Raw genomic sequence first — 275,461 nt, forward strand, 5'->3', positions numbered from 1 at the left:
ACCTCGGCACCACCGTAGGTAACCGTAGCGAATATAACCAGAAATAAAGCGAAGAATAACACTGGCAAACAGATGCTAATTTGGATTAAGTAAGCAGTTTAGAAACAACCTCTCGACAGATGAAGGTTACACTTTACAAGACACTGCTACTTCTTGCGTTGTTATATGGTTTTGGGGCATGGGTACTTATGAAAGCAGATGAGGCAGTGTTTGGAGTATTTGAGAGAAAGATTATTCATAAAATATTTGGACCAGTTTGCGTTAGTGAAGGATATATGCGTCATATGATCCACGTGCTGTATGACGACTTAAAGCATAGTTACACGTATCAAAATACAAAGGTTGCGTCGGCTAGGTCATGTTGTCAGAATGGATGAAGAAGATCCAGCAAAGAAATCTTTTGAAGTCTGATTAAGTAAGCAGATTGGAAACAAGGCCTCCTCTCAATAGACGAAGAGTACACTTTAAAAGACACTGTTACTTCCCGTGTTGATATAGTGTTCTGAGGCATAAGTACTTGTGAAAGCTGACGAGGCAATGCTTGGAGTACTTGAGAGATAGATTCTTCGTAATATACGTGGACTAGTTTGCGTTTATGGAGAATAAAGGCGTCATATGAACCACGAGCTGTATGACGACGATGCATAGTAATAAATATCAAAATACAATGGCTGCGTTGGCTGGGCCATGTTGTCAGAATGGATGAGGAAGCTCCAGCAAAGAAGTCTTTTGGAGGCAAACACGGTGGTACACTCAAACCAGGACAACCAAAAGCTCGATGGAAAGATCAAGTGGTGGAAGACACCTCGAAACTTCAGTGTCAGAGATTATAAAATGAGCGCAGAAGATCGATAGGCTTGAAACGCTATTCTTCGTTCAGCTAGTGGAGGAAATGTTCTGTCATAGCCAGTTAAAGTAAAGTAATATATTTTTCATCCGATATGGCCTTTTGATGCTGCAGAAGGCACAATTTGGTTCGATCCTTACATAATTTAGCGTGATGTGTGTCATTTGTCTTAACAACTATGCAGAATTTCATCAATATCGATTCAGATATAGATATATCTCCCATATATATCTCTCATCCGATGTTGGCTTTTAAGGCTATAGTAGCTCCGAAAAGTGCAAAATTTCATCAAAAGGGGTTCAGATTTAGGTAAAGCTTCCATCAGGGACGTAGCTGGGGGAGAGGGGGTTTCTATCGGGCCTGAGCCCTCACCTAAAATATTTTGTATAAAGAAAAAAATTAAAACTATTCCAAACACAAAATTCCATTTAAATGTTCTTTAATAACTAAATTTCATATTTTTAATATTCTATTATAAATATGAAACTGAGGCCCGAACCGCCTTATTTTTATTATTATTTTTCTTGAGGACAAAATTGTAATGAAATTCTACTTAAAACTAATTTTTAGTAAAATTTTTCCTAAAAAAATATTAATGAAATGTTATCGAAGGCAAAATTTCAATGTAACTTTCTGACATCTCGAAAATATTTTTTCTAATTATAAAATTTCATTACAATTGTTTCTAATGACATAATTATAATAAAATTGTTTCTGAAGACCAAATTCTTATACATTTGTTTTTCTAACGATAAAATTTCAATAGAAAATTCTTCAAAAAACTAAATTTTAATGGATTTTTTTCTGAAGACATAATATCAGTGAAAAATTCTCAAAGGATAAACTTTTACCCAATTTTGGGCCTACATCGAAATTATTTAACACCAAAAAAAGTAAGCGCAAACAGACAAACCAAATGAAAAACAGCACTGGCAGCATCAAATGTTGGATGATCGCGGTGCGAAAAGCAAAAGAGTTTTGCCAAAGATTTTTGTGTTTGTTGCTATTGGCTTTGTTGGATAAGTTGGATTTGGATAAGGGAAGTAAGATTTTTCTTGTTTTTTATTGCGCTTGTGAATCAAGTCGTCTTTAAGAGCCCTGCTCAAAATCAGGTGTGTGCTTTAGTCCCTACTCAAGTTAGAATAGTATGTAAAGCACCATGCTCCATTTGACATCGTCCGCTGATGATATTTCTTGGTCGGAATTGAAATGTTTCTAGCAACACCAAACTTTTGCTGACTTTTAAATGTTTTTTCTATGCTATTCATTGGATAAAAAGCACTAAACAATGATCTAAAGCCGGACAATATTCTGCAATAAAATCTCAAAATTATTATTTAAAGCCAAAATGGCAATACAATTTTTTGTGCCTGCTCAATGCATTTTGCGACACTACATTTTGCCTGAACTTTTTTAAATTTTCTTTATTTTGCTATTGTATTCTAAATAAAATCAAAATAAAAATTGGATAGTTTAAACTGGACACAACTTCCATGACAAAACTGAAATTTGTTCTATGTAAATGATAAACTTAAAAGACGTTTTTTCCTAAATACAACATTTCAATATAAAGTGTCAATCAATTTCTGTAGACAAAATTCTCATACATTTTGTTTTTAAATGACACTAAATTTTTTCTAAAGACAAAGCCACGCCCCTAAGATGGTTTATGTCATGGTAATATTGCCTAACGACGAAATTTTTTCTAAAAACGACTTCAATAAATTTCAATAACTTCGTTTCAATCAACATTTTCTTAAAACTTTTATAAACACAAATTTCAATAAATATGTTTAAAGACAAAATGTTAATGATAATTTCTTTAAATACCGAATTGCAATGTATTTTTTCAAGAGATAATATTTTTGAGATTGTTTTAAACAAAATATTATGTGTATATATTTGATAACGAGTATTTTGTTGTTAAGTGTATTTGGCAACACTGGCACTAATTACCATGAGTAAGCTTTCTTGCTAACTTTTTATTGCTTCACTTTTTGGATAACTTTTCAGAGTACTTAGAATATGGGTTATTAATGCAACTCAATTCTCTGATTAGTTCGAATTAAACCATTGGCTCACCATGTAATTACTTTACTAAATATAAAATCATTTTAATCACTGTCAAGTAAACATGTCATGTTAACAAATGTCGAAAGAATGAAATGTCATATTTTTTGAAAATTAATATTTCTAGCATAGAGCAAACACAATATTCTTGGTTAACAACAATAATGGAGGCTTTTGGCAATCAATTCTACATCAGAGACGCTAATCCAGAAGATAACAATGACATTTATGAGTTTTTTGCTACCGGTGGAAATGTTTGTTACTTTGGCGAGACACGACGCAAGCTCAAAAAGCCAAAAATATATTTCTCAAAGTACATAACTCATCGTATTATTGTATATCTCAGAGAGGAGCCCTGCACTATAATTGGTTATGCAGAGATCAGTAATGCACCATATAGGCCAGCTCTTCCTGAGGATTGTTGGGAGAACTGGCTATCAAAGCACTATTGCACCCAATTGCCACTGAATTCTGGAAATACCATGTTTCTCAATACTTTTATCTACAATAAAATCCACAATCCGGCCTTGCTTCAGGAGGTATTGGGAGAGATATTTTTACGAGAAAATAAAATTCGTTATGTGATTGTGGTTCAATGTCCTGATTATGGATTTCGTAATGAAAAAAGTTTGTTTTCAGTGTTTGGATTTTTTCTGGATTTTATTAATGATACTCTATTTGTTTTTAGAACGTCCCGATTTCTATTGCGTGGAACAATTTTGCTCTACTTTCTATCCCCATAGTTTCAGTGCTAGCTCATGTCCAAATTCTGAACAAATTCATGTCGTATACCGAGACGATGTTATACCCAAAATGCGTTATCGTACTGCAAGGTTGGTATAGTGTTTTTTTTTTTTTGTTGTGTTTGATTTACATTATATGTTTTATTGTTCGAAGATTTGGTGATAACGATGCCATTGTTGAATTGGTGGATCTTAATCGACCGGATGTCAAGCAAGAATTGGGTGATTTTTATATAGCTGAAGAGCTAATGTCTGAATCTTCTAAAAGTGTATTGGTTATAACTGAGGTAATTTTAGAAAATGAAGATTGAAAATATTGAAGAGGATAGATTAAGACATAGTGGAAAACAGCACTTGGACCTAGACAATTAAATCCATATCACGAGAACAAGTAAATTATGCATGTCATCCAGTTCTATACATTAGAATAATGACACCAATTATGTCATTATTCTTATCATTATCATTGTTAGAATAGTGATATAATTGATGAATGTTCTTACTTTTAACCTTTCATACAGTATGCTCGAGAGTATGCGATGGGGAGGAGACTTATTCCTCTACAGTTGGCACATTCCGTCTTGTCGCCTTTTTTGTGTACGGGACATAGTATGCTGAGGTTCCAATCATCGGGTATGCGTTCTTCTAGCCAGATTGCGCAGATAAGCTGATGCATACGTCGGCTCCTACTGCCTTGTTGTTCTTTAGTCGGGTCACTGCTACTTGGACGTCATTCTGACTAGGAGGTAAACATTGTATACCATCATCATTGATTGGTTCTGCGGTATCCTCTTCGCCGCCAACGTCGGACACTAGCAGTTGGGTAAAATATTCTTTCCATATCCTTAGCATGTTATCTGTGTTACCAGTTACCAGATTTCCTTCTTTGTCTCTGCAGGAGGACATGCCTGCACCAAAGTCATCGGTTTAATATTAAATTCTTTGGTAGAATTTTCGGACTTCATTCTGACTCCTGTACATCTCAATTTACTCACACTCACGACTTTCTTTTTTCTTCCTATGGAATAAACGTTTCTCCTCTCTCCTTTTTCCCGATACCTCTCCTTCATCTGGCGCGTTGCTACTGATTGCAGGGTTGCTCTCTCTATATGGCGCATTCTTGGCTTCAGTTGCATCTCGACACTCTTGGTCGTACTATGGGTTTCTTGGAGGAGGCTTCCGGTATCCAAGTACGGATTTGGCGGATTAAAATTCTAGGGCTAGGCTGCGGTCATATTCTCTCTCTAGGCGCTCGTAGAAAATATCCTTGATCTGCTCGTCTTTGTCTTCCGTCGGGGCGCAAATAAGGCTGATGTTGAAGAATTAAGATTTTATGCGGATTGTGACTAGACTCTCATCCACCGGAGCAAATCTGGAGACAAGGTGTTTCAGTCTCCGACTAACCACAAATCCACAGTCAAATTCATGCCTCGTGTTATGGCAGCTATAGTATAGTTCGTTACCGTTTGGTGTTGTGGTTACACCATTCCCAGTCCATCGCACTTCCTGTAAGGCGATAATATCTACCTTGTACTTCTCTAATACATCCGCCAGCGCGTATACTGTACCTTCTCTATAGAGAGTGCGGACATTCCAGATGCAGATCCACAAATCATGGTCCTTTTTTCGTTTGCGTGAGAACAGTAGTTCTCATAGTTTTCCGGGGGCGGGTTACTGGCTCAGCGCCCCAACCGCATGGGTTTTGTGCACCTTGTTGTGGCGAGCCGCTTGCTCCAAGATCCGACGCTCGCCCCCAACCGCTGATGTTGGCCATTGGTTATTTGAAGGCGCCAATAACTCGCCTTGCCATCTTGAGTATCATTGATACTCAGTATTTAATTAAGAGCCAGTGCCACCTGACTCCTCACTGAGACTCTCCTCTCGAAAATCGCTGACTGCCCGTGGCCGCATTTGCAGCTATTCTGCAAAAAAACGGAACTTTCCACCATCCGCAACCTGTTGACGCGCCCGGTAGCTTTCAGCTAAGCTTTCCCTGATAACGGTGGACTCCACACAAGTCGGAGCTCAAAGTTTCAGCCTGTGTGGTGCTCATAGTTATCCCGTGTCGGCCGGGATGAATGTTCACATTCTTTAATTCCGACAAATCTCCAAAGACCAATTTTTCGTTGAACTTCTTTTAATTGCTTGTACTAAACACATTAAAGTAAAATGCTCATCTAGGTCTACATAAGGTCCTAGATTAACATTTTAAAGTGTTACCATCAAAATACCGACTTTAAAATACCACCATTATTTGTGCAAGGTTTTCAAACAAATCTTTTTATTCTTTTTGATTCACTTTTCATTCCTAGATTTCCCATATTACTGCTGGTTTTATATGGCTAAATGGGCATGTCGACATATTGACCTTACTCCAGAATTTTGAACTGAAACCATTTGGTAATCTTATTAAATTCAATCCCAACAAGAGATTCAAAGAAAAACAAATAGTTGTAACGTAATATCTGATCTTTACATATGATTATAGACTATTCTTTTGATAAGTTAAAAAAAAAAAAAAAACATTTTCAGAACTACAAAAAGGCGTCATGTCAACAAATTATTTGCTCATGGAGACATAGAACCTATAATAGAAACTTTAGAGAAGGAACTTTCCACTATAGATGAAGAAGAAAATAAGTAAGCTTGTGTTGAAAAAAACACTACGACATAACGACTTTGTCATCTGTTCTTTCTTTTAGAGATCTTCTTGCCTTCAACAATGATGAATTCAAAAAACGCTCATTGTATTTTAAGAAACTTCCAAAATTCATTGGAAGTGAGTAAACCAAACTGTTAAGATTTTTCTTTAACTTTCTATCTTTTATGTAGAACTACAATCGCAAGACTGTTACATACAATTGCGGAAAAGACGTTGTGGAATCTTTTACAATATTCCTGAGGGTAACAACATCATCTCAAACTTGGAATCAGCCTCAAATGTTTTTGCCATACACCTTTTCGGCCTTAAAGACTGCCATGACCTTCGAAGACTTTTTCGATTTCTACTCACTGCATTTGGTGCATTTCCTGATCGTGATTATTGTCTATTATCGATATCGGTGGCACAGACAATGACACCCATTCTATTTGAGATGCTGAAGTATTTTATAGTAAGTTTGTTATTTTTGTTTGTTTCTCTATCAAGAGTAGCTCATTGTTCGGAGATTTTCTTTGCAATTAGAAAAGGAAAGCGAAAAAACCTCTATGATACAATTACCTCATTAAACACGCTTGACAACCCTGTCTATTAGCTGTTCTTTTTCCCAATGCGTGTATTTTTATGTTATGACAGACTTTTTTCTGTGACAATTACACTACTTCCGTGGTACACATGATTCTGTGAATCTGTTGGAAGTAGTATTGATGGCTTTGAACGCCAGACAACGGCAATTGGTTAGTTATGATAAGATTTTGTTTAAAACAAGTTAAATGAAGTTAATCTTATATACCCTTCACCATGGATCGCATTTGAAGAGTTCCTTGAATTACATTTTCAAATTAGAAGATCGGTTTATATAGAAGCTATACAAAATCACAATAAAATACATCGTTTAAAATTTCAAAAGCTCAAAAATTAAAATTTGCAGATCGGTTTATATGGGAGCAATATCAGGTAAGGGACTGATTTGGTCCCTCTAGGAGCTCAAGAAGTATAATCGTGAGATTGGTTTATATGGTAGCTGCATGAAATCGAAACATGAACCGAATTGGCGTATTTATGCAAAATTTTACTCGTTCGAAAGTTAGCATGCATTCGATAGACAGGCGGATGAACATCGCCAATAAAAGCTCAAAAATTAAAATTTGCAGATCGGTTTATATGGGAGCAATATCAGGTAAGGGACTGATTTGGTCCCTCTAGGAGCTCAAGAAGTATAATCGTGAGATTGGTTTATATGGTAGCTGCATGAAATCGAAACATGAACCGAATTGGCGTATTTATGCAAAATTTTACTCGTTCGAAAGTTAGCATGCATTCGATAGACAGGCGGATGAACATCGCCAGATTGACTTAAAATGTCATTACGATCAAGAATATACATGTGTGTATTACAATGTTCCAAAAGTTATTTTTTGAAGCCCATACCCTCCAATTTTTTCCCCCTTTGGTCTCAATAAGCTTTACTTACTTACTTTAATTGGCTATGACAGAACATTTGTTCCACTAGCCGAACGTGGAATAGCGTTCCAAGCGACTCGATCTTCTGCGCTCATTCTAAAATCTATGACACCAAGTTTCGATGTATCTCTACTTGATCGTTCCATCGGGCTTTTGGTCTTCCCAGTTTGCGTGTACCACCATGATGGCCTTCAAAAGACTTCTTTGCTGGAGCTTTTTCATCCATTCTGACAACATGACCTAGCCAACGCAGCCGTTGTATTTTGATGTGCGTAACTATGCTATCGTCGTCATGCAGCTCATGCAAGTCGTAGTTCATACGTCTTCTATATTCTCCATTAATGCAAACTGGTCCACATATTTTACGAAGAATCTTTCTCTCAAATACTCCAAGCACTGCCGCATCTGCTTTCACAAGTACCCATGCCTAAGGATCATATAATAACACGGGTAGTATCAGTATCTTGTATAGTGTGATCTTCGTCTGTTGAGAGGTGGCCTTGTTTCTAAACTGCCTACTTAGTCCAATGTAGCATTTAATTGCCAGTATTATTCTTCGCATTATCTCAAAACTTGTGTCATTTGTTTCGGTTACGGCGAGATGGCAAAAATTATTGACTATCTCAAAGTTGTGGTTCTCAACTTTCTCCATTTTTTTATCTGCTCGGTTGTATAAAGCGTCTTGGGAGTTGAAACCATCCACTTCGTCTTATCTCCATTTAGTGCCAGACCCATTTTCACTGACTCTCTTTCGATTCTTTCAAAGACTGCAGTTACTTCTTCTGGTGACCGACCTATGATGTCGATGTCGTCGGCATAGGCGAGTAGCATGTGTTCTGTTGTGATTAATGTGTCATATCTATTCACATCTGCATTTCGTATAATCTCCTCCAGCAGGATATTAAAGAGATCACACGATAAGCTGTTCGGAATGGAATGGGTCGGAGAGATTCTTCCCTATTCTTACTGAGGAGCATGTATCAGCAAATGTCATCCTGCATAGTCTTATTAGTTTTGCAGGAATACCAAACTCAGACATGGCTTGAAATACCTTTGAACGTAAAGGAGTATCGAAAGCGGCTTCGTAGTCTACTAAGATATGGTAGGTGTTGATTTGTCAGGATTTGGCTCAGTGTGAATATCTGGTCTAGGGTGAATTTGCCAGCTTTAAAACCGCATTGATAAGCCCCAATTATCTCATTGACTTCAGGTTTTAATCTTTCACACACGCTCGAGAGTATCTTGTATGCGATGGGGAGGAGACTTATTCCCCTGTAGTTGGCACATTCCGTCTTGTCTCCTTTCTTGTGTACGGGACATAGTATGCTGAGGTTCCAATCATCGGGTATACGTTCTTCAAGTCAGATTGCGCAGACAAGCTGATGCATACGCCTTATCAGCGTGTTGCCATCAGTCTTAAATAGTTCAGCGGGTAATCCGTCGGGTCCTGCTGCCTTATTGTTGTTCAGTCGGATCACTGCTACTTGGACGTCATTCTGACTAGGAGGTAAACATTCTGTACCATTATCAGGGATTGGTTCTGCGGTATCCTCTTCGCCGCCAATGTCGGACACAGTTGGGTAAAATGTTCTTTCCATATCCTCAGCATGTTATCTGTGTCAGTTACCAGATTTCCTTCTTTGTCTCTGCAGGAGGATGTGCCTGCACCAAAGCCATCGGTTTGGTGTTTAATTCTTTCTTTTTCTTTCTGCGGAATAGACGTTTCTCCTCTCTCCTTTTCTCCCGATACCTCTCCTTCATCTGGCGCGTTGCTACTGATTGCAGGGTTGCTCTATATGCCGCATTGTTGGCTTCAGAAGCATCTCGACACTCTTGGTCGTACAATGAACCTCTTTGGGGAAAAGTTTTTACAGGGCGAAGTTCCTACCACATGTCGCCATCATTAAGAATGGATAACCACCGCTGAAAATTTTTTTTGATGTTATCGCCAGGATTCGAACCCAGACGTTCAGGATCAAAGGCGGACATGCAAACCTCTGCGCTATGGTGGCCCCGGTTATTGCATAAACTAAGTACCTATGATGCTCGATATGACAAGGCGAGTTATTGAGCCCTTTAAATAACCAATGCCCGTCATGTTCCCTCGGGGAACAGTTCTTTGGACCGGAATGAGCTAGCTCACTTATAAGAGCTTGACGAGGATCGCCACCTCCAAATGCAATTGTGTGGTGTTGTTGCCTTCATTTGTCATCGAGCTTGGCAAATTGTTGTGTTTGTTGCAGGAACAGATTAGTTTTAAGAGCCTTGTTTCTAACTTAGATGTATGCTATAGACTGTATTCACTTGCTGTGAGTATGTAAAACCACAAAATCCATTTGACAAATTACGTTTATGGAGTTGCGATCCATGTAGCCATTGAAATGCTTAAACAACATTACAAATTTGCCTTACTTTTTAAAAATTCTTTGAATAGCAGCGTTTAACTTAATGGTATATAGCAAGAGGAATATCCTGCATTGTACCCCTCAACCATTGATAATTATTTAAAAATATTGTAACAAATATTTCTCTATTTTTTTTTTATTTAACATTAATCATCTATTTAGCGTGTAGTGCCACAAGCAGGTTGTAAAATCGATGAACATCTCTACATAACCCAGCGCAGTGCTATCTATGGTGATTTACAACTCTTTCCTGTACGCAAAGAAGATACTGAAGCTATTCAACAATTGCTTAGTAAAGAAACTCCAGAAACCATGGCCATGCCACGCAAGATGTGGCGTCAATCTCGAATGTCTACTATTGCTTCGCGTATGACAGCAACTACCTCAAATATATACCTCAATATCGACAATGAAAATCAAATGCAATATGACATGGAAGTTGTAATGTCAATATTGGAAAATATTTTTCAAGAACCTTTTAGCAAATATCAATCTTTTACCATAAAATGTGGCGACTCTACCAAAGCTGAGCAAGAAAATGTCTTGGTGGGTTTTGTCTTATTGAGGTGGGTGCTTACAAGTTTTCTCTATGGATTGTTTTTTATGGTGTTTTTTTCCAACAGACCTTTTAATTCGAGCTGGTGTCTGGAAGAACATTTCATTTTGACTAAGTCCAAAGAGGAGCCTATGGATAATATAGCAGAGATAATGATTTTTAAATTACATCCCCTATTTCATTATCAAGCAGATGTGATATTTCGTGAATTAGCACGTATATCGAATAATTGGCATTTTTATCATTTTCGCTCGAATGTAAGTCGATAAAGAATTCACTTCTTCACAAAAATTTAACGGGAAAAAAATTTATTATTCTTAAAAGAGAGGAAAATGGAGAAAAAAACATTTATTGGGTTGCCCAAAAAGTAATTGCGGATTTTTCTTATAGTCGGCGTTGACAAATTTTTTCACAGCTTGTGACTCTGTAATTGCATTCTTTCTTCTGTCAGATATCAGCTGTTGCTTTTAGCTTGCTTAAGAAAAAAAGTGTAAAAAAATTATTTTTGATTAAAGTTCATTCTAAGTTTTATTAAAAATGCATTTACTTTCTTTTAAAAAATCCGCAATTACTTTTTGGGCAACCCATAGTATCCTACTATTGATCAGAAGAACGATAATATAGTAAACTAAACAATTTTACTGTGGTGGAATAAATACAGTGTTCCTCCAAATTTTTAATGTTATTTATTCTATTAGCATATCTTCTAGTACTCCTCTAACAAGATTCATGCAAAATTTTTAGAATAATACAATAATTTTTTTCACCTCTCTCTCTTTTTAGTTGCGTCAATGTCTTTCCAATGACTTCCTTTTAAACATGCAACCCTTGGAACCTCGACGTATGAAAAAGCTATGGTTTACAAAAGGAAATTCCCAACCATTGGATGGCACTGACAATGCTACTGAAAATGATTTACATACTCCCATAGATTTTTTCAATGATCATTTTGCGGCTTTTCAAAATAATTTGGGACACTCGACTTATTTTGGCCACACCATGAATATAGTCATTTTGGGCTTTACGGATATTTGTAAAGCTTTTCTGCGGTTACTGCTGTTCAGTTGGCATGAAATGGGGTGAGTACTATTTTATTATTTTATATGCTACTAGCTGACCCGAGCCCGCTCCGCTGCGCCTTCTTTTACTTTATGTGGAACAAAATTTTCCTTGGAATATTTTAGACAATTAAAGAGCTTTTATTAAAGTACCATGCTACGAAAATAGTATTTCACTTGACCAACAGTTTAACAATATAAGTGCCTTTATCTGAATCCCATATGATCTTTATTGGTCTATACTCCATTCTTAAAATACTTTATTTCAGCCCAATATTCTCATGTTATATGATTTAAAGGTGTTTTCGGGGCTGAGGTGGTCCCCCGGACACTTGGCCCTGAAAAATATCAGTATCGTGCTCTTCTTTCAAATACCATTTATTAAAACTCCATATTGCCATTGGTTTGAGGGGAGTTTACACGATGAGGCGTCCCCCAAACACATAGCACCAAAATAGGTTATCAAATTCGTTTTCTAATCTCAAATACCTTTCATTAGAGCCACATATTGGCATGGTCGAAAAATGTATACCCTTTGGGGGTGTTTTGGGGAAGGGGTGATGCCCTAAATACATGGTCCTACATTTGCATATCAAATTCGTATTCTACTTCCAAATACCTTTTTTTGAGCCCCATATTGCGATGGTCAGTAAAAAATTGCTGTTTGTGGGATAATTTGGGAAAGGGGTAGACCCCCAGAAAATTGGTCTCGAAAGTGGGTACCAATTCTTGCTCTACCCCCAATACCTTTCATTAAATCTCCACATTGACATGGTCGGTAAATATGGCCGATTCAGAGGTGTTTTGGGGTGGTCCCAAACACTAAACCCGGAAAATATATCAGCAACGTGCTCTATCATCATATATCTATATATGATTTATTTGAACCCCATATTGCCATTGGCCTCAAAATTGGATATCAAATTCGTTTTCTAATCTCATGTAAACTCCTTAGTGCTAAAGTCAGCAATTATGTCCGGTTTGGTGTATTGGCCCTAAAAACTATAAATATTTAGTTCCACTCTCTTTTAGACCCAAATTGTCTTGGTGAGCAAATATGTCCTATTTGGAGGTTGCTATGGTGGTGGGATGTTCCCTAGACAGTTGGTCCCTAATGTTGATATTATATATGTGGTCTACTCCCAAATACTTTTAATTTGAGCCCCATATTTCCATAGTCGGCAAACATGACCGGCTTGGGGGGTTTTTTGGGAATGGGCTGCCTCTCAGTGAGTAGGCCTTGAAAAAATATATCAGATTCGTGTTCTACTCTAAAACCCCTCAAATTTGAGCCTCATATTGCAATAGTCAGCAAATACTTACTAATTTGGTGGTGTTGCGGGGGTGGGGGGCCCCATAGACACTTTTCCTGAATATCGATATCAAATTCGTGCTTTACTCCCAAATACCTTTCATTTGAGCCCCATATTGCTATGGGATACCCCATCCGAAATTTGGATACCAAATTTTTATTTTTAGTGTACTATATGAGAGCACACAAAATTTCGGTCCGCCCCCCCCTTCAGATATCAAAAAATGTAGTACCCTATTTTCACCACGGGGTCATTATGCACCATCTGTAAAGAAAATCGGTTCAGCCGTTTCTGAGTTTATAAAGAACACACAAACATACAAACAACAAACCTACAAACAAACACAAATTGATTTTTATATAAAGGATACCCGGATATTTACCCAATTTACCGGGTGTAAATACCTTTTGAGAGAGATAGACCTATTAACAAGCATACCAATCGACTCAGAATCACTTTCTGATTCGAGTTAGCTATGCCCGTCTGACTGTCGGTTCGTCTGTTTGCCAGTCCGTCTGACTTTCTGTCCATTTTCATTTGGGAACAAATTTATTACAGGCAACTTTTTTGGCCCAGAGACGAAGGCTTTTGAAATTGAAAGAAGTCGATTCAGATTTGGATATCGCTCCCATATATATGTTTGTCCGATTTGTATTAATAATACAATAAGATCGTCATTTATCAACCGACCCTCGCGAAACTAGACACGAAGATTTCTCTTAGGAACCTTCTGATCATTAGTATTGAATTTCATAGAAATCGCTTCAGATTTCATTATAGCTCCCATGTATGTGTGTCGCCCGATTTTCACTTGTAAAGCCTTCGATCTGATTAGAATGGGTAGAATAAATCCTATTTGGGTCCCACCACCGAAACGAACAGAGCTATAGATAAAATGCTGATCTGTGGCAATATTAGGGCCAATAACTTTAATATACTGTTATGTAATTTCGCATATGAGCAGACAAGACCAGCTACTCCCTAATATTGCGATGACCGTTTGAGGTTCGAAATCAAGATAAAAATGAGATACAAACCCTATCAATATAATGATTGAAGTTTGATTTTTAGAAATGTCCAATCCATCAACAATTGTTTGCCACACATTATGATAAGCGTAATTTGCAATCCTGGCGTCATGGAAGCTGAATATGAAAGTTCTTTTAAATGTGAAAGCTGTAAAAACCATGCTGATTGTTGGGTAAATTATCGCAATTGTGATGCCTTTGTCAGAGATGTTACAGAGCGCATGGATGTTAGGACTTGGGTGAAATTTGTGAGCGGCAAAGTCAAAGCTATAGATACGTAGGTTATCCCAAGTCATTCTGATAAATAACAATAAAACTAATCTCTTGAAATTCCTAAAAAAGTGAAAAACATCTGATCAAACTGGAAACCAAGTGTGAAATCTTTTATGAAACTCTTCTACTAATGTGCTCCATTGAATATGGAATTTCCAAGGGCATGATAAACACTGAGAATATACCTGCCAATTATATCGTAATCAATAATCGCTACGATAAGCTGTTGTTCTATCATAGCTTAAGAATGTTCCAAAAAGATGTGTCCTCTAGCCCTATAACAGTTGTTTACGGCTCTCATGTGAGATCATTTGAATTTATAAATTTTTTACTGAAACATGGTGTGGAGGCCAGTTGCATCTCTTTGGTGATGCCTTATCAAGTGGCAGATTCCAAAAAGTGTCGATTGTTGAATGATTCCAGCATGGATATACGCATCGAGGTGATCTTAAGAGAGATGGTTGAAGATTTGGGTGTTAAAGTGTATGAGGCTATGAATTTGCAGGAGTTGAAACTGCAAGACGATTTTAGTAACGTAAAGAGTGCAAGCTTCAAAAGTTTCTTGGGTGATAGAGAACTTACGTTGATTTGTGATTTCTTTGTGAGCTATTGTGAGAAATATATGAGCGATGATTTAATGGAACGTAAGTTCGAAAATTTTAAATACATTAAAAAAAGACATATTAAACTTTATTGCCGAATTTTCAGTTATTGAAGCAGCTGGTCTGGAAACCAAAGACTCCTTTGTTATGGTTAATGAGCATTATCGAACCTCTGTTGATGGTGTCTATGCCGTTGGAAATTTCATAAAGCATAACAAGGAGCCAAATCATCAGTATCGCTTTGTCAGCCCCCAGGAAGCCGCTGAAAAGGTAAAGAGAATTATTTTTAATTTTATACCAAAATGTTTGGGTTTTAATGTTTTTAATGTGCAGTTAATACTTGCCTTGGAACTTAATGCCCTGCAAGTTCCCCATAAGGAGGATAAATACTCGAAACCCTATTATTTTCAAGCTCAATTACCCATGGAGAATTTCTTCATTAAGATAACCATGCCCAAACGTTATTTGGCCAATCATCTAGACAACGAATATGGATTTCCTTTGATCACCTATTATGAAGGTGATTTTAGTCGAGTACGTTTGAATGAACATGATATTGTGGAGGAAATTGTGATTGTAACAAAAAAGGTAAGCGAGTTATGCAAGGACCGGGTGATTAGATACTGGATACACCAAATGCGAAGGAATAGATGGAAAAAATTGGGGGTCCCATGACATAAATATAAGGGAGAAGGGGGCACAGGGCATGCCACAGGTGGGTCATTTTATCGCCACTCCTATGGGTGACCACAATAAATAACCTAATACGGATGGTGACTAAGGAAGGACTTGAAATTACGCAGACGATGTTATAATACTTCTAAGGTAAGGATCCGAAAGGGTCTTGCAGATGGCGTACGACGAGCCTAGGAGTTAACCCAGAGAAGACTGAAATCTGCCTATTTACGAGGAAGACGAAGGTGGGCTAATTCGGCGCACCACGTTTCCTCAACAGAGCAATTTCGATATCAAACGATTCGTACAGCAAACGGAATTGGAGGTACCACATTCAGCAGCGTAATGTGAAGGCTCCCAGATATTGGGCACTATGTAAACGAGCTATAGGCTCGAAATGGGGCCTGAATCCGAGAATAGTTTACAGGCTCTGCAGGAGCGTGACTAGACCAATATTAACTTACGTCTCAGTAGCTGGGTGGACTGCGATGGAGAAAAAGTGCAGCGTAAGGATATTACAGCCGTTGAGTGGAGAGGAAGTGTGTTTATATCGCTCCTCAAAGAAAACAAAAAAAATATATCCGTATCGCGGAAAAAGTTCTACCTATTACGGAAAAATTTTAAAGCCTTTTTGGAGCAGACTAGAAATGAACTCCAAAGACCCAACAGCTGCGGTGGTGCCGTCAGACTGTAGCGTGTTATCTTCCCCTCCTATAGGTGTGGGTGCCTTGCACTTATAGTCGAGAGTAATGATTCAAGCGTACAACTAGTCGTCAGACCTATTAATGAGGAAGAGACGGATAAATCAGATCCCCAGCCTTTAAGTAAAGGTGGTGTTTCCGACTCCAATTCAAACAGCGATGGTGTCAATGAAACAGTCATTGCAGCCGAAACGAGAGATAAGGACATCGAGATGACGGTAGAAGTAAGCGATGTCTTTGCTAAGCTCACAAGCAGACCGAGAAAGCGATCCGGGGCACGAAGAAGGAGACAGAGGAGCATGTACCGGCAGCGCAATCGGGCGATAGAGCAGGATGCTGGAATGGATAGAACTGACATTCCAAGCACTTCTAAGGAAGCTGGAAAAAGAATCAGATCTCCCGAAGAGCATAACACTGCTAAAATGCTGAAGAAGAAATGGAGCTCCCCGCTTTCAAGTACTCTGGGAAAACCAAGCCAGCCATCCCGCCATGGAGACTCCAGACAGTGTCCTACGATGGTAGACAAAGTCGGAACTGGAACAAAGGAAGCGCGCATGGCCCCTGAGTCTTCAAGGAGGACTGTGCCTTCCAAAAAGATGCCACAGCCATCACGGAAGAGTAAAATGGTCGCTGAGAATGGTAAGCATCCGCCCTCTTACGCCATAGTGGCAAGGAAGCACAATAGAGATGAGCTGACTTATGCAGTCATCAATACGGGCAGAGGAATCCGATAGGATTCCTCCAGATTATCGGTCCCAAGTGGAGGATCTGGTTAACAATCGGATGTTTGAACATGTGTGGAATTCTGTAGAGAGTCCACCCATACAAATGATGAGCTGCAAGTATAGAGGGGACATCTTTACGTTGCGTTCTGCGTCGTCGGAATGTATTGATACCGTCAAATAGCTCGTCAGAGTTATCCACGCTCCCTGGAAGGGCCCAAAGCTCGACCTGGTGAGAAAGATGGACATTCCCCAGCTCACAAAGGCGACGGTCAAGAGACGGGGCAGTAAATTTGCGACAGAACGCATGTTAGGATTCTTGAGCAAGCAAAACCAAGGTTTGGTCGCAAAAAAGTGGAAAGTCTTCCAGAGGGAGGAGAAGGAGGAAGGAACTCTCCTTGTGGTTGTCTCCGTGTCGAGTATGGCTAAGACTAAAGTCATGGAGCACTACGGGAACAAGGCTGTCTTTTTCAAATTGGGAAGACTAGGATAGGATGAGACGTCACGCCGTGCAGCGGCAGATAACTCAATACCGCCCAACGAACAGGGGGCTGACGACGAGACAATCACGGCCTCTCTCAATAATGGAAAGACCAGAATAATCAACGATTCTAATACTAAAATATCAGGCAGTGCAGTGGCGAGAGATCCAACATAGCCTACTAAACAGGGACCCGACGACGGACTCATCACCGACTTCAAGATTCGGAAGACTAGTAAAACTTATATTGAAACATTATGCAGCACAGCGACAGGAATCTCAATGCAGCCCAACGAACAGGGAGCCAATGATAGAACCATCACCTACTCCCAAGAAGCCCATTTACTTAAGATTTGGAAAACTAAGATAGGCAATGATCCTAATATTGAAACATCAGGCACTACAGGTAATGAAAACTCAATACCATTACCATAACCATTACCGACTTTAGAAAGAGTCGGACGACTAGGATAAGCAAAGAACCTAATACGATGACATCAGGCAGTGCAGTGACAGGAAAGTCAATGCAGCCTAATGAGCAGTGAGCGGACGATGAGATCATCACCTACTTCCAAGATGCCCATTTAATGGAGAACCAATGATTGAGGTCATCCAGATAAACCTCCACCGTAGTGAGAAAACTACACTTGCTCTGATGGAGAAAATCAGCAAGGGCAAGATTCTGACGCTACATTAGGTTTAGAATAGCACAACCAGCGCCGAACCCAATTAGTTTCCGTAATAAGTTAAAAACCAGCTGGCCAATATTCGGAAGACTACACAGAAGAAGATTTAGGCAAAGTAATTTAGATTGTCCATGCATAAAAGACATTGACGACAATGTCAACAGGATAGTTTTACTATTGGAGAAGATAGTTGTCCTATTGGAGAAAGGATGTCAGCCTTAGAAACTTTTGTCTCCTGGAAGCTTTTCTGCGAACCGGTCGATAACTTTAATGACGTCGCCAGATGAAAAAAATTTCTCTCGAAATCCCATGTCCAGACTGAAACATTAGTAGACGTCATGGGAGTGAGAGCAGAGATAACGGAGGACATGTTAAGGCTTTTGATGAAAACGCATTTTCCATGCATTTCCCGGCATGGAATAGCTGTGAGAACCACCCAAGCCACACAAGGTGTACGACAATGTCAACAGGATACTTTTCCTATTGGAGAAGATAGTTGTCTATTGGAAAGAGGATGTCAGCCTAAGAAACTTTTGCCCCCTGGAAGCTTTTCTGCGAATAGGTCGATTGCGTTAATGAAGCCGCCAAGATAAAAAAGTTTCTCTCAAAAATCCATGTCCAAATTGAAACTTCAGTAGACGACATGGGAGTGAGAGCAGAGACAACACAGGATACCACGGGACTCACCGGAATCTTGGAATAAGGAGATTGATCGAAGGTTTATAATTACGGAATTTATAGTGACGGAATTCTTGGAATATTTCCGGCGTTACTGCAAAAAGAGGCAGACTATCTGGCGCCTCATCTGGCAGAAGGCAAGAGTGGTTATACCCAAGCCAGGCAAGGCAAGTTATGCGACACCAAAGGCCTACAGACCCATAAGCCTTACGTCCTTTATTTCTCAAAACGATAGAAAGTATTGTAGACGCCAATGATAAAGAGTAGGACATTCAGCGAAATTCAAATAGCATGCCTATGTCCAGGGAAGGTGGGTGGAGACTGCCCTGCACGAGGTTGTGCATAAAATAGAAGAATCCTTCGATGCCAAGACGTCCATATTGGCGGTATGCATTGCCATCGAAGGGGCTTTTAACAATGTGCGCACCAACCAACTGATCCGATCCTCAGACCAAAACCTGGTGGATCGGATCCTTAGAGACAGGATAAACCATATGCTATGGAACAGGTGAATACATTGTTAGTCCCATGACGTAAATATAAGGGAGAAAGTGGCACAGGACACGCAACAGGTGGGCATTTTATCGCCACTCCCATGGGTGACCACCATGAACAACAGGTTCAGACAACCTATTACAAATGCTGACTAATGAGGGATTTGAACCCCTTCTAAGGGGTTAGGTTCCGAACCAGCTATTTGGAAGAACCGAAAGGGTCTTTCAGATGGCATACGACTGGGCTATTCCTGGGGTCTCAATGTAAACCCTGAGAAGACCGAAATATGCCTATTCACGAGGAAGGCGAAGGTGGGCCAATTTAACGAACCAAGTTTTCCCAATAGTACAATTTCGATAACCGACAAGGACAAATGCTTAGGAGTAATCTTGGACAGGAAACGGAATTGGAAGTGTCACATTCAGGAGCATACTGAGAAGAATCACAGATGTTGGACGCTATTTTGACGGGCCGTAGGCTCAAAATGGGGCCTGAATGTGAGGATAGTCCACTGGCTCTACAGTAGTATGATTACTCCAATACTTACGTATGTCTCAGTCGCTTGGTGGTCCACGATGAAGAACAAGCGCAGCAGAAGGATTTTACAACAGGTTCAGAAAACATGTTGTCTTGGCATAGGCGGAGCGATGCGGACCACGCCCGCTAGGTCACTAAAGACTATTCTAGATATCCAACTCATTAACCTACAAATTAAGTGTAAGGCAGCCACTGCGGCTATGGGACTAAAGTGGATGTGAGAATGGATTGAGGATGGGAGCAGCTCATACCATCGCGGTATAATTGAAGCGACGATAGGATTCCTGGAGGAAATTTCCGATCAGTTACCTGAGACAACACTTGAGGTCGAGTGCGAGGCACAGTTGCCAGTGGCACAGTCTTGGACTGACGGCTAGGGTTCTGTCTGGAAACCCTCAGTCCATCCATCCATCCGATCAAAGCAAGGGGCAAAGTGAGCCTGGGAGGTCTACCCAACCCAAAGACTGAGATCTGTTTTAGACTGCTCGACCATAACATGGCCCTACAGGCGGAGATCCGAGCAATGCGTGAGGTGGTGTACTAACGCGAGGACGTCGAGTGTTAAGATCTTTAAGGGCAATAAGATGGTCATTAGGGCAATAATAACCAGGAGGGTAGGGTTGCAGTGTTAGAAGGAGATTAACGTCTGCTCTGAGAATGGCAAAATCCGCATCGTTTGGGTGCCGGGCCAAAGCGGCGTAAAGGGGAATGAAAAAGCAAACGATTTGGCAGTGAAGGCCAGAGTACTGCCGTCAATAAACTTGGTTAACCCGAAGACTTTCGGGCCAAGTTAAAGGCGTGGGCTACGAATGCGAAACGTGGAACATCGAAAGGGTCGGTAGCACCCGCGAAAATCCTATGGGGAGATCTGGATCGTGAGAAGACGAGGCTATTACTGATAGGAAGTAAGAAGGAGTTCAGTATAGCTTTCGCTATCATAACAGGACACGTGGAACTGCTAGCTCACTTATGCAAAATCGATATGGCATGTGATAGCATCTGTACGGCATGTGGGGAAGATAATGAGACGTTGAAGCATTTCCTATGCCTTTGCCCGACTTTCGTGGCTTACAGACACTGGCACTTAGGTGGGTACCCAATTCCAGACATGAACCAACTAAGATTTTTTTTTCGAGGTGAGCATTTAGAGCGCACAACAAGTCTATTACTGTCTTTGATGTATGTCCATAGTGGCATGGGGCGGATTAATATCCACACCCCTCTCTTCAAGCTAACCTAATCTAACCTATTAGTTACAGCTAAATTGTTGGCTTAATAGTTCTAATTCAATGTGGAGATCGTTGCATTTGTATCGTCTTCATTGTCAGTTCATGCTCAAATGTTTATTTAGGTCAAGTCATATAGGATTTCATTACAGTCTGCATTTTACAGAACAAAAACTATGACTTCTTAAAATTCTTCTGTGGACGTCACGAACTACTGCTTAATAATCTGAGATCTCGTTGGTATCTCAAAGAAATTGATAGCTTTCTGGAATACTTTCAAGAACCCTGGGTAGAGTTGATAATGAATGACAATTTCGAAGCACTACAAAAGCTGAATAAACTTCTAATACTACCAGCAGCCCAGCAGATGATGAAACTGGTAAAAACCCCAAAAACTAGTATAACAAAACTTATCCCACCACTTCTAAAAATGTTGCCATAATTTTGTAGAAAGTGGATCGTAATGTGCGTCGTAAGATAATGCACAGCTATTGTCAGGACATGGGTGTCACAAGTCAATTGGAATTTGCATTTTTGGAATTTCTTCGAGAGCATCGCGATGAGTTCCAAACTGATATTGCCCTACCTGAGGATTTTCCAGGACCTCACAAATATTTGGAATATTAAAAATTCAAATTATGTAAAAATATATTTTATGTTATTTTATTTTTCATTAACAACTAAAGCAACAAATTTAAAAATAAAAAAAATTTGAGGAAAATTTCATTTTTTCTTAAAATACTAATCATAGAAAAATACTCTCTTTCTTGGGAATTAAGCCCCCAAGGAACACTGCATCACAAATTGTTTAGCCAGCTTACATTCGGGATTTTCAGTCCATCGGTGTGCTGGACAATTCTTAAAGTACTCCATGTAGGCACAGCCCAACAGCATGCCCGCAAAGGGACTACATCCTCTTTGTAGAGAAGCACGGCCCATGGGCATTTGTTTGAAGGCCTGTAATTTCTTCAAAGTATTGGGTTGACATTTACGAAAGGCCTCTACCATAGTCTCTGCATAAGCGCTATCATTAGAGAATTTTGCTTGTAAATCGGTGCGTATAGCATCCAAATCTAGATTTTCAACTTGTGGCATATATTTTGATTCTGTTAGAATGCATTGCGCCAGGCACTGGATAAAGAATTTTACTTTTTTTTTTTTAATTCACAAAAATTGATTTTAGCTATTACTCACTGTGGCTGTTTCTACACTGGGCTGAGGATCAGTGGGTTGACCAGTGATGCCCATACGCAAAGCGCACTTTTCGGTTACCTCATCACGGCCTCCGTCTTTGCAGCATGTAGCAGGGTCCTAGAGAAAAAGCATAAATAAATTTTTTTTGGGAAAAATTATTGAAAAAGCAAGTAAATAGGCACTAAGAACTTTAGATACCCACCCCCATGGATAAATAAATTATCCTATTTGGTTATAACTCCATTGTTATATCCAAAAATGGGCCGATTTGGATCATTTTTGGTTGAATGCAGACAAACCTTTTAAAGTTCCACTTTCAAATTTCATCGAAATCGGATAATAAATGCGCCTTTAGTGCTTAAGACCCTTAATTGGTAGATCGGCCTAAATGGCAGCTATATCTGAATAAGTTACGATCTGGACCATATATGATTCGGCTATTGCAAGGCTTATTTCAACTCACTGTTTCAAATTTCAGCGAACTAGGGTAATAAATGCGACTGTTAGGGTTTTAAGACCCTATTTGGTCACATCGGTCTGCATGACAGCTATACCTGAATATAATCCCATCAAAACCATATTTGGCATAAATGTCAAGTAGTCTTATAGATTCACGCTATCACTTGTCATTTCTATTCCGCATAAGTGCGCTCGTAGTCTCTTGTTTCCAGTTATGATACCGAAAGCTATACTGTTCTTCTTCTTATTTCCTTTCAGCAATAGCCTCGTCTTTTCACGATCTGGATCTCCTCAAAAAACTTCGTCCTCCTACCGACTGTTTCACTGCTACGTTCGTTGCCCACTCCCTTATCTCGGCCTGCGTCGCCCCAAAGTGCGTTGGATTAATCAAGTTTATTGACGGTAGTCCTCTAGCCCTCACTGCCAAATCCTTTGGTTTTTCATTTCCCTTTACTCCGATATGGCCCTTCACCCAAACAATGCGGATCATGCCCTCCTCAAAAAAGGCGTTAATCTCATTCCTACACTACAAGACTGTTTGTGACTTTACCATTTTGATTGTTTTTACACTGATGGCTAGTTTACTGTGAGTTAAGGTTAAGGTGTTAGCAACCTACCACCTCACGCATTCCGCGATTATCCCCGTATCTTCGCCTGCAGGATGGTATTATGATAAGGCAGCCGGCAACACATCTCTTTCTCTGGGTCATTAATATAGAGTAAGTCTGGGGACTTACTCTTTTCTCCAGTTTTGATTCATCTGTGTATGCATGAACTTCCATACGGCCATATCAGAGTTCCGTCATTCCAGGAAGTGCACTTGACCTTCAGTGTCGGCTCAGGTATCCCATCCAAACCTCTTTCAATTCGTCTAGGTTTCCTATTGTCGCCTCGATTATCCTGTGATAGTGTGACCCTTTCTTCAATCCACTCCCTCATCGTTTTAAGCCTCATAGTGGCCTAATAGGCGTTATGCCCTGAAGCTGTTGTAATGTCCATACGTTGTACTTTTTACCCATCGCAGTTCACAAAACTACTAAGCCTTAAGTAAGTATGGGTCTAATTACGCTCTTGTACAGCCAGTGGACTACCATATGACTTGGGCCACATTTCAAACCTACTACTCGTCTCCATATTGCCCAACCTCGGTGTGCCTTCTAAGTACGCTTCCGAATGTGACACTTTCAGATCAGTTTTCTGCCCATGTTCATTCCTAAGTGTTTGACCTTGTCAGGTTTCCTCAATAAGACGGTTTCGATATCTGACAAGGTCAAATACTTTGCTGTGATCTTGGACAGGAAACTGAGCTGGAAGTGTCATATTCAGGAGTGTACTGAGAAGGCTCACAGATGTTGGGCACTATGTAGATGGGCCTTAGGCTCGAAATGGGGCCTTAGGCTCAAAATGGGGCCTTAGGCTCGAAATGGGGCCTTAGGCTCGAAATGAGGCCTTAGGCTCGAAATGGGGCCTTAGGCTCGAAATGGGGCCTTAGGCTCGAAATGGGGCCTTAGGCTCGAAATGGGGCCTTAGGCTCGAAATGGGGCCTTAGGCTCGAAATGGGGCCTTAGGCTCGAAATGGGGCCTTAGGCTCGAAATGGGGCCTTAGGCTCGAAATGGGACCTGAGACTTAAGGCGATGGGAGAATGGATTGAGTATGGGAGCAGCTCATACCATTGCGGTATAATCGAGGCGACGACAGGAAACCGGGAAGAAAGAGAAGAGATTTCCGATCGGATACCTGAGACACTTGAGGTCGAGAGCGAGACACTGCTGCCAGAGACAAAGCCTTGGATTGACGGAACCCTTGTGTTGCCATCTGGAAGATCATGTTACACGTATGGATCAAGCTATAGGACAGAGTGGGCTTGGGGTCTACATTGAGAATCCAGGGACAGAGATCTGTTTTTAATTGCCTGACTATAATACGGTCCTGCAGCGGAGAACCGGGCGATCACGGAATGCGTGAGGTGTTGTGGTGCTAACGCGAGGACGTCGAGTGTAAACATTTTAAGGACAGTAAATGGCCATAAGGGCAATAACAACCAGGAAGGTAAGGTCACGAACAGTTTTACAGTGTAAGAAGGAGATTAACCTCTTTTCTGAGAATGACAAAGTCCGCATTGTTTGTATGCCGGGCCATAACGTGGTAAGGGGGGAATGAAAGGGCAGACGGTGTGGCGGTCAAGGCAAGAGGAATGCCGTCAATAAACTTGGTTAACCCGAAGCCTTTCCGGTCGACGCAGTCCGAGTTATGGAGGTGGGCGACGAATGCGCGTGGAACATCAAACGGTCAGTAGGACAGCGATAATCCTATGGGATGATCTAGATTGTGAGAAGACGAGGCTATTACTGAAAGGAAGTAAGACGGAGGTCAATATAGATATTGGAATCATGACGGGACACATTACAAGCTCACTTATGTAAAACCGGTGCGGTAAGTGATAGCATAGATAGCTCAGGGCATGCGGGGAAGATGATGAGACGTTGGAACTTTTCCTTTCTCATTGTCCGACTTTCGAGGCTAACAGAAACCGGCACTAAGGTGGGGACACTATACCAGATATGAACCAACTTAGGGGAGTGGCATCACAAACAATTAAGGATTTTGTAAGGTTTTGCAAGGTTACTTGTTTTTGTATTTAGAGCGCACAACAAGCCGATTACTGACTGAGGTGTATGTGCATAGTGGCATGGAGCGAATTAATATCTGCACCCATTTTTCGACCTAACCTAACCTAAGTATTTGACTTTGACAGATAAATAGTGCCTCAAATTGGCGCGCCTTCCTCGTGAAAAGGCAGATTATAGTATTCTCTGCCATTCTGCAAAGCCGATTTCGAGCATTACCCCTTAGAATTATTACACATAATCTATATAGCAGACGGGTTCTAATCCCTCTTCAGTCAGCAGTCGTAAAAGGTTTTTTATGGTAGTCATTCATAGGAGTGGCAATAAAAAGCCCTCCCTGTGGTGTGCTCTTTCTCCCTTAGTTTTATGTCATGGGACCAACAATGTATCCACCTATTCCGTAGCATATAGTGTATCCAGTCTCTAAGGATCCGATCCACCAGGCTCAGGTCTAAAGATCGGATCAGTGTGTCGGTCCGCACATTGTTAAAAGCCCCTTCGATGTCAATTCATGCCGCCTATGTATACGTCTTGGCATCGAAGTATTCTTCTATTTTATGCACAATCTTGTACAGGGCAATCTCCACCCATCGTCCCTTGACGTAGGCATGCTGTTTGTATTGGAGCAGTTCGTTTGATGTCCAACTCTATGTCATAGTACCCACAATATGTTCCATGGTTTTGAGTAGATAGGACGTAGTACTTAGATGCCTGCAGGCCTTTTGTGTCCCATAACTTGCCTTGGCGGGCTAGGGTATAGCCACCATCCTTGCCTCCTGCCAAGCTTTTTTTATAACGCTTTCCTCGACGACTACCTCAATATCTAAGAATATTAGTCGAAATCGGTTCACATTTAGATATAGCTATCATATATATGTTCCTCCAAATTTTGAGAAATATTGCAACCAATTCTCTCAAAATTTGACAGGAAGGATTTTTTTATTGCTCTCGATATTTCTGGTAGGTTCCGTGTACGTATATACCGCCCTATTTAAACGTATAGAGCCGTAGTTATTACAATTTTGAACATATTTGCTCGAAATTAGATATGTATTGTTTTATAACCCATCTGAAAGCCTCCACCGAAGTCCATTAAATTCGATTCAGAATAAAATTTAACTCCCAATTTCCACCTCAAATGTAGGTGTAGGGTATTATTGGGTTGCCCAAAAAGTAATTGCGGATTTTTCATATAGTCCGGCGTTGACAAATTTTTTCACAGCTTGTGACTCTGTAATTGAATTCTTTCTTCTGTCAGTTATCAGCTTGCTTTAGAAAAAAAGTTGAAAAAAGTATATTTGATTAAAGTTCATTCTAAGTTTTATTAAAAATGCATTTTTCTTTTAAAAAATTCGCAATTACTTTTTGGGCAACCCAATATATAGTCAGCACCCCCCGGCTTTTGCCTTTCCTTTTTTGTTAATGATAAATTCAGAAATTCAGGTCAGAAATGTATGTAGCAGTATTCGTAACGTTTTAGTTTGGATATGGGTTGAGAAACCTTTTTTAACTTTGCGGCATCATAAACGCTATGAAACTGTTAGCAGAAAAGTTTCTGGGAAGCACGTTTTCCAGCTCTGATCATGTTATTGTACTTCTATAGCCGTGTGTTATATACATCCTAATAATCTCCTGCTCTTTTATGACAATAAATTACCCATTACAATTGCATCGCTCCGGAGGCCACCGTAGCGCAGAGGTTTGCATGTGCGCCTATGACGCTAATTGCCTGGGTCCGAATCCTGGCAGGTACATCAGAAAATTTTTCAGCGGTGGTCATCCTCTCCTAATGCTGGTGATATTCGTGAGGTACTTTGCTATGTAAAAACTTCTCCACAAAGAGGTGTCGCTATGCGGCACATTGAGGTTAAAATTGAATCGGACAGCACTCATTGATTTGTGAGAAGTTTGCCCCAGTTTCTTAATGGAATGTTCATCGGCAAATTTGCATTTTCAGTCGAGTTGATTACAATATAAGTCCCCCAGCAGTCACTCTGACTGCTGACTATCGCTTATTCTAATACCTGTTATTCTAAATTAATGTAATGTAATGTGCTTATAGAAGGGCGTAGCATGGTAATTGCGTAAAAAAAGTAATTGCGGATTTTTCATATAGTCGGCGTTGACAAATTTTTTTACAGCTTGTGACTCTGTAATTGCATTGTTTCTTCTGTCAGTTATCAGCTGTTACTTTTAGCTTGCTTTAGAAAAAAAGTGTAAAGAAAGTATATTTGATTAAAGTTCATTTTAAGTTTTATTAAAAATGCATTTACTTTCTTTTAAAAAATCCGCAATTACTTTTTGGGCAACCCAATTTACACCCTTTTTGGTGAAAATGTTTTGAACTGTTTCCAGATTTATATTCAATACTCCTAGATATCTTAAATTTCAGCATTATGGGTAACCTATTTTTTTTTTTTCATTGTTTTCATTAATTCATTTTTTATTCCCAAATATTTGTTTTCAACTCAAAAGACTTAAGAAACAAACTCTTGTAAATTGCGCGATCGCCTTTTAGGGTTCGTGTCTTAAGTCTTTCTTTTCGTACTTGCCATCGTCTTTTGAGGTTCGTGTCTTAAGTCTTTCCGTTCAAATTCTTAACCTTTGTTGTTTACTCATTGCACAAAAAAGCTACATAGTTTTTTTTATGGAAACTCACCACTAGCTGAGGTGGTCGTTGACAATCGATAACATCAGCCGTTATAATCTGAAATTCAAACACATGCAAAGCATTACACTCAATATTGAGGCAATCCTAATCAAAACTCAACACAACTCACTTGATGGCACAAACTAAAAACAATGAAGGATAACACTGTGCTTTGTCGATTCAAAAACATATTAAACTTTTTTGGTTTTAATCCACTAAATATATTATCCAGTAATTATAAACGAATTTATTCGTATATATTATGAGCGACAGGTGAATAAATTTAGCTCGAACTTGTGTGACTGTTTTTATAGAATTCCAACCGCGTAATAATGTGACAGCCTTATAGTTTTTTGAATTTATACGCAGAGTCAAATGAAAATGTGTATATTTATATTAATGTGTGTGTGATTAGATAGATGTCATTTGTGTGAGTTGGGTTTATCAAACACACACACACGCACACAAACATTCAGCACACAGTTTGAAACAAAAAACATTAGACAAATTTTAATTTAGCTCCTAAGCTACAGCAGCTAACACCAACACTAATATAAACATTATAACCAACTCATTGTTGTTTTTCTCGTGTTATTATTATTTTTTTTTTTTTTTTGGTTTGTACATGAAAATATTCAACATTTACTATGGCAAATTTGTATAAATTGGGAAAAATTCATTTCGGTGAAAACTTCATCAATGGCCAAACGAGCGTCCAACCATTTAATTGCTTTAGCTTTGACCATTGCGGCAGAAATGACGCATCGTCGTCACATTACCCATCAGCATCATCACTATCGTCATAACGTTGATAAGTTATTAAATAAACAAAAGTTTTAGTTGCCTCGTAAACTCTATTCTTTAACAAAAGGCATGAGAAAATAATTGTTTTAGAAAATAAAGCAATTATCCATGCAAGCAGACTTTGAGGGAACTTCCTACACAAACTGAATTGTGCATTGACTAAATGTTGTCATTAAAAGTTGAAAATATTTACACATTATGACTGGGGAAATGGGAAATTTAATCAAAAGGTAATTTAAAACAAAAACAGATTATTTTTTAGAAAAGTTTTGATTTTTTATGTAATAAAGTTCTCCAAACAAATTTTCGCCAAATGATAATTTTCGAAGAAATTATTTTATTAAAATGTGAATTGTCACAGGAAATTTATCGATTTTTTACTTTATCACCAAATGTGAAATTTAATCAAAAGGTAAAAGGTAAAACACAGATTATTTTTTGATTTTTTATGTAATAAAGTTCTCCAAACAAATTTTCGCCAAATGATAATTTTCGAAGAAATTATTTTATTAAAATGTGAATTTTTTACTTTATCCCCAATGCTATGGAAGACCACCATATATCACTTACTACGCATCCTGAAAGTGCAGAAAATCACTTTTCACGTGACACTCACTCTGGTGATTTGTGAGTGTCACGTGATTTTCTCCTGAGTCGTCCGTGAGCAGGCGTGAGTAGAAATTTTGTTTTCTAAATGTGCGTGAACGTGATTCGACATAAAAAGTCGTGCGTGAGTAAAATTTTTTTCTCGTGAGCATGCGTGAGTGAAAAATCACTGACATGCGCATATTTAGTTTAAACTCGTCTGCCACGCACACAATGTTGTGAGCTAGACCAAGGGGTCTGAACGTTGACCCATAAAAAAGACTGCGTACTGCTTTTAACGAGGAAAACGAATGTGGATCAATTTGAAGCGCTAAGTTCTCTCAAAAGAACGATTTGAAGTGTCAAATAATTGGGGGTGATCCTAGATAGGAATTTTAACTGGATGTGCCACATCCAGGAGCGTTGTGAGAATGTCCAGATGTTGGGCCCTATGTAGACAGGCCGTATGCCTGAGTCCAAGGATAGTCTACTGGCCTTACAGAAGTGTGATAACACAATTACCTAATTACGCGTTGGTCGACTGCGATGGCGAAAAAGTACAACATAAGAACATTACAACAGGTTCAGAGAACACGATGGCTTTCCATAGGCAGGGCCATGAGGGCCCTGCCAATGTATATGTATGTCCAACCCATAGACATACATATATATTAAGTATTAGGCAGTCACTGCGGCTATGAGACTTAACACGGCGAGAGAGTGGATAGAAAAAAGAGGCACGTAATATCATCGCAGGACAATACTGGGGGTCGAGTGCAAGGCACTACCATGGGCACGATCTTGTATTGTCGGAACTCTGGTATTGCCATCTGGAAGTTCATGCTACACAAATGGATCAAAGCTAGAGGACAGGGTGGACCTGGGAGTCTGCATTGAGAACCAAGAGACTGTGAGGACATCGAAGAAGAAGAGACTATAGAACACCTTCTGTGTGTGTGTCCCGCACCAGCAGTCAGAAGGAGTTCCACTTTAGGTTCTTATTTCTTTGAAAACCTGTCTGATTTAGCGGATGTGAATATTCGCAAACGATCTGGATGGTTTAACGGTAGGAACTAGAAGGCATCTTCATTCTTCTGTTCCTGTGGTATCACAATGGGCGAAAACGTCTAAGTGAGTCTGATGGCTGACTGCCACTTAAACCTAACCTAACCTCGCACATAGTTTGAGTCTGGTATCCATTGTTCATTAAAGGAAATTGCGACCTGGCATGTGCTCCCTGATGGGTTTATGAGTCAACTCACTGTTGACCACAATCTATTGGCAAAAGAGCCTGTGTTGCATTTTTCGACTTGCTGCAACCATTTTTTGCGTTTGTGATCTTTGACCAACCTGTCAATCTCTTCCTTAAGTTCACTTATTCTTGTGTTGCGTTGCCAGGCGAAGCTTACCACATTCCTTGGCCAATCTCACTGCTTTGGCCTGAAAATTTGCTTTGATGGTTGGTATTCGACCGGCTGGGATGAAGCGGACAACTGCTGTCGTGATGACTGGGCGGAAAATCTTTGCTGCGCTGTGAACATCTGAAGGGAGCGGTTGTCGTCGGAATTCGTCTTCAGTATGCTCCCTGAAACCAGATCAGTATGCCTTTTTCTGGTTAACGAATCTTCGCCGTTCGGAGACTATGAAGTCATTTAGACAACGAAGCTCTATGATAATTGGAATGTGGTCTGAGGCGAGGGTGACTATCATTCGCCATGTCGTCAAGTCTATCAGTTTTGCGCTGTCTATCGTAATGTCGTGTGAGCTAGGGCATTTTTCCAAAATTCTGGTTTGGCGTCTTCGTTTATGGTGCATAACGGGATGTTATCTATACGTTCTGCCAGATCGGTACCTCTCTGCTCTTTCGTATGTTCTGAGTGCTGGGATGCATAGTGAGCGTTGAAATCTCCCATGATTATGTGATTCTCGCTCACGAGCAATGCTCCAACATCAGGACGTAGGCTCGTCCGCCGTAGAAAACTGGCGGAATATATACATGTAATAGTTCTATCCCGTTGTTACCTGATTTGACAGCCATTGCTTGCGGTTCGAGATGTTCCTCCTGTCACGTTGGATCATCCTGTATTGCACTGATTGGTGGATAATGAACGCAACGCCTCCACCATCATTTCTTATTTTATCTCTTTGTAGGGCATTGTAGTTGTCAAAGCTGTGAAGTTTGGAGTTGCTGTTTGTTGAATCGTAGCAATCGTGACGTCGTCTCTGCGCTTGTAGACCGCTGTCTCCGTTATCTTGTTCTGGAGGTCCATATGGTTGAATTGCATTTAATTTAATATCATCAAGAGTGGGCACGTTGACATATGGTGTTAAATTACGGCGTTGTGGTAGGACCTGTTGTGGCAAGACGTTGGGCAATGATTCTTGTGAATGCCGAGGTAGTGAGTGTGGCCATGAAGGCGATGGCAGGGTGGAGGAGGCAATGTTGGTGACCGCGTAGTTGCCGAGTCCTGTTCTGACATTATTGTAGGCCCCGCGGTGACGAAGCAATGGATTGTTGTGTTAGCCGAGGTGCGGTCGTAGAGGAGAAAGAGAAAATTCTTCACGCTAAAGAGGATTGGTTCGCGCAACAAGCGCCCATATAATACACTCTCTAGTCCCTAAGCCCACGCAGGCGTGAGCAATTTCTATTTTTCCGGTGGTAGATGTAGCCATCACATGTGGTGCACCTGACTGAGGGTGGGCAGGAGAGGGAAGGAAGGAAGATATCGTGGGCGGTCCGCACTTTCCGGCCATTAAAATCGGGCTGTCCTGACGAAATTATCTCGGCACTGCTGCAGGAGTCCTTTGGATTCACCCTGCCATGGCTTGAGCAGATCTTCAGGGCGAGCCTGACATGGTCCTACATACCGAAGGCATGGAGGGAAGTCAAGGTTGTCTTTATCCCCAAGGCGGGAAGAATTAACCACAGTACGACGAAGGATTATAGGCCTATTAGTCTGTCATCGTTTTTGCTAAAAACACTGGAAAGACTGATTGACCTGAAGGTGAGTAGGGGACTGATGCCGGAGGACTTCAGCGGGCCATAACACGCATACCTAAAATGCAGGTCGGTGGAGACGGCCCTTCACGAGGTGCAGGAGGTCGAGACGTCTCTCCGACAGTAGTAACACTTTGGCGGCCTTCTTGGATATTGAGGGTGCTTTCAATAATTTGGAGATTAGGGCGATAGTCGTCGCACTGGACTGCACGGGGATTCACCCCTTTATTTCCCAATGGACAAATAATATTCTTTATGGCAAGATAATGAATACAAATCTGGGAGATTGTGTGGTCAGAGGTCGGGTGACCAGAGGAACGCCCCAAGGAGGGGTGTTCTCACCGATACTGTGGAACCTCGTGATTAATAAAATCCAAATGGATCTTGGTGGGGACGGCACGAGGTTTATCGCTTATGCGGACGACGCCGTGCTGCTGGTCCGAGGCAAGTTTCTGTCGACAATCAGCGAGATCTTGGAAAGGTCACTGAGAAGGTTGTCGCGTTGGGCTACCAGAAATGGGTTGAGGACCAACCCAGGGAAGACGGAGCTGGTGCTTTTTACGCGTAGATATAAGATACCGGAGTTCAGACTCCCGTCCTTGGATGGGGTCACCCTGCGGCTGTCGAAGGAGGCGAAGTACCTAGCCATAGTCCTCGATTCGAAACTGTCCTGGAAGAGGAACACTGAGAAAATAAGCCATAATGCACTGTTCGCTTTTTACTCCTGCAGGAGGATGTTCGGTAGGAAGTGGGGGGGGGGGGGGGGGGGTGACTCCCAAGATGATTTATTGGATGTATACGGCCGTCGTGAGACCAGTGTTGGCACTTGTATGGTGGGACGCCGTAGGAGTTCGAGTAGGTGCAGAGACTGGCCTGCGTCGGCATCACAGGAGCGCTGAGATCCGCACCGCAGCCAGGCCTGGAGGCGATGCTGAATATGCAGCCCATTGGGGCCTATATTGGGAACTGCGCCGCTAGGGCTAAGATAGCTCGGCATGCTGAAGGAGGATGGTTGCAGCTACAGTTCGATTCTGGTTGTTATGGATACGGAGGTTAGACTGAAGAGGATCTCCGACTACCCGGCATCAGTGCCGACTGGAGTGGGGGTATTCGTGATTCGTTTTCCTGTACTTGAGGAGGATGAGACATCGATCTACACGTTTGGCTACAAGATGGAGTCAGGGACTGGATTGGAGGTCTACTCTTAGACTGCCGGACGAGTGTACGGTCTTTCAGGCAGAGGTCTGTGCCATTGCAGTAGCAAGGCAAGGGGCTTACCGCCCTCGAAACTCAGAATTTATGTGGACAGTATGGCGGCGCTCAAGGCCTTGGGGTCGACGATGTTGATTTCGAGATGCGTGGCGGAAAATTTGGAATCCCTGGACAGGCTCTGGGCCCACGATGTGACGCTAACATGGGTTCCTGGGCATGAGGGGATTCCAGGAAATGAGAGGGCGGACGAGTGCACCAGGAGGGGTTCGTCTGCGCCGGGCGGACCTCGGTCATAGGTCTTGCCTACGTGCCATTTCACGAGCTACTGAACACAGGCGTAGGTACATCCGTGCTTGTGTACGGAAGGGCGGTTATTCACCTCCCTCTCGGGTTTCTCCACTCCTCTTGTCTTTTTCTTTTATTCGTGTATGACCTCTAGTACGAGGTCTCACATTTTTATACCCTTCGCCGTAGGATAGGGGGTATATTCATTTAGTCATTCCATTTGCAATACATCGAAATATCAATTTCCGAGCCTACAAAGCATATATATTTCGGATCGTCGTAAAATTCTAACACGATTCAACGATGTCCGTCCGTCTGTTGTAATCACTTTAGAGCCTTAAAAAATTGAGATATTGAGCTGAAATTTGGCATATATACTTTTTTTGATGCACGCTGGTTAAGTTCTTGAACGGGCCAAATCGGACGATATTTGGATTTAGCTGCTATATAGACCGATTTTCCGATAAAGGGTCTAATGCCCATAAAAACCTTATTTTTCAACTGATTTTGCTGAAATTTGAAACAGTGAGTATTAGGCCTCCCACATCTGACCCAAATATGGTTCAGATCGGTCTATATTTCGATATAGCTACCATATAAACCGATCTCCCGATAAAGGATCCGAAGACCATAAAAGCTTTATTTATTACCCGATTTAGCTGAAATTTAAAACAGTGGCTTATATTTAGATAAAGCTGTCATATACACCGATCTCCCGATGGAGGGTCTGAAGGTCGTAAAAGCTTTATTTTTTATCCGATTTCGCTGAAATTTAAAACAGTGGGCTATTTTAAGCCTCCCGATATCTGACCCAAATATGATTCAGATCGGATTATATTTAGATATAGCTACCATATAGACCGATCTCCCGATAGAGGGTCTGAAGGTCATAAAAGGTTTATTTTTTATCCGATTTCGCTGAAATTTAAAATAGTGGGCTACCGACATCTGACCCAAATATGGTTCAGATCGGATTATATTAAGATATAGATACCATATAGACCGATCTCCCGATTGAGAGTCTGAAGGTCATAAAAGCTTTATTTTTTATCCGATATCGTTGAAATTTGGTATAGTGCGCAGTTTTAAGCCTCCCAACATCCTACCCAAATATGGTATTGATCGGGCTATTTTTAGATATAGCTGTCATATAGACCGATCTTGCGATAAAGGGTCTGAAGCCCATTATAGCTTTATTTTTTAACCGATTTCGCCGAAATTTGAAACTGTGAGTTATTTTTAGCCTCCTGATACCCGACCTAAATATGGTTCAGATGGGACTATCTTATATATAAAAATCAATTTGTGTTCGTTTGTTCGTTTGTTTGTGTGTTCCTTATAGACTCAAAAACGGCTGAACCGATTTTCTTGAAATTTTCACAGATGGTGCGTAATGATCCCCCTTACCCTTATTTTCAGAAACGCCAGATCTCGGAGATGGGTGGTGCGATTTAAGCGAAATGTTGTGTGCTCTCATATAGTACCCTAAAAATAAAAATTTGCTATCCAAATTTCGGATGGGGTACCTAGGGGGGCCGCCCCATCCAAAACCTACCAAACATATATTAAGACCAATCACGACAATATGGGACTCAAATGGAAGGTATTTAGGATAAGAAAATGTATCTTATATCCAATTGTCGAACCAAGTGTTAGGAGGACCAACTCAACCCCAACTCCATCGACCATGGCATTATGGGACTCAAATGAAAGGTATTTACGAATAGAATACGAATCTTATATCCAAATATGGGACCACGTTTCTGGGGGTCCACCCCTTCCCCAAAACACCCCCCCAAATAGGACTTATTTACTGACCATGGGAATATGGGGCTTAAATAAAAGGTATTTGAGTGTATAATTCGAATCTGATATCCAAATATGGGACCAAGTGTTTGGGGGGCCGTCTCTCACCAAAAACATCCCCCAAAGGGGAGAAATTTACGACCATAGCAATATGTGGCTCAAATAAAAGGTCTGTGGGAGCAAAGCACGAATCTGATATCAGTATTCGGGAAAAGTTTTTATGGGGCCACCCCATCACCACAAAACCACCCAAATAGGAAATATTTGCTGACTATTGCAATATGAGGCTCAAATAAGAGGGCTTTTAGAGTAGAACACGAATCCGATATATAGTTCAAGGTCAACTCACTGAGTGGCCGCCCATCCCCCAAAACACCCTCCAAGCCGGTCATGTTTGTCGACTATGGAAATATGGGGCTCAAATTAAAATGTATTTGGGAGTAGACCGCGTATCTGATATCAGTATTAGTGACCAAGGGACGTCCCACCACCATAACAACCCCCAAATAGGACGTATTTGCTCATCAAGACAATTTGGGTCTTAAAGAGAGGGGAACTTAATATTCATAGTTTTTAGGGCCAATACCCCAAACCGGACATATTTGCTGACTTTTGCAATAAGGAGTTTAAATGAGATTAGAAAACGAATTTGTAATCCAATTTTATGGCCAATGGCAATATGGGGTTCAAATAAATGATATATTACATGAGAATAGAGCACGTTGCTGATATTTATAGATCGAGAATAAATCGAGCATATTTACCGATCATGTCAATGTGGAGCTTAAATGAAAGGTCTTGGGGGGTAGAGCACAAATTAATACCCACTTTCGGGACCAATTTTCGGGGAGTCTACCCCTTTCCCAAAATACCCCACAAACAGCATTTTTTTACTGACCATCGCAATATGGGGCTCAACAAAAGGTATTTGGGAGTAGAATACGAATTTTATATGCAAATGCGGGACCATGTATTTGGGGCATCACCCCTTCACCACCCCCCATTGGCTAAAAATTTTTCGACCATGCCAATATGTGGCTCAAATGAAAGGTATTTGAGATTAGAAAACGAATTTGATAACCTATTGGGGACGTCTCATCGTGTAATCTCCCCTAAACCAATGGCAATATGGGGTTTAAATAAATGGTATTTGAAAGAGGAGTACGATGCTGATATTTTTTCAGGTCCCCCCCAAGGGTCGGGAGGACCACCTCATTCCCGAAAACACCCCTAAATCAGATATAATGATAATATTGGGCTGAAATAAAGTATTTTAAGAATGGAATAAACCTTACATCCAAACTTTAATTCGTAGACCAATAAAGATCATATGGGATTCAAATAAAGGCACTCAATGTCCGTGTCAAATTTGAATGCTTAAGTTATTCAATTTTCACCGAACTGTGAGGAAAAGGGATTTACATAGATACCCGAGGTAGTGGGTATCCAAAGTTCCGCCCGGCCAAACTTAATGCCTTTTTACTTGTTTTTCTTTCCATTCTCTCTCTAGGGTACCACAATGGGCCAAACTGGCCTTCGAGTGAACTCACCTTTGGTGGGCGACCCATTCAACCTAACCTAGCCATGGTGGTGGGTTCTCAAGATTCGGCACGGCCAAACTTGGCACGCTTTTACTTGTTTTATTTTAAAAATATTATAAAGCAAAATTTGCCGCTTTATCTGATTTTCCTTGCAGTTTTATTCAATGTCATGGCTGGCCAAAGTTTTTTCAACTATTGTTAGTTTTGCCATATTCTTTAACCCATGATAGGGGCTAGTGAGTGCCCCTTAATTAGGCTTTTGAACTTGATCGGAACAATTATTAATGGTCATGGTGGAGATCATAGAGTCGATCACGAGGAGGAGTAAGACGATTGTCCATATTCATTCATAATGATATGCTTCAATGGTTTAATTGACACGAAACGCACCGCAAGTGGCAAACGGAAAGGGAAGTCATGTTTGCGTGTATTTGTGTTTGCTTCAATGGAAATGGATGGAAATGTTTACCCATTGCATTAATGCTGTTCTATAGAAAAAAAAAAACATTGAAAACAGTAAGTCTAGCTGCTTGGAAGCTCGATCAAATACTTTTCAATGTTTTAGGTCAGCCCTAAACCTTCATTTTTCACTAAATCTCTAATGAAAAGATCCTCACAAGGATCAAGTTTACTAAACATTTTTATATTTGACTATTCATGCAATGGTTTTGTTCTAAAGTTAAACCTTAATTATTATTTGCACAATCTAAAAGATTCAGCACGTTCCTCTAAACACCCATTTCAATACAAACCTACCTAATTGAAGAAATTGCTGTTATATGTGCCCAACAATATATTATATGGGCTAATTAAAATGTTCCTGTAAAAACCAAGTGCTTCCATCACTTCCCCACCGGAAGTGATAATTCTGTGTGGAATTTTCCAAGAACTAAACAAACAATGAAACTAATTTTCATTCATTCAATACGCAAAAAATTAAGCTTAGCTCATAACATACTACCGGCCATTCGTTCAGTGACTCAGTGGAAAATACTATAAAATTACGCCAAAAATCCCTCTCCAATACATGGACAATTTAAATATACCACATACACACGTTGTTGGGGCATTACTCGCAACGTACGTAATAACCCTGACCTATTTTGAACCCACCGCATGTGTATAGCTGCTGCTTTGGTATAAAATTGCGACAATTAGGTTGCAACCAGGCAAAACGCTTTGTACGGGGGGGGGTTTAATAGCTCTTGACCAGCATAAATGCAATGGGCAAACATCTTCATTGGAGCAAACACAAATACCCGCACACATGGCCCCCCTCCCTTTGCCATTTGTGGAGCGTTTCGTGTCAACAAAACCATTGAAGCATATAATTTTGAATGAATATGGAAAATCCTACTACTCCTCCTCTCCGTACTCCACCCAATGACCACAAGCACCTCATCACACTCATCACCATTAGTAGTTGCTCCGATCAAGTTCCAAAGCGTAATGATAGTGCCATAGCAAACTAACCACTATAATGGGTTAGATGGACGATCATGAACTTTTGCACAAAAGAGATTATGGCCAAATAATACACAAACAATAGTTGAATAATCTCTGGCCAGCCATGACATTGAACGAAAGTGCAAGGAAAATCAGATAAATCGAAAATTTTTGCTACACAGTATGTTAGGTTAGGTTGGGTTGAAAAGAGGGTGTGGATATTAATCCGCCCATGACACTATGGACATAAACCTAAGCCAGTAATCGGCTAGTTGTGCGCTCTTAATACTAAAAAGTAACTCCGAAGAAGAAAATCTGCATGAGGAATTTCTTGCTACTTACAATTGTTCCTTAATTGTTTTCCATACCACGCCCCTAAGTTGGTTCATGTCTGGTAGTGAGTCCCCACCTAGGGTAGGGTAGATTAGGTTAGGTTTAAGTGGCAGTCCACTATCAGACTCACTTAGACGTTTTCGTCCATTGCGATGCCATAGGAACAGAGGCCACCGTAGCGCAGAGGTTAGCATGTTCGCCTATGACACTGAACGACTGGGTTCGAATCCTGGTGAGACAATCGGCAAAAGTTTTCAGCGATGGTTTTCCCCTCCAAATGCTGGCAACATTTGTGAGGTACTGTGCCATGTAAAACTTCTCTCCAAAGAGGTTTGCATGGGTTCGAATCCCGGTGAGACCATCAGAGAAAAATGTCAGCGTTGGTTTATGGTTTGAAAAATCTCTGGCCTGCCATGAACGAACGTGCAAGGAAAATCAAATAAATCGGAAAATTTTGCTATGCAGTATGTTAGATTAGGCTGAAAAGAGGGTGCGGATATTAATCCGCCCCATGCCTCTATACACATATACCTAAGCCAGTAATCGGCTTGTTGTGCGCTCTAAATACTAAAAACAATTACCGTGCTACTTACAATTGTTCCTTAATTGTTTTAGATACCACGCCCCTAAGTTGGTTCATGTCTGGTATTGTGTCCCCACCTAGGGTAGGGCAGGTTAGGTTAGGTTTAAATGGCAGTCCACTATCAGACTCACTTAGACGTTTTCGTCCATTGTGATGCCATAGGAACGGAGACCACCGTAGCGCGGAGGCCACCGTGACGCTGAACGCCTGGGTTCGAATCCTGGTGAGACAATCAGCAAAAATTTTCAGCGGTGGTTTTCCCCTCCTAATGCTGGCAACATTTGTGGGGTAATATGCCATGTAAAACTTCTCTTCAAAGAGGTGTCGCACTGCAGCACGCCGTTCAAACTCGGCTATAAAAAGGACGCCCCTAGTCATTGAGCTTAAACTTGAATCGGACTGCACTGATTGATATGTGAGAAGTTGGCCCCTGTTCTTTAGTGGAATATTCATGGGCAAAATTTTCATTTGACTCCACAGTAACAGAAGAAGGAAGATGCTTTATAGTTCTTATCGTTTAACCTTCCGGATCGCTTTAAAAAGCCCAACAACTTGCGAATGTTCACATCCGCTACATCAGACAGGTTCTCAAAGAAATGAGAACCTAAAGTTGAACTTCTTCTGACTGCCAGTGCGGGGCAGAGACAAAGAAGGTCTCTTCTTCTTCGATGTCCTCACAGCTTCTGCAAAAGTCATTACGGGAAACCTTCAGTCTGTCAGCATGTTTTCCCATAAGACAGTGACCTGATGACTGAGACGTCTGTTCTAGGCAGTGACAGCAAAGCGGTAGACCTCTTCAAATATAAATTAAGCCACATATTTTTAGAATACTCACAACCCTCTCTTTGTTAACATTTATTACGCGTTGTCCTTCGGGCCTTCTGCGGGACACATACACAGAAGGTGTTTTATAGCCTTTTCTTCTTCGATGTGCTCACAGCTTCTGCAAAAGTCGTTACTGGCAACCTTCAGTCTGTCAGCTTGTTCTCCGATTAGACAGTGACCTGATGACTGAGACGATTAGACAGTGACCTGATGACTGTTCTAGGCAGTGACAGCAAAGCGGTAGACCTCTTCAAGTATAAATTAAGCCACATATTTTTAGAATACTCACAACCCTCTCTTTGTTACCATTTATTACGCGTTGTCCTTCGGGCCTTCTGCGGGACACACACACAGAAGGTGTTTGATAGCCTTTTCTTCTTCGATGTGCTTACAGCTTCTGCAAAAGTCGTTACTGGCAACCTTCAGTCTGTCAGCATGTTTTCCGATTAGACAGTGACCTGATGACTGTTCTAGGCAGTGACAGCAAAGCGGTAGACCTCTTCAAGTCTAGATTAGTCCACATAGTTTTGGAATAGTCATGGCCCTCTCTTTGTTACCATTTATTACGCGTTGTCCTTCGGGCCTTCTGCGGGACACACACACAGAAGGTGTTTTATAGCCTTTTCTTCTTCGATGTGCTTACAGCTTCTGCAAAAGTCGTTACTGGCAACCTTCAGTCTGTCAGCATGTTTTCCGATTAGACAGTGACGTGATGACTGAGACGTCTGTTCTAGGCAGTGACAGCAAAGCGGTAGACCTCTTCAAGTATAAATTAAGCCACATATTTTTAGAATACTCACAACCCTCTCTTTGTTACCATTTATTACGCGTTGTCCTTCGGGCCTTCTGCGGGACACACACACAGAAGGTGTTTTATAGCCTTTTCTTCTTCGATGTGCTTACAGCTTCTGCAAAAGTCGTTACTGGCAACCTTCAGTCTGTCAGCATGTTTTCCGATTAGACAGTGACCTGATGACTGTTCTAGGCAGTGACTGCAAAGCGGTAGACCTCTTCAAGTCTAGATTAGTCCACATAGTTTTGGAATACTCATGGCCCTCTCTTTGTTACCATTTATTACGCGGTGTCCTTCAGCCTTCTGCGGGACAGACACACAGAAGGTGTTCTATGGTCTCTTCTTCTTCGATGTCCTCACAGCTTCTGCAAAAGTCATTACGGGAAACCTTCAGTCTGTCAGCATGTTTTCCGATTAGACAGTGACGTGATGACTGAGACGTCTGTTCTAGGCAGTGACAGCAAAGCGGTAGACCTCTTCATGTCTGGATTAGGCCATATATTTTTGGAATACTCACGGCCCTCTCTTTGTTACCATTTATTAAGCGTTGTCCTTCGGGCCTTCTGCGAGACAGACACACAGAAGGTGTTTTATAGTCTTTTCTTCTTCGATGTCCTCACAGCTTCTGCAAAAGTCGTTACTGGCAACCTTCAGTCTGTCAGCATGTTTTCCTATTAGACAGTGACCTGATGACTGAGACATCTGTTCTAGGCAGTGACTGCAAAGCGTTAGACCTCTTTAAGTCTAGATAAGGCCCCATAGTTTTGGAATGCTCACAGCCCTCTCTTTGTTACCATTTATTACGCGTTGTCCTTCGGGCCTGGTCCTGAAAACTTTGCTTACATGTCGCTAGAGGCATACCCACAAATTCCAGTGTGTGTAAGGTAGTTGAAGCTCATCAACTTTACAGTAACCTGGGATATCTTTGTGGCCCGACACCCAGAACAGGTGGATTTTGAACTGTTAAGCCATCTCGTAGAGAGATCTGCGACAGTCAAGGGTGGTTTTTGAATTCAGAAATAGGTTCTCCTGGTTGTCTGAGAAGATATTTATGCCAATCGTCACAATAACATTGTATCTTAGCCATTCCATCACTTCCTTTATTGCAAGGATCTCTACTTGATACACACTTCATTGGTTGGGTAACCTTCTCAATATGACCAGTCCTAGTTCTTCAGAGTACACCCCAAAGCCCATCAGATCGTCTGGTTTGGAACCATCCGTGTAGAAGTCTATGTAACTTCTTTTACCAAGAAAGACCTTTATCAGCAACATTTGTGATTTTAAATTGGTATGCAAATTATTGCGAATTAACTAAAACCATTTAAGTTTACCAATACATAATTCGAAAAGCAGAGACCTCTGGCGGCATACAACAAACTACGTTTAAGAAAGTATGGTGACTCAACTACTCACCTTAGTTATGCAGCGTTGACAAGAACCGTTAATGGGAAACAGTATTATCATAAAACGAAGACGCTATTACCATAAATGGCAATAGTTACTCAACACATTCGTTTGTGAGATTGAAACAAGTAAGAGCGTGCTAAGTTCGGCCGGGCCGAATCTTATATACCTTCCATCATGGATCGCATTTGTCGAGTTCTTTGGGCGGTATTCCATTTTTAGGCAAACAAAGGAAAGCAAAAGATAAAAGAGAAGTATTGCTATGCTATTGGAGCTATATCGAGTTATGGTCTGATTCGGACCATAATGGAATGAATGTTGGAGACCACAGTAGAAGTCATTATGTAAAATTTCAGCCAAATTGAATAAAGACTTCGCCCTTTAGGGGCACAAAAAGTAAAATAGGGAGATCGTTTAATAGGGCAGCTGTATTAGATTATAGACAGATTCAGACCATATTTGACACGTATGTTGAAGGTCATGGGGGAAGCTGTTGTACAAAATTTAACCTAAATCGGATAATACATGTGCCCTATAGAAGCTCAAGAATTCAAGATCCTAGATCGGTTAATAAGGCAGCTATATCATAAAAAAACATCCTCTTAAAATTTCAGACAAATCGCATTAAATTTACGCCTTATAGAGGCACAAGAAGTCAAGATCCCAGATCGGTTAATATGGTAGCTATATCAGGTTATGGACCGATTTGGACCACACTTTGCACAGTTGTTGAGAGTCATAACGAAACACGTCGCTCAAAATTTCATCGAAATCAGATAGCATTTGCGCTCTCTAAAGGCTTAAGAAGTCAAGAGCCCAGATCGGTTTATATGACAGCTATATCAGGTTATACATCGATTTCAGCCGTACTTGGCACAGTTGTTGGAAATCAAAACAAAACAACTCACGCAAAAATTTCAGCCAAATCGGATAAAAATTGCGTCCTACACTGGCTCAAGAAGTCAATATTCAAGATCGGTTTATATGGCAGCTATATCAGGCTAAAGACTGATTTGAACCATACTTGGCACAGTTGTTGGAAGTCATAACAAAACACTTCATGCAAAAATTGCATGAGAATTGCGCTCTCTAGTGGCTCAAGTAGTCAAGATCCCAGATCGGTTTATATGACAGCTATATCACGTTACGGATTGATGATCAGGCAATCCCATGGCAGCCGGTTGTATGTACCGGATTGACCCGATGAATTCCTTTATCGGCAAGGGCTGCCGCCTCAGTGTACCACACACTGCTACTACAACAACAACAACAACAGTTTGATTTTAACCACAGTACAGTAGTTGGAAGTTATAATAAAATACTTTTTGCAAAATTTCAGCCAAATCGGTTGGGAATCGCTCCCTCTAGTTGCTCAAGAAGTCAAGACCCCAGATCGGTTTATATTGCAGCTATATCAAAACATATTGCAGCTATATACCCATTTACAATCCCAACCGACATTCATTAATAAGATATATTAGTGCAAAATTTCAAATGTCTAGCTTTACTCCTTCGAAAGTTAGCGTGCCTTCGACAGATGGACGGACGGACATGGCTAGATCGACTTAAAATGACGCCAAGAATATATGTATATACTTTATGGAGTCTTAGACGCATGTTTTGAGGTTTTACAAACGGAATGACGAAATTAGTATACCCCCCATCCTATAGCATGTCCGCCTATGACGCTGAAGGCCTGGGTTCAAATCCTGACGTGACCAACAGAAAAAATTTTCAACGAAGGTTAAAAATTTGTGAGGTACTATGCCATATTAAACTTCTCTCCAAAGAGGTGTCGCACTGCATCACGCCGTTCGGACTCGGCTATAAAAAGGAGGTCCCTTATCATTGAGCTTAAACTTAAGTCGGACTGCATTCATTGATATGTGAGAAGTTTGCCCCTGTTCCTTAGTGGAATATTCATGGGCAAAATTTGCAATTAAGACAATTGGTATATGCGATCTACGGTGCAGGGTATATAAGTTTCTACCCACCTAAACTTAACACGCTTTTGCTTGTTTTCGAAATAATTTTAAAATTATTGTTTGTTTTTCAACCCCTTTAAAATTCCTTCATCTAGGGTAATAGCCCCTACCCTGTCTGTAGTGATAATAGCGTGCGTAGCACTATTATCACCATTAGCTCGTTATGCTCACGAAACACATCTCCCTCTGCACAGCTGTTGTGGTGAATTCGATTTATAAGCGGTCAGCTGTGGCAATTGGATTTCAGCTGTTAAAAATAGTTTTGTTGTGTTTTGTTCCAAATTCGCGAAAAAAATGCTAATAAATTCCATTTTTAATCGAATTAATTGTTAGATTTAGTGAATAATAAATAAATTTGATAAGTGTTTGACAAAGAAACTGCCTGTGAAGTGTTAAAGATTGTTAAAATTACTAAATGAAAGTGTTGAACGGAAAATAATATTCGCAACACTCCTGAAAGTCAAGTAAGGTAAGGCCAGCTAAATTGCACAAACCTTTGAAATTATTTATTCTCTTTGACTAACCAACGATTTAAATGGGTCTTACTGAAATCAATAACCTTGTGCTCATCTATTAATAGAAAAAAACAACAAGTAATTAATACTGTTGCCGGTTTCGGCATATCGCAAGTTCATCCATATGCGCTATAGGAAAGAAGTCTTATAGGTGGTTAATCACAACAGAGTTTTGTGTGCAAAGGTTGAGAATTTTCCTTATTCTTGAAATACATGGATGGATAGCATATAACGAATTGCTAATACTGATATGCGTACCTCTAAGTTCATGAAGTTAGCAGGACTAACAAAATTTTATTTTATAGCTTTCGAAAAGAAATATTTTTTTCGATGAGTGCTGTCAGATTCAAAGTTTAGCTCAATGATAAAGAACTTCCTTTTTATAGTCGAGTCCAAATGACCAACATGTCATGTCCCAGTATGTCGATGATTTTTGTTAAGGAATGTAGTGCGATGAGATTTTGGATAACGGTTTGATAATTTGGAAGGCCTTCCTAAATCGCACTAAATAGCTAGCCCTACGTTGTGTTGCGGTCTGTTTTAGGGCATCTGGGCGGTGGATATCTATCCACAAGATAATGATTTGGCTGGTCTGTGCGATAACAGCCCAAAAGATATTGCTTAGACAGCATTATGTCTTCGCAGAATCTTTGTCTCCTGATGGAGGTGGTCCACATGAGAACTGAGGAGACAGCCCTTTGCATGCGTGTCACAAATCTCACGAGACTGGCGCTGCATAACTTACCACAGACCGGCCAATTGCTTTGTACGTGGTCAACAAGGTTTCTTTGTCTGCACCCCAAGTTCTGACGGAAAGTGACTTGAGGACCTTGTTTCTACTTTTGACTTTATCGCAAATTGCTGTGGCATATGGGGAGAATATGTAAGAGCTGTCAAATGTGACGCCAAGTATTTTGGGACACTTGATGGTCGGAATCATTTCTCCATCGACCATCACAGTCAGCTCAGTATTCAACTCACGCGTATTTGTAGTGAACAATGTGGCCGAAGGATTGGGTGCAGATGTCTTCAGATTTCTTGCAGCGAAATATGAGGCAAGTTCGTTGAGGTAGACGTTCAACCTATCGCAGATGTCAACAATGGGTGGGGGCCTGATGCAATGATCATACACTCGTCCGCATATGATACGAGCTCTATGCCGTCTGGAGGGGGTGGAATGAAGGATAGTTAGAGGTTAAACAGTGCCGGAGTTATCACCCCGCCTTGGGGAACTCCCTGTTTCAATCTACGGTGCTTCGACTTCTTATCCCCAAATTCCACAAATGACTGGCGACCACATAGATAATTCAGGACCCAGCGTTTCAGGCCTAGCTGAAGGGATGTGTTTTCGATGTCCATAAATAGTTTGGTCCAGTGCCACGAAGACTGTCTTATCATATGGTCTAGGCTGATTGAAGCCACGGCAAATGTGTGCGGTGATGGCATGCAAAGCAGTTGTTGTGCTATGCAGTCTTCGAAATCCATGCTGATGCTCGGCGAATGGAAATTCTCCTACGAGGCTCAGAAGAAGTAATGCCTTAAGCGTTTTTGCTACTGATGAGAGAAAGGACGCCTCATCATATGAACCAATGGCAATATCGGGTTTAAATAAGTGGTATTTGAGAGTAGATCACGAAGCTGAGATTTTCAGGGTTAAGTGTCTGGGGAACCATCCCACGCACCAAAACAACCCTAAATCGGTGGAAATATGGGACTCAAATAAAGGGTATTTGGGAGAAGAGCACGAAATTGAGACCCACTTTCGGACCAAGTTTTTGGGGGTCAATACCACCACCTATCCCACAAATCTACCACCCTGGGGGCCTCTCAAAAAACCCATGAGAGTATCTGATGACAAATTTTCTATAAAAATAAAATTTTGATAAAATTTTCTATAAAAATAAAATTTTGACAAAATTTTCTATAAAAATAAAATTTTGACAAAATTTTCAATAAAAATAAAATTTTGACAAAATTTTCTATAAAAATAAAATTTTGACAAAATTTTCTATAAAAATAAAAATTTTACAACACTTTCTATAAAAATAAAATTTAGACAAAATTTTCAAAAAAAAAAAATTTTCAAAATTTTCCATAAAAATAAAATTTTGACAAAATTTTCTATAAAAATAAAATTTTGACAAAATTTTCTATAAAAATAAAATTTTGACAAAATTTTCTATAAAAATAAAATTTTGACAAAATTTTCTATAAAAATAAAAATTTTCTATAGAATTTTCTATAAAAATAAAATTTTCTATAAAAATAAAATTTTGACAAAATTTTCTATAAAAATAAAATTTTGACAAAATTTTCTATAAAAATAAAATTTTGACAAAATTTTCTATAAAAATAAAATTTTGACAAAATTTTCTATAAAAATAAAATTTTGACAAAATTTTCTATAAAAATAAAATTTTGACAAAATTTTCTATAAAAATAAAATTTTGACAAAATTTTCTATAAAAATAAAATTTTGACAAAATTTTCTATAAAAATAAAATTTTGACAAAATTTTCTATAAAAATAAAATTTTGACAAAATTTTCTATAAAAATAAAATTTTGACAAAATTTTCTATAAAAATAAAATTTTGACAAAATTTTCTATAAAAATAAAATTTTGATAAAATTTTCTATAAAAATAAAATTTTGACAAAATTTTCTATAAAAATAAAATTTTGATAAAATTTTCTATTAAAATAAAATTTTGACAAAATTTTCTATAAAAATAAAATTTTGACAAAATTTTCTATAAAAATAAAATTTTGAAAAAATTCTCTATAAAAATAAAATTTTGAAAAAATTCTCTATAAAAATAAAGGTTTTACAACATTTTCTATACGAATGGATTTTTTATAAATTTTTTTTTATACAAATAAATTTTTGACAAACTCTTTTCTTTAAAATTTTAAATATATTATAAATATGCCATAACACAAAGTGTTATTTGTTTTTTCATGTAATTGCAGTAAGTTGTTCCAGAATCTTTTTTCATCCCTGTAACTGTCGATGGTTATTAGCGTACTTGCAAACTTTCACTTTTACTTTCATCCAACCATGTGGTGATCAATTTTCCAGTAGCATGACTTTGTAGGGCAACCACAATGACTTTGTCTTCATCAAAAGAGGGGTTGAATGGTCATTGGCTGGACCATACATCACGCTTTTCCAAAAGTGTTGATTATGAGGGTATCACTCATGGTCGATCAGTTTGACATGGAACATTGTTGGTTGGTTAGTTGGTTGGTGTTAACAATGCCCATTCATTCAATTTATTAATTACACCCAGCAAGAATAAAATTTGAAAATCTCTTGTTAACAACAAAAGAGATCAAAATTAGGAGAAGTAGAGCCCAACTAAATTCAATAAAAAAAGGGAAAACCCATTAAAATTCTATTTATTTCACATTCCCACTGAGTTGTCATACTAATTAAGCAAGTGCGCGTTAATGGTGTTTGGTGGCAGTGGCTCAATAAATTTTTATTAAAATCATAATTTTCTTATTTAATATTTTAACGGGAACAAAGGAGGGGGAAAACCTTTCTTGCCTTTATTTTACTTTTAGAAGAAAAATGGATAATTGAATTTTCTGTGGTTAAATAATGTTTGGTTCCTTAAATTAAAATCATAAAATTATTTTTTATGGCAACTTTGGACATTTCTCTTGATGCACGATAGAATATCATAGTTCATCACATTTTTTTTACCTTTCCCTACTTGACTTTATACACCAATCATCAAACATTTTTTATACCAATTTGTTTTTTCTTTTATTAAATCAATGAAATTTATTTTTATTATGCCAACACGTTTTCCAATCTTAAGTAAATAAAGCCCTATAATCCACTAGGCTATTCAATCCTTTTCATAAAAATTATTATTATTTATCCAGCACACCAAAATACTGCAAAGCTTTCGAAATCCATCCCAAGCATCGCATCCATTGCAAAATAATGATCCTTTTAAAACAAACATTGTAATCTTTATAAATCTCTTTGGCAATTTTACGTTTTGCCTCAATTGGCGAATTATTTTGTTTTTTCTCCGAGTTTCGAATGAGGATCGTTAGCAGTTGTTTTCCCGCATTTGTGTGGGAGGGAGATGCAGCTTTTTAATGCGACTGAATTTGCGCAAAAGTATGCGGCCCAACATGCTCCAACTGACACCCAAAAACTGGTTGCGGACGGCCAAAAGCAATGTCCGACCGACCGACAGACTGATCACATCTAACACTCGATACATTTAATGAATTTTTCGCTGACCGACAAAAATGAAAAACTAAACGTCTACGTCGTCGTTATTGTTTGCCTTTTGGGATTTTCCTGCAAAGAAAAAACAACCGAGTGATGCGGCTCATTGTAATTGGTTTGGAGCGATTTCAACCGCCTACTAGCAGGCAGTGAAGTAAAAGAATTGAAAAATGTAATATTGGCAATAGACGAGGTCTGAGCCAGATTTGGATATAGATGCCATATAGACCGATCTCTCGATTTAAGGTTTTGGGCCCATAAAAGGCGCTTTTATTGTCCGATTACGCCGAAATTTGGGGCAGTGAGTTGGGTTAGACCCCTAGACATATTTCTGCAATATGGCTCAGATCGGTCCCGATTTGGATATAGCTGCCATATAGACCGATGTCTCGATTTAAGGTCCTGGGCTCATAAAAGGCGCATTTATTATCCGATTTCGCCGAAATTTGTGACAGTGAGTTGTGTTAGGCCCTTCCACATCCTTCTTCAATTTGGTTCAGATCGGTTCAGATTTGGATATATCTGCCATATAGACCGATCTCTCGATTTAAGGTTTTGGGCCCATAAAAGGCGCATTTATTGTCCGATTTCGCTGAAATTTGGGACAGTGAGTTGTTTTAGGGTCTTCGACATTTTTCTCAAAATTGGCCCAGATCGATTCAGATTTGGATATAGCTGCCATATTGACCAATCTCTCGATTTAAAGTCTTGGCCCCATAAAAAGCACATTAATAATTCGATTTCGCTGAAATGTGACACGGTGACTTATGTTTGGCTTTTCGACATCCGTGTCGTTTATGGTTCAGATCGGCCTATATTTGGATATGGCTACCAAAAAGACCAATATTTTGTTTTAAACAATGACTTATACTTATTAGACCACTCAATATCCGTGTCCAATTTGGTCCAAATCGAACCATATTTCGATATAGCTGCTATTGGGGCATTAATTATAAATTTTTCACCGGATTATGACTAAAGTTGGTTTACATATTATTTTTGTCATTTTATTTAATTTTATTTAATTTAAGTTTTTTATTTAAGTTTTGTTATTTTATTTTATTTCATTTAATTTTATTTATTTTAGCAGTAGACTGCTCTGAAATTGCAAAAATTTTGCTAGAACAGCAAAACTACTGCTGTAATAGCAGCAATATTAAGTACTAACAGTCAGCGGAAAGTGTTTGCTATTAATAGCAGACTTTTTTCTTTGAGTGTATAAAAGTTCAGATTTAGCGAAAAACGCACCTTACGTGGTACACATTTTGAGATCCTGAAACACGAATTTGATGTCCGTTTTTGGGCAGTGTTAGGACATAAAACACACCGTCGGGTTAACCAAAAAGATCACATTTTGCCAAAAAAAAATTTCGACAAATAATTTTTCGAATTTATTTTATCAAAGTCAAATCGGGTTTTTAAACATTTTTATGTTTTTTTTTTTTTTTAATGACAACAAAAATTGTTGATTTTTTTTTCTTTTAAAATTAAAGTTTTCGTTCTTTACCACATCTGACATATTTCGTGTAGTCACTGTTCATGTTTTCATCGTTTCCTCACATTTCATTGTGTTTGGCCTAAAAATATTTGTTTGAAAGACTCAGCTGCTCTCAGGGGGAAATTGTGGCGATAGTTTATGCCACAATGTGCGTGAGATATGCATTATTTATCTTTTTTGGGGATTTTTTCTCATTTTAGCCAATTTTGATTTTTTTTTACAAAATTTACTTCTATGAAAAGAAAAACTTCCTGGTTGCAATTTCGCGATATCGGCCAGATACATGAAAAACAATATCATAAGACTTTAGTTGGGCATCGATCGACAACCAACGATGAGCGTCGTCAGCATCATTGTCGTTGTCCTACTCATCGTTATGGTCTTCATCATCATTCCAGGGATGCGAACACATATTGCTGATGGCTATTTATCGGAGACGAAGAATAAGCCAGCCACTGCAACAGGCAGACAGACAGACAGACAGATAGTAAATGATTGTTGGTAACCCAATGAGCTGTCCTCAGTCTCTTTAGGAAAGTGAAGCTAAGGGGATTAACTTTGGATATTTGTAAAATTTATGAAATTTCCTTCTATTGTTTAATCGCGCAGCAATGGGGGCTATGGAAAAGCTCTTTCGTTCCATTACTTGAAATTGCGTCTTTTTGTGGTTTTGTGGTTAATTTATACTATCGTGAATTTTTCTTCATGATATTGAAGGTTTTAATGAAATATTTTCCCCTATGTGTTTAGCAGTCAGTAGAGGATTTTTATCTCCGCATTGCTTAGTGCGGAAGAATTTTAATGACATTCAATGATTTTATGCGATTTACGTTGTGGTAATGACCAATGTTTGGATGAGCCCAAGCAAACATATGGGAACGGGGAACATTTTGTATTAATTAATTTTTTTTTTTTTTTGATTTGTCTTCCCAGTTTTTTCCCATACACACACTCACACGCTAGGTAGAGTAACCCTGGTCATATCCTGTTTATGTTCGTAGTATTCTCTGTCTGTGGTCCGCTTGTGTTTCGTATTTCCTATTTAACAATTTTTTCTGCTGTCGATTAAACGATCATTCCTATGTTAATTTATGCTAAACTCTAAAGTGATATTAATTTTAAACAAAATCCCCTTTAGTATTTCCTTGTTTTTATAAGACGAGGGTGGTATAGAGATCTTAAGAAGCACATAAGTTAAACTTAATGATAAGGAGAGTTCATTTTATAAGAGAACTAGTTGACCCGGGCCCGCTCCTCTGCGCCTTCTTTTACTTTATATGGAACAAAAAAAGGGAAAAAATTTTTTCCCTGTGGGGGTGTTTTGGGAAAGGGGTGATGCCCTAAATACATGGTCCTACATTTGGATATCAAATTCGTATTCTACTCCCAAATACCTTTATTTGAGCCCCACATTGCGATGGTCAGTAAAAAATTGCTGTTTGTGGGGTATTTTAGGAAAGGAGTAGACCCCCAGAAAATTGGTCCCGAAAATAGGTATCATTTCTTGCTCTACCCCCCAATACCTTTCATTTGAGCAACACATTGACATGGTCGGTAAATATGCCCGATTAAGAGGTGTTTTGGTGGTTGGGGTGGTCCCCCAAACACTAAGCCCGGAAAATATATCAGCAACGTGCTCTATTCTCATATATCTATATATCATTTATTTGAACCCCATATTGCTATTGCCCTCAAAATTGGATATCAAATTCGTTTTCTAATTTCATTTAAACTCCTTATAACAAAAGTCAGCAAATATGTCCGGTTTGGGGTATTGGCCCTAAAAACTATGCATATTTAGTTCCACTTTCTTTGATACCCAAATTGTCTTGGTGAACAAATACGTTTTGGGGGATGGGCGGCCACTCAGTGAGTTTGCCTTGAAAATATATAAATCGGATTTGTGTTCTACTTTAAAAACCCTCCTATTTGAACCTCATATTGCAATAGTCAGCAAATACTTCCTATTTGGGTGGTGTTGTGGGGGTGGGTTGGCCCCATAGACACTTTTCCCTAATATTGATATAAGATTCGTGCTTTACTCCCAAAGACCTTTCATTTGAGCCGCATATTGCTATGGTCGTCAATTTTGTGCCCTTTGGGGGATGTTTTTGGGGAGAGGCGCCCCCCTAAACACTTGGTCCCATATTTGGATCCCAGATTCATATGCTACAGTCAAATACCTTTTATTTAAGCCCCATATTCCCATGGACAGTAAATAAGTCCAGTTTGGGGGGTGTTTTGGGGAAGGGGTGGACCCCAGAAACGTGGTTCCACATTTGGATATCAGATGCGTATTCTACTCGCAAATACCTTTTATTTGAGTCCCATATTGCCATGGTCGGTAAATATGTCCGATTTAGGGGTGTTTTGGGGCTTGGGGTGGTCCCCCTAGCACTTGGTTCCACAATTGGATATCAGATACGTTTTCTTATTCTAAATACCTTTCATTTGAGTCCCATATTGTCGTGATTGGTCTAAATGTATGTTTGGTAGGCTTAAGGGTGGGGCGGCCCCCCTAGGTACCCCACCCGAAATTTGGATACCAAATTTTAAAATTTTTCGCTTAAATCGCACCACCCATCTTCGAGATATGGCGTTTCTGAAAATTAGGGTAAGGGGGAGGGTCCGCCCCCCCTTCAGATATCAAAAAATTTAGTACCCCATTTTCACCACGGGGTCATTATGCACCATCTGTGAAAATTTCAAAAAAATCGGTTAAGCCGTTTCTGAGTCTATAAGGAACACACAAACAAACAAACCTACAAACAAACACAAATTGATTTTTATATGTGAGATATGAAGACAACTGCACAGTAAAAATAGAAATTTGGATTAAATTTTCTATGCAAATCATCTGTGATGAAATTGGTGTACGACGTTATGTTGGCCACCACCTCCGATAAATATGTATTAACCAACGTTGCACTTAAATCGTTGCACCCATCTTCGAGATCTGGCGTTTTTGGAAAATTGTGGTTTGGGGGAGGGTCCGCCCTTGAATTCTACCATCTGAGAAAATTTCATGAAAATCGAGTCAGCCATTTTTTAGTCTATTCGGAACAAACAAACAAAACGCAACACTTCCATTTTTATACCCACCATCAAAGGATGGAGGTAAACTATTCTAGTCATTCCGTTTATAACACCTCGAAATATTGATCTAGGAACTTATAAAGTATATATATTCTTGATCGTCCCGGCATCCTGAGACGATCTAGCCATGTCCGTCCGTCTGTCGAAATCACGATAGCGTTTGAACGCGTAAATCTAGCTGCTTGAAATTGTACAGATACTTAAATTTGATGTAGGTCGTTGGGGATTGCAAATGGGCCATATCGGTTCAGATTTGGATATAGCTCCCGTATAAACCGATCTCCCGATTTGACTTCTTGAACCCTTGGAAGCCGCAATGTTTGTTCGATTTGGCTGAAATTTTGCACATAGTATTCTGTTGTGACTTCCAACAACTGTGCCAAGTACGTTTCAAATCGGTTTATAACCTGATATAGCTCCCGTATAAACTGATCTACCGATTTGATCTATTGAGCCCCTGGAAGCCTCAATTTTCAACCGATTTGGCTGAAATTTTGCACATCATGTTCTGTTATGACTGCCACCAATTGTGCCAAGTACGGTGCGAATAGGTCAAGAAAGATATAGCTCCTATATAAGCCGATCTCCCGATTTGACTTCTTGAACCCCTCAATTGTCATCCGATTTGGCTGAAATTTTGCACATAGTATTCTGTTATGACTTCCAATAACTGTGCCAAGTACGATTCAAATCGGTGTATAACCTGATATAGCTCCCATAAAAACTGATCTATCGATTTGATCTATTGAGCCCCTGGAACCATCAATTTCCACTTCCACCAATTGTGCCAAGTACGGTCCGAATAGGTCAAGAACCTAATATATTTAGCTCCTGTATAAACCGACCTCCCGATTTGACTTCTTGAGCCCTTGGAAGCCTCAATTTTCATCCGATTTGGAAATTTTGCACATAGTGTTCTGTTATGACTCTCAATAACTGTGCCAAGTATGGTTTAAATCGGTCTATAACCTGATCTATATCCCATATAAACCTATCTCCCGATTTGACTTCTTGAGCCCCTGGAAGCCGCAATTTTAGTTCGATTAGGCACATAGTGTTCCGTTAAGACTTCCAACAACTTTGCCAAATACGGTTCAAATCGAGCAAGAACCTCTTGTAGCTCCCATATAAACCGATCTCCCGATTTGACCTGTTCAGTCCCTGGAAGCCTCAATTTTGTGTATAACCTGATATAGCTCCCATACAAACTGATCTACCGTTTTGATCTCTTGAGCCCCTGGAAGCTTCAATTTTCAACCGATTTGGCTGAAATTTTGCACATAGTGTTCTGTTATGACTCTCAACAACTGTGCCAAGTACGCTCTAAATCGGTCAAGAACATGATATAGCTCCCATATAAACCGATCTCCCGATTTGACTTCCTGAGCCCTTACAACTCCCGATTTTTGTCCGATTTTGGTGAAATTTTGCATACAGTGTTCTTTTATGAATCACAACAACTGTACGAAGTACGGTCCAAATCGGTCTGTAACCAGATAAAGCTCCTATAGCAGAATCCATGGTAGTGGGTTCCCAAGATTCAGACCGGCATGCTTTTACTTGTTATACAATATAATAGATAGTTACCATATAGTTATGAACTTCTATAATTCGTTTTTAGTTTCTGCCTATAAAAGAAAATCGTTCCAATAACCCTACAAATGCGATTCATGGTGAAGGGTATATAGGATTCGCCCCAGGCGAACATAACACGCTTTTACTTGTTTCTTTCCTACTTACCAAACTGCCCGTTACAGATAACAAATTTTAAACAGAAAATTTAATTGTTAATAGTCTTCCATCTTCATTAGTGTTTTCCATAATTTCTAGACATTCTTCCAACGATTTAGCTCTGGCTAGCCAACATTGCCAGGTGATAATCGTTGGTTTACACAACCGGAACTTCCTTTCATAAACACGCAAACAATTTTGAAATTCCATATCGAAGGGTATTCCTTCAATGACCCAACATGTATTTCATGCAATAATTTTAGTTGAATTTTATACTTGGTTGGTATGGGGCAAAGAAGCCAATGCCTCAATATGATCAATTCCAAAGGGTCATATTGTTGGCTTCCACTATAATGGGTCATTATCAGAGAGGCCACTCCCGCCATCACTTTTTGGCGCCCAACACGTTTCAAATGATGTTGATTTTAACACTCTGCCTACTATTGACACAACACAACTTCGCTGCCTATTTATTGACATTGCCCCAAAACCTTTAAAATTCAATCAGCACCAGTGAACCAAGAAGATTGTAAAAAGTCAATTTTGTTTCCACCATTCAATGAAATCCTACCCAGAGACCACAGAAACAAATCAATGTTAATGTGATGATTTGTGGCAAATTGCTTGGTAATCAGAAATGTTTGCGGTGGTGGTGGCTTATTGTGCAAATTACTGCAACGAATCTCATTTGTGGAGTGCAAGCATTTCCACACCACTTCTCTCGTCTCCTTAAACCTTTAGTCTAGATTCTTCGTCTAAAGAAAAATCAATATGCAAACACTACCTTTTAGGAGTCTGTCTTTAGTTGCCTACAGTCAGCTTTGATCACTGGAATTGACTTTGGCATCTCCATTAACTTTTTGAGCTTGAGATTTTAGACAGCATTGATGTGATCTTTTATAGCCTTCAATTTCATCACCCTGGGTCTCCAATGCTGCTGCTGCTCCTGCTGATCTTTGATTCGCACTTAAACTTGTGAGGCAATTGCTGTTGCTATTCTTGGTGTTTTCTTGGAGGCAAATTGATGTTAAATTGTTTGATAATCCTTTTGCTCGCTGCTACTTAGCCTCTTTTGTTTTGTTGGCTGCACTTATTTGTTTCTTTGGTTTAATTTTTGCAAAGAAAGAGTTCAATTTGAGTTGAACTTCATTTTAGCAGCTAGGTTTTGTTCATTTGAACTTAAATAAGTTAAAGAGTTGGGTGGTGCTTTGAACAAAAATTCCATTGAGAGATCAGAAGTTTTATAAAATGTACTACAGAATTTTTTTTTAAAAATTTATAATGAATATTAGTTTTAAAATGTTTTCAAAATTTAAATTGAGTAGTAATTTCATACAAATTTTTTAAATAACAAAAATTCTACAAAGTTTTCTATAACTAGCATAGTGACTTCTATTATAACTTCTAACAACTCTGTCAAATATGGTCCAAATCGGTTTATAATATTATTTAGCTTCTATATAAATCGAACTCCCGATTTGTCTTCTTAAGTCCTGGAGGGCGCAATATTATCAGATTTATCTGAAGTTTAAATAGAAGGTATTCTTTGGTTCTGACTTTTAATATTCATGGCATGTATGGACTATATCGGTCAATAACCTCTTAAAGCTCCCGTATAAACAGTCTAATCTGCCTATTTAAAAAATTTTTCAAAGAACTTGACGCATGCGATCCATGGAAGAGGCCAAACGGAAGCGTTCTTACTTATTATCCTTTATTTATTACTCTTGGAAACATAAGACTATTACCACATTCTTCTATCTTTCTATTCCTTGCCATGCTACTTTAATTTTTTCCCATGCGAAATTATTTTTGTAATATCTTTTTATATTGTGCAACACTAGTGTTCCTCGGCAGTCCATGATTGCTGCTATCATATGGTTTTCACTCCAGAATCCAGTGGGAATATCTACCGAAATATCATTACTTTAAGTTAATTTTTTTTCCTCAAAACAAAAGTAAAAAGAAAAAAATTAAAATTTTCAACCTGGTCACACGGAGCAACAGCGAGAGCCGTTGTCTAGCGTTCGAAGGCATCAATACAACTTCCAGAAGATGCACAGGATCATGTACACCATGGAAGTAGTGTAATTGTTGCACACACAAAAACCGTCATTACACTAAAACACATGAATTGGGAAAAGTACAGCTAAAAGACAAGGTTTTTGAGCGTGGTTAATGTGATATTTGTATCATAGAGGCGTTTTTGCAATGAATATGATTCAAATACAACATACCAACGTACGGCTCTTGCAGCCATTACACCTAATTTGGTTGAAAAGTCTTCTAACCAAAGACGAAATGCGTCCCATAGTGATTGGTGTGTGTTGCGTTCACAGGCTTTCCTTTTCCATTTGCAAATGAAATCTCCGATCATTGAGCTCGTCTCGAAAGAGAAACAAAAATTGTGAAAATCTTCTAATTTGAGATTGAACATTTTAATTTTAATTCTTCTTACTTTTGTTTTGTTTTGTTAGATATTCCCATTGAATTCTGGATTAGAAGCCATATGAACTAATTTTAGATTTTTAGGAATGTAAAATTTACTAGAAAGATAGATTGAACTTTCAGCAAACAACAGACTTTTCAGCAGTAAACATGCTGCTCTATTGCAATGGCAGTAAATAAACGACTAATATTCAGCAGACAGTGATTGCTATTTTCAGCAAACTTTTTTTCTGTGAGTGTAGGATTGACGAAACTCTGGATTGCCATCTGGGATCATGCTACACAGATGAATCAAAGCTAGAGAACAGAGTGGGCTTGCAGGACCGTGTTATGGTCGATGGCGGAGATCCCGGCTATCGCGGAATGCATTAGGTGGTGTGGACAGGTCTCGAACTTGGAGTGTCAGAAGGAAATCAACGCCTTCTCAAGGCATTAATAATGGGGACATAATACCCGACATGAACCTACTTAGTCGTGTGGCATAAAAAACAATTAAGGATTTTGTAAATACTACGGAATTCCTAAATTAGATTTTCTTTTTCGAGGTTACTTTTTTAATAATTAGAGTGCACAACAAGCCGTTTACTGGCTTAGGTGGCATGGGGTGGATTAACATCCGCAACTTTTTACAACCTAACCTAACTCCCTTTGGGTTTTATTTATGATTTGAACACATCTACTACACGTCGGATTTCTATACAGAAGTCCAAACTCGGAAATTAATTGCATTAATGGCTTTGACGCTCTTTCTGATTTAATTTCGAGCATTTTGGAGGATTTTCCGACCAGCGAAGTTGTTGTTGCTGGTGATTTCAATGTCCAAACTCCTTCAGGTTTTTCCATTCGAGCAATACGATTTCGGAGGGCCAATATGCAGAGTTTTTGCCGTACATAATGACCTTATGCCACTAGTGACTGAATCGACACACATTTCATGTGTTAAGAGCGGCTAAAAATACATAAAAGCGGCATTTAAGACTCGATTTCGATGAAATTTGAAACATTGACTTGTAAAGGGTAATTTTTTAACTATTATCTTTTTGGAAACACTGGTTTAAACAGCTACGCATGTTTCGTATTTTTTTCACATCTTCAGTTTGGTCTATAATTTAACCATGAATCGTCTTACAAACGAACAACGCTTGCAAATTATTGAATTTTGTTATCAAAATGCGTGCTCTGTTAAGAAAGTTCATGGCGCGCTGTTTCCATTTTACGACGCAGCTCATTTTTGGCTCAATGGGACTTAAATAAGTAAATTGTCGATTTTGGATCAGCCAGAAGCATTGCAAGAGCTACGAATGCTTCCAGAAAAAGTCACAGTTTGGTGCGGGTTATGGGCTAGTGGCATCATTGGACCGTACTTCTTCAAAGATGATGCGAATTGTTACAGAACTGTGAATGGTGAGCGCTACCGTGAGATGATATCCAACTTTATTTTTACCCAAAATACAAGAGCTTGACTTGCATGACATGCGGTTTCAACAAGACGGTGCCACATGCCACACAGTACGCGTTACAATGGACTTATTAAGATGCGAGTTCGGTGAACATTTTATTTCACGTTCAATTGACGCATTGGAAGGCAATATTGAAGCATGGATTCGTGAGATACCGGCCGAAATGATGGAAAGAGTATGACAAAATTGGACTGAGCGGATGGACCAGGCCCAGTCACGGTCAAAATTTGCATGAAATAATCTTCAAACATTAAATTGTAGGAAAGTTGGCGTTGTACAGTGGGAAAAAATCGAAAAATATGCTGCGTGAGAGCGGGTAGATATATATTGGGTTGCCCAAAAAGTAATTGCGGATATTTTAAAAGAAAGTAAATGCATTTTTAATAAAACTTAGAATGAACTTTAATCAAATATACTTTTTTACACTTTTTTTCTAAAGCAAGCTAAAAGTAACAGCTGATAACTGACAGAAGAAAGAATGCAATTACAGAGTCACAAGCTGTGAAAAAAATTGTCAACGCCGACTATATGAAAAATCCGCAATTACTTTTTGGGGAACCCAATATTTTTGAAATCTGAGGTGTTAGCGAGATCGTTTGCAAAATTTCAAGGTCCTAGATTGTCCGGGTCCTTTTTGGCAGGCTCCTAAAATTGGTCATTTCGGAATTTCAAAAAATTTTTCGGAATATCAAATCTTCATTTATGGTCGTTTTTCATTTTTTTTTACAAGATAGTGCTCGAAAATCCAACAAAAGTAGGTCGATCTCGTTAACACCTCAGCTCGAACCATTTAAAATGTCAAGAGATATCTGTACCATACCAACCCATAGTACCAGCCATCGCTTCATTCGCGCGGTCTTCGTAGAAGGCATCCGCCCTACAAAGCAGCTCGCAAAGTTGAGGGCATTGTGATTGCGTAGCACGATCTACTCCAATCAGCGATCCATTTTTGGGCAGCTAGTCCCGAGCCTGATAGCCTTTCCCATAGTCCGATGAAGCTTCTGTCATCATCTTACCAGTCTCGAACTCCCATGAACCGAGTCCAGAGCCTTAAGTGCCGCCTCACTGTCTACATATATCGGGACACTATAATCTATGGGAAAGCCTAAGATTGACAATAGCATTCAACGCCTCTCTGGGGCATTCCTCTTTACTATATACAACAGCACAACAGACGTCTGTCCAGTAACAGCAAAGCGGTAGGCCTCTTCAAGTTTAGATTAGGCCACATAGTTTTGGAATGCTTACAGCCTTCTCTTTGTGACCATCTGTCATTCATTGTCATTCAGTCCTGGTCCTGAAAACTTAGCTTACATGTCGATATGCCTCTATCCACAGAATCCAGTCTTCCTGGAATGTGCAAGTTAGTTCTTAGTCTCGCAAGCTCGTCCGCTTTACAGTTCCCTGGGATATCTCTGTAGCCCGGCATGAACAGGTGAATTTTTAAGTGTTTAGCCATCTCGTTGAGAGACCTATGACAGTCGAGGGCGGTTTTTGTGTTCAGAAATACGTTCTCCAGGGATTTAGTGGCTGCCTGGCTGTCTGAGATATTTATGCCATACGTCGTTAAGACATTATATCTTAGCCATTCCATCACTTCCTTTATTGCAAGGATCTCTGATTGATACACACTGACGTGGTCGGGTAACCTTTCCGATATTACCAGTTCTTGATCGTTAGAGTACACCCTGGCCGTTTAGTTTGGAACCATCCATATAGAAGTCTACGTAACTTCTATTACCAGGGATATCGTTGTTCCAATCGGTTCTATCGGAATAGTGGTACAGTACTTTTTATCAAGAAGCGGCTCAGGTAGGGTCCACACTGCCTGGAACATCGGATATTGTGTCAAGAATAACACAGTGTCCGTAGCCGACGACCAAAGGGAAAGCTCACTTAGCCTCACAGTAGTTGTCGCAGCAATGTGTCTAGCCACAATGTCCAGCGACATTAGATGTAGCATTAAATTAAGTGCATCGGATGGTGTCGTCCTCAGTGCGGCTGTGATGCACAAACAAGCCATTCTTTGAATCCGGTTGAGTATTGAACAGTAGGTGGACTTTTGAAGCGCCGTCCAACAGACCACAACACCATATAGCGTCATTGGTCTGAGAACTGCAGTATATATCCAATGCATGACACGCGGTCTTATCCCCAACTCTTGCAGGTGCATAGGGCAAGTGTTGTCTTTCTTGTCCTATCCAAAATGTTGGATTTGAAGTTCAATTTCCTGTCCAGCAAAACACCCATTCTCTCCTTCCAAGGAGACAGGTTCCACTGTAGGCAACTTGTATCTCCCGCTGAAAACAACTACTTCAGGGCCTGGCGACTTAAAGGAGTCGAAACTTCTTATCGCCCAAACGATTTTCGGCTCAGACACAATTTCCCTAATAACCTCAGACGAATGCATACCAGTGACAACCTCTTCTGGCGCCACGTTGTCCGTTGAGGAATGTTCCGGGAAATGTGTATCAAATAGTAGTTCTAGTGTTTCCTCACCTTAGCCTTGAAGCCTCAGATGTATCCTCCCTTTCTGTAGGTCTAAATAACATTCCCATATTTTTGTAGTGTTGATGTCTACTTATCCCATGTTCTACAACATCTTCAAAGGGAAGGAGCATTTAAATTGCAAATAATTATTGGTTTCATTATTCTATTATTTGTCATTTGGAAAAATCTACTCCCTTTTTCCACACTTGGGTCCGAAGCAAAAAACACTCGTAATTGTTATTCGCATGCAACAGTTGTCGATTTTTTCACATTTACCAACACTTCATCGCATTCCCTTTGTCATCTCTTCGTTGTCAATTTGTTTTAAGAACAATTATTTAAATTGTTAGTTTGACATACAATTCTACACTCGTTTACAAATTGTCAATAATCATAACTCAGAGATCATAATCTGTCTAGGGCCTAAGGCAAAGAAGTTAACAAACGAATGGTATGTCGAATCAAAGAATAATTCATATCCACAGTAGTTCAGAATAGTACAACCCGTGAACAAGACAAAAAAAACCGAAATGAACATTGCGTGTGAGATGAGCATAAATTGTGAACCTCTTTCAATTTGGACATGGGTCTTTTTCTTCTTCTACAGTAAGTAGGTTTAGATTCAATACTGCACCACCACCACCATCATGATCATCATCTTTAGAGCAACCCTTTCAATGAGTTGCAATAACGTTCGCCAAGTCGTTTGCATCTATTAAAAAAAAAAAAAAAACAAAAATACATTTAGTCAGCTAAGCTGAGGGTGAGCATGCAACAATAGCTCCCCAATGTCTGGCTAAAGTGCGATCAACAATTTGTTCTTGATGCTAATTATATACAAACACACCAAGTGATATGACAGTTTACAGTTAACACTGTTTCCTTCCGAAGAATATTGAAATGAATAAAAACAAATTAAAAGGCATAAAATCGGTCGGGCTGAACTTTGAACACCCATCACCTCGGATATATGTAGACGCAAAAAAAAAAAAATTATTCGTTTCACATAAAGGAGATTTTTGCCAAGAATACTACTTTTGTGATAAAGATCAGACTTTGTTTACGATAAAAGTACAGGTATTTTTGCGAGAAATTCTAGCAAGAACTTGTTTAAAAAGGTAAAGTTTTCTTACCCTGACAATACCTTTTATGCTTGATATATAGAACATCTTATTCGGGGTTTCAACTAGTTTTTCGTTATATATAAACTAATTGAACGTCTTGTTCATGTATTAGCAAATATATATGCAAAATAATTGCCCATGAACATTACACTAAGGAACAAGGGCAAACTTCTCACATAGCAATTAGTGCAGGTCGATTAAAATTTAAGCTCATTGAGGGGCCTCCTTTTTATAGCCAAATCTGAACGGCGTGCAGCAGTGCTACACCCCTTAGGAGAGAAGTGGCATAGTATCTCACAAATGTTGCCAACATTAGGAGGAGAAAACCACTGCTGAATTTATTTTTCTGATGGTCCGACCAGGATTCCAACCCAGGCGTTCAGCGTCATGGGCGGACATGCTAACCTCTGCGCTACGCAGGGCTCCATGCTCATGTATATGCATTTTAATACCCTCCACCATAGGATGGGGGTACACTAATTTCGTCATTCTGTTTGTAACACCTGGAAATATGCGTCCGAGACCCCACAACGATATATAGTCTTGATCGTCATGTCATTTCAAGTCGATCTAGCCATGTCCGTCCGCCTGTCCGTCCGTCCGTCTTTCTGTCGAAAGCAAGCTAACTTTGGAAGAAGTAAAGCTAGCCGCTTGAAATTTACACAAATACTTTTTATTAGTGTAAGTCGGTTGGGATTGTAAATGGGCCAAATCGGTTCATGATTTGATATAGCTGCCATATAAACCGAACTTGGGTCTTGACTTCTTGAGCCTCTAGAGGGCGCAATTCTCGTTCGATTTGACTGAAATTTTGCACGTGGTGTGTTGGTATCACTTCCAACAACTGCGCTAGGTATGGCTCAAATCGGTCCATGTTTTGATATAGCTGCCATATAAACCGATCTTGGGTCTTGATTTCTTGAGCTTCTAGAGGGCGCAATTCTCATCCGATTTGACTGAAATTTTGCACGCTGTGTTTTGGTATCACTTCCAACAACTGTGTTAAATACGATTCAAATCGGTTCATAATATGGTATAGCTGTCGTATAAACCGATCTTGAATCTTGACTTCTTGAGCCAATAGAGCGCGCAATTCTCATCGGATTAGGCTGAAATTGTGCATGAGGTGTTTTGTTATGGCTTCCAATAACTGTGCTAAGTATGGTGTAAATCGGTACATAACCTGATATAGCTGTCATATAAACCGATCTTGAATTTTGACTTCTTGAGCCTCTAGAGGGCGCAATTCTCATCCGATTTGGAAAAAATCGGAAGACTTAGTACAACGACTTCTCTCATGAACTTGAACATACGTGTATAATATGGTCTGAATCGATCAATAGCTTGATACAGCTCCCATATAAACCTATCTCCCGATTTTGCTCTTGAGCCCCTAGAAGGCGTAATTCTAATCCGAATGAACTAAAATATTACACAATGACTTTTACAATGTTCAGCATTCATTTATGATCCGAATCGGACTATAACCTTATATAGCTCCAATATCATAACAGTTCTTATTCAATATTCTATGTTTGCCTAAAAAGAGATACCGCGTATAGAACTCGACAAATGCGATCCATGGTGGAGGGTATATAAGATTCGGCCCGGCCGAACTATGCACGCTCTTACTTGTTGAAAAAGATATTCATGTACAAATTTGTGAAAAATTAGAACATCTTTAGTAGTTTTGGTTTTGTGATATCTTCAATTTCAATTTTATTTTTCCCAAGAGTGTATTTTTTGGTCTCATTATTGGTTTTACCCAAATAAAAGGACTAAAATTTAACCTTTTGTTTAAATTTCTTGCCTTTATTGTAGCACACGTTTTGACCTTTCCAGAAACGTATAAATTGTATACATAAATTTGTTACTATATGGGCCGAAATCAATGCACAATATGCACATTTCGGTCATTTTGGCATTCATTCATGACAGAAAAGTTGTCTCGAAATTATAACTGTGTACCAAGGGATGCAGTTTATTCATTACTTATATGTTTGCAATACAAAATACACCAAAAAGTACACTTTTGTGAAAAAAATTAAAAATCGAACTATAAATGCGCTTTTGAAAACCCACAAAAAATTTTGTATGGCAGAGGTGACCAACTTTGAAGGCCCTCCAATGGGCCCCTGGGACTTCTAGTTCCCTGATATTGCATATAAACTGGATAACACCTCAGCTATAATCATGTAAAACCTCATGAATATATCTCTATCCGTTTCATAATGGTAGACTTATACTCATCCCACTGTGCGACGCTCCGAAATATATATACTTTCTAGGGTCGGAAATGGATATTCCGATGTGTTGCAAACGGAATGTCTAAATAAAAAATTTCCCCTATCCTATGGTAAAAATGCAAATTTTGCCCATGAACATTCCAATAAGGAACAGAGGCAAACTTCTCACATATCAATGAGTGCAGTCCAATTCAGGTTTAAGATCAATGGGTCTCCTTTTTATAGCCGAGTCCGAACGGCGTGCCGCAGTGCGACACCTCTTTGGAGAGAAGTTTTACATGGCGTAGTACCTTACAAATGTTGCTAGCATTAGGAGGGGAAATCCTATGGTGGTGGGTATAAAAAAAATGCTGAGAGTGAGAATGTATCTATACCAGTGAGGAGCACACAATTGCAATTATTTGCAAGCTCATGGGTTTGCTTGAGATTATTTTCTTTTATACGTACACAGTAATGTGCATTAGTGCGAGTAGGTTAAACCATTACTGGTATATACGCTCTCTAGTAGGACAGATACAAGTGAATAATTATTGGTCCGGTAAACGAATAATCATTTGCGGCTACTGAAACACGTTCGCTATTAAAGAGTTTTTGCTTTTACAGCGAAAGAAAGATTCTTTTACCGTAGGCGAAGCTCCTAAAGGGTTTACAACAAACAAAGCTGATTACGTTCAATAACGCTACGTTTATGGCTAACGTTTGATATGTTGAAGCGAAACATTACAAGTTTACAATAACAGAAAAAACTTTGCAATAAAAGTATTTTGTTTGTCCTATTTATTAATCATATTTTGCCAAAGTCTGTTGAAAATACACTACTTTTGAACCCATAGCAGCTATATCGAAATTTAGTTTGATCTGGACCAAATTCGTCATAGATGTCGAGTAATAAATAGACCTAATTTGTGTTCAAGACTGTAAAACTGCAGATCATTCTATGGTTGCCCAACAAGTAATTGCGGATTTTTCATATAGTCGGTGTTGACAAATTTTTTCACAGCTTGTGACTCTGTAATTGCATTCTTTCTTCTCTCAGTTATCAGCTGTTACTTTTAGCTTGTTTTAGAAAAAAAGTGTAAAAAAAGTATATTTGATTAAAGTTCATTCTAAGTTTTATTAAAAATGCATTTACTTTTTTTTAAAAAATCCGCAATTACTTTTTGGGCAACCCAATATATGACACCGATTTTCACCATATTCCGGTTGGATGTGTAGGGTTCTAATAAAATACACTGTGCAAAATTTGATCGAAAAATAAATACGCCATTTGGGGGCGAACGATCTTCAGTCGGGAATGGATCATACTCGGCAAGAATTTTGAGAGGCTTTTATGGGCACAAGACCATAATCCGTGACATCGGTCTACATTGCTACTATATCGAAATGTACAAGGATCAGAATATATTTGTCATGGACATCGACATTTTACAACTTACTGTGTCAAATTGTAGGGAAATTGTTTAATAAATAAATCTTCTGTGGGCCTAAGTCCTTGAAACAGGAAATCGGTTTTTATGGGGTCTATATCAAGATAATTGACCCAGATTTTGGATAGCTAATTCGCACTCTACTCCTAAATACCTCGCTTTTTATTTCCATATTGTATGGATCGATCTACTTGACAGTTTAGAGTGTTTTTAGTGAGTTGGTTAACTGTCCTGCAGATATTAGCCCCCAACTTTCGATAACAGGTTCGTACTCTACTTTCATTTGACATTTATGTTGCTCCGATCGTGTAACATGTGATTTAGGTGTTTTTAGGGGAAGGAGCGTACTCCAGGTTATTTAACTACAGATTTTTTACCAATGTTTTTGAGTTACCAGAAGGGTGCAAACCAAATATCGCCTGGCGTTTTGGCCAGGAAGAGGATCCGCTAGAGTTTATCTTTCAAACTAATATGGCTATATGGATAAAAGCCTATTTGTTCCAGACTTCAGCTCTAGGAGTACCGTGGCGCATAGTTTGATATGCCAGTCTATGTCGCTGAGGACTCTTAAATCCTGGTGACAACATTAGATTTATTATTATTTTTTAAAATTTGAATTGTATGACACCCTTGGGCATGATTTACCCAGCAGAGAACCATAAAAAGAATTTTGTTGCAAATATTCCCTTTGCTGTGCTAGAATGTTCCCCATTTTTGAATGGAAATGGTTTGTTTTTATAGAACTTGCGGTACTCAACAACAGTGCCAATGTAAGCGAGTATCATTTTGTCGGCGCGTTGAGTTGAGGGCTGGCAAATGGGCCTCAACAAAAAATAAAAACTAATCAGCAAAACGTTTCTTACCACTTTTCGGTATCGCTACACATAAAACTACGTTTTTTGAGCAAAGACACAGAAAAAAAAACGCCAAAACAAGTTTTTTTTTATTTCAATTTGAATTTAAAATTTCATCAGTCCAAGTTTATGCTGATTGTATTTCGAAACGTTGTTGTCGCCGTTCGTCCGTTCGTCGTAGTCCTCGGTCTGCTTCATCGAATTACAATCGATTTTGCAACACATCTTGACTTTATCTTCGGCTAAAAATCTTTAGCGCAGCCACTTTGTAGTTGGAATGGATGCTACGACTTCACTTTTGCTTCTGCAATTGCCTGCTTTTGCTGATGTTTCGCTAATTGCATGTTGACGTTTTTCCCCGTTTGTTTGTTGGTGCGCCGCCGCCACTACCGTTGCCTACTATCTTGCTGGCCAGTCAGTCTGTCTGTCAACCAGCCAACCAGTCAAGAACAATCATCAGAGTCAATAATTAAATGCCAAGCAATACAACAAAATTGCATTTAATTAGAATTAAAAGTGATAATTTAAATAGGATTTGTGGCGGTTGTCTGTTTTAGGTCTTTTGTAATTTCTTGACTCACTGGCAAATTGGAAGTGAAACAAAGTTAAATTCTTGACATTGTGTTCTAAGTAATAGTTAAGCCAATATTGAATTTCATGAAAATTTAGTCTTAAGAGAACATTTCAGGAATATTTTTGAAATTTTGTCTTCAGAGAAAATTTCGTAAAATTTTTTCTTGAAGGAATATTTCATGAAAATTTTGTCCTTAGGAAAATTTCATGGAAATTTGTCTTTAGAGGAACTTTCGAAAAAATTTTGTCTTTGGAGAAAATGAGGATCACGCCCACTAGGGCACTGGAGACTATTCTAGATATCCGACCCATTGACATACAGATTAAGTGTGAGGCACGCATTGCGGTTATGAGACTTAAGGCGATGGGAGAATGAATTGAGGGTGGGAGCAGATAATATCATCGCGGTATAATCAAGGCGACGATAGGAAACCTGCAAGAAAGGAAAGAGGTTTCCGATCGGATTCCTGAGATGAATCTTGAAGTCGAGTGCGAGGCACAGCTGCCATCGGCACAATCTTGGATTGACGGAACCCCAGTATTGCCATCTGGAATATCATGCTACACTGATGGATCAAAGCTAGAGGACAGAGTGCGTCTGGGGGTCTACATTGAGAACCCAGGGACTGAGATCTGCTTTAGACAGCCTGGTTATAATACGGTTCTACAGGCGGAGATCCGGGCGATCACAGAATGCGCGAAGTGGTATGGTGCTAAAAGGAGGACGTCGAGTGTGAACATCTTTACCGACAGTAAAATTGCCATAAGGGCAATAACAACCAGGACGGTAAGGTCACGAACAGTCATGCAGTGTAAGAAGGAGATTAACGCCTTTTCTGAGGATGGGAAAATCCGTACCATATGGGTGCCGGGCCATAACGGAGTAAGGAGAAATGAATGGCCAGACGATTTGGTGGTGAAGGCCAGAGGACTGTCGTCAATAAACTTTGTTAACTCGAAGCCTTTCGGGTCGATGCAGTCCGAGTTAAGGGAGTGGGCGACGAATGCGCATGCAGCATTACTAAAGGCTATTACTAAAAGGAAGTAAGAAGGAGGTCAGTTTAGCTATTGGTGTCATAACGGGACACATAGGACTACGAGCTCACTTATGTAAAATTTGTGCGGCAAGTTATAGCATGTGTAGGGCAAGCGGGGAAGATGGTGAGACGTTGGAGCATTTCCTTTGTCATTGCCCGGTTTTCGCGTCTAAAAGGTAACGGACTTAGGTGGGGACACAATACCAGATATGAACCTAACTTAAAATTTTCTTTTTAGAGGTTACTTAATAGTTTTTAGAGCGTACAACAAGCCGATTACTAGCTTAGGTGTATGTCCATAGTAGCATGGGGCGGATTAATATCTGCAACCTCTTTTCAACTTAACCTGGAGAAAATTTCATGGCAATGTTATTTTTAGAAAATAATTTCATGGAAATTTTGTTTTCAGAACAAAAATTATGAACATTTTATTTTTAAGAGAAAATTTCATGAAAACTTTGTCTATAGAAAAAATTTCATGGAAAATTTGTCTTTAGAGAAAATTTTATGGATATTTTGGCTTTACATAGAAAATTTTGTCTTTAGAGAAAATTTCATGTACATTTTGAGATAGAGATAATTGCATGGAAATTTTTTCTTTGGAAAAAATTTCATGGAAATTTTTTCTTTAGAGAAAATTTCATGGAAATTTTTGCTTTAGAGAAAATTTCATGGAAATTTTTTCTTTAGAGAAAATTTCATGGAAATTTTTTCTTTAGAGAAAATTTCATGGAAATTTTTGCTTTAGAGAAAATTTCATGGAAATTTTTTCTTTTGAGAAAATTTCATGGAAATTTTCTTTGGAGAAAATTTCATGGAAATTTTGTCTTTAGAGAAAATTTCATAAAAATTTTGTCTTAAGAGAAAATTTCATGGAAATTTTTTTCTTTGAAAAAATTTCATGGAAATTTTTTCTTTAGAGAAAATTTCATGGAAATTTTTTCTTTAAAGAAAATTTCATGGAAATTTTTTCTTTAGAGAAAATTTCATGGAAATTTTTTCTTTAGAGAAAATTTCATGGAAATTTTGTCTTTAGAGAAAATTTCATAAAAATTTTGTCTTAAGAGAAAATTTCATGGAAATTTTTTTCTTTGGAAAAATTTCATGGAAATTTTTTCTTTAGAGAAAATTTCATGGAAATTTTTTCTTTAAAGAAAATTTCATGGAAATTTTTTCTTTAGAGAAAATTTCATGGAAATTTTTTCTTTAGAGAAAATTTCATGGAAATTTTGTCTTTAGAGAAAATTTCATGGACATTTTTTCTTTAGAGAAAATTTCATGGACATTTTTTCTTAAGAGAAAATTGGATGGAAATTTTTTCTTTAGAGAAAATTTCATGGAAATTTTTTCTTTAGAGAAAATTTCATAAAAATTTTGTCTTAAGAGAAAATTTCATGGAAATTTTTTTCTTTGGAAAAATTTCATGGAAATTTTTTCTTTAGAGAAAATTCCATGGAAATTTTTTCTTTAGAGATAATTTCATGGACATTTTTTCTTTAGAGAAAATTTCATGGAAATTTTTTCTTTAGAGAAAATTTCATGAAAATTTTGTCTTTAGAGAAAATTTCATGGAAATTTTGTCTTTAGAGAAAATTTCATGGAAATTTTTTCCTTAGAGAAAATTTCATGGAAATTTTTTCTTTAGAGAAAATTTCATGGAAATTTTTTTCTTTAGAGAAAATTTCATGGAAATTTTTTCTTTAGAGAAAATTTCATGGATATTTTTTCTTTAGAGAAAATTTCACGGATATTTTGTCTTTAGAGAAAGTTTCATGGAAATTTTGTCTTTATAGAAAATTTTATGGACATTTTGTCTTTGGAGAAAATTTCATGGAAATTTTGTCTTTGAGAAAAATTTCATAAAAATTTTGTCTTAAGAGAAAATTTAATGGAAATTTTTTTTTTTTTTGAGAAAATTTCATAGAAATTTTGCCTCTAGAGAAAATTTCATAGAAAGTTTGTCTTTCATAGAAAATTTGTCTTAAGAGGAAATTTAATAGAAATGGATATTTCGTCTTTAGAGAAAATTTTGTCTTTAGAGAAGATTTCATGGAAATTTTGTCTTTAGAGAAAATTTCATGGAAACTTTGTCTTTAGAGAAAATTTCATGGAAATTTTGTCTTTAGAAAAAATTCCATGGAAATTTTGACTTGAGAGAAAATTTCATGAAAATTGCACCACCACTGTGGCACAGGGTATTATAAGTTTGTGCATTTGTTTGCAACACTAAGAAGGGGAAGAGCCAGACCCATTGATAAGTATGCCGATGGACTCAGAATCACTTTTTGATTTGATTTAGCCATGTCCGTCTGTGAGTCCATGTATTCTTGTAATCAAGGTACAGGTCGTATTTGTTGTCCAATCGTCACGAAATTTTGAATTAGTCTCTTTTTTGGATCAAGGACGAGCGCTATTGATTTGGAAAAAATAGGTTCAGATTTGAATATAGCTCCCATATACATGTATCGCTCGATTTGCACTTGAATGGCCGTAGTAACTACAATTTTCAACCGAGCTGCACAAACTTCGGCACGGATTGTTTCGTTACTGATCTTAATATATCTGCAAGATTTCTTCAATATCGGTTTAGATTTGGATATAGCTCCCTTATCGCCCGATTTGCACTTGAATGGCCATAGTAACTATTTACAATATTCAACCCAGCTGCACAAACTTTGGCTAGGATTGTTTCGTAACTGATCTTAACATATCTGCGAGATTTCTTCAAAATCGGCTCAAATTTGGATGTAGCACTCATATATATTTATCAACGGATTTGCACTTATGTGGCCGTAATAACAACAATTTTCAAACGATCTGTTCGAAAAATGTCAGTTCAGATTTAGATATAACTCTCATAGACATATATCTATTGCCCAAATTTATAATTGTAGGGTAGTTGTAGGGTATTATATAGTCGGTCCCGCCCAACTTTTGCCTTTCCTTACTGGTTTTATTTTCAATTTATTTACAATTTTTGATTAAGCCAATTAACAACTTTTCAAATCACAAAAGCCTTGGCACAATCGGAAAATTATTCTCCGTTTCTAATAATTTTTTATGCAATTAATTATATGGGAAACTATAGCAGACTAAACCAGTATTCCTGTTACTCCATTCCAATACATTCCTTGGAACACACATACGTACATTCCTTTCTAGATCCCATAGAAAAATAGTTTAGCAAGAAAGCGTTTCTCGGATACCCGAGAGTATAATGATTACAATACATTGGTATAATTTGACAAATGCGTCCAATTTGTAATATCATTTTTCAAATGCTCTAAAGGCAATCTTCTTCTATGGCCCCATCCATGTTGTGGTTGTGGTAATACCACATTATATTACATAATAAGTTGTTAGTTGTGCCGTTGACCATTCAACAGTGCCAATGCAGGGGATGTATTAATACGCTCGGTTTTCTCACCTCACTTTTCCCCAGCAAAGGCAATCGTTTTGGTTTCCATTCCATTCACATTTACATGTCCGTCTGTCGCCATAAAAATAAAGCCTTTAAATTAGTATTAGTTCTTTTACAAATGTTATTGGCATCAAGGCACCAGTATAGTGCGAAGACGAAGCACAAACAATGGAGCTGATTCTCCGTTTTTTTTTTTGTGGCATCATGACAACAAATTAGATTCTGTGACCACCGGTCATTAAAGCAAATTTACTACGCACACAAAGTCCATGAACACATGTTGAGATGGGGACAAACCTGCAAACAGTTTACATGGAATAGGATATGGGTAACAAACTTGACTAGGCAGGATTTTTCTTTATAGGATGGGGTATGAGAAAGACGAAAGCAGAGATGAGACTTTTAAGTAATAACCAAAGTGAATGAAAATAGTACAGTACAGCAATACTATATGTACTGCAAAGAGAACAGTTCAAAATGTTGCGCTGTAGTGAGCATAGTTAGGGATCGGAAGGAAGGCACGGCCGGAAATTTCCGCTCGAGTGATTTTAAGGTTGAGGGCGGCCACCAGAATTGAATGTCAGATTCGTACTCTACCCTCAAATAACTTTTATTTGAGTCCCATATTGCCCTTTTTTGTCCATATACTCTACTTAAGGGTTTGGAAGTAGGTTCATACATTTAGCCATAAATTTTGGTATCAGTGTTTCGCGGCGCCCGCCAGTAACTTGGTCTTTGACATTAATATCAGATTCGTGGGTTTCTAGGCGGTGGAGTGGCCCCCAGGCAATCGGAGTCAGAATTTTATTTCAGATTCGTATTTTACTGTCAAATACCTTTTATTTGAAACCCATATTGTCCCAATACTCTACTCTCAAATAGCTTTTATTTCAGTTCTACATTGCCCTTTTTCCGTATGCTCTACCAAGGTATTTGGAGGTAGGTCCATACATTTAGCCCCACATTTTGATGTCAGTTTTGGGTGGTGCCCGCCAGCTACTTGATCTGTGACATTAATATCAGATTCGTACTCTTTTTCCGAAAACCTCTCATTTGAGTTTAACCTTGTCCCGATTGGTTCACAGGTTCATTAAGGTGGGTTTCTAGGGGTGGAGTGGCCCCCAGACAATCGGAGTCCGAATTTTATTCATATTCTACTGTCAAAAACATTTCATTTGATACCCATATTGTCCCCATACTCTACTTTTAAAGAACTTTTATTTCAGTCCTATATTGCCCGATTTTGTCCATATGCTCTACTTAAGGGTTTGGAAGTAGGTCCATACATTTAGCCCTAAATTTTGATATCAGTGTTGGGCGGCGCCCGCCAGTAACTTGGTCTTTGACATAAATATTATAATCGTACTCTTTTTCCGAAAGCCTCTCATTTGAGATTAACCTTGTCCCGGTTGGTCTGCAGGTTCATTAAGGTGGGTTTCTAGGGGTGCAGTGGTCCCCAGACAGTCGGAGTTAGAATTTTATTTCAGATTCGTATTCTACTGTCAAAAACCTTTCATTTGATAGCCATATTGTCGCAATACTCTATTCTAAAATAGCTTTTATTTCAGTCCTATATTGCCCTTTTTTGTCCATATGCTCTACCAAGGGTTACGGAAGTTGGTCCATATATATAGCCCCAAATTTTGATATCAGTGTTTGGTGGCGCCCGCCAGCTACTTGATCTCTGAAATTAATATCATATTCGTACCCTTTTTTCGAAAACCTCTCATTTGAGTTTTACCTTTTCCCGATTGGTTCACGGGTTCATTAAAGTGGGTTTCTGGGGCTGGAGTGGCCCCCAGACAATCGGAGTCAGAATTTTTTTCAGATTCGTATTCTAATGTCAAATAGCTTTCATTTAATACCCATATTGTCGTAATCGCTAAACATGCCCGTTTGGGTGGGGCGTCCGCCTAGGTTTTTTTTACCCTAAGGTTTCATATCAGTTTCATGCTGTTGGTTTACTATAAGAGTGCACAACAAATTTCGTTTGAATCGATGCAACTACCTCTTATACATACGATTTTTGAAAGTTTGGTCAAGGTGGAGGGTTAGGATCCTTTTCGATTTTAAAAATTAAAATTAATTAAATTACCTACATTCTTAAGACTTTATTTAAAATATAAACAAAGTGCAAAACTTAATTTTGATCTTAATTTATAAGACTTTGTTAAAATTGACTGTTATATTGGGTTGCCCAAAAAGTAATTGCGGATTTTTCATATAGTCGGCGTTGACAAATTTTTTCACAGCTTGTGACTCTGTAATTGCATTCTTTCTTCTGTCAGTTATCAGCTGTTACTTTTAGCTTGCTTTAGAAAAAAAGTATAAAAAAAGTATATTTGATTAAAGTTCATTCTAAGTTTTATTAAAAATGCATTTACTTTCTTATAAAAAATCCGCAATTACTTTTTGGGCAACCCAATAGAAATGTTCTTCAAAATCTACTCTATATATATAAAAGAGTTGCGAGACTGACTGATTGCTAACTGACTGGCGGACTGATAATCGCCCAGCCCACACGGCTAAAGCCGGAATCATAAAACTTTGCATGATTCTTGATCTTGGGTCATGCAAATGCAAATTTTGCCCATGAACATTCCACTATGGAGCAGGGGCAAACTTCTCACTTATCAATGACTGCAGTCCGACTCAAGTTTAAGCTCAATGATAATCGGCCTCCTTTTTATAGCCGAGTCCGAACGGCGTGATACAGTGCGACACCTCTTTGGAGAGAAGTTTTACATGGCATAGTACCTCACAAATATTGGCAGCATTATGAGTGGAAAACCACCGCTGACATTTTTTGCTGATGGTCTCGCCAAGATTCGAACCCAGGCGTTCAGCGTCATAGGCGGACATGCTAACCTCTGTGCTACGGTGGTCTCCTTGGGTCATAGGCACAGTTTAAGGCTGGATTTGGTGATATTCATACGTTTGGGTATAACAAAGTGCCAAGAAGTACGAAATGGTACGAATTTGCCCAGTGCGAACGGAAAGGTATAGAATTATGATCTTGGGCTCAAATTAAAGAACGTCTCGAAAAAAATAGGTTTGGTACGAAAAAAATTAGTACTTTCTTTGTAAATTGAACTCTGAGCCCTAAATTTGGAACTTAGGTACACTATGGCAACCTTAGTTTGGTAACTATAGAGTTTTTTGGAAATTTGAACATTAAGGTACTAAAAAAAGTACCGATAAAATAGGAAATGGGTAAACTCTGTACAGGACGCATGGATAGAGGGTTTGAAATTTTACTTAAAAGACATGTGGTGCAAAACGATCAGGATGAAAAAACTTAAAAAATTGTACTAGTAACGGGAGAAAACGTACGTTTAGTACCGCAATTGGTACCATTTGGGACTTTCTTTGCTGAGATTTAACATGTAGGCACAACTAGGAAATATATGATGGGTGACTAAATGATCTAAATGATCGTACATTTTGGTACTGAAATTGGTACCATTTGGTACTTTCTTTACAGATGGAGCTAGAGGTCTGAAATTTGGCATGCAGATTCAATAAGGTACGAAATGGGTGAACTTTGTACAAAGCGCATGGATAGAGGCAGAATTTTGAAATTTTACTTAAAATACATTTGGTGCAAAATGATCAGAATGAAAAAATTAAAAAATTGTACTAGTAACGGGAGAAAACGTACGTTTAGTACCGCAATTGGTACCATTTGGTACTTTCTTTGCAGATGGAGCTAGAGATCCGAGATTTTACATGTAGGTGCAACTAAGAATTATATGATAAGTGACTAAGTGATCTAAATGATCGTACATTTTGGTACCAAAATTGGTACCATTTAGTACTTTGTTTACAGATGTACCTATAGGTCTGAAATTTGGCATAGAGTTACAACTAGGAAATATATGATGGGTGACTATGATTTTTTTACAATTCGTAAATTTTAGTACAAATATTCGTACCATTTGGTACTTTCTGTGCAGATGGAGCTGAGGTCTTCAATGTAGCACGTAGGTAAAACTTAGAAATATATGACAGCCAACTAAATGATTTTTCACAATTCGAACATTTTAATACCAAAATTGGTACTTTCTTAAAAGGAGCTAGAGGTCTGAAATTTGACTAAATGATCAATGGAAAATTCGTACATTTTGGTACCATTTGGTACTTTCTTTAAAGTTGAAGTTAGAGGTTTGAAATTTGGCATGCAGGTACAACTAGGAAAAATATGATAGGTGACTAAATAATCTACTCAAAACCAGTATTTTTTTGTACCATTTAGTACTTTTTTTACAGGTGGAGCTAGAGGTGTGGAATTTGGCATGACGGTACGAGAAGGAAATACATAATGGGTGACTAAATGATTTATTCCAAATTCGTAAATTTTAGTATTAAAAAGTGTAAAATAGTACGAAATAGCTTATCTTCGCCTACACCGAACGGTGACTGCTAAAATTAAGCATTTTGACAAACATTATCGCATTCTTGACAAAAAATACGACATGTGAAAGAAAACACACTAATTGTGGTGTAATTGGTACCTCGAAATTATATATTGGGCCACCTTTTTATTCATTCGTTTAGGTACTCAAACATACAAAATGGTACTTTTTACAGCCAAAGCTTGATCATAAATTTTGGGCGAGCAGAAGATTTTTTTTTTTTCAAAACGGTACATTTAGGTTCTAAAACATACAAAATGGTACTTTCTTACGAAATGTAGCTCAAAATTAGGATTCATTTATATCTTGATAATATATATTGGGTGACATCATGATTTTTCCGATGTATTGTTATTCTTGTACTTTTGGGTTGCCCAAAAAGTAATTGCGGATTTTTCATATAGTCGGCGTTGACAAATTTTTTCACAGTGACTCTGTAATTGCATTCTTCTGTCAGTTATCAGCTGTTACTTTTAGCCTGCTTTAGAAAAAAAGTGTAAAAAAAGTATATTTGATTAAAGTTCATTCTAAGTTTTATAAAAAATGCATTTACTTTCTTTTAAAAAATCCGCAATTACTTTTTGGGCAACCCAATATTTAGTACTTTCTTTACAGGAAGGGACAGATTTCTGAAATTTTAAACGTAATTATAGAAAACTTCATAATTTTATATACTTACTGACACCTGAGTTTTCGGAAGTCCTACAGTAAAAGGGGGTAGCGAAGCGGACCACCGGGATGCTAATTATCTTATACAATTTCTTCGAGATTTGGCTTTTATACAAGATTTAATTAACATTTAATTTTTATTGAAAAATTTGCTAAAATTTGCCCTAAAAAAAGTACCTATATTATTATCTCTGCAACACTGTCCCAACTATGTACTCTTCTTGTTAGTGGTTTCCCAGCCAGCTTGCTAGGTTTTATTTCAAAAGAATTTTGTCCCCATCAAGCTTACAGTGTTGGCTGGTATTGTAGTGGTGGTGGCAAATTTATATTGATGGCAAATTGATCGAAACATAAGTTAAATTAATTTATCTTGTGCTTGGACACTATCCAAATGTGATGTTAACTTTTTGGCCATATTGTGGCCGTCTTGGAGGATGTTTAACAATAAGTTCTACATTTTTTGCTAAACGCAATGAACGTAAATTAACTGGTTTTCACACACAGCTTGGAGTTGATAATATGGTAAAAGAGGATGCACATTTTGTTATGTTAAGTTTAATGGGCTAAATTATAAAGCTGTTTACTAAGTCAATTTTATTTTTTGCGCATGAACTAAGTTTGTTTTTGATAAATTTTGTATTGCAATATCGATATTGTTAAAATGCCACAAACCAGCAGGCGTAGTATCGCAAATAAGCGTTTAGTTTGCAGTGAGTGTAAACTAGAAATTGAAGAAAACGAAGGAACAATAGATTGCGATAAATGCAACAAAAGCTTCCATGCAGTTTGTACGAAGTTAAACAAAAAAGAATTCAACCACCTATTAGTGCATGAAGAAGAAGAATATGTGTGTCATATCTGCGAAGGAAACAAAAGAAACAAAAATAATAACCAATCAGCCAGCAACCAAAAAAACAACAACAACGCATCCATAACAACTGAGCTAAATGCAATGCGAGAAGAGATGAGAAATCAGCTGAGTGCGATGAATGAGACCATGAATTTTATGTCGAAGCAATATGATGACATTTTGAAGAACGTAGCGGAAAACAAAAAGAAAATAGAAATTGTTCAAAAAGAAAATAAGGCGTTAAAAGCTGAAGTCGAGGTTTTAAAAACATCTGTTAAATTTCTTAATGACCAAAGGGTGCAGAATGATTGCGTTATCACTGGTGTGAAGTCAAATGCAAACCAGTCGGCTGTGGATACAGTTGTTAAGCTTTCCACCGATGTTGGTGTTGCAATGCAGCCTGCAGCAATTGCTGATGCTTATTTTTTGAATGGAAAAGGAGGCAGTCAAACAGTAGTCGTTAAGTTTAATTCAAAAAGTGAAAAGTCAAAACTTATGGCAATTAAACCGAAATTAAAGGAACAAGAGGAAACCAAAAACATTTTTGTGAATGACTACTTAAGCAGAGAAACAATGAGCCTATTTAAATATGCAAAAGCTTTGAAGAGTGTGGGATTTAGAGCAGTGTACACAAGTGGATCTAGAGTTTTTGCTAAAAGAGGAGAGTTATCTAAGCCGAGATTAATTAAAAATGAAGATGATGTCGATAAATTATTACGTGAAGCTGCAACATTTAAACCAAATCAACGACGTTCGGTTCATGTTCAAAATGTTGATGAGGGTTCAGATAATGACTATGAGTCGCCATCCTAAAATTGGTAGATATTTAATACCTTTTTCTTAAATTTTTTGTTTAAATTAATTTCTCTATTTTTATAATGTCAAATAATTATTTTTCAAGCATAAATTCTTTCAATTCAGCAAGCAATTTAAATATAAATCATTTTAATATTTTATCTGTGAATATCAGAAGCATATCGTCAATTGCGAAATTTAACAAATTTCGGTCTTTAATTAGTAGCTTACGTATATTACCTGCAGTTCTTGCTGTTCAAGAGACTTGGTTTAGTAGCGATGTTGCACAAATTTACAACATACCAGGCTATAAAGTCATACATTGTTGCCGATCCGACGGATATGGTGGTACTTCGGTATTTATAAGGGAGCATCTACAAGTTTTAGACGTACAATGTGAAAGTTTGGGTTTTATAGATTCTATTGTTTTAAAGCTAAGTGACTTTAAAATCCAAGGGAAACCTCTTGCCATCGTCTCGTATTATAAATCACCAAAATGCAACAGATTAAATTTTATGAATTTTTTGGAGAAAATACTAAATTTGTATGCTAGAAATCCAATAGTTTTTTTCGGTGATGCGAATATAGATGCACTCGATGTGTCTTTTGATGATGTTTCCAATATGCTGCTAAATTTTGATTTGAGAAATTGTCACACTTTGGTGACGCGGCCCCATAGTAACGCAAGTCTTGACCATGTTTACACCAATGTTAGAAATCCCTTAAGTATTTATTCCGTAGAATGTAATTTGAGTGATCATAACATTATATTTTGTGCTATTGATTCCATTTATCAGATTCAAAACGCCGTACAAAATGTTTTTTCTAAATGTGATTATGAAATGTTAAAGAGATCAGCCGAAGGAAGTTTTGGATCATTTTCCTGCATCGGTGACCCATCGGTAGATGCAGAAAATTTGATAGGGCACATTCAATCGGCGATTGATAACTCAACGATTTCAAGAGATCGCAGTACATCACTTAGATCTAAAATATCTCCTTGGCTTAATGGGAATTTACTCAAACTGATAGAATACAAGAATCGACTACTGAAACTAAGAAGAAGGGATCGGAATAATATTCGTATAAATAGTCAACTGAAAGGGATAAGCAAAGTTATTCGAAAGGCCCACAAGGAATCTATGAATAATTATTATGTTGTTAACTTAAAAAATTTCCAGAATGATTCGAAAAGAACTTGGAGATTCTTGAATGACACTTTAGGGAGAAATTGTGAAAAGGACATTAATTTTGCTGACAGTGCTGGTAATTCTTTGGACAATGATCTGGATAAAGCTGAGATAATGAACCAACATTTTTTGAAGTCAGTTCAGGACTTGAAACGTGCAATTCCAGTTGAACAGTCTGATCACTTTAATTCTTTGGGTACATTGGCACACTACCAATGTTTATTCACACTGCGTTATACTACTCTTGAAGAGATTGAAATAGAAATATCAAATTTATCATTGAATAAAAGTTGTGGACATGATAGGGTCTCCTCAAAGGCGATAAAGGTATGTACTAGGAATATCGCGCCGCACCTGGTTGACATATTTAATAGCATGGTTGATACGAAAATGTATCCTGACATTTTGAAAATCCATAGGGTTATTCCAATACCAAAGGGGAAAAATACTCTAGGTATTAATAACTTCCGACCGATATCAGTGTTACCAGTCGTTAATAACATTTTTGAAAGGATTATTGGTCGTCAAATTTCTATATACTTCGAGACCAATAATATTCTATGTGACAATCAGTTCGGGTTCAGGAAAGGTTGTGGAACCGAGGAAGCGGTAGTCAATGTCCAAAATTATATGTGTAATTTATTGGATAAAGGTAACACCGGCGTTGTTGGTATTTTCTTCGATTTATCGAAAGCCTTCGACATGATTGAACATGACATTCTTTTGGGAAAACTGGGATATTATGGTATTTGTGGCAATGAATTAGAATTGTTTGCTTCTTATTTGCGAAATAGGAAACAATTTGTTCAGGTACAGGACTGCAAGAGTGAACTGGCTTCAGTGGATTATGGAGTGCCTCAAGGTAGTGTATTAGGCCCCCTACTGTTTTTGACATACATAAATGACCTGAATAAATTACAATTGACCGGTAAATTATTTATGTACGCCGACGACTTGTGTTTGTTATATCCGTATAAACTAGAATCGACTGCAAGGTGCTATATAGAGCGTGATGTTGCACTTGTATTTGAATATATGCGAATCAATAGACTTTTTATTAATCGGTCGAAAACGAAATTAATACGCTTTCGTCCTCAAAGAAATTTTGAGCCAGGATTTAACATTAGAGTTGACGGTCAAGAATTGCAGGAAGTTAACTCGATAAAATATTTGGGTATCTACTTGCAATCAAATCTCACCTGGGACATGCACATTAGATACCTAAAATCGAAACTGTCTTCCGTTATTGGTATATTGTTTAAATTTAGGTACGCCTTTGATCACAACACGAAATTTCTTTTATATCAATCCTTAATTCAAAGCCAACTGAATTATATGGCAATTATTTATGGATATAGGCAAAGTTCAGAGCTGAGGTCTTTGCAGCGACTCCAAAATAAATCTTTGAAATGTGTGGCAGGCGTGCCACTCAGTTATCCGACGCGTTCTTTATTTTGCAACCTTTTTCCCAATGTATTACCTGTACATGGTATTTATAAATTCCAAACAATTCTTTACGTTTACAAATGTTTGAACAACATAGGTCATCATACAATTTGCTTTAGGAGAAATCAAAATTCATTTAATACGAGAAATAATCAACTTTTGCGAATACCGTTATGCCGCACGGAGACAACAAAGCAACGTATTGAATTTTCCGGCTCCAACGAATTTAATAATTTGCCAAATGCTGTTAAATCATGTACTAGAATTTCTATATTCAAGATGTTGTTAAAAGAACACATTTTATTGAACCTTGACAATCTTTTGTAAACAATTCGGTAATAAACTATGCTTCTGGTATATAAATAATCATATAAAAACTCATTTCGTATAACTTTGCTTCACTATATATATACGCAAGATTTTCTTTTGTCTTTAAAATATGTATAAACATAAAAAAAAATTTTCATTATTTTGTAAGAACCAGCCAACTAGCCTCTGTAATGCCTTTTGGCGCTGAGGCACTAATATAATTTTGTAATAAATATATTTAATGAATTAATAAACAAAAAAAAAAAAAAAAAAAAAAAAAAAAAAATATTGAGATGAAATGAAGGATCAAGTTTGAGAAGAAGCTTAGAGTTTACTTGTACTCCTGTGAAAATATTCTCTAAAAATACAAAATGTTAACGAATGTTGTTTTCTAAAATTTTTTAAAAAGACAAAAACTCGCTTTTTTATTTTTAGGAGAAAATACTAATGAGGGTTTGTAGAAAAAAATAAAGTTACATTTTTTCCAATTTTTTTTCTTTGGATAAAATTTTATGGATATTTTGTCTTTACAAAAAATTTCGTTTTCATTTTGGCTTTATTTTACTTTAATTGGCCATTATAGAAAACTAGCCGAACCGGACCCGCTCCGTTGCGCCTTCTTTTTCTTAATATGGAACAAAATTAACCTTTGATATTTATTTTCGACAATTAAAGAGCTTTTAGTGAAATCCAATGTTACGAAAATAGCATTTGCATATCGCTTGACTAACAGTATAACAATTTAAGTGCCTTTATCTGAATCCCATACGATCTATATTGGACTACGAATTCACTCGGAGGGTTTAATGTCATTTAAGTTTTCAAAAAAAATGTATTTCAGCCCGATATTCTCATGATGATAATTGAGGGGTGTTTTCGGGGCTGAGGTGGTCCCCCAGACACTGGGCCCTGAAAAAACTATCAGCATCGTGCTCTTCTCTCAATTACCATTTATTTAAACCCCATATTGCCATTGGTTTAAGGAGAGTTTATAGGATGAGGCGTCCCCCAAGCACTTGGCCCCAAAATTGGTTATCAAATTCGTTTTTTAATTTCAAATACCCAACATATTGGCATGGTCGGTAAATTTGTATCCTTTTGGAAAGAGTTTTGGGCAATACATGATCCCGCATTTGGACATTCGTATTCTACTTCCAAATACCTTTATTTGAGCCCCATATTGCGATGGTTAGTAAATAATTGCTGTTTGTGAGTTATTTTGGGAAAGGGTTGGACTCCCAGCAAATTGGTCCCGAAAATGGTTATTAATTTCGTACTCTGTCTACAATAGCTTTCGTTTGAGCCCCACATTGACATGGTTGGAAAATATGCCCGATTTAGGGGTGTTGCGGGGGGTGGGGTGGTCCCCCAAACACTTAGCCCTGAAAATATATCAGCGTCGGCTCTATTCTCATATATCTATATATCATTTATTTGAACCCAATTTTGCCATTGGCCTCGAAATTGGATATCAAATTATTTCTAATCTCAAACCCTTATTGAAAAAGTCGGCAAATATGTCCGGTTTGAGGTATGGGCCCTAAAAACTATCAATATCGAGCTCCACTGTCTTGAAGACCCAAATTGTCTTGGTGAGCAAATACGTTCCATTTGGGGGTTGTTATGGTTGTGGGACGTCTTCTGGACAGTTGGTCCCGAATGTTGATATCAGATTCGTGGTATACATCGAAATACATTTCATTTAAGCCCCATATTTCCATAGTCGGCAAACATGACCGGTTTGGGGGATGGGGCGGCCACTCAGTGACTCGTCCTTGAAAATATATACCAGTTTCGTGTCCTACTCTAAAATAAATCTTATTTGAGCCCCATATTGCAATGGTCAGCAAATACTTCCTATTTGGGTGGTGTAATGGTGTGGAGTGGCCCCATAAGACACTTTTTCCCAAATACTAATAGCAGATTCGTGCTTTATTCCCAAATACCTTTCATTTGAGCCCCATATTGCTATGGTCGTAAATTTGTCCTCTTTTTAGGGAGGGGGCGGCCCCCCAAACACTTGATCCAGCATTTGGATATCAGATTTCTATTCTACACTCAATTACCTCTTATTTAAGCCCCATATTGACATGGTCAGTAAAAAAGTCCTGTTTGGGAGTAGTTTTGGGGAAGGAGTGGACCCCCAGAAATTTGTCCCTCATTTGGATATTAGATTCGTATTCCACTCGCAAATACCTTTCATTTGAGTCCCATATTACCATGGTCGGTAAATATGTCCGATTTAGGGGTGTTTTGGGGGTTGGGGTGGTCCCCCTAACACTTGGTCCCAAATTTGGGTATCAAATTCTACTCTTAAATACCTTTCATTTGAGTCCCATATTGTCGTGATTGGTCTATATATATATTTGGTAGGTTTTAGGGTGGGGCGCCCCCCCTAGGTACCCCATCCGAAATTTAAATACCAAATTTTTATTTTTAGGGTACTATATGAGAGTATACAAAATTTCGCTTAAATCGCACCACCCATCTCCGAGATGGGGCGTTTCTGAAAATTTGGGTAAGGGGGAGGGTCCATCCCCCCTTCAGATATCAAACAATGTAGTACCCTATTTAAGATAAGATAAGATATTTAAGATAAGATTCACAAAAATTTTGTCTTTAGAAAAATTCACTGAAATATTGTCTTTAACGAAAATTTCTCTTAAATTTTGTCTTTAAGGAAAATTTCATTGAAATTTTGTCTTTAGAAAAATTTAACTTAAATTTTGTCTTTAAAGAAAAATTTCACTAAAATTTTGTCTTTAGAGAAAATTTCACAAAAATTTTGTCTTAAGAGAAAATTTCTTCCAAATTTTGCATTTAAAAAAAATTTACTAAAAATTTGACATTAGACAAAATTTCACTGAAATTTTGTGTTTAGAGAAAATTTCACTGAAATTTTGTCTTAAGAGAAAATTTCACTGAAATTTTGTCTTTAGAGAAAATTTCACTGAAATTTTGTCTTTAGAGAAAATTTCACTGAAATTTTGTCTTTAGAGAAAATTTCACTGAAATTTTGTCTTTAGAGAAAATTTCATGGAAATTTTGTCTTTAGAGAAAATTTCATGGAAATTTTGTCTTTAGAGAAAATTTCATGGAAATTTTGTCTTTAGAGAAAATTTCATGGAAATTTTGTCTTTAGAGAAAATTTCATGGAAATTTTGTCTTTAGAGAAAATTTCATGGAAATTTTGTCTTTAGAGAAAATTTCATGGAAATTTTGTCTTTAGAGAAAATTTCATAGAAATTTTGTCTTTAGAGAAAATTTCATAGAAATTTTGTCTTTAGAGAAAATTTCATGGAAATTTTGTCTTTAGAGAAAATTTCATGGAAATTTTGTCTTTAGAGAAAATTTCATAGAAATTTTGTCTTTAGAGAAAATTTCATAGAAATTTTGTCTTTAGAGAAAATTTCATAGAAATTTTGTCTTTAGAGAAAATTTCATAGAAATTTTGTCTTTAGAGAAAATTTCATAGAAATTTTGTCTTTAGAGAAAATTTCAAGGAAAATATGTCTTTAGAGAAAATTCCATGAAAAATATTATTAAAATTTTGTCTTTCTATGTTATTAGTAAAAATTTTATTGAGAAAATAAAGAGCTTGAAATCTTTATTTGAATCCACAGTACGCTCCATATTATTTAATATATGAAAATTATTTCATGTAAATGTTGACCGTGACTGCATGAAATCTTTATTTGAATCGATAGTACGCTCCATATTATTTAATGTATGAAAATTACTTCATGCAAATGTTGACCGTGACTGTGCCTCAAATGGTCCATCCGCTTGGTCGAATTTTGGCATACTCTTTCCAACATTTCGGACGGTAAAAAATGCAATTTTTGCAAATCTTGTCCATGAACATTCCACTAAGAAATAGGGGCATACTTCTCACCTATCAATTAGTGCAGTCTGATTTAAGTTTAAGCTCAATGATTAGGGACTTCCTTTTTATAGCCGAGTGCGCACGGCGTGCCGCAGTGCAACACTTCTTTGGAGAGAACTTTTACATGTCATAGTACACACAAATGTTGCTAGCATTTGGAGGGAAAACCACCGCTGAAAATATTTTCTGATGGTCTCGCCAGGTTTCGAACGCAGGCGTTCAGTGTCATAGGCGGACATGCTAACCTCTGGCTACGGTGGTATTTCGGCCGGTATTCTACGAATAAATGCTGTAATGTTGTCTTCCACTTCGTTAATTGAAGCGGGCTTGCCTGTATAGACATGAGCTGTAACATAGCCCCACAAAAAGGCTAAATCGCACGATCTAGGCGGCCAATTGACCGGTCCCGAGCATAAAATAAAATGTTCACCGAACTCTCCTCTCAATAAATCCATTGTTATGCATGCTGTGTGGCGTGTGGCACCGTCTTGTTGAAACCACATGTCATGCTAGTCAAGCTCATGCATTTTGGGCAAAAAAACAGTTGGATATCATCTCATGGTAGCGCTCACCATACGTTACGATTCGCATCATCTTTGAAGAAGTACGGTCCAATGATGCCACCAGCCCATAAACCGCATTAAACTGTCACTTTATCTGGTTGCATTGGTAGCTCTTGCAATGGTTCTGGCTGATCTTGACACCAAAATCAACCATTCTGCTTGTTTACGTACCTATTGAGCCAAAAATGAGCTTCGTCGCTGAACACAATTTGAACTTTTTGAATCTTTAACTTTCTTAACAGAGCACGAATTTCAATAATAAAATCCAATAATTGCAAGCCTTGTTCGTTTCTAAGACGATTCGTGGTTAAATTATGGACCAAACTAAAGATGGATGACATTGAAACAAAACCCTAAACGTGCGTGAGCTGTTTAAACCAGTGTTGCCATAAAAATAATAGCTAAAAAATCACCCTTTACAATTGAAATTTTATCTTTGAGAAAATATTAATCAAATTATACCTGTTGGGCTTGCAAAAGCAAATTTATTCATGAACATTCCATTAAGGAACAGAGGCAAACTTCTCACATACCACCGAGCGTTGTCCGATTCAAGTTTAAGCTCATTGATGAGGGGCCTCCTTTTAATAGCCGAGGCCGAACATCATGCCCCAAAGCGACACCTGTTTGGAGAGAAGTTTTTACATGGCAAAGTGTCGCCGGCAATTATCTCTGTTTTCTATTGACAGAAATTACTGACTAGAAATCAATATTGCCATCCTCATAGTCCTCTTCTTTTTTTCACTGCTTTAAATTAACTTCGAACGTGTTTTCCTTTTGAGTCTGTGAGAAGTGCGGAAGTACATGACAATCTCAATTTCCTTTCTTGTAAATTTAAAGCGAAGATTTCAATTAATCATTTGCACTTTAAAACAATTATTTATTATTAAGCAGGCAACCAACGAAATGAGCACCTCTTGATTCCCACCCATCTGCATCATTCTCAGCATCAATTAAACGCAACTCTTGTCCACTTTCCTTCATTGCATATGGGAAGGAGTACCTCCAGGAGAGGAAATAAATGTACTAAAACAAAAGATTTTATTCCCATTTGCAGCAGATGAGCGGACACAACTTAAATGAAGTCAATTAGTAGAGGGCAGTTGCCTTAGGGTGATTGGGGTTTTTTTTTGCATATATTGTCCATGCGTCTGCATAGATGACTGTGCTGGGTTGGCTTATGGAGACTTAGAGTATGATGTCTTTTTGCTAGGACTAACAATAGCCATCAGCAAGATGTTCATCATGGTGTTTGATTAGAGTAATAATACATTTATCACACTTAAAGAAAAAATTCACACTAGGACACATAGTTTAAGAGATATAGCCATTGTAAAGATTTCATACAGAAAATTTGATTTTTTATGGATTTCCAATGAGTTTTTATATTTTTTTGATGGTTTCTCCAAATAACGACAATTTCCCTATAGGAAACACAGTATCGGAGATAGGTAAGGGTTCGGTAAGGGCTATTTGAAGGGCTGAATTTGTTGAAATTTTCACGAATTAAGCCCCATTCCTTTCTAGGATTGATAGTTTAGGAGATACAGCCAATTTAAAGTTCTCATATTGAAATTTAGATTTTTGAAGAATTTTGGTTTTTTTCAATGGGCCTCTTCGATTGGAGGCCCATTTTCCATTACGACGCATAGTCTTGGAGATTTAGACAATTTAAAATGTTCAACGCGGTTTTAGACCAGATATTCACATTGCGCCAAATCCTGGAAACGACCCGAGAAGGACAAATCAATACCTATTATCTCTTTGTTGGCTACAAAGCCACTTTCGATATTCCTTTACGTTCAAAGGTTTTCACGCCATGCTTGAATTTGGTAGCCCTACAAAATTAATAAGACTCTGCAGGATGACACTTGCTAATATCCGTTCCTCAGTAAGAATAGGAAAAAAAAACCTTCGAACCATTTAATACCAAACGAGGTTTCAGACAAGGAGACAGCCTACCGTGTGATCTCTTTAATATCCTGCTGGAGAAGATTTACGAGATGCAGATGTGAATAGATTTGCCACTACTACTCACAGGACAACAAATGCTACTCTCCTATGCCCACGACATCGATATCATAGGTCGGTCACCGGAAGTAGTAACTGCAGCCTTTGTAAGAATCGAATGAGGGTTATCGAAAATGAGTCTGGGTTATCGAAAATGGAGATAATGAATGATTTCAACTCCCAAAACGCCTTGTACAACCAATCAGATAAAGAAAATGGAGAAAGTTGCGAACCACAAGTTTGAGATAGACAGCAACTTTATCTACCTCGGTATCGACGTAACCAAAACGATTGACACCAGTTTTGAAATAGAGAGTAGATTAATACAGATGCTACTTTGGATTAAGTAAGCAGTTCAGAAACAATGCCATCTCTCGACATACGAAGATTACACTATACAAGACATTCATACTACCCGTGTTGTTATATGGGTACTTGTAAAAGCAGACGAGGCAGTGCTTGGAGTGTTTGAGAGAAAGATTCTTCGTAAAATAAATAAAACAGTTTGCGTTAATAGAGAATATAAGCTTTGAATGAACCACGAGCTGTATGAGCTATATGAAGACGATAGCATAGCTACACGTATCAAAATACAACGGTTGCTTTGGCTAGTTCATGTTGTCAGAATGGATGAAGAAGCTCCAGCAAAGAAGTTTTTTGAAGGCCAACATAGTGGTACACGCAATGGGTACTTGTAAAAGCAGACGAGGCGTGCTTGGAGTGTTTGAGAGAAAGATTCTACGTAAAATATATGGATCTGTTTGCATTAATAGAGAATATAGGCGTCGTATGAACCACGAGCTGTATGAGCTGTATAAAGACAATAGCATAGTTACACGTATCAAAATAAATACAACGGTTGCGTTGGCTAGGTTATGTTTTCAGAATGGGTGAAGAAGCTCCAGCAAAGAAGTGTTTTGAAGACAAACACCGTGGAACACGCAAACCGGGAAGACCAAAAGCCCGATGGAAAGATCAAATGTTGGGAGACACCTTGAAACTTGGTGTCAGAAATTTAAGAATGAGCGCAGAAGATCGAGGCGCTTGGAATGCTATTCTACATTCGGCTAGTGGAACAAATATTCTGTTATAGCCAATTAAAGTAAAGTAAGTTGCAAGATTCTATTCGATATTTCAATAGGTGTTCAAAATGAAAGTCTGACTAAATTTCGACATAGGTTCTATATATTAAAAGTAGTACGTAGACTCGGTGCTGTGGAGATATAGTCGGTTCTGCCCGAATTTCGCCTTTACTTACTTATTTTTTTTTTTTTTTTTTTGATTTTCGGTTAATTTTGCCATATCGGTTCAGATTGGTTCTTATATAAGTATTTCTTTAAGTGTTTCCAACTATTTCTGGTGCGTGCCCAATAAAATTGTCAATTCCTTTTGGTTTTTCTTCACCATTCCATCTTTCAAATTCATTCATAAAAGTTGGCATTGGGCAATGGTCAATCAGACCATAATTTATCCGTTGACCATGTAATTGTTTTCCTCGCCAGGGTAATTAGGGCAGGGATTGTGGCCGGCACACAAGCAATGGCCGGAAGTTTTCATTTAATTGCACTTTTAGTTCAAATCATTGTTTTACTGGTCCCGGCAATTACCAGGAATTGTAGAAATCGAGAAAAATAAAGAAAACCAAGTAGCATACATTTAATGAAACTCGAAATCATACTAATCTCAAGTTTAGAAAGTGGCAAGTTGGGGGGACAAAACCAAAAAATAGTTTGAGGAGAAATTAATGAATAAAGAGAGAAAATAAAACAAAACCCTTGCCAGATCATAGCGATCATGTGTCAACAAAAATATTTTTTTTTTATATTTTTGTGCCACCCTTTGGCCTTATTTTCTTAATATACTCAAGCCCATCTAAACAAAAAGATGTTAAGATCTACTTTTATGGTCTTTTTATACCACTGCCTAAGAAAACAAGATGTCTGAAAAATACCTTTGGCTTCGTTTTTTTCGAACAAAAATCTTTTGCGGTTTTTGTTAATTTCATTAGTTGTGCCTTATGGGTGTTATTGGGGCTGGCGATGCTGTCTGCCACCAAAGGCGTCTAATTCGCTTTTAAATGTTTTAGTGAGCGGTGAATTAGTTTTTATGGCTAGAAGATGATGCTGACCGCTGAGGAACAACAGCATCACCACCAAACTTGAGCACGGGTACCACTTTTTATGGTAATGTCTAAAGTGGCAATTATCAACGCAATTAAATGTTTATTTCAAAAGGCAGTTGTAAAAATATAAACAAGTGTTTTTATTTTTGTTCAGTTTTTTTATTTTATTCTTTATTTTGGTTAGACCTTGTGACACTTGTGCAAGTTTAATGAACTGAAAACATGCAACAATTGAAAATGTAAAAAATCTAAAAGTTTTGGCAGCAGTTATACGAGGGTTGCCTTTTATATTTCGGAATTGGACAACCCTTGTGTTGCAATCTGCTAACTGACAGCTCTATCGTAGAGCTTGAAATGTTTCAGGTTATACGTACTCAGAACGTTTTGACATACGAACGCTATTTGTGTTTTTTACAGTAACTTAAAAGATTCTTCACGCTCAAAAACTGGAATTAAATCGTGAACATTTTTGTGCGATTATTTTTTACAACTTTCGACGTGGACTCATCAACAACATTGCGTCGATGAACTTAATTCTATTTTTGGCGATGAAGCTCCATCAAGGACCAGTGTTTATCGATGTCATGCTGAATTAAACCGAGGGCGTCGTTCACTCGAAGACGAATTTCGTGAAGGTCGTCTAAAATCAGTTATTGTTCCGAAAACCATTAATGCTGTGCACCAACTGATATTGCAAGATCGTCATGTGACCTATAGTGGCACCTTAGGCATTAGTGGCACCAGCATACTTTCAATATTTCATGAACCAATCGACACAAGCCTTTTTTTTGAGCAATTGACAAATTGTGTGGGATCCAACGGTTTTTTTTTTGACGGTCAAATCAAAAAAATTTGTGCGCAATTTGTCAATCGCTCAAAGACGGGCTCATGTCGTTTGGTCGAAAGAAATGCTTTAAAAATACGATCGCGGTGCTCTAAACACGACTATGACATCTTGACAAGTTATGAATCGTGGATTCACGCGTATGAGCCCGCAAGTAAACAGCAGGTGACTACATAGGTGTTTCAAGATGAGCCAAATCCAACACACGAGGCACTTCCAAGCAAATGATCGCCTGTTTTTCGCGGAAAAACTAGACATGTCGCAATCGTACCACTAGAACAACGCAAAACAGTTAATTATAATTGGTACGCAACCATTTATTTGCCAATAGTCTTCCAAGAAATCAGGAAAACCAACCGCCGAAGAAGGATCACTTCACCACGACAATGCGAAACAAACAACTGCATTTTTAAGCACTCAAAACATCTATTTGATGAGTCATCCGCCATATAGTCCTGACTTAGCACCAAATGACTTCTTTTTATTCCCGTACGTAAAAAATAGAATGAGATATCAACGTCGACACCTAAAGAAACGGTTCTTGCGTTCAGAATGCATGTTTTGGAGATACCTCAATCAGAGTGGCAAAAATGCTTCGACAATTGGTTCAAACGCTTCCAAACTGTGTAGATCTTAATGGGGAATATGTTGAAAAACAGCGATTGTCGATGACTAATATTTGCTCTTGTGTTTTCTAATCCCGAAATATAAAAGGCAACCCTCGTACTAATGAATAAATTGCGGTGCATGGACATTTCAAAAATCTTTATCTGAAAACCTGCAATACATTTGCGTGCACATTAGCTAGGGCTAAGAATTCAATTCCATGAAATTTTCCTAACCGCAAAATTTCAGTGACAAATTTTCAATAAATTTTTTTTTTTTTGTCAAAGGAGAATTTCAATGGCATTTATTCTAAAAACAAAATTTCAATAATATTTTCTCTTAAGACAAAGTTAAAAAAAAATCCATGAAATTTCCTCTAAAGACAAAATTTCCATGAAATTTTCTCTAAAGACAAAATTTCCATGAAATTTTCTCCAAAGACAAAATTTCCATGAAATTTTCTCTAAAGACAAAATTTCCATGAAATTTTCTCTAAAGACAAAATTTCCATGAAATTTTCTCTAAAGACAAAATTTCCATGAAATTTTCTCTAAAGACAAAATTTCCATGAAATTTTCTCTAAAGACAAAATTTCCATGAAATTTTTTCTAAAGACAAAATTTCCATGAAATTTTCTCTAAAGACAAAATTTCCATCAAATTTTCTCTAAAGACAAAATTTCCATGAAATTTTCTCTAAAGACAAAATTTCCATGAAATTTTCTTTAAAGACAAAATTTCCATGAAATTTTCTCTAAAGACAAAATTTCCATGAAATTTTCTCTAAAGACAAAATTTCCATGAAATTTTCTCTAAAGACTAAATTTCCATGAAATTTTCTCTAAAGACAAAATTACCATGAAATTTTCTCTAAAGACAAAATTTCCATGAAATTTTCTCTAAAGACAAATTTTCCATGAAATTTTCTCTAAAGACAAAATTTCCATGAAATTTTCTCTAAAAACAATATTTCCATGAAATTTTCTCTGAAGACAAAATTTCCATGAAATTTTTGTCTTTGTCCCCCCCATCACATACAAGATACTCACACATTCCGTCTTTTCTCCTTTCTAGTGTACGGGACATAGTTTGCTAAGGTTCCAATCATCGGGCATGCGTTCTTCTAGCCAAATTGCGCAGATAAGCTGATGCATACGCCTTCTCAACGTGTCGCCTCCGGTCTTAAATAGTTCAGCGGGTAACCCGTCAGTTCCTGCTGCCTTGTTGTTCTTAAGTTGGGTCACTGCTACTTGGACTTCATTCTGACTAAGAGGTAAACATTCTTTACCATCATCATTGATTGGTTCTGCGGTATCCTCTTCGCCACCAACGTCGGACACTGGCAGTTGGGCAAAATGTTCTTTCCATATCCTCAAGATTCTATTTTTGTCAGTTACCAGATTTCTTTCTTTGTCTCTGCACCTGCACCAATGGCATGGGTTTGATGTTTAATTCTTTGGTAGAATTTCCGGACTTCATTCTGACTCCTGTACATCTCAATTCGCTCACACTCACGTCTTTCCATTTCCTTTTTCTTTCTGCGGAATAGACGTTTCTCCTCTCTCCTTTTCTGCCGATACCTCTCCTTCATCTGGCACGTTGCTACTGATTGCAATGTTGCTATATATGCCGCTTCTTGACTTCAGTAGCATCTCGACACTTGGTGGTACCATGGGTTTCTTAGGGGAGGGTTCCGATAGCCAAGTATGGATTTCACAGCGTTTTCCATGGAGTGGGCAATGATTTGCCATTGCGCCATTATATCATCGGAACAAGGAGTGCTTTCCTCAAGCAGTTGGGTCAGCCGAGTGGAGTATGCCGCGGCCATCTGTTGTGTTTGCAGCTTTTCAATGTCCAGCTTCTGTGCAGTGTCAGATCGTACTTTCCACGCCATGTTCAAACGGGTGCAAGCCTTTGCTGCAACAAGGTAATGATCCGAATCTATATTCGCTCCACGGATCGAACGTACATCTAACACGCTGGATGAATGCCTTCCATCTATCACAACGTGATCAATTTGGTTCCTCGTGTTTTGACCAGGTGACCGCCATGTGGCTTTGTGAATTATTTTTATGTTGAAATCTGGTGCTGCTAACTACCATGTTTTTTGCTGCGGCGAAATCTGTCAGCCTCAACGCATTACTGGACGTCACCTTGTGAAGGCTAAACTTTCCGACTGCTGGACCAAAAATGTCTTCCTTCCCTATCTTCGCATTAAAATCTCCCAGAACGATTCTAATATCATGGGCGGGGCAGCGGTTATATTCTCCCTCTAGGCGGTCGTAGAAAATATCCTTGGCCTGCTCGTCTTTGTCTTCCGTCGGAGCTTGGGCACAAATAAGGCTGATGTTGAAGAATTTGGCTCTTATGCGGATTTTGGCTAGCCTCTCATCCACAGGAGTAAAGCTGGAGATAAGGTGTTTCAGTCTCCGGCTAACCACAAATCCACAGCCAAATTCATTCCTCGTGTTATGGCAGCTATAGTATAGTTCGTCACCATTTGGTGTTGTAGTGACGCCATTTCCAGTCCATCGCACTTCCTGTAAAGTGGTAATATCTGCTTGTACTTCTCTAAAACATCCACCAGCGCTTATACTGCACCTTCCCTATAGAGAGTGCGGACATTCTAGGTGCAGATCCGCAAATCATGGTCCTTTTTTCGTTTGCATGAGTCGTCAACGTTGGGGGTCTATTTTAACTATTTTCCTTTCTTTCTCATAGTTTTCCGGGGGCGAGTTACTGTCCCAGCGCCCCAACCGCATGGGTTTTGTGCACATATATCCCTCAATGTGATGAGCCGCTTGCACCTAACCTTGGAACAGACGCTGGTGTTGGCCATTGGTTATTTGAAGGCGCCAATAACTCGTCTTGTCATCTGGAGTGTCATTGGCACTCAGCATTTAATTAAGAGCCAGTGCCACCTGACTCCTCACTAAGACTCTTTTCTCCTCTTGGATGTACATTGCAATTGTAAACTTTGCATGTTATATGGTGCTATGGTTTGGTGGACGGCTGCCCAAAAATCCAACTACTGCCCAATATACAGCCGGGTCCAACGGATGGATTTTTTGTGCATCACAGCCGCACTGTGTCGTCATACGACGCAGATTTCCCCTTTTAATGCAGACTGGTTCATAAATTTTACAAAGAATCTTTCTCTCAAATACTCCAAGTACTACCTTGTCTGTATATTGTATGCATGTTCACTTTATTTAAATTAAACTTTTTAAGTAAAAAATTTTTGGTTATTGATAACCACTTTTAAATTTACAATCTTCTATGTGTGTTCATAGTTTATTTAATGTTTTTATTATTTATTATTGATGAGTTAGATTTTTAATAGAATTCTTGTTCAAATTGATGAGTTTCAAGTATGTTTTTTTTCTAATCTCTTAATAACATTCTCAATCAGACATACATTCATACTTATGTACTTGTCTGCACATCCTATGCCTCGAAGACAGATAATGTAAAATAAATTGACTCGAAAAACAACTCAATTTATTAATTATACACTGCCAACTGCCAACAAAATATCCATCTGACCAATTAGAAATAAACACTCATCAATATGTGGTCAAGCTCAGCTGGCTGGTCATGCTTTCATGCATGGATGGATGGTTGTGTATGAACGCATAACATTCTCAAATAATAGCCACAACATTCAATAGTCAACCGACCGACCAACCACCCAGCGGCGCCGGCATCAAGCACCCATTTCATGACCATTACCTCTCACTGAGGCATGACAGCTAATGTCACTTTAGATTTCTTCTCAATCTCAATGAAGTGTATGCATGTAATGCGAGGGGTATCTCAAATAAGAGAGATAACCACTCAAATTGTATGAACACCAATACCAATGAGTAGACTATGTTAGTTATAAGTAACTCTTTTCCTCAAATACAATATATGAATGCTCATAGTGACTTAGATACCAACGAGGGTAGTTTGTTTGAAAATAAATCTATTGAATTGGATTCACACTAAAGTCTTTAAAAAAAGAGATATGGAGCAGAAACGTTTAACAGATTCTTTTCTTGTCCAAAGGCAGGCTTCTTCGAAGATGGGCTATATCGGACTAAATATTGATATGGCCCCCATATAGACAGATCTGCCGATTTGATCGGTCTTAGGCTTTTTTAAGGCCACATTTATCACCCAATTTTGTTGAAATTTTGCACAGCGAGTCTGTAATCAGATTCAGATGTTGTCGTTCTTGGTGATAGCATAAGAACAGGAGAAGGAGGGTTCCTTCTAGTTCCTACCGTTGAACCATCCAGATCGCTTCAATACGGCCAACACTTTGCGAATATTCATATTCGCTAACTCAGACAAGTCCTCTAAGAAATAAAAACCTAATTTGGATCCTTCTGTCTGCCAGTGTGGGACACGCACAAAGCAGACGTTACCAGTCTTTTGTTTTTTTTTTTTTGCATCGCTGGAGTTGTGGAATCTTTGAAAGATATATTCAACTCGTACACCATTTCTGCACCATTTCTACGTATACTAAACCACACCCCCATCTGCTATTCCCGATACACGCGGAACTGCCAGATGGTATTACTTCGCGGGGTGGCCGGCGGTACCATGCGCAAAGCGATACAGATAGCTTCTGTAGCAACCATGACCAGTCAAAAATTAGGTCAGATTGAAGTTTATCTCCCCATGCTTTCGCGTTAAGCACTTATTTATGTTTGGCAATAATTTATAAGACCAACGGGCATTTGGGGAATAATCCCATCGCCTCCGCCAGTTTTCCATCGTTATTACTCTCTCAGACATACGAATGACCTTTCTTGGTGTGCTTTCGTCTTCGAGAACTCTTCTATTTGAAGGACGATGTTTTAGCTATTATCTTTTCGGTAACACTGGTTTAAACAGCTCACGCACGTTTCGTGTTTTATTTCACTGTCAATTATCTTCAGTTTGGTCTATAATTTAACCATGAATTGTCTTACAAACAAACAACGCTTGAAATTATTGAAATTTGTTATCCAAATGCGTGCTCTGTTAAGAAAGTTCATCACGCACTTCTTCCGTTTTACGATGAAGCTCATTTTTGGCTCGGTGGGTATTGTCGATTTTAGAGTGAAGATCAGCAAAAAGCCACCGTAGCGCAGAGGTTAGCATGTCCGCCTATGACGCTTTACGCCTGGGTTCAAATCCATGCACGACCATCAGAAAATTTTTCAGCGGTATCCCCTCCTAATGCCGTCGATATTTGTGAGATACTTTGCCATGTAAAAATTTCTCCCTAAAGAGGTGTCGCTCTGCGGCACGCCGTTCGGACTTGGCTATAAAAAGGAAGTCACATATCATTGAACTTAAAATTGAATCGGACAGTACTCATTGATATGTGAGAAGTTTGCCCCAGTTCCTTAATGGAATGTTTATGGGCAAATTTGCATTTGCACTGATCAGTAAGAAGCACTGCAAGTGCTACTAATGCATCCAGAAAAGGTCACAGTTTGGTGCGGTTTATAGGCTGGTGGCATCATTGGACCGTACTTCTTCAAAGATGATGCGAATAGTAACGTAACTGTGAACTGTGTGAGCGCTACCGTGAGATTATATCCAACTTTTTTTGCCCTAAATGCAGTAGCTTGATTTGCATGACATGTGGTTTCAACAAGACGGTGTCACATGCCACACAGCACGCGCAACAGCGTAAAGCATTCCATTACTTGAACGTAATTTGTTATGCCATATTTGTAATCTACTGCCGAATACTTTTCATTTGAGTCCCATATTGATATGAACGTCGAATATATCTGTTTAGAGGAGTTTTGGGGTTGGGGCGGCCCGCTGCGAGCTTGGACCCAAAATTTAATACGATATTCGTTTTCATTTGATATCCATATTGTGCCCATTTTTGGTTTTAGGTGGCGTTTTTGGGGTAACGGGGAGGGTCCGCCACAATCCGATATCTAAAAATTATATAACCTATGTTTCCTTCCACACAATCTGTGAAAATTTCAAGGTAATCGGTTCATCCGTTTTAATTCTACGGAACTAATAAACAAACCGAGTCCCATACAGTAATGATGGGTCATATGCCCATTTGGAGCGTTTTTTGGGGGGTGGTGTGACCCACTACACTTCGATCTGATTTTGTTTCCCAGATTCGTAATCTACTCCCGAATACCTTTCATTTGAGCCTTATATTGGGACTTTCAATTTATGTTTTTAGATATTGTGGGGTAAGGACGACTTCCTGGGTACTTGGACCTAATTTGTAATACCATACTCGTATTCTACTCTTCAATACCTTCAATTTGATATCCATATTGCCCTTATCGGCCACTTATGATTTTGGGTGGTGTTATTGGGGTAACGGGGGAGAATCCGCCCCCTTCCGATATTAAAAAATTATAAAGCCTATTCCTTCTTCCTGACTATATTCGGAATCTTCTGCCGAATACCTTTCATTTGAGTCCCATATTATCATGCTCGTCCAATGAACCTATTTAAGGGTGTTTTTGGGTTGGGGGGGGGGGGCACCTAGGTAAGTACCCAATTTTTAATATGAAATTCGTACTCTTCTCCTGAATACCTTTCATTAAGGTACCATATTGTCCTGATCGGTATACTTTTATGTTTGGGTAGTACTTATGGGGTGAGGGGGAGGGTCCGCCCCCCTTCCGATATCGAAAAATTATATAACTCATGTTTTCTTCCAGACCAACCCACACAATCTGTGAAAATTGCAATGTAATCGGTTCAGCTAGTTTTGAGTCTGTACGGAACAAACAAACACAAATTAATTTTTATATATAAGAAGACATTTCAGGTGAACCACACGGATTTTCCCTTGCTTAAAAGGCTGCTTTTAAAATACTTGTGCATCCCCGCAACATTCGTCGAGTCCGAACGAGCATTTAGCAAGGCGGGGCAAATTGTTTCAGAGAGGCGAACCAGCCTCAAGGAAGAAAATGTAAACATTATTTTATTCTTAAACCAAAATATTTGGATCAAAACCTTTAATACCGTAAATGAATTTTAATTGAAGCTTTAAATACAAACCAAATATTGTGTACGGGACTATCGTCCGACTACTTGATACAACTATCGTCAACTACCGATGGTTGTAAAATTACTATTGTCGACTATCAATGGCACCGACTATCGATAGTTCTTCACCCCTAGTTTGAAGTTCAATTCCTTTCCGGCAAACCATATAGGCGAAGAAAGTCTTTGAATGAAGCTAAAATATCAAAGAAATTTTCCACGAATTCCAATTTTGATGTAATTTTATTTGCAAATTTAAATTCACCAAAATTTTCTTTAAAAAGAAAATTTTATTTGAAAATATTTTTTTTTTGTTTTTTTTTTTTTTTAAACGCTAGTTAAATTTTTCACAATACGATTAATCTTAAAACAATAATCCAATAAACCATTTTTTAATGGTTATTTAGATACTGTTTAATGCATTTGCTTAGCCTCTTGTCACTGATATGAGCGATTTGGTAAAATAGTTGCTTAATCGTGTTTAATCTATAGAGATTTTTTACTTATTACAATAAGCCAATCTTTTTTGCCATTCTCAACAACCAAAGAGAGACAGACTCCAATAAACTTGCAAACAACTTTTCAATTCCACTCATTTTTACAATAAATAAATCTGAATATATTTTTCTCTGTGCTTAAGTATAAAAATAAGTGAATTATCTTTGCAACGGCAACTGTTGCTTCATTTGAGTCTCGTATCTATGTGAGGTAGTATCACTTTAGATGTGTGAGTGTGGGTATTGCTGTTAAATGGCTAACTCCAAATGCGCAAATATCGCATTTAAATCTCTTTTACTCTCAATGATGTTATACTCATATTGTGCTACTCCTAGTATCTTTACAAATGTCCAAAAGCCTTAAATGTTCCCTATTGAGAATTGGTGTGTTTGTGAACACGAGTTTGGTTTCTACTCTGTTATCAAATCTAAACCTACTTCAGCGAAGAAGAGCAACAGAGCTCCCCGAATGCAAGTTAACAACAACAAAGATACGTATCCCCCAACAAAACAGCAACAGTTTCATTGTCTGTTGTTGACTGCCTGAAGGAAAGTCACTAGGTGGTGTTGCCACCTATGAAGAATATTGGGATTGCATATTAAGAGTTCAATGTAGTGAAGGGTCTATGTATTTATTAAGTAATATTAAACAAATAAGCAAAAACTTTAGTAAATGTATTTGAATGATTACAAAAAGTTTATTTTCTTTTCTTTTTCATTTCAGGTATGTATTTAGTTCTCTTACACTAAATATTTTTATTTTGAATCTTAAATGTATGTAACACTGGTGAGTACTAGTATCAATTATGTACAAAATTGCCAACTAGCCTCTTGATGCCCATCGGCGCTAATGCACTACTAATTTATATTTACGTTTAAAATGAAGTAATTAAAATAAATCAGCTGAATTGATTGTTACAACATGTTTTGTTAAAAGTATCGATTTGCAAGTCTTACGAAAATATCAACCCATTTTTGTAGTGTAATAATCTTCCCATCATTGAGCTTAAACTTGAATCGGACAGCTCCCATTTATATGTGAGAAGTTTGCCCCTTTTTATACCCACCACCAAAGGAAGGGGGTATATTCATTTTGTCATTCCGTTTGCAACACATCGAAATATCCATTTCCGACCCTACAAAGTATATATATTCTTGATCAGCGCAAAAATCTAAGACGATTTAGCTATGTCCGTCCGTCTGTCTGTTGAAATCACGCTACAGTCTTTATAATTTAGAGAAAATGAGCTAAAACTTTGCACAGATTCTTTTTTTGTCCATTAGTAGGTTAAGTTCGAAGATGGGCTATATCGGACTATATCTTGATATAGCCTCCATGTAGACCGATCCGCCGATTTAGGGTCTTAGGCCTATAAAAGCCACATTTATTATCCGATTTTGCTGAAATTTGGGAAAGTGAGTTGTGTTAGGCCAGTCGACATAATTTTTTAATTTGGCCCAGATCGGTCCAGATTTGAATATAGCTGCCATATAGACCGATCTCTAGATTTAAGGTCTTGGGCCCATAAAAGGCGCATTTATAATCCGATTTCGCACAAATATGACACAGTGACTTATGTAAGGTTTTCCGACATCCGTGTCATATATGCTTCATATCAGTCTTTATTTGGATATGGCTACCAAAAAGACTAATATTTTGTTCTGCAAAATTAAACAATGACTTGTACTTATTGGACCTCTCAATATCCGTGTCAAATTTGCTCCAAATCGGACAATATTTCGATAAAGCTGCTATGGGGGCACAAATTATGCATTACTTGTTTTTTAATGGAATGTTCATGGGTAAATTTGCATTTGCTATTATCTACACTTATACGAAAATACTTTAAGTCAAGGCGGTATTGCACATTCCTTTAAATATAGTTCAACATTTACAATTTTCCGCAATGTTGTCGAGATGCATCATTAATTGTTTTAAATTTCAAAACACATTCTTATTGAAAGATCGGTCCGATAACCAAAAATTTTCTCATTTGAACCTAATTTGGCACGGATGTTAAATGTCAACCAATAATGAGCTCAGGAAATCAGTTTATATGGGTGTCAACTTTATCTATTTTCGACACACATCTGTGAAAATGTGTAGCCCTTTTTCTTTATCAGAAAATATTGTCAGCGCTGGTTATCTGCTCCTAATGCATGGACCATTTGTTAGGTTTTAAGCCATGTGTCCAAATACATTTAATCTTACGTGTATTTATTTTTTTTACTATAATTTCGAATTAAAATTCTACCTGGCCCTCTAATTCAGATTTTAAACGAATTCTAGCTTTCAGGTGTCTTCCGCCATAAATGGCAACACCATCTCCGCAAGTTCCCCTGTCAGATCTGAACATATTATATTCATTTAAGTTGACGAAACTCTCAGCTATGGAAGGACTAAGCAATGTTTCCGAGAGGCATATAATATCAATTCCTGATCCTTCAAAAATATATATTTAAATTCATCAATCTTCCTTACCAGAAAATTTATGTGACATATCTTTAAACCATTTCTTTGCCTAGCTAAGAAATCTACTGGGAATACAACAAAAAAATTACTACTTTAATCGGAATTCAACAAAAGCAACAAAGAATAAACTAACTTTCATGAAAAATAGAATCTTTTATTCGATCTCTTATTATAACAACCTTCAACCGGTGAGCAATTAACTCCCAAATAAATCTTTTGCATATAAACTCAACCCAAACTCACCCATTCTACGCTGCTCATTTGCTTCAAGTTAGTCACTGTATAAGTTCATAATTTTTGAAATCCATTAGCGAATGTCAGTTCCGTAATATCAAAAGCCATGCTGACATGTATCATACTTTTCCTTACTAAAGTCTAGTACTTTCACAGTTCCGATTTTCCCATAGGATTGGATTTTCGCGGTGTTGAGTCAAAGTGAAAAATTCTCATTCCTTGCTCACCCCTTGAATTTTGACTCGGGAGCAATGAAGAACTTTGAGGAACACTTTCTTCACTTTATTTTTTGAGGGAAATATCCTGACTTTTATAAGCAAGTGGTTTGCTTTAAGCTTGACATCCAAATGATGTGGATTGTGCTACATTCAGAGGAAGTTTTAATCTTGGAAAAAAGAGCTTCAAATGTTGTCCGTAAAGATGTTCAGACAAATAGAAGTTGAATCTCCTGTCTGGACACCCAATATTTTGCTTTCCCCTAGTTTGGGGACATTTTCTATCCTATCCTTGTCTCTGTTGGTCATATTACGCTCCTTACGTTCGCACATCGAGATCATTCTGTTGATGAAACGTGTGTCATCACGTTTAGCAATCTTTTTTTCGTATACGGGCAAATCCCTTGATCTAGTTCAGCCAAATGATATTTCGAAAATCTATTGGATGTAGACCGTTTATTACCCGAGCTCTATTTATTACCCGGTTTCGCTAAAATTTTAAACAGTGGGTAGTTTTAGGTCTCCCTAAATCCGCCCAAATATGGTTTGGATCGACTATATTTAGATATAGCTGCCATATAGACCGATCTCCCGATAAAGGGTCTGAAGCCAATAAAAGCTTTATATTTTAATCGATCCAAATATTGTAAAAATAGGACTGTATTTAGATATAGCTGTCATATAGACCGAAATGCGGGTTAAGGCTCTGAAGCTCATAAAAGCTTTATTTATTCCCCGATTTTGTTGAAATTTGAAATACAAAATTCAACAGTGACTTATATTTATAAGACCACTCAATGTCCGTGCCGAATTTGGGTGCATAAGTTATCCAATTTTCATCGGATTGTGATGAAAGGGGGTTTACATATATATCCGAGGTGGTGGGTATCCAAAGTTCGGCCCAGCCGAACTTAATGCCTTTTTACTTGTTTTTCATTTGATTTTCTATGATTTTTCCTAGTACCCCGTTTTTCTACCTAAAACATCTCATATGGCAACACCCAGATCTATCTATCCCTCCATTCGTTTATTTATTTCACACGTTGTTGTTGCTGCTTCATTCATTCCAATGAGTGTGTGTGTGTGCGAGTGTGTTTATGCGCCAATGTATTTCATCTCCTTGTGTAGAAAAGTATCTTTCGTTGGTGGTGTGGTGTCCGAGCGCAACCGACCCACAATCCATGCTCGCGCTTAGTTAGACTTAATGTGCGCCCGCTACTCAATTTCAGTCCGGTTTTGTATTTGTCGTCGATCGCAACCCAGGCTGTCCAACCAACAATTCCAACTCTTTTTTTTTTGCTTTTGTTTCTGTCGTGTGTGGTGGCACAAAGTAAAAAGTTTGCCTGCCAGACTGTCTTGTCTTGCTTCGCCTATCCGAATTGTCCCGGTGTCAGAGCGAATTCTGCGGTCTATCAGTCAGTCAGTCGAGTCAAGTAAGCCGCCTGCTTGCTTGCCTGCCAGTAGCCGTCGTCGTCAAGTCAGTGTTAATAAAACGTTTTTCCTTCGTCGTAGTGATAAGCAAGCACCACAGAAAATAATTCCGATTGCGGTAAGCGCGAGTGCTGCTAGCTAGCGATTTTGAAAACACCGACGGGATTAAGATAGCCGGTGGTTGGTTCTATTGTGTTGTTGTTTTCTTTACTTAACCGTGTGCTTGTTCTTTGTGATATTGAAATAAAAAGTGCAAATTTTAATTTGTTGGCTTGCGCTTACGCTTTGGCTGCTTATTGACAGCCTTGACAAACGAATATCGACGAATAGTGAGTGAGGTTGTATGAACTTTGTGGAATTGTGCGCTGCTGCTTCTTCCCCCTCTCTCAACACTACTACTAGCACGCCTTGACACGGTGAAAATGAAGCATTTCTGCATAAATAATTAATACAAAGAATAGAATATTGCGAAAAAAAGGGAATAAATTATATGGCCACTCATACTGTGCATACTGTTACGCGTGTTGCATACTCCTCCTTTGCTTGTGTGTTGTTATTGAATTATTAAAAACGTATTGTGGTTAGTTCCGATAAGAAATCGAACGTAATCTATATAAACAAAAACAAAAGTCCCGCTATCGTTTGCAAGGAGGGAAGAGGAAGAAGACGAAGAATAGCAGAAACAACCATTTGTCAAGTAAGATTCTATGTTTTTTACACAATTTTTTTTCTAATCGGTGACAAATTCTCTATGAGCTGACTAATTATTCTAAGAAAAAGGTATCACGTAGGTACTCATAAAACGATTATAAATAATACCACCCTAAGGTAAATTAACTAGTGCTACGTTATTGTAAGGCGTAAATTGTTAATCAACAAGGTTTGGACTGGCTTGTCAGCCTTTCAAACTACACACTCAGACCAGAGTTCGACACAAAACGTCACAAGTTTTTGAAAAGAAGTCTTGTACAGATCTCCAGTTTGTAGGTACAGGATGGTTGATACAAAGTGTCTGTCCGTCTATCCGTCTGTCCGTCCGTCTGTTGTAATTACTCTAGAGCCTTCAAAAATTGAGATATTGAGCTGAAATTCGACACAGATATGTCTTTTTGATGCACGCTGGTTAAGTTCTTGAACGGGCCAAATCGGACCATATTTGGGTATAGCTGCATTAGGTTAGGTTAGGTTTAGTGGCAGTCTGTCATCAGACTCACTTAGACGTTTACTATTACTGAGACGTCTGTTCTGATAAGTGACAGCATAGCGGTAGACCTCTTCAAGTTTAAATAAGGCCACGTAGTTTTGGAATGCCTAATGCCCCCTCTTTGTGACCATCTATCATTCGTTGCCCTTCGGACTTGATCCTGAAAACTTAGCATACATGTCGCTAGAGCCATACCCACAGATTCCAGTATCCGTGGAAAGTGTAGGGTAGTTCCTAGCTCGTCCGCTTTACAATTCGCCATGATATCTCTGTGGCCTGGCACTCAGAATAGGTGAATTTTGAACTGTTCAGCCATCTTGAGGGCGGTTTTTTTTTTTTGTTCAGAAATACCTTCTCCAGGGATTTAATAGCTGTCGGAGAAGATATTAATGTCAATCGTTGTTATGACATTATATCTAAGCCATTCCAACACTTTCTTCATTGCAAGGATCTCCGCTACACACTGCAGTGAACGGGTAACCTTTTCGATGTGACCAGTTCTATTTCCAGGTAAATCGTAGTTCCAAGCGGTTCCATCAGGTATAGTGGTACAGTACTTTTTATCAAAAAGCTGCTTAGGTAGAGTGTAATCTACACTGCCTGTAACTTCAGACATTGTGTCATAGCACAGTGTCCGTAGCCGCCACATGACCAAAGCGGAAGCTCCCTTAGCCTCACGGCAGTGGTCGCAGCAATTTGTCTAGCCACAATGTCCAGGGCCATTAGATCAGATGGTGTCATCCTCAGTGCGGCTATGATATACAAACAAGGCATCCTTTGGATCCGATTGACTATTGAACTGTAGGTGGACTTTTGAAGCGCCGTCCACCAGACCACTACACCATATAGCATTAAAGAACTGACAACTGCAGTATATAACCAATGCATGACGTGCGGTCTAAACCCCAAACTTTTGCCAATGGCTCTCTTTCAGGTATATAGGGCAAAAGTTGCCTTTCTTGTCGTTTCCAAAATGTGTGATTTGAAGTTCAATTTCCTGTCCAGCAAAACTCCCAGGTATTTTGCGCTTTCAGTAAATGGAACATTCTCTCCTCCTAAGGAGACAGGTGCCACTGTAGGTAATTTGTATCTCCTGCTGAAAAGAACTACTTCCGTCTTGCACGAGTTTATGCTTAGCCCACCTTCGGTAACACACTTCGATGTTGCTCGTAGAGCTTCCTGAAGTATATCTCTTAGAGTGCTGGGAAACTTTTCCCTAACCGCAATAGCCGCGTCATCATCATACACTATCACTTTTACACCATTTTCTTTCAAAGAAGTAAAGGAGGCAGTACATCTCTTTGACCCATCTTTTTAGATCCACAGATCCTAAGCCTGCCGTAATTAATAAACTTTCTTACGGTAGAGTTGACGACTAGAAAGTCCAACTCCTTCATGATTGACGTCGGTCTTACATTAATGAAAGCACCTTCATTGTCAAAAAATGCTTCCATTGTATATTCCTTGACAGCGAGAGAACCCTCCATGTAGCCGACGAGGCACTGAAGGGCTGTTTCATTAGATTTGACTTTTCTATATGCATGCTGCTACCGCGACAGGCGATCTCTAGGGATCTTTGCCCTAAGATATGTGTCTATCAACCTCTCTATAGTCTCAGTATAAAGGATGACAGACTAATAGGACGAAAATCTCTCCCCTTCGTGTGGTAAGGTTTTCTGAATTTCGGAATGAAAATGACCTTTGTGTCCCTCCATCGCACTGGTATATGTATATACGTATGCTGGTACAAGCAGAGTATATCTCCCTAATCCAAGGAAACACTCTATCAGACACAGCTTATAATTCAACCGGTGACATATCATCAGAGCCAGGCCATGTAAAGGAGTCGAAACTTTTTATCGCCCAAAGGATTTGCGGCTCAGCCACAATTTCCCTAATAACCTCAGACGAATCCATACCAGTGACAACTTCTTCTGGCGCCACGTTGTACGTTGGAGAATTTTCAGGGAAATTTGTATCGACGAGTAGTTCTAGTGTTTCTTCACTCGACATTGTCCATACATTCTCTGACTTCTGAATATACCTCACCATAATAGGTCTCGAGTACAGAATCTTCCTTACCATAGAAGCCTCAGATATAACCTCCACGGAGCTGCAGAATTCCACCCAAGATTTGTTCTGTCCCTTTTCCAGTTCGCCCTTATATTTTCTTGACTCAGCCTTATGGATGTCCCAATCGTTTAGTGCTCTTGTGGTTTTCGCCTTTTCTGCAGTCCTTCCTTAGACCAACCAGTTCTGGGGTCCACCATGTCGGTCGCTGTTTGCCACTTGGCTTGGTTCTAGGACATGCTGACACAAGCGAGTCATTCAGGGCCTTCGTGATCCGCTTGATGTCTATATCCTCCGCAGTTTCCACTTTCTTTTATGGTCTAGAAGGGATAGACGTGCAAAATTTGTGCTGAAATTTTTCCCAATCCGCATTTCTTCTGTTTAGCCGAGGGAACACTTCTGCAGAATTTTCTTCAAGGCTGAAACTAATATAACGAAGATAAGACGATCTGTTCTCGTCTAATACTTCCAAGTGACATATTCTTGCGCTTATATCTTTCGATACAAAGGTAGCAACTTGTTCCTCGTGCCTGTCCCTGGTAATAAAGGTCGGTTTATTCCCTTTATTGCAAATCGCCAGATTACAATTTAAAAAATATGTGATAAACAGCTCACCACTTTCGTTGACATCCGAACCTCCCCATATCTGGTGATATGCATTAGCATCACTTCCTACAAAGAGGCACTTCTTCCCTGCAGAGCGGCTTCAACCAGCAACTCTGAAACGTGTGCCATATATAGGTGTATATGGTGTATTTTGGGAAGGTGTGTATAAGGAAGCTAGCTAGTAATGAGACTTATTTACTTCCAGGCTGACTTCTACTGAATCCCCAGTGCTTAGCGAAAGAAGAAGAAAAACATTTAGGCTACTATTTGCAAGAATACAGACTTTTGTTTCCCATTATCTGTACCCTTGATTGGTTTAAATCCCGAAATTCTTCGTCTACGTCGAATCCCGTTTCGATGCCTTCCCGTCCTGTCTCGATCATTCGCCTAAATTCCGCCAGACTTTAGCGATATGGTCGATAGTTCCTCAGGCGAGTGTTCAGCAGCAACTGCTGAGTCGTCTCCTGATTCCCCCAACCGCACCGCTTCTGTAGACCTTTAGTTTCAACTTGTTGAATCCGTAGGATACAACCCCTTGAGACTTGTTGAGGTTCGCGAGACAGCAGGAGTTAAGTACGAATACTGCATGTCTCCGGTCACCATCAGCCTTGTCCAATCTACCAATCTTCCAGTCGGTGGTTGCGGATTGGGATTACACTCCCTTAGCCTTCCAAGTATAGATCAAGACCTGAGGGAATTCTTGGTATCCAAGTGTGCGCCATTGGCCGAAAAGGAATATCTTCCCACTCATCTCACTATTGTAGCACTTTTAGGCACGGGATACCCTTCAGGTGACCGCAGCCTCTTGGCTGACTGTTGTGCAGTTTCCGAGTCTAGACATTTAGTCTTTGGGGTAGCCTGTGCAGCGAATCCCCGCGCCCATTTTAGTGAATCTCTCTCCCTACCAGTTAGAGTCTTAGGATTTATTCGCACCAAGCCTCTAAATAAATCTGAGATGCGATACTTCTTCTATTATTCCAACCTCTTAAAGAGTGTGTTGGTTTACCGGGGAACGCCGATGACCTAGGCAAAGAATAGATTCGCCCTCGTCCTTAAGACTCGTATCAGGTGTCTTCGTCAAAAGCCCCTCCTGATCAGTCATCTGTTGGCTAGTGTAGCCTGTAGCGCCGCTCCACCATTCGAGGTCTCAGTAGCAGACAATATGCTACAGCCCGATACCACCACCGCAGCTGTTGGGTCTCTGGAGTCCATTTCAAGCCTACTCCCGGGCTCTAGATCTGCCGCTCCACTGGAAACATACGCAGATCATCAACCACCTAATGGATTACACTATCGTAGCTATCCATAAGCGACTTTAAATTTTTCTCAGAAAAAAAAAATACCTATTACACGTAACAAAAAAAATCTTGTTGAGCGAAATAACCAAAGGTCTGCTCCTCTCAACGGTTCAATCCAAGGACAATTTGTTGCTAATCCTGGAAACCTCTGGTGGGTTTGCAAGTTCCAAGGGGAAACTAATATGGGCTTTAATACCCAAAGACGTTAGACATCAATTTTTTGCACAAGTCTCCCGATAAAATTTATGTTTGGAATGAAAAACATGTTTCTTTGATTGACGCCTTCTATTTTGTTCTCTCACTCTCTTTTCTGCGCAGCCGATAGTATGCTAAGGTTTCAATAAATAGTTCAGCTGACAACTCATCGACTCCTGCGGCCTCGTTATTCTTTAGTTAATGAGCAATACCATAATACCCAATGACGTAAGATTTCAATCTGTTGCACAAGTCTCCCGATAATATTTATGTTTGGAAGGAAAAATATTTTTCTTCAATAGACGCCTTCTGTTTTATCTCTCTCGCTCTCTCTTCCTGCGCAGCCCATAGTATGTTTAGGATTCAATGATGCGTGCGCCTCATCAGAGTTTTGCTTTCTATTTCTTCAGCTGACAACTCGTCGACTCCTGCTGCCTTGTTATTTTTTAGTTACTGAGCAATACCACTATCTGGATAGTTCAAAGATATCTAACCTAGCATTTTTAGACTTATTATCAATGCCTCAGTAGCAAGGAGGTAAGAGTTTTCCGAGTGAGGTTTCCGGCACCCAAGTATGTTTTGCTCTTGTGTAGTGCAAACAGTGTTTGCTTCATACATTTGTCTGCAGCGTACCGACGAGTAGCTTTTCTATTGTTTGAGTATGATTTTCGCTACACAAGGTAATGATTCTAAAAGATTTGTCTATTTCTCTTTCGAGACGAGCTTAATGATTTGAGGTTTTTGTTCTAGAATATTTTGACACTTCGTATTGATGGTAAGTCCAACATGCTATGCCGTCAATCATTCAGTTATAGATTCACAGACAGATGAAGATGGAGAAATGGACAAGAATGTCATTTACATGTTCTTATATTCATACTTTGGAAGGTTGCAAACTAATGCTAATGGCTTTCCTTCTTGTTGCATTGTGTAATTGACCACATCTTTCAGATCGATACATTGCATTTTATTAAAGAGCATCTTTATGGCTCAATTATAATTTGAAGTGTTTTTCTTTGGGGGTAATTTATGTATAACGACGACTTGACAATTCTCTTCCAAACTGATAAGAAGTTATGTTAGAATGCAATCGCATTTCTCAAGAGACAGCATGAAATGTAAATAGACGCAGCATGAATTCGGTTTCGTTGAAATGCTAAACACTTCACACATTTCAATGGTCATGTTCATAGGCAAGTATTAATCTTCGACCATTGCTTAACTCTGTAATGAATGGTTAATCTTATCAAGAAGATTTGATCAATCCAGTAGTATGTGGAGACACCCATGCCAAGGGATACGCACATAATGGACTTTCAATGGGAACAAAATGTGGATTATTGACGCCATTCATTGGTTATGCAATAGATGTTGATCGATTGAACCGTATTTCCGTTTTTATTACTTCAATGCTGGAAAGGGAAGGTGATTCAGAAAGCTGATGAGTGAAATATACAACAATGTTTTTAAGTTACAATAATGTAATGAAAATATATTTCCAAAATCATTCTAATTATCATAACCAAAGCTAAGGACTTAACCGAACCTTCTGACATTAAAAACTAGAAAGGAAAGGCAAAAGTCGGGCTGGGCCGACTATTTAATACCCTACGCCACTGAGTCTACATAGTACTTTTAAGATATGGAACCCATGTTGAAATGTAGACTTACATTTTGCATACCTATTGAACTTTAGAATAGAACCTTGGAAGATTTTCTAACGATAGCACCTATATTGTAGATAATACAGCCTTAAAGGGCCATATCGGGTGAAAGGTACATATGGGAACTATATCTTAATATTTGGGTCAAATTTTCTCTAAAGACAAAATTTCAATAAAATATGCTCATAACTGTTTTTTTTCATATTTTCAAGAAAAAATGTTGATGAAAATTTTTTAATCTTTTTTTTTAATCTTGTCAATCTTAATAAATTGAATACATTTTTAGCTTTCATAAAATTCGGTAAAAAATTGCAATCTTTGTTTGTTTCTCTTTCGAGACGAGCTCAATGAAGATATTTTCTTTGCAAATGGAAGAAGGAAAGCCAGAGATAGCAACACACACCAACCACTAGGAACGCATTTCGTCTTTGGTAAGAAGACTATTCAACCATACTAGGTGTGATGGCTTCAAGGGCCGTGCGTTGGTATGTTGTATTTGAATCGTATTTATTGCGAAAACGCCTCCATGATACAATTACCACATTAAACACGCTCCACAAACCTGTCTATTAGCTGTACTTTTCCCCAATGCATGTGTTTTCGTGTAATGACAGATATTTTTCTGCAACAATTACACTGCTTCCACGGTGCACAAGATTCTGTGCATCTGTTGGAAGTTGTATTGCTCTACATGCAACAGCAAAGTGTGCTACCGAAAGTGGTCTAGGTAAAAATCCGTGCAAGACAGAAAAAGTTCTTTTCAGCAGAAGATACAAGTTGTCTACAGTGGAACTTGTCTCCTTGGGTGGAGAGAATGTTCCATTTACAGAAAGCGCAAAATACCTGAGTGTCTAGCTGGACAGGCATTTGAACTGATCCAACAAATCCAACCTTTTGGAAAGGGAAGAAAGGCCAAGAAAGAAAAGCTTTTGACAAAAGTTGGCGGTTTAGACCGCGTGTCATGCATAGGGTATATACCGCAGTCGTTAGACCTATAATGCTATATGGTGTTGCGGTCTGGTGGACGGCGCTTCAAAAGTCCACCTTCTGCTCAATACTTAAACGGATCCAAAGGATGCCTTGTTTGAGCATCATAGCCGCACTGAGGACGACATCATCTGATGCACTGAATTTAATGATTCATCTTAAGCTTCTGGACATTGTGGCTACCCAAATTGCAGTGACCACTGCCGTGAGGTTAAGGGAGCTTTCTCATTGGTCATGTGACGGTTACGCACACTATGTTATCCTTGATACAATATTCGATGTTCCAGGCAGTGTGGATACACCCTACCTGAGCCGTTTTTTGATAAAAAATTACTGTACCACTATTCCTGATAGAAACGATTGGAACTACGATATCCCTGGTAACAGAAGTTACATTGACTTCTATGCGGATGGTTCCAAACTAAACGACCAGGTGGGCTTTGTGTTGTACTCTAGAGATCTAGAACTGGTCAAATCGAAAAGGTTACCCGACCACTGCAGTGTGTATCAAGCAGAGATCCTTGAAATTAAGGATGTGGTGGAATGGCTAAGATATAATGTCATTATGACGATTGGCATAAATATCTTCTCAGACAGCCAGGCAGCCATTAAATCGGTTGGTATACGGTTTGACCCAGAACTTCTTCCTGATTCGGCTTAACCATGTCTGTCCGCGCATCCTTTCAGTACTGAATGTCTATCTGTCGCTTTTTATACCCTCCACCATAGGATGGGGGTATACTAATTTAGTCATTATGTTTGTAACTACTCGAAATATGCGTCTGAGACCCAAAAATGATATATATTCTTGATCGTCGTGACATTTTATGTCGATCTAGCCATGTCCGTCCGTTCGTCTGTCTGTCAAAAGCACTCTAACTTTCGAAGGAGTAAAGCTAGCCGCTTGAAATTTTGCACAAATACTTGTTATAAGTGTAGGTCAGTTGGGATTGTAAATGGGCCATATCGGTCCATGTTTTGGTATAGCTGCCATATAAACCGATCTGGGATCTTGACTTCTTGAGCTTCTAGAGTGCGCAATTCCTATCCGATTGGAATGAAATTTTGCACGACGTGTTTTGTTATGATATCCAACAACTCTGCCAAGTATGGTTTAAATCGGTCCATAACCTCATAGAGCTGCCATATAAAACGATCTTGGGTCTTGACTTCTTGAGCCTCTAGAGTGTTCAATTCTTATCCAATTGGAATGCAATTTTGCACCACGTGTTTCGATATAACTTCCAACAACTATGCTAAGTTAGGTTCAAATCGGTCCATAACCTGATATAGCTGCCATATAAACCTTTCTTGGGCCTTGACGTCTTGAGCCTCTAGAGAGTTCAATTCTTATCCAATTGGAATGCAATTTTGCACCACGTGTTTCGATATAACTTCCAACAACTATGCTAAGTTAGGTTCAAATCGGTCCATAACCTGATATAGCTGCCATATAAACCTTTCTTGGGCCTTGATTTCTTGAGCCACTATAGGGCGCAATTCTTATCCGATTGGAATGAAATTTTGCACGACGTGTTTCGATATAACTTCCAACAACTGTGCTAAGTTAGGTTCAAATCGGTCCAAAACCTGATATAGCTGCCATAAAATGAGCCACTAGAGGGCGCAATTCTTATCCGATTGGAATGAAATTTTGCACGACGTGTTTTGTTATGATATCCAACTCTGCCAAAAATGGTTTAAATCGGTCCATAACCTGATATAGCTGCCATATAAACCGATCTTGGGTCTTGACTTCTTGAGCCACTAGAGGTCGCAATTCTTGTCCGATTGGAATGAAATTTTACACGATGTGTTTTGTTATGATATCCAACAACTCTGCCAAGTATGGCTTAAATCGATCCATAACCTGATATAGCTGTCATATAAACCGATCTGGGGTTTTGACTTCTTGAGCTCCTAGAGGCGCAAATCCTTTCCGATTTAGCAAACATTTTTCATGACGTATCATATTATGATTTTCAACAACTGTGGTTCAAATCGGTTGAAAAAAGGTTCAAATCGGTCCATAACCTGATATAGTTGCCATAATTGCCCCTCTAGAGGTCGCAATTATTATCCGATTTGCCTGTAATTTTGTACGACGCATCCTCTCATGACCATCAACATACGTGTTTATTATGCTCTGAATCGGTCTATAGCCCGATTTTACTACTTATTGAGCCCCCAAAGGGCGCAATTCTTATTCGAATTGGCTGACATTTTACACAGGTCTCCAACATATAATTTCATTGTGGTCCAAACCCGACCATATATTGATATTGCTCTAATAGCAGAGCAAATCTTTTCTTTTATCCTTTTTTGCCTAAGAAGAGATGTCGGAAAAGATCTCGACAAATGCGATCCCCGGTGGAGGTATATAAGATTCGGCCGGCCGAACTTAGCACGCTTTTACTTGTTTGTAATCAAGGTGATATCGCATTTGTTATCCAAACAGTAAAAATTTTTTCATATATCATTTTTTTTAGCCAAAGACAAGCGCTATGAATTTCGGCAAAAATTGTTTCAGATTCAGATATAGCTCCCTTATAAATAATTCACCAGATTTACATTTATAAGGACGCCGTTACTACAATTTTCAACCGCTTTGCACAAAATTCGATACGGAATGTTTTAATACCCATCTGTTGGTATCTGTTCGACGTAAGATAAACTGATGGGGCCCACTTATGTCTTTGGCTTTAGAATTCAATATCTCCTAATATTTTGTATGGAAATGAAATTTCACCTACGACCGTATGGTGTTTTGTTTTCGTTCATGTGCATTGGAGAAGTATTTTTACAAAACTTTTATCGGCTTACCTTAGAGCGATCATCTTGGTGCCGTGTTTAACAAGCCCTCCTAAACGCCTTGGTACGAATCCTGTTGAAAACATCCGAAAATATTCAGCGGTGATGGCACCCTTTTGGCACATTTGTAAGATCTTCAGCCATATAACTTGGTGATGTCGCCTTGCGCCACATTGTCCATCCTCGTCTTAATAAGGAGGTGCTTTCTCATCGAGCTAAAAGGAAAATCACTCATTTATTAGAGAGAAATCTTGACGCTGTTCCCTAATGGAATGTTAGCAACGTAATTTGTTCAAAAGTTTGGGTTCTAAAGACAGACGAAAGGATATGGCTAGACCAACATAAAATAACATAACAATCAATAACGAATATTCTTTATAGGGTCAGTCCTATACCAATATTTCGAGGTGTTACAAACGTAGTGACAGATTCAGTTTGTCTCTTATGAGTGCATCGCCAATTAAAATGACTTCCTTCCTTCTTATTTTCTTAAAATTTTTCAAAAAAAAAAAATCAGTTTAAAAGGAGATAAGACAATTTTTTATGATCATTTTCCCATGTGATAAGATATATGCGTGTGTGTGTGTGTGTGTGAGTACATGTCTTGTAAATATTGCCATAAACTAAGCAGCAATTAACGAAAAGGCGATATCCTTTCATGCCTGTCTCATCTTTCAGTCATTTAACGATCCACCACAGCGACATAAACGGCAGAATTAAACGAAAATGATGATGGTGATGATGAAGATGATCTCTTGCTGGACATTTATTTTCAGCGACATTAAGTGATGCGTCGCTCTTATGCTGCTGCTGTTGTTTCATACTTCTAGTGTGCGAGCATATTCAGATATCGCCACAGCGGCATCATTTTTGGTCTTTTTTGTTCTCCATCATCGATGGTGTGCTGCCAAGCGCTAAAGAACATCTGAAGTCGTCAACATAAACACACAGATATTTTTGGTGGGAAATTTATGCGTTTAATGAACTGCAAATGCATATCAACGACTGAGGTGGCAGCGGCAGTTCCAGTCGGCAACTCCAGTGAATATTCCTGCATAGAAGATATGGCGGTAATGATAAGCGCATGTGGGGAACTTCAAAACTCCTTTAAATGTCTTTTAAAAAAAGACTGGCAGTTAAGTAGGCCGGCTATTGGGGCATATGTATGCGCCAGCAGTAGTTGCGAGTAGAGATGAAAGCGTGAGTGATATTGAATTCTCACTCATGGGAAAAGAAATCAAAGGATTTTTACCAAAAACAGCAGATTAGCTTGGTGCAAAGGTAAGAAAGACCGTCAAGGACGCTAAATGGTGGGGTTTCGAATCCTGGCTAGGTGGTTATACCCTCACTAATGCTGACGACACACAGTGGAATAGAATCGAAAAAACTAACTAATATGGCATTTGAGAACGGATGGAGATAACTCTTTCAAATTTCAACTGAGGTGATATCGAGATCATGTGCAATCATTATGGTCCGATTTTCAAAATTCTTTTTTTGCTGGATCAAAAATCCCTACAAAACCAGTAAGGAAAGGTAAAAGTCGGGAGGAGCCGACTATATAATACCCTACACCACCGAGTCAACACACATACTACTTTCAATATAGGGAAGCTATGTTGAAATGAAGTCAGACTTTAATTTTGCATTCCTATTGAAAAACTGAATAGAACCTTGTAAGATTTCTTTTAAGATTTTAAGGGCCATATCGGATGAAAGATATATCGGATATATATCTAAATCTAGATCAACTTTAATGACATTTAGCACACGTGCTAGGACGTTAAACACCTCACCACCTAAATTTTGTAAAGTTCGAACCAATATTGTGGCGACTGCAGCCTTAAAAGGCCATATGGGATGAAAGATATAAAGGGTGATTTTTTTGAGGTTAGGATTTTCATGCATTAGTATTTGACAGATCACGTGGGATTTCAGACATGGTGTCAAAGAGAAAGATGCTCAGTATTCTTTGACATTTCATCATGAATAGACTTACTAACGAGCAACGCTTGCAAATCATTGAATTTTATTACCAAAATCAGTGTTCGGTTCGAAATGTGTTCATTCACCGTTCAGCGATGAGGCTCATTTCTGGTTGAATGGCTACGTAAATAAGCAAAATTGCCGCATTTGGAGTGAAGAGCAACCAGAAGCCGTTCAAGAACTGCCCATGCATCCCGAAAAATGAACTGTTTGGTGTGATTTGTACGCTGTGGAATCATTGGACCGTATTTTTTCAAAGATGCTGTTGGACGCAACGTTACGGTGAATGAACACATTTCGAACCGAACACTGATTTTGGTAATAAAATTCAATGATTTGCAAGCGTTGCTCGTTAGTAAGTCTATTCATGATGAAATGTCAAAGCATACGGAGCATCTTTCTCTTTGACACCATGTCTGAAATCCCACGTGATCTGCCAAATACTAATGCATGAAAATCCTAACCTCAAAAAAATCACCCTTTATATGGAACCCATATCTCAATTTTCATCATTTTCATAAAAACATTAATAAAACTGCCATATTGGCTGAAAGATATATATGGGAGCTATATCTCAATCTGACCCGATTTTAATGAAATTTTGCAATCGTATTAAACGTAAAAAAAACATCTCTTGCAAAATTTTGTAAAGATCGGATCAAATTTTGCAGTTTCTACAGCCTTAAAAGCCTTATCAGCTGAAAGATATATATGGAAGCTATATCTAAATCTGATCCGATTTTAATGATATTTTGCACATATATTGAGACATCATAAAAACCACTTTATGCCGAATTTGGTAAAGATCGGACCAAAATTGACGCTACTACAGCCTTAAAAGTCCATATCAGGTGAAAGGTATATGTGGAAGCTATATCTAAATCTGATCCGAATCTGATGAAATATTGCACATATATTGGGACGTCAAGAAAAGCACTTCGTGTCGATTTTAGTGAAGATCAGAGCAAAATTGGGGCTTCTCCAGCTTTAAAAGCCATATCGGATGAAAGATATATATGGCAGCTATATTTAAATCTGATCCGATTTGGATGAAATTTTGCACATTTATTGGGACGTCATAAAAACCCCTTCATGCCAAATTTGGTAAAGGATCGGACCAAAATTGTGACTTCTACAGCCTAAATAGGTCAAATCGGATGAAAGATATATATGGCAGCTATATCTAAATCTGATCCGATTTTAATGAAATTTTGCGCACACATTGGAATGTCAAAAAAAAAAACACTTTGTGCCAAATTTTGTAGGGATCGGACCAACATTTTGGTTTCTACAGCATTAAAAGGGCACATCGGATGAAAGATATATACGGGAGATATATCTTAATCTGGACCGATTTTTTCAAATTCAAAATCTCGTTCTTGTACCAAAAAAGAGACATGCAAAATTTGTAAAAATCGGACAACAAATGCGTCCTGTATCTTGATTGCAAGAATACATGGACAGATAGACAGACGGACGGACGGACATAGCTAAATCGAATCGGGAAGTGATTCTAAGCCGATCGGCATACCTATCCATGGATATCGCTCTTCTCCTTTTTAGCGTTGCAAACAAATGCACAAAGTTATAACACCCTGTACCACAGTGGTGGTGTGGTACATTTGTTGAAACTGGCCGAGATTGGCTTCGTATTTTGCGATGTACGAAGGCATTTGTTGTTCGATCTTTATTTTGACGCATGATTCGGATTGGTGACAAAATTTTCAATTACTTAGCTGCATATGCGTCAGCATAGGATAATTCAGTTATAAGTTATACAGCTTGGAAGTCAACAAATGTGAAAAAGTGAATTTTGTTTTTTGATTTTTGTGTCAAAAAAGTAGTTTCACTGATTAGTCTTTATTGAAAATAGTTGCTTAAATACCTTAACTTTTTATTCTTCACTCAATGCGTTTTGCGTGAAGTTTGAAAAAGATATGTTTTTATACTCTCCACCATAGGATGCAGGTATGATAATTTCGTCATTAAAACCCCATAAAGTATTGGGTTGCCCAAAAAGTAATTGCGGATTTTTCATATAGTCGGCGTTGACAAATTTTTTCACAGCTTGTGACTCTGTAATTGCATTCTTTCTTCTGTCAGTTATCAGCTGTTACTTTTGGCTTGCTTTAAAAAAAAAGTTTAAAAAAAGTATATTTGATTAAAGTTCATTGTAAGTTATTTTTAATTAAAAATGCATTTACTTTCTTTTAAAAAATCCGCAATTACTTTTTTGGCAACCCAATATATATGTATATTCTTGATCGACATAACATTTTATGTCGATCTAGTCATGTTCGCCCGTCTGTCTGTAGAAAGCACGCTAACTTTCGAAGGAGTAAAGCTAGCCGCTTGAAATTTTGCAGGTCGGATGGGTAGGTCGGTTGGGATTGTAAATGGGCTATATCGGTCCATGTTTTGATATACAATAGCTGCCATATAAACCGATAGGCGCAATTCTTATCCGATTTGGCTGAAATTTGGCATGAAGTGTTTCGGTATGAGTTCTAACAACTGTGCAAAGTATGGTTTAAATCGGTTCATAACCCTATATAGCTGTCATATAAACCGATCTGTGATCTTGACTTCTTGAACTTCTAGAAGGCTTAATTTTTATTCAATTTGGCTGAAATTTTGAACAACGTACGTATCAAATGCGGTCCGAATCGGTCTATAGCCTGATATAGCTCCCATATAAATCGATCTCCCTATTTTACTTCTTGAGCCTCTAGAGGGCGCAATTCCTATACGATTTGGCTGAAATTTTGCATGACATGTTTTGTTATGACTTTCAACAACTGTACTTAGTATGGATCAAATCGGTCCATAACCTGATCTAGCTGTCAAATAAACCGATCTGGGAATTTTATGCAACGATTTCTCTCATGACCTTCAATATACGTGTCAAATATGATCTGAATCGGTCCATAGCCTGTAACAGCACAATAGAGATACTGGGAAAAGAACGCGACAAATGTGATGCATGGTGCAGGGTATATAAGATTCGGCCCGGCCGAACTTACCACGATTTTACTTGTTTTACTTCATATATTTCCTAAATACATAAAAAAATTTTTTTGGGCCAAACAAGATTTGTAGCAAAGACGATTTTGCACATGATTTCAAAGAGTTATCTCTATCCGTACTTAAATGGCATATTTGTGAAATAATCAGCCGTGAAAAACTTCTCTACTAAACGGTTTCGATCATTTTTACATCGGAGAGCACTCAAGAGAACTTTCCCCTCTGTTCCTTAATCATGCATATCACGTAACTCCCCTCTAGCACTACAAACATGTATCACTCTCCCATCTCTGGTGTCGAGCTTATAATGCAACTCCTTAATTTCCTTCAAAGCAGAAGACGGACAGGCATATTGTTGTTGCCGTTTTAGATTCAAACAAAGAAACTGCAACTGTAAAGCCGCCTTTTTGGCAATCAGTAGTTAAATACCTCCTCATAGGAATAAAACTTAATTTTTTTTTCTAAAGTAAAACGCAGCGAAAAAACGACTTAAAATTCGTTGATACTTGACAAAGATAGTCGTAAAATTTTGTTCACACATTCAAAATTCAAAATGATGCTTACCCCCCAGCGCCAGTAAGGCAGCAGTAAAAAAATGTTAAGCAATATTCGCTAACTGGGCTTAAAAGCATAGTTGGGTTTCCTGAGCAGGGTTGCCGTTGTGTCATTTTTTTTAATTGTAGTGGCCAAAAAGGGATTGTATAATTCTTCAATTTCTGAAATCCACTTTCTAAAGCTCTTCCTCCACTTGATTTAATCACCGAAGTTTGGATGATCACCTTTTGCATGGATCGTCAGGTGGGTTTCCAATGCCTTACTAAGAGGAGTTTCTAACACTTTTCGTACAACATGACATGTTCAAAGAATGCGTCATTATATCCACCACCATAGGATGAGGGGTATACTAATCTAGTCATTCTGATTGTTACCTTCGTAACATTGCTTAGTATCTCTGTGATGTATTAGGATAATCCGTATGTAGGGGAGTTTATAGAGGAACATATCGGCCTAAGGGGGTACCTGTTTTATGGATTTTTGGTAGTCCCTATATACTTGGAGCGTTAGCAGTTTTACTCAATCACAAATCGATCTATAACCTGATATAGCGCCCATATTAATCGATCTCCAGATAAGCCTGCTACGGCCCTTGGAAGCTTCAATTTTTGGCTGGTTTGGCTGAAATTTGGTACGTAATGTACAATTTTGCCCTTGAACGCTGTTCATTTTGTATTCATTTTTAGAAGAATCCATGGTAGTGGGTTCCCAAGATTCAGCCTAGCTGAACTTAGTACGTTTTTATACCCTCCACCATAGGATGGGGGTATACTTATTTCGTCATACTGTTTGTAACTTCTCGAAATATTTGTCTAAGACCCCATAAAGTATATATAATCTTGATCGTCATGACATTTTAAGTCGAACTAGCCATGTCCGTCGGTCCGTCTGTCTGTCGAAAGCACGCTAACTTTCGAAGGAGTAAAGCTAGCCGTTTGAAATGTTGCACAAATACTTCTTATTACTGTAGGTCGGTTGGGATTGTAAATGGGCTATATCGGTCCACGTTTTGACATAACTACCATATAAACCGATCTGGGATCTTGACTTCTTGCGTCTCTACAGGAAGCAATTCCTATCCGATTTGGCTGAAATATTGCATGACGTGTTTTGTTATGACTTCCAACAAATGTGCTGAGTACGGTTGAAATCGGTCTATAACCTGATATAGCTGCCATATAAACCGATCAGGGGTCTTGACTTCTTGAGCCACTAGAGGGCGCAATTATTATCCGATTTAGCTGAAATTTTTAATGAGGTGTTTTGTTATGACTTTAAACAACTGTGATAGGAATAGTTGAAATCGGCCCATAACCTGATATAGCTGCCATATAAATCGATCTGGGGTCTTGACTTCTTGAGCCACTAGAGGACGCAATTATTATCCGATTTGACTGAAATTTTGCTTGAGGTGTTTTGTTATGACTTGAAACAACTGTGATAGGAATAGTTGAAATCGGCCCATAACCTGTTATAGCTGCCATATAAACCGATCTGGGGTCTTGACTTCTTGAGCCGCTAGAGGGCACAATTCTTATCCGATTTGGCTGAAATATTGCATGACGTGTTTTGTTATGACTTCCAAGAAATGTACTGAGTATGGTTGAAATCGGTCATAACCAGATATAGCTGTCATATTAACCTATCTGGGGTCTTGACTTCTTGAGCCACTAGAGGACGCAATTCCTATCCGATTTGGCTGAAATATTGCATGACGTGTTTTGTTATGACTTCCAACAAATGTGTTAAGAATGGTTCAAATCGGTCCATAACCTGATATAGCTGCCATATAAACCGATCTGGGTTCTTGACTTCTTGAGCCACTAGAGGGCGCTTCTTGAGCCGATTTAGCTGAAATTTTGAAAGAGGTGTTTTGTTATAACTTTAAATAACTGCGCTAAGAATAGTTCAAATCGGTCCATAACCTGTTATAGCTGCCATATAAACCGATATGGGATCTTCACTTCTTGAGCCTCTAAAATGCGCAAGTATTACCAGATTTGGCTGAAATTTTGTATAACGTCTTCTTTCATGACCTTTAACATACGTGTCGAATACGGCATGGATCGGTTTATAGCCTAATACAGTTTCCTTATAAACCGATCTCCCTATTTTATTTCCTCAGCCCCTAAAGTGCGCAATTCTAACTAGATTTGGCTATAATTTTACACAATGACTTCTACTATGGTCTCCAATATTCAGTTCAATTATGGTCCGAAATGAGCCATAACTTGTTTCTTTTTTTTTTTGTAACACTTCATTATATCAATGGCGTTATACTTAGAACTTTATTGGCAACACTGTCCCTAACTGGTCTGTTTGAATGACTTCTACTGTCCATCCGTCCTTCTTGACGTCTGCCTATTTTTCCTGATGCCTGTTGTTTTCTTGTTCCCCCCTGTAGGTCTGTCTGTCTGAACTGCATTGTCTTTCTTAGTTAGCATTTTTGCCAAAACCGTGTTAACATTGTTAGCAAACCGTACAACAAATGAATAAAAAAAACAACAACAGCAACACTATTGTTTTTAACTTCTTAAACATGATGTTGTTGCAGTTGCCGCAGCTCTTTTTTGCTTATTTTATTTCTTTTTTAAGTCATTTTGGAAAATTAACGTTTTTCATTTACAACTTTTTTGTGTAGTGGAAAAGTGAATATTCCATGATTGAGTTAGCGAAAGCTTATTATAAAACCTGATATACTAAATAGTTTGTTTTTGTAAAGCCTAAGCAGCAGCGATTAAACAATGAGGAATATTTTAATTACTTAAGAAGAATTTACTATAGATTATGAAAAAATGAAAAGGAGTCGCCTAAAATGTTTAGAGAGGCAATTTAATACTTGAAACTTTTTTGTTTTGAAAATTTAGAAAAAAGTAAATCAAACGCTTTTTTGCATTTCGGACTAAAAGGAAGATGATTACATTGGAGAGGTATAACAAAACAAGTAAAGGCGTACTAAGTTCGGCCGGCCGAATCTTATATACCTCCACCATGGATCACATTTTCGAGTTCTTTTTCTCTTCTTAGGCAAAAAAAAGGATAAAAGAAAAGATTTGCTCTGCTATTAGAGCGATATCAAGATATGGTCCGTTTCGGACCACAATAAAATTTTATGTTGGAGACCTGTGTAAACTGTCAGCCAATTCGAATAAGAATTGCGCCCTTTGGGGGCTCAAGAAGTAAAATAGAGAGATCAATTTATATGGGAGCTGTATCAGGCTATAGACCAATTCGGGCCATAACAAACACGTATGTGAATGGTCATAAGAGGATCCGTCATACAAATGTTCAGCCAAATCGGATAGGAATTGCGCCCTCTAGAAGTTCAAGAAGTCAATTCCCCAGATCGGTTTATGTGGCGGCTATATCAGGTTATGGACCGTTGAACCATACTTAGCACAGTTGTTGAAAGTCATAATAAAATACGTCTTGTAAAATTTCAGCCAAATCGGATAGGAATTGCGCACTCTAGAAGCTGAAGAAGGCAAGTCCTCAGATTGGTTTATATAGCAGCTATATCAGGTTATGGACCGATTTGAACCATACATAGCACAGTGGATGGAAATCATAGCAAAACACGTCGTGCAAAATTTCAGCCAAATCGGATAAGAATTGCACCCTCTAGAGGCTCAAAAAGTCAAGACCCAAGATCGGTTTATATGGCAGCTATATCAGGTTATGGACCGATTTGAACCATACTTGGCACAGTTGTTGGATATCATAACAAAACACCCAATGCAAAATTTCATTCCAATCGGATTAGAATTGCGCCCTCTAGAGGCTCAAGAGAAGTCAAGACCCAAGATCGACTTATATGGCAGCTATATCAAAACATGAACCGTTATTGCCCATTTACAATCCCAACCGACCTACACTAGTAAGAAGTATTTGTGCAAAATTTCAAGCGGCTAGCTGAACTCGTTCGAAAGTTATCGTGCTTTCGACAGACAGACGGACGGAAGGACATGGCTAGATCGACATAAAATGTCACGACGATCAAGAATATATATACTTTATGGGGTCTCAGACGAATATTTCGAGTAGTTACAAAACAAAATATCGGACCATATGTTGATATAGCCCCCATATAGACCGATCCGCCGATTTAAGGTCTTAGGTCTATAAAAACCACATTTATTGTTCGATTTCGCCGAAATTTTGGACAGTCAGTTGTGTTAGGCCCCTCGACATCTTCCTGCAATTTGGCCCAGATTTGGATATAGCTGCCATAGAGACCGATCTCTGGATTTAAGGTTTTGGGCCCATAAAAGGTACATTTAAAATTTGGGATAGTGATTTGGCCCAGAACGGTTCAGATTATCTTATAGACCGATCTCTCGATTTAAGGTTTTAGGCTTATAAAGGGCGCATTTATTGTCCGATGTCGCCGAAATTTAGGACAATGGGTTGTATTAGGCTCTTCCACATCTTTCTGCAATTTGGCCTAGATCGGTCCAGATTTGGATATAGCTGCCATATAGACCGATCTCTCGATTTAAGGTCTTGGCCTCATAAAAGGAGCATTTATAATCCGATTACTCTGAAATTTGATACAGCGACTTCAGATCGGTCAATATTTGGATATAGCTACCAAAAAGACTAATATTTTGTTCTACAAAATTTAACAATGAGTTCTACTTATTAGACCACTCAATGTCCGTACCGAATTTGGCCCAAATCGGACCATATTTCGATATACCTGCTATGGGGTCATAAATTAGTTATTTTTCACCGGATTATGACGAAAGATGATTTACATATATACCCGAGGTGGTGGGTATCCAAAATTCCGCCCGACAGAACTTAACACCTTTTAATTTGTTAAATATTTTTTTTTATCTCATCGCACTGTGCGTCTGCTGGTTTTTATGCCCACCAACATAGAATGGGGGTATACTAACCTAGTCATTCTGTTCACCTCGAAATATTGATCTGCGACCCCATAAAGTATATATATTCTGGATCGTCTCGAGATTCTGATTCGATCTAGCCATGTCCGTCCGTCCGTCTACCGAAATCACGATAGAGGTCAAACGCTTGAAATTTTGCACAGATTGCAAAATAAACAAATAAACCGATCTCCCGATTTGACTTTTGAGCCCCTGGAAGCCACAATTTTTGTCCGATTTGCCTGAAATTTTGCACATAGTATTCTGAGTTAAGTACGGCCTATAACCTGATTGACTTCTTGAGCCCCATATAAACCGATTGACTTCTTGAGCCCCTGGAAGCCGCATTTCTCGTCCGATTTGGCTGCAATTGTCCACATAGTGTTCTCTTATGACTTCCAAACACTGTGCGAGATACGGTCTATAACCTGATGTAGCTCCCATATAAACCGATCTCCCGATTTGACTTCTTGAGTCCTTACAAACCTCAATTTTTGTCCGATTAGACTGAAATTTTGCATGCGATGTTCGGATACGACTTCCAACAACTGTGCCAAATACGGCCTAAATCAGTCTATAATCTGATATACCTCCCATGTAAACGGGTCTCTTGATCATCCTTGTTCGGTTCCTTGAAGCTTTTATTTTTTAGCTGGTTTGACAGAAGTTTGGTATATAGAATCAAATTATGCCCTACTACTTTGTTTTGTATAAGTTTTAAGCAGAATCCATGGTGATGGGTTCCCAAGATTCGGCCCAGCCGAACATAGCACTCTCTTACTTGTTCTTGCTTAGCGCATTCTTAACTTCAGTAGCATTTCAATTCTCCTTGTCCTACATTTTATGGTCGAGTTCAAACGGTATGCCCAATACGACACGTCAGTAAATCTTTTAGTTTCAGAGATATTCAATTTTTTTCGAATCTAAGCCGAATCCGGCATCTTATATTGCGATTTATGAAAGGAATTCGCTTTTGGTCCGATTTTTAATCGATTTTCATTCCCTCTGTTCTAACATTCATTATTTTAAAAAGCAATCCCTGCCTGCTTTGGAACCCATATTTTTTAATATTTTTTTTTTATCTCATCCCACTGTATATCTCCAGGTTTTTTTTTTGTATACCGCATTCCTAACATCAGTAGCATTTCAATACTCCTTGTCGTACCATGGGCTCCTCGGGGGTGGAACCTAGATTGCGCCGACGAGCTGTTATATGCACTTTATCCGCTCATAAAGAGTTTACCTGGAAAACCATCGGCTCCTGCTGCCTTCTTATTCTTCAGCAGGGTTACTGCTATTTTGATCACATACTGACTAGGCGGCATACATTCTATAGAGTTACTATCATGGTTTGGTACTGCGATATCCTTATCGCAACCATTATCCCGCAGTTCCAGTAGCCGTGTGAACATTGATAGGTTGCAACCTGGAGCTGCTAACTTCCATGTTTCTTGTCGTGGTATTTAGCTTTTGACAATCTTGGTGGTATCATGGGTTGGTCGTCACAGTGATTTTCCCAAGGATCTGATGCATATATCTCACTAACATGTTGCCCCAGACTTTGACACAGATTGACTTTGAAGAACTAAGCCTTTAGTATCCATATTTTTGTCCAAATTTTAAGGATTCGGGGCAACTATAAGCGAACTTAACTTAGAGATGATCAATTTCCCAATTTGTTAAGGAATCATTTTCTTTGGTGAAAGATATTTGCCTTGATATTATTGATTTTAAATCCTTAATTTTAGGGTCTCAATGCAATTTTTCCATATCTTACAAAATAATTGACTAAATTCATTGACCCTTATTCTACGGCTTAGGATATAAGAATGTAAAAAAAAAAGGTAAATAAAATTTTTATTTGTACCTATTTACGAATTTCTGTTACAAAAATAATGTTAAACGTTAAAAGAATGTCACTTTTATTTTGCTATGAGCTAGAGGATGGTCCAATTCTAGACATTTTTCCCCCCAATTTGTATCGGCACAAAAATTCTTTGATGTGACACTCACAAAAGTGACCACATTTATTTTTACACCCACTGTAATTTGTCCGGGCTAGAAGGTGGACAACAAACAAACACTACATTTTGTCATTTACAAACAACAACAGCAACATGAAACATGGCAAATCTTTTTCTTGGTTCTCTTCTTTTTAGTTTTGTTGCATTTCCACAGAACGTGCATCAAAGTAAGTAAATGAAGAAACGGCAAAACAAACAAAAAATGTCAGGGGACGAAAAAAGAGAAATAAACCTACAAAACATTTTTTATGTTTGGATTGTAGCAATTTTTTATTCGCGCATTCAAGTCCGAAATATGTACACAACAACACAACAACATGACAACAATGACAAAGAAAACATCAGAACAGAAGAAACTTCCCAAAATCCAAAAGGAAATGAACACCGAATGTCTACTAAGCCAGCGAGCCATCGAGCAAGCAAGGAAGTAGCTGCAAGACGGCCAAACCACCGACCAAACAACTAACCGAGCACTTAAAAAACACAGCACAGTGAAATTAAAAAAAAAAAACAAATCATTGAATATTTTTGAAAGGGGCAAAATTTTAATGAAAATTTTCCAAACGGGCAAAATTTTAATTAAATTTTCTTAAAAGACAAAATTTCCAGGAATTCTTTAATGGACAAAATTTCCAGGAATTCTTTAATGGACAAAATTTCAATGTATTTTTTTGGACAGCACTTTATGGGAAATTTTATTATGTTACAGTTTCAAGGAAATTTTATGGAAATTTAAAAAAAATTTTTAATTTTAAGGAAATTTTCTCTAACTTGTAGGACATTTTCTCCAATTTAAGGAAGGTTCTTTCTAATTTTCAATGAATTTTTTTCTAAAGACAAAATTTCAATGAAATATTCTTTAAAGGCAAAATTTTAATGATATTCTTTTTCAAGCTAAATTTTTTTCTAAAATTAAAATTTTAAGCAAATTTTCCTTCAAGCTAAAATTTTTACTAAAATCAAAATTTTAAGGAAATTTTCTGCAAACACGTAACTAAGGTTTTTTTTAAGACCAAAATTTAAGAAAATTCTACCAATGCAGCACATTCCTTTAAGATACACATTTAAAAAAAATGAATTTTAAAAGCAACATTTAAAGACATTTGAAGCAAATGTTCATTTAAGTAAATTTTCTATAAGTCAAAGAAAATTTGCGTTGGATTTAAGGAAATTTTCTTTAATATTTAAAGAAAATTTATATTTCTTTGAATTAAAAAAAGAACTAGTTTTCATTGAAATTTTTTCGAAATACAAAATATCAAGGAAAATTTCTGTTAAAAGAAACAAATTCCTTTCTCTAAAGTCAAATTTGAAAGAAATTTTTCTGCAAAGACAAAAATTTTAAAAAAATTTTTCTGCAAAGACAAAAATTTTAAAGAAATTTTCTGCAAATAAAATTTCAAAGATTTTTCAATGACCGAAATTCAAATTCAAAATTTAAAGGAAATTTTCACTAATTTCAAGGAAATTTTTCCTAATCCCAAGAACATTTTCTCTTATATAAGGAACGTTTTCTTTAGTATAAGGAAAATTTTCTCAAATTTAAATATCTTTAATCTTCAATTTAACTAAACACAAAATTTAAAAAAACTTTCTATAGATCTCAGGGAATTTCAAAGAAATTTTCTCAACAGCCAATTTTAAAGAAATTTTCTCTATGGACAAAATTTCAAAACAACAAAATTTTAATATAAATTTCTCTACAGTAAAAATTTTTCTGAACGCAAAATTTCAAGGAAGTTTTACTTAATACAATATGTTCAAGAAATTTAGTTTTAAAAGAAAAAATTTCAAAAAAATTTTCTATCAAGCCAATTTTTTTGACGAATTTTCAAGAAATTTTTCTTTAAAGACAAAATTTCAAAAAAATTTTTTAAAGGCTAGAATTTATGAAATTTTTCTCGGAAGACAACATTTACCCTTAACATACAATTTAAACAAATTTCATTTAAAGACATTTTAAAACATTCTCATTTTCATTAAAATAATTTTCTTATTTTAAGAATATTTCATATAAGATGATTTCACGGAAAAATCAATGGCTTGAAAAATATCTCCAATTTTCTAAAAACAAAATTGGAAGGCATTTTTTGAAGAGAAAATTTGAAGGATTTTTTTTTTGACAAAATTTAATAGAATTTTTTTTTGACAAAATTTCAAAGCAATTTGCGTTAGACAAAATTTACAGAAAATTTCTCTTATTAAGAAAAAATTTCAAATTTTAAGTAAATTTTTTCTAATTTCACGGAGATTTTCTCAAATTAAAGAAGGTTTTCTCTAATTTTCAAGAAAATTTTTTCTAAAGACAACATTTCATGAAAATTTTCTGCAAAGCCAAAACTTTAAAGACTTTTTAATGACCGAAAGTTAAGGAAAATTTCTCTCAAAGCAACATTTTCCCTAAAGATAAAATTGTAAAGAAATTAGATTTAAAATTTTAGAAAATATTTCGATGAAATTTTCATTGAAAAATATGTTAACGAAATTTTCTGTAAGTTTAAGGAAATTTGCTCTAATTTAAAGAAATATTTTAGTAATTTTAAGAAAAATATCTATAATTTCAAAGAAATTTTATCGTATTTTAAGAAAATTTTCTCAAATTTAAAAATCCTTTAATTTTCATGGAAATTTTCTTTACTTTCGTCGTTAATGGGTTACAAGAAAAAAATTCAAGGAAATTTTCTCTCAAGCCAAAATTTTTTTATAAAAGCAAAATTTAAAAAAAAAATTTTTGTAGACAAAATTTTAAGACATTTTTTAAGGGCCAAAATTCAAGGATTTTTTCTCTATAGGCGGCATTTTCCATAAACATAAAATTTTAAACATTTTTCATTTAAAAAACAAGTTTTTAAAGACATTTCATTTGACAAAATTTTAAAAATTTTCCCATATTTCATCTTGGGCCACTGTCCATCGCCAAGAAGCAAGCAGAGCAAAGCAACGACCTACAACTTCACAACCAACTGACAAATCCATGGATTTCATCTGCATGGAAACTCTCTACTACTCCAAGTTGCTCCTGTGATTGTTGCGACGTGGAAGCTTCAGAGCCAAATAATAAAAAAGTCAACATTGGTGATACATATGTGCAACACGTAGTGCATACTAGGCCTTGTCTTGGGCCAAAGTAAACCTCTTAAAACAACAACAACAAACACCAATAACCACGACAACAACTAGAAAGAAATTACGCAAATGCGCAGGCGCAACATGGTGCTGCCGTTAAGCTTTTGCTTGCGCTTTAAAATCTAAATTACTGCCGCTTGTAGCCGAGTTACTTGAGCTACTTTTTTTCTACCCGGCGATGGACAATGTTAGATGTGATGATGCCAAAGACGATTCTCCACTATACTCCTAGTGTAATGGTTGGGTTTTTTTTTGGGGGGCTGCCACAGATGATGTCGCTGATGTTGTGGTCGTTGTCGTTGTTTTCGTTTGAATTCCTTCCTGATGACTTGTAGTTATTTGAAAATCTGTTCATTTTGTTTGCTGTTTTTGTCTTTTTTTTTGCCTTGCCAATGATCTCCACTACTGCCTTTGAGCCTAAGCATAAAATTCAGACAGGGAAAACTGCAAAGATATGAACAAAACACAATCCTACAAAGTCGGTAAATAAGTGGTTTGGTGTGCAGTTCAGAATAAAAACAAACTAAATTAACATCTCGACATGGGATACACGCAAAAAATTTAAAGGGGCATAATCATGGAAATTATTATGAATTTTGAATGAAAAAATAAAAAAAGTTCACTTTATGTAAAATTCACTAAAAAACTTAATTTTTATCGAAAATTTTTTGAAACATTGGCAGTAGGTTAAATTACAACAGGACGTGGTTCACCGGTTTCGGGTCGGTCAGAAACTTAATAGTACTCTGGCGGTTGCATGACTCACTAACGACCGGAATATGTAACGGATATTTGTCGGTAAGCAAACAAATACGTATGGGCTAGATGGCTCTTGATTCGAAGGGTCACTAGGCAAATCGCTGACTGCTATGGCTACAGAGACGGCATTGACTCACGGCGTGTTTAAAGTGTTTGGACACTGTGACGTGCGTTTACCTGCTCTTGTACCTGAGGTATACAAAGCGAAACGCTGACTCTTCTATGAAGTTGTGTCAAATCAAAACATCAGATGATCCCCATCGATACAGGTTCTACAGAAAGTATTATGCGCCACATACGCCGCCATCGAACCTATCGCACAGTACCCGGTTCTGATTCCTATTATAGTACTTAGCGACCTCTTGTCGAAATCAATTAGTTCTTCGTCCTTTTCTCGTAGGCCAGAGAGTTCTGTTAATTCCGCATCAATCTACAGATTCTTCAATTCACCATGTCTGCCCAAGGTTCAGTAGGTTGAAAATGGCTCATTTATGCAACACATTTACTTTCAGTGTACACCCTCCCCACTACCATATCAGTGTCATTATAATCAAATTTTGCGTTTAGCTTTTAAATGCTTTTCTCTTTTTTTTGTGGGTCACAAAATTTTTTTCCCATTTTTCTGCTTCGTTCATTCATTCTCCCATGAAAATAAGCCAAAATTTCATTTATGTCAAGAATTTTTAAAATAACTCCAAGAATGGCAAATTTCATAAAAATTGGCTGCCTGTTTGCCTTTCTGCTACGGCATGTTGACAACTTATTTTGTTAATGCAACAATTACGGCTTACTATGCTAACCATTCACATGTTGCATGCAATCATATCAAGTTGTCCCGAAAACAGAGAAACAAGATTGATGTTGACATTAAAAATGCCAAAATTCATTGTCATGGAAATGTATTTTGGAATATGCCGCATTCGTTTGCCAAATATTTGGATTAAAGAGGAAAGACAATAAAATATGGCTAATAAAAAATAATCTGGGAAATGAGAATTAATTCTAAAAAAAGTGTTTTACGGACAATTTACCGGAAATGGCATACCGTTCGCCTAGTCTCTGTATTAGGTTATGGAGTTCTGTAAGAGTTTATCGAGCTCTGGAGCTTTGCAAGAGGTCAAAAAGCTCTGTAAGTGAGACGTGATGCTCCTGTGTAAGAGGTGATGGACCTCTAAAAGGTGATGGAGGTGCGGTGGTGGATCCCTGTAAGAGTTGATGGACCTCTATAAGAGGGGATGGACCTCTATAAGAGGGGATGGACCTCTGTAAGAGGTGATGGACCTCTGTAAGAGGTGATGGACCTCTGTAAGAGGTGATGGACCTCTGTAAGAGGTGATGGACCTCTGTAAGAGGTGATGGACCTCTGTAAGAGGTGATGGACCTCTGTAAGAGACGATGGACCTCTGTAAGATGTGATGGAGCTCTGTAAGAGATGATGGGCCTCTGTAAGAGGTGATTGACCTCTGTAGGAGGTGATGGACCTTTGTAAGAGGTGATGGACCTTTGTAAGAGGTGATGGACCTCTGTAAGAGGTGATGGACCTCTGTAAGAGGTGATGGACCTCTGTAAGAGGTGATGGACCTCTGTAAGAGGTGATGGACCTCTGTAAGAGGTGATGGACCTCTGTAAGAGGTGATGGACCTCTGTAAGAGGTGATGGACCTCTGTAAGAGGTGATGGACCTCTGTAAGAGGTGATGGACCTCTGTAAGAGGTGATGGACCTCTGTAAGAGGTGATGGACCTCTGTAAGAGGTGATGGACCTCTGTAAGAGGTGATGGACCTCTGTAAGAGGTGATGGACCTCTGTAAGAGGTGATGGACCTCTGTAAGAGGTGATGGACCTCTGAAAGAGGTGATGGACCTCTGTAAGAGGTGATGGACCTCTGTAAGAGGTGATGGACCACTGTATGAGGTGATGGGCCTCTGTAAGAGGTAATAGACCTCTGTAAAAGGTGATGGACCTTTGAAAGAGGTGATGTACCTCTGTAAGAGGTGATGTACCTCTGTAAGAGGTGATGTACCTCTGTAAGAGGTGATGTACCTCTGTAAGAGGTGATGTACCTCTGTAAGAGGTGATGTACCTCTGTAAGAGGTGATGTACCTCTGTAAGAGGTGATGTACCTCTGTAAGAGGTGATGTACCTCTGTAAGAGGTGATGTACCTCTGTAAGAGGTGATGTACCTCTGTAAGAGGTGATGTACCTCTGTAAGAGGTGATGTACCTCTGTAAGAGGTGATGGACCTCTGTAAGAGGTGATGGACCTCTGTAAGAGGTGATGGACCTCTGTAAGAGGTGATGGACCTCTGTAAGAGGTGATGGACCTCTGTAAGAGGTGATGGACCTCTGTAAGAGGTGATGGACCTCTGTAAGAGGCGATGGACCTCTATAAGAGGTGATGGACCTCTATAAGAGGTGATGGACCTCTGTAAAAGATGATGCACCTCTGTAAGAGGTGATGGACCTCTGTAAGGGGTGATGGACCTCTGTAAGTGGTGATGGACTACAGTAAGAGGTGATGGACCTCTGTAAGGGGTGATGGACCTCTGTAAGGGGTGATGGAAGTCTGTAAGAGGTTGTTGTTGTTTTGGCAGTGTGTAGTGTTCTCTTTTTCGTCTACTTGATTCTGTTGAGTATAAAGATCCGGGAGCTCTGCTACTAAGATGGGGTGCGTCCACAGGGATCTGGGTCTGAGTCGAGTGGGTCTGGCTGAGCAGTTAAACAGGTGACGTGTTTGGTGTGGTCCCTGGTCGCAATCGGGACATACATACTGCACGTCGGCATCAATCCTTGATCTGTAGGAATTGAGGCGGCTTCAAACGCCAGATCGTAATTGAGCTAGAACTACTCTGGATTGCCGGGGGTGGTCAATTTCTTCAGGTGCAATAGGAGGCGGTCGTTCTCCAAGGACGAAATTCACCCGGTAGCTATTCCCCGCATCTGCTACCGTGTCTGCATGAATGTTGTATAGACCTGTTTGAATAGCTGCTTGATCTAGAGGTTCTCTCACGCTCTAGATAATGTAGATCTACCTTAAGGCTTCTGGGCGGCAGATACCTATCCATAAGATGATAATTTGGCTGGTCTGTGCGATAACAGCCAGAGGGTATTGCTTAGACAGCATGTAGTTATGTCTTCGCACTGGTAGGATCGTTGTCTCCTGATGGAGTTGGTCCACATGAGAACTGAGGAGACAGCCCGTCGCAGTTCGGAGGGCGGCATTCTGACAGATCTGAATATTATTCCACTGCGTACCACAGAGCTGACGAGACCACACTGGCGCTGCATAGTTTACCACAGACAGGCCAATTGCTTTGTACTTGGTCATCAAGGTTTCTTTGTCAGCACCCCATCTACTGCCGGCAAGTGACTTGAGGACCTTGTTTCTACTTTTGACTTTATTGCTGTGGCATGTGAGGGGAATTTCTTAGAGCTGTCAAATGTAACACCAAGTATTTTGGAACATTTGATGGTCGGAATTGTCACTCCGTCGACCACCACTTTCACCTCCCTACGCACTTCATGCGTGTATATAGTGATCAATGTAGCTGCAGATTTGGTGGCAGATATCTTCAGATTTCTTGCAGCGAAATATGAGGCAACTTCGTTGAGGTAGATGTTTAACCTATTGCAGATGAGCAATGAGTGGGGGGCCTGATGCCATGATCATACAATCGTCCGCATATGATACGATCATTATGCCGTCAGGAGGCTGATGAATGGAGGATAGGTAGAGGTAAAACAGTGCCGAAGATATCACCCCGCCTTGCAGAACTCCCTGTTTTACTCTACGGTGTTTCGATTTCTTATCCCTAAATTCACTAATGGCTGGCGACCACACAGATAATTTGCGATCCGGCGTTTCAAGCCTGGCGGGAGGGACGTATTGGCGATGTTCTCAAATAGTTTGGCATGGCTGACCGTGTCGAATGCCTTCGATAGGTCCAGTGCCAAGAGGACCGTGCTATCATATGGCCTGGGCTGATTGAACCCACGGCAAATGTGTGCGCTGATTGCATGCAAAGCAGTTGTTTTGCTATGCAATCTTTAAAATCCATGCTGTTGCTAGGCGAATGGAAATTCTCCGAGTCTCGGGAGATCGATCCGTATGTCTTGGGTCCTTTCCAGGCTTCAGTAGCTAGATCACTCTGCCCATCTTCCAGACTTTGGGTACAAAGACCAATCCCCCGCCTCTATTCCTTAATCTATCCTTACGTAGCACATTCTATCCGTGACGACTGTGCAGGCTGAAGGTGTTGGTCAGCTTTGTCTCCTGGATCGCTGCTACCAATATGTTCTTCCAACTCACAAAATTCACTTTCTTGTAGATCTTGCCTCGGAGACCGTTGCAGTTTAGTTGCAAAAATGATACACTTCCCGGCACTGGCCTGCCAATATTGGGGTTGGGATGCTGCTGTTGCGTATATTGCCGCGCGGAAGAGGCCGGGAAACGCAGAAGGCTACGACGACGACACTTGTGACCTACTGCTGTCTAAGTTCGCACAGCACCTTGCAACATATTCAGTATGACTATACTCTTAGGTCAGTCACCGGAAGTAGTAACTGCAGCCTTTGAAAGAATCGAAAGAGAGTCAGTGAAAATGGCTCTGGCAATAAATGGAGATAAGATGAAATGGATGGTTTCAACTCCCAAAACGCCTTGTACATCCGAGCAGATAAAGAAAATGGAGAAAGTTGGGAACCACAACTTTGAGATAGTCAATAACGTTTTCTACCTCGGCACCGCCGTAACCGAAACGAATGACACCAGTTTTGAGATAAAGCGAAGAATAATACTGGCAAATAGATGCTACTTCGGACTAAGTAAGCAGTTTAGAAACAAGGCCACCTCTCGACAAACGAAGATTACACTATACAAGAGACTGATACTACCCGTGCTGTTATATTGTTCTGAAGCATAAGTACTTGTGAAAGCAGATGAGGCAGAGCTTGGAGTATTTGAGAGAAGATTTATGGACCAGTTTGGGTTAATGGAGAATATAGGCGACGCATGAACCACGAGCTGTATGACGACGATGGCATAGTTACACGTATTAAAATACAACGGCTGCGTTGGCTAGGTCGTGTTGTCAGAATAGATGAAGAAGCTCCAGCAAAGAAGTCTTTTGAAGGCAAACATGGTGGTTCACGATTTGATGAAGGTGAGGCTGTGAACCTCTCTAAGAATTTATTGACCTATGTAAGAGATAATGGACCTCTGTAGAGTTAAAGGACCTATGTAAGATATAATGACTCTCTGTAAGAGGTACTGAATCTCTGTAGGAGATTGTAGATCTCTGTAAGAGATTGTAGATCTCTGCAAGAGATTGTAGATCTCTGTAAGAGATTGTAGATCTCTGTAAGAGATTGTAGATCTATGTAAGAGATTGTAGATCTCTGTAAGAGATTGTAGATCTCTGTAAGAGATTGTAGATCTCTGTAAGAGATTGTAGATCTCTGTAAGAGATTGTAGATCTCTGTAAGAGATTGTAGATCTCTGTAAGAGATTGTAGATCTCTGTAAGAGATTGTAGATCTCTGTAAGAGATTGTAGATCTCTGTAAGAGATTGTAGATCTCTGTTAGAGATTGTAGATCTCTGTTAGAGATTGTAGATCTCTCTAAGGGGCTATATTTTCGGAGAAGAATTAAAAAATCCTTTAAGATTCTTGATTCTTGTCATGTAATACTTAACCTTCTTATTGGCTAGCATGCATTTTTTAAAAACAATTCCCCTAGATGAATCATCAAAGATTTATTTATTAAATTAAAAACACATTCATATTATAATTTAATGAATCCCCATGGAACTAGCTTTATGTCGTGTAAGTTGTATCCTCAAATTAAATCATAAATTAAAAAAATCTCCACTGGATATCAATTCTTAGCCTCCACAAAACCATAATCAAAAAAAAATACTGCAGAGACCTTAGTTACCAGCTGTAGCCAATCATCTCAAACCTCGTGCTGGACATGCATGCTTCACAGACTTGTATCGCCTTCTGCTTGAAACTTTGCAGATAATTAATGATGCAATGCAGATAGATGAGACTCATAGACGATACTCTAATGCCAATAAGCCTTTGACCAAAAAAATTATATGCGCAGGTTAAGCCATCACATCATGATGCTTTGTGGCTGCAGTTTTGATCATTGGCTGACAAAGATTACTTCAGCAATCACACTTATAACATCGACATCATCATTGTCGTTGTGGTCGTCGTCGACGTCATCATCAGGCAGCAGACAACGTCATCGTCATCATCAATAAATATGTGGGCAAAGTTATCCTATACTCCTTCCCTGTTTTATAAAGATCCAGAGATTGCCATCATAGGCTTAAGACGATGCTGTTGCCCAGATCAGTACCAAATACTCAAGCCTATACCCTTGCTCATGTATTTGGTTTTTGCTTTTGTTCCTAGTTTTTCTTACTCTACGATATTCCTTCCTAGTGGTTGAGCATAAAAAATGATCCTGGTCGTCAGCCTCTCTCCATCGACATAGGATCAGTGATTTTTGAACGATTTAAGTATGTTGTACGACGCTGTACTACACCAAGCAACCATTGTATGCGTGTAACCACAATTTATTTTCATAACAGTTTAAGTTCATGTCCAACAATGGATAATGAAAAGATGGATCACAGTATTTCAAATAAAAATAAGAAACTTTTATAATTTGTTGTTTATGGGTTCATAGATCATATTTTCTCTTTAATATATGTGTAAAAACTATTATATTAGAAAGTTCAAAGCTCGTGGACCATAGTTCCTAGTTAAATATTTAATTTTCAACCATTGAACCATAAGATCTCTTTAAAAAGCCCAACAACTTGCGAATGTTCACTTCCGCTAAATCAGACAAGTTCTCAAAGAAATCAGAACCTAAAGTGGAACTCCTTCTGACTGCCAGTGCGGGACTGCAGATGTTCTACAGTCTCTTCCTCGACGTTCTCACAGCTTCGGCAAAAGTCGTTACTGGCAACCTTCAGTCTGTCAGCATATTTTCCGATCTCAGACAGTGACCTGTCATGACGGACACAGTAACTGAGACATCTGTTCTAGACAGTGACAGCAAAGCAGTAAACCTTAGCGGTAAGATTAGGCCACATAATTTTGGAATGCTCACATGTCCCTCTTTGTGACCATCTTCCATTCGTTGTCCTTTGGGCCTTGTCTTGAAAACTTAGCTTATATGTTCCTTGAGGCATACTCACAGATTCCAGCTTCCCTGGAATGTGTAGGGTAGATCATAGTCTCGCAAGCTCATCCGCTTTACAATTCCCTGAGATGGCTGTGATGCACAAATAAGCCATCCATTTGGATTCGGCTAAGTATTAAACAGTAGGTAGACTTTTGAAGCATGGTCCACCAGACTACAACACTAGATAGGTCTGACAAATGCAGTATACACCCATTGCATGACACGCGGTTTAAAACCCCAACTTTTGTCAATGGCTCTCTTGCAGGTGTAAGAGCGAGTTGCCTTTCAAAAAAATGTTTGATTTAAGTCCTGTCCAGCAAAATACCACGGTATTTTGTGCTTTCAGTAAATGGAACATTCTCTCCTCCCAAGGAAACTGGTGCCACTGTAGGTAAAATTTGTATCTCCTGCTGAAAAGAACTACTTCCGTCTTAGACGGATTACCGCCTAGACCGCTTTCGGTAGCTCACTTCGCTTTCTAACTTAAAGCTTGCTGAAATATATCTCCAAGAGTGCTGGGAACTTTCCCCTAACGACAATAGCCACGTCATCAGCATACGCGACTACTTTAACACCTTTTTCTTGCAGCAAGTTGTGGCGCAGCCCCTCCATTAGTCGAGGTCTCAGTAGCAGACAACATGCTACGTTTATATGGAAGCTGTATCAAGCTATGGCAATGGGAGAAGCCGATGTACGAAATTTCTGCCAAATCGGATGACAATTGCGCTCTCTAGAGGCTCAAGAAGTCAATTTCCCAGATCGGTTTATATTGCATCTATATCAGGTAATGGACCGATTTGGACCATACCTTGATATCGTTGGAAGTGACATCAAAACACTACGTGCAAAATTTGAGACAAATCGGACGAGAATTGCGCTCTCTAGAGGCTCAAGAAGTCAAGACCCCAGATAGGTTTATATGGCAGCTATATCAGGTTATAAACCGATTTGAACCATACTTAGCACAGTTTTTGGAAGTGCTATCAAAACACTACGTACAAAATTTCAGTCAAATCGGACGTGAATTGCGCCCTCTAGAGGCTCAAGAAGTCAAGACCCCATATAGGTTTATATGGCAGCTATATCAAAACGTGGACCGATTTGGCCCATTTACTGACCTATGTGCAAAATTTTATGCAGCTAGCTTTACTCCCTCAAAAATTAGCGTGCTTTCCACAGACAGACGGACGGCTGTTAGAAGTCATAGAAAAATACCACCTTCAAAATTTCAGGCAAATCGAGTAAAAATTATGCCCTCCAGTGGCTCCGAGTGTCAAATCGGGAGATAGGCTTATATTGGCAGCTATATCAGGTTATCAACCGATTTAGACCATACTTGGCACAGTTGTTGGAAGGCATACCAAAACGATGTATTCAACCAAATTGGAAAAGAGTTGCACTCTCTAGAAGCTCAAGAAATCTAATCGGGAGATCAGTTTATATGGGGGCTATATCAGGTAATGGAGTGATGGAGAGTGGCCATACGTACCACAGTTGTTTGAAATGATTCCTCAACGTTATGTGAAAAATTGCAGACAAATAGGATAAGAATTGCGCCCTCTAGAAGCTCAAGAAGTCAACACCCAAGATCGGTTTATATGGCAGCTATATTGGGTTATGAACCGATTTAAACCATACTTAGCACAGTTGCTGGAAGTAATGCCAAAACAGCACGTTTTTGTCCGGTTTGGGTGAAATTTTGCGTGTAGTGTTCTGTTATAACTTTTAACAGCGGTGCCTAGTACGGTCCAAATCGGTCTATAACCTGATATAGCTCCCATATAAACCGATCTCCCGATTTGACTTCTTAAGCCTCTGGAAGCCGCAATTTTTGTCCGGTTTGGGTGAAATTTTGCATGTGGTGTTCTGTTATGACTTCCAACAACTGTGTCTAGTACAGTCCAAATCGGTCTATAACCTGATATAGCTCCCATATAAACCGACCTACCGATTTGACTTCTTGAGCCCCTGGAAGCTGCAACTTTTGTCCGATTTGTTTGAAATTTTGCATGTGGTGTTCTGTCATGACTTCCAACAACTCTGCCAAGTTCGGTCCATATCCGTATTTTAAACTAATGTAGCTCCTATATAAACCGATCTCCCGATTTGAAATCTTTAGCCCCTGGAAGCCCCAATTTTTGCCTGATTTAGCTAAAGTTTGCACATTTTGTTCTTTTATGATTACTAACAATTGTTCCAAGTATAGTCCAAATCGATCTATAACCTGCTATAGCTCCCATATAAACTGTTTTCTCGATTATCCTTGTTCGGTTCCTAGAAGCTTAATTTTTGCTGGTTTGACAGAAGTTTGGTATGTAGCATAAAATTATGCCCTTCAACTTAATTTCTTCTGTAAAAATTTTTAGCAGAATCCATGGTGGTGGGTTCCCAAGATTCCGCCCGTACTAACTTAGCACGCTTTTACTTGTTAATTATTGAATTATTATCCACTGTGCCCCATTCTCAGTAGGCTTGGCTTTGCTTGTTGCTCCACCACACGTTTCTGAACGCCGGCTAGGTTTTCATTTGACATGGCCGTTGTAACGAAGAGAAATACAAGAAGAAAGAAAAAGAAGAAAAATTACTGATCATACAAGCTGTAATGCGTTACAATCCATACATTATCCATGACGATCAATCAATTTGATCGGATCGCGTCGTCTTAAGGGAGTACTGGCGCACGGTGTTTGCTGCTGCCATCTCGAATAATGTTGAGGATGGTGGTGGCGGTAAGGATCATTAAGTATGGCAGCTTTGCTCACTGCAGTTGTGTTCGATGAAATTAAGCTTAAATACGCTTTTGCACCTTACCATGGCACAACTGACAACTGACATATGTTGCCGAAGTCAAACTCACAGCTTCTAGCTTCTGCTTAGGCTATATAGAAGGCAGCCAGTGGACTGACATGTCTATGGTGTTGCGCACGCTATCGATCACTGACAGTGGGGTTGCTATTCAGCTGCGCAGATCATATGGCGCACGTTTACCAAATTCTTTAACTTTTTTTTTTGAAGTTGCTGCTGCAGCTTGCTTCGAGTTGCTGTCGTTGCTCTTGTTGAAATTTGAAATATTGTTCAGCTAGCCATTGTATCCTCTGCAATAGTACTCTGACGATATTATGATTGTTGGTATCGTTTTTTGCGTCCATAGATCATGAAACAATTGTTGGATAATTTAATATTGTCCTCTTTGTAATCTTTCAGCAAGACTATAATTTTCTCGGTAAGAATGAACTCTTGGCGATGGCGAATATCTATCTATCTGCCCTTGATTGCTTCACTTTGTTTATGAATGAAATGAAATGGAGGTAATTTTCGAATGTTGATTGCTTTGTCTGTAATAAACCTTTGGAAATTACATATTACGGGCACTTTGGGTAAACTCTGCAATTACTGTCATTCTTTAGGGCGCTTTAAAGGCTTTATTAAATCAGTATTAAAAGACCATATATATAGACGTTTTCTTGGAGTCGATTATGAGGCTAACAACAATTCAAAATGCCAAAAGTCCAGCCCATGGAAATATGAGAATCTATGTGATGACGCCTTTAAGAAAATTTTAAATTTGAAAGAATATTATTATTTAAAATAATGATAAGTGGAGCTTGTAAACTTCATCGTAAGGCGCTTTGAAGACATTCTAGGTTTGAATTTGATTAACGAGCTTGGATTTATGGCCCCTAGAAAAATTTTAAGAAGGAAAAATTAGTAAGGAAAGCTAAAGTCGGGCGTGCCGTATACAGTCGGCTGGTATTTTTTTTTTTTTGGAAAAAGGGTCACAAAAATTTTTTTTTTTCAAAGCCTTTTTGAGTTTTATCATTTTGTTTGACCTATCTATACTGATGTTGAGGGCCACCTCAGAGGTAAGGATGTCCGCATTTGACGATGAACGCCTGGGTTCAAATCCCAGCGAAAACATCAAACAATTGCCCATCTTTTCAATTGAAATCCATGCTTCTACCATGGCACTGCTCACTAATTAGTGAGTAGGTAAAATCATGTAATCTTTTGGTGGCATCGCAAGCTGATAAGGTCCCTAGCAAAGGCCGAAATCGGCCGGGCCGAACTTTGGATACCCACCACCTCGGGTATATATGAAAACCCCCTTTCGGCACAATCCGGTGAAAATTGGATAACTTGGATAACTTATGCACCCAAATTCTACTCGTATATTGAGTGGGCTAACAAAAATATAAGCTCTGTTGAATTTTATATTTCAAATTTCAACAAAATCGGGTAATAAATAAAGCTTTTATGAGTTTCAGACCCTTAATCGGCACATCGGCCTTACTACTTACTGTTTCAAATTTCAGCGAAATCGGATAACAAATAATGCTTTTATGGGCTTCAGACCCTTTATCGGCAGATAGGTCTGTATGAAAGCTATATCTAAATATAGTCCGATCCGAACCATATTTGGGACAGATGTCGGTAAAACTAAGACTACCCACTGTTTAAAATTTCAACGAAATTGGGTAATAAATAAAGCTTTTGTGGGCTTCAGACCCTTTATCAGCAGATAGGTCTATATTGCAGCTATATCTAAATATAGTCCGATCTGAACCACATTTGGGTTCTATGTTAGAAGGGGTGAAACTACTCAATGTTTCAAGTTTCATCGAAATCGGGTAATAAATAAAGCTTTTATGAGCTTCATACCTTTTATAGGCAGGTCGGTCTATATGACAGCCATATCTAAATATAGTCCGATCTGAAGCAAATTTGGGTCCTATGTTAGAAGGCGTAGAACTACTCAATGTTTAAAATTTCAGCGAAATCGGTTAAAAAATAAGGCTTTTTGGGCTTTACACCCTTTATCTGGATATCGGTCTATATGGCAGCATTACCTAAATATTGTCCGATTTGATCCATATTTAGGTCGGATATCATGAGACTGAAGATAGCTCTCTGTTTCAAATTTTAGCGAAATCGGGTAAAAAATTATGGGCTTCAGGCCCTTTATCGGCAGATCGGTATATATGGCAGCTATGGTTGCCCAAAAAGTAATTGCGGATTTTTCATATAGTCGGCGTTGACAAATTTTTTCGCAGCTTGTGACTCTGTAATTGCATTCTTTCTTCTGTCAGTTATCAGCTGTTACTTTTAGCTTGCTTTAGAAAAAAAGTGTAAAAAAAGTATATTTGATTAAAGTTCATTCTAAGTTTTATTAAAAATGCATTTACTTTCTTTTAAAAAATCCGCAATTACTTTTTGGGCAACCCAATAAAAATAGTTCGATATGGAAAAATGAATGAAAAATAAAGCATTTATGGGCATTGGACCCTTTATCGGAAAATCGGTCTATATAGCAGCTATATGCAAATATGGTCAGATTTGGCCCGTTCAAGAACTTAACCAGCGTGCATCATAAAAATGTATCTGTGCCAAATTTCAGCTCAATATCTCAATTTTTGAAGGCTGTAGAGTGATTTCGACAGACGGACGGACAGACACACGGACACCATTAAATCGTCGTAAAATTTTACGACGTTACGAAATATATTACTTTGTAGGGTCGGAAATGGATATTTCGATGTGTTGCAAACGGATTTCTTATCCGATTGGATTTTGTTTAAATCTTGTCCATTTGTCCTTCGTTTCTTGAATCAAATTGATTTGAATTTCTGACATTTGTTTAAATTTTAGCATCTATAAAAGAAATTGAAGATAATATTTTTCATCAACATAACAATGAAATGCCCCTCCCCTTTTAGGTTGTGTGTCAAAATATTAATTTGTAAGTTTAGCCACCACATGTAGCTATAGATAGCAGTGTGTAAGAACTCTTACAATTTAATTTAATACATTACACATGATATTATTTTAATTACTAGAGAGAGAGAGAGACAGATTTGCATTGATGACTAAACTGACGGTGAAATATTTGACCAACTAAATATCGTTCTTAGATGCATACAATCATTGCCAGCCATTCCAATGGCCATATTCAATTCAAATTGAATTCTATGCGATATGCGTTACTTGTTAGAGCGTTAACAAGGCTTCTTTCCTTGTGGTAAAACAAAGAACTAATAAGAGTGGGAGAAAGGTTGGAAAGATATCTCAGGAAATTTGTCGTCTTGATATTTAAATCTTTACTCGAATCTAATTTGAATCGTGTTCATGTTTTGTGTTAAATGTCCATCACTCTTTTTGGGTTAGTTTCACGCACACACACACACACACATCCACCTATAGATATCTGCCATAGCTATTGATGTATCCATCCATCTGTATATGTGGCCACACATACAACACACTTACAAACCTTTGAATACTTTTTGGGGGACACTTTACATCTCTCAAAGTCTTTGCAAACAAACAAGAGGTGGAGTCCATTTAAGTCTATGGACATAACATATTGATGACCAAACATTTGTATGGCTTTTCTTAATCAAAAGATGTGAAAGGATTTAAAATAAATACGAATATATAAATTGAGAATATTTTTGTTTTCATGTTTTGTAGGGCTCGCACATTACATACATGCAAGTTTATTTGATTGCTTGGATTAGTTGAAACAAATTACGTTAAACTTGTTAGACTTTTATTAAAACTTTAATGTACTCCTTGTATCGATGGGGCCCATTAAAGGAAAAGAGGGGGAGAGGGTAGTTGTTTTTCTTGCTTGAAAAACAAAATGAATTTATATATTATTCTAACTATAGTACATGATAGCCACATATTGATTTCGTACCAAATTAATTGTTCCGTTTTTGAGGTGAGCATGAAACAAGCCAATATTTGATACTCTGTTCTGAAGTGAAACGTATTACAATAAAGGTCTAAATATATGGTAGGTTGATTTGTATGGATGGAAAAAAAGAGGACCAGTTAAAGCGTGCTAAGTTCGGCCGGGCCGATTCTTGGGAACCCACCACCATGGATTTTGCTAAAATATGGAAGCTATATATAGTTAAAGAACGAATTGGACCGTACTTTGCGTAGATGTTGAGAGTCATAACCGAACACTACGTGCAAAATTTCACCAAAATCGGAACAAATCGCGGATTGTAAGGGCTTAACAAGTCAAATCGGGAGATCGGTTTATATGAGAGCTATATTATGTTCTTGGCCGATTTAAACCGTACTTAACACAGTTGTTGGAAGTCAACAAAACACCACATACAAAATTTCAGCCAAATCAAGCAAAAATTGAGGCTTCCAGGGGCTCAAGAAGTCATAACAGAACACTACGTGCAAAATTTCACCAAAATAGGTAAAAATCGCGGCTTGTAAGTGCTCAAAATGTCAAATCGGGAGATCGGTTAATAAGGGAGCTATATTATGTTCTTGACCGATTTGGGCCGTACTTAACACAGTTGTTGGAAGTCATAACAAAACACCACGTACAAAATTTCAGCCAAATCGGACAAAAATTGCGACTTCCAGGGGCTCAAGAAGTCAAATCGGGAAATCAGTTTATATGGGAGCTATATCAGGTTCTTTACCGACTATAACCGCACTTGTTGCTGTTTTTAAGAATCACAACAGGACACCATTTGCAGAATTTCAGCCAAATCGGATGAAAATTAAGGCTTCCTGGGGCTCAAGAAGTCAAATCAGGAAATCGGTTTATATGGGAGCTATATCAGGTTATAGACCGATTTGGACCATACTTGGCACAGTTATTGAAAGTCATAACGGAACATTATATGCAAAATTTCAGCCAAATCGAAAAATTGCGGCTTCCAAGGGCTCAAGAAGTCTAATAGGGAGATCGGTTTATATGGGAGCTATATCCAAATCTGAACCGATATGGAACATTTGCAATCCCCAACGACCTACATTAATATTTAATATCTGTGCAAAATTCCAAGCGGCTAGCTCTACGCGTTCGACCCCTATCGTGATTTCGGCAGACGGACGGACGGACATGGCTATTCCGATTCAGAATGTCGAGACTATATCCAAATCTGAACCGATATGGAACATTTGCAATCCCCAACGACCTACATTAATATTTAATATCTGTGCAAAATTCCAAGCGGCTAGCTCTACGCGTTCGACACCTATCGTGATTTCGGCAGACGGACGGACGGACAGCACTATTTCGAGTCAGAATGTCGAGATGATAAAGAATATATATACTTTATGGCGTCCTACATCAATATTTTGAGGTTTTACAAACGGAATGACTAGATTAGTAAACCCCCATCCTATGGTGGTGGGTATAAAAATCGTATAGCTAAAAATTTACAAATAGCTCCTATAGATATTTTTTGCTTTTCTACAACAAAGCTCGGACCAAATTTATGGCTCTAGAGCCTGAAAATGTCATATCGGATGAAATATTTATATATGGGAGCTATATCTAAATCTGAACCGATTTTGATAAAATTATGCACACATATTGGAACATTAAATAGAACGTCTTGTGCTAAATTTTATAAAGATCGGACTAAAATTATGGTTACTAGATCCTTAAAATACCATATCGGATGAAAGATATTTATGGGAGCTATATCTAAATCTCAACCGATTTTGATCAAATTATGCACACATGTTGGGACATTAAAAATAACCTCTTCTGTAAAATTTTGTAACGATCGGATGAAAACTATGGCTACTAGAGCCTTAAAAGCCCGTATCGGAAGAAATATATATATATGGGAGCTATATATAAATATAGAGTGAAATGACTGTAAGAAAGGGAATATGTACATTTAAGTACTACAAAAAGTACCAAAATGGGAGAACTTTGTACAGGGCGGATGGGTTTGAATTTGACTTAAAAGACATCTGGTGCAAAAGGATAAGGATGAAAAGAAAAAATGGAAAAATAGTACTGGTAATGGGCGAAAACGTACGTTTAGTATGGCTATTTAGGACCATTTGGTACTTTCTTTGCAGATGGAGCTAGAGGGCTGAAATTTGGCATGTAGGTAAAACTAGGAAATAAATGATGGGTGACTAAATGATCCATTTAAAATTCGTACATTTTTGTACCGAAATTGATACTTTCTTTACAGATAGAGCTAGAGGCCTGAAACTTGGTATGCAGGTACAACTAGCAAAATTATGATAGGTGACTCTGATTCTTTTATAATTCGTAAATTTTGGTACGGTTTGGTACTTTCTGTGAAGATGGAGCTAGAGGACTTAATTTGCCATAGATAAAACTTAGAACTAAATTATTGAATGAAAAATATAGAATGGTTATCACAATTCTAACATTTTGGTACTTTTTGTGCAGTTGGAGCTAGAGGTCTGCAATTTGGCCTGCAGTTAAAACTAAGAAATAAATGAAGGATAACTTAATGATCTATTCCAAACTCGTACATCTTGGTACCAGAATTGGTACCATTTTGTACTTTCTGTTCAGATAGAGCTAGAGGTCTGAAATTTGGCATGTATTGTAGGTACAACATGGAAATATATGATGGGTGACTAACTGTTCTATTCACCACTCGTACATTTCGGTACCATTTGCTACTTTCTTTACAGATAGAGGTCTGAAATTTGGCATGCAGCTACAACTAAGAAATATATGATTGGTGACTAAATGATCTGGCAAAAATGTATACATTTTAGTACTAAAATTGGTACCATTTGGTGCTTTCTTTGCCGATGAAATTAGAGGTCTGAAATTTGGCATGCAGGTACAACTAGGAAAAATATGATGGGTGGCTCAATAATCTATTCACAACTCGTACATTTTGGTACCATTTGGTACCTTCTTTACAGATGAAGCTAAAGGTCTGAAATTTGACATGTGGGCACAAGAAGGATATATATAATGGGTGACTAAATGATTCACTCAAAATTCGTACATTTTGGTACCAAAAAGTTTAAAGTGGTAAAAAATAACTTATCTTCTCCTACAGCAAACGATGGCTGATAAAATCAAGCAATTTGACAAACATTTTCCCAGTCTTGACAAAAATATGACATACGGAAAAAAAACGTACTAATTGGGATATAATTGTAATCTGTACCTTGAATGAATATATTGGGCGACTAGAAGATATATTTTATTCGTATATTTATGTACTCAAACGTACAAAATGGTACGTACAAAATGGTACTTTCTAAATGGTACTGAACTAAAGCTCTCAAAATAAGGATACACCTTGACTATAAATTTGGGTCACCAGAAGGTTATTAAATCGTACATTAAAGTGCTAAAACGTTCAAAATAGTACATTCTTTACGAATTGAGCTAAAGCACTCAAAATTAAGATACGATTACACTTTGACAATAAATATTGGATAAGAAGATTGGTTTTTATTTCGTGCATTTAGGTATTAAAATATACAAAATGGTAATTTCTTTACAGAGTGATCTTAAGCTCTTAAAATTTGGATACAGGTACATCTTGACTATGAATTTTGGGCGTCCAATTATTTTTTTTTTTTTTTCAAAATCGTACATTTAAGTACGCTACCATACAAAATGGCACTTTGTTTACGAATTGAGCTAAAGCGCTCAAAATTGGGGTTCATTTATATCTTGACAATATATATTGGGCGACTTAATGATTTTTCCCATCTATTGTTACTCTTGATACTATTTGGTACTTTCTTTAAAGAAGAGGACACATTTCTGAACTTTTATACGCAATTATTACACAACTTCATAAATCGTGTGACTTCCTAGGGTTTTGGAAGTCCTACACAAAAAAGGGGATAACAAAAACGGGGGCAGCGAAGCCGGGATGCTATTTTAACCGAAATATATTCAGTTTTGATAAGGGAACATAATTAAAAAAAAAATTGGGATCTTGAAATTTCCAATTTTTGTTTGTTTCTCTTTCGAGACGAGCTCAATGATCGGAGATGCAAATGGAAAAGGAAAGCCAAAGATAGCAACACACACCAACCGCTATGGGACGCGTTACGTCTTTGATTAGAAGACTTTTCAACCATATTAGGTGTGATGGCTCCAAGGGCCGTGTGTTGGTATGTTGTATTTGAATCGTATTAATACCAAAAACGCATCTATGACACAATTACCACATTAACCACTCTCGACAACCCTGTCTATTAGCTGTACCCTTCCCACTGCATGTATTTTTGTTTAATGACAGACATTCTTTCTGTGACAAATTACACTTCTTCCGTACTACACATTATTTTGTGCATCTGTTGGAAGTTGTATTGATGGCTTCGAACGCTAAGACTCTCGCTGTTGCTTCGTGTGCCCAGGTTCGAATCCTGGCCGGGCTCTGCCGAATTTTTCATTTTTCAAGTTTTTTGCCTGTTAGGGCGAGATCATTACATTTTACAATTCTTGTTTGTTTCTCTTTTGAGACGAGCTCAATGAATTTTCCAGCTTAAAATCAACCCGGCCTTTTGATCGGTTTGCTCTAACTAGGTATACAAAAAATCTTGGTCTTTCTAGTGTTAATATATTGGGTTGCCCAAAAAGTAATTGCGGATTTTTCATATAGTCGGCGTTGACAAATTTTTTCACAGCTTGTGACTCTGTAATTGCATTCTTTCTTCTGTCAGTTATCAGCTGTTACTTTTAACTTGCTTTAGGAAAAAAGTGTAAAAAAAGTATATTTGATTAAAGTTCATTCTAAGTTTTATTAAAAATGCATTTAGTTTCTTTTAAAAATTCGCAATTACTTTTTGGGCAACCAATAGCTTTGGAAGGAAATTTAAAAACAAATTAGCTGGTAATGACTTTTGGTATAATTGCAGGTCACAAAGGACTACCAGCTCAGTGTAATTAGGACATGTGGGGTAGTGTAGTGTTACAACTCATGGCAGATGAATTATTTAATGTGAACCACCCTAATTATCAGTTCTTGCGGGCATGCCTTACCATATTCTCCCCATTGGTTTTAAACAGCTTTCTTCATTGTTTTGCTGTTTGATCTAGAATATGAACAAAAAGCCTCGTATTGACTTATACCTCTATAATCGATACTTACTGATGCTGGTTTCCCTTTGTGATATTGCTGTATTGCTCAGGTTTATAAACAAAACGATGGATATGTTTTATGATGGTTTCACTCACCTTCGGTTTTCAAAAGCTCAGCAAACATTGTGCAATTAACTCCCTCATTTCGGCATGAAGGTTTGATCTTTAATTTTTCCGAAAATTAGATCCGTTCTTGAATTTATATTTCAAATTGCAATCCATAGTTCATTTCTATTTTCGCTACTTTCGTCCAAAGCATCATATTCCTTTTGAAGAAAATACAAACAGCAATATATTCTTTCTTTCATTCATTTATTCAAATTATAATTATTTTGCATTGTTAATGTGTTTAGAATTGTTGATAAGCCTCTATGGGGGGATTTGTATTTTCATTTTGAAAACTTTATTGAATAATACCACGCTTAGTGAATTTCTGCCAAGAATCCTGCTGATAATACGCAAAGCTTGTTGAGTTTTTGTTGGGACTCTTAAATTTATGATTAAAGTCTACTGAAATGACTATTTGTTTTTACTTTCATAATAAAAGACAATAATACTCAATAAAAATGTTTAGATGCCATTTGTATATTAAAATGTGTTTTTGTTAAAATTTCAAATAATAGATAATATGTGAAAAATGTTTGTTAATCGCAACAATGTTTTTATAATGCCGTCGCTAGAGAGCCCTAATCAGATTTCACTTTTTGCTATTGTTAGGCAGATCTAGCCCATAAGAAATCTTTATGACTGTTAATAAATAAAACAGAAACTATTTTGTTTATTATTTGCATCCCGTCTGCCTTAAAGTCAACCATCAATTTAATAGGTTCCGTTGATAATAAATTTTAGCTTAACTTATTGGACGATTATGAAAATGAAAAATGTTTTATAAGTACCTATTTACCTTTCTATATTTGTATTGACTTTGCCCACCATATTCTGTCATTCTTATTAGCAATAAAATAGAAATGTGTTTTTAATTATTAAGAAGCTATAATGCTACAGATCCATGATTACAGTTATTTAATATAACAGTTGTTGTTGTAGTTATTGTCTATTACAACAACATTTATGTTTATTGTGCTGCTAATCGCTTGCAATTACGTTCAGGCGTCTTAAAATTTAATTATTATGAACTCAACCCGATTTGGGCGCCATCAGGATACAACTGTAATTAAGTTCATTTCTCTAAATTAAATTCTCTACCCTTCACCTTATGATGGGGGTATACTAACTTCGTCATTCCGTTTGTTAGACATCGAAATATTGATCTAAGACACCATATAGTATTCTTTATATTCTATATCGTCATGACATTCTATATCGATTTAGCCAGGTTTGTCTGTCCATTCGTCCAAAGCAACTCCTTGTGCTGGCGACACTTGTGAGATGTACCTTACACTCAGAGAATTTGTTAGTAAAAACAGCAAACATTTTGGCTGAAAATGGTACAGCAATAAATTTTTTTCTAAAAAAGCAAACATTTTCAAACAAAACAAGTACAAGCGTGCTAAATTCGGCCGGGCCAAATCTTATATACCCTCCAACATGGATCGCATTTGTCGAGTTCTTTCCCGGTATCTCTTTTTAAACGAACAAAGGATAAAAGAATTATATGCTTATTGAATTGAATTGAAAGAATTGCACCTTTTAGGGGCTCAAGAAGGGAGATCGGTTTATAGGGGAGCTCTATCAGGCTATAGACGGATTCAGACCATATTTGACACGTATGTTGGAGGTCAAGCCGTTGTACAAAATTTCAGCCAAATCGGATAATAATTGCGCCCTCTAGAGACTCAAGATTTCAAAATCCCAGATCGGTTTATATGGCAGCTATATCAGGTTATGAACCGATTTGAACCATATTTATCACCGTTGCTGGAAGTCATAACAAAACACCTCATGCTAAGTTTTAGCCAAATCGGATAAGAATTGCGCCCTCTAGAGGCTCAAGAAGTCAAAATCCCAGAAAGGTTTATATCCCAACCGACCTACACTTATTAAAAGTATTTGTGCAAAATTTCAAGCGGCTGGCTTAACTCCTTAGAAAGTTAGCGTGCTTTCGACAGACAGACGGACGGGCATGGCCAGATCGACTTAAAATGTCATGACGATCAAGAATATATACACTTTATGGGGTCTAGAATGAATATTTGGAGGATTTACAAACAGAATGACGAAATTAGTATACCCTCATCCTATGGTGGGGGGTATAAAAATGTTGATTTAGCCTCGAAATGGCAAAAATGCTTCAAAACCTTGTATTTGACATCTGATCTTTTAGTTCTTAAGTTCAATTTTACCAAACTTTCTATAATTTAATAATTTTTTTGATGATTTCAAATACAAAATGCAAATTTGCCCATGAACATTCCGTTATGGAACATGGGCAAATTTCTTACATGTCAATGAGTGATAACTATCGAACCTTAGAACCGATTTCTACGAAATTTAACAGTTATACTAAGAGTCATAATAAAATCCTTTCCAGAGACTCGGTTAACAAATGAAAACTTAACTGCAATATTTCTCAAAATCGGACGAACATATATATGGGAGCTGTATATAAATCTAAACCCATTTCGACCAAACTTCTTAGATGTTGTGGTAGGGAAGCGTTGTAAAAAATATTTGCAAGATTGGTTATTAAATTGCGGTAAAAAATAAGTCCTGTTTTGGCGTGCTGGTACGGCCTTTCAGATATTTCGCACCAATGAGGATATCATTTTCATCATTGCTCTAAACCCAAACACCTTTTATTTGAGCCTTATATTGCTGTGGTCGGTAATTATATCCGGTATAGGGGTTATTTTTGGGGGTGAAGTGGATGCCCATACATCAGATTCCTGATCTAGTCTCAAATACCTACATTTGAGCCACATATTGCCATTATTGGTTTATATTTCCATTTGGCGCGTTTTGAAGGTGGCATGGCCTCCCTAGACATCTCATCCTAAATAAGGATACCAAATTCCTGTTTTTGAGTTATTATAAACAAACCAAATTTCGCTTAAATCCAAACCAAATTTCACTCATCTCCGTGATCTGAAATTTTTGAAAAAAAGACAACCCTCTCCTTACGCTGTTTTCAAAAATTTCAGATCATTAAAGTTTGGATATTAGATCTACTTCATTCTATTGGTTTTGGTGGTGGATTGGAGTGACCAAACCCTTTGCCCGAAAGTGGATATTAGATTCAAACACCACATTTAAGCTACATATTGCTATAGTCGGCATATATGCGTGGTTCAGGGGGAGTTTAAGAGATGAGTCGTCAATGAAACACTTGGTAATAAAGCAGATACCAGATTCGAGCCCCTTTTTGCCATAATCCACAAATATGTCCAGTTTGAGGGGTATGTGGGATGGGGCGGCCACCCACGCACTTAGCCCCGAAAAAATATCAGAATCGTGCTTTACTCTCAAATTTATTTTTGTGCGCCCCAATTGCCATCGGTTTAGGGGGAGTTTATGGGTTGAGACGACCCTCAAACTCTTGGCCTCAAAATTGAATATCAAATTCGATTTCTACTATCAAATACCTATTATGTGTGCCCCTTATTGCTATAGTAGGCAAACATGGCAGGTTTGAAGAGAGTTTAGAGGGCGGACACTGACATAATGTCAGCACCGTGCCCGCATAATGTCAATGTTTTGAGCCCTATAATGTCAATCATTGTGAATGCGGCAATCCAGATATTCTGGGCTACGGGTCTCGTACAGATCCACACTAATTAATTTTTTTTTTGTATTGGTTTCTACATTCAAAATCGTATATCAAAGCTACCACTTGGGATACCACATTTTTAAAGATCCGCAGGTGCTCCTGTGCCTATCCCAATTTGAAGGTAAAAAGTGTACTCTCCTTCCTGATCGGCCCTCATTTATTATTTTTATACCCCCCTCCATAGGAATTGGGTATACTAATCTAGTCATTACGTTTGTAACAGCTCGAAATATTGGTCTGCGACCCCATAAAGTATATATATTCTAGATCCTCTCGACATTCTGATTCCAATTAGCCATGTCCGTCTGTCCGTCCATCTGTCGAAATCACGATAGTGTTCGAACGCGTAAAATTTTGCACAGATACTTAATATAGTTGTAGGTCGTTGGGGATTGCAAATGGGCCATATCGATTCAGATTTAGAAATAGCTCCCATCAGGGACGTAGCCAGGGGGGCCCAGAGTTTTTGCACTCTTGGACATTTAGGAACAAAAAGGTACCAAAAAAGATACGAAATAGGTGAACTTTGCATAGAGCGAACGGGTAGAGCTAGAACTTCGATATTTAGCTTAAATGGTTGTTGTTGCGAAATAAAGGGGTAGATAGAAAAAATATGAAAAATTGTGATGAATACTGAAGAAACGTACGTTTAGTACCGTATTTGGTACCATTTCATACTTTCTTTAAGGATTGAACTAGAGTTCTGAAATTTAACATGTAGATTCTACTAAGAAATATTTGTTGGCTGACTAAGTGATTTTTTAACAAATCATACATTTTGGTACCAAAAAGTACGAAACAGCTTATTTACTTTTACAGTGAACGGAGAAGGGTAAAATAAAAAAAAATGCTAAAAATGATCGATGTTTTGACAAATGTACGGTAAGCTGTACCAAATATAAATTGTTGAAATAGTACCAGGAGTGGAATAAAAAGTACTGTATTTGGTACAATTTAGTACTTTCTTTATAAATTGGGCTACAGATCTGATATTTGGGATACAGGCACATCTTGGCAGTATGTACCGAACGACTAGAAGTTTTTTGTTGATAATCGCACATTTTAGCACTAAAACGTACAATATTGCACCTCTTTATGGATTACGCTACAGCTCTGAAATTTGGAATACAGATACATCTAGGCACTATGTACCGAGCGACTAGAAGATTTTTGTGATATTCGTTCATTTTGGTACTAAAACGTACAAAGCGGTACTTTATTTATTTACAGACTGAGCTACATCTGTGACATTAGAGATACAGGTACATCTTGGCAGTATGTAACGGATGACTAAAAGATTGTTTTGAAATTTGTTCATTTATGTACTAAAACGTACAAAATGGTACTTTATTTACGGATTGAGCTAATGATCTCAAAATTGCGATATAGTTACACCTTGACAGTATTTATCGGCCGACTTTTTTTTTAGAATTTTTTTTTTTAATTCGTACATCTAGGCGCTAAAACTTTCAAAATATTCCTTCTTACGGATAAGGCTAACGCTATTAAAATTGCGATACAGTTACAGTTGGGTGTACCATCGGGAGCAGAGAAGCGACCGAGCATATGCTAGTATATTCATAATTTAGAGAATTTATATTGACGTAGAAATTTTTTCAAATATTTTGACTTTTAAAATTTTAAAAAAAAAATGTTTTTGTGTTGTATGGGCTTACTACAACAAAAAAGTCATTAATATTTAAGAACCATTTAGCGAAGAAAACTCGATTTAATGATTTTGGCATAAAATATTTAATTTATTTTAATATAATTTATTTTTTATAATGTCCCCCAAACAAAACATTTTATTCAACTGTTCCATAGCATATAACGTCCTACAAGTCTTGGTCCACCCGGTACTGGTCTAAGGATTGGATCAGTCCTCACATTGTTAAAAGCCCCTTCTATACCAATGCATACCGCTAACGTGTACATCTTGGCATTAAAAAATTCTTCTATACCTTGTGCTGGGCGATCTCCACTGATCTCATTTTATTGTAAAACAGTCATGGTGCTTGCATATGAGCAATTTGCTGGATGTCCTACTATTTATGATGGTGTGCTCTATACGTTCCATGGTTTTTGAGTACTGCATAACTAGTTTTTTTGGGCTTCTTTTGGTTTACCTGGAATGAAAATTCCCTTTGTTTTCATGATTCTACAGGTATATACGGCTTAGTCGTACAAGCTGGCTGCTTAAGTCAGGGAGCCAATCTCTAGGACACTGCTTGTAATTCAATTGGTGAAATGTTATTAAAACCTGACCATTTAAATGGGTCCCCTCCTGTCCACAACTTTATATTAATTATCTTTCGTCTAGTTATGCCCATGTCGTACATGTGGATTTAATTTGCTTGCAAATTACTCTCAGTGTACTTGATGGTTTTAATAGCACACTGAGTAATAATTAAAACAAAAAAGAAACAACCACAATATTAAATCAAGTTATTACTCCAATATGGCGCATAAAAATGATAAAAAGTTATGGCATGTCATAGAGTGGCAATTATAAGACTGGCAGGGAGGGCTTTGGAATTTTTTTTTTTCATATTTAAACAAACTGTGCACAATGAACATAACAACTTGACAGAAAATACAAGATTTTGATTGGTCTGAAAATATTTTAATTACTCCTCCCAACAAATTGCTCAATAAAACATGTCGTCTGACCACCCATAAAGTTTTGTAAAATATTTCCATGAGTGGTCTAAACTGGACTACAACATTGCAGTGAAGAGGTGGAGAAAAGGTAGTGAACACTACAATTTTTTGCTTTCATAAAGCTTAAAAATATACAAAAGTATACTTCCTGTGGATTTTTAGTTTCCATTAACTCGTTATAATAAAAAATATTTTTAATTTCCCCTTAAAAGGAGTTAACTTCCTTTTTAACCCCAATCTCTTGTAGTCCATCTAAAGTTAATGAAATTTTCATAAAATAAAGGACATTGTAGGACACCTTATTGATTGATTTTTTTTTTCTCTTTTGTTGGAAACTTTTTAAGCTCATTTTGTTTATCTATCTCTGTACTTCCGTGTCCCTAGTTTTTATTACTTTGTCATTGTTTAAAAGCTTTTATTAACAAATTTTTGTATCATTTTTATCTACTTCCAGTCAAACATCAGGTGGTGGCAAATGTTTAGGAGTTTTGTTTACCTGAAAATTTGAATTCACAACTACTTGTTAGGAGGTGTTTGATTTTATTACAAAAGAGGATTAAAAGGTAAAATTAAAATATTTTTTTACATATTTTTATTACCCAAAAGGGGTGAATAGTATGTTTTGTGACCAATAAATTTATGTCTGTAAGAAAAGCTCTTAAAAAACAAAAGAATAATTTTTCCGTGCAACGAATCACTTTTTGCTGTAAACGAGGTAGTTTTGCCTTTAAAGAAGTTTGGATTTTTTGCGAAAAAACCATCCTTTGCCACAGACGAAGTTTATAAAATAACCGAAGTGATTTTAATATCAAAATGTGCCAAATGTACGACTAACGTTCAATGGTGGAAGGAAATGTTGAACAATTGAATCTATGAAAATAATACTTCCCCAATAAAACAGATTTGTATGTCCTTATATCCCAAACTTTTCTGCTTGTAGACAAAAATCAATATTTTAAGCTATTAGTAATGGAACCCCCAAAAGTGGACTAAGTTCTCAGTTGGTCTTTATAACCTCGAAACCATATAAAGTTAATTTTGGCCCATATACCTACCTCAAAGACAGTATTTTTGTTCTGTGCATCCATGTCTCACCATGATCATATACCCACAAAAACTAACCAAAATCATGGCCTCTATTTCTAAGGAGGATTTTTTGGCAGACTGCCTCCCAGAATCTATGACACTGGCACATGCAGCGAGGGTGTTTTTCCAAACCATGTGGCAATTCATGGAGAAAGCCCATCTTGAGCTTGAGCCCATCATTACTGTACAACTCTACAGCAGTTGGAGTTGATTTTATTTTTTGGTTTTCGTCTCTCCAATTTTATTGGACGTAATACCAACACGTACAAAATTTTAGCCAAAAGGCACGCCTCTATCTCTAGTGTGCGATCTAGTTTAACGGCATGGCTTTGAACGTCCATGTGGACGTTCGGACGGACGGATGGATGAACAGCCGCAATAAAGCTAGAGTTATGCAGAGCTGTGCTTGCAATTGTTTTTGGAGGATTTATGTTAACCAAAAAATGTAGCCAAAGGCTTTAAAGCATACAGTGAAGAGGGTGGTATGAAATGTTTGAAAAATATAGATAAATAAATATAGATCGATTATAGGGAATATCATCTTAACATGCACCAATTTGGCCCATTCATAATCCCAAACGGCCTACATCAATAAGAAGCCGCCAGTTTTACTCATTCGAAAGGTAGCGTAATTTGCACAGACATGGATCATACTTGGTATTTATGTGGTGTGGTGTTATACTACGCCCTCTGCAGGGTAGAGAGGTAACATCAGAAAATCGATTTATAAAGGTCCTGTATAATAGGGTTACGGATCCACACGGAGCATACTTGGCATAAATGTTAGAGGTCATAAGAGAAGTCATGGTGCAAAATACCAAATCAGATAAGGATTGCACCACTAATCAACTTAACATGGATCAATTTGGCCCATTCAAAATTCCAAACGACCTACATTAATAAAAAGCCCCTAGCCCTCGTTCGACTCGTTGGAAAGGTAGCAAAGACAGGCGAATGGACAGGGCAACATCGATTTAAAAAGTCATGTCGATCAAGTATATATATACTACTAGCTGAACAGGGCACGCTCCTCTGTCCCTTCTTTAAAAAAATTAGCTTATGATATAATATTCGAGCATTTTAAGAGCTGTGAAAGCGAAAATACTGTTATTCAAGCGATTTGGTATCCTAGTTGGTAGCGTGCTCGGATTGGCAGAGCGGGGTCGTGGTGCCGATTCCTGCTAGAGGCCTTGATCTGTTGCTACTGTGGTATCATAATGGACTTGAAATTGTCTAAGTGGGTCTGTGAAGGACTGCCACTCTTACTGGGAAATGCAAGTTTGCCCGTGAACATTCTATTAAGGAACAGGGGCAAACTTCTCGCATATCAAAGAGTGCTGTCCGATTCAGGGTTTCAAGCTTAATGATAAAGGGCCTCTTTTTTATAACCGAGTCTGAACGTCATACCGTAGAGTTACATCCCTTTAGGGAGAAGTTTTCATATGGCACAAATGTCGCCAGCATTTGGAAGGGATAAACACTGCTGAAATTTTTTTTTATAATCTTCTCGCTAGGATTCGAACCCAGTCGCTACTGTGGTATCACAATGGGTTTAAAATTGTCTAAGTGAGTCTGTAAAGGACTGCCATTCTTACCTGAAAAAGGCAAATTTGCCCATGAACATTCCACTAAGGAACAGGGGCAAACTTCTCACATATCAAAGACTACTCACCGAAATTTAATTCAAGCTCAATGATAAGGGGCCTGCTTTTTATAGTCGAGTTCGAACGTCGTGCCACAGTGTGACACCTTTTTGGGGAGAAGTTTTTACATGGCATAGTACCTCACCAGAGCCTGTCACAAAAGTGGAAATCAGATTCGTACTTTACTCCCAAATACCTATAATTTGAGCTCCTTATTGCTATTATCGTCCAATTCGGTGGATTTTAAGGGGATGGGCGACCACACAGACACTTAGCCCAGAAAAAATAACAGCACCGTGCTCTACTCTCAAAAACCTTTTATTTGTCTTATTCATGGAATAAGCCGACCCTCACTTGGCCCCAAAATTGGATATCAAATTCGTTTTCTACTCTCAAATACCTTTCATTGCCAAAGTCATGCGCAATTATGTCCAGTTTGGGGGTTTTAGGGGTTGAGCCCTGAAAAATATCAGCACTGTGATTTACTCTCAATTGGCGGCTACCGGAGACTTTGCCCTGAAAAAATATAAGTTTCATGTTTTACTTTGAAATGCCTTTTATTTGAGCCCCATTTTGCCATGGTCGGTTAATTCACATTATTTGGGGGAGTTATGGCGTTGAGGCGGCCACCTATACACTTGATCCCGAGAGTTGATATCAGGTTTATACTCTACCACACAAGACCTTACATTTGAGCCCCATTTTCTCATAGCCGACTAATATGTCCGGTTTGGGGAGTGCTGGGGGTTGAGCCCTGACAAATATCAGCACTGTGATTTACTCTCAAATGGCGGCCACCATGCTCTACTCTAAAATGCCTTTTAATTGAGCCCCATATTGCCCTAGTCAGTTAATTCACAAAATTTTGGCGGTGTTAGAGTTGATATCAGATTCGTACTCTACTACGAAAGACCTTACATTTGAGTGTCATTGTCCTATCGTCGGCAAATATGTCCGGTTTGAGGAGGTGTTTACAGGATGGGGCTGCCGCCAAACGACTTGACCCTAAAAAAATATCAGATTTATGTTCTACTCGAAAATACCTGTTATTGCAGCCCCCATATTGCCATTGTCGGTAAATTCGCCCAATTTGTGCGTGTTGTGGGGTCGAGTCGGGGCGAGGTGGCTACTCAAACACGTGGTTCCATATTTGGATATCATATTTGTTTTCTACTCTCAAATACCTTTTATTTGAATCCAACATTGTCATCATACGTCTATATATCCATTTGGCGAGCTTTTGGGAAGGGGCGGCCCCTTAGCCACCCCACCCTAAATGTAAATACCAAAGTTTTTGTTTTTAGGCTACTTTAAGATTGCAAACAAGATTTCGCTTAAATCTCCACACCCATCTCCGATATCTGGCGTTTTTGAAAATTGGGATAAGGAGGAGGTTCCGCTTCCCCTTGAAGTCTTGAAAAATTAAGTACCCCATTTTGACAATAGCACCATTAAATTAAAATTTCAAGAAAATCGGTTCAGCCATTTTTTTAATCTATACGGAGCATATAGACAATCAAACATACAAATAAGCAAACAAAACTACACAAATTGATTTTTATATATAAGATCTGGGATCTTAGACCAATATTTCGGTGTGTTTCAATCGGAATAATGAAGCTAGTTGTATAACCCGTTCTATGGTGGATGTATAAAAAATCCGTGGAATTTATTGCTTGACATCCCATTTAACTTTTTATACCCACCACCACAGGATTGGGGGTACATCTATTAAGTCATTCCGTTTGTAACACCTCAAATATTGATTTGCGACCCCATAAGTAAAGCTAGGCGCTTGAAATTTTGCATAGAAACTTCTTATAATGTCGATCTTTGGAATTGCAAATGGGAAATATCAGTTCAGCTTTGGGTTTAGCTCGCATATAAGCCAAGCCACAATTTTTGTCCAATTGGACATTCGTAACAGATCACTTAGCATGAAGTGATCTGTTACGAATTCCAACATCTGTGCCAAGTTCGGTCTATAACCTTATATAGCTCCCATATTAACCGATCTCTCCATTTCACGTTTGGAGCCCCAGGAAATTCCGCACGGTGTGTTTTTTTTTCATGACTTCCAACAACTGGGTCAAGTACGCTCCAAATCAGTTTATAACCTGCTATAGCTCCCATATAAACCAATCTTCCGATTTGACATCTTGAGCTCCTGGAAGCTGCAACTTTTCTTCGATTTTGCTAAGATTTTGCAGGTAGTGTTCTGTTGCGATTTCCAACAACTGCGTCAAGTACAATCTATATCGGTCTATAACCTGATATAGCTACCAATTATACCAACCTCCCGATTAGACTTCTTGAGTCCTGATGGTTTGAGCATTGATTGCGCTCTACGGCCTATTTCCGTCCATAACCCGATATAGCTACCAAATAAACCAATATCCCGATTAGACTTCTTGAGCCCCTATAAGCTGCAATTGTATCCACGCTTAAATTTCGCACGGATTATTTTTCATGACTTCCAGAACTGTGCCAAGTTTGGTCCAAATCGGTCAATAACCTGATATAGCTCCCATATAAACCGATCTCTCCATTCCCCTTGTGGAGCCTTTGAAAGCCGCAATTTTTGTCCGATGTGGCAAAAATTTTGCAGGTAGTTTTCTGTTACGGCTTCCAACAACTAGGTCAAGTGCGGTCCATAACCTAATATAGGTACCAAATATACCGATCTCCCGATTAGACTTCTTGAGCCCCTAGAAGCCGCAATTGTTATTCGATGGCGCTGAAATTTTGCACGGTGTGTTTTTTATGACTACCAATAACTGCGTCAACTACGTTCCAAATCGGTCTATAACCTGATATAGCTACCATAAAACCGATCTCTCGATTATCCTTGTGCGGTTCCTAGAAGGTTTAATTATTGCCAGGTATGGCAAAAATTTGGTACATAGAGTAAAATTTGGCCCTTCAACTAAATTTATTGGGTTGCCCAAAAAGTAATTGCGGATTTTTTAAAAGAAAGTAAATGCATTTTTAATAAACCGTAGAATGAACTTTAATCAAATATACTTTTTTTACACTTTTTTTTCTAAAGCAAGCTAAAAGTAACAGCTGATAACTGACAGAAGAAAGAATGCAATTACATAGTCACAAGCTGTGAAAAAATTTTTCAACGCCGACTATATGAAAAATCCGCAATTACTTTATGGGCAACCCAATATTTTGTGTACTTTATTAGTAGAATCCATGGTGGTGGATTCCCAAGATTCGGTCCGGGCGAATTTAGCACGTGTTTACTTGTGTTGACGCAGAGGTTAGCATGTCCGACTATGACGCCGAGTGCCTGGGTTCAAAGCCTGGCGCGAACAGCAGAAAAATGTTTCAGCGGTTCACCGTACTAATGCTGACTACATTTGTGAGGTATCCCGCCATGTTAAAACTTCTCTACCATGTGGTGTCGCTATACGGCACGCCGTTCGAACTTGGCATAAAACAGGAGGCCCCTAATCATTGAGCTTAGAACATTAATCGGACTCCACTCATTGATATGAGAGAAGTATCCCCTGATCCCAAAATGGTATTCACTGACCACGTACTGATTGCTGCCTTTTTCCTAAAATTTCAACACCACCCCTTTGCTTCCTTTGTAAAAAAACACTCCTCCAAATCAAACCATTCTTTGTTCGTCTAGTTTTCGTTGCAGTTTTAAACCAAGCTCTCTGCCAAAGATTGATCGGTGCGATGAAGTGTCTATTTGACTGCAACGAGCTGAGTTTTGTATTTTTTTGTCTTTTCAAGCGAATGTACCTTTTTTCCCCACATTTGATTTTCAATGGAATTCTAGAAAAATAAAAACGGGATAAAGGACTCTCAAGAGTTTGGCTTTGATTTTTCGTTTCGTTTTTACATCACTTTAAGTTCATTTGTTGCTAGCCTCGAAATGCTCTCGATGCTGAATGGTGTTTGGAAAGGCTATCTTTTGGAAAGCTCAAAATAATCGTAGTGCTGAAAGGTGGTAGGCGTTGTAAATTACAATAAAATGAATATAATTGATGTCTGCCATTATAACGATGTTGTTGATGATGATGATGACGGTGATGGTGATGGTGTGACGATGATGGAGGTGACTGTTACGACAGCAATGACTTTTCTATTCTTTATGGCAGCTTTAAATGATAGATAATCAGAATTCTTTTTTTTTCAGAAATTCATCGAAAATTCCGTATAAATAATGGCCCAAGACTTCCTTGAATTTTTTTTGCTGCCTGTTCTTTCTCAACGCCACTATGTGGCGTTTAGGGCAGGTGTTGTTGGGCATATTTTAGCAAATGCAAATATTTTATGTGGGAATTTTCAATTGCCTAATAGGACCACTGAGATTTGTAGCATTTTTGAGTTGGGTTGGAGAATGGATTCAAAAGAATTCAGAAAATGCTTTGGGTGTGTACTTTGGATCGAACGATTAAAATAGTTTAGCAGTGGGGATATACTAATCTCGTCTTTACACTCATAGAAAAAAGTTTGCTAAAAATAGCTGACACTGTCTGCTGAATACTAGTAGTCAATTTTGCTACTATTGTAGCAGTGATTCTGCTATTACAGCAGTAGTACTCCAATTTCTGTCAAACCAACAAAATGAAAGATTCCAAGAACCGAACAAGGATGAAGGATGGTTATGGACTGATATGGACCATATTTGGCACAGTTGTTGAAAGTCGTAACAGAACACCGAATGCAAAATTTCAGCAAAATCGGACAAAAGTTGCGGCTTATAACGATTCAAGAAGTCAAATCGGGAGATCGGTTTATACGGGAGCTATATCAGGTTATAAACCGATTCGGGCCGCACTTGGCACAGTTGTTGCAAGTCATAACGGAAAACCGCATGCAAAATTTCAGCTAAATCGGACAAAAATTGCGACTTGTAAGGGTTCAAGAAGTAAAATCGGGAGATCGGTTTATATGGGAGCTATATCAGGTTATTGACCGATTTAGAGAAACTTGACACAGTTGTTGGAAGTCGTAACTGCAAGTCATAACGGAACACCGCATGCAAAATTTCAGCTAAATCGGACAAAAATTACGACTTGTAGGGGCTCAAGAAGTCAAATCGGGAGATCGGTTCATATGGGAGCTATATCTAAATCTGAACCGATATGGCCCATTTGCAATCCCCAATGATCTACATCGATATTAAGTATCTGTGCATAATTTCAAGCGGCTATCGTGATTTCGGGCGGGCGAACGGAAGTGCCTAGATCAACTCAGAACGTCGAGACGATCAAGAATATGTATACTTTATGGGTTCTGAGACGAATATTTCGAGGTGTTACAAATGGAATGACTAGATTAGTATACACATTTCGAAATGTGTACCAATGGATGGATCAGGTAGCTTCTTTACAGTAAAGTCATATCTTGAAACAAAATTTCTAAAAAAAAAATTAAAAAATGCCTAAAGTAACAGCCAACCATAAAAAGTAGCATACAATTTATTTTTTCAGCAGACTTATGTACTCAAAACAGCAGATTTTGTTAGTTGAAATAGCAATAAAAAATTTTTGCTAATACAGCAGCTGAAATAGCAGTAATGCCTGATTTTCCATTTTCAGCAGACAAAAACTGCTGTTTTAGCGAACATATTTGCTGTTTTGAATAACAAATTTGATTGAGTGTACTTATGCAACACTTTGAAACATTGTTCTAAAATCCTTTGAAGTATTTGAATGAGTATTCCTGATCACTATAACATTGATTTTATGGGTCCATTTTATATTAACACCGATTTGCGATTTGTTAACTGTATTTTTTATCTACTTTCACAAAGCTACCACATGGCATACAACATGCCGTTCAACTCAACCATCTACAGGTGGATCAACCCAAATATCCCCAGGTTCTTCCTATGCGAGTATCCACTCAAAGTGGAGGGTAAAATTTTGTACTCTACTTCCTATGACCTTTTATTGCAGCCCTATTTTGTCCATGAGTAAACGTTTTTTTTTTAATTTTGAAAAGCAACCGGGCTCTTTGTTATACCCTACACCACTACTGTGGTACAGGGTATTATAACTTGGTGAATTTGTTTGTAACATCCAGAAGGAAGAGAGATAGACCCATTGATAAGTATACCGATCGACTCAGAATAACTTTCCGATTCGATTTAGCTATGTCCATCTGTCCGTCTGTCCATTTTAATTTGTGTACAAACTACAGGTCGCAGTTTTCATCCGATCGTCTTCAAATTTGGTACAGGCATGTTTTTCGGCCCAGAGACGAAGCCTATGTTCGTCCGATATTCAGTAATAATGTAATAAAAATAGATGGACATGCTTACCTCTGTGCTATGGTGGTTGAGGCTGAAGCATTAATTTGATATCATCTTTCGAAAAGAAATATTTACCAACCATGAAAATATGGGAAAAGACGCATTAAAAACAAGTAAGAGCGTGCTAAGTTCGGCCGGGCCGAATCTCTCCACCATGGATCGCATCTGTCGAGTTCTTTGCGCAAAATTACAAATTTTGCCCATGAACATTCCACTAAGGAACAGGGGCAAGCTTCTCACATATCAATGAGTGCAGTCCGATTCAAGTTTTAAGCTCAATGATAAGGGGCCTCTTCTTTATAGCCGAGTCCAAAAGGCGTGCCGCAGTGCGACACCTCTTTAGAAAGAAGTTTTACATGGCATAGTACCTCAAAAATATTGCCAGCATAAGGAGGGGAAAACCACCGTTAAACATTTTTTTCTGATGGTCTCGCCAGAAATTGAACCCAGGCGTTCAGCGTCATAGGCGGACATGCTAACCTCTGCGCTACGGTGGCCTCCCGAGTTCTTTGCGCATTATCTCTTTTTAGGCAAACAAAGAATAATGAATAAGGACTAAGGACTAAAGAGGAGGAGGAGGAGCTATATCAAGTTATAGTCCGATTCGGTGCTCAAGAAGCAAAATCGAGATATCGGTTTATATGGGAGCTACATCAAGCTATGGGAGAAGCCGTTGTTCAAAATTTGTGCCAAATCGGATGAGAATTGCGCTCTCTAGAGGCTCAAAAAGTCAAAATCCCAGATCAGTTTATATGGCAGCTATATCAGGTTATGTACCGATTTGCGCCATACTCATCATAGTTTTTGGAAGTCATCAAAACTCCTCAAGCAAAATTTTAGCCAAATCGGATGAGAATTGCGCCCTCTATCGGCTCAATAAGTTAAGATCCAAGATCGGTTTATATGGCACCTATACCAGGTTATGGACCGATTTGGACCATACTTCACACAAATGTTGAATGTGATACCAAAAGACCACGTGCAAAATTACAGTCAAATCGGATAAGAATTGCGGCCTTCTAAAAGCTCAAGAAGTCAAGACCCACGATCGGTTTATATGGCAGCTATATTAGGTTATGAACCGATTTGAACCATACTAAGTACAGTTGTTGGAAGTGATATCAAAACACTATGTGCAAATCGGATAAGAATTGCGCCCTCTAGAGGCTCAAGAAGTCAAGACCCAAGATCGGTTTATATGGCATTTTGATATAAAACATAGACCGATTTGGCCCATTTACAATCCCAACCGACCTACACTAATAAGAAGTATTTGTGCAAAAGTTCAAGCGGCTAGCTTTACACCTTCAAAAGTTAGCGTACAGACAGACAGATGGACGGACGGACGATGTCACGACGATCAAGAATATATATTCTTTATGAGGTCTTAGACGCATATTTCGATGTGTTACAAATAGAATGACGAAATTAGTATACCCCCCTCCTATGCTGGAGGGTATAAAAAGGCGAATTTTTTACCTCGTTGTGGCTAAAATTTGGATTTATGTAACTGCTACACAGATGAACTCGTCAAAGTGATTGTACTTCATTTGAGAAGGAAGGTTTTGTTTCTAATTAAAAACCTTAAATTTTAAAGCCCAAAATTTAAAATCATTACAAATGCTTACAATAATGACATGCAACACACTTCAAATAATTAAAATAAATATTTTCTAAAGTTTAGATTTTTTCCAACAAAAACTGCATGAGTAAATACTTGTGAATACTGAAGAATGCTTAGCATTTTTGTCACAATTCCACAAATTTGAAAGTCAAATTAGCAAAACACAGAAAAAAAAGAAAAACACTCTAAACATTATATCGTCCCATTACAATGAAAAAATCTTTCAAAGCCAGAATAGCTACAAACGTAAAAACAACAAAAACGAAGAAAAATCGTGTGCAAACCCAAAGAGGATAAGCTCATATAAAAGACAATTTGAGTTATTCCAAAGAGCATCCAGAAATTGATGACTTAGAAATGATGCAAAAAGCCATGAACAAAGCGCCACAAATTATACACAACAGCTAAGTTTCCGGAAACACCTATTTTGCTTTGTCTAAGCCCCTTTTAAGTCTGTCTCTTGCTTTCTTTCTTTGTATGCCATCTAAGATCTGAAACGAAAATCTCCTGAACGAAAAACATTCCAAAATACTTTTTTTGGTTAGCTTTTCTTTTCTTTAAACGAAAATGTTTTGGTTTTTGTTGTTCCAAACTGATCCCATCAATGAGGTAGATGTCGAACATGCACGCAAAACATATGTCGACATGGTATTACAGCCAACTTTGGACCAAAGCGAAACGCAGTCATATTCGCCCAGCACTAGCAGATCCAGCACCAATATACGTATCAATGAAGTCTAAGCCACTCCCCTAAAACATAGCGGCATGCCCAGACGGGCAACCGAATCGTTAGGCAATTGTTCCTTCTCTGTAGTAAAACATAAGTGGTGAAATAAATTCAAAGGAAATCAAAGGCTTATTTTACACTAGGCGTGTTATTAAGGGGGCCTTTATATAAAACAAGAAAAAACGCATTTAGTTTGGCCGTGCCGAACTATTGATACCCACAACCATCAAAAATGGTCCGATCTGGACCATATTTGGGTCGGATGTCGGGAGTCTTAAAGCTGCATAAAACGCAAATTTTCCTATGAACATTCCATTTAGGAACAGAGGCAAACTCTCTCTCGCACATATCAATGAGTGCTGTCCGTATCAAGTTTAAGCTCAATGATAAGGGGCCTGCTTTTTATAGTCGAGTCCGAGCGGTGTGCCGCAGTACGACACTTCTTTGGGGAGAAGTTTTTACATGGCTTTACATCGTCAGCATTAGGAGTGGATAACAAATGTTTTCTGTTGTTCTCGTCAGGATTCGAACCCAGGCGTTCAGCTTCATAGGCGGATATTTTAACCTCTAAGCTAATCGGAGAAGTTTGCCCCTGTAGCTCAATGGAATGTTCATGGGACAAATTTGGACTTTTGCGTGATTACAACCGACGGACACATGAATGGACAGACGGAAGGACAGACACAGGGTCTTCGTAAAAACGATGATCAGAAATATATATACCTTGGATATTTCGATGTGTTGCAAACTGAATGTCTAAGTGAATCCTATGGTGGTGGGTATAAAAATGAGAAATAATTTTGTTATATCACCAAAGGATGGGGGGTATACTTATCTGGACAAAACGTTTGTAATACTTCCAAATATTGACCTGCGACCTCTGCGGCTTTGGTACAAGCACATGCACCTGCAGAGATTATGAAGGAAATCTGGTAACTAATAGTGTGCTGATGATATGGAAAGAACATTTTACCAAGCTGCTACTGTCCGACTATGGCGACGAAGAGGATAATACAGATACTATAGTCAGAATGAGGTCCATGTAGCTGTGAACCGACTGAAGAACAACAAAGCAGCATGAGCCGACGGGTTGCCCTCTGAACTTTTTGAGATCGCAAGCGACACGCTGGTAAGGCTTATGCATCAGCTTGTCTGTGCGATCTACCCAGAAGAACGCATACCCGATGATTGGAACCTCACCATACTATGTCCCGTACACAAAAAAGGAGACAGGATGAAATGTCTTCCCTATCGCATACAAGATACTATCGAGCGCACTGTGTGAAAGATTAAAACCTAAAGTCAAGGATATATTGTAGTTGGGCCCTATCAATGCGGCTTTAAACCTGGTAAATCCACCCTAGACCAGATATTCACAATGCGCCAAATCCAGCAAAAGACCCGAGAAGAACAAAGCAACACCTACCATCTCTTTGTTGACTATAAAGCCGCTTTCGACAGCCCTATACATTCAAAGGTTCAAGCCATTCTATAGGCCATTCAAGCTAAACATTCAAAGGTTCATACATTGCAAGCCATGTCTGAGTTTGGTATACCTGCAGAATCAATAAGACCCTGCAGGATCACACTCGCTAATACACGTTCCTCAGTAAGAATAGGAAAGAATCTCTCCGAACCATTCAAGACCAAGCTAGGTTTCAGACAAGGAGACATCTGCTGGAGAAGATAGTACGAGATGCAGATGTGAATAATTATGACACACTTATCACAAGAGAACACATGCGTCTCGCCTATGCCGACGACATCGAAATCATAGATCAGCCTTTGAAAGAATCGAAAGAGATTCTTCGAAAATGAGTCTGGCAGCAAATGGAGATAAAACGCAATGGATGGTATCAACTACCGAAATGACCTGTACAACCAACCAGATAAAGAAAATGGAGAATGTTGGGATTCACAACTTTTCGCGTAACCGAAACGAAAAACACAGTTTAAAAAAACAAAGCGAAGAATAAGCCTGGCAAGCAGATGCTACTTTGGATTAAGCAAGCAGTTTAGAAACAAGGCCACCTCTCGCCAGACGAGGATTACACTATACAAGACACTGATACTACCCTGTTCCTTAGTGGAATGTTCATGGGCAAAATTTGTTGTTGTTTATTTTGATACTACCCGTGTTGTTATATGGTTCTGAGTCATGGATACGAGGCAGTGCTTAGAGTGTTTGAGAGAAAGATTCGTCGTAAAATATTGCTTTAATGGAGAATATAGGCGTCGTATGAACCGAGAGCTGTATGACGACGATAGCATAGTTACACGTATCTAGGTGATATTGTCAGAATGGATGAAGAAGCTCCAGCAAAGAAGTCTTTTGAAGGCAACCACGGTGATATAAGCAAACTGGGACCACCAAAAACCCAAAAAATCAAGTGGTGGGAGACACCTCGAAATTTGGTGTGAGAGATTTTAGAATGAGAGCAAAAGATTGAGATGCTTGGAACGCTATTCTACGTTCGGCTAGTGGAAAAAATGTTCTGTCAGCCAATTAAAGTAAAATTAAAGCCTCATAAAGTATGTATTGGGTTGCCCAAAAAGTAATTGGGGATTTTTCATATAGTCGGCGTTGACAAATTTTTTCACAGCTTGTGAATCTGTAATTGCATTCTTTCTTCTGTCAGTTATCTGTTACTTTTAGCTTGCTTTAGAAAAAAAGTGTAAAAAAACTATATTTGATTAAAGTTCATTCTAAGTTCTATTAAAACCGCTTTTACTTTCTTTTAAAAAATCCGCAATTACTTTTTGGGCAACCCAATATATTGTCTCGACATTCTGAGTCGATTTAGACATGTCCGTCCGTCCCTCTGACGACGGATGTCTGTCGAAATCACAATGTTCCTTGGATACCGCAACAACTTCCAATATCTGAGCCTAATACCGTCTACATCAGTCTATAACCTATTATAAAGGGTAAATATTTAGCTATTATCATTTTGGAAACACGTTTCGTGTTGTATTTCACTGTCAAACGTCTTCAGTTTGGTTTGGAATATGTTTGAAAAATTACGAAAAAGTTAAATTAAATATTTTCTACAAAATCTTTACAAAACTTTCTATAGACACAAAATTTTGAAAAAAATTTCTATATAAACAAAATTTATTTGTTTTTAATATAAAGACATTTTTTCAAATATTTTTCCCTAAAGGCCCTCCCTTCGTAGACTTCTTGTAATCCAACTCTGTTGAGCTCTGGTTGAGTAGAGATTGTTGGTCACAAAATAAAAGAAAATGGTAATAAGTCTTTGCACTTCATTTTTCCTGAACAAAAGAAAACGCAATAAGGAAACAATTCTATTGTGTGATCTAATATTTTTATTTGAGATAGTTTTCTGGACACGCGTTCTCTTTTTAAGGTAATAGTAATCGGATTTAAGATTAGCCCTGCTATACAACAGGATATAGTTCTGAAGGTCTTGCCTATGGTGCCAAATAATGTATCAACAAACATTTGTTAGGCCTTTATCTATTTTCGTGGCAACAAAAAATATTTTATTCAAAAGCTAAAAAATGTTTTTCATTTTCTAATTTTCAATAAAAAAAATTGACAAATATAAAAAAAAATTATTATGGCGTTGAATGTGGGGTTTCAATCCCCCTAGAGCATAAAAAAATTTTTCAACGAAGATTATTCCCTCACTAATGCTGGCCAATCATTTTTTTACACAGTTGCTTCTGTTAAAGTAAGATCCCATTTAAACCATTTCCCCGATTTGATTTCTTTAGCTATAGATCCCCGATTAGTTCCCGAATATATATAACGCCAAAATATAAACCAATCTACTGATTGGACTTCTTTTGCTTCACTCATTCAACGATTTGCTTTCTTCAAAACAGCCCACAGCAGTATTGCTGCGTTTTTGAATACTCCATAATTGTTCTATCCTTTATTCTACTGGCTTAATCTAAGTTTTCCATAGAAATATTTTCGCGTATTTCCTCTGTCAACGTTTGACCCCCATTCCATTGGAGAAAAATGCATGAAATTCATGTTTTATCTAAAAAATCATTGTCATCGATAATAACTTTGAAGCGAATTGCTGCTTCGCAGAGTCATTAACTTCTGTGGGACCTTTTGCTTTTACTTTTATGTGTCTTCAATTTCCGTTGTCCTCAGAATACGGACATCACAAGACCCTCCATGGGTGTAAGAAAAAGCCTCGTGACACTCTGTACATTGTAGCTAGCAAAGAAAAACAATTAAAACGTATTCCTGTCGCCAATATTTGTTAAAGGGCCAACAACAACATTGAAAATTGTGTAAAAAATCGCAAAGGCAAAAGGAACAACAACAATTTCATCATGCTTACTTTGTAAGAGAGGTTATAACAGAATTCTGCCTTGAGTCCCAAATAGGGTTATTGATTAAGCGACGAACATAGAAACAAAATGTTGGCAAAATTTTCTATAGCAAACATTTTGACAAAATGTTCCATAGAAATACAATTTTGACAAATTTTTCTTTAGAAAAAAAATTATGACATATTTTTCGTTAGAAAAAAATAAAATTTGTATCGATATGAAATTGAAATACATTTTTATGAAAATTTTCTATAAGAGCAAAATTTTGAGAAAACTTTCTATACAAATAAAATTTTGACAACATTTGCTATAACAAGTAAAAGCGTACTAAGTTCGGCCGGGCCGAATCTTATATACCCTCCACCATGGATCGCATTTGTCGAGTTCTTTTCCCGGCATATCTTCTTAGACTAAAATAGGATAAAAGAAAAGATTTGCTCTGCTATTAGAGCGATATCAAAATATGGTAAAATGTCTGCCAATTCGAATAAGAATTGCGCATTTGGGTGCTCAGGAAGTAAAATAGAGAGATCGATTTTTATGGGAGTTGTTTCATATATATAGACCGATTCAGACCATAATAAACACGTATGTAGATGGTCATGAGAGGATCCGTCATACAAAATTTCAAATTGAATAGGAATTGCGCCCTCTAGAAGCTGAAGAAGTTAAGTCGGTCAAGAAGTCAAGTCGGTCATATAAACCAGATCGGTTTATATGATATCAGGTTATGGACCGATTTGAACCTAGTTTGGCACATTTGTTGGAAGTCGTAGCAAAACACGTCATGCGAAATTTCATTCCAATCGGATAAGAATTGCGCCCTCTAGAGGCTCAAGAAGTCAAGACCCAAGATCGATTTATATGTTAGCTATATCAAAACATGGACCGATATGGCCCATTTACAATCCCAACACACCTACACTAATAAAAAGTATTTGTGCAAAATTTCAAGCGGCTAGCTTTACTCCTTCGAAAGTTAGCATGCTTTTAACAGACAGACAGACGGACGGACGGACGGACAGACGGACGGACGGACAGACGGACATGGCCAGATCGACTTAAAATTACATGACGATCAAGAATATACATATATACTTTATGGGCTCTTAGACGCAAATTTCGAGGTATTACAAACGGAATGACGAAATTGGTAGACCCCCTCCTATTCCACAGAAATGAAATTTATACAACATTTTCTATAGAAATAAAATTTTGAAAGAATTTTCTATGGAAATAACTTTTTTTCATTTTCAAGTTTTTTGCCTGTTAGGGCGAAGATTATTAAATTTCACAATTTTTTTCTGTTTCTCTTTTGAGAAGAGCTCAGGGATCGGAGATTTTCTTTGCAAATGGAAAAGGGAAGCCAGAGATCGCAATACACAAACCACTATGGGAAGCATTTTGTCTTTTGAAGACTTTTCAACCATATTAGGTTTTCATTTGCAAAGAAAATCTCCGATTTTTGAGCTCGTCTCGAATGAAACAGACAAAAATTGTGAAATTTAATGATCTTCGCCCTAACAGGCAAAAAACTTAAAAATGAAAAAAAAATCCGCAGAGCATGGCTGGGTTTCCAACCTGGGCACATGGAGCAACTGCGAGTGCCATTTTGTAGCGTTCGAAGCCATCAATACAACCTCCAGCAGATGCACAGAATCATGTAAACCATGGAAGTAGTGTAATTATCGCAGGGAAAAAATCTGTCATTACATGAAAACACATGCACTGGGAAAAGTACAGCCAATATACAGGATTGTTGAGCGTGGTTAATGTGGTATTTGGCGTTTTTGGTATAAATACCATCCAAATACAACATACCAACTCACGGCCCTTAAAGCCATCACACCTAATATGGTTGAAAAGTCTTCTAACCAAAGGCGAAACGCGTCCCATAGTGGTTGGTGTGTTGCGATCTCTGGCTTCCTTTTCCATTTACAGAGAAAATCTTCGATCATTGAGCTCGTCTCGAAAGACAAATAGACAAGAAAAAAATTATAAAATTTTCTATAGAAATTGAATTGTTTTCGAAATGAAACTATCATGAATTCTGAACTTTCAGCCTGTGATCATTGGCTTACGTGATTTTCAATAATTTTGTCATCGTTTTTATACCCAACACCGAAGGATGGGGTATATTTATTTTGTCATTCCGTTTGCAACACATCGAAATATCCATTTCCGACCCTATAAAGTATATATATTCTTGATCAGCGCAAAAATCTAAGACGATCTAGCCATGTCCGTCCGTTTGTCTGTTGCAATCACGCTACAGCCTATAAAAATAGAGATATTGAGCTGAAACTTTGCACAGATTATTTTTTTGTCCATAAGCAGGATAAGTTCGAAGATGGGCTATATCTTGATATAGCCACCATATAGACCGCTCCGTCGATTTAGGGTCTTAGGCCCATAAAAGCCACATTTATTATCCGATTTTGCTGAAATTTGGGACAGTGAGTTGTGTTAGACCAGTCGACATTTTTCTTCAATTTAGCCCAGATCGGTCCGGACCGATTTAAGGTCTTGGGCCCATAAGAGGCGCATTTATTGTCCGATTTCGCCGAAATTTGGAACATTGAGTTGTGTTAAGCCACTCGATATATTTCCTTAATTTGGCCCAGTTCGCTCCAGATTTGGATATTCTGTCATATAGACCGATCTCTTGACTTAAGGTTTTAGGCCCATAAAAGCCGCATTTATTGTCCTATGTAACCGAAATTTAGGACAGTGAGTTGTGTTAAGCCACTCGATATATTTCTTTAATTTGGCCCAGATAGGTCCAGATTTGGATATAGCTCCCATATAGACCGATGCCTCGATTTAAGGTCCTGGGACATAAAAGGCGCATTGATTATCCGATTTCGCCGAAATTTGTGACAGTGAGTTGTGTTAGGCCCTTCCACATCCTTCTTCAATTTGGTTCAGATCGGTTCAGATTTGGATATAGCTGCCATATAGACCGATCTCTTGACTTGAGGTTTCAGGCCCATAAAAGGCGCATTTATTGTCCTATGTCACCGAAATTTGGGACAGTGAGTTGTGTTATGCCCTTCGATATCACTCTGCAATATGGCACAGATCGGTCCAGATTTGGATATAGCTGCCATTTAGACCGATCTCTCGAATAAAGTTTTGACCCATAAAAGACGCATTTATAAACCGATTTCGGTGAAATTTGACACATCCGTGTCGAATATGGTTCAGATCGGTCTATATATGGATATGGTTACCAAAAAGATCAATATTTTGTTCTTCAAAATTGAACAATGACTTGCACTTATTAGACCACTCAATGCCCGTGTCGAATTTGGTTCAAAACGGACCATAGCTGCTATGGGGGCATAAATTATACATTTATACATATCACCGTATTATGACGAAAGGTGGTTTACATATATAACCGAGGTGGTGGGTATCCAAAGTTCGGCCCGGCCGAATTTAACGCCTTTTTACTTGTTTGAATAGTCGCTTGTTATAGAATTTTATTGAACTTTGACACTATACCATACCACAATAAATCCCCAATCAAGTCAAAATTTTATTGCCAAAATTAAATTGTTTAAGAAAATTTTGCCAAAATTATTTTTTTTGAAAATAGTGTCCAAATTCAGAACAGACAATTGTTTTTTGGATAAAATTTGTTGTTCCTAAAAAATTAGAACAATTCTATATTCTATAGAAATGAAATTTTGGCAAAATTAAAAAATTTAGAAAAAATTTTTTGATGAAATATTGTAGGATTTTTTTTTTTTGTAAACTTATTTACAAACCTTTTAGACATTGTTGCCTTAAGCAAAAACATGGTTCAATTTAATTGCAACAGATTTTAGATGCTGTTGTCGCCGTCAACTTCAATGTTGCAGTGTTGCCTTAGCCATAAAAATTGATCTTCATTCATTAGACAAAACGTGATGGTGTTTTACAAGAAGTCAAAGCGAGAATTCCCCTCCTACCGAGACATTATGAAGTAGGCAATGCATTGGTATGTCTCAGCAAACATGGGAAAGGGCTCAGCGAGTGTTGCTACTCCCAAAGATCATAGTTAGAAAAAAAGCGTTACTTTTTAAACACTTTTATGTGTTTTTTTTTCACTACAACACTACAAAGAAAAAAGAGAAAAAAAAAAACAACCACTGCATCTGGGCAACTTTAATTAACAATGGACCACATAATGAAGTCCAATCATAACAATAGTCAGGCTTTAGAAAAAAACTTTCTAGGTCTTTATCTCCTTATTCTTGAAGTCAATAAATTATTTCAATTACAATCAAAAGATAGCTCTTAATGTGTTGAAATTAATGTAATTGTCTGAATCCGCCTCTATTGACAAATGATTAATGATGATCGCCTCTACCATCAACATTGACATGCGAGGCATCACCTACTCTAAAGAATTTATGTACCATTCTGCGAAAGAATCGCCCGGTTAGTTATCCCCATTCATGGATATTCCTGTCCCAAGTTGGCTACTTTGGTAGAGTACTTTTCTATGGTTGATGGAGAATAACACGCACTAACAATGACCATCATTGTTAACACGAATATTATTGGCTTAAAGAAATTGCCGGCAATGCTGATGATGAGGCATTCCAATCTTTGCAATCGATTGAATGGAATGGGTAATGATGGAAAGAACAGAAGTAGCATGAAATTCCAAAGAATAGATCAGCAGGAGGTATTTTTGAAAGTAAGAATTAGAATTTTAATAGGCTATTGAAGAAGTTTTTTATGATTTCCGAAGAAAGGTTTTTAGAGAAGTTGCTGGGTTACAAGGAGAATTTTTGTTTAAGTATGCATTTATGCTAAATTCCATGAACTTATTAAGGGAATTATTGTATTTAAAAAGTGTTTTAAATTATTTTGTTTTACATATTTAATTTTAAACAATATGGGTTTTAACCAGAATTTTAAATCTAGGCAGATGGTCTATATAGATAGTTGAATCAGAATATCTGAATTGTTTTCTGCTTTCTAATCGATAAATGATTTTTTTTCGAAATCGTTAAATAATTATATTGGCATACTATCGATAATCGCAACATTCGTTATTTCGAATAATAAGTATCGATGGCATCGTTACTATAGTTAATTTCCCATCGCCTATATTTCAAACGAAAATGAGATATAAAAATCAGAAGATCGATTGAATAAAAACGAAATGAATGCACAGACCGTGTAAAACCGAATTTATTAAAGTCAGTTGGAAGTCGGGACAGCATTCATTGTAAAAGATGTTTGCCTTACCGGATGAAAATTGCGCCCTCTGTAGGCGTAATATATCTAAAAGGGTACATTCAGTGTCGGATTGAACATTTTTGTCAAATTTTGCAAAAAATTTAACTTTGCATATAGTATTGAAAAAAAAAAATAGGTAAAATGTCAATCGATATTCAGACAAAAAATTAAAATATCGATAGCGCCATCGTTATTTTTCCAACTCATATTGTAGAGAAATATGAAAGTTTTTTTTTTGTCCTAGTCGTCTTAATTTGTCCTAATTAATTTTATTTTATCGAAATCGATTATTTAATTGAAATCGATTATTTAAGTAAAATCGATTATTTAATCGAAATTGATAAATGGTTATTTCATCAGAATCGATCAATGATTACATCATCGATATTTTTGTTGTAACGAAATTGATAAATGATCATGATGAATCGAAATCGATAAAAATTATTTTATCGAAATAATTCAATGATTTTTTCCGAAATGAAACTATTGTAAAGATTTAACAAATAGTCTATGATCTTGCAAAAATCGTTTAATTCTTATCCAGAACATCTGACTGGATAGGACAATTGAATAAAAAGACCCCGCCAACCTAAGTTTAACGAATCGATTCATGATTATATTATTGAAATCGATAAATTACTAATAAATTAAAAAATCGATTATTTTATCGACATCATTAAATAATTATTTTTGTGTCGATGCCGATAAATAATTATTATATCAAATAATAATTTTAGCTGCAACCGGAGGTCGAAGTCAAGGGAGCCTTCGACTTCGGCTAGCCCTAATTTTATCGATCAATGGTTATTTAAATGAAATCGACAAATGATTATTTTAATAAAAATAGGTTTGTTTTTCCAAATCGGTAATTTTATTGAAAAACTTTTTGTTCTAGCGAAATTAATCAAAATCGATTAATTATTTTTTAATCGAAATTGTTGAATAGTTCAAACTAAAGACGCAAAGATCAGAATTATCAGTTTCGAGATATATGAATAAATAATGATTTTGTCGAAATCGATAAATAATTACTTTATCGAAGTCGATAGGTAATTATCATATCGTATAATAGTTTAAGCTCCAATCCGAGGGTGAAGTCGAGAGTCAGATTCCGCACCCCCAATTTTAACGATCAATGATGATTTCTATCGAAATCGATAAATGATTATGCTATTTAAAATTGGTAGGTTTAACAAAATCGGTTGGTTTATCGAAATCGATTATTTTTTATCGAAATCAATAACCTCTTGAAATAGTTCAATAGTTCAAGTTGAAGACGCAAAGAACAGAAATATGATCTAGACAAGGAAATCAATAAATGATAATTTTATCGAAATCGATAAATAATTATTTTGTCGAGGTCGATAAAAAAATTTTATTGGATTATATTTTTAGCTCAAATACGATGTCGGAGTCGAAGGTCATACTCCGCAGCCCTAATTTTAACGAATCGATAAACAATAATTTGTATCGAAATCGATCAATGATTATTTTATTTAAAATCGGTTCGTTTATCGAAATCGATTATTTTATCGAAATCAATAACCTCTTGAAATAGTTCAATAGTTCGAATTAAAGACGCAAAGAATAGACAAATGTTTCTAGACAAGGAAATCAATAAATAATAATTTTATCAAAATATATAAATAAATCGAAATCGGTAAAAAATAATGTTATTGAATTATATTTTTCGCTTAGATCCGATGTTGAGTCGTCGCAGCCCTAATTTTAACAAAACGACAAATCATTATATTTATCGAAATCGATCAATGACTATTTTTATCGACATCGATCAATGATTATTTTTGTTTATATTATTGAAATCCATAAAAGATTATTGACCTGGAATACCTATTACACTAACTAATTACCTAAATTAAAAATATTTAAATTTTTACAAAAATTCTTATGAAAAGGTTCCATATGAATTTAAAAGTATCCATAAAAAAAAAACATTTTTTAATATGCGGTAGCCCAGAAGTGAGCATTTCCGCCTATGAGGCTGAACGCCTGTTTTGAATCCTGACAGGAACACCAGAAAAATTTTTCAGCGGTGATTATCTTCCCCCTAATGTTGGCGAAATTTGTGAGGTACTTTGTAATGTAAAAACTTCTCCCCAAAGAGGTGTCGCTCTGTGGCATGCCGTTTTGACACGGCTATAAGAGGAAGGTCCCTTTTCATGGAGCTTAAATTTGAATGGGACTGCACTCATTGATATGTTAGAATTTTGCCCCTGTTCCTTAATGGAATGTTCATGGGCAAATTTGCATTTGATAAAGACGTTTTATCGAAATCGATAAATGATTATTTTATTGCAAATGCAAATTTGCGCATGAACATTCCATTAAGGAACAGGGGCAAAATTCCAACATATCAATGAGAGCTGTCCGATTCAAGTTTTTTAAGCTCAATGATAAGGGACCTCCATTTTAAAGCCGAATCCGAACGGCATGCCACAGAGCGACACCTCTTTGGGGAGAAGTTTTTACATAGCTGCCATACCAAATAGTACAGTACCTCCCAAACGTCGCCAGCATTAGGAGGGGATAACCACCGCTGAATATTTTCATGGTGCTCGCGCCAGGATTCGAACCCTAGCGTTCAGCGTCATAGGCGGACATTCTAACCTCTGCGCTACGGTGGCCTCCGATTATTTTATTAAATCCTTTAATTTACCGAAAGGAAACTTTAAGTTTTCAACCATCAGCCTATAATCGTTTTTTTTATCGAAATCGACAAATTATTATTTTTATTGAAATCGATCTATGATAATTTGAAATATCATTAGTTATACTTCTCTTGTATCAATGAGTGCTGTCCGATTAAAGTTTAAGCTCAGTGGTAAGGGACTTCATTTTTTTCGCCGAGAATGGACAGTGTGCCACAGAAGTACACTACGAAATATCTTTCAGGTGCTTCACAGAAATGCACTTAACTGCAGGACGAGCGTTAAGCGTATCTTAACCCCTAGAATCTTATTCTCTTAATTGTCATCAGATTAGTCGCCGCACGCTTGACCGCCGTACACTTAACCGCCATATGCTTTGCTTACATTTAACCGTCATATGCTTAACCGCCATATGCTTTGCTAATTTTTAATTGTTTTCTGCAAAATTCATTCTCAAGGTAGAAGAATCCATGGGAGGCTAAACTATCAGAATGCATACTTTTCATGTATTTCTTATTCCTTAAATACTCAAAATCGAAATATATTTTTTCAAACTTTTCATAGTTGAAAAAGCACTGCCTATTACCTTGAAGTAGTACCACATATTATTAACATGTCTGTTTTCTTTACTTAGTGTTTCACTTTATATTTCAAAGTACCTTAGGTATGCATGGAATATGGTGCAATATTTTATTTATCTATAACAAATCGTTACCTTTCTGGAAACGCTTATATGGACGATAATAATGGCGGCGACAACATTAACAGCCGCCATGATTAATGTCTTACCATGGCTGAAACATATTTTGCAGTGCTCGAGCTTTTGCCAGATCGCCGACATGCAACCATGACTGAGGCAATCCTTTAGCTAGATTGTGGTACATGTCTAGGTATCAAACGACAGACCATAGACAGTCACTTGTAAAGACGTTGGTGGTGTGTTGGAAATTTGATCCCATAAATTTTCCACTGCATTGTCATTATTAATAGAAATTATACATAATATCTGACATAAATGGTCAATAAAAGTGTCGACCATAAATAATTTCCTTTATTCAATAGATTTTAACTTTTTTCTTTCTTTTTTCATTTTCCGCTTTTGGTCAAGTTTTGCGTGTCGCTGGAACACCTTAGAACACACTTCTCTTGGGGAGAAAGAAGCATAATCTTGTGGCATGCAATCATGTTGCACGCCATAAACTAGATAAGATCTTAGTCTGCTATGAAGATATTAAATAATTGAGGAAAAAAAGCTCACAATCTATTCCCTAACATTCCTTAACAACGAAGTGATTTGTGCAAAAGTTATTGCATGAAAGACTTGAATCAGAAATTGCTGTAAAATTTGTAGCTTTAGCAAGCAAGAAATGACAAAATTTTCTATACCAAAACTTTTGTCTCCAGACAAAATTTCTATACCAAAACTTTTGTCTCCAGACAAAATTTTCTATACGAAGCTTATTTGAAACCTTGATGCCTATCCACCATCTGCTAAAATCTCTACTCAAGTTCTGGCGTATATGTTCTCTACTCCATAGTCTCATTGTGGTGCTTTGTCTCCAGAAAAAATTTTCTATCCCGAAACTTTTGTCTCCAGACAAAATTTTCTATACGAAACTTATTTGAAACCTTGTTGCCTATCCACCAACTGCTGAAATCTTTACCTCAAGTTCTGGCGTATATGTTCTCTACTCCATAGTCTCATTGTGGTGCTATGGTGTAAATTACATTAAGTCAAACGTCCGCCAGCCATAACACCTCCTACTTCAGTACGCAGCTTTGCACCTTTTTGACTGGCAATGTTCAAGTGATGGATTTTTTTCCATTGTCTGTCTAGTATGATGTTGGTTGATGACTTGAGTGCTGCTGAAGCTGCTGCCAAAGGAGGTTGCAGCAAGTGAAGTCCGCCAGAAAATGATCTTGTGAACAAGAACTTCAACCAAGTCCAAAGAGTGTTGGTTCGTCATTTGTCAAATGCCATCGGCAATCAATCATTATGACTGGTTAACACAACAACACAACGGCCAACAATTGTCAGTCAAAGTCTCTAGAGATACATGGAGCATTGGAATAGACATTATCCACCTTGCCTACCTAGCTTTCATCACCATTCTGGACCCAAAACAATTGCTTTTGTTTGTGTCTTCTGTGCTAGACAATAGAACAAACGATCCTTTGTTATTGAGCTTGTTTTCCAGGCTAGAAAATTAAGTGGTACTCTCTGGAGGAGATGAAGTAATGTTGACTCAAGTTGGGGAATTTTTGTATTCAGTACCAAAAAAACAATAAGAAAATATTTACAAAACTCTTGAGAACATTTTCCAAATGGTTCTTTTCCTTTGTAGGAATATCGATGTGAAATCAAGGAAAGGAATGTGTGATCTATGGCAATTGAATGCCAATGGCTTGACAATAGCAATAATTGGCTAATCAAGTGACAATCAATTTAGTTAATTTGCCATTAAAGAGTTAACAACTCTATGAAAAAAAGAATTTCTATAATTGATCCATTGGATGGGGGAGCCAAGGAAGTCCCATATAATTGGGTATAAAGGCGTCTACAGATAAACAAATGTAAACTTTATTTGGCTTTCCCAAGATATTATCGAAGCCAGAAAGAAATTGTGATTGTTTGATTGAGAGCAGGATATGTTGCAAGCTTTAGTTCAGTTCAGTTCTTGACGTTGCAATGACCAGTCAACGTTATTTTCTGCGGTCCCAAGTCATGCTTCTGTAGCCCCAGGATCAGCCACACTCTATTCCTCGAAACACTAGGTCACATGGCTTTTGCCATCATGCATTGCAAGCCCAAACTTCAATCGCGCGGTCACGGTAGAAGGCATCCACCCAGAAGGTCGCAGGACTCACTGATTTCTTGGCACGATCAACGCTAATCAATGATCCATTCCTAGCCAGCTCATCGATGAAATGAAATAGGACGGCGAGAAAATCCGAACAATTTTCATGGGGGTTATGCCCTCCTAGTGCTGGCGCTACTTGTGAGGTATTTATCTTAGGTAATCAGCCGTATAAACTACTTTACCAAAGTGGAGTAGCTCTGCGGCAAATCGTTCAAAGTCGGCAATAAATAGAAGCTCTCTTATCGTTGAGCTTAATAATTGTATTGGACATCACTCATTCATATGAGAGAATTATCCCCGCTGTTCCTTGATGGAATGTTCATGAGCAAATTTGCATATTCCATGCAACTCAGTGTCAACATCCGCCCCGGTGCCCCATCTAATTTAGACACATTAGTGTATACGGTGCCAATGAACATTCCACTAAGGAAAAGGGGCAAACTTCTCTCATATCAATGAGTGCAGTCCGATTCATGTCTTAAGCTCAATGATAAGGGGCTTCCTTCTTATAGCCGAGTCCGAACGGCGTGCCGCAGAGCGACACCTCTTTGGAGAGAAGTTTTTCATGGCATAATACCTCAAAAATGTCGCCAGCATTAGGAGGGGAAAACCACAGCTGAACATTTTTTCTGATGTTCGCATCAGGATTCAAACCCAGGCATTCAGCGTCATAGGCGGACATGTTCACCTCTGCGCTACGGTGGCCTCCTATGTATTCCAAAGATAGAAAACTAAGCGGCCTTCGGCCGGGCTTAAAATTTTCTCTTCTCTCATAGGCTCAACAGTAAAATGAAGCCAACATTCTTCTAAATCTAAATCGGATTATAAATGTGCCTTTTTATGGGGCCAAGACTTTAAATCAAGGTATCGGTCTGTATGGCAGCTATATCCAAATCTGGACCGATTTGGGGCAATTTGCAGAAAAATGTCGAAGAGCCCAACACAACTCACTGTCCCAAATTTCGGCGTCATCGGACAATAAATGCGATTTTTATGGGCCCAAAACTTTTAAACGAGAGATCGATCTACATGGCAGCTATATGCAAATCTTGATCGATCTAAGCCAAATTGCAGAAATATGTCGAGGGGCTTAACTTATCTCATTGTCCCAAATTTCGGCGACATCGCACAATAAATGCGCTTTTTATAGGCCCAAAACCTTAAATCGAGAGATCGGTCTATATGGCAGCTATATCCAAATCTGCAACGATCTGGCCCAAATTAAAGAAAGATGTCGAAGGGTCTAACACAGCATACTGTCCCAAATTTTGGCAAAATCGGACAATAAATGCGCCTTTTATGGGCGCAAGACCTAAAATCAAGATATCGGTCTATATGGCAGCTATATCCAAATCTGGACCGATCTGGCCCAAATTGAAGAACGATGTCGAAGGGCCTGTCCCATATCTCAGCTAAATCGGATAATAAATGTGGCTTTTATGGGCCTAAGACCCTAAATCGGCGGATCGCTCTATGTGACATCTATATCCAAATCTGGACCGATCTGAGCCAAATTGAAGAAGAATGTCGAAGGGCCTAACACAACTCACTGTCCCAAATTTCGGCGAAATAGGATAATAAATGTGGCTTTCATGGGCCTAGGACCCTAAATCAGCGGATCGGTCCATATTGGGGCTATATCAAGATATAGTCCGATATAGCCGTTCTTCGAACTTAAACTGCTTATGGTCAAAAAAAATATGCGCAAAGTTTCAGCACAATACCTCTATTTTTAAAGACTGTGTCGTGATTTCAACAGACAGACGGACGGACATGGCTAGATCGTCTTAGATTTTTACGCTGATCGAGAATATATATACTTTATAGGGCCGGAAATGGATATTTCGATGTGTTGCAAAACGGAATGACAAAATGAATATACCCCCATCTTTCAGTGGTGGGTATAAAAATGCCTTTTGTATTCTTAGACGGCCTTTGGCCCGGCTCAACATTTTATGTTTTGTTATTTTTGCATTTTTTTTTAGGAAAATACATTAAAAAAAGTGCCATAAGACCCAAATTATATTGGGTTTAATGTCATTTATTCATTTGGGTTTTATAGCATTAGGTCTTATGACATTTATAATTTTTTGTTTGGTTGGGTAATATGTCATATTCATTTTAATTAAAGGTCCAAAATCGTTTTCAAAAAATGTCATTGTGCCCAATAAACGGTCATATCACCCAAAAGTGTTCAAAAATATAACGTTGGCCTCGTTTGGGCGAAAATGTTTTGGTCGAAATGACGCTACGCGGTAAAGTTAAAGTTAAGAAATCACCCTGCGAAACCTCGAGGTTCCCTTAACAACAAAACAAAAACAGACTCATAAACAGACTCACCAGGCTCTCATGGAAGATTTCACCTCGCTCTTATATCCGTCCCCACGCAACTTGGTGTTCTTCACCAACAGCCTGCAATCTCTTGCCCGGGTTGGTTAGAGTTCATTGGTGGCAGCTATCTCGTAATCAGTTTAACACTTCCTTAGCAGTGTTATTCTGACGAAATATCTGAACCGATCTTCACAAAAATTCAAAGCATTCGTCTAAAAGAGATAAATGGAAAACATTGGATAACAAATGCGCCCTCCACCTTGATTACAAAAAAAGGACAGACGGACAAAAAATACGGAGCTGAAACATAGACGGCCAGATGGACAGGCAAAAGGAAACTTCACATCTCCCATATTTCCCAATGCAGAAAATACATCACACGCTCCTCCTGTCATCTATGTTGTCGTTGATGACAACTTGTTTTATAATTTCTATTCATATTTGTTGGTTTGTTCCAGAGAAATCTTGTTATCAAGATAAATTACTTACCCATGGCGATTGAATTATAATCAATAAACGTCAGCAGTATGTGGTATCATTATTGGTAACTACCATGATCTCCTTTTTCAGAGCCAAAAATCTGGCCAATTGAGTTTTCCATCCGTTTGAGAAACTAGTGATGAAGACTTCTTGCAAAACTTTGGTATGACAAAAAGCAGGCAAAGCATGTCATTAAATGTCAAATTACAATGTTGACACATGTATAACTAACTGCCAGCTAGTTGTCCACCTGAGGACAAAAAAAGCAGTGATTGAGTGAATTCAGTGAGTTGGTCAAATGGGGGCCTTACATGCACATGTCGTCGATTAATTTAAATATATGTCTAGCCGACTGTCGTCCGTCTCTGCCTATGTATCTCTCACTAGGAAAATGCCTAGACATTAAAGTTTTTCCTTGGAATAATTTCACAAGAATCAATGGTCCAACAGTGGACTGTTGATGTTTCTCAAGTACGGGGGTTTTTTTTTGTTGGCTATGCCTCCGCCGCCATCGCCATTGCCTGCTCGATTCACTTAAATAAAATATCAATTTCTTGAATCTGCGCAAACGGGTCTTTTTGGTTTGTGGTTTCTTGGTTTAACTTTCGTTACTATCAATTAATCATTGTCATGAACAAACCCCATTGCATCTAAAAAGCTAAACAAAAAAAAAAAACAAACAAACAGAAACGCCAAAACTGACTATTAAAATATCTCTTTTAGTCACTGCCTGCGATCGCTGCATCGTGGCTGGTGGTGGTGGTGCATTTGGTGCTGCAGATGCTGATCATCAACAACGTTTTTGGATGCATTGCAGTTGGTTTTTTTTTTTTGAGGTTTTATGTGGTCCATGATGATGGCGGCATGCCACGTACATTCAATTCCTCATAAAACATTGGCATTAGCGGCGGCAATAGCTAGAAAACTCGGCCAGCATAGAAATATTTACAATCGTACTTAGATTAAAGATATTCCGACTTACCACCCCCTTCCTTTTTTCCCCTCACTAAGGTCTGTGAAGTTTTAAACTGGCTGCCATCGCCATCATCATCATCATCATCGTCGTCAGTTTTATATCAAATGTATTGGATCTCTGTTATTGCCGTTTTTCGGCGGGGATTTCCATTTTTTTGTCTTTTGCTGTTGCGATTCCCCCTACCCATTTAGTTTGCCTTTATTGATTTCGGTTGCTGGTTTTGTGGCAAATAAAATGCACGATTTACTATAAAAATAGTACCTACCAAATTTATTCCAAACTCTATTCTCTCTGTCTGTCTGTCTGTGTGTCCGTCCTTCTGTTCCTATGAATGTAGTATGTCGTTGTCGTCATCGTCATGTTTTACAAAGAAATCTAAAAAAAAAAACATGAAAATTTGATTTGGTGACAGAGTTTTAACGGATACTGGGGGGTTTCATTTTTCCAAAAAATGTATCCGGAATTTTTCGTATCTTTTATGTTATAAAGGGGATATTGTCCAGCTTTCAACCAATTGCAGATCGGAAGACGAATTCGGCCGCAGTTTCATTCTGGGTACTATGGATGCGTAGGGTAGCCTGACAAAGGTCTGGCAATGAGACCGATTCGAATTAGTATCTGCAGTATAGAAGTGCACGTGATTGATTGTCAAATCCAGCTCACGCAAGCTCAAGAGAACTTTTTCATATTGACTCAGGCTCACATAGTTTTGTCGTGATTCATGATATTCTCGTGAGTCGTGAGTTTCTCGTGTGCTCCCACCCACGAAACATTTTTTTAGTTTTGTTTCGTGGGTGAGAGCACATGAGAAACTCACAACTCTCGAGAAAATCAAGACTCAACATGAAAAAGGCCTCTTGAGCTTGCGTGAGCTGGATTTGACATTCACTCATGTGTACACCTATATTGCAGATCCTAAGGCGAATCGGTCTCTTTGCAAGACCTTTGTCAGGCTACCCTCCGCATTCATAGTATCCAGAATGAAACTGCTTCCGTATTCGTCTTCCGATCTGCATTTGGTTGACAGCTGGACAATATCTCCTGAGTGTGTAGGTCGTTTGGGGATTGCAAATGGGCAATATCGGTAAATATTTGGGTATAGCTCCCATATAAACCGATCCGGCGATTTAACCTCTTGAGTCTCTAAAAGCCTCAATTTTCATCCAATTTGGCTGAAATTTGGAACAAAAGCCTGAGTTATGACTTCCATGCCATGCCAAGTATGATCCGAATCGGTCTATAAATAGAACAAAACCCCCATATAACCAATCCCCGGATTTGACTTTTTGATCTGATTTGGCTGAAATTTGGCCAAAAGCCTAACTTATGATTTACAACATCAGTGTCAAGTTTAATCCGAATCGATCAATATAGTGGTATATGTCTCCCTATGTACCGATGTCCCAATATGACTCCTTGAGACCAAAATAATTCAAATACAAATTCAGTTAATAAGGGTACATTTTTAGCGGAATCCATGGTGGAGGGTACCCAAGATTCGGCTCGGCCGAACTTGGCCCAATTTTACTTGTTCTTGGCTTTTGGCTATCTATGCATCCATGAAAAGTCACAGTTTGGTAGGGTTTATGGGCTGGTGGCGCCATTGGACCGTACTTCTTCAAAGATAATGAGAATCGTAGCGTAACTATGAATGATGAGCGCTGCCGTGAGATGATATCCAACTTTTTTTTTTTTTTTGCCCAAAATGCAAGAGCTTGACTTGCATCACATGTGGTTTCAACAAGATGGTGCTACATGCCTCACAACACGCGCAACAATGAACTTATTGAGAGGCGAGTTCAGTGAATTTAACGCTTTTAGACTATTTTTTCTAGAGCTATGTTAAAGCTCATGTCTGTACAGACAAACCCGCTTTAATTGACGCATTGGGAGACAACATTGAAGCAATTATTCATGAGATGCCGACCGAAATGTTGAAGAGAGTATGCAAAAGTTGGTGGCATACTGTCGCATGGACCATTTGAGGCGCAGTCACGGTCAACATTTCTTCAAACATTAAATTATATGGACCGTACTATCGACTCAAATAAAGATTTAATAAATTTTTCTGAATTGTATGTGTTTTTATACCCATCACCGAAGGATGGGGTATAGTCATTCCGATTGCAAGTCATCGAAATATCCATTTTCGACCCTATAAAGTATATATATTCTTGATCAGCGTAAAAATCTAAGACGATCAAGCCATGACCGTCCGTCTGTCTGTTAAAATCACGCTACAGTCTTTAAAAATAAAGATATTGAGCTGAAACTTTGCACACATTCTTTTTTTGTCCATAAGCAGGTTAAGTTCGAAGACGGGCTATATCGGACTATATCTTGATACAGCCCCAATATAGACCGATCCGCCGATTTAGGGTCTTATGCCCATAAAAGCCACATTTATTATCCGATTTTGCTGAAATTTGGGACAGTGAGTTGTGTTACGCCCTTCGAAATCCTTCTTCAATTTGGCGCAGATCGGACCAAATTTAGATATATCTGATATATAGACCGATCCCCCGATTTGGGGTCTTAGGCCCATAAAAGCCACATTTATTATCCGACTTTCCTGAAATTTTGGACAGTAAGTTGCGTAGGCCCTTCCACATCCTTCTTCAATTTGTCTCAAATCGGTTCAGATTGGATATAGCTGCCATATAGACCGATCTCTCGATTTAAGGTTTTGGACCCATAAAAGGCGCATTTATTGTCCAATGTCGCCGAAATTTGGAATAGTGAGTTGTGTTAACACCTTCCACATCCTTATTCAATTTGGTTCAGATAGGTCTTAATTTGGATATAGCTGCCATATAGACCGATCTCTCGATTTAAGGCTTTGGGCCCATAAAAGGTGCATTTATTATCCGATGTCGCCAAAATTTGGGACAGTGAGTTATGTTTGAACCCTCGACATATTTCTGCAATTTGGCTTAGATCGGTCCAGATTTGGATATAGCTGCCATATAGACCGATCTCTCGATTTAAGGTTTTGGACCCATAAAAGGCGCATTTGTTGTCCAATGTCGCCGAAATTTGGGACAGTGAGCTAAGTAAGGCCCGTCGACATCTTTCTGCAAAATGGCCCAGATCGGTCCAGATTTGGATATAGCTGCCATATAGACCGATCTCTCGATTTAAGGTTTTGGACCCATAAACGGCGCATTTATTGTCCAATGTCGCCGAAATTTGGGACAGTGAGTTGTGTTAAGACCTTCGACATCCTTCTTCAATTTGGTTCAGCTCGGTCCATATTTGGTTATAGCTGCCATATAGACCGATCTCTCGATTTAAGGTTTTGGGGCCATAAAAGGCGCATTAATTGTCCGATTTCGTCGAAATTTGGGACATTGAGTTGTGCTAAGCTCTTCGACATTTTCCTGCCACGTGGCCCAAATCGGTCCAGATTTGGATATAACTACAATATAGACCGATATCTCGACTTAAAGTCTTGGCCCCATAAAATGAGCATTTATAATCTGATTTCACTGAAATTTGACACAGTGACTTAGGTTAGGCTTTTCGACATCCGTGTCGTACATATTGGGTTGCCCAAAAAGTAATTGCGGATTTTTCATATAGTCGGCGTTGACAAATTTTTTCACAGCTTGTGACTCTGTAATTGCATTCTTTCTTCCATCAGTTATCAGCTGTTACTTTTAGCTTGCTTTAGAAAAAAAGTGTAAAAAAAGTATATTTGATTAAAGTTCATTCAAAGTTTTATTAAAAATGCATTTACTTTCTTTTAAAAAATCCGCAATTACTTTTTGGGCAACCCAATAGTTCAGATCGGTTTTTTTTTTATATATAGGTATTAAAATGATCCATATTTTATTATTCACAATTGAACAATGACTTGCACTTATTTAATCAGACCAAATCGAATCGATATAGCTGCTATGGGGCTTGAGGTGTGGATTTTTCACCGGATTTTGACAAAAGGTGGTTTACATATATACCCGAGGTGGTGGGTATCCATAGTTAGGCCCGGCCGAAATTAACGACTTTTTAATTTTTTTTTTTTTTTTGAAAAACTCTTAAAAAATCTCCCTATAGGTAGTGGAAATAGTGAAAAGTAAGGATTTCTTCTCTCTTACTGCACTAAGGAGAGTTAGAGGACTAATTGAGCCCTGTTTCAAAACACAATCATGCTCTACACCGTACTCCACATTCGTGGGGTATGTAGAGCTCCTTAATCAATTTGACAAAGGTGTTGATGAAGGTACATGGCGTATCAGAAATCGCTATCCACCATGCCAGTCAAAGTGCTTTGATAACAGCACACACTTTCCAAACTTTTACAAGTTCTTTGCTATGCCATTCTTTGAATAGAAAGCATTGAATATGATCTCAAGCTAGAATAGATTCGAAAAGTCATGGTTTTATTAATAAATTAAAGTAACATTACCTAATAATTTCCCCTTCTCCCTAACTACGCCTCTGGCTGATAGGAAAATAATTTATTTACTCCATACCCATGCCGCGGTGGCGTTATCTGGCCTCCTTCTTCTTGTTTTGTTTTTTTTATTTTTTATTTTTTTTGTCGTCTCCATATCGTTAACTGTCATCATTTTCAAATTATTTCTCGTAGAATATCTAATCGAGATTCATGCATGATCCTTTGCTAAATTGCATCCATGATTTTAGAGATGTTATTGTTGTTCATTCGATAGACGCTTTTTTTTGAGTATCGGACTAGCCTAGCATAGACTCCTTTGAGATTTTGTGCAATTCCCCAAGACAACAAAAGAAAATCATGCATTTTTTTGTGCGGTTTGTCTCAGCCACACTACCATAGAGTTGTAGAGTTTGGCGAAATTGTTGTCAAACTATTGGAGGCTTTATGATGACTTGTTTCAATTTCTGTTTTTGTTACTTTTGGCAAGAATATAATTTCTTTTCGCTGTTGGTTGGTTGGTTGTATCTTTGGGAGGGTTAATACGTGTGCCAAAGTTTGCATGCATGGCATACCTTAAAGTCATCTACTGGTCATGCATATTAAATTGGCAGAGTATGATAAACTAGATTGGATTACTTTCTTGTGGCTCTAGGTGTTTTTTTGTGTTTTTTAAGAGGCATACTTTTTTTGGACCACCTTCTTTTTTGTTATCCCTAGGATACTGCTAAAGTTTTCCACCAACTCGTTGAGCTTTGATTTACTTTGTAAAGGAAGCGTAAATAGGCAGAAACTATTCCTTATTGATCTGGAGCTATAAGATAGCGGAAGTCGAAATTTTTTGATTTACAAATGTCAACTGCTTTTGTTTTTTTTTTCTCCCGTTTTTGAAATTTTGGTAGCTTCATGCTATTTTAGTTGCCTCATTCCAAGAAAATTCTCCTTTCTCTATTGGGCCACACCATCAAAATTCACTCTCGCATTTTCTTATTATTATTGAATTAACATCGTGACTCGACCGGTCACCAATTAAATTAAATTAACGAATTGAAACCAAAATTGATAGATAGATCTTCACTGTCGGTTAATTGGATAAATTAATGACGACACTGCAGATAACAAGCCAGGCCAGCCCAGGCCCAAACAACCCATCCCCATCCATCCTATAGTCTGTCTGGTATTGGAAACTAAACACATGTTCTCATTTTTTTGTTTTTTGTTTTTGTGAGAAATACGCCATAAAACACTTCAAGTGAATCAATTGAATGGGATCAAACACAAAAGTCAATAGAACCAAAGAGGACGCAGCATAGCATTTGTTACAGTCTATTCAGATGTAATTTAATAAAAACATCATTTCACAAATTGACCACAAAAGTGTTCTGAAGATGAATGTCTATATTGTTTAGAAGAGACTAGTTTCAATAAAAACAAAGTGTTGTCATCAGAGATGGTTCGTAGGACGATTTTGTAGGTTTTCGACTGTTAAAAAGTTATAAATGTAGAATATGCTATATATTGGGTTGCCTAAAAAGTAATTGCGGATTTTTTAAAAGAAAGTAAATGCATTTTTAATAAAGCTTGGAATGAACTTTAATCAAATATATAATTGCTATTTTGTTCGATAACCTTTTGCCATCTTCCTGGCAAATTTAGTATTCCACGCTCATAGAACTTCTGGCATTTATCTGCAAAAAACTGAACCAAGTGCGATTTTATAGCCTCATCATTGCCGAAAGTTTTACCATTTAATGAGTTCTGCAAAGATCGAAATAAATGGTAGTCTAATGGTGCAAGGTCAGGGCTATATGGTGGATGCATCAAAAGTTCCCAGCCAAGCTCACTCAGTTTTTGGCGAGTGACCAAAGATGTGTGCGGTCTAGCGTTGTCCTGGTGGAATATGACACCTTTACGATTGACCAATTCTGGTCGCTTCTCCTTGATGGCTGTATTCAATTTGTCCAATTGTTGACAGTAAACATCCGAATTAATCGTTTGGTTCCTTGGAAGCAGCTCAAAATATACCTTCCAATCCCACCAAACAGACAGCATAACCTTCTTTTGGTGGATATCAGCCTTTGAAGTGATTTGAGCTGGTTCACCATGCTTGGACCATGATCGTTTTCGACTAACGTTGTTGTAAACAATCCATTTTTCATCTCCAGTTATGATTCGTTTTAAAAACGGATCTAATTCATTGCATTTAAGGCGCATATCACAAGCGTTGATTCGGTTTGTTAAATGAATTTCTTTCAATGCAAGTGATACCCATATTAAAATTGACGCCAAACAAACAAATGTAAACAAAATTTCGCGCACTTTTTTTCTAAAGCAAGCTAAAAGTAACAGCTGATAACTGACAGAAGAAAGAATGCAATTACAGAGTCACAAGCCGTTGAAAAAATTTGTCAACGCCGGCTATATTACTACTATATTACCGACAATTACTTTTTGGGCAACCCAATACTTGTAAAGGGTAATTTTTTAACTATTATCTTTGTGGCAACACTGGTTTGAACAGCTCACGCACGTTTCGTGTTTTGTTTCACTGTCAAACATCTTTAGTTTGCTCTATAATTTAACCATGAATCGCCTTACAAATGAACAACGCTTGCAAATTTTATTATCAAAATTTGTGCTCTGTAAAGAAGATTCATCGCGCGATTCTTCCATTTGCCAACAAAGCTCATTTTTGGCTCAATAGGTACGTAAATATGGAGAATTATCAATTTTAGAGTGAAGATCAGCCAACAGCATTGCAAGAGCTCCCAATGCATCCAGAAAAAGTCACAGTATGGTGCGGAGGCCACCGTAGCGCAGAGGTTAGCATTTCCGCCTATGACGCTGAACGCCTGTATTCGAATGCTGGCGAGACCATCAGAAAACATTTTCAGCGGTTGTTTTCCCTCCTATTGCTGGCGTCATTTGTGAGGTACTATGCCATGAAAAACTTCTCTCCAAAGAGGTGTCGCACTGCGGCACGCCGTTCGGACTCGGCTATAAAAAGGAGGCCCCTTATCATTGAGCTCAAAACTTGAATCGGACTGCACTCATTGATATGTGAGAAGTTTGCGTCTATTCCTTAGTGGAATGTTCATAGGCAAAATTTCCAATTTGCAGTGGTGCGGTTTATGGGCTGGTGGCATCATTGGATCGTACTTCTTCAAAGAAGATGCGAATCGTAACGTAACTGTGAATGGTGAGCCGTGCGATGATATCTAACTTTTTTTTTTGCCCAAAATGCAAGAGCTAAACTAGCATGACATGTGGCTTCAACAAAACGGTGCCACATGCCAGACAGCACGCATAACAATGGACGTATTGAGAGACGAGTTCGGTGAACATTTTATTTCACGTTAGTGACCGATCAATTGGCCGCCCAGATCGATTTAAAGCCTTTAGACTATTTGTTGGGCTATGATAAAGCTCATGTCTATACAGACCATTTGAGGCGCAGTCACGGTCAAAATTTACATGAAATAATCTTCAAACACTAAATTATATGGGCCGTACTATCGATTTACATAAAGGTTCGCACTTTTCATCCGATGGTCTTTAATTTTGGGAAATTGGAAAGAATCGGTTGAGATTTGGATATAGCTCCCATATATATGTTCGTCCGATTTGCAGTGATATTGCAATAAAGTGCTCATTTTTTAATCGATTCTACCGAAATGTGGCATGAAGGATTTTCTTATAACTCTCGACACAACGCTTTTCTCGACGAGTACCACATTTTCTGAGAAGTTTGCTCGATATAGGTTTAGAATTAGATATAGCTCCCATCCAATTTTGGGTAATTTGCAATAATGTTGTCATTTGTGAACCGTAGTTATAACAATTTGAACATATTTGCTCGAAATTTGATACGGATTGTTTAACAACCCAACTAACTAGGGCCCTTAGAAGCCATTTTTATAACCCGATTTCGTTGAAATTCGGTACTGTGCGTTGACTTGAGAATCCCGATATCCATATCGAATAGGGTACAGATCGGAAAATATCTTGATATAGCTCCCATCAGGGGATCGGTCTATATCCCCCGATTTAAGGTCCTAATCCCATTAAAACCACATTTATTACTCAATGTCGCTGAAATTTGTCACTGTGCTTTATCTTGTGTTCCTCATCATCCGAACAAAATATAATCCAAATCGGACAATGTCTTGATATAGCCCTCTTATAGACCAAATTACACTCAACTAAATTTGTTATCCAATACAGCAAAAATGTTTGCTAAAACAGCAGTTTTTGTCTGCTGAAAATGGGAAAGCTGATATTACTGCTGTTTCAGCAAACATAGGGCTGCTGTATTAGCAAACATTTTGGTCAGCTAAATCAGCAAACGAAATTTGCTGGTTTAAGTACAAAAATCTGCCGAAAAAAATGTTACGCTATTTTTGTACCCACCACCATAGGTTGGGGGTATGCTAACCTAGTCATTTCGTTTGTAACACCTCGAAATATTGATCTGCGACCCCATATAGTATATATATTCTAGATAGTCTCGACATTTTGATTCGATCTAGCCATGTCCGTCCGTCTGCTTGAAATTTTGCGCAGATACTTAATTTTGATGTAGGTCGTTGGGAATTGCAAATGGGCCATATCGGTTCAGATTTGGATATAGCTTCTATATAAACCAATCTCCCGATTAGACTTGTTGAGCCCCTGGAAGCCGCAATTTTCACCCGATTTCGCTGAAGTTTTGTATGTGGTGTTTTGTAATGATTTCCAATAACAGTGCCAAGTACGGTCCACATCGGTTTATAACCTGATATAGCTCCCATATAAACCGATCTCCTGATTTGACTTCTTGAGCCCTTACAGGCCGCAATTTTTGTCCGATTTAGCTGAAACTTTGCGTATAGTGTTCTCTTCCAACAACTGTGCCAAGTACGATCCAAATCGGTCTATAACCTGATATAGTTCCCATATAAACCGATCTCCCGATTTGCCTTCTTGAGCCCTTACAGGCCGCAATTTTTGTCCGATTTGGCTAAAATTTTGCACATAGTGTTTTGTTGTGTCTATCAACAACTGAGCCAAGTACGGTTCAAATCGATCTATAACCTGATATAGCTCCCATATTAACCAATCTCCCGGTTTGACTTCTTGAGCTCTTACAAGACGCAATTTTTGTACGATTTGGCTGAAATTGCATCCAGTGTTCTGTGATGACCAGCGTAGCGCAGAGGTTAACATGTCCGCCTATGACGTTGAACGCCTAGGTTCGAATCCTGGCGAGACCATCGGAAAAATTTTCAGCGGTAGTTTTCCCCTCCTAATGCTGGCAACATTTGGGAGGTACTATGCCATGTAAAACTTCTCTCCAAAGAGGTGTCGCAATGCGGCACGCAGTTCGGACTCGGCTATAAAAAGTAGGCCCCTTATAATTGAGCTTAAACTTGAATCGGACTGCACTCATTGATATGTGAGAAGTTTGTCTCTGTTCCTTAGTGGAATGTTCATGGGCAAAATTTGCAATTTGTTCTGTGATGACTTCGAACAACTGTGCCGAGTACGGTCCAAATCATAACTTTTGGAGAAGAAGGAAACCAGCCAGGATTCAAATCCCGGCGTGAACATCAGCAAAATTTTTAGCGGTGGTTATTCCCTCTTAATGCTGGCGACATTTGTGAGATACTTTAACATTTGGCATGGCAGCCATGTAAAAACTTCTCCCCAAAGAGGTGTCACATTGCAGAGCTCCTTCGAACTCGACTATAATAAGGAAGTCCCTTACCATTGAGCTTAAACTTGAATCAGACAGCACTTATTGATATGTAAGAAGTTTGCCCCTGTTCCTTAATGGAAAGGAACAAATTTGAAAAATTTCCATATAATTTATGTCTTTCAATGTTCAGTAAAGATTTTACAGTTCATAAATTTATGATTTTTTTTTTTTGAAATGCTTCTTTATAAAATGCCACAAAAATATTTTAAGATAACAATCAACAAATAAGCACAACTACTGCATACCATTCAATAACACCGCTGGTGATCCAAATCCAAAGCATTTGTGTAAAAAGTAGTTTAAATCTTAATCTTAATCACTTTTTTTTAACAAACCCAACGAAAGAGGTGAAAACACAAACATGAGTGCCAACTCCAAAGCAAAAGGCATTATAAATTCGATTTATTAAAGTAAACACATCATCTACCAACAACTACAACGACCATCCATAGGATTGAAATTATCTTTCTTCCCCCTCCTCCTTCTTCCCTCAAAAGTTATTGGCCAATTTTATTTAGGCCCAAGCCTCCAATAACCGACGCTCTTCCATCTTCCATAGTTGGTCGTCATCATGGTGGAGGATGTTGCGATAAACCAGGAAAAATCTACACAACACTCGACGGCAGCCAACATTAACAGAATTGAATAAAAATTATTAAAAGTTGTTCATTGGGGCCCCGACGACCAACAACAACAAACACACAATAACAAATCACACATAGATTTAAATGTTTGATAATCATTTTTGCAACGACATTTGATTGTTGTACCATAACTTTTTGGCACAAAAAAAAATCATGCCATGGGTAAAGGAGTAGAAAGCCGGGATTTCTCTCTCGTCTGAGCCATGAAGATGGCTGAAGAGAGATGGTAGTTTTTTCATATGTAGTACTGTTTCTATAGATTACAAATTTGAAAAACTTTTCGTTAGGGATAAGATTTTGACAATTACATTTTGATAAATTTTTGTATAGAAATTAATTTTTAACTAAATCTTCTACAAAAATAAAATATTGACTAAATTTAATATTAACAATAAAATTAAGACAAAAATTTTCTACAAAAAATTTTAAAAAATTTTTAAAGAAATAAAATTTCGACAAAAATTTTATTAAGAAAACAAATTTTAAAGAAATAAAATTTTGACAAAACTTTTATTAAAAAAAAAGCAATCAAATTTTGACAAAACTTTTATTAAAAAAAACAAAAGAAATTTTCCCAAGAAAGAAATCATGACAAAAAAATTCCTGAAAAACAATAAAAAAAAAACTCCCAACATTTCCTATAGAAATAAAATTTCCTAAAGAAATATTACGATATTTTGTTATAAATATAAAAATTTTGAAAAATTTGTATAAAAAAAAAGTTTTTGAAAAAAATGTAAAAAAAAATTTCTATAAAAATATTTTTTTTTTTTTTCAAAAAAAATAAAAGTTTGACCAAATTTTCTATAAAAATGAGATTTTTACAAAATTCTCTTTAAAAATAATACTTTTACCAAATCTATTATTAGTATAAAACTCAAAGTGTGTTTGTTTGTTCCGTTCCGTGGTGCGTGGTGGTGGTTCTCTTATAGTAACTTAAAAACAAGTAAGAGCTTGCTAAGTTCGAGTTCTTTGCGCAGTATCCATAAACCGATCTCCCAATTTTGCTTCTTGAGCCCCGAATCGGACTATAACTTGATATAGCTCCTTCTCCTCCTTTGTCCATATTCATTATTTTTTGTTTGCTTAAAAAAAGATTCTGCGCAAAGAACTCGACAAGTTCACCTAGATCACAAAAGAAACGGCTCCCCAGAAAGGATAGCCTACATCTCTGCAGATCCGGACAAGAACACAGCAAGTGCTTAATAGTCTCTTCTTCCTTCACATCGAGGAAACTCCTACAGAAGTCATTGTTTGGTATACCCATGCGCGCCGCCGTGCGGCCTGTGGCACAGTATCCGGTTATGACCCCTGTCAAAGTACTCATCGACCTCTTATCGAACGCCAGCAACTCCCTCGTCCTCTTCCGATCGATAACCGGCCATAGCGCCTTCGCAGTCCGGCAACCATCTACCGTGTCCCACCTCGCCACCGATGCCGCCCTGGCCATCCCATCTACTGTGTTCAGTAGCTCGTGAAATGGCACGTAGGCAAGACCGATGACTGGTCCGCCCGACGCAGACAAACCGCTCCTGGTGCACTCGTCCGCCCTCTTATTCCCTGAAATCCCCTCATGCCCAGGAACCCAAGTCAGCATCACATCGTGGGCCCGTAGCCTATCCAAGGACTCCAAACAATCCGCCACGCATCTCGACCTCACCATCCTAGACCATATTACCTTGAGGCCATCCTCGACCGTAAATTCTGAGTGTCGAGGGCGGTAGTCCCTTACCAGAATTTCTCTTGCGGCTACTGCAATGACACAGACCTCTGCCTGAAAGACCATACATTTATCCGGTAGTCTCACAGACATACTGATATAGAGTGCAGCAGAGTAGACCCCCAATCCAGTCCCTGACTCCATCTTTGAGCCATCTGTATAGATCGAGCTCTCGTCCTCCTCAAGTTCACCATTTGCCCTCCATTCGTCCCTTTCAGGAAATCGAATAGCAAATGCCCTCACTCCAGTCGGCACTGGTGCCAGGTAGTCGGTGTTCCTCCTCAATCTACCCTCCGCATCCATGACACCCAGAATCGAACTGTGGTCGCAACCATCCTCCTTCAGCATGCCGAGCTCCCTCAGCCTAAGCGCGACCCTGGCGGCGCAATTCCAAATATAGGTCTCAATAGGCTGTATTTCCGGCATCGCCTTCAGATCTGCTGCGGTGCGGATCTCATTGCCCCTGTGATCGCGACGCAGGCCAGTCTCTGGACCCTTTCGAATTGAGTTGCCTTACTTTGATGTGTAAGACTTCCTTCTCTCTTGCTACGCTAAGGAGAGTTGGAGGACTTATTGAGTCTTGTTTCAAAACAAAAGCGTGCTGACATCGTACTCAATAGTCTTTGGGTATGTACGACACCTTAATCAATTTGACAAAGGTGATGATGAAGTTACATGGCGTAACAGAAATCATGATACCCTAGACAGTCGAAGGTGTTTTGAATAACAACACACACTTGCTCAACTTTTATAAGTTCTTTGTTATGCAATTCTTTGAATAGAAAGCATTGAAAATGATCTTAAGCCGGAAGATGTTCGAAAAATCCTAAATAAAAATTTTTAAAAATATTTTTGATAAAAACGAAATTTTGGTGAAATTGACTACACAAACAAAATTTTCTAAAAACATAAAATTTTACATTTTTTTATAAAATTTGCTTTAATAAATAAAATCTTTTATAAAATTTGCTTTAATAAATCATTTTTTTTTTAAATTTGTACATAAAAATTTTTCAAAAAGTTTTTAGAAAGAATATTTTAACAATGAAATAACAAAATTTTGACAAAGTTTTTTTTTAACAAATGTTACCAATTTTATTTATTAAATTTTGAAAAAATATTCGATAGGAACAAAGTTTTGGCAAATGTGTGCATATTAATAAATTTTGACAATTTTCTTTCAATAAAAACATTAAATAAAAAATTTACGAATTTTCTTAAAATCAATTTTTGACGAAATTTTCTTTAAAAATAGAAATAAATTTTCACAAAGCGCTCTTAAGAATATAATTGTGCAAATTAAAATTTTCACCAAATCTTATTTGAAATCGTGACAAAACTTCTATTTAACAAGAGTTAATAAATTTTTTTATAGAAATAAAATATTCCATCAAAGATGTTCTTTTTCTTATCAACTTTGGTACCCTTTTAAATTTACCATCCCTGATGGCGTGGCAGAGCCACAAACATTAAAGCTGTCCAGTCGTCTGCCCAAGATCAGCATATACCTCAGCACTTACTACACTCACTCCCCCAATGTCATAACTTTACCGCTGCTTGATGGGAATCACATAAAGGTGGCCTTCATTGCTGTTATGCAGAAATTTAGCATTCTCCAAAATGCAGACACACACACACACACAAAGGAACACAACGAACGGAGACAATATTCATTGTTGTACACCTTTTCTGTTTGTACTTGAATGCGTCTCAGATTGGGACAGCTAGGACAGGAGTGGACCCATAAAGAACCCATGCCAATGCAGATGCACCCCATGTACCATGTACAGTGGTGAGCATGTAGGTCTGCATGTTTTAGCAGTTTATACTAGCTCGCCGTCCCTCACAGAGTCGTCCGCGTTTTGTAAGTTGGTGAAGAGGTTTTTTTAGTTGAGCCATGAATGTGTGTCGCCTCATCATTCAGTGAATCCTTTATTGGATTTGTGTCCATGTTTGGTAGCGTTGTTCGTTTCTGCGATTTACAGATTCTGTTATTGGTCATATCGTAAATTTGTAATGTCTTCATATTAAAAATTTGTCATATAATGTTTTTTATTACCTCGCACATACACAAACAAACATGCCGTATTCTACACCCCCATACATATCTTCAACAAGAACCTTCAAAATAATATTTAGTACCAACTAAATGTATTAGGGTGGGGATTTTTTTAGCTTTTTGCGCCAAGTATTCGGATTACAAAGTTCTTCTATGAGAAATTGGGGTTTGTTAATCTATTTGGCAAAGTCGACTGTTAAAGTGAGTAGTTTGGGTAGGATGGGGGGAGGGCGATTGCCCTCTGACATGTCTTTTCATTTGAATACAATATATTCTCGGTCGTCCTCGTTTTTATTGAGAGGAGAGGGTCGGTCCCCCATGAACTCTACTGTCATAGACCTTTCGTTTTATTCCCATATTATTCCGATCGAACTACACGTCTTATTGAAGCGTATTAGGTGGGTGGGCCGCTCGCAGACTCTATCCCAAATGTGTACATTAGATTCGTAGCCAACTCTCAAGGACCTTTCATTTGATACCCATTTTGTGATGGGGGACATTTATGACCGTTTTGAGGGTTTTTTGGAGTTGGAGAGGGCCCGCAGAAACTTTGTACCAAATTCTAATAATGGACGTGTACTCAACTTCCAAACATCTTTCATTTGATACCCATATTTTCCCAATCGGTAAATATGTCCTGTTGATGGTTTTTTGGGGGATGGGGGAGCCTCAGGCAGCAAGGAATAAATTTTTGTGTTAGATTTGTACTCTCATTTTAAATACCTTTCATTTGATACCAATATTACCCAATGCGGTAAAAGTGTCCTGGGTGGTGGGGTTTTTGGGGATGGGGAACCCCCTCGACTCTTAAAATTACATTTTTGTGCCACGTACGTACTCTTCTCGTAAATACCCCTCATTTTATACCCATATTGCCCAAAACGGTAAAAGTGTCCTGTTGGGTGGTGTTTTTGGGGGTTGGGCAACCCCCTGACACTAAGGGTGACATTTTTATGCCAAGTTCGTACACTACTCTTAAATACCTTTCATTTGATACCGAAATTGTCCCAGTCGGTAAACATGTCCGTTCGGGTGGGTTTTGGGATGGAGCGTCCCCCCAGACTAGCTGACCCCAAAGTTTTATAAAAATTTCGTATTTTTGGGGTCGGTTCACCCATCTCCGAGATTTGACCCCTTCGGATATCAAAAAGTAAGGTACCCTTTTTTCACCGGGGGTTCAAGCTCTACCATCTGTGAAAAATTCATGAAAATCGGTTTAGCCGTTTTTGAGTCTATACGGAACAGACAAACGAACAAAGCGCAACAATTTCATTTTTATATAATAGAAGAAGATTTTTGCTTAATATTTTCAAGGATGGTTACTACTAAATCTTCAGTGCTTAGCAAAGGAAGAAAAAAACATTTAGACTACTGTTTGCAAGAATACGGGCCCTGTGTCTCCCATTCTTTCTTAGTCCACGAACCATTCCCCCACATTCCCATGTTTCCTGGATAAGAACCACATCAAATACCCCTGCCATTAGGAGAACCTTTAGAGCCGCCGAAACGGCCTTACAATGGTGGTGATTTATCTGTAGAAACCGTAGTCAGGATTCAGAACTTCCAACACTGTTGTGTTAATCTCGTCTTTTCATTCCACCAGGAGTTCATCCTCACAAGATTCGTTAGATCTTGTCATGATGAACTTCCGTACGCCTCCAGGGGCAGTTGGAAAAGCTGTGGAACCACTCTTCCTCAGGACACTGAACAATTGCTTCACTAGCTGCTGCTGTCAAATTACTTTCTGAGTTCCGTGCTTCCCCGCTGGCGCACACCTTGAGCCCAGTCCAACCAGATGACCCACCCACACATGGCTTGCCGGGTCCCGTTTTGATGCCACCAGGAGTTCATCCTCACAAGATTCGTTAGATCTTGTCATGATGAGCTTCCATACGCATCCAAGGGCAGGTGAGAAAGCAGTAAAACCACTCTTGCTCAGGACTCTGGACACTTGCTTCACTAGCTGCTGCTGTCGAATGTCGGCGCACTCCTTGAACCCAGTCACGCACCCACACACGCTTACCGGGTCCCGTTTCGATGCCTCCTGTCTCGATTGTGGCTCCTGCAATCCGCCAGACTTTTGCGATGTGGTCGATAATTCCTCAGGCAAGTGTTCAACAGCAACTGCGGAGTCGTCTCCTGATTCCCCAACCCCACCTCTTCTATAAACCTTCAGTTTCAACTTGTTGAATCCGTAGGATACAACGCCTTCATACTTGTCGAGGTCTGCGAGGATCTTAGTACGAACATTGCATGCGTCCGGTCATCATCAGCCTCATCCAATCTACCAATCTTTCAGTAAGTGGTTGAAAGATTGAGATTACATTCCATTAGTCTTCCAAGTATCGATTCAGGGTTTAAGGGAATCCTTGGTCGAGAATTAATTACTAAATCTAGTGCTGCACCTACATTTCAATTGAGCGGTGATCCCCGAAGGCAATTGGTCTGTATCGGCCCCGATACCAGCCTGCATCGTCACAAACTGAAGGAGACCCAGGAAATTCCGCAAGGACATCGGAGTATACTGATGACAATCCATTGACTATCCCACTTCAATTATTCCTAGGTATACAGCCCTGTTCTTCTTCCTTGTCGACAACTGCAATCACTAAACTGTCCCTAGCGACATTAGCAATGGTTCTTGGACCCATCTTACAATTGTTCGCCCTAGTTCTTTTTGGCATGGAATGCCCTCCAGGTGACCGCAGCCTTTTAGCTGACTGCGGTGCAGTTTCCGAATCTAGACGTGTAGTCTTGGGGTAGCCTGTGCAGCGAGCCCAGTTTAGGGAATCTCTCTCCCTATAGGTAAGAGTCTTAGGATCATTCGCGTCAAGCCTCTCAATAAACCTGAGAGCGATGCGTCTTCTATTATTCCAACCTCTTAAAAAGCATGTTGGTTTGCCGGGGAAGGCCGATGACCTAGGAAAATTATTTGCATGCGAAGAAAGAATAGGTTCGGCCTTGTCCTGAAGACTCGAACCAGGTGTATTCGTCAAAAGCCCATGCTGACCAGTCGTCTATCGGCTAGTGGAGGCTGGTGCAGCCGCTCCACCAGTCGAGGTTTCAGTAGCAGACAACATGCTACGGCCTGACACCACCGCCTCAGCTGTTGGGTCTTTGAAGTCCCGTGCTCTAGATCCGCCGCTTCACTGGAAACAGACGCAGATCATCAACCGCCTAATGGATAACTCTATCGCAGGTATCCTTGAGAGGCTTAAATTTTTCTTTCAAAATAATGACCTATTACGAGTTACAGGAAAATTCTTGCGGAGTAAAATAACAAAACGTCGGCTCCACTCAAAAGAATGTTGACCGTGACTGCACCTCAAATGGTGCATCCGCTTAGTCCAATTTTGGCATACTCTTTCAAACATTTCGGCTGGTATCTTAGGAATAAATGCTTCAATGTTGTCTTCCAATGCGTCAATTGCAACGGGCTGCATATCATCTCACGTAGCGCTCACCATTCACAGTTACGTTACGATTCGCATCATTTTTGAAGAAGTACGGTCCAATGATGCCACCAGCCCATAAACCGCACCAAACTGTGACTTTTTCTGGATGGATTGTTAGCTCTTGCAATGCTTCTGGCTGATCTTCACTCCAAAATCGACGATTCTGCTTATTTAAGCAGCCATTGAGCCACAAATGAGCTTCGTTGCTGAACAATAAAATTCAATAATTTGCAGGCGTTGTTCGTTTTTAAGACAATTCATGCTTAAATTATAGACAAAACTGAAGATGTTTGACAGGAAACAAAACACGAAACGTGAGTGAGCTCTTTAAAACAGTGTTGCCAAAAAGATTACAGCTAAAAAATCGTCCTTTACTTATTGAGCACAACTTTTTTTCACAAAAATATTTTTACTTAATTTTAAGAAATTATGTTAATTTTAGTAAAATAGATATTAAAACATATAAAAGCGTGCTAAGTTCGGCCGGGCCGAATCTTACATACCCTCCACCATGGATCGCATTTGCCGAGTTCTTCTCCCGGCATCTCCTTTTTGGCAAAACAGGATATAAGAAAAGATTTGCTCTGCTATTATTATATTATTACATGTTGGAGACCTGGGTAAAATGTCAGCCAATTTGAATAAGAATTGCGCCCTTTGGGGGGCTCAAGAAGTAAAATAGAGAGCTCGATTTATATGGGAGCTGTATCGGGCTATAGACCGATTCAGATCATAATAAACACGTATGTTGATGGTCATGAGAGGATCCGTAGTACATAATTTCAAGCAAATCGGATAATAATTGCGACCTCTAGAGGCTCAAGAAGTCAAGATCCCAGATCGGTTTTTATGGCAGCTATATCAGGTTATGGACCGATTTGAACCATACTTGGCACAGTTTTTGGATATCATAACAAAACACGTCGTGCAAAATTTCATTCCAATCGGATAAGAATTGCGCACTCTAGAGGCTCAAGAAGTCAAGACCCAAGATCGGTTTATATGGCAGCTATATCAGGTTATGAACCGATTTGAACAATACTTGGAAAAGTTGTTAGATGTCATAACAAAACACGTCGTGCAGAATTTCATTACAATCGGATAAGAATTGCGCACTCTAGAGGCTCAAAAAGTCAAGACCCAAGATCGGTTGATATGGCAACTATATCAGGTTATGGACCGATTTGAACTATACTTGGCATAGTTGTTTGGATATCATAACAAAACACGTCGTGCAAAATTTCATTCCAATCGGATAAGAATTGCGCTCTCAAGAGGCTCAAGAAGTCAAGACCCAAGATCGGTTTATATGACAGCTATATCAAAACATTGACCGATATGGCCCATTTACAATACCAGCCGACCTACACTAATAAGAAGTATTTGTGCAAAATTTCAAGCGGCTAGCTTTCCTCCTTCGGAAGTTAGCGTGCTTTCGACAGACAGATGGACGGACGGACGGACAGACGGACAGACATGGCTAGATCGACATAAAATGTCGCGACGATCAAGAATAAATATACTTTATGGGGTCTCAGACGAATATTTCAAGTAGTTACAAACAGAATGACGAAATTAGTATACCTCCCATCTTATGGTGGAGGGTATAAAAACAGAAAAACCTTACACATAGAATTGTACCTAAAAACTTATATTTCAAACAGAAGGAAATAATTCGATGTAGTTGAAATCTTGAATTTTTGGTAAACATGTTTTTTTTAGTGCTTAACGGGTCAATGAGACTAATAACTTTATTTCTCTCTTATTAATAAGAAACTTTTCTCTCTTTCCCTTCTTGCAGATAATCTAAAAATCTTTATTGTGTGCTTGAGGAGGAAGGAAAACAAACAAGGACATATTACACTTTTGCCGCAATATACGCATCCTTGTTAACAAAATGGTTTTGGTATTGAATGGCGTGCTGCAGGACGATTGTCCCATGGACACCACCAGCTTGTTCATGCAACATCCCGTCTACAGAGATTATGCCCAGCAATTGTTATCGATACCCACAAAGTCCGTAGGAGCAGTGGGTCTTCTATACGTAGGTCAAAGGGAAATGGCCGCCGCTGCACCCCATGATAAGAATATCAATATTATTGGCACAGATGATGCCACCACCTGTATTATAGTGGTGGTACGGCATTCAGGTGAGTCCTTACGTAGTCTCAAAGAAAATCTGCAATATCCTTTGTTGTTTATTAAAAAGGATATTCCATACATTTGTATGTACTCTTGGCCATTTGCTTGTGCTGATGCTTTCTTAAGACTTTTAAATTGGCTTCATTTTACTTAGTTACAATAAACGGACGGACATGTGGTCTTTGTTTGTATTTCCTTAAGGACGAAGCACATAAAAAGTCCTTTATTTTAATTGATTTTTTTAAAATTATGTTTATGCATCTTTCCTTGTTAGTGGCTTAGACTGCATGGTAAAGCCTTGCCTATGTTCATGTACATTGCTGTAAAGCTGATTCTCTTGTTTTGTATGTCCTTTCAGGTTCAGGTGCTGTGGCATTGGCTCATTTCGATGGAACTGGTGTCGATGAAGCTGTCTGCACCATGGTTGCTCGTGTACAAGAGTTGGCTTTGGGTTATCCCGAAGGTCGCATTGAATTGCAATTAATTGGTGGCTATCGTGATCCTCAGAGCTATGGCGAGGAGGTTTTCTACAACATAATGCGTAAGTTGAAATTTTCTCATTTTCACTAAAATTTCTGGTACTAACGTTTACTATAGGAAACGTAAAAATTAAATTGAATATAATAAAATTTAGATGTTGTTAAACAAATGAATGAAGAAGCTCACCAATAAGATGAGTTAATTTGCATGTCGCTTTAGACCCTTTTCTATACCCCAATAAGAGGTATGAAAGTATGGGAAAGAAAAGTGTATCCTCTATATCAAATATCATAAGAGTAGACAATATGTTTATCGAGATACACTGGAATGTTAGTCCATTCCCAGTGCAGAGTTAGCTCTTATACCAAATATCTTACACTCAAGTGTCTACTCGGTGTGTGTGTGCATGTCCATATCCCTGCTTACTCACATATCATGTATTTATAGATGACTATCTGGACAGGGCCCGCTCCGCTGCGCCTTCTTTAACTCTTTAATATCTTTTTAGGGTGGGGACGCTAAAGGCCTGCGTTCAAATCCTGGCGGAACTTCGGACAAAATTTAAAGCGGTGGTTACCCCTACTTAATGCTGGCGATATTTGCGAGGTACCATGCCATGCATGGTCATGTAAAAAATTCTTCGCAAAGAGGTCTCGTACTACGGCACGCTGTTTGGACTCGGCTATAAAAAAAAGGGTCCCGTTGATAAACTCAACTTGAATTGGAAAGCACTCATTGATGTGTGAGACATTTGCCCTTGCACCTGGTTCCTGGGCAAATTTTTACTCTACTGCCAAATGACTTTCTTTTGAGTGTCATATTACCGTATTGGTAAATATTTAGGGTTTAGGGGGTTGTTGTTGTTGTTGTATCTGTTTATTGTGTTCTATCTTCCGTCTGCTTGATTCTGTTGAGTGTCAAGACCCAGGAACTCTGCGACTAAGATGGGGTGTGTCCACAGGGATCTGGGTCTGAGTCGTGTGGATCTGGCTGGGCAGTTAAACAGGTGACGTGTATCGTGCGGTCCCTGGTTACTATCGGGACATACATCTTGCACGTCGCCATCAATCCTTGCTCTGTAGAAATTGAGGAGGCTGCATCTGCCGGAACGTAATTGAGCCAGTACTACTCTTGTTTGCCGGGGGAGTCCAATTTCTTCAGGTGCAATGGCAAGCGGTCGTTCTCCAAGGACTACATTGGCCCGATCGCCATTTACCGCATCTGCTACCGTGTCTGCATGAATGTGGTTGAGACCTGCTTGATATGCCGCTTGATCTAGAGGTTCTCTCTTGTAGCGCCGAACCTCACGCTCTAGATCATGTAGATCTACCTTAAGGCTTCTGGGCTGATGATATCTATCCACAAGATGATGATTTGGATGGTCTCTGCGATAACAGCCCAAAAGGTATTGTTTGGACAGCATGTAGTTATGTCTTCGCACTGGTAGGATTTTGTCTTTGTCTCCTGATGGAGGTGGTCCACATGAGAACTGAGAAGAACAGCCCGTCGCAGTTCGGAGGTCGGCATTCTGACAGATCTGAATATTATTCCACTGCGTGTCACAAAGTTGACGAGACCACACAGGCGCAGCATAACTTACCACATACCGGCCAATTGCTTTGAACGTGGTCAGCAAGGTTTCGTTGTCTGCACCCCAAGTGCTGCCAGCAAGTGACTTGAGGACCTTGTTTCTACTTTTGACTTTATCGCAAATTGCTGTAGCTTGTGGAGAGAATGTGTAAGAGCTGTCAAATGTGACGGCAAGTATTTTGGGACATGGACGAAATCCATGTTGATGCTCGGCGAATGGAAATTCTCCAACGAGGCTCGTGAGGAGTAATGCCTCAAGCGTCTTTGCCACTGGTGAGAGAAGGTAGATCGGTCTGTACGACTCCCCCAAACTCGGGTCTTTTCCAGGCTTCAGTGGGGGAATCACTCTGCCCATTTTCCAAACATCGGGAACTATAAGAGTGTTCAAAGTTCAAACTCAACTCCAGGTGAATCCAGATTCTTCAGCATCAATGAAGAGATTCCGTCGAGGCTCAACGCCTTACGATGATTGGCCGCCACAGACATTCGTAACTTCGCGCCCACGATAAATTGTGATGGCTGTTCATCGGCTCGGAGACCACGAATACGGCGAATGGCTCTCCTCCTTGCCCTTTCTCTGTCGAGATGCACAATAAATTGACGGTTGAACAACCTGGCGCATCTCTTCGGATTACATTGCTCCAAATGTTCCAGCCACAAATTCCGATTTTGTTCGTTGACTACCCTGTTTTTCCAGATTCAGCTCTCTGATTCTAGGATTAGCAGGGTCCATAGCACGAATCGCATCACGCTCATCTGCGAGTACCACTGCTTGCGCCGGGAAATTGGTCCGCACTTGGGGTATTCGACCGGCTGGTATGAAGCGAGCGGCTACTGCGTTAATGATGTCTCGAAATTTCCTCTCGGCCACTAGCACATCAGAGGGGGGTGGCAATTCACTGAAGCGGCGATTGGTATACTCTCTGAAGCCAGTCCAATCAGCCTTCTTATGATTGATAAACGTCCGGCGCTTAGAGGTTATGAAGTCGTTCGGTCGGTCGATGGTAAGAATTATGGGGAGGTGGTCTGACCCCAAAGAGATGACGGCTTGCCAGGATACGTCACTCAGGAGATCAGGGGATGCAATGGAGATGTCTGGCGAGATGCTGCACCTTCTCGTAATCCTAGAGGGGGCATCCTCATTCACCGTGCAAAACGTGGAGCTTTCAATCTGCACTGCCAAAGCTATGCCACGCTGGTCGTTACCTAGGGCAGAATGCCATGACGTGTGATGCGCATTATAGTCCCCTAGAACCAGACGATTATGGCCAGATAGCAACCCACTTATGTCGGGGTTGTAAGCCTGGCCATTAATCGGGACACACCTACCAACCGGTGGTATGTACACGTTGTATAGCTCTATTTCATATTAAAAAATGGGTCCAAATAACTGGGGGCCGCCCCAGCCCCAAAACCCCTTTAAATAGATTTATTTGACGATAATTAGAACATGGGACTCAAATAAGAGGTATTCGGAAGTAGATTACGAATATGGTCAGGAAGTAGGAATAGGCTTTATAATTTATTGATAATGGATGGGGGCAGACCCTTCACCGTTACCCCAAAAACACCACCCAAAAGCAAAAGTGGACCGATAAGGACAATATGGTTATCAAAAGGTATGCGAGAGTAGATAACGAATCTGGCATACAAATTCATGTTGAAGTATAGGGGGTCACCCCACCCCCACAAAAACGTCCAAAATGGGCACCTTAGCCAATCACGGATATATGGGACTCGGTTTGTTTGTTCCGTATAGACTGAAAAACCGCAGAACCGATTTTCTCGAAATTTGCGCATATTGTGTAGGTTGGTGTGGAAGGAAACATAGGCTATATAATTTTTCGCTATCGGAAGGGGGACGGACCCTCCCCCTTATGCCAAAAACACAAGCCAAAATCAAAAATGGACCGATCGGGACAATATAGGTATCAAATAAAAGGTATTGGAGAGTATAATACGAATATAGTTTTAAAAATTTGAGTTTAAGTACCCATCGGGCCGCCCCAACCCCAAAACTCGCCCAAACAGACATATTGGATGTTCATTTCAATATGGGGCTCAAGTGAAAGGTATTCGCGAGTAGATTTCGACTCTGACATACAAAATCAGATCGAATTATAGGGTGTCACGCCACCCCTCAAAAACGCCATTAGACCCTTATGACTATGATACTTGGCTGAACCGATTTTCTTAAAATTTTCATAGATTGGGCACGTTTGTCTGGAAGGAAACATATGCTATATAATTTTTAGATATCGGATGGAGGCGGACCCTCCCCCTTACCCCAAAAAAGCCACCCATATCCGAAAGTGGTCCGATGGGCACAGTAAGGGTATCAAATGAAAGGTATTGGAGACCAGAAAACGAATATGGTATTCAAATTTGAGTCCAAGTACCCAGCGCCCCCCCCCCTCCCCCCCCCCCCAACCCCAAAACTTCAGATATAGTCGAAGTTCATGCAGTAGATTACAAATATGGCATAAAACATTTGGTCCAAGCAATGGGAGGTCGCCCACCCCTAAATGACCATATTAGCCGACCATGGCCATATAGGACTCAAATGAAAGTTATGAGGGAGTAGATAACGAATATGACATTAAAATTTGCGTTCAAGTCTAGGTGGCGCTTTCCTCCTAAAGATACGTCAAATGGGTTATTTGACCCATTATGACTATGTGGGACTCAAATGAAAGATATTTAAGAGCAGAAAACTAATTTGATATCCAATTTTGGAGCCAAGTGTTTTGGGGTACGCCGTAAAGCACCCTCTAAACTGAACTTCATTTCCACTGAGAATAAAGAACGAATTTCATATCTATCAAATAAAAGAGATTTGGAAGTGCAGCACGAATTTGATATCAATATTTGAGTCAAAAATGTCTGAGGTGCCATCCCTCCCCTAATGAGAACATTACCTTAAGGAAGAACATTACCACCAGGAATCGAGAAGGGCAAATTCTCATACATCAATGAGTACTTTCCAATTCAAGTTTGAAATCAATTATAAGGGATCTTTTTATAGCCGTGTCTGAACGGCGTCCCGCATGTACCTCTTTGGAGAAAAATTTTTAAATGACCATGCATGGTACCTCGCAAATGTCGCCAACATTAAGAGGGGATAAACACCGCTTTGTCCGATGTTCTCGCCAGGATTCCAACGCGATCAGCGTCATAGTCTACAATGGCACGAATTCGATATCCGCATTCAGGGCCAAGTGTCCACACCCTAGAACCGCACATCGGTTCATAACCTGATATAGCTGTCATATAAACCGATCTGGGATCTTGAGTTCTTGAGTTTCTAGAGGGCGCAATTCTTATCCGATTTGGTAGAAATTTTGTACAACGGCTTCTCTCATGACCTTCAACATTCGTGTCAAAAACGGTCTGAATCGATCTATAGATTGATACAGCTCCCATATAAACCGATCTCCCGATTTTGCTTTTTGAGCCCCTACAAGGCGCAATTCTTATTCGAATGGACTGAAACACAATGACTTCTACAATGTTCAGCATTCAATTCATTTATGGTCCGAATCGGACTATAACTTGATATAGCTCCAATAGCATAACAGTTCATATTAAATATTCTTTGTTTGCCTAAAAAGAGATACCGCGCAAAGAACTCGACAAATGCGATCCATGTTGAAGGGTATATTAGCACGCTCATACTTGTTTCATTTATATACAAAACTATTAATTTAATTTAATATTTTTTTGCAGAATCATTCCATAAACATCATCTTGAAATTGATCTTACACAAGCCTGCGTTGGTGAACTAAATACAATTTTACGTGGTGATCTCAACTATCCCATTATATATGGAGTTGGTGTGAACATTAAGACTGGTGAAATATTTCCAGCCACATTTCCCGAACGGGGGCCAGACAGAGAGCTACGCGATGCACGTAACTTTATGGGAGCACAAACGGTATTAAATTTTATTAAAGTTCTAACGTTATCAGAAATGTTTAATTTGAATGTTTGGTTTGGTTTGCTACTCTATAAGGTTCTTGATATATATGATGCCTCGTTGGGCCTATTACGTATTGGACCCTTTAATTATGATCCCTTGAGGGGAGCAGATTTGTGGCTATCACAAACCGATGACTTTCTGCTACAACATTTATCCACCAGTCCCGAAGTGGAGCCGCCACATTTCACACATCATGTAAGTTGAGAATTAAAAAAAAAAATTTAAATAAAATTTTTAACAATTTTGTTGTTTTTTAATACAGATGAGGGCTACCATTAAATTCATTCAAGAGAATCAATTCCCTGCTATCACCGTTTTTCGAGATAATCGACCCCGTTACTATAGGCGTGATGAGACTACGGGTTTCTGGACACTGGTTAGATATTAAATTATGTTTCCTAAATATTTTCTTTCTGTTTTTTTTTTTTTAATATGAAAATTTTTCCACTCTCTATATATATATGTACATGTATATATGTATATTTATGTGCATACATTTATGTATTTCCTATTCTATGTATATGCTTTGTTTACTATTTCTCTGTTTTTGATTTATTGCAACATAGAGAGAGAGAAAATTACAACAACAACTTTGATTAAACTTTTGGTATAGGCCAAGAAATGTATAGACATGGAGCTGTAAATGATGAGTGAAAACAGCTGTTGTAACATATCAGTTGTTGTTTTAAAATGTTCTTTAACTTGAGCTTAAGCATCCATTCTCTATGATATGGGGAGTGAAAGAGCATAACTTGTTTAGGAATATTTAAGGTGTCTATCAGGGATGTGAAAATACTAATTTTGAAATTGTACTAAAAAGGTACTTTTTGTATTTGAGGAGTACTCTTCAATTTTCCATATAGATATCAAAAGTGTTTGAGTACATCTCTCATATCAATGCTGTCCGATACCAAAGAGCGTAAGAAAGAAGCAGAGTTGGCATTAGAGCCCAATACGGGATGACGAGTGACAAAGTTTAAAGACACAACATGTTTGAATTGCTTACGGTATTTTGCTTTTCCTTTTATTCCATCTTTCGATTGCAAAGAAACAAAGCAAAATACGAAAAAATTTTCAAACAAATGCCCAAATCAAAACAGAAAAACCCGAAAATGTTGCAACCCCCAATGTGAGTTCAATTGGAATACATGCATGACATAATTACCAGGTAGTGTACCGTAAACAGCTGAGTACAATTTTTTTCTCGCGAAGCGTACTACCTTTCAACGAGTTTTGGTTGTGTGTGTGTGTGTATTGTAGTTAAGAACGAGAACACACACAAACAACAAAAAATGGCGCGAACAAGTAACATACACAAACTCAGAGTTGCACCAATCGCTGATTTTGACAGATAGTGCACTCAATATTTTGTTGTTGGGCAACTGCAACTACCTGTAAATGAATATATCTTGGAATACATGGAAAAAGTTGTGTCTTTAATGCGAGTTATTTTACGGTTAGAGGGTAGACAAGGCAGAAACCCACTCTTCTTCTTTCTTACGCTCTTTGGTCCGATACAAGCTTAGAAAACATAGCACGGCTGCATACCTAAGCGAATTAACTCACTAAAATGGAAACCAGCGATGAATTTTTTTCTGATGCTCTCGCAGGGACTTGAATTAGGCGTTCGGCGTCCGAGACGACATGGTAACCTCTGAGCTACCTTGGCCCTCAGTTTCGAGAGCAGAAATTAAAAATAATTTTCAGTCAAACATATGCCATACTGATTGTTTGCTATATTTCTTCACCTCAAAATAAAAGAGTAAAAGAGAGTAAGAGTATTTTAATACCCAGGAAGATTAGTCTGCTGATATCTGCAAACACTGTCTGCTGACATTAAATTAAAACGAGAACTCCAGATACCAGATCGTTTTATAGGGCGGCTTTATCAGGTAATATATTGATATTCGCCATACTCATCACAGTTTTTGGAAGTCATATCAAAACACCTCATGCAAAATTTTAACTAAATTCGGATAAGAATTGCGCCCTCTAGAGGGTCAAGAAGTCAAGACCCAAAATCGGTTTATATGGAACCTATACCAGGTTATGAGTCGATTTGGACCACACTTCGCAAAAATATTGGAAGTGATACCAAAACAACACGTGCAAAATTACAGCCAAATCAGATAAAAATTGCGCCCTTTAACAGCTGAAGAAGTCAAGATCCCAGACCGGTTTATATGCCAGCTATATTAGGCTATCAACCGATTTGAACACAGTTTTTGGAAGTGCTATCAAAACACAACGTGCAAAATTTCAGTAAAATCGGACAAGAATTGCGCCCTCTAGAGGCTCAAGAAGTCAAGACCCAAATTCGGTTTATATTGCAGCTATATCAAAACATGGACCGATATAGCCCATTTACAATCCTAACCGATCTACACTAGTAAAAAGTATTTGTGCAAAATTTCAAGTGGCTAGCTTTACTCCTCCGAAAGTTAGCGTGCTTTTGACAGACAGACGGACAGGCGGACAGATATGTCTATATATATAAGGCTTGGATATATATAAAAAAAAGCATTTGCCTATTCTGAGCGTTCATTTTTTTTAAGCAAAAATATAATAGTTGAAGTTATTTTGTCTGCTGCTCTCTAAATTCGTTCAAATATTAGCAAATTGTAGAAAAGTGGAAAAAATTTTACGTTACATGCTTGTAAAATTCAAAGATGGGTTTAAACATTTTTGAAATATGTATAACATTTTTGAGCTTTTTATATCCTCCACCATAGGATGGGGATATACTAATTTCGTCATTCTGTTTGTAACACCTCGAAATATGCGTCTAAGGCCCCATAAAGTATATATATTCTTGATCGTCATGACATTTTAGGTCGAACCAGCCATGTCCGTCCGTCCGTATGTCTGTCGAAAGCCCGCTAAGTTTCGAATCGAATATAGAATAGCTGCCATATAAACCCATCTGGCATTTTGATTTCTTGAACCTCTAGAGGGCGCAACTCTCACCCGATTTGGCAGAAATTTTGTACAACGACTTCTCTCATGAGCTTTAACATACGTGTCTAATATGGTCTGAATCGATCCATAGCTTGATACATCTCCCATATAAACCGATCTACCAATTTTGCTACTTCAGCCCCTACAAGACACAATTCTTATCCGATTTGGCTGTAATTTTGCACGTGGTGTTTCCGTATCACTTCCAACATCTGGGCTAAGTATGATTCCAATCAGTTAATTTGGTAGAGCTGCCATATAAACCGATCTTAGATCTTGATTTCTTGAGCGTCTAGAGGGTGAAATTCTCGTCCGATTTGGCAGAAATTTTGTAGAACAGCTTCTCCCATGACTTTCAACATACGTATCCAATATGGTCTGAATCGATCAATAGCTTGTTACAGCTCCCCTACTGTGTTGAGTATGGCGCAAATTGGTACATAACCTGATATAGCTGCCATATAAACGGATCTGGGATCTTGACTTCTTGAGCCTCTAGAGGGCGCAATTCGCACCCGATTTGGGAGAAATTTTGTACAACGGCTTCTCTCATGACCTTCAACATACGTGTCTAATATGGTCTGAGTCGATCTAAAGCTTGATACAGCTCCCATATTAAACGATCTCCCGATTTTGCTTCTTGAGCCTCTACAAGGCGCAATTCTTATCCGAATGGACTGAAATATTACACAATGACTTCTACAATGTTCAGCATTCAATTCATATATGGTCCGAATCGGACTATAACTTGTTTTATTTTATCCTTTGTTTGCCTTAAAAGAGATATCGGGAAAAGAACTCGACAAATGCAATATATGGTGGAGGGTATATTAGGTTTGGCCCGGTCGAACTTAGCACGATTTTACTTGTTTTAACTTTTTATTGTTTAAAAACTTTGCCCCTGTTCCTTAGTGGAATGTTCATGGCCAACTTTGCATTTGTATTTGCATTGTTTAAAAACAGCAGAAAATGTTTGCTGTTTTTGCAAAAAAGTACTCTTGTCCCATTTTCAGCAGACTTTCTGCTGTTACAACAAACAGTTTTGCTGTTTTTACTAATATTAGTAGTTAATTTCAATCAAAATTCCGATAATGATTAATTTTTCTAGAGGATCGACTAATCAAATAAGGCGACCATATCCAAATATGAACCAATATTGTCCATTTCCAATCCCCAACGATCTGCATAACGCGAGTTTGGTAGATGCACGGACATGACTATATCGACCAAAAAGTGAGTAACCCTATTTCATCGGGGTGAGTTTCATAAAATGAAAACTACTCGCCTGTAAAAATAAAAAGGCTTGAAAGGCATCCAAAATCTTCATCAAATTATTTGTGCTTGAAAAGGTACTAAATTGGTCGCGGGGGTACTACGGTGCTCCTCGGGTCGAAAAGTACAAAAAAAAAACTACTATAGTTCTGACTTTTCCATCCCTGGTTTCTATGCATTAATTGATTCTTTAGCTTGAGTTCAAGAACCCATTCATTTTCTTATGACAGTGAGACCAAAGCGCAAAGCGCCTGAGAGAGAAACTTAAATGATAATGATTAAGGTATCTACACATTACTTGGTCTATGCATATTGTTCAGTAAACTTAAAGATGAATAATTAAAGAACAAAATGAAATCAAGTTTTTGACATTGTTCTCTTTTTAGTTTTATAAAAATCCACTCTGTTTTTATATGTATTTGGTATATGAACTTCAATTCAACCCTATTTATTTTTGTAGTTTATTTTAGTAAAATTTTGGCCTCTTATAACCGAGTTAAAAAGTTAAATTTAGTTAGTTTATGCCTTTTTCTATTTAGAATAACTTTTTTTATTTAATTTTCTTATTATTGATTTTACAACAACTTTGTTACATATGGGGACTACCACGGTAATATGGAACATAAAAAATTTGGTTTATAGTACACCAATATTGTCCGCTAACGCAGATTGGACCATACGAAGGATTTTCCTCTTTAACAGGGTTGCCTCGCAATATTGACTCGATTCTGACTCCGTTGTCAATTCCGGACAGCCGAGCTGAATGTTGTCCTCTATCCCCAGGAATGAAGCTCATCATAAAAAAATTTTGGCTGTCTGCAACCCCATAAGATTTAGGGTCTTTCAATAAGAGCGCTACAAAAGTTTTTTTTTTTTAATAAAACAAAAACGGTTTTGGATATCAATGAACATTTTTATTCCTGTGAAAGTAGGTTTAATGCCATTATGTATGGAACTTGATTTGCATAGCCGGTACTGCTGGAATTTCATGTTTGATATTCGTACGAAGTTCATCAATTGTCGCTGGTTTGTTGGCATAGACCATAGACTTGAGGTAGACCCACTGGAAATGGTCTAACGGCCTTAAACCGCATGACCGAGGCGGCCAATCGACTGGACCATTTCGTGGGATAACACGTTCTCCAAACTTGGTTTCCAATAAATTAATTATGACATTCGCTGTATGGCTTGTGGCGCCGTCCTTCTGGAACCACATATTCTCTTAGTCCATATCAGCCAATTGGGGCCAAAGATATTAAACGGTAGGGATTCCTTTTCACAGTAACGTGTCGTGTCATCACAGAAGAAGTACGGCCCAATGACGCCGCCGGCCCATAAACCGCACCAAACAGTATTTTTTCGGGATGCAATGATGACTCATGTACTGAATTGCTGTCTGACCATTTCCATCATGAAATGGCAAACCTTACTGGGGAGAAATGTCAAAAAAGCGACAAAAAAATATGGCGTCGTTCGCTGTCCCTATCGGTCTATTTTTGTAGCGTCCCAGTATAAAAACCCTTTATATATATTCTTGATCGTCTGGACATTTTAATTCGATCTAGCTATGTCCCTCCGTATGTCTGTCGAAATAACGATAGCTGTCAAACGCATAAACCTAGGCGCTTGAAATTTTGCACAGATTCATCTTTTTAACGTAGGTCGTTGGGAATATCAAATAGGCCATATCGGTTCGATTTGGATATATCTCCCACATAAACCGATCTCCCAACTTTACATATTGGGCCCCTAGAAGCCGCAATTTTTGTCCGATTTGGCTAAAATTTCGCATGTAGTGTTCCGTTACAACTTCCAAGAACTGTACCATGTACGGTTGAAATCGGTATACAACCTGACACAGCTTCCATATACCCGATCTCCCGATTTCATATCTTGAGCCCTTACAGTCCGGAATTTCAGTTCGATTTGACTAATATTTTGCATGCAAGTGTTCTGTCACGTCTTCCAACAACTGTGCCAAGTACGGTTGAAATCGGTCTATAACCTGTCATAGCTCTCTCGATTTGAAATCATGAGCGCCTGCAGTTCGTAATTTTTGTCCGATTTGGCTAAAATTTTGCACGTGGTGTTCTGTTATGACTTTAAACAACTGTGCCAAGTACAGCCCAAATCGATCATTAACCTGGTGTAGCTCCCATATAAACCAACCAGCAAAGTTGATACCAAACGTCCTCATTTCAGTACAATACGGTGTTGATAGTAAAGTAACACCGTATGGTACAAAAACAATACCGGATGGCATGATTGAAACCTAAAATGATTAGTACCGTTTGGTACTAGCCTTATTACCAAACTGTTATTGATGTTAATACCAATCTGTTATTGGTTTTGGCACCAGACCATTATTGGTTTTAGTACCAAATCGATATTGATTATTCCACCCCCTTATGAACCAAAAAAACCATTGAAAATAATTTTAATCTAATTTTATTTCGATTATTTATGTTAATAATTACAAAAAGTAATGTTACACCGTGACCAATCTCAATTCTTTGTATTCAGCAATTGATTCCTTTTCCATTGATTCCCAAAAGCGGTTTTCATATGATGACAGGAATGCATATGTGACGCCATCAATTCTTTTTAGCCTCCTTTGTCTGGTATTGAAATGGTACCTAATGGCAATAAAAATTGTTACCAATGACTTGAACAAAATAATACCAGGCGGTATTGGCAAAGTACCGTCAATTTTCTATCAGTGTGCAGATATATACAAATCTGTACCGATCAGGGCCGTGTTGAAAAGGGATGCCAAGGGGCCTAGCTAAACGCACTGTGCAAAATTTCAGCGAAATCGGACAATAAATGCGCCTATTTGGGCACAAAATTTTAAATCGAGAGATCGGTATATTTGACAGCTGCATCCAAATCTGAACCGATCAAGGCCGTTTTGACCAACTCACAGTACAAAATGTCAGCGTAATCGCATAATAAATGTGGCTTCAATAGGCCTTAGACCTTAAATCAGCAGATCGGTCTATATGGAGGCTATATCAAGATATAGTTCGATTTAGCCCATCTTCCAACTTAACCTGCCTATGGACAAACAAAAAATCTAATCAAAATTTCAGCTCAATATCTCTATTTTTTATGACTGTGGGGGGTGATTTCAACAGACAGGTGGGTATAAAAATATTCAAAATTTATTTTTTTTTAGCCTTACCAACCTTGTCCAATTGGTCCTTGTCTAAAACAATTTTGATAAAAATTTATTAGAATTGAATAGAATCGTCGGAGCCCCTTGGTGTGTCAAAAACGTTAATATTCATAAAAATTTTGAACATCAAACCCGTAAATCACCATGTACACTCGATGCTACATAAATAAATTGAGGTCTCACCCCAACGCCTTTCCTCAAGATCTTCTGAACTTTGCAGAAGATGTGCGCCTCAGAAGGACAAACACATTGAATCTTGTAAAAATTTACTGCAGAAAATTTTAAAATAATAATGGTATTTTGAATTTATTTTTTTCAAACCTTACCAACCTTGTCCAATCGGTGCTTGTCTAGACCAATTTTGATATAAATTTATTAGAACTGTAGATTATATCGAAATTTTATACTTAGAAGAAACTTCCACACAAAAGCCTCTATTCCATTTATCATTGAATACCCCCATATGTATTTGTATGTGTATACATTTTGGCTCTCTTTTTCTCTCTTCCTTACAGCAAAACTTTTCGTTAAACTAAGGCTAGAAACAAAAAACAACTATAATGGATTTATTTTATTTCTTTCTTTTTTTATTGTCTACTTTAAGATTTTAGATTGAAAATCATATCTAAAAGATATAGAATCAGAATTCTGCTCTTTTTGGTATTCGCCTTATTAAGAAAGAAAACACAAAATGGATTTATGAAGAAAATCTTTAAATTGAAAAAAAAAAGAAAAACACCCTCTTATTAATGAAATTGTTTAATTTAATTGAAATTATATAGTTAAATGTATAAGAATTAAAAAAGAAAAATTACAAAAACAATGTACTCTAATTACAACAAATGCAAAAAGCAACAAACAATAATAAAAGTTTATATACTATAAAAGTGATTTATTATCAAATAAAATAATTACAAGCAAAATAAATGTGTTTTTGTTTAGTGGTTTTATTCTAGTATTAATGCACCTTAATGGATTCTCTTTTTAACTGTTTTTCTTTTAAATTATGTCTTTATAGGCAATTTCGTTAAAATTTCTGCTCAAAAGTAGGTATTGAGATCGTTTATTGTGTAAAGTTTTCACAAAACATTGTTTCCCTTGTTGTAGAAATCCTCACAAAAGCGTTTTTGCAATAAAAAGACATATTGGCAACCCTCCCACCATATGTTTTGATTTGTAATTTATTTATTTACACCCGCACAACAAGAATATAAAATTCTTATAATTAAAGTGCGGGTAGTACTCCAACAATTGTACATAATAAAACTAAGAATCTATAGCTATACAATACGTCACAGATTTTGAATGAGTAAGTTACTAAATTTTTGTAATTTTTTTTCACCTCTGATAGATCTGGCGAAATCAATAAATCCATACAGATATTGTGGTGCCTGCGTGAAGATCAGTTTATGCAGGAAAGTAAGCGATCTCAGGTACAACAAGTGCTATACGGAGACGCCATACAGGGTTAAAGAGTATTCACAGATGGAATCGCGCCGTCTCAAGCCAAATACATAACGAGTAACGCTATTAAAAAATGTGTTTATCTTACGTCTACTTACCGAGTCGCAATTAGCAAACAACTCACAGCCGTAGAGAATGCCAGGAACAAGATAAGTCTTTGCCAAGAGAGACCTAACCCGCAGCGGAGCTAACTCGACTGAGTGGTCTTGATTACTCCAAGTCAGAGTGCTGTTAATAACCACGCCCAAGTTCTTTGCATGAGGAATGATTTCCAATCTAGAGTCGTTAATGAATATACCGACATCACATGAAAAACGAGACAGCCTGTTTCTGATAACCACACACTTGGACTTTACAGGGTTGAGACACAGGCCATTGGCTTTCGCCCACGTGCTAATTCTTGACAGATCATGATTAAGCAGATGTATGTTTTCAGCAATCTCATCACTCGGACTGCCGATATATATTTGTACATCGTCAGCGTACATATATACCTCACAAATGAGACAATTGACTCGCCAAGTCGTTACTGTGCAATGAAAAGAGAAGAGGACCCAGAATTGATCCCTGAGGAACATAATTCAAAACAAGCAGAGGCGACGATACAGAAGACTTATAACTGACGGACTGAGTGCGGTGTGACAGGTACGACAAAATAAGACGAACGGACCTAGAAGAAAAATTGTAAAGATGTTTCATTTTATCACATAACAAGGAATGTTCCACAGTGTCAAATGCCTTAATGTTCCACAGTGTCAAATGCCTTCAAAAAGAACAAGAAACTTGATCTTGTCATTCTCCAAATTGAGCCTGATCCTCTCAGTGAGCTCTGCCAAGGCATTTAAGCAGCTGTGGTGAGGTCGAAACCCGGACTGTTCTCGTTGACAAAAGAGGACATTTGCCAATACAACAATTTCTCAAAGACCTTTGAGAAGCAACAAAGATTCGCAATTGGTCTATATTCCTTGAAATTTTTAGGCAGTGGGATGACTTTGGCATGTTTCCATGCTAATGGAAAGTAACTTGTGGTCAAAATCGTATTGAAAACATAGTTTACATGAGGAATAATAAGGGAGAGCAAGAGTCTTACAAATCTAGAATCAAGGCCACCAGATCCGACAACAGCATTATTTTGATAAATTGTGTTCTTTTCGAAGTGTAATCACAAAAAATAAAAATAGAAGAGCTATATTTGCTACCATTTAATTATTAATGTTAACTATTTAAAATACAATGAACGAAAAAACACTTTTTTTTTATCATATTAGCCCAAGTTTAAAAACGTTTCGCACACGCTTTTGAGTGAATGTCAAATTTCCACTCAGTGAAGAACTTAGCCTGCAAATGAAAATATTTCCACAAATTTTTTTTTTTTTTGGATCAACATCACTTTTAATACAACTGTCATAACGGCGATCTACTGTCCTCCTAGATACAACATTAATAAAGATCACTTTGTAGAATACTTGTCGACTTAATCCAATATGGACTACAACTCTGGGGTACAGCATGTGCCACAAATATCAACAAACTACAAAGAAGACAATTTGCCATTTTACGAAGCATCGTCGGAGCCCCTTGATATGTCAGGAACGCTAATATTCATAAAAATGTAAACGTCAAACCGGTAAAAGAGGATATCACCATGTACACTTAATGCTACATAAATAAATTGAGGTCTCAGCCCAACGCCCTTGCTCGAGATCTTCTGGACTTTTCAGGACATGTGCACCTCAGAAGGACAAACACATTGAATCTTGTAAAAAATTTTGCTGCAGAAAGTGTTAAGACAATAATAATATTTTGAATAATTGTAAATCCAAAATTATTCTTAGGAAATGTAAAAACCAGGAATCACTAATAGAAGGTGAGGTCACTTGCGAAGACATAAAGTGGATAGGCCCCATGAACCTCATTAAGAATGTCAAATCTGCCAATTCAAAATGTCATCAAATAGGAGAAAACATAAACGAAGAATGAAAGTAAAAAGATAACAAGTTGACGTCCTCAATGTCAAGTACTGCCAAAAATTAAAAAAAAATATATACGCGGCTAATCGGTTGACTTTACCTTATAACAGTGAATCCTGTGTAAACACCATGACGAAACAATTAAAGGTGGTCTCATTTGTACAACAACAAATCATATGGCGCAATCCACCATTTTTCCATTAAGCTGCTAGATGGTTGGCCAACACACACAAAGAAATTTGTGTGCATGTGTGCGTACATGAGCAGAAAATATGCGAGAAAAAAGATGACAACAAAGAGAATGCAAACAAAAATCCGGCATCTTAATACCGTCAAACCTGACCGACTGTTAACAGCTGTTCGCGTGAGACCGCCTTGTGTAAACACAAAGAGCTTATTTACATTGGCAAAACTCTTTAGAATAAAATAAGATGAAGTTTTATAAACTTATTGTTATTTCCATTTATGAAAGATTCAATAAAAAGAATATGAAAAAAAACAGATGTTTTTTACTATGTTTTGTATGGAATTGCACTGTGAAAATTAAACTTAATACCGACCTTTAGAGAAAATTACCTAAAAAAACGACCTAGGGGAAACAACAGCTTTGGCGCCCCATTGCTTGGAAAGCAGTCACACAGCTAATTTGGGTTAATATTCTTATGCTTGACAAGGAGAGAGTAGAGAAGAAAAGAGGGTTTAAGAATATAGCGAAAAATGGAAGAGAGGACAAAGATAATATAATAATAGGGTGATATATTAAGAACTATAAGAAAGTTTTTCGAAACAAAATTAAAATTCAGAAAAATGCATGAACTCTTTAGTTGAGTCAAAAGTACGGTCCATATTATTTAATGTTTGGAGATTATTTCAGTCAAATGTTGACCGTGACTGCCCCTCAAATGGTCCATCCGCTTAGTCCAATTTTGGCATACTCTTTCCCATGGCGGATCAAATAAAGTGGTCTCACGCGAAGATGTATGATTTTTGTGGTTTACATTCTCTTTGTTGTTATCTTCTTTCTCGCATATTCTCGCATTTACGCAAACGTATACATACACGCACACAAATTTCTTTGTGTGTGCTGGTAAAACGTCGATCAGCTTGATGACAACATGGCGAATTGCACCATATGATTTGTGGTTTTTGTACAAATGAGACCACCTTTAATTGTTTCGCCATTACTCTTTGCATAATTTCGGCCGGTATTTCACGAATTAAAGCTTCAATGTTATCTTCTGATGCGTCTAAAGGCGTTAAATAGCACGATCTAGGCGGCCAATTAACCGGTCCCAAACGTGAAATGAAAGATTCAACGAACTCGCTTCTCAATGAGTCCATTGTTACGCGTGCTGTGTGGCACCGTCTTGTTGAAACGACATGTCATGAATGTAAAGCTCTTGCATTTTGGGCAAAACAAAATTTGGATATCATCTCACCGTAGCGCTCATCATTCACAGTTACGTTACAATTAGTATCATCTTTTAAGAAGTATGGTCCAATAATGCCACCAGCCCATTAACCCTACCAAACTGTGACTTTTTCTGGATGCATTGGTAGCTCATGCAATGCCTCTGGCTGATATTCATTCCAATATTGACAATTTTGCTTATTTGCGTACGCATTGGGCTAAAACTGAGCTTCGTCGCTGAACATAATTTTGACGGAATGGACTTTCTTAACAGAGCACGCATTTTAATAATAAAATTCAATCATTTGCAAGCGTTGTTCGTTTCATGGTTAAATTATAGACTAAACTGAAGATGTTTGACAATGAAACAAAACACATAACGTGCGTCAGCTGTTTAAACCAGTGTTGGCATAAAGATAATATCTAAAAAATCACACTTTATTTCGTTTCGTGCATACTCAACCCAAAAAATGTTTTTCATCAAAAATTGAAAATTTTCATAAGAAAAAACATAGGAGTTGCACTAATCCGAATCTTTTGCCAAAATCTTCATTACAGTATACTCAACTCGAATAATTTTTTCGCATCGAAATTTGAAAATTTTCATAAGGGGTTAGCCTTTGCTAAAAAAATGCAAAAAAAAAATAAAATGTGAAATTTTAAGTATTTCTGTTTATTTTTCGAATCGTCTTCGAATTTCGAACTGCGGAATGCTCGAAAATTTTCTAAATTCGAAAAAATGAAGGAGTTACAGCGTTTTAGATCTTGAAAACCACTTTGAATTTTAACGCACAAAAAATTTGGCATAGATACGAATTATGCAATTTTGAGCTTGTTTTGTGTAGAAAAAACATATGAGTTGCACTAATCCGAATCTTTCGCCATAATCTTCATTACTGTATACTCAACTCAAATAATTTTTTCGCATCGAAATTTGAAAATTTCCATAAGGGGTTAGCCTTTGCTAAAAAAAATGCAAAAAAAAATAAAATGTGAAATTTTAAGTATTTCTGTTTATTTTTCGAATCGTCTTCGAATTTCGAACTGCGGAATGCTTGAAAATTTTCGTAATTCGAAAAATGAAGGAGTTACAGCGTTTTAGATCTTGAAAACGACTTTGCATTTTTACGCACAAAAAAATTTGGCATAGATACGAATTATGTAATTTTGAGCTTGTTTTGTGTAGAAAAAACATATGAGTTGCACTAATCCGAATCTTTTGCCATAATCTTCATTACTGTATACTCAACTCGAATAATTTTTTCGCATCGAAATTTGAAAATTTTCATAAGGGGTTAGCCTTTGCTTAAAAAATGCAAAAAAAAAAATAAAATGTGAAATTTTAAGTATTTCTGTTTATTTTTCGAGTCGTCTTCGAATTTCGAACTGCGGAATGCTTGAAAATTTTCGTAATTCGAAAAAATGAAGGAGTTACAGCGTTTTAGATCTTGAAAACCACTTTGAATTTTTACGCACAAAAAAATTTGGCATAGACACGAATTATGCAATTTTGAGCTTGTTTTGTGTAGAAAAAACATATGAGTTGCACTAATCCGAATCTTTTGCCATAATCTTTATTACTGTATACTCAACTCGAATAATTTTTTCGCATCGAAATTTGAAAATTTCCATAAGGGGTTAGCCTTTGCTAAAAAATGCAAAAAAAGAATAAAATGTGAAATTTTAAGTATTTCTGTTTATTTTTCGAATCGTCTTCGAATTTCGAACTGCGGAATGCTTGAAAATTTTCGTAATTCGAAAAAATGAAGGAGTTACAGCGTTTTAGATCTTGAAAACCACTTTGAATTTTAACGCACAAAAAAATTTGGTATAGATACGAATTATGCAATTTTGAGCTTGTTTTGTGTAGAAAAAACATATGGGTTGCACTAATCCGAATCTTTTGCCATAATCTTCATTACTGTATACTCAACTCGAATAATTTTTTCGCATCGAAATTTGAAAATTTTCATAAGGGGTTAGCCTTTGCTAAAAAAATGCAAAAAAATAAAATGTGAAATTTTAAGTATTTCTGTTTATTTTTCGAATCGTCTTCGAATTTCGAACTGCGGAATGCTTGGAAATGATCGTAATTCGAAAGAATTAAGGAGTTACAGCGTTTTAGATCTTGAAAACCACTTTGAATTTTAACGCACAAAAAAATTTGGCATAGATACGAATTATGCAATTTTGAGCTTGTTTTGTGTAGAAAAAACATATGAGTTGCACTAATCCGAATCTTTTGCCATAATCTTCATTACTGTATACTCAACTCGAATAATTTTTTCGCATCGAAATTTGAAAATTTGCTAAAAAAATGCAAAAAAATAAAATGTGAAATTTTAAGTATTTCTGTTTATTTTTCGAATCGTCTTCGAATTTCAAACTGCGGAATGCTTGAAAATGTTCGTAATTCGAAAAAATTAAGCAGTTACAGCGTTTTAGATCATGAAAACAACTTTGAATTTTAACGCACAAAAAAATTTGGCATAGATACGAATTATGCAATTTTGAGCTTGTTTTGTGTAGAAAAAACATATGAGTTGCACTAATCCGAATCTTTTGCCATAATCTTCATTACTGTATACTCAACTCGAATAATTTTTTCGCATCGAAATTTGAAAATTTCCTAAGGGGTTAGCCTTTGCTAAAAAAATGCAAAAAAAAAATAAAATGTGAAATTTTAAGTATTTCTGTTTATTTTTCGAATCGTCTTCGAATTTCGAACCGCGGAATGCTTGTAAATTTTCGTAATTCGAAAAAATGAAGGAGTTACAGCGTTTTAGATCTTGAAAACCACTTTGAATTTTTACGCACAAAAAAATTTGGCATAGATACGAATTATGCAATTTTGAGCTTGTTTTGTGTAGAAAAAACATATGAGTTGCACTAATCCGAATCTTTTGCCATAATCTTCATTACTGTATACTCAACTCGAATAATTTTTTCGCATCGAAATTTGAAAATTTCCATAAGGGGTTAGCCTTTGCTAAAAAAATGCAAAAAAAATAAAAAGTGAAATTTTAAGTATTTCTGTTTATTTTTCGAATCGTCTTCGAAATTCGAACTGCGGAATGCTTGTAAATTTTCGTAATTTCGCGGAATGCTTGTAAATTTTCGTAATTAAAAATGAAGGAGTTACAGCGTTTTAGATCTTGAAACCACTTTGAATTTTTACGCACAAAAAAATTTGGCATAGATACGAATTATGCAATTTCGAGCTTGTTTTGTGTAGAAAAAACATATGAGTTGCACTAATCCGAATCTTTTGCTATAATCTTCATTACTGTATACTCAACTCGAATAATTTTTTCGCATCGAAATTTGAAAATTTTCATAAGGGGTTAGCCTTTGCTAAAAAAAATGCAAAAAAAATAAAATGTGAAATTTTAAGTATTTCTGTTTATTTTTCGAATCGTCTTCGAATTTCGAACTGCGGAATGCTTGAAAATGTTCGTAATTCGAAAAAATGAAGGAGTTACAGCGTTTTAGATCTTGAAACCACTTTAAATTTTTACGCACAAAAAAATTTGGCATAGATACGAATTATGCAATTTCGAGCTTGTTTTGTGTAGAAAAAACATATGAGTTGCACTAATCCGAATCTTTTGCCATAACCTTCATTACTGTATACTCAACTCGAATAATTTTTTCGCATCGAAATTTGAAAATTTCCATAAGGGGTTAGCCTTTGCTAAAAAAATGCAAAAAAAATAAAATGTGAAATTTTAAGTATTTCTGTTTATTTTTCGAATCGTCTTCGAATTTCGAACTGCGGAATGCTTGAAAATTTTCGTAATTCGAAAAAATGAAGGAGTTACAGCGTTTTAGATCTTGAAAACCACTTTGAATTTTTACGCACAAATAAATTTGGCATAGATACGAATTATGCAATTTCGAGCTTGTTTTGTGTAGAAAAAACATATGAGTTGCACTAATCCGAATCTTTTGCCATAATCTTCATTACTGTATACTCAACTCGAATAATTTTTTCGCATCGAAATTTGAAAATTTCCATAAGGGGTTAGCCTTTGCTAAAAAAATGCAAAAAAAATAAAATGTGAAATTTTAAGTATTTCTGTTTATTTTTCGAATAGTCTTCGAATTTCGAACTGCGGAATGCTTAAAAATGTTCGTAATTCCAAAAAATGAAGGATTTACAGCGTTTTAGATCTTGAAAATCACTTTGAATTTTAACGCACAAAAAAATTTGGCATAGATACGAATTATGCAATTTTGAGCTTGTTTTGTGTAGAAAAAACATATGAGTTGCACTAATCCGAATCTTTTGCTATAATCTTCATTACTGTATACTCAACTCGAATAATTTTTTCGCATCGAAATTTGAAAATTTCCATAAGGGGTTAGCCTTTGCTAAAAAAATGCAAAAAAAATAAAAAGTGAAATTTTAAGTATTTCTGTTTATTTTTCGAATCGTCTTCGAAATTCGAACTGCGGAATGCTTGTAAATTTTCGTAATTCGAAAAAATGAAGGAGTTACAGCGTTTTAGATCTTGAAAACCACTTTGAATTTTTACGCACAAAAAAATTTGGCATAGATACGAATTATGCAATTTTGAGCTTGTTTTGTGTAGAAAAAACATATGAGTTGCACTAATCCGAATCTTTTGCCATAATCTTCATTACTGTATACTCAACTCGAATAATTTTTTTGCTTCGAAATTTTAAAATTTCCATTAAGGGTTAGCCTTTGCTAAAAAATGCAAAAAAAATAAAATGTGAAATTTTAAGTATTTCTGCTTACTTTTCGAATCGTCTTCGAATTTCGAACTGCGGAATGCTTGAAAATTTTCGTAATTCGAAAAAATGAAGGAGTTACAGCGTTTTAGATCTTGAAAACCACTTTGAATTTTTACCCACAAAAAATTTGGCATAGATACGAATTATGCAATTTTAAGCTTGTTTTATGTAGAAAAACCATATGAGTTGCACTTATCCGAATCTTTTGCCATAATCTTCATTACTGTATACTCAACTCGAATAATTTTTTCGCATCGAAATTTGAAAATTTCCTTTGCTAAAACATGTAAAAAAAATAAAATATGAAATTTTAAGTATTTCTGTTTATTTTGCGAATCGTCTTCGAATTTCGAACTGCGGAATGCTTGAAAATTTTCGTAATTCGAAAAAATTAAGGAGTTACAGCGTTTTAGATCTTGAAAACCACTTTGAATTTTTACGCACAAAAAATTTGGCATAGATTCGAATTATGCAATTTTGAGCTTGTTTTGTGTAGAAAAACCATATGAGTTGCACTTATCCGAATCTTTTGCCATAATCTTCATTACTGTATACTCAACTCGAATAATTTTTTCGCATCGAAATTCGAAAATTTTCATAAGGGGTTAGCCTTTGCTAAAAAAATGCAAAAAAAAAAAATAAAATGTGAAATTTTAAGTATTTCTGTTTATTTTTCGAATCGTCTTCGAATTTCGAACTGCGGAATGCTTGAAAATTTTCGTAATTCGAAAAAATGAAGGAGTTACAGCGTTTTAGATCTTGAAAACCACTTTGAATTTTTACGCACAAATAAATTTGGCATAGATACGAATTATGCAATTTCGAGCTTGTTTTGTGTAGAAAAAACATATGAGTTGCACTAATCCGAATCTTTTGCCATAATCTTCATTACTGTATACTCAACTCGAATAATTTTTTCGCATCGAAATTTGAAAATTTCCATAAGGGGTTAGCCTTTGCTAAAAAAATGCAAAAAAAATAAAATGTGAAATTTTAAGTATTTCTGTTTATTTTTCGAATAGTCTTCGAATTTCGAACTGCGGAATGCTTAAAAATGTTCGTAATTCCAAAAAATGAAGGAGTTACAGCGTTTTAGATCTTGAAAATCACTTTGAATTTTAACGCACAAAAAAATTTGGCATAGATACGAATTATGCAATTTTGAGCTTGTTTTGTGTAGAAAAAACATATGAGTTGCACTAATCCGAATCTTTTGCCATAACCTTCATTACTGTATACTCAACTCGAATAATTTTTTTGCATCGAAATTTGAAAATTTCCATAAGGGGTTAGCCTTTGCTAAAAAAATGCAAAAAAATAAAAAGTGAAATTTTAAGTATTTCTGTTTATTTTTCGAATCGTCTTCGAAATTCGAACTGCGGAATGCTTGTAAATTTTCGTAATTTCGCGGAATGCTTGTAAATTTTCGTAATTTCGCGGAATGCTTGTAAATTTTCGTAATTAAAAATGAAGAGGTTACAGCGTTTTAGATCTTGAAACCACTTTGAATTTTTACGCACAAAAAAATTTGGCATAGATACGAATTATGCAATTTCGAGCTTGTTTTGTGTAGAAAAAACATATGAGTTGCACTAATCCGAATCTTTTGCCATAACCTTCATTACTGTATACTCAACTCGAATAATTTTTTTGCATCGAAATTTGAAAATTTCCATAAGGGGTTAGCCTTTGCTAAAAAAATGCAAAAAAATAACAAGTGAAATTTTAAGTATTTCTGTTTATTTTTCGAATCGTCTTCGAAATTCGAACTGCGGAATGCTTGTAAATTTTCGTTATTTCGCGGAATGCTTGAAAATTTTCGTAATTCGAAAAAATGAAGGAGTTACAGCGTTTTAGATCTTGAAACAACTTTGAATTTTTACGCACAAAAAAATTTGGCATAGATACGAATTATGCAATTTCGAGCTTGTTTTGTGTAGAAAAAACATATGAGTTGCACTAATCCGAATCTTTTGCTATAATCTTCATTACTGTATACTCAACTCGAATAATTTTTTCGCACGAAATTTGAAAATTTTCAAAAAAAAAAGCTAAAAAAATGCAAAAAAAATAAAATGTGAAATTTTAAGTATTTCTGTTTACTTTTCGAATCGTCTTCGAATTTCGAACTGCGGAATGCTTGAAAATTTTCGTAATTCGAAAAAATGAAAGAGTTACAGCGTTTTAGATCTTGAAAACCACTTTGAATTTTAACGCACAAAAAAATTTGGCATAGATACGAATTATGCAATTTTAAGCTTGTTTTATGTAGAAAAACCATATGAGTTGCACTTATCCGAATCTTTTGCCATAATCTTCATTACTGTATACTCAACTCGAATAATTTTTTCGCATCGAAATTTGAAAATTTCCTTTGCTAAAACATGTAAAAAAAATAAAATGTGAAATTTTAAGTATTTCTGTTTATTTTGCGAATCGTCTTCGAATTTCGAACTGCGGAATGCTTGAAAATGTTCGTAATTCGAAAAAATTAAGGAGTTACAGCGTTTTAGATCTTGAAAACCACTTTGAATTTTTACGCACAAAAAATTTGGCATAGATTCGAATTATGCAATTTTGAGCTTGTTTTGTGTAGAAAAACCTTATGAGTTGCACTTATCCGAATCTTTTGCCATAATCTTAATTACTGTATACTCAACTCGAATAATTTTTTCGCATCGAAATTCGAAAATTTTCATAAGGGGTTAGCCTTTGCTAAAAAAATGCAAAAAAATAAAATGTGAAATTTTAAGTATTTCTGTTTATTTTTCGAATCGTCTTCGAATTTCGAACTGCGGAATGCTTGAAAATTTTCGTAATTCGAAAAAATGAAGGAGTTACAGCGTTTTAAATCTTGAAAACCACTTTGCATTTTAACGCACAAAAAAATTTGGCAAAGATACGAATTATGCAATTTTGAGCTTGTTTTGTGTAGAAAAAACATATGAGTTGCACTAATCCGAATCTTTTGCCATAATCTTCATTACTGTATACTCAACTCGAATAATTTTTTCGCATCGAAATTTGAAAATTTCCATAAGGGGTTAGCCTTTGCTAAAAAAATGCAAAAAAAATAAAAAGTGAAATTTTAAGTATTTCTGTTTATTTTTCGAATAGTCTTCGAATTTCGAACTGCGGAATGCTTGAAAATGTTCGTAATTCGAAAAAATGAAGGAGTTACAGCGTTTTAGATCTTGAAAACCACTTTGAATTTTAACGCACAAAAAAATTTGGCATAGATACGAATTATGCAATTTTGAGCTTGTTTTGTGTAGAAAAAACATATGAGTTGCACTAATCCGAATCTTTTGCCATAATCTTCATTACTGTATACTCAACTCGAATAATTTTTTCGCATCGAAATTTGAAAATTTTCAAAAAAAATAAAATGTGAAATTTTAAGTATTTCTGTTTATTTTTCGAATCGTCTTCGAATTTCGAACTGCGGAATGCTTGAAAATTTTCGTAATTCGAAAAAATGAAGGAGTTACAGCGTTTTAGATCTTGAAACCACTTTGAATTTTTACGCACAAAAAAATTTGGCATAGATACGAACTATGCAATTTTGAGCTTGTTTTGTGTAGAAAAAACATATGAGTTGCACTAATCCGAATCTTTTGCCATAATCTTCATTACTGTATACTCAACTCGAATAATTTTTTCGCATCGAAATTTGAAAATTTCCATAAGGGGTTAGCCTTTGCTAAAAAAATGCAAAAAAATAAAATGTGAAATTTTAAGTATTTCTGTTTATTTTTCGAATCGTCTTCGAATTTCGAACTGCGGAATGCTTAAAAATTTTCGTAATTCGAAAAAATGAAGGAGTTACAGCATTTTAGATCTTGAAAACCACTTTGCATTTTTACGCACAAAAAAATTTGGCATAGATACGAATTATGCAATTTTGAGCTTGTTTTGTGTAGAAAAAACATATGAGTTGCACTAATCCGAATCTTTTGCCATAATCTTCATTACTGTATACTCAACTCGAATAATTTTTTCGCATCGAAATTTGAAAATTTCCATAAGGGGTTAGCCTTTGCTAAAAAAATGCAAAAAAAAATAAAATGTGAAATTTTAAGTATTTCTGTTTATTTTTCGAATCGTCTTCGAATTTCGAACTGCGGAATGCTTGAAAATGTTCGTAATTCGAAAAAATGAAGGAGTTACAGCGTTTTAGATCTTGAAAACCACTTTGAATTTTAACGCACAAAAAAATTTGGCAAAGATACGAATTATGCAATTTTGAGCTTGTTTTGTGTAGAAAAAACATATGAGTTGCACTAATCCGAATCTTTTGCTATAATCTTCATTACTGTATACTCAACTCGAATAATTTTTTCGCACGAAATTTGAAAATTTCCATAAGGGGTTAGCCTTTGCTAAAAATTGCAAAAAAAATAAAATGTGAAATTTTAAGTATTTCTGCTTATTTTTCGAATCGTCTTCGAATTTCGAACTGCGGAATGCTTGTAAATTTTCGTAATTCGAAAAAATGAAGCAGTTACAGCGTTTTAGATTTTGAAAACCACTTTGAATTTTTACGCACAAAAAAATTTGGAATAGATACGAATTATGCAATTTTGAGCTTGTTTTGTGTAGAAAAAACATATGAGTTGCACTTATCCGAATCGTTTGCCATAATCTTCATTACTGTATACTCAATAATAATTTTTTCGCATCGAAATTTGAAAATTTTCATAAGGGGTTAGCCTTTGCTAAAAAAATGCAAAAAAAATAAAATGTGAAATTTTAAGTATTTCTGCTTATTTTTCGAATCGTCTTCGAATTTCGAACTGCGGAATGCTTGTAAATTTTCGTAATTCGAAAAAATGAAGCAGTTACAGCGTTTTAGATTTTGAAAACCACTTTGAATTTTTACGCACAAAAAAATTTGGAATAGATACGAATTATGCAATTTTGAGCTTGTTTTGTGTTGAAAAAACATATGAGTTGCACTAATCCGAATCTTTTGCCATAATCTTCATTACTGTATACTCAACTCGAATAATTTTTTCGCACGAAATTTGAAAATTTCCATAAGGGGTTAGCCTTTGCTAAAAAAATGCAAAAAAATAAAATGTGAAATTTTAAGTATTTCTGTTTATTTTTCGAATCGTCTTCGAATTTCGAACTGCGGAATGCTTAAAAATTTTCGTAATTCGAAAAAATGAAGGAGTTACAGCGTTTTAGATCTTGAAAACCACTTTGCATTTTTACGCACAAAAAAATTTGGCATAGATACGAATTATGCAATTTTGAGCTTGTTTTGTGTAGAAAAAACATATGAGTTGCACTTATCCGAATCGTTTGCCATAATCTTCATTACTGTATACTCAATAATAATTTTTTCGCATCGAAATTTGAAAATTTTCATAAGGGGTTAGCCTTTGCTAAAAAAATGCAAAAAAAATAAAATGTGAAATTTTAAGTATTTCTGTTTATTTTTCGAATCGTCTTCAAATTTCGAACTGCGGAATTCTTAAAAATGTTCGTAATTCGAAAAAATGAAGGAGTTACAGCGTTTTAGATCTTGAAAACCACTTTGCATTTTTACGCACAAAAAATTTGGCATAGATACGAATTATGCAATTTTGAGCTTGTTTTGTGTAGAAAAAACATATGAGTTGCACTAATCCGAATCTTTTGCCATAATCTTCATTACTGTATACTCAACTCGAATAATTTTTTCGCATCGAAATTTGAAAATTTTCATAAGGGGTTAGCCTTTGCTAAAAAAATGCAAAAAAAATAAAATGTGAAATTTTAAGTATTTCTGTTTATTTTTCGAATCGTCTTCGAATTTCGAACTGCGGAATGCTTGAAAATGTTCGTAATTCGAAAAAATGAAGGAGTTACAGCGTTTTAGATCTTGAAAACCACTTTGAATTTTAACGCACAAAAAAATTTGGCAAAGATACGAATTATGCAATTTTGAGCTTGTTTTGTGTAGAAAAAACATATGAGTTGCACTAATCCGAATCTTTTGCTATAATCTTCATTACTGTATACTCAACTCGAATAATTTTTTCGCACGAAATTTGAAAATTTCCATAAGGGGTTAGCCTTTGCTAAAAATTGCAAAAAAAAATAAAATGTGAAATTTTAAGTATTTCTGCTTATTTTTCGAATCGTCTTCGAATTTCGAACTGCGGAATGCTTAAAAATTTTCGTAATTCGAAAAAATGAAGCAGTTACAGCGTTTTAGATCTTGAAAACCACTTTGAATTTTTACGCACAAAAAAATTTGGAATAGATACGAATTATGCAATTTTGAGCTTGTTTTGTGTAGAAAAAACATATGAGTTGCACTAATCCGAATCTTTTGCCATAATCTTCATTACTGTATACTCAACTCGAATAATTTTTTCGCACGAAATTTGAAAATTTCCATAAGGGTTTAGCCTTTGCTAAAAAATGCAAAAAAAAATAAAATGTGAAATTTTAAGTATTTCTGTTTATTTTTCGAATCGTCTTCGAATTTCGAACTGCGGAATGCTTGAAAATGTTCGTAATTCGAAAAAATTAAGGAGTTACAGCGTTTTAGATCTTGAAAACCACTTTGAGTTTTTACGCACAAAAAATTTGGCATAGATACGAATTATGCAATTTTGAGCTTGTTTTGTGTAGAAAAAACATATGAGTTGCACTAATCCGAATCTTTTGCCATAATCTTCATTACTGTATACTCAACTCGAATAATTTTTTCGCATCGAAATTTGAAAATTTTCATAAGGGGTTAGCCTTTGCTAAAAAAATGCAAAAAAAATAAAATGTGAAATTTTAAGTATTTCTGTTTATTTTTCGAATCGTCTTCGAATTTCGAAAAGCGGAATGCTTAAAAATGTTCGTAATTCGAAAAAATGAAGCAGTTACAGCGTTTTAGATCTTGAAAACCACTTTGCATTTTTACGCACAAAAAAATTTGGCATAGATACGAATTATGCAATTTTGAGCTTGTTTTGTGTAGAAAAAACATATGAGTTGCACTAATCCGAATCTTTTGCCATAATCTTCATTACTGTATACTCAACTCGAATAATTTTTTCGCATCGAAATTTGAAAATTTCCATAAGGGGTTAGCCTTTGCTAAAAAAATGCAAAAAAATAAAATGTGAAATTTTAAGTATTTCTGTTTATTTTTCGAATCGTCTTCGAATTTCGAACTGCGGAATGCTTAAAAATTTTCGTAATTCGAAAAAATGAAGGAGTTACAGCGTTTTAGATCTTGAAAACCACTTTGCATTTTTACGCACAAAAAAATTTGGCATAGATACGAATTATGCAATTTTGAGCTTGTTTTGTGTAGAAAAAACATATGAGTTGCACTTATCCGAATCGTTTGCCATAATCTTCATTACTGTATACTCAATAATAATTTTTTCGCATCGAAATTTGAAAATTTTCATAAGGGGTTAGCCTTTGCTAAAAAAATGCAAAAAAAATAAAATGTGAAATTTTAAGTATTTCTGTTTATTTTTCGAATCGTCTTCAAATTTCGAACTGCGGAATTCTTAAAAATGTTCGTAATTCGAAAAAATGAAGGAGTTACAGCGTTTTAGATCTTGAAAACCACTTTGCATTTTTACGCACAAAAAATTTGGCATAGATACGAATTATGCAATTTTGAGCTTGTTTTGTGTAGAAAAAACATATGAGTTGCACTTATCCGAATCGTTTGCCATAATCTTCATTACTGTATACTCAATAATAATTTTTTCGCATCGAAATTTGAAAATTTTCATAAGGGGTTAGCCTTTGCTAAAAAAATGCAAAAAAAATAAAATGTGAAATTTTAAGTATTTCTGTTTATTTTTCGAATCGTCTTCAAATTTCGAACTGCGGAATGCTTAAAAATGTTCGTAATTCGAAAATGAAGGCGAAAAAACATATGAGTTGCACTAATCCGAATCTTTTGCCATAATCTTCATTACTGTATACTCAACTCGAATAATTTTTTCGCATCGAAATTTGAAAATTTTCATAAGGGGTTAGCCTTTGCTAAAAAATGCAAAAAAAATTAAATGTGAAATTTTAAGTATTTCTGTTTATTTTTCGAATCGTCTTCAAATTTCGAACTGCGGAATGCTTAAAAATGTTAGTAATTCGAAAAAATGAAGGAGTTACAGCGTTTTAGATCTTGAAAACCACTTTGCATTTTTACGCACAAAAAAATTTGGCATAGATACGAATTATGCAATTTTGAGCTTGTTTTGTGTAGAAAAAACATATGAGTTGCACTTATCCGAATCTTTTGCCATAATCTTCATTACTGTATACTCAACTCGAATAATTTTTTCGCATCGAAATTTGAAAATTTCCATAAGGGGTTAGCCTTTGCTAAAAAAATGCAAAAAAAAATAAAATGTGAAATTTTAAGTATTTCTGTTTATTTTTCGAATCGTCTTCGAATTTCGAACTGCGGAATGCTTGAAAATTTTCGTAATTCGAAAAAATGAAGGAGTTACAGCGTTTTAGATCTTGAAAACCACTTTGAATTTTAACGCACAAAAAAATTTGGCAAAGATACGAATTATGCAATTTTGAGCTTGTTTTGTGTAGAAAAAACATATGAGTTGCACTTATCCGAATCGTTTGCCATAATCTTCATTACTGTATACTCAATAATAATTTTTTCGCATCGAAATTTGAAAATTTTCATAAGGGGTTAGCCTTTGCTAAAAAAATGCAAAAAAAATAAAATGTGAAATTTTAAGTATTTCTGTTTATTTTTCGAATCGTCTTCAAATTTCGAACTGCGGAATTCTTAAAAATGTTCGTAATTCGAAAAAATGAAGGAGTTACAGCGTTTTAGATCTTGAAAACCACTTTGAATTTTTACGCACAAAAAAAATTGGCATAGATACGAATTATGCAATTTTGAGCTTGTTTTGTGTAGAAAAAACATATGAGTTGCACTAATCCGAATCTTTTGCCATAATCTTCATTACTGTATATTCAACTCGAATAATTTTTTCGCATCGAAATTTGAAAATTTTCATAAGGGGTTAGCCTTTGCTAAAAAAATGCAAAAAAAAATAAAATGTGAAATTTTAAGTATTTCTGTTTATTTTTCGAATCGTCTTCAAATTTCGAACTGCGGAATGCTTAAAAATTTTCGTAATTCGAAAAAATGAAGGAGTTACAGCGTTTTAGATCTTGAAAACCACTTTGCATTTTTACGCACAAAAAATTTGGCATAGATACGAATTATGCAATTTTGAGCTTGTTTTGTGTAGAAAAAACATATGAGTTGCACTAATCCGAATCTTTTGCCATAATCTTCATTACTGTATACTCAACTCGAATAATTTTTTCGCATCGAAATTTGAAAATTTTCATAAGGGGTTAGCCTTTGCTAAAAAAATGCAAAAAAAATAAAATGTGAAATTTTAAGTATTTCTGTTTATTTTTCGAATCGTCTTCGAATTTCGAACTGCGGAATGCTTGAAAATGTTCGTAATTCGAAAAAATGAAGGAGTTACAGCGTTTTAGATCTTGAAAACCACTTTGAATTTTAACGCACAAAAAAATTTGGCAAAGATACGAATTATGCAATTTTGAGCTTGTTTTGTGTAGAAAAAACATATGAGTTGCACTAATCCGAATCTTTTGCCATAATCTTCATTACTGTATACTCAACTCGAATAATTTTTTCGCATCGAAATTTGAACATTTTCATAAGGGATTAGCCTTTGCTAAAAAAATGCAAAAAAAAATAAAATGTGAAATTTTAAGTATTTCTGTTTATTTTTCGAATCGTCCTCGAATTTCGAACTGCGGAATGCTTGAAAATTTTCGTAATTCGAAAAAATGAAGGAGTTACAGCGTTTTAGATCTTGAAAACCACTTTGAATTTTAACGCACAAAAAAATTTGGCAAAGATACGAATTATGCAATTTTGAGCTTGTTTTGTGTAGAAAAAACATATGAGTTGCACTAATCCGAATCTTTTGCCATAATCTTCAATACTGTATACTCAACTCGAATAATTTTTTCGCATCGAAATTTGAAAATTTTGCAAAAAAAATAAAATGTGAAATTTTAAGTATTTCTGTTTATTTTTCGAATCGTCTTCGAATTTCGAACTGCGGAATGCTTGAAAATTTTCGTAATTCGAAAAAATGAAGGAGTTACAGCGTTTTAGATCTTGAAAACCACTTTGAATTTTAACGCACCAAAAAATTTGGCAAAGATACGAATTATGCAATTTTGAGCTTGTTTTGTGTAGAAAAAACATATGAGTTGCACTAATCCGAATCTTTTGCCATAATCTTCATTACTGTATACTCAACTCGAATAATTTTTTCGCATCGAAATTTAAAAATTTTCATAAGGGGTTAGCCTTTGCTAAAAAAATGCAAAAAAAATAAAATGTGAAATTTTAAGTATTTCTGTTTATTTTTCGAATCGTCTTCGAACTGCGGAATGCTTGAAAATTTTCGTAATTCGAAAAAATTAAGGAGTTACAGCGTTTTAGATCTTGAAAACCACTTTGAATTTTAACGCACAAAAAAATTTGGCAAAGATACGAATTATGCAATTTTGAGCTTGTTTTGTGTAGAAAAAACATATGAGTTGCACTAATCCGAATCTTTTGCCATAATCTTCATTACTGTATACTCAACTCGAATAATTTTTTCGCATCGAAATTTGAAAATTTTCATAAGGGGTTAGCCTTTGCTAAAAAATGCAAAAAAAATAAAATGTGAAATTTTAAGTATTTCTGTTTATTTTTCGAATCGTCTTCGAATTTCGAACTGCGGAATGCTTGAAAATTTTCGTAATTCGAAAAAATGAAGGAGTTACAGCGTTTTAGATCTTGAAAACCACTTTGAATTTTAACGCACAAAAAAATTTGGCAAAGATACGAATTATGCAATTTTGAGCTTGTTTTGTGTAGAAAAAACATATGAGTTGCACTAATCCGAATCTTTTGCCATAATCTTCATTTCTGTATACTCAACTCGAATAATTTTTTCGCATCGAAATTTAAAAATTTTTATAAGGGGTTAGCCTTTGCTAAAAAAATGCAAAAAAAAATAAAATGTGAAATTTTAAGTATTTCTGTTTATTTTTCGAATCGTCTTCGAATTTCGAACTGCGGAATGCTTGAAAATTTTCGTAATTCGAAAAAATGAAGGAGTTACAGCGTTTTAGATCTTGAAAACCACTTTGAATTTAACGCACAAAAAAATTTGGCAAAGATACGAATTATGCAATTTTGAGCTTGTTTTGTGTAGAAAAAACATATGAGTTGCACTAATCCGAATCTTTTGCCATAATCTTCATTACTGTATACTCAACTCGAATAATTTTTTCGCATCGAAATTTGAAAATTTTCATAAGGGATTAGCCTTTGCTAAAAAAATGCAAAAAAAAATAAAATGTGAAATTTTAAGTATTTCTGTTTATTTTTCGAATCGTCTTCGAATTTCGAACTGCGGAATGCTTGAAAATTTTCGTAATTCGAAAAAATGAAGGAGTTACAGCGTTTTAGATCTTGAAAACCACTTTGAATTTTTACGCACAAAAAAATTTGGCATAGATACGAATTATGCAATTTTGAGCTTGTTTTGTGTAGAAAAAACATATGAGTTGCACTAATCCGAATCTTTTGCCATAATCTTCATTACGGTATACTCAACTCGAATAATTTTTTCGCATCGAAATTTGAAAATTTTCATAAGGGGTTAGCCTTTGCTAAAAAAATGCAAAAAAAATAAAATGTGAAATTTTAAGTATTTCTGTTTATTTTTCGAATCGTCTTCGAATTTCGAACTGCGGAATGCTTGAAAATTTTCGTAATTCGAAAAAATGAAGGAGTTACAGCGTTTTAGATCTTGAAAACCACTTTGAATTTTAACGCACAAAAAAATTTGGCAAAGATACGAATTATGCAATTTTGAGCTTGTTTTGTGTAGAAAAAACATATGAGTTGCACTAATCCGAATCTTTTGCCATAATCTTCATTACTGTATACTCAACTCGAATAATTTTTTCGCATCGAAATTTGAAAATTTTGCAAAAAAAATAAAATGTGAAATTTTAAGTATTTCTGTTTATTTTTCGAATCGTCTTCGAATTTCGAACTGCGGAATGCTTGAAAATTTTCGTAATTCGAAAAAATGAAGGAGTTACAGCGTTTTAGATCTTGAAAACCACTTTGAATTTTAACGCACAAAAAAATTTGGCAAAGATACGAATTATGCAATTTTGAGCTTGTTTTGTGTAGAAAAAACATATGAGTTGCACTAATCCGAATCTTTTGCCATAATCTTCATTACTGTATACTCAACTCGAATAATTTTTTCGCATCGAAATTTAAAAATTTTCATAAGGGGTTAGCCTTTGCTAAAAAAATGCAAAAAAAATAAAATGTGAAATTTTAAGTATTTCTGTTTATTTTTCGAATCGTCTTCGAATTTCGAACTGCGGAATGCTTGAAAATTTTCGTAATTCGAAAAAATGAAGGAGTTACAGCGTTTTAGATCTTGAAAACAACTTTGAATTTTAACGCACAAAAAAATTTGGCAAAGATACGAATTATGCAATTTTGAGCTTGTTTTGTGTAGAAAAAACATATGAGTTGCACTAATCCGAATCTTTTGCCATAATCTTCATTTCTGTATACTCAACTCGAATAATTTTTTCGCATCGAAATTTAAAAATTTTTATAAGGGGTTAGCCTTTGCTAAAAAAATGCAAAAAAAAATAAAATGTGAAATTTTAAGTATTTCTGTTTATTTTTCGAATCGTCTTCAAATTTCGAACTGCGGAATTCTTAAAAATGTTCGTAATTCGAAAAAATGAAGGAGTTACAGCGTTTTAGATCTTGAAAACCACTTTGAATTTTTACGCACAAAAAAAATTGGCATAGATACGAATTATGCAATTTTGAGCTTGTTTTGTGTAGAAAAAACATATGAGTTGCACTAATCCGAATCTTTTGCCATAATCTTCATTACTGTATATTCAACTCGAATAATTTTTTCGCATCGAAATTTGAAAATTTTCATAAGGGGTTAGCCTTTGCTAAAAAAATGCAAAAAAAAATAAAATGTGAAATTTTAAGTATTTCTGTTTATTTTTCGAATCGTCTTCAAATTTCGAACTGCGGAATGCTTAAAAATTTTCGTAATTCGAAAAAATGAAGGAGTTACAGCGTTTTAGATCTTGAAAACCACTTTGCATTTTTACGCACAAAAAATTTGGCATAGATACGAATTATGCAATTTTGAGCTTGTTTTGTGTAGAAAAAACATATGAGTTGCACTAATCCGAATCTTTTGCCATAATCTTCATTACTGTATACTCAACTCGAATAATTTTTTCGCATCGAAATTTGAAAATTTTCATAAGGGGTTAGCCTTTGCTAAAAAAATGCAAAAAAAATAAAATGTGAAATTTTAAGTATTTCTGTTTATTTTTCGAATCGTCTTCGAATTTCGAACTGCGGAATGCTTGAAAATTTTCGTAATTCGAAAAAATGAAGGAGTTACAGCGTTTTAGATCTTGAAAACCACTTTGAATTTTTACGCACAAAAAAATTTGGCATAGATACGAATTATGCAATTTTGAGCTTGTTTTGTGTAGAAAAAACATATGAGTTGCACTAATCCGAATCTTTTGCCATAATCTTCATTACGGTATACTCAACTCGAATAATTTTTTCGCATCGAAATTTGAAAATTTTCATAAGGGGTTAGCCTTTGCTAAAAAAATGCAAAAAAAATAAAATGTGAAATTTTAAGTATTTCTGTTTATTTTTCGAATCGTCTTCGAATTTCGAACTGCGGAATGCTTGAAAATTTTCGTAATTCGAAAAAATGAAGGAGTTACAGCGTTTTAGATCTTGAAAACCACTTTGAATTTTAACGCACAAAAAAATTTGGCAAAGATACGAATTATGCAATTTTGAGCTTGTTTTGTGTAGAAAAAACATATGAGTTGCACTAATCCGAATCTTTTGCCATAATCTTCATTACTGTATACTCAACTCGAATAATTTTTTCGCATCGAAATTTGAAAATTTTGCAAAAAAATAAAATGTGAAATTTTAAGTATTTCTGTTTATTTTTCGAATCGTCTTCGAATTTCGAACTGCGGAATGCTTGAAAATTTTCGTAATTCGAAAAAATGAAGGAGTTACAGCGTTTTAGATCTTGAAAACCACTTTGAATTTTAACGCACAAAAAAATTTGGCAAAGATACGAATTATGCAATTTTGAGCTTGTTTTGTGTAGAAAAAACATATGAGTTGCACTAATCCGAATCTTTTGCCATAATCTTCATTACTGTATACTCAACTCGAATAATTTTTTCGCATCGAAATTTAAAAATTTTCATAAGGGGTTAGCCTTTGCTAAAAAAATGCAAAAAAAAATAAAATGTGAAATTTTAAGTATTTCTGTTTATTTTTCGAATCGTCTTCGAATTTCGAACTGCGGAATGCTTGAAAATTTTCGTAATTCGAAAAAATGAAGGAGTTACAGCGTTTTAGATCTTGAAAACCACTTTGAATTTTAACGCACAAAAAAATTTGGCAAAGATACGAATTATGCAATTTTGAGCTTGTTTTGTGTAGAAAAAACATATGAGTTGCACTAATCCGAATCTTTTGCCATAATCTTCATTACTGTATACTCAACTCGAATAATTTTTTCGCATCGAAATTTGAAAATTTTCATAAGGGGTTAGCCTTTGCTAAAAAAATGCAAAAAAAATAAAATGTGAAATTTTAAGTATTTCTGTTTATTTTTCGAATCGTCTTCGAATTTCGAACTGCGGAATGCTTGAAAATTTTCGTAATTCGAAAAAATGAAGGAGTTACAGCGTTTTAGATCTTGAAAACCACTTTGAATTTTAACGCACAAAAAAATTTGGCAAAGATACGAATTATGCAATTTTGAGCTTGTTTTGTGTAGAAAAAACATATGAGTTGCACTAATCCGAATCTTTTGCCATAATCTTCATTTCTGTATACTCAACTCGAATAATTTTTTCGCATCGAAATTTAAAAATTTTTATAAGGGGTTAGCCTTTGCTAAAAAAATGCAAAAAAAAATAAAATGTGAAATTTTAAGTATTTCTGTTTATTTTTCGAATCGTCTTCGAATTTCGAACTGCGGAATGCTTGAAAATTTTCGTAATTCGAAAAAATGAAGGAGTTACAGCGTTTTAGATCTTGAAAACCACTTTGAATTTTAACGCACAAAAAAATTTGGCAAAGATACGAATTATGCAATTTTGAGCTTGTTTTGTGTAGAAAAAACATATGAGTTGCACTAATCCGAATCTTTTTCCATAATCTTCATTACTGTATACTCAACTCGAATAATTTTTTCGCATCGAAATTTGAAAATTTTCATAAGGGGTTAGCCTTTGCTAAAAAAATGCAAAAAAAAATAAAATGTGAAATTTTAAGTATTTCTGTTTATTTTTCGAATCGTCTTCGAATTTCGGAATGCTTGAAAATTTTCGTAATTCGAAAAAATGAAGGAGTTACAGCGTTTTAGATCTTGAAAACCACTTTGAATTTTAACGCACAAAAAAATTTGGCAAAGATACGAATTATGCAATTTTGAGCTTGTTTTGTGTAGAAAAAACATATGAGTTGCACTAATCCGAATCTTTTGCCATAATCTTCATTACTGTATACTCAATTCGAATAAATTTTTCGCATCGAAATTTGAAAATTTTCATAATTTTAGCCTTTGCTAAAAAAATGCAAAAAAAAATAATATGTGAAATTTTAAGTATTTCTGTTTATTTTTCGAATCGTCTTCGAATTTCGAACTGCGGAATGCTTGAAAATGTTCGTAATTCGAAAAAATGAAGGAGTTACAGCGTTTTAGATCTTGAAAACCACTTTGAATTTTAACGCACAAAAAAATTTGGCAAAGATACGAATTATGCAATTTTGAGCTTGTTTTGTGTAGAAAAAACATATGAGTTGCACTAATCCGAATCTTTTGCCATAATCTTCATTACTGTATACTCAATTCGAATAATTTTTTCGCATCGAAATTTGAAAATTTTCATAAGGGGTTAGCCTTTGCTAAAAAAATGCAAAAAAAATAAAATGTGAAATTTTAAGTATTTCTGTTTATTTTTCGAATCGTCTTCGAATTTCGAACTGCGGAATGCTTGAAAATTTTCGTAATTCGAAAAAATGAAGGAGTTACAGCGTTTTAGATCTTGAAAACCACTTTGAATTTTAACGCACAAAAAAATTTGGCAAAGATACGAATTATGCAATTTTGAGCTTGTTTTGTGTAGAAAAAACATATGAGTTGCACTAATCCGAATCTTTTGCCATAATCTTCATTACTGTATACTCAACTCGAATAATTTTTTCGCATCGAAATTTAAAAATTTTCATAAGGGGTTAGCCTTTGCTAAAAAAATGCAAAAAAAAATAAAATGTGAAATTTTAAGTATTTCTGTTTATTTTTCGAATCGTCTTCGAATTTCGAACTGCGGAATGCTTGAAAATTTTCGTAATTCGAAAAAATGAAGGAGTTACAGCGTTTTAGATCTTGAAAACCACTTTGAATTTTAACGCACAAAAAAATTTGGCAAAGATACGAATTATGCAATTTTGAGCTTGTTTTGTGTAGAAAAAACATATGAGTTGCACTAATCCGAATCTTTTGCCATAATCTTCATTACTGTATACTCAACTCGAATAATTTTTTCGCATCGAAATTTGAAAATTTTCATAAGGGGTTAGCCTTTGCTAAAAATATGCAAAAAAAAATAAAATGTGAAATTTTAAGTATTTCTGTTTATTTTTCGAATCGTCTTCGAATTTCGAACTGCGGAATGCTTGAAAATGTTCGTAATTCGAAAAAATGAAGGAGTTACAGCGTTTTAGATCTTGAAAACCACTTTGAATTTTAACGCACAAAAAAATTTGGCAAAGATACGAATTATGCAATTTTGAGCTTGTTTTGTGTAGAAAAAACATATGAGTTGCACTAATCCGAATCTTTTGCCATAATCTTCATTACTGTATACTCAACTCGAATAATTTTTTCGCATCGAAATTTAAAAATTTTCAAAAGGGGTTAGCCTTTGCTAAAAAAATGCAAAAAAAAATAAAATGTGAAATTTTAAGTATTTCTGTTTATTTTTCGAATCGTCTTCGAATTTCGAACTGCGGAATGCTTGAAAATTTTCGTAATTCGAAAAAATGAAGGAGTTACAGCGTTTTAGATCTTGAAAACAACTTTGAATTTTAACGCACAAAAAAATTTGGCAAAGATACGAATTATGCAATTTTGAGCTTGTTTTGTGTAGAAAAAACATATGAGTTGCACTAATCCGAATCTTTTGCCATAATCTTCATTACTGTATACTCAATTCGAATATATTTTTCGCATCGAAATTTGAAAATTTTCATAATTTTAGCCTTTGCTAAAAATATGCAAAAAAAAAATAAAATGTGAAATTTTAAGTATTTCTGTTTATTTTTCGAATCGTCTTCGAATTTCGAACTGCGGAATGCTTGAAAATTTTCGTAATTCGAAAAAATGAAGGAGTTACAGCGTTTTAGATCTTGAAAACCACTTTGAATTTTAACGCACAAAAAAATTTGGCAAAGATACGAATTATGCAATTTTGAGCTTGTTTTGTGTAGAAAAAACATATGAGTTGCACTAATCCGAATCTTTTGCCATAATCTTCATTACTGTATACTCAACTCGAATAATTTTTTCGCATCGAAATTTAAAAATTTTCATAAGGGGTTAGCCTTTGCTAAAAAAATGCAAAAAAAAATAAAATGTGAAATTTTAAGTATTTCTGTTTATTTTTCGAATCGTCTTCGAATTTCGAACTGCGGAATGCTTGAAAATTTTCGTAATTCGAAAAAATGAAGGAGTTACAGCGTTTTAGATCTTGAAAACCACTTTGAATTTTAACGCACAAAAAAATTTGGCAAAGATACGAATTATGCAATTTTGAGCTTGTTTTGTGTAGAAAAAACATATGAGTTGCACTAATCCGAATCTTTTTCCATAATCTTCATTACTGTATACTCAACTCGAATAATTTTTTCGCATCGAAATTTGAAAATTTTCATAAGGGGTTAGCCTTTGCTAAAAAAATGCAAAAAAAAATAAAATGTGAAATTTTAAGTATTTCTGTTTATTTTTCGAATCGTCTTCGAATTTCGAACTGCGGAATGCTTGAAAATTTTCGTAATTCGAAAAAATGAAGGAGTTACAGCGTTTTAGATCTTGAAAACCACTTTGAATTTTAACGCACAAAAAAATTTGGCAAAGATACGAATTATGCAATTTTGAGCTTGTTTTGTGTAGAAAAAACATATGAGTTGCACTAATCCGAATCTTTTGCCATAATCTTCATTACTGTATACTCAATTCGAATATATTTTTCGCATCGAAATTTGAAAATTTTCATAATTTTAGCCTTTGCTAAAAAAATGCAAAAAAAATAATATGTGAAATTTTAAGTATTTCTGTTTATTTTTCGAATCGTCTTCGAATTTCGAACTGCGGAATGCTTGAAAATGTTCGTAATTCGAAAAAATGAAGGAGTTACAGCGTTTTAGATCTTGAAAACCACTTTGAATTTTAACGCACAAAAAAATTTGGCAAAGATACGAATTATGCAATTTGGGCTTGTTTTGTGTAGAAAAAACATATGAGTTGCACTAATCCGAATCTTTTGCCATAATCTTCATTACTGTATACTCAACTCGAATAATTTTTTCGCATCGAAATTTGAAAATTTTCATAAGGGGTTAGCCTTTGCTAAAAAAATGCAAAAAAAATAAAATGTGAAATTTTAAGTATTTCTGTTTATTTTTCGAATCGTCTTCGAATTTCGAACTGCGGAATGCTTGAAAATGTTCGTAATTCGAAAAAATTAAGGAGTTACAGCGTTTTAGATCTTGAAAACCACTTTGAATTTTAACGCACAAAAAAATTTGGCAAAGATACGAATTATGCAATTTGGGCTTGTTTTGTGTAGAAAAAACATATGAGTTGCACTAATCCGAATCTTTTGCCATAATCTTCATTACTGTATACTCAACTCGAATAATTTTTTCGCATCGAAATTTGAAAATTTCCATAAGGGGTTAGCCTTTGCTAAAAAAATGCAAAAAAAATAAAATGTGAAATTTTAAGTATTTCTGTTTATTTTTCGAATCGTCTTCGAATTTCGAACTGCGGAATGCTTGAAAATTTTCGTAATTCGAAAAAATGAAGGAGTTACAGCGTTTTAGATCTTGAAAACCACTTTGAATTTTAACGCACAAAAAAATTTGGCAAAGATACGAATAATGCAATTTTGAGCTTGTTTTGTGTAGAAAAAACATATGAGTTGCACTAATCCGAATCTTTTGCCATAATCTTCATTACTGTATACTCAACTCGAATAATTTTTTCGCATCGAAATTTAAAAATTTTCATAAGGGGTTAGCCTTTGCTAAAAAAAATGCAAAAAAAAAATAAAATGTGAAATTTTAAGTATTTCTGTTTATTTTTCAAATCGTCCTCGAATTTCGAACTGCGGAATGCTTGAAAATGTTCGTAATTCGAAAAAATGAAGGAGTTACAGCGTTTTAGATCTTGAAAACCACTTTGAATTTTAACGCACAAAAAAATTTGGCAAAGATACGAATTATGCAATTTTGAGCTTGTTTTGTGTAGAAAAAACATATGAGTTGCACTAATCCGAATCTTTTGCCATAATCTTCATTACTGTATACTCAATTCGAATAATTTTTTCGCATCGAAATTTGAAAATTTTCATAATTTTAGCCTTTGCTAAAAATAATGCAAAAAAAATAAAATGTGAAATTTTAAGTATTTCTGTTTATTTTTCGAATCGTCTTCGAATTTCGAACTGCGGAATGCTTGAAAATGTTCGTAATTCGAAAAAATGAAGGAGTTACAGCGTTTTAGATCTTGAAAACCACTTTGAATTTTAACGCACAAAAAAATTTGGCAAAGATACGAATTATGCAATTTTGAGCTTGTTTTGTGTAGAAAAAACATATGAGTTGCACTAATCCAAATCTTTTGCCATAATCTTCATTACTGTATACTCAACTCGAATAATTTTTTCGCATCGAAATTTGAAAATTTCCATAAAGGGTTAGCCTTTGCTAAAAAAATGCAAAAAAAATAAAATGTGAAATTTTAAGTATTTCTGTTTATTTTTCGAATCGTCTTCGAATTTCGAACTGCGGAATGCTTGAAAATTTTCGTAATTCGAAAAAATGAAGGAGTTACAGCGTTTTAGATCTTGAAAACCACTTTGAATTTTAACGCACAAAAAAATTTGGCAAAGATACGAATTATGCAATTTTGAGCTTGTTTTGTGTAGAAAAAACATATGAGTTGCACTAATCCGAATCTTTTTCCATAATCTTCATTACTGTATACTCAATTCGAATAAATTTTTCGCATCGAAATTTGAAAATTTCCATAAGGGGTTAGCCTTTGCTAAAAAAATGCAAAAAAATAAAATGTGAAATTTTAAGTATTTCTGCTTATTTTTCGAATCGTCTTCGAATTTCGAACTGCGGAATGCTTGAAAATTTTCGTAATTCGAAAAAATGAAGGAGTTACAGCGTTTTAGATCTTGAAAACCACTTTGAATTTTTACGCACAAAAAAATTTGGCATAGATACGAATTATGCAATTTTGAGCTTGTTTTGTGTAGAAAAAACATATGAGTTGCACTAATCCGAATCTTTTGCCATAATCTTCATTACTGTATACTCAACTCGAATAATTTTTTCGCATCGAAATTTGAAAATTTTCATAAGGGGTTAGCCTTTGCTAAAAAAAGGCAAAAAAAAATAAAATGTGAAATTTTAAGTATTTCTGTTTATTTTTCGAATCGTCTTCGAATTTCGGAATGCTTGAAAATTTTCGTAATTCGAAAAAATGAAGGAGTTACAGCGTTTTAGATCTTGAAAACCACTTTGAATTTTAACGCACAAAAAAATTTGGCAAAGATACGAATTATGCAATTTTGAGCTTGTTTTGTGTAGAAAAAACATATGAGTTGCACTAATCCGAATCGTTTGCCATAATCTTCATTACTGTATACTCAATAATAATTTTTTCGCATCGAAATTTGAAAATTTTCATAAGGGGTTAGCCTTTGCTAAAAAAATGCAAAAAAAATAAAATGTGAAATTTTAAGTATTTCTGTTTATTTTTCGAATCGTCTTCGAATTTCGAACTGCGGAATGCTTGAAAATTTTCGTTATTCGAAAAAATGAAGGAGTTACAGCGTTTTAGATCTTGAAAACCACTTTGAATTTTTACGCACAAAAAAATTTGGCATAGATACGAATTATGCAATTTTGAGCTTGTTTTGTGTAGAAAAAACATATGAGTTCAACTAATCCGAATCTTTTGCCATAATCTTCATTACTGTATACTCAACTCGAATAATTTTTTTGCATCGAAATTTGAAAATTTTCATGAGGGGTTGTTGCCTTTGCTAAAAAAATGCAAAAAAATAATATGTGAAATTTTAAGTATTTCTGTTCATTTTTCGAATCGTCTTCGAATTTCGAACTGCGGAATGCTTGAAAATATTCGTAATTCGAAAAAATGAAGCAGTTACAGCGTTTTAGATCTTGAAAACCACTTTGAATTTTTACGCACAAAAAATTTGGCATAGATACGAATTATGCAATTTTGAGCTTGTTTTGTGTTGAAAAAACATATGAGTTGCACTAATCCGAATCTTTTGCCATAATCTTCATTACTGTATACTCAACTCGAATCATTTTTTCGCACAAAATTTGAAAATTTCCATAAGGGGTTAGCCTTTGCTAAAAAATGCAAAAAAAATAATATGTGAAATTTTAAGTATTTCTGTTTATTTTTCGAATCGTCTTCAAATTTCGAACTGCGGAATGCTTAAAAATGTTCGTAATTCGAAAAAATGAAGGAGTTACAGCGTTTTAAATCTTGAAAACCACTTTGCATTTTTACGCACAAAAAAATTTGGCATAGATACGAATTATGCAATTTTGAGCTTGTTTTGTGTAGAAAAAACATATGAGTTGCACTTATCCGAATCGTTTGCCATAATCTTCATTACTGTATACTCAATAATAATTTTTTCGCATCGAAATTTGAAAATTTTCATAAGGGGTTAGCCTTTGCTAAAAAAATGCAAAAAAAAATAAAATGTGAAATTTTAAGTATTTCTGTTTATGTTTCGAATCGTCTTCGAATTTCGAACTGCGGAATGCTTGAAAATTTTCGTAATTCGAAAAAATGAAGGAGTTACAGCGTTTTAGATCTTGAAACCCACTTTGAATTTTAACGCACAAAAAAATTTGGCATAGATACGAATTATGCAATTTTGAGCTTGTTTTGTGTAGAAAAAACATATGAGTTGCACTAATCCGAATCTTTTGCCATAATCTTCATTGCTGTATACTCAACTCGAATAATTTTTTCGCATCGAAATTTGAAAATTTCCATAAGGGGTTAGCCTTTGGTAAAAAAATGCAAAAAAATAAAATGTGAAATTTTAAGTATTTCTGTTTATTTTTCGAATCGTCTTCGAATTTCGAACTGCGGAATGCTTGAAAATTTTCGTAATTCGAAAAAATGAAGGAGTTACAGCGTTTTAGATCTTGAAACCCACTTTGAATTTTAACGCACAAAAAAATTTGGCATAGATACGAATTATGCAATTTTGAGCTTGTTTTGTGTAGAAAAAACATATGAGTTGCACTAATCCGAATCTTTTGCCATAATCTTCATTGCTGTATACTCAACTCGAATAATTTTTTCGCATCGAAATTTGAAAATTTCCATAAGGGGTTAGCCTTTGGTAAAAAAATGCAAAAAAATAAAATGTGAAATTTTAAGTATTTCTGTTTATTTTTCGAATCGTCTTCGAATTTCGAACTGCGGAATGCTTGAAAATGTTCGTAATTCGAAAAAATGAAGGAGTTACAGCGTTTTAGATCTTGAAAACCACTTTGAATTTTAACGCACAAAAAAATTTGGCATAGATACGAATTATGCAATTTTGAGCTTGTTTTGTGTAGAAAAAAAATATGAGTTGCACTAATCCGAATCTTTTGCCATAATCTTCATTACTGTATACTCAACTCGAATAATTTTTTTGCATCGAAATTTGAAAATTTCCATAAGGGGTTAGCCTTTGCTAAAAAAAAATCCAAAAAAAAATAAAATGTGAAATTTTAAGTATTTCTGTTTATTTTTCGAATCGTCTTCGAATTTCGAACTGCGGAATGCTTGAAAATGTTCGTAATTCGAAAAAATGAAGCAGTTACAGCGTTTTAGATCTTGAAAACCACTTTGAATTTTTACGCACAAAAAAATTTGGCAAAGATACGAACTATGCAATTTTGAGCTTGTTTTGTGTAGAAAAAACATATGAGTTGCACTAATCCGAATCTTTTGCCATAATCTTCATTACTGTATACTCAACTCGAATAATTTTTTTGCTTCGAAATTTTAAAATTTCCAAAAGGGGTTAGCCTTTGCTAAAAAATGCAAAAAAAAATAAAATGTGAAATTTTAAGTATTTCTGCTTAATTTTCGAATCGTCTTTCAATTTCGAACTGCGGAATGCTTATAAATTTTCGTAATTTGAAAAAATGAAGGAGTTACAGCGTTTTAGATCTTGAAAACCACTTTGAATTTTTACGCACAAAAAAATTTGGCAAAGATACGAATTATGCAATTTTGAGCTTGTTTTGTGTAGAAAAAACATATGAGTTGCACTAATCCGAATCTTTTGCCATAATCTTCATTACTGTATACTCAACTCGAATAATTTTTTCGCATCGAAATTTGAAAATTTCCATAAGGGGTTAGCCTTTGCTAAAAAAAATCCAAAAAAAAAAGTAAAATGTGAAATTTTAAGTATTTCTGTTTATTTTTCGAAACGTCTTCGAATTTCGAACTGCGGAATGCTTGAAAATTTTCGTAATTCGAAAAAATTAAGGAGTTACAGCGTTTTATCTAATTGAAGATCATGATTGTCTGATGGTAACTCTAAATCTTCATTCCCATTAGCCAAACGATTCGGTACCGGATTTGAGGCAGATGGATGACTTCTTTCATTTGGCCGTACATCATTATTGCTCGAAAACACATAGTATTGGTTGCACTTGTTCTCTTTGCTACTACGAGTCTATTCCTGAACCGCCGCTGCTAAGTCTCCAATCAGTTTAGTGCCACCAAGGACTTATAGCAAATTTTAATGATATCGTTCTCAATGGTTTCAATAACTACATTGATATGGGTTCAGATTTTTACTCATCGCTACAACTAAAGTATTGCAAAAGTTTTGAATAAAACTGACTCCTACTATCTACCTACCTCATTCCTAGCAGAACGTTTGCCTGTATCAAAACCATACGTGAGGTTAGGTTGAAAAGAGGGTGCGGTTATTAATCCGCTCCATATCACTATGAACATACACCTAGGCCACTAATGGGCTTGTTGTGCGCTCTAAACATAGAAAAAGTAACCTCGAAAAAGAAAATCTAAGCTAGAAATTCCGTGCTACTTGATAAATCCTTAATTGTTTTCTATGCCACGCCCCTTATTTGGTTCATGTCTGGCATTGTGTCCCCACTCATCATCTTTCCCGCATGCCCTACACCGATTTCACATAAGTGAGCTCCATACCAAAACCATAAGTCTGAAGTTTTATTCATTGGTAACATACTCTTTCCTTCTATTCCCAAAAACTGAAAATTGCCGCAAGGCAAATTGCCTGATGTGATTATTTGGCTATTTATCGTTAATTCTTTAAGTCTTGTGACAATAAAACTCGTAAATTGTGTTTTTGTTCGCACTATTTATTAAATTTTCTAAAGTCGCTATGCCACCAAGGTAATACTTTATATTTTTTTATTTGCTTATACTTCCAAGTGATACTTTGGTCGCCAGTCAAGGAAGCTAAATCCATCTCCAAATTAATTGATCTCATATCGGTAGACAAAAGCTCTCGTACTGCTTTCAATCGTAAGGCAGATGAGGAATTCGTATTAAGGTAGTCAGAAGGAAATGGTATAAAGCGATCACACCATATAACTAAGAGACTAGCTGCTTCGTTTGTATACTCTGTTTTTAACTTTTTGCTATTTACAACGTAACCACCACCGTCATCATCATCATCGCTATTTGCCAAAGATTCCCAATCATCCACAACTTCAACACGATCTTGCTTTTCAAAGTGATGTGGATTGTGTTTAGGTTTTCTCATATGACCTTGGAATTTGTAGCACATTATCCAAGTACACTGCTGATCTCTTAGTTGCCATGAGGACACACATGACTTTCCCAACAATGCTTCCAATGCAAAATTTGATTTTAAATGATTACTCAGTGGTTGATGACAATAGAATAGAGCTTCTATAACCAAAGTCCTTAAGGAATTCACATCACAGTTCGCAATTTGATGGGCTTGCAAATGTTTTGGTAGTTTCGAAGAAGTTAGGCAGTATTTTCGGTAGAGTTGACGCCAGAAATGCAGAGATTTTACACAATCCGCACTTTGTTTACAAATCATTGCAAACGTTTGAACATCTTTTGGAGCTATGTAATTGGTCAAGTGAAACCATATGTCGTTACTAATATAGTTGTACTCCCCCTTTGGGGTCTGTGGTAGGATCATGTTTGCCATCCGTTAATAGTTGTTGACTGCTGCTCTTATACATTTGACCTTGAGTTTTCGCTTTTAGCTCCAAAATATGAGATCCTATGATATATTTTTGCAGGAGATAATAAGCCTGCTTTTATTAGCCCAAAAAAAGGATTTATATTGTATGGAGAAAAATGTCAATTTGTCTATCGTAATATTGTGAAATACCCTGGGTCATCATTGAAAGCGGAATGGCAACGTGTAAATTAAAACGTAACGCATGCAAACTTCAGTTAAAATTCAAAACATAAACCATACAATAGGTCCGTTCGCGTACTTTTCCAGTAAAAATTTGCAGGAGTATAAGAGCTATTTACTGTCTTTAAAAAATTTGCAAGCAAAAGTACGCAAACGACTTCCAGTGAGAATTTGCAGAAAAACAACGGATTTTTGTTTTGGTTGGTTTTTTATTTGCTTGCTTGGAAACAATTTTTTTTAAATAAAAAATGCTCAATTTATTGACCCGAGAGTGAAAAGGCTAGAAGGGGAGCCATTCGTATATCCCTGATCTCCGTGCCGCTGGACAGTCATCACAAATTCCATGGCAGCCGGTACTACGTACCGCATTGGCCCGATGGAGTCTTTCAATGTAAAACACACTGCTACAACAATAACCATCCACGAAGCTACGAATGTCATCCGTGGCACCAAGTCGCGCAAGGCGCTAGTTACAGACAGAATCTCTATACTGATGCTGAAGAAGCTGGATCTGCCTGGAGTCGATTACCTTACAACTGTCCTCAGCCTATAATACCCGATGTTTGAAAGATGGGCAGTCTGAACTCGCTACTGAAACCTGAAAAGGACAAGAGCAAGGGGATGTCGTACAGACCGATCTCCCATTTCTCATCAGTAGCCAAGACACATGAGAGGCTGCTCCTCCCGCTCCTCTCGTTGGACAATTTCCATTGGCCGAGCATCAGCATGCATTTCGAAGACTACATAGGACAACAACTGCTTTACATGTTATCACCGTATACAAAAGTAAACTTGTTGTGCTGACAAAGATGCCTTGGACTAACCATCTAATGTTTTTGGATATTGCGCCTAGATAAATTGCTACGACCACTGATGTGAGGTTTTCTATTTGGTCATGTGGTGGCTACGGACACTTTTTTATCATTGAAGATATCTGTATCCGTTCACAATTGGCAGACTAATTTGCACTGTGCATCGCTTGTTTAACTGCCCAGCTCGACCCACTCAATCCCATGGCAGCATCTTCCCTCCTTAACAAATCCAAAAGAACGGTGTTGGTTTCATCGGAGCTCTCCGGTAATTCTTTCTTGGTATCTGGAAGGATAGAATGTTTTAATTTTTCAAGACTTTCCAAATAATTCCGCAAATTTTGCACTTACCTTCTAACACCCGACTTGAGGTAAAATTACAACTTCATTTGTCGAGTTTTCTGTACCTGAACACTAGTAGCTGCCACGAATCTTCATTAAAAGTAAATACAAATGAAACACATTTAATAATTACCAATAAACAATATGTATATTTTTTACTTACCTCTGCCTTTTTGATCCATTTTGGTGTTAGCTTATGTATTTTTATGTAGCGGGTGCTTTTCATAAAACAGCTATGCAAACTTGCACAACCGATTAGCCCTGAATGCGGATGTCAAATTCGTGCCATTGTAGTCTCGAATCCTGGCGAGAACATCGGACAAAGCGGTGTTTATCCCCTCTTAATGTTGGCGACATTTGCGAGGTACAATGCCATGCATGGTCATTTAAAAATGTTTCCCAAAGAGGTGTCGCACTGTGCACTCGCTGCGTACTTGGACCCAAATTTTGATACCATTTTCGTTTTCAGAGGGAGGGTCCGCCTCCACCCGATATCTACAAATTATATAGCCTTTGTTTCCTTCCAGACAAACGTACACAATCTATGAAAATTTTAAGAAAATCGGTTCAGCCAAGTATCATATGGTCATAATGGGTCTAATAGCGTTTTTGAGGGTTGGCCTGACCTCTGTACTTCGATCTGATTTTGTATGCCAGATTCGAAATGTACTCCCGAATACCTTTCATTTGAGCCCCATATTGAAATGAAAGACCAAAATGTCTGCCTGGGGGAGTTTTGGGGTTGGGGCGGCCGGATGGGTACTTAGATTCAAATTTTCATTTCCCGATCGGTCCACTTTTGAGTTTGGGTTGTGTTTTTGGCAACCGGGTCCGTCCCCCCTCCAATACCGGAAAATTATATATCCTATGTTTCCTTCCAGACTAACCTGCACAATATGCGAACATTTCGAGAAAATCGGTTCTGCCGTTTTTCAGTCAATACAGAACAAACAAACCGAGTCCCATATATCCATGATTGGCTAATGTGCCCATTTTGGGCGTTTTTGTGGGGGTGGCCCCTATACTTCGACATGAATTTGTATGCCAGATTCGTTATCTGCTCCCGCGTACTTTTCATTTGGCACCCATATTGTCCTTATCGGCCCACTTTTGATTTTGGGTTGTGTTTTTGGGGTAACGGTGGATGGTCCACCCCCTTCCGTTATCAATATATTATAAAGCCTATTCCTACTTCCTGACCATATTCGTAATCTACTCCCGAATACCTTTCATTTGAGTCCCGTATTGTCATGATCTTGAAAGGAGTTTTGGGGCTGGGGCGGCCCCCAGGTACTTGCACCCAACTTTTATTATGAAATTTGTACTGTACTCTTGAATACCTTTCATATGAATCCCATATTGCCCCAATCGGTCCAATTTTATTTTTGGGTAGTACTTTTGGGGCAACTTCTTTCACAAGTACTCATGATTCGGAGTCATATAACCAAACGGGTTGTAGCATCAGTGTCTTTTATAGAGGAATTTTGGTCTGTTTGCCAGTTTTATTACAACACTGATATGATTCGTTTCGTTCACGGTGTCTCCAGGGCACTACATGAAATTGCTGACTATCTTAAAATTATTAATTCCAACTTGATTTGTTTGCGCGGGTATACAGGGCGTTCCGAGAATTGATACCATCCACTTTGTCTTATCTTCATTTACTACCAGACCCACTTTTACTGCCTCTCTTTCGATATTTTCAAAGGATGCTTCTGGTTTCCGACTTATAATATCTTGTGGGTAGTGTGCGTCTCGTACAACCTTCTCCACAAAATATTAAAGAGATCACACGATAAGCCTGTCGAAAACCTCGTTTGGTATTGAACTGACCCAGAGGGGTTCTTTCCTATTCTTATCGTGGGACATGCATCAACAACTGTGATCCTGCAGAGTCTTATCGATTTCGCAGGGATACTACACTCAGACATGCCTTGAAATACCTTTGTATGTAAGATCTGTCAAAAACGGTTTGGAGTCTATGAAGAAGAAGTGGTAAGGGTTGACTTGTTATTCTCGGGTCTTTTCCAGGCGCATAGATATGCCCAATTATCGTTGACTATAGGTTTAATTCTTTCGCATAGTACACTTGAGAGTATCTTGTATGCGATGGGAAGGAGACCTATTTTTCTGTAATTGGCTCATCCTGTCTTTTCTGCTGTCTTGTGTACGGGGCATAGTATGATGAGATTCCTATCGTCGGTTATGTGTTCTTCTAGCTAGATCGCACAAAGGAGATCAAGCAAACAAGCGTCGTCTACGGTCTTCAGCTGCCAATCCATCGGTTCCTGCTACCTTGTTGTTTTTCAATGTTTTCTCGTAGCCGCTTACGAGCAGCTGAGAAATGCTCGGTACACTATCTACTATATACATATATTACCAGATTTCCTTCCCGGCACGGGTTGGCTGTGAGCATCTCACAGGCTGGAACAGTGAGGTCTGATCGGTGTGGTTTTCATTGCTATCACGAGAAGCTTAGCTGCTCCATACAGAGTAACTGCAACGGCAGTCGCGGACAATCAGCGGTATCGAGCGGAGAGTCTCAGTGAGAGGCCGGGCGGCACCGGCTCATGCACAAACACTGAGTGCCTATGATGCTCGATATGACAAGCCGAGTTATTGGTGCCTTAAAATAACCTATGGCCACATTTTTCCTGCGGCGGTCGGTCCTTTGGACCGGATCCAGCTTGCTCACCTACAGGAGCTCGACGATGGTCGCCACCTCCACATGTAGCTACAACAACAACCAGAGAATGTGCCGGTTCCAAAGCCATCGGTTTGATCGTACAGTAAAATTTCCGAACCTCATTCTGAATCCTGTGCGTCTCGATTCGCTTTCACTCATGTCTTTCCATTCTCTTTTCTTTCTCAGAATAGACGTTTTTCCTGTCTCCGTTTCTCCCGATACCTCTCCTTGATCTGGCGCGTTGCTACTGATTGCAGTGTTGCTCTGTATGCCGCATTTTTAGCTTTAGTAGCTTTTCGACACTAAATCCATTTCGACACTCTTGGTTGTGCCATTGGTTTCTTGGAGGAAGCTTCTGGCACCACCCAAGTATTTCGAGGCATTTTGCATGGAGTGAACAATGGTTTGCCACTGCGTCTTTATATTATCGGGACAAGGAGTGTTTTCATCAAGCAGTTGGAAAGTCGAATGAGGCATGTGGTTGCCAACTGCTGTGTTTGCAGATTTTCAATGTCCAGCTTCCGTCATATGTCGTACTTTTCTCGCCATGCTCTAGCGGGTGCGAACCTTTGCTGCAACAAGGTAATGATCCGAATCTATGTTTGCTCCTTGAGTTGATCGTCCATCAAATAAGCTGTATGAATGCCTTCCATCTATTACAATGTGATAAATTTGGTTCCTTATTTCTTGATCGAGGGACAAGTGATTTGCGAACTCTTTAAGTTTTGTTTTCGTGTGATTCCTTTTCATTCTCGACATTAAATGCTTTAAAATAATATCAATTTTAAACTGTCTCTATGGAAACGCAAATTTGCCCATGAACATTCCACTAAGGAGCATGCTTGGATTACCAGTGCAGAGGTCTTGGGTTCGATTCCCACCAGAAGCCTTGGTCTGTCGCTACTGTGGTATCACAATAGACTAAAAATTGTCTAAGTGAGTCTTTAAAGGACTGCCACTCTTACCTAACCTAACCTTCCATTAAGGCACAGTGGCAAACTTCTCACTTCCCTTTTCAATAGGCCTAATTTTTAATGCGGTTATTCTTCCGAAATATTTACAAAAATATACGCCTACATCAAAATTAGGCTATTCGATTTGACTATTCATCGTAAGCCTGGTCAAGGCCTGGGTAAGATCATCGAAATTAAAACTTAAACTTTATTCCGACAAAAAAAAATTTTTCTCAAAAAAAATCGAAAATATAAATTTTCGACGAGAATTGTCTTCTAGGCAGAACTTACATGCTTCTCTTTTTTCTGTTCTACAATGATTCTCCAAAACATTGGTGTTTTCGGTTTGTATTATTTATTAAATTCTCTAAAATCAGTATGCCACCAAGGTAACACTTTATATTTTTTTATTTGCTTATATTTCCAAGTGATGATTTGATCTCCAGTCAATGAAACTAAATCCATTTCCAAATTAATTGATCTCATATCGTTAGACAAAAGCTCTCGTGCGGCTTTCAATCGAAACGCAAACGATGAACTCGTATAAAGGTAGTCCGTAGGAAATGGTATAAAACGATCACACCATATAACTAAGAGACTGGCTCCTTCGTTTGTATAATCTTTTCTCAATGTTTTTCTATTTACAACGTTATCATCTTCATTAGCCAACGATTCCCAATCTTCCACGACATCGACATGATCTTGCTTTTCCAAACGAACTGCTTCAGATTTATGTTTCAAAGTATGGTGTTGAAATTTGTAGCACATAATCCAAATACACTGCTGATCCATTAGATGCCATGAGGATACATATGACTTTCCCACCAATGTTTCCAAAGGAAAATTAGATTTTAAACGATTACTCAATGGTGGATGGCAATGGAATAGAGCTTCTATAACCAAAGGTCTTAAGGAATGTACATCACGATTGGTAATTTGCTGAGCTTGCAAATGTTTCGGTAACTGCAAAGATCTTAGGCAGTGTTTTCGATATAGATGACGCCAGAAACTTGCATATCTTACACAATTTGCACTTTGAATACAAATCATGGCAAACCTCTGAACATCTTCTGGAGCTATATGATGGGCTAAGTGAAACCATATGATGTTACTAATATAGTTGTACTCCTTTGGTGTCTCTGGAAGAACCATGTTGGCCACCATTTGATAGTTGACAACTTCTAGAGCTGCTCCCACACATTTGCCTTGACGTCGCGTTCTCGGTTTCAGCTCCAAAACATCAGATCTTAAGATATACTTTTCTAGAAGAATAATATTTATGCGAGTTATGGGACGACCTGAATTTTTTACATTGTATAATAAATTCTTACGAATTTTGTGTCTAGTTCTTAGTTGTGTCAGCAAATGCGCCTCTTCTACCACATCGTCCACTTCCTCCACTACACAGTGGTCCATTTTCTTAAAGATCCTTGTTTTGTGTTATTTCGACATTGCTATGTAGATTCCAGACTTCGATGAAAATACATATGTTGTATGTTGAAATTACTGCAATCGTAACGTAGTATGTAACGCAATATTAATACAATGGCACAATTAAGAGATATCGTCATTAGCACAACAACAAAAATCTATCCCCAACGAAACTACCTTGATTGGCAAATGCCCAAGGCGGATTTAAAAAGGTGGACCTACGCGAACAGGTTTGACGGTATTAGGATATCAGATTTTTGTTCACATTCTCTTTGTTGTTATCTTCTTTCTCGCATATTCTCTGCTCATGTACGCACACGTATGCTCACACGCACACAAATTCTTTATGTGTGTTGGCAAAACATCGATCAGCTTGATTACAAGATAGCGGATTGCACCATATGATTTGTGTTTGTTGTACAAATGAGACCACATTTAATTGTTACGGCATGGCAAATGCCGTAAATTCAAATGTCATAGTGGGTATTTCTAAACCTTGTAATCAAGGTGATCGTCGTTTTACAACTTATCTTCTTCAAATGCATTTTATATTTGAATTTTCATTCATTTCATCGTTAACAAGCATTCGACATTAAGATTTATTCCAAAACAAAAATAAAAAAAAATGTACACATCTGTTCGCATGACCTCACTTTTATAAGTTCATCCTTTATAAAACCAAAAAAATCAAACACACAGAAAATTTAAGCTCAGAATGTTACTATGTGCAATTTTGTCGCGTGTGCCTCATTGTCTCTCCAAGCGACATCTAGCGGACATTTGTCGAACATAGTCAGCTGCTTAGATATAATAGAATGGCAGTAGGACAGTTAGTTTTGTGTTGTCTTTTGGCCCATCAACGGAAATTCTGGCTGGGAAGAGCGCCATGATGGGAAAAATGACAACACAGGCCACTGGAGCGCAAAGAAAAATCTTCCTTTTCCATCTTGAACGTGTAGCGGGAGTCACCGGCTATGGCAATAGAGCCTTCAAAGTCGAACCCTCCCTTTGCTCTAAGTTTGTTTCCATTCACATCTTCTGCAGGGCGAACGATCATCAACTCCACCTTTGTTTTCATTCTCTTTGTTGTCATCTTCTTTCTCGCATATTCTCTGCTCATGTACGCACGCACACAAATTTCCTTGTGTGTGTTAACAAACCGTCGATCAGCTCAATAGCGAAATAGCGGACTGCATCATACTTTTTGTGGTTATTGTACAATTGAGACCACCTTTGTTTCGTCATGCTGCAACAAATGCATTTTCTTTAAACCAAATAACAGCATGGCAACTATGAAACCATCAATCATATGTTGACGCCAATAAGAAGAAGACTCAAAATATTGACAATGGAAAACTAGACAACTGTTTGCGTGGACGTTTTTTTTAATACTAAAGCAAAATGAATGTGAGTTTTAATGCCTTTTTAAAAAACTTTTTTAACTAAAATAAAAAAAAATTATGACAGGAGGCCGATATACCTATTGATATCCATACTCTTAAATTGCAAGATTGGCTGGTTAGCAGGCGAATTGTGCCCAAAAACATTCAGGCCAATCTGAAAGATATTCGTTCGAAGATTACTTCTGCTCTCATGGACATGCCATCACACGAGAAACTTATTGAACTTTTAAAGGGAACAAGTAAAATGCCAAAACAAAAATCAGTAAAATACTAATCCAAACCCTGCTTGCTTTCAGACATCAACTATTATCATTGTAAGGAAATCATAGAAATTCTAAAACAAACTGAAAAGGATACCAAGGGTCTTTTCGGTAGTTATGGCAGTAAGCGCATGAAGGATTGGCAAGAGATTGTGCGCCTTTATGAGAAGGACAACATCTATTTGGCAGAGACAGCTCAGATTTATGTGCGTAATGTCAACTATGAGGTGCCAAATGTTCGCAAACAAATGACAAAGCTGGAGCAGCAAAGTGATGAAAGCCTTAAGCGCAGCATTGATTTGGCTAAACCGGAGGCGCAACTTTTGAATGAACATGCTGCCTTGCTACAGCAAATTGGGGTGAAAGGAGAAAACCTTAGGGAGGAATTTACCCAAGTACTATTGGGTTTGCCTGATATTTATGCCAAGAGTATAAAGAAAGTTGGCACTTTAGATCAAGCATTGGATTTGTATGCCACGACCAGCGGACAAACGAAGCAACAATGTTTGCCCATTACCAGACATCTCATGGAGTTGGGTAATACCACTGTTTATCAATACATACACAAAGAGGCTCCACTCTCCGTAGAAGAACCGCCAATAAAACTTAACTTGAGCCAAGAACACGAAGCGAAGAGTAACGACAATGAAATTGATTTTGGTGATGATAATGGCGGTGCTTCTTCCACCATCTCTGGAGAAATGATCGATTTCGGTGAACTTAACCTTGAGAGTGGCGGGGAAACTATTGATTTTGGTGACACCGGCGAGGGTGGTGACATTGATTGGGGTATCGAAAGTTCTCCAACCGAAAACGTGGAGGTTAATTTCGATATTCCAATTGAAGAATATGGAATTGTGGTCGAAGGTGCTGGCATGGATGGTGGTGTAGCTAAGGGGGATCAGGCCTACACCATTCTCGATTCTCCCAATTACCGGGAACGTTTTACTGATGAGCTGTATGAACTCGAAGCATTCCTTCGTATGCGTTGCTATGAACTAAGACAAGTAAATGCTAACAGCAATGTTATGTTTTCTCTCATGGAATCAATTTCTACTCACGATGAGGAATCCCTTAAAAAAATGCTCTCAAATGTTGAAGCCATTCTGTCGGAAATTAGCAATGAACAAACTCGCCATCTTTTCCAATTAAAACATTCGCCAAAATACGCAGATCTTTTGGCTTCAAAACTGAAACAAATGATAAAGGCAGTAGAGAAAATAAGACTCACCAAACAAGTTCTTAAGGATCGTTCTGTTGAATTAAAAGAGCAACGACTCGCTCTTAATCCTGTGCTCGAGGAATTGGTGGCACAAACGAAAAATTTACAAACTAAAATTGAGCAGGATATATCGAAGCGCTATAAGAATCGTGTAGTAAATTTGTTGGGCGGTGTATAGATGATACTTTTACGTGTTTTACGTGTATGGCAAAAATTTTAAATGTTATTTCTATGTTTAAATAAAACTTTTTGTTAAAAACAATAAATTTTTTAACATTTGGCATATATACCCATTAACAATATATTATTGTCTCTGGAAGAAAAAGGCGTAAAATTGGTCGCGTATGCTGATGACGTTGAAATTGCGGTTAAGGGATAGTTTCCAGCACTCTAAGAGATATACTTCAGGAAGCTCTACGTGCAACAGCAAAGTGTGTGTAAATCCGTGCAAGACATATGTTCTTTTCAGCAGGTGATACAAGTTGCCTACAGTGGAACCTGTCTCCTTGGGTGGAGAGAATGTTCCATTTACAGAAAGCGCCAAATACCTGGGTGTTTTGCTGGACACGAAATTTAACTTCAAATCCAAAATATTGTAAAGGGCAAGAAAAGCCACTCTTGTCCTTTACACCTAAGAGAGCCATTGGCAAAAATTGGGGATTTAGACCGCGTGTCATGGGTATATACTGCAGTTGTCAGACCTACAATGCTATAAGGTGTTTTGGTCTGGTGGCGCTTCAAAAATCCACCTACTGCTCAATATTTAACCGGATCCAAAGGATGGCTTGTTGTGCATCACAGCCGCACTGAGGACGACACCATCTGATGCACTGAATTTAATGCGAATGGGTTGCCCAAAAAGTAATTGCGGATTTTTCACATAGTCGGCGTTGACAAATTTTTTCACAGCTTGTGACTCTGTAATTGCATTCTTTCTTCTGTCAGTTATCAGCTGTTACTTTTACCTTGCTTTAGAAAAGTGTAAAAAAAGTATATTTGATTAAAGTTCATTCTAAGTTTTATTAAAAATGCATTTACTTTCTTTTAAAAAATCCGCAATTACTTTTTGGGCAATCCAATACATCTTATGCCTCTGGACATTGTGGCTACCCAAATTGCAGCGACCACTGCCGTGAGGTTAAGGGAGCTTTCTCATTGGTCATGCGGCGGCTACGGACACTGTGTTATCCTTGATACAATATCCGATGTTCCAGGCAGTGTGGATTACACTCTACCTGAGCTGCTTTTTGATAAAAATTACTGTACCACTAGTCCTGATAGAACCGATTGGTAACAGAAGTTACATAGACTTCTACAATATACGGATGGTTCCAAACTAAACAACCAGGTGGGCTTTGGGGTGTACTCTAAAGATCTAGAACTGGTCATATCGAAAAGGTTACCCGACCACTGCAGTGTGTATCAAGCAGAGATCCTTGTTATTAAGAAAGTGGTGGAATGGATAAGATATAATGTCACGGAATTCCTAACCTTTCTTCTTCAAGGTTAAGTTTTAGTTTTTAGAGCGCACAACAAGCCGATTACGGGCTTAGATGTAGGTCCATAGTGGCAACCTAACCTAACATCAGATGAAGGCTGGTCGTGATCTTAAACCCGACAACGCAACCAAAATAAAAATTTGTATAACTTATGGCAACTGTTGTCAATTGATACCGATTATGGTTTTGTGGAAGTCTAAAATAAATAAATCAAAAAGTTAAAGTTATAAAATTTGAAGAACAAAAATTTTATTTTTTTGTTTTTGTTTTGTATTAGCATTTAACTGGTTTTCCATATCGCGATTTCGTTTGGTAACACCCAAACTACTGATGGGTTTTGGTGGGGTATTGTGTAAAAGTTTATTTTAATTCGCCGTTTTTTTAACACGATAGAGCTCGCGTACAAACTGGATTTACAAACAGTATTGCCGTTTTTGGAAGGTAGTACCAAAAATGTTACTTTTTATTTGTGGGTTGGTAGGCTGGCCACAATTTTTGGTAGGTTTTTCCAATAAAAAAATACTAGTTACTGAAAAAATCGCCGCGGATAATTTAAAACTAATCTACTGCTTGTTGTTCCTGTGCATTCGTTAAGAGTCCAGAACAAAACCATGGATGTCGAGGGTCCAAATACTGTTACAGTAGTTTGAGTAATTTGAGAAGGGTCCACGCACTCGCATTTGTGCGTACACATGCACGTAAGCAGCCGATCAATTTATTGGTGCCATATAAATTTTTGTATTTAAATGACAATATTTTGGCCAAAGAAAAATCTAAAAAAATCAAATGTGGTAAACTTGTCAAGCCACTGAAAGTACGATGTTGGGAAATTTTTCCCCAAGAAAAACGTAGAACCAGCCTTAAGGCTCAAGAGTGATTTCAACAAACAGACAATGTCCGCCCGTCTGTCTAGATCATATACGAATAAAGACAATCTAGTACTTTGTAGCGTTGAAATGTATAATTTGATGTGTTCCAAACGGAATGGTTAAATGGCCAATTCGTCGGTGGTGGGTATAAAAACATATACCGCATTTTGGCTAGTAGAACATTTGGTAGGTTTTCATTAAATTTTGGCACGAAATAATTTTCTTGAGTGGCAACACTGTTTACAAATTGCAAATTTGCCCATGAACATTCCATTAAGGTACAGGGGCAGGATTCACTGAATAAGGTTTAGCCAAGCGATCCGCCGAGGATGAGGATGTAAACTTCTTCTCTTTTTACAATCATTCTTTGTTTCCGATTTCTGCTATATGATGACATTTTCAATCCTGTGAATCCTGGAGCAGAGGCAAAATTCTGAAAAATTCTTCTGATGATCTCGCCAGGATTCGAACTCTGACGTTCAGCGTCATAGGCGAACATGTTAACTTTTTTTTCATTAAAATTAATATCCTGCCAGCCTCAATTGATGTTACCTTCTTAGTCTCATTTCGTATTTTAGATTGGATTTTCTTTAGCTGCTCTTCAAGACCAAAGAGCTCTGGTCTTGGAATTGTATCCAAGTTAATTCGCAATAAGTCTGTTGCTTGCTCCTGGTCTACAACCTGTGAAAACCTTTGCTCTAAAATATTCTTACACTATCCACTTACACGCTTCTAAAAGTAAGCTACTCCATTTTTCTAACTTTACGAATTGTTGATTTGTGGCGATTTTAACCTTGATGTATCCTTCAAACACCAACACATGTGTAATATATAAACAAAAGAACAATTTTATTAGCAAAAAAGGAAAATAATTTCCTTTCAATGAAATGTTTTTTTTTACTTATAAAAACAACAGATCAACTCCAAAAAAGTGGTTGCCGAAAAATTCCATTTTTTGGCAATGGCATTGGCAACTTCAGTTAAAAGTTGTCAATATTACATGTACAATACGTAAAGAAACTGTATTTCAATTACGGCTTTTGGATGCCAGATGTCGTTAGTAAAACTAGGCGCCATCTTTCAGTTATATTTTAGTTACAAGTAGTGGTCAACAGGTGTCGTTGGTCAATATGGACCCAATCACAGTTGCTGCGCAACAAGTCGTTTTCTTATGTGAAATAAACACGATCACCAAACTCCTAATTGTAGTTATGTGTTTGTTAGTGTTAGTGATCTTGGTCACATGTACTTACTCGGGATGGAAAAAAATATTTTTTGTGGATGCATAAATAAGAAACTATTTGTATATAAATATAAGTAAATATACTTCTAAAATAAATATTTCTTTCATAACAAACTATTGTACGAAGTAACAACGATTGTGAGTGAAAGTGTTGTGCTTTTGGTCTTGCTTTTACAACAACATTATTTTTATACAAGTGGAAGATGCTGGCAAAGGCTTTTGGAAAATTGTGCTTATATAACTTATACCAACAAAAATACTACAAAATCTAATAATTTTTACATATAAAAGCAGAATTCGTTTCTTTTTAAATAGTTTTGTGTTTCATTATTTATTAATTTTGAAGGGGTGGGTTTTGGTTGAAATTGCAGCAACATATATGAATTTGAATGGGGTCCACACACTCTCATTTGTATGTAAACATGTACGTAAGCAGCTGATAAATTGGTTGGTGCCATATGAATTTGTATATGTAAATGGTATCATTTTGGCCAGAGAAACCCAAAAAAGTCAAATTTGGTAACTTTGTCAAACCACTGGTGAATAAGCTATATATTTTTCCCAAAAAAAAAACGTATTACCAGCCTTTAGGCTGGTACGTTCGCTTTTCGCGATAACTTTTTTAAGATAATAGATTTTAAAGCAAACAAATGTACCGATTTCATTCAGAAGGACATTACCTCTTTACTTATAGTAAAACTTTAACAAAATTATCATTGTATCGTTAAAATTTTTGAAGTATTTCAAAAAAGAAGTCGCTAAAACCATAAGTATTAAATGGGGGAAAAACGAACATAGTACCAGCCTTTTGTTCGAAACCCCCTCAAGGCCTGGATATGCTGGATATGCTCTCGTAAACATACCGTAAATGTAGGAAAACGTGTCAACTGTTTTGTTTTGCGGAATGAAAACGCACGCAAACGATTACCGAATGTCTGTCGACTGTAAACGGAAAGTAGAATCCAGTAAAAACAAAATTTTACGTCCCCTTTTTGTGTCAGGGGTTAAAATTTGAAGTTTGAAGAAATTTCAAAACCAAAAATTTATGTTTAGAAAACTGCTATTCTTCTAATCTATATCTCTGTGGCATTTGGCAATTTATTGTTAATAATAAAGGTTGAATGGCTAGCCCACCATGAATTGGTGGCCTGTCTAACCTGTTGTGTAAAGCAAATGTTTTTTAAAAAAAAGTGACACATGTGTGATAACAAGAAATTACAACAGAGTAGGGGTAAGCGCCAATACGGTACTGTCGTATCCGCTAATGTATTTTAGCACTATATCGTGAAACTGGAGTCTATTCAGGGATTCCACACACTTCGACCTCACTGTACTAGAGTCCATGGCCTTGAGAGACGCCTTATACACATACTGATTTGGACCCGGCACAAGATGATTATAAGCACCACATCAGTTGAAACTCTGAGCTAAAATTTGTTTGGTGTTCATCATCGTTACGAGAAGCTCAGCTGAGAGCAACCGGGCGAGTCCACAGCTGCAATTGCAGACGCGGTATCGAAGGGAGAGTAAGACCGGACGGCAACGGCTCTTGCTTAAACACTGAGTGTCTGTAATATTCGATGTGATAAGGCGATCGATCTATTGGCGTCTTTTAGTAACCAATGGATATAACGTTCACGCGGCGATCGATGACCGGAACGAGCTTGACGAGAATCGCTACCCCCACATACAAATGTGGCTACAGCATTAGCATGTATCGTATACCACATAAACAGGGATGCCAACTTAGTGCTTTTCGCACTATATCTGCTGCTTTTTAGGCCATCAAAAACCCGAAAAGTGCCAAACAAAAAAATGCACTACTTAGACTCCTTTTTTTATAGAAATTAAAATGTTGCTTCGCTTTTTGTCTCGGGTAGCAAAAAGCTATCACAGCAGAAATGATGGGATAACTTAAGTTTTTTTTTCGTTTTGTCTGTTTGCGCTTTTTTATTTTGATCATTAAAATCTTTTCGTGATTTTTTGAACAACTTCCAGCTCGAGATCATATTTATACTTCCGGTGTTTTAGCCGGGATTTGAACTCAGCCATTCTGCTGGGTCAACCAAGTTCACAGCTGGGCGATCAAAGTGAAAACACTCGGAAATGATGACCCATTTTAGCACGTCAATTCGTATATTCGTTATATTGTTGGTTCTTTTTACTTCTTCCAGAACAATCATAATTCTAAGCCACGATTGCAAATATTTTCGTTACAATTATTTTTTTCCCATTTTTTTTTTAAATTAGAAGTTTGTGCTTTTTACTCTTTTTAAAAAAAATTAATTTTTTTACCTTTTTACAATTTTTTATACGCTTTGTTGGCATCACTGTACTTAACCCTGTGAATATAGGTACCTATTTTAATAAAACAAATACATTGGATTTTTAATTATTTTCTTTTTTATTTAATATACAAACTTTTTTCATTTAATAATTACAATTTTAGATCTAAATTTTCGGTTTTTTTATTATTAAAATGTGTGTTTTTTGTTTTATATCTCCCTAGCATACATTTTTAAGATATTTTTTTTTTAATTTTTTCACTTTATTTTAACATACGTTCTCATTATGTTCTTTTTTTATTTAGTATTATTGTAATCCGATATTTATAACGTTTAAAATCTGTAAAATTTTATTATAAATTAAAAAAAAATAAATTCACTTAAATAATAAAAACAATCTATAGTAAAAAAATAAAATTCACATAAATTGTAAACAAAAAAATAAAAATTTAAACAAATACATTATTACGATGTGTGGTTAATTGGTATAGAGAATACGAGTATACATTAGTAATAGCAGTAGTTGTAGTAAAAAGAGGGGTGGGCGGTGAGGAGAGAGTAGAGTGGTTGTTGGAAGGGTGGGAGTAGTATAGTAGACTTCACAACTAAAACGTATACGCATAATGCAAGTATGGAAGAGGTGGGTGGGTGGGTGGTTGTTGTTTTTGTAATTGCTTGATCTACAAAAAAAACTGTCACTTTTATTTATTTAAAGTTTCAAAGACATCAACCACTTGTACTTAAAAAAATTAAAATTATAAAATGAGTTTCTTCTTTTTCATTTTTGTTTTACAACACATTCATGTTTATGTCTATACAAATTTGTTCCTTAAACGACGAGACACTAGAGTGGATAGAGCGATCGATAGTGGGAGAGAAGAGAGTGTTGGTTAATTAGGACAAGCCATAGAGATTTGATTTAACCCCAGCAGAAAATACAAAGGTAAAAATAAAATTAAAAAAAAAAATTATAAAACATAAAAATGATTATAAAATATACACTATTTTAATTTACAATAAAATCTATAAACCTACAGTGTTTATATGTATATCCTATATATTTATTATTGCTTATAACTTAGTGTATGTGTTTTTCTTATTTTCTTCTCCATTTACGGCAAATGTTTTTTCTTTAATGATATAATTTTTTTCTTCTTTTTTACTTGAAGTATATAATAATGGGGTATTTTATTTATAAAAAATAAAAAAAAAAATTATTAACTGGCTTCTTATAAGTTGTTGGCGGCTTTCCAACATTTCTTTGTTGATTTTCTTCCCCTTTTTGTTATTACCAAAAAAATATATGTATATATATATAAAGCATTAAAATTCAAAATTCTAGTATAAATTTGTTCTTTTTGTTTTTGTTGTGTTTTTCTTTAATAATGTAAAACATGAGAAATGAAAACAAATAAGTTATAAATTCATTAAACATTAAATCGAGTCATATGGTTTTTTCTATTTGCATTTCTTGTTTTTTTTTTTTTGTATGTGTTTGTGTGTATTTTTTTTTATTTAAAACAATTAATATTCTTTGAACATAATCATTGAAAGCATATATTTTACATACATATATATATAAAACAAATATAACTTGCCTTAAACTAATTATTTTGTTTTGAGTTTTTTTTTCTTTAGTTTTTTTTTTTCAATTATTGTTTTAACAGTATTCTTAAACATCTAAAGCATGATGCATTTTTATATTTATATTCTTTAGAAGTAGTAGTAGTAGTAGTAATTTATATTTTGTTTTTATTTTTTTTTTTTCTTCTTCTCATATTTATTACTTTCACATTTCCATAGAATCTTCCACACAAGGCTTGTTGTGTATGTGTGTTATAATAATGCAGACTTTTTGTTATGCTACAAAATTGGGGAAAAAATATGTAGGTCCCTTCAAATTTGAGAAATACGTTGATTATTTTTAACTCGACCTTATTTATTCAACATTGTTGTTTTTAATTTAAGCTCGAGGTCTTTCTGGTTTTTCTCTTTTCTTTATTATTTATGTATCGATATTTCGCATTTCAACGAAATGCATTTTCAAGATATGATCTACAACAAGTTAAATTTATTTTTAAACTATTGACATCACTGTTTCTATTTTTTATTTAACTTACATATCTAAATGAGAAACAAAACAAACAAAAATTTTGCGATCGTCTTCAACAATCGTTGTGTGCTTTGCTACTGCTTTGTAGTTTTTCTTATAGGAGTTTGTCCACTCGTTGTACCAACATCCTATAGTTGCTCGCGCATCCCTCAGTGTCTGCTTTGTAATTCATGCGTTTTGTTGTTGTCGTGTTTATGATGTGTAGCGCGTTTCTAGTGTTAGTCTTACTGACACAAAGACGAAATTAGATAATATGAAGAAATCGAATGTAGTATACCAGATCAAATGCAATGGAGATGAAACTACCGGGTGCCAAAAATTATATATCGGAACCACCAAAATTAACTAAAAACTATACTGGCAGGGCATAAATTTGACATTTAATTAACGAGTAGAAACACACACCAAAAAACGGCATTAGCAGAACACTGTGCAACAGAACACCATCAACCAGACTTAGAGAGAGTAAGAATAATAGATAACGAGATAAATTAAGACAAGAGACTAACACTAGAAACGCTACACATCATCAACACGACAACAACAAAACGCATGAAACTATAGAGTGTTGGTACAACGAGTGAGCAAGGTCCAATGAGAAAAACTACAAAACAGTAGCAAAGCAGACAACGACTGTTGAAGACGGTGGCATAAAGTTTTTGTTTGTGTTTTGTTTCTCATTTAGATATGTAAGTTAAATAAAAAATAGAAATAGTTATGTCAATTTAATTTGTTGTAGATCATATCTTGAAAATGCATTTCATTGAAATACGAAATATCGATATATAAATAATAAAGAAAAGAGTAAAACCAGAAAGACCTCGAGCTTGAATTAAAAACAATAATATTTGAGAAATACCATAAAATGTTGGTAAGGCTTAGTTGAGAATTTCTCTTGAGTTCTTGCAAAAAAGCTTCCCAACAATAAACTTTTCACTACGAAATTTAAATGCTTAAAAAAGACCACAAGACCATTTATTAAATTAAATATACAGGTACAACCACAGATGGCAAATCATATATACCTGCCGTTCCATTCTTTAAAATGGCTTTAATTACAAAGATTTGATTTAGACAAAGAAAATCAAGAAAAGAAAGAACTTTATATGAACAAAGAAGATGTTGCGAATGAACAATGACTGTACTAGTAGTAAAAGCTTTAACAATTTTTAAACTTCAACATATTTTAAAATAATTCATCATTACAGAATTTTTTTTCCTGCTAATTCAATCTTGCATATATATTACACTACCCAGCAAAATCGTTGCCTCCAAAGATGTAGAGAAATTTTAGTGTTCTAATTTTAACATAGGGTTGTCGCCAAAAAGTGCAAAATTTTTTTATGTGATTTTCCTTCCCTTGTTGGTTGTTGTGTAGTTTTATTATTTTCAATGATTTTTAAATCGATTTACGAAAGGGAATTTAAGTAAGATCGCAAAGTCGGCATAGAAAAAATTTAACATGGAAACTTTCAGAAGAAAACCGACCCAAAATGCGACTCAAACAGTCAATAATAGTGTATGGAACACACAGCACCCAACCAAGGATGCGTCAATTTGAAACTAAATAAATTGCAATTTATTCCAACTTCATCATACATATAAAGATAACTAATGAAGATATATTTTGAAAAAATTACCCATTAGTTGTTGGGCCTGTGTATTCTAGATTATCATAAAGTAATATGTAAAATCAGTTTATATGGGGCTCTTTTACTGTATGTTACTTTTGGTACCATACCGATTTAAAATTTAACAATCAATAGATAATATAAACAAGGTATAAGATGACAGCTTTAAAGACGCACACTGTCATGGCTTATTGTTTCTCACAAACTTCTGTAAG

The 275,461-nt window shown here is 37.1% G+C and overlaps 6 protein-coding genes across 11 annotated transcripts; 3 read left to right on the top strand and 3 right to left on the bottom strand.

The window, feature by feature from the left end:
- Nucleotides 1-3,081: 3,081 nt before the first annotated feature.
- On the top strand, nt 3,082-21,934 carry LOC106088937 (cilia- and flagella-associated protein 61-like). The gene is made up of 16 exons (XM_013254651.2): nt 3,082-3,544; nt 3,606-3,750; nt 3,815-3,947; nt 5,973-6,118; nt 6,193-6,300; nt 6,363-6,439; nt 6,493-6,773; nt 10,351-10,754; nt 10,812-11,001; nt 11,528-11,823; nt 14,187-14,420; nt 14,486-15,060; nt 15,125-15,288; nt 15,352-15,606; nt 21,386-21,598; nt 21,670-21,934. Exons 1-16 carry the CDS (start codon nt 3,082-3,084, stop codon nt 21,844-21,846), a joined length of 3,861 nt encoding a protein of 1,286 aa, XP_013110105.2. The 3' UTR covers nt 21,847-21,934.
- On the bottom strand, nt 21,891-28,456 carry LOC106088938 (uncharacterized). Its single transcript, XM_013254652.2, has 4 exons — nt 28,281-28,456; nt 28,160-28,207; nt 22,414-22,530; nt 21,891-22,350 (listed from the first exon to the last, which is right to left on the bottom strand). Exons 1-4 carry the CDS (start codon nt 28,338-28,340, stop codon nt 21,994-21,996), a joined length of 582 nt encoding a protein of 193 aa, XP_013110106.1. The 5' UTR covers nt 28,341-28,456; the 3' UTR covers nt 21,891-21,993.
- Nucleotides 28,457-45,012: 16,556 nt separating this feature from the next.
- Nucleotides 45,013-221,834, top strand: LOC106093671 (protein N-terminal asparagine amidohydrolase). 6 transcript variants are annotated; one of them, XM_059368920.1, is made up of 8 exons: nt 104,275-105,187; nt 157,604-157,712; nt 207,197-207,545; nt 207,896-208,078; nt 213,334-213,542; nt 213,621-213,782; nt 213,850-213,963; nt 221,511-221,834. In XM_059368920.1, the coding sequence occupies exons 3-8, from the start codon at nt 207,293-207,295 to the stop codon at nt 221,529-221,531; spliced, it is 942 nt and encodes a 313-aa protein (XP_059224903.1). In that variant the 5' UTR covers nt 104,275-105,187; nt 157,604-157,712; nt 207,197-207,292; the 3' UTR covers nt 221,532-221,834. The 6 variants fall into 6 exon arrangements, with proteins under 6 accessions (XP_059224900.1, XP_059224899.1, XP_059224898.1 ...); XM_059368921.1 differs by having other exon boundaries at nt 221,600-221,833; XM_059368917.1 differs by lacking the exons at nt 104,275-105,187; nt 221,511-221,834 and adding an exon at nt 45,013-45,217 and having other exon boundaries at nt 213,334-213,782; nt 213,850-213,975.
- Nucleotides 221,835-255,436: 33,602 nt separating this feature from the next.
- Nucleotides 255,437-256,473, bottom strand: LOC106093670 (uncharacterized). The gene has a single exon (XM_013260783.2). It carries the CDS (start codon nt 256,282-256,284, stop codon nt 255,454-255,456), a length of 831 nt encoding a protein of 276 aa, XP_013116237.1. The 5' UTR covers nt 256,285-256,473; the 3' UTR covers nt 255,437-255,453.
- Nucleotides 256,474-261,628: 5,155 nt separating this feature from the next.
- LOC106092531 (uncharacterized) lies at nt 261,629-262,784 on the bottom strand. Its single transcript, XM_013259410.2, has 2 exons — nt 262,622-262,784; nt 261,629-262,552 (listed from the first exon to the last, which is right to left on the bottom strand). The coding sequence occupies exons 1-2, from the start codon at nt 262,704-262,706 to the stop codon at nt 261,642-261,644; spliced, it is 996 nt and encodes a 331-aa protein (XP_013114864.2). The 5' UTR covers nt 262,707-262,784; the 3' UTR covers nt 261,629-261,641.
- Nucleotides 262,785-264,020: 1,236 nt separating this feature from the next.
- LOC106092530 (CDK5RAP3-like protein) lies at nt 264,021-265,797 on the top strand. Its single transcript, XM_013259409.2, has 3 exons — nt 264,021-264,128; nt 264,189-264,363; nt 264,421-265,797. Exons 1-3 carry the CDS (start codon nt 264,123-264,125, stop codon nt 265,782-265,784), a joined length of 1,545 nt encoding a protein of 514 aa, XP_013114863.2. The 5' UTR covers nt 264,021-264,122; the 3' UTR covers nt 265,785-265,797.
- Nucleotides 265,798-275,461: the final 9,664 nt, after the last annotated feature.

Source organism: Stomoxys calcitrans, chromosome 5 (genome assembly GCF_963082655.1).
Source record: "Stomoxys calcitrans chromosome 5, idStoCalc2.1, whole genome shotgun sequence".
Lineage (NCBI taxonomy): Eukaryota > Metazoa > Arthropoda > Insecta > Diptera > Muscidae > Stomoxys > Stomoxys calcitrans.

Excerpts from the sequence above, each read along its gene's own strand:
- LOC106093671 (XM_059368917.1), top strand. The coding sequence starts at position 207,293 with ATGGTTTTGGTATTGAATGGCGTGCTGCAGGACGATTGTCCCATGGAC. Across the intron at positions 207,546-207,895 it reads AGTGGTGGTACGGCATTCAG|GTTCAGGTGCTGTGGCATTG; the intron begins GTGAGTCCTTAC and ends ATGTCCTTTCAG. Across the intron at positions 208,079-213,333 it reads GGTTTTCTACAACATAATGC|AATCATTCCATAAACATCAT; the intron begins GTAAGTTGAAAT and ends ATTTTTTTGCAG.
- LOC106093670 (XM_013260783.2), bottom strand. The coding sequence starts at position 256,284 with ATGGCAAACATGATCCTACCACAGACCCCAAAGGGGGAGTACAACTAT.
- LOC106092530 (XM_013259409.2), top strand. Across the intron at positions 264,364-264,420 it reads TGAACTTTTAAAGGGAACAA|ACATCAACTATTATCATTGT; the intron begins GTAAAATGCCAA and ends GCTTGCTTTCAG.
- LOC106092531 (XM_013259410.2), bottom strand. The coding sequence starts at position 262,706 with ATGGACCACTGTGTAGTGGAGGAAGTGGACGATGTGGTAGAAGAGGCG. Across the intron at positions 262,553-262,621 it reads AAGAACTAGACACAAAATTC|AAAAGTATATCTTAAGATCT; the intron begins GTAAGAATTTAT and ends TTATTCTTCTAG.
- LOC106088937 (XM_013254651.2), top strand. The coding sequence starts at position 3,082 with ATGGAGGCTTTTGGCAATCAATTCTACATCAGAGACGCTAATCCAGAA. Across the intron at positions 3,545-3,605 it reads TGGATTTCGTAATGAAAAAA|AACGTCCCGATTTCTATTGC; the intron begins GTTTGTTTTCAG and ends ATTTGTTTTTAG. Across the intron at positions 15,607-21,385 it reads TTGTGATTGTAACAAAAAAG|AACAAAAACTATGACTTCTT; the intron begins GTAAGCGAGTTA and ends TGCATTTTACAG.
- LOC106088938 (XM_013254652.2), bottom strand. The coding sequence starts at position 28,340 with ATGTTTTTGAATCGACAAAGCACAGTGTTATCCTTCATTGTTTTTAGT. Across the intron at positions 28,208-28,280 it reads TTTTTAGTTTGTGCCATCAA|ATTATAACGGCTGATGTTAT; the intron begins GTGAGTTGTGTT and ends TTTGAATTTCAG. Across the intron at positions 22,531-28,159 it reads AACGACCACCTCAGCTAGTG|GACCCTGCTACATGCTGCAA; the intron begins GTGAGTTTCCAT and ends CTTTTTCTCTAG.